Source organism: Patella vulgata, chromosome 6 (assembly GCF_932274485.2).
Source record: "Patella vulgata chromosome 6, xgPatVulg1.2, whole genome shotgun sequence".
Taxonomy (NCBI): Eukaryota; Metazoa; Mollusca; class Gastropoda; family Patellidae; genus Patella; species Patella vulgata.
In genome coordinates, this window is record NC_065884.2 from 54,373,817 (window position 1) to 54,662,174 (window position 288,358).

A 288,358-nucleotide genomic window follows, 5' to 3' on the forward strand; every position below is an offset into this window, starting at 1 on the left:
TCACCTTTCTGTACGGAAAACGACTTTATTGCTTGCCCTACTAGATTTTGTATAATGATAGGTTTCTACTGTCGTGCGATTCATTACGATAGGCAGTGCCGGACTGGGCCCACCTGTCCGTGACAGGTGGGCCTAAGCTCATTAAAAAAAGTGGGCCTAAGCCTATAAAGAAAAAAGAAAAGAGACAGAAAAAAGAAAAAAAAAGAAAAGAGACAGAAAAGAGACAGAAAAAAAGAAAAAAAGAAAGAAGGAGAGGACAGGACGCAGGACATGAGAAAGAAAAGATAGGAAAAAAATGACTGACAAACAACACAAAAAAAAGTGTACTACAAGGAAAGAACTTTATGAGTTTGACCTCATTATACCGAGAACCGTGTAATTCATCTTTTGTTTTTGACAGCGAAGAGAATTCTCAAATTCATTTAATGATAGTGCTCTTAGGTCATTCTGTTATCTAATTGTATCAGGAAATAAAAATTTTTCTTCTTCTGCTTTGGTCTGAAATGCTTTGAAAATGGGTGTCAATTTTCAAAATTTTAGTGTTAGTGTAAGTTTCGGTTAACAAAATGAGACAAGTATTATCAGATTATAAGCAGGGTTAGGTTCGTTGATCACAGCCAATAAAACACTGGCATATGTAACAGTCTTGGTTGGGCAATAAAACTTAATTTTACTGGGGGGGGGGGGGGAGAACGTACTTGTGTGGGCCTTGGTCAATGACCTGACACTGACGATAGGACTGTCCCAGTCCACGATCTGGTACGTGCAGATACCCTCGGATACGACCAACACGATTGCTACGACTGACCTCAATATATGAACAACCTGATAGGATTACAAAGATCAATCCACGATTAAAACTACGATTTCAATCGTGATAGTGGGAACCTAGCGTTACAGAAGTCATCTGGTTAAGACAAAATACTATCAGTTGTTGAGTTTAACTTATTTGTATCATTAAACTGAGATTAATCACGGTCATCTCTGTTCAAATAATTGTTTTGGGTAACGTACATTATAGAACTAATGTTTATATAAAATAGTTGATTCGTGTAAAGAGACAAATGATCATCTAATGGTAAGTAATTTGATTTTATCACACAGATTACAGATAAAGCTGTGAAATAAATGGATTAGATTTAAAGTAGTTAAATCTGGAATGTCTATAAATGTTTGTCTACAGATTGAAAAAAAAAGAAGTTGTTGTGTGAAATCTTTTGATCGTTTGTGCTAAAAAAAAGCTTTGATTTACAATGATCGACATTGGCTTTTCGGGAAAATGACCATGTAATATCGAAATGGGGTTTAACGTCCTACTTTTCTGCACCAACCAGGATAATGAAGACGGGCATTCGCTTAGCAGTGTGCTATGAGGGTTATCTTGCCCGGACAGCGGCACTACGGTCTACGCTTAATTCGAATTCCAGTTGTCAAAGTTTCTTTTACGTGCACGCCTATGTGTACATGGGACCTCGGTTTGTCGTCGCATCCGAACGACTAGACACGGTCCTAGTCATGTCCCCCGTCTTGCATCACTGACAAGGGGAAACCACACAGGACAATCTCGAGAAAATTATTCTGGGCAACACCTGGTCGAACCCGAAACTTCCTGGTTAACGAGACAGCGTCCTACTCACTGAGCCACCACAGTTTCCATGTGATATCACAATTCTTAGTTCATTTTCAGGAGGCAGACTATGTCATATTGAAAGCTTCACATATTTATCAGGTTCCATTGCATTTGAGTATCCACATCAATTAAACATACATTATGCAAGAGCTAAATCTGTTTCTTGCAGGTCTTTCTTTAGGCCTGAAATGTTATCTAAATTATTAATTAGACATTAATTAACCTATCCAGACCATAATCAACTCTAGATGGCATCGCTATCCTGCGATCTTTAGTGGATTGTGAGCCGATTTACTGCATAACTTCCCTTCACGATTTAACGATTAAATGGATAATCGAGACTATGGTCTTTATCTTACTGACTTTAGTAATGATGATCAAGGCTAGGCGGAAATTCAATCGCTTTGTTCTCGGTTTATAGTGGATCAATTTGAATGAAATTTTCAGCAAATTGTCTTTACTTTATCTTGTTTTTAACTATTATAGCTATTATAGCGAGGAACTGCCAACTCGTTATCGAATCTCCCATAATGTATCTTTATTTTATCGAAGTTCTGATTTTTAATTCCTCTAATGGGAATAACTCAACGGTTCTCAAGCATCTGTTTCACGTCAGTTTATGTTTTTGTTTAATAAGATTACAAATTTAACAATTCGGGTGTGTTACATAATAAAATAATTTTTTGGTAAAGAATAAACAAAAATAAAAATTCCATTTCTATTTTAATGTTTTTATTTTCTTAATGTTTGCCAAAACAAAATTGATAAAATAAAGATGTTGGCATTTTAAAGTTTACGATCAAAATTGATAAACTAATGATGGTGGCATTTTAAAATTTACAATCATTTATTAACCTGTACGCGGTCATAGCACGATCATAACAGTTTGGTTAGTTTGAGACTAAAAACGTTGTACAGCAGGGACAAACTAGATTATGTGCAGTGGGGCGTATGGACGCGTATGGACTCGAGGAACCATTCCTCCTATTACTCAAAAGGATTCCGCAGAATTGACTGATACCTGTCCGAAACATGTAATATTGCTTCATGATAGAGGATGGATTGTTCATACAACCGTCGTAACCTACCTAATACAGATGTACTACAGCAGCTACTACCGAAACTGCCCCTTTTAACCAATTCTACACTTTTTGTCCGTAAATACGCTTATTATAGAATGATTAGTAATACTGAGATATGCTAAATAACACCCGACAGAAAATTAACAAATTAAAAGCAACGCAATATAACAAAAAGAATCAGCTTTCTTTACCCAATGTAATGGTTTCTGAAGGTCACTTAGGCATGTTTCAAAGTTAAATATCTATTTTAAGTCTATACTTACGCACTTAATGCATCTAATTTGATGAAACATTAGGCTGAACAGAGCGAGTCCAATTTCATTTTGCATTTTGACCCAACCTCCCCGCACCACCCGCGGATTCAACAACAAATCACATAAAACGACCATTCACACTATTATGAGTATTGCAATGAAAATCGGTAGATGTTTTACGAGTTATATGCAGGGCCGTCAGAACCTTCTATGGGGGCTTTAGTCCCCCTAATATAGGACCCCTTTTTGTCTTGGCCTGTAGGGAGCCCCACCCCCACCCCACCATATGAATTTCGTTCAAAACGGGTGTGATACGGTAGGTAGCAGCAAAAATCTTACTTGTATGTGTACTGCAATGCATTTCAAATTTTTCCTTTAGTGTGGCGGTAGACTGTTTAAGTTGACTTTCCACTTGTCAGGCGTAACGCCTGTCGGTGTTTTCCCAGGTCTTTTCCCCAGAACTTCGGATGGAATATAAAAAACATGGTGCACCTGTGTACACATGTGCTTGCACCTAAAAAAAAACTTATTTCATAACTGGAATTTGGAACAGTTGCCTTCCAATCTGATTCAAATACAGATCTTTATTTCGTTTCGTTTTTTATACTTTCGATAGCCTCAACTTTATGAAGATTTGACCAGTTGTAGTGAGAGGTCGTGTCGGGGGTCATACGAGCGGCTTTTGACACTATGACGTCAGAATTTTGATTTGCTAATTAGCTTTGATTTTCTACTGGGACACCCCATAGTTCCGTGCATTATACGCCAAAACTAACCGATTCAATGGCTAATCCCTAACTAACATCAACCAGAACGCGGGTTATAGAATAACTCTTCCATATCCTGGTGTAGTAATGACAAGTAAAACGAAATTTTGAACAATAAAATACGAAACGAAATAGTATCTGTGTTTTAATCAGATTGAGTTGTCTCCCTAGCAAGACATCGGTTGCGCAAGACACGCGTAGCAATAACCATCTTAGTCTTAAAATGACCGGAGTATTGTGATGGCGAAATAATAAACTACATTATTTCCCTTTCATTAAATTGAAATGAAAGGTATGCCAATTACCGAACTAACCAAATAAATATAAATATACAACGATTGCCAAGTATTGTTTAAATAACAAACATAGCCCAGCTTCTCACACCTTTTACCTGTTAACAATAACTAATTAGTCATTCTTTGTATAATCAATTGACACGGGTACGTACAGCAATGTTGATGATGTATTGCACATAACAAGTGGTGTGGATTATTATTTTTACATGGGCGGGTGTAACAGGACAGAGGGTATCACTGGTACTCGACTAAAGGACACTCTAAACATATATCGCTAACTTGTTTGTATATGCACTGGCATTTGAGCAATGGAGGAATATTACAAAGTAGTCACCTAAGCGTCTCCATGGCTTTAGTACAACCTCGACTGTTCAATCGAGACTACGGTTCAGTGTGGGAGATGCTAGTTGGAAATGAAATGGGGTTTTACGGCCTACTGTTCTGCTCCGAAGACGGCCATACACCATACAGTCAGTGTGCTATGGTGGAAATGTTGCCCGGGCAGCGACACTATGTCCCGCTCTTATATCGAATTCCAACTGCCAGGGATCTTTTACGTGGACGCCAAAGTATACACTGGACCTCGGTTTTTCGTCTCATCCGGATGACTAGACATCTGTCCATGTCAGGCTCTTCGTCCTGCACCACTGACAAGGAAAATCCCGATGAACTTTCTCGGCCAATGCAGCGTCTTAACAACTTAGCCACCGTGGCTCCGATGCTAGTTAGAGGCCGGCTGGGAAGTTCACATTAGCCGCTTTATATAAATGAGTATTTTGGAAGACTGAACTTGGATCCAATTTACCTTTTACCCCTCTTAAAAGAGTTAGGGTTAGTATTCCCCAAAATACTCATTTATATAAATCGGCCATTATGGACTCCGGAAATTTCCGAACCTCAACAACGTTTGTCCAGGATGTATCAGAGTTACGGGGTCAATACCGATTACAAGTCGAAAGTACACTAACTATAAATATCGTTTGAATAGTTTTGATTCCCGCTCACCAAGACACACATCCCCAACCAACCCCACCATCCTCCCACCAACTCCGCCAAAATTCATAAACAGAGTCGACTGTTCACAAAACATTACCTAAGTAATAAGTAATCCAAGTATCTACTGATCTCATATTACTAAACAGATATTACAGGTATTGGCAAGTGTTGAATTCTTCAGGTAATAATAACATTATTTGCGTTTTTTGGTTTATATGAAGAGCAAGTTTTCTAATATTGTTTTCAGATAAATCATTGACATATTGTTATATTTAGAGAACAGAATAATCGAAAAATGATATATGTTTCTTAATTTGTCTTTAAGACCCACAATAATTAACCCGATTCTGTTTCAAGGTTATTTTCAAAGTACAAACAGAACTACCGTTCCCGTAAGTAGTAACTTGGCTCCTTCGTCAAAGGTGGCTATGATGGTCACTCCTAACTCCAATTTTCCTGTTTAAAATATTGGTGTGAGCTGAGATGATCCTCCTGGTTTTTAAAGGGTGGGTTACATTTGTCAGCCGTAGGACCCGGGGGTGAGGGATCTGCCAAGTACAGTATTGCCTAGTCGGAATAAAGAACTACGAGATCCATTGACATCCCCATTGAATTCGGTGAAGAATGTTGGAAACACAGATGTCCGTGCACAAAGCTGAATTTATACTGATTTATAACACCTGATAACACTTCTCATTTATTTAGGAAAATCCACATAGCTAGCGGACATTTTTGTTGCACTCTTGTGTTAATTAAAAGCAAATGTTTTGTGATTAAAACACGTTCACTAAAGAAGCTAATAGTCAATCGTAATAGCAAGACGTAATGTCAATAAGATAAGATAACATTCACTTGATCTGATATCTGCGTTTGTTGTTTGAGATGTCTGTATATTGTGGCCTGTCCGTAGGTTTGTCTTGTGTAATTGTTTATTTATGTTGCGGTCCCCTTGCATTTACAAACTTTAATAACATAAAACATATCTTGTATGTCTATTATGTTAATTATATGTCAACACGCCTAACGTAATACTGGTATATCAATTCATTTTTTAAGTATAAAATGTCGTATGCATGATAACCACGTGTATCATGCTAATAATTACATGTATAATGACAGAACCATAGACAATGGTAACTGTAGTCTAGATATCGACACGTTCATGTGATCTGTATGTAATACATTCAAAGCCCCGTTATGTCGAATCAATAGGTATTGACATACATACAAGTTCAAAAATATAGTTGCCGATTAGTGGAAATATAAGGAGTTTTATTTCAATTATAAATAGTATCCCACTTGCATAATTCGCCCTTCCGTGTTTAGAAATCACGCAAAATTATCTAAATTAATTATTTAAGGCGACTCGTCTTTATCGTTCTGGTGCTCAACAAAACTTAGCCTTATGAAACATAAATATGAAATATAAAAAGAAAAACGAATTTAAAAACATCTGATTTCTAATTGTGAAGTATATCCCTAGAAAAGTTTCTATATTTTCCCAAATGCAACTTTTCCTAAGGATGCAGAATTTCAAAGAGGATTTATTATCTGATATTTAAAATGGGTTCTTGAATGTTGTGATTCGGAAAAGTAGTCAGCTGTGAACTATTCGCTTTATTTGTCATTCCTAATACACTATTTGCATATGTTTATATTCATGAATCAACAGGAAATTTTTTTTAAGACCTACAATTGCGAGTAAAAAAAAACTTCTCTTGGGGGCCCGTTTCTTAACAACTTTAAAGGGGTATTTTGATATACCCCAGAAACTTTTTTAACGGCGTCTTTATTAACCAAACTGACCAAATTTTGATGATCACATAAAATGTATTGTTTCTACAACAGTGATTGGCGCGATTAAGATTCCCATGAACTTAACCAAATGCCTTCAGATAACTTCCATGGTGCAAGAAACTCGGTTAATGGGTACCAGACGTTTGTCACAATACTTGGACATTCAGCCACCGACCGCCCAAGAATCTTGGGTTTCACTGAAATCCCAGTTTTACTGATCAGCTACATTGTCAGTATCATAATTTGGCAAACATCGAACACAGAAAATATAAAAAAAACAGCTATGCTTGTCAGTTAAAAATGTTGATTTATTTTTCTATTCTCAACGCGCCACTAAAACCAACTTGAGGATGTAAAACTAATCAACATGTATTTATCTGGTTATAAAAAAGCCTGGAAAATAAGAAATGTGGATGACTTGCCAACAGTTTGGCGCAAAAACTTTGTTTATAACAATTTACCGTTTATGTATACATCGTGTACAAGTTTGACAATAGACCTACATAACAATTTTACTAATGCGTTCCAACATTTATTTAGTGTGAAGTAAAACCCCGCGCATTTTTTGTGTAGTAACCGCTTATAACTTAACCAGCGCAAAGTTGATTGTTTGTCACCAGCTGTCACCTACAGCTTGATTTTTTGGTTACCTACACAAAAACCCAGCACATTTTGAACAGTTTTGTCATCGCTTATGTCTTGTTTATGTAGACAAACAAGGGTTTACTCAGTCTAATTGATATTATATACATTTCGTTCCGTTTTATTCTTTCTGGCTATCCTCCATTTTGAGCCACCTGAATTAAGATGCAGTTTGCGCCAACCATGCCTATCATGTCTTTTATGATTTTCTTCCTTAAGTTTGTCGATTTTGAATTTTTTGTCGAACCAAATCGATTTTTCGTCAACGATAAAAATGTCGCTGACATATGGTCTGTTGTTGGATTAATATTACTGATTTTACGTTAAATAGATTTGTTCAATCAGATATTCGATAATTTCGTTATTCACCCTGTAGTTATATTAAGAGTATGTCGTAATATCCAATACCTTACTATATAATAATTAAATAATAAACAATAAACAATACGATTCATATTAAGACACGTAGTGTGGTTTTTATGAGATCCTCTTTGTGTTTCGTTTTCTGACATATTCGGAACATTGGATGCAAATCGGATCGGCGCTGGCTCGATAAAGTTCCTCTGGATTTCCCGGCGTGTTTTCCCTCTTGTCGGTGATGCACAACGGATGGCAAGGAACATCGTCAATTCGTTCGGGGATAGGACACGTACACGATGGTTTGCAAGCAAAATAACCCCTAAAAGTTCGAATTTGAAAAAAAAATAGTAGGCCATGGCGCTTCCGTCCTGACAAAATTTCGCTCGTAGCACACTGCATGGCGTAGGGCCTATGTCCGTCTTCGTTAGCCCAGATGGTGTTGAAAATTAGGACGTCGAGCCTATCTCATGTCATCAAACCCTAATCAATAATAATTCTATAATATACAGAATACAAAACAAGAGTTTATTCAATTCTAGACTTACATTCATGATCTACTTGCACTTAGTAACCAAGATATTATTTTGCGTTGAATGTAAGACTAATTAACTGGTACCATTAAGGTTTTTTCTTCTTCTTGGCTTTATGCTGGAAATTCCAGTATCTTCATAGAACATAACGGGGGGTATAAATCTATGCAATTTCAGAGTGTTTGGGATACTCAGTATGTTTGGGTAAATATTGATGTTATTTTTGAAGAATGTGGTGACGAATATCATCAGCATCTAGTAATTCAATTAAAATTAGATTCCAATTTCGTTTCGTCTAATTATTTCTGATTTTACACTAAATTATCAGTAAGAGTTTTGTTTTTATCAGATAATCACATTCTAATCCCAAACACTAGATACATATTCCCATAATTCACCACAAAACCCACGCTGTATACCAATACGGACCATTTGATTGGACAGTAAGTTAACGTGGTCAAAGAATATAGTATGCCGAAAAGAAACGTTATCTAAATTAGACTTTTATCAGATTGCAGCTTTCACTGAAGACGAGGTCAGAAAAAAAAATTTAAACTTATGTGGATGTTGCGTATTATACTGAGATGTAATAATTTAACTTTGCCTCATTTTACCACGGCACAGAAGTATCTAGTTGTTCGGATGGTTGTCAATAAAAAAAACAGATTGAGAGATAAACACATGCCATGGCATTGGATATTAGGAATTTCATTAGCTGCTATGACGAAGTTCTTAACCACGTTGCCCAGTAAACCACGTATTAATACAGTAGTAACTAATAATGGAAATGGGGTGTAACAATTGTTGAACATCGAATAATATTAAGATTGGACCGAACTGTAAACTGTATTGGGGCCGAAATGTATTACTAGTATTTACTTACTATTATCGACCCGGTAGTATATTGTATCTGTTCTAACACATTTATTGGTCTACTTTTGTTTTACTAGTGCCATTTCATGTCGAGACATTTCGTATTTAATTTTAAAAAACTGTTTTTTCTTGTATCAGTGTACTGAACTAAATATATATGTAGGTGCTGATAGGCCATCCATACAGTTCGTTATTCCAATTATTATTATTATTATTATTTGGTTGGTTTTTTTTTTTGAGAAAGAAGTCGTTTTGGGTTGAGGATCTCGTCTTTAGAGGTCTAATACTTTACTATTTTCCTTATTTGCGTTTTAACACCTGTGAACTATCCATACAAACAAGGTTACCCGATTTAGGGAAATAAACCGTTCTTCACCCACCTTTCATTGTAGCTATATGGATGATAGTTCGGATCATTAGAGAAACGGGAACAGATTTTCGAATTCGTATACATGACCCTTGTACAAAACTTAGCAATTCTAAAAAAAAAGCCCAAAAAAACACACACACCCGTTTTCGTTAAAACATAATAATATTTTGACATAATTCGACACGCTGGCTGTCAAGTCTAGAACGTTAACCACAAACCTCAAAAGGTGGCGTTTTAGCAGAAGTCAGGATTATAGAAACACAATCTCTAACATTATCTGACAAGTGTTTTCTTTGAGATCAAATTCTCGGTAAACGACCATAATGTTTGAGAATACTTTTTGCTAAAAGTACTTCTTACTTTGCTCAGCTGTTGTAGACAAGTCTGAGCTATTTGCGTTATGGAACTGTTTTGAAACATTTTACGTCGTTATCTAATGCTATGTTAAACGGTAATGATATTGTGTCAACAATCACGATCATTTAATGGAAAGTCCATGAACACACTACAAGGGGTGGATCCAGAGTCCCCCGCCCCCTTGCTCAGCTACATAAAATTATTTGTTAAACAACGCTTTTTTATGAGAAAAGTGTCATAATTGTGCTTTATCCTTTATCGTCAGATGGTGCGACGGAATGGGCACTCAAAGCGCGAGATAATGATATAGATATGTGTGATATCACAATTAATGCTTTGCATCAATAAAATTGATTCACAATGTGATCATGTTAATTCATAATAAAAATTGATGTCAAACATGATGTTGGATTTCTCTGTTTAAAAAGCTCAATGTGCATCGCCAAATGACGATAGAGACCATTTATTTCTCAAAACATTTCCAGCTGAGGGATGGGGGGGGAACGATACATTGTCTCAAGGAACCTGGCACCCCCCCACCCCCTGCAAATAGACGTACATGTAGTAACGTAAACAGGTCCTGGCAGAACAATGCCATTTACTCAATTTAAGCCTTAATTCGCGTATTATTCTTTGTGCTCATTTACACTGAAGATGAAATATTTCTTATCGACATATACTTCAAACACCTTTATTTATTTCTCTAATACTCTAAAAAATGTTTTATAATTTAATTTGCAGAAGGAAAAAAGTTAATATTGTGAGCTAATTAACTTGAAGGGATGTCACCCCTCTCAGTGATTGTAGAGGCCTAGCGAATATTCACTGCTGATCAGTTTGATGCCATTCTACTGGTGAAACATGATAGGTTATTCAAAACCGGAGATTTTGGTTAGGGAAGCAATCGGTAGTCCTCGATAAAGTCAGATATGTCCGGCATTTGATTATTTTACCCGGACATCACGCATGTGCACGCTTTTACTCAGATACTAGAAATAAATATGTCCCGTTACGACTTATTACTAGATAATGAAGCAGTCGGTTCTCGTCGATGAATTTGGATAATGTCCATGCATATTTGGATTTTTACTCGGACATCACTCAGATAGCAGGAAAAGAGAGAGGGGGAGAAATTGGTTTAACGTCCAGTCGACACAAACTAGATCATTTCGAGACTAACATATGGTTTAATTTAATATCAATATTTCGCTTGCGCGTAGGGGTATTTAGCAAAGGTGGGGAAAACGAGGTTGGACAGGGGACCTTACATATTCTCATGTACAAGCAGAGAATCGAGACAAGTCCACTTGACTCAATGATAGACCTTCTGATCCAACGCGCACGCGGTAACCTTTCGTTCCCCCTCCCCTTGGGCCTGTATTACCGAAGCATTGGCGCTAGAAATCCCTCTTTGAGTGGGATTAGGTCTATTCAAACAAAAAGGTGCAAGGAGTATGGGTAAAGGTATGCTTACTTTTTCGGAACCCCTGGTGACTCCAGCCATTAGACCATCTCGTGGCATGTTAGCGTAAGGACAACATTATCATTTTGATATACAGATAACAAATTTGACATTTTAGACATATTTTGGAAGAGAATACTAGGTCCAACCAATAAGCATGTATATCAAAGCCAATTATAATGTATTTATTACACAAGAATATTATCACAGGCAGTAATTCTGTCAAAACTACTTGATAAATTGTAATTTACTGACAAACAAGACAGGGTGTACTTTAAGAGCGCAGAGTGTAATGGTTTCAGAAGAAATAATAATTACATGTGCATTAAAAATAAAATACGCGAGTTAAAATACAACTCTGCAATGACTCACGAAAAACTGGGATAAAAAACATATATGTTTTAGAAATTATTATCATAATGTCTTCTTGTATGTGGAATTTTTACATTAAATTATTTAAAAGACATTCTCACTTTGGAGATTTACACCTATGCACAAGCCCGAGTCAGCTTATTTACTAATATATACTAAGCAGCAAAAGAAACGTCAGGTTGGTATGTTACTCTGAATAGACACATTGCATAAAACTTGCTAAATGTTTTTATTGTATATTTGTGACCACATCTCCATCTTTACCTGAGCAATAAAAGCTCCTTCCAATACACAGAATTGAACCCCGGAAATGTTCTCAAAAACGCAACCTGACTTCTGAGATGGTAATGTGTTCTCCATGATTTTCATGTAACTCATGCTGCGCGTGCTGTTCACCGGGACCAGCCCTATAAAATGCATCCGCATACCTGGTTGAATCATTCACACTACAGCGTCAGCAGTATGTCACGACTCGCGACAGCTCAAAGGAAGCAGGCGCTTGGAAGACTCGACGCTAGCCACACTGCCCAAACCGTTGCAAATCACTTCCCGGTCAATCTTCGGACCATCTACAGGCTTCGGCATCGCTTTCAGGCCACCAGCACCACGGATGAACGCCCCCGAACTGGTAGACCAAGGGTTACCACAAGGTGACAAGACCGCCATGTTGTGCGACAACACGTGCAGAATCCCTTCACACAGACATCTGAGACAGCACGTCAGACAGTGAGAACACACGGAAGACCCATCTGTACCGATACAGTGCGCCGACGTCTCACCAGAGAGAACATCCATTGCCGTAGACCTTACCGTGGACCGATCATCACCTCTCGCCATCGATGTGAACGTCTACAGTTTGCCCAACAACACCAGAACTGGCGACACAGGCAATGGAGAACAGTTCTATTCACAGATGAGAGTCGGTACTGCGTATCAACTGCAGGGGGTGCGGGTTGTTGTTTAGTATATTTTGTAATATATTTTATCTTCTGAAAATTTAAGTCAACTGAACTAACAGGAAACGCATAACAGAACACAATTCTTTATGAGAAACAATCACTGGTTTTATTATATAAGCACATTTCGACAGGTGTCCCCTCATTCTTATCAAGCACAACAATGAGAGGATATTTGTCGAAACGTCGTGCTTACATAACAAATATCCAGTGACTGTTTCTCACAAAAATTGTGTTCTGTTAATATGTTTATCAATCGCCAAATGCCATGTTAAGAAACCCAGAAACTAGCGATTTTCTGATAATGGGACTGGTTTGGATGTTAACAGATGACAACTAATCGATAATCATGGTGTCTAGGATGACATTCTTATGCTGATTGCAAATTACTTCCTTTCAAAAACTGTTCCATCCCCTAATTATTCGGGATCACGTTGGCTAAGTGGGTAGGACGCTGGCTCACTAGCCTGGAGGTCGGGGTGTTCGATCCCTGCATTGGCCGTGAAAGTTCATCCAGATTTTCCGGCGTGGTTCTCCCTGTCTAGTCGTACGGATTGGACGAAAAACCGAGACCCCGTGTACACATTGGCGTGCACATAAAAGATCCCTTGACAGTTGGATTTCGATATAAGAGTAGGCCGTAGTGTCGCTGTCAGGGCAAAATTTCCCTCATGGCACACTGTATGGCGTATGCCCGTCTTCATTAGCCTAGATCGGAGCAAAGCAGTGTAGGACGTTAAACCCCATTTCATTTCATTTCCTTAATTATTCTGACATCAAATGTGACATTAAAGATAGGATGACAATAAATGTGTTGAAATTAAATGTAATTGAATTAAGTAAACGAGAATGTATTTTATTTGGTCCAAATACACATCTGAAAAATACAAGTTCAAATGATATGGTTGGATGTATGAGATGCAATACACTGTGAAAAACTTAGGTGTTATTTTAAGGCCCAATTCAAGCATGGATAGTAACATTAGTGAAAATTGTCGAAAATTATATCTTCAGTCCAGGAACCTTGGTCATATTAAGACAATTGATTAGCCAGGAAGCAGCTGTTACACTTATATGTTCTTTGGTATTCTCACGGTTTGACTACTGTAACAACTTGTTAGTAGAATCATCTAGTGCCAATAAAATCAGCGTGTGTAAAATACTGTAGCTCGAATTGTTACCAGACCATCAAAATACTCTTATATTACTCCTGTTCTGAAATCACTTCATTGACTGAATAATCTCCAAAGTTCTGTCTTCGACGTATCAGTGTGTGAATGGCTTAGCTCAAAAATACCTATCTAAACTTATGCAAGCATAAACAACTCCCTCGCGTAACCTCCGGCCGAACAGACTTCCATCAGTTGTGTTGCCCATGGTGGAAAGTAAAATTATTTGGATACATATCATTCTTAATGAATGCGCCTAAACTGTGGAACAATCTTCCACAAATCGTTAAATAATCTCAAACGCTTTCTTGTTTTTCTTCTACACTCTAAAATGGTTCGATCGTTGTAATATTGAAACAGTGGGTTTGGAGGGGTTACTCATCATACATCAACAAAATGGTGAAAATCAGCCACTCACCATGTGCCGGTCCCTGCATTCTTAATACGTGTTAATTTTAACATTTTTATATTGTTAGTGTAGGGCGGGGTAATTTCTCATGCTAAATAAGTAACCCTGTAAGTCATTTAACATTTGCATATTGTAAGTGTAGGGTGGGGTAATTTCTCATGCCAAATAAGTAAACCTGAAAGTCATTAAAACCTGAAAAAAAATGCCCGTAGAAATATGTAATTACAGTTATGATGCATTATGACATTCACTAATTTTAAACCGCTAAAATAAACAGCTATATTAATTACCTTATCTGTGTTATTGATACTGGTTGGATATGAGATGGGTGTAACAATACTAACATCCTACTGTTCTGCACCAACTGGGCTAATAAAGACGGGCATACGTCATGCAGTGTGCTAAGCGGGTAATTTTGCCCAGACAGCTGCGATACGGCCTACTCTTATTTCGAATACCAACTGTCAAGAATTCTTTTACGTGCACGCAAATGTGTACACGGGATCTTGGTTATTCGTCCTATCCGATCGACTATACGTTGACCCTTGCCAGACCCTAAACCCAACACCGCTGATAAGGGGAATTACGCCGGAAAATCCCAACGAACTTTCAGCGGGATCGAAAACAGGCCCTCGGGTTAGCGAGCCATCGTTTTACTTACTGGGCCACCGCGGTTCTCAGCCTTGGTTGGAGGCTTCAAATGAGAAAATCGGGGGGGGGGGGCATGTTGCTTGTTTTTGTGGGGTTAGTTTTATCTGCATTTATATTAAAGGGGGTGGGGTTGAAGAGATTTTTCGAAGATGTTTTTTTTTCTTCAAAATTTATGTACAGTAAGAACATCCGGTCAATTTAGTTCGTCATCTGACTCTACTGGCCATGCATTGAAATTACACCTGAAAAGAAACTAACTTATCATTAAAATCAAACCCGGAATCGTATACAATTCGCAATATATTATAAGCACTAAAAGTACTGAAAAGTCTTGTAGCTTTGGGTTTGAACCTTCAATTATCTAATTGATCAAATATAACGTAATTAATTATAAAGATTGGTTAATTAGCCTAATGACGTCGAAAACCACCCTTATGGACAGTGGAAACTTACAACAGAAGTGTCACACGTATTGTGTTATTAACCTAGAATTAAATGTTTACCCAATTAAAAGTCTTTTTATGTCGAAATCCGTCACTTATTATTTGAGTGCATGAGATCTGAATGTGTAAATCCAATAATTAGTTAAAGATACGATAAAATGCTATTAATAATTTAAAGAGCAAAAAATCTACCAATAGTCTTACGTCCATTCTGGTGTACACCTAGTAAGGTCTAGATTTCGTCAAGGTCGCGGGATGTAAATAGGATTAGGGCACGTGGTTGTTGACGAGATTGTTGGTTAGGCTTAGAACTAGGTTTAGCGTTAGGGTAAAGGTTAGGATTTGCGCTAGCCCTGTATACATCTAGTGGCCTTTGGCCAAATCTGCAGTTGGATTTAGACATAACCGTGTCTACCGAGAAAGATTTCTAACCTCCAGTCTGGTTTCCTCTTGTCAGTTGTGGAGATTTTGAGACCGGAGAAGGAAAGGCCTCCAGGCGATCGGATATGGGACGAAACACCAAGGTCCCTTGTATACCAATGACAGTACGTTCAAGATCCCCTCATAGTAGATATTGAAAAAAGCGCCGCTGGCAGAGCAAATTGTCACTCATAGCCCGCACGTCTTCATTAGCTCGGTTTGTTCAAAAAGGGTGTTAAACCCAATGCACTTTCATATTAGTAACGATTTTCCTCTCCGGTTACTAAATACCGCTAAACAATTATCAAATCAATGACGTTTAATAGCACAGGAGATAATCCGCATTGACAATGCAATCTGTCAATGGTTGGGACAAGAAAACCGAGCCAGTATATTGATAGGCGATTAAAGGCTCAATACCATTCTTGTTGTAACTGAATAATATGTCACAATCTTTATTCTGGTCAACAAATTGCACTATTTTACAATATTCCAATTAATTGATGATACAAATTTCATCTTAACACACCTAATTTAAAAAATTGGAAAAATTCAACTAAATAATTTGAAAAGCCTGACGTAAAGCTTTTCAAATGTGTCTTGGATTTAAAAATATTTTTGAACCCTCTGGACAAGTAAAATAGGATTTAATGGATAATTTACACAACAGGTAGGACACTAACACATCTAGTACTTAGAATAAGGTTGTTTTGGGGATTATTTGGAGCTGTCAAGCCAGCAAGTGTGTTATTGTCCCTTTAAGGGCGGGTTTTGCTATAGTTTCGATGCTTTGGGGTTTTTTTTTTGTTTTTTTGTTTTTTGTATTGTTTTTTGTTTTGTTAGGTTGTTTTTTTTTTGGGGGGGGGGGGGTTGGGGGGTGGGGGTGGGATGGGTCTTTTTTTATCGAGAAATAATTAATAACTTTTTAAAAGATGTTGACCTTTTTAAAAGATATAAACAAAAACATCTGTCAACAAACGCCTACATGTTTTATCGTATTTCTCTCCAATATGTGTGTACTTTAATATCAAAGAACGATGCCCAGATTGATTGACTTAAGCCTATGAGTATAAGTGCCTTTCATATATACTTTGGTAAAAAGAAAGTTCACAAGAAACGTAATATTGATATTTGCTTGGCATGGATGACTAGTGGATCAATTATGTCAAAACATAATCTTCAAAGATATATTCTTTCGGGTCGCTAGGTTCTAATTTGCATACCATCGTTATGAGAATATATCCAAACTACCACAGTAAAATATATTTGTACATATTTAAGAAACATGCATGCATTGTAATAACTATGTGTGTTATTTAAATTAAAATAAATAAAATGCCATTATAGGCTACGCCTGGAGATAGGTTGGATAGATGGGTGGTTATAATCAATTATTATCATATACTTTTTTTGGTTAAAATATCGACACCATCCTACTATAATTGTCGTATTTTTATGTACATGTTTATATTGTATGCTGTCCTAAATGGATGTTTCGATGCAATAAAATCTTATCTTATCTTATCTTACTTACAGAAAAACTATCAGTTAAATCACATTCCCGAGAAAACATTCCACTCGTTACACGATTGTGCAGAAAAGTTGGACATTAAACCCCATGACATGAAACTTACTTGCAAGAAGGGAGGCTAATCCATTTTTCGACTGCAACGGAACATTAGAGTTATTCCCACTTGTGTTACTCACTCTTTTGTATTGAAAAATTACAAAACGTGTCACAGAAATCTAAAAATAGTAACAATATCATAAGTTATAAAAACATTAGGTGTATTGAAATGGCGATCACTTACGCGCAGGGGAGCGTTAGATGACGCACAATTGTTAAACCGAATAATTTTCAAAATATATTGCAGAAGCCTAAAAATTAGCACTGCACAGAAGAGTGAAACATTTCATTCGCAGGCCGAATGGACGAAGTTGGAATGTGATCAGTGAGTAATTAAAATAGTATAAATTACTATAAATTTATAATAAACTTCATTTATGACACAAACTAGATCATTTCGGGACTAACATATATATATATGGTTCAATTTTATTTCAGTAATTCCCTTGTGTGTAGGAGTCTTTAGCAGTGCCGTTGGAAGACCTGGAGAAAACCCACGAGGTTGGACAGGCGACCCTCCTCTGACTGTACTCCTTGACTCTTCTTTGCCTTTGAGTCCTTGTCACCTGCAAGTGCAAGCCGGGGAATCGAAACCGCGCCACTTGACTCAATGAATCGATAGACTTTCTGATTCTACGTGCACACACTACCCGACCACATCCCTGGCCTTCATTACTGAAGTAATAGTACAGATTCAATGATCGTTTTGGGCCTGTACTACTATATTAAAATAATGGTTACACTTTATAACTCAGTCATAGGGTGTTCTAGTCATACTCATAGGGTGTTTATAATTTCGAATATTACGTACTGTATCGAGTTAAAGACTTGGCTCCTTTAAGTAGATTTTGAAAATACCAGGTTTTTAGTTTTAGGGTAAGATTAATTTTTGTATGTACATGTAATGTATGGTTTGAAAGTCTGTTAGTCTTGAATATTCAGGCTTTTAAAATGCTTAATGAATCATTCTATAAAACTGCATGTTCCATAGATGTAATAATACTTATCTTTTAGTATGAAAAGCAATTATATCATGCAGCGTCTGGATCCAATCACTTGCTTCATTTGGTATTTTTTCTAATGATTTGCTTTTGTCTATGTTTTGGCTGACTAATTCAAGTTTTTATTGAGGTTTGTAGTCAAATTGTGTGTAAAAGTAACTAAGGTGATCGTTTGGCACTCTGCTGTTGGGGAAAACAAATAAGTAAGAATCCAATTTTAATGTGTATTTCAGATAATCTTGCACTTTGACAGAGAATCAACTCATAAATTCAGGATGACATCTTCATCGTCCATTGTTAATAAAACAGAAGCCATGGAGATGGTGCGCAAACACATGGAAAAACGGTCGCTTGATGTTAAGTTTGATTTAGAAGGAACTAAATATAAGCCAATCGAAAATATTGGTATTGGAGCCTATGGTGTAGTGTGCTCTGCCATCCATAAGAAATCAAAAGACAGGGTAGCCATTAAAAAGATTCCAAATGTGTTTGATGTGTTAGTGATTGCCAAAAGAACTCATCGAGAAATCAAAATATTAAAACATTTCAAACATGATAATATTATTTGTATTCGTGAAATATTGAAACCAAAGGAAGACTTCAAGGATTTTCGCGATATTTATGTTGTGTTTGATTTGATGGAGAGCGACCTACATAAAATAATTTATTCTGACCAGGAACTAAGTGAGGAACATTCGAGATATTTTTTATATCAGATATTACGAGGATTAAAATACATTCATTCTGCGAAAGTTGTTCATCGGGATCTGAAACCTGGAAATATTTTGGTGAATGAAGATTGTCATGTCAGGATTGGAGATTTTGGTAGGTAATTCCATTATGTAACCATGGGGAGGAAAATATATGCTTTTGTAGGAAAGAATTATTCATGTAACCATTGATTTCAGACCACATTTTCTCAACCTCTAGTATCACAGCTCAAAAGAATGTGTAGCACTTGTGCAATTACATATACATTTAACTTACACACGAAAGTTCAGTCTTTCAGATCACATCATGATTGCATATTAGAGGATGTTATTAATCCAACATTCAAACTGAAGTTGGAGATCTTGGTACAGTGTGCCAATATAGACATGGTAACACAAGTATAAAATTCACTGTTCCTAAATCGTCCAAATAAGAAATTTCAAAGCTGTGAAGCTCTTTCAATAAGATGAAGAAAATGTTACTTTCCATTTATTTCATGTAAAATGAACCTAAAGTGACGTACTTCTATGGTTTTTCAGGAATGTCCAGAGGAGTATTTGCATCACCAGAAGAACCATCACATTTTATGACACAATATGTTGCTACAAGATGGTACCGTGCTCCTGAAATTCTCTTGTCTTTGATAGAATATGGTACCGCTGTAGACATGTGGTCTGTTGGGTGTATTTTTGCTGAAATGTTGGGTAGAAAGCATCTTTTTCCAGGTAAAAATCCAAATCATTTTAATTTATATCAATTGGATACCGGTAATAATAGCTTATTTGGGTGGTGGCTGGATTCTACTACTATACAGTCCATGATGAAAATATATGGAACCCATTGAGTCATCTAATGGAAAACTTTTAGTGCATGTAAAATAGTCCTTGCTGCTGCCCAGGTGAAATTTGTTCTTACTGGCACAATTGGGCTTAGAAAATATTTGACCTTCACAATTTTTCAAGGCTAGACATCACTTGTTGGGGATGACACCTTGGGAGGCTGATAAGGAAAGTGTGCCCACCTGTTTATATATTGCCATCCAAGTTAAAGAATCTGTAACAGGTAGAAATCAAAGAAGAAAACTTAGAATCACTGCTGGCTGCCAAAATTATCCATTTTACACCAGAAGATTGTCTGAAAATGATCGAAGTATTGTGTTGATGCGATAATAAACCCCAATTGTTTTTATTATAAAAATTATTTATAATTGACGCTAACAAAGCCTTCTGGTTACCTAATTCTGGCCTCTATTAACTGTCTGATGTGCAAAATTTGATACAAATCATACAGCATCCCTGTGATGATAGGAAATAAAAATAGATGTCAGTCACTCAAAAATACAAGTATTAATGGATTGATAATTTATATATTACAGGAAAAGACTATATCTCACAGATTAAACTGATTATTGGTGTGCTTGGTTCTCCATCTACCGCTGTATTTAAACGCTGTCAAAATGAAGTCATCAGAAAAATGTTAAGAAGTAAGTAATGAATGCATTTCTCTTTCAGAATGCAGTATATGTATATATTTGAAAATTTACAAGTTGGATCTAAATGTATTAGTAATCTAAATTTGAAGGATTTTGTCAGTCCAAAATTGTTAGTTCCATTCAATAATTGCAAAGATACGATATGAAGAAGTGTTGGGCAAAATCTTTGGACCGGTTGTTTTTTAATCCAATCGTAACCAACCCGGGAGATTATCTACTGTTTATATTATTGTTTTGTTTTCTTAATCAAATGTTAGATAATGAAAATCTGGGTACGCGCAGTGTGACTAGTTGACAAATGGCCCAATCTGATTAAAATACAGATCTGTATTTCGTTTCGTTTTTTTATACTTTCGATGGCCTACACTACTGTAGTGAAGACAAGTAAAACAAAATTTTGAACTATAAAAAACGAAATGAAAAAGGTTCTGTCATTTAATCAGATTGCAAATAGCCTAAATTCCCAGGATCAGAATTCCACTACGTTTAGTCTCAAAATGAACAAAGTGCTGTGTCTAGAGGATGCTTAGAGCTCGTTTTATGAGACTTTTTTCTTTTCAATCAGGATGTTATTCTTTCTTTTATATCAAGAGTCGTTTACTAGAGTAAAATAATTTATTTATTTATTTCTTACAGCTATAGGTCATAAGGAGGCCATACCATGGACGACATTGTTTCCTAAAGCTAGTAAAAACGCTATGGATTTATTATCGAAGATGTTAGTATTGAATCCAACACAGAGAATTACTGTAGTTGATGCCATGAAGCATCCATATTTATCTAAATATCACGATCCAGATGATGAACCAGTTTGTGTTCCAGTGTTTAAATTTGATTTTGAAAAAGAGGTAATTTCAAGTTTTAAAAGTTTATCACTGTGAGCTGAATACATTGCTATTAATTTTGAAATGTCAGGTTTAGAAGCAGAATAAAAAATTTGCATGCATATATTACTTGAATAGAAGAGGGGTGAAAATAATGTATTATTTTATGGAAAAATGAAATGGGGTTTTAAGTCCTACTGTTCTTCACCGACTGGGGTACTGAAGGCATACAATATACAGTTTGCTATGAGGGAAATTTTACCCAGACAGTAGCGTTATAGACTTCTCTTAATATCAAATTCCAACTGTGTACACAAGACCATGTTTTTTCACACACGCCAAACAAATATATGTTGTCCCTTGCCAGGAATCGAACACGGGACTACTGTGGCTCCTATTTTATTGAAATAGAAACAGACTGAAATAAATGCATATATGCATGTATAATTACTGAATGATACAGACAGCTGGGCTTGTTAAAGATTCATTGTGTAAGAATAAGATAAAAGGCTGGCTGTTGTGTTATTGCTATAATACATGTAGTTCAAAAATAGATAATGAAAAATAAATATATTTCAGTCGAAATTTTTAGTGTTTGAATTCTTCACAAAATGTAGTGTAGATTGTTTTGTTATCATAAAAATGGTACTTGACAATCAAGATTAAGTCTCAATTATCTACATGTATTTTATCATCAAACTCAGATTTACCTATTAGATAATTCATCTTTAAATAGAAGTTTTCCAAAGACCATACACAAACTAAAGCAATTTTCTTAAAAAACATCAGTTCTAACTACAGTTATTTGAAGTTTACATAGGTTACCATTGATTTCACACCACCATCTTTGTGTGTCTTAAAACAAATAAGGTGCTAATAATTTTTCTATATCTTTCATGTAGGTCGTACCGGAACTCAGATGTACACAATTACGTACAAACAACAGTTTTGACATTAAAATACTACACTGCCAGCTATGTCAAGACTGGAAATTTTGACTACTGAGAAATATAAGATATTAGTCCCAAAATAACCAAGTTTATATCTCTTTCTTCCAGTATATGGATAAAGACAAACTTCGAGAGGTTATTTATGGTGAAATAATGGAGTTTCACAAACCTCGAACACCTACTTTAAGTTTTAATGCCTTCATACGACCAGCGCCCAAAGAAACTAATGAAGTCAATGTCATTAAAACCAATATGCTACCTAGTACCCAAATTCCTGAAAAAACAACGAATGCAGACCTAAAACCTGAAAAGTCTTCACCATTAGTTGACTCAAATACAGTTTTTCCTAAACCAGAGAAATCGCCACCCTCTGTAGAAGTGAATAATCTTAATGTTACCCATCCATCGGACGTTGAGATGCTCAGCGCAAAATATTCCACAGATAGTAAGACCATGGAGATCCAAAGCTCTGGAGTTCCACAAACTTCAATTTTAGATAAAGAGAATAAAACTGTAAATGACTCTAAAACGATCTCAGATGACACAAAAGCCTTGGTCAAAAAAGCCTTGTTAAGTTGTCAAATGCGTCAAAAACGAGGTAAGAATTTTAATATTTGGATAGGGAAACACACTTACAGATAATTTTGGCAAACAAAAAAAGAAATTGGATGGCTATACTAAAAACACCAGCATTTAAAAATATTTAGCTTGTTTCTAGAATATAGAAACAGATGTTTCATTATTTATACTATTAAACATACATTATGCAAGAGCTAAATCTGTCTATTACAGGTCTTTCTTTAGGCCTGAAATGTTACCTAAATTATTAATTAGACATTAATTAACTTATCCAGACCATAATCAACTCTAGATGGCATCGCTAGCCTGCGATCTTAAGTGGATTGTGAACCGATTTACTGCATAACTTTCCTTCTCGATTAAATGGATAATCAAGACTATGCTGCTTAACGTACTGACTTTAGTAATGATGACCGAGGCTAGGCAGAAATTTCATTCGCTTAGTTCTCGGTTCATAGTGGATCAATTTGAATGAAATTTTCAGCAAATTGCCTTTACGTTATCTAGTTTTTAATTATTATAGTGAGAACTGCCAACTCGTTATTGAATCTCCCGTAATGTATCTTTAAGTATTATACTGATTTTATTTTTGACTTTGATCATATTGCATTTCAAAATTGGTTACTTGTTCATTATAGAGTTATGAAATTGTCAAATATAATACAGGAAAATGTCTTCATTATGATTTTTGAAAAATTGGTAAGATTGCCCATGTGGAAATCTGGAGAAACCCTGTCAAAATTCATAATACTTAGGAAAAAGATTTCAATATGATTTTTTTTTTAATGCTTAGTTGAATAGTTAATTTGGACGTAAGGATTGCCCCTACCGAAATTCAGAATGTTTTGAATGTCAGTTTCTGAGTTAAACCCCTTAACCTTCCATCTTTGCTTCAGATTCTGTGAGTGACAAGGATGATAAACCAAAAGTTGTGACGGCTGCTATGAGACAGAAAGAAAGAGAAGATAGAAGAAAAATAAAGAAGAATAAAGCCTTAAAACTTAAAAAAATGAAAGGTCTGAAAGATCGTAAATGTAAGTAACACATATGTATATACCGGTAAACATTACATTTGGTGTATAAATCCATTTTGACCTTCAGGTCATTTAGAAATTGAAGAGCTAGGTTTCATTATTATCATATTCTGCTTTTCAGTCCTGTCAATTTTCTTAAGTGGCGAGTCAAATTCCTCTTTTTTTATGCCTACTTTTAATGTGCATGTATATTGTCATCATCTTTGTCTTGTGTAATTTGTCCAACTCCAGCTGCAATTTCTTGTGACCACTTTATAAGTCAGAGTTTATTGTAGATTGGGGGATAGTGTTGTCAGGTGATCTTAACGTGGGTGCTTTAGATTGTAATTTCTGTCTCTGTCATTGAATCAAGTAGCATGGTTTCAATCCCAAGCTTATACCCTCCCTCTCTCTCTCTCTCTCTCTCTCTCTCTCTCACTCACTCTCTCTTCCTCTGTCTCTGCTAAAATTTAAAATTTTTCAGAAATTTTATCTTACCTTTCTTTCTTTTTAGCTGATGAGGTAATATTATCTGATGCTGACAAGGAAATGTTAAAAAGATGGTCGTGTATGCACAAGAGATCTGATCAACCTATACAGATACAACCAAAACCTCCTGCAACAACCACAGTTCAATTCCCTGTTGTCAATCATAAACCAGAAAGGGAGATCACCCCACCAAATCAAGTAGAAACAGAAGTCAAACACAGTCCACCCCAAACATACGATCCTGGAGCAAAGCAAAATGACAGCACAAATAAAACATCTCAAAGTAATCAAATTCCAATAAATCCGAACTCGGTTATACAAATGGTGCCAGGAAGTGAACAGATATATGAACAATCATTTGCAAATAGAAGTCAAGTTACAACCAATGTTCAAGAAGCAAATTCACAATTCAGCAACAATTTTACCACTGGGTTTGATCAAAACAAGCTACCAGCAAACAGTAACACCCAATTTACTCCTGGAACGCAAATGGCTGCTCCCATGCAATTTAATCCAACATCATCAACCGGCCAATCAAATGTTATGCTACAAAACCCAAACTATTCTGTCAGTCAGCCTAATCCAAACCTTGGTTATGCTACCCAATCAAACACCACCGATCACAGCAGTTTCACTGATTCAAGTTTCAATACATCTGGACACTCAACTGTCAGTTACGAATCAGACCCCAGTTTTACTTCCCTTAATTCAGATAACATTGACTTGATGTCTTTATCAAAAGATCTTCAGTCTTCTATTAAAACCAGTTTACATCCATCACTAGACATCCCACAGTCTACACAAAACTTTACGCAACATTCAACGAACATGATGAATCAAGTTAAACAAGATTCAAATATCGGGTTTTCGTATAATACAAACCCCCATTCCATCATAACCCATCCTCATCACACATCCCAATCTCAACCCATGCCACAACAGAATGTTTCTAATAATTATAGTCAAAGTGATCAGTTTAATGTTTCTGGTTCAGCTGATCATTTTAGACAAAATTATTTTGATCCGCAGCAAATCACTAATGAGAATCCATTCTTTGGAAATGTTAATCAAGCCAATCATCCAGCCCAATCTGATCAAGCAACTCATCATAGTCATCCAATCCACTCAAACTATCCAAGCACTTCAACATCAGAACAGCAACCTAACTGGAACTCTGAGGGTCCATCAACCAGTCAAACTTTGCCTTACAGATCCAAAGTGCCAGATCTTAAAGTAGACTGCTCTTCTCCCAAGAAACAACTTTCTCCACCCGACCAAAGTCATGGTGGTCAGCCAGATTGGATAGCATTACTGAGTAAACAGATGTCAAAGTCTTTATTGGAGAATATTCTACCACCAGCACTGTCATTAACTCCTCGAGGTACTGGAGCAGGATATGGTGTGGGCATGGATCTGGATTCACTGTTAGTTGAAGCCCAGGAATCAGCACCGAATAGGTGAGTCATTTATTCAGTTACAAATTAAGTCAAGACCCTTTCATCTTTTCAGTGGCATTTAGTTGCTGAACTTGAAACACACAGAACTTGATAAAGACTAGAGAATTTAATCCATAGAATTATGTCCTGTATATTCCTGTCATTACATTCCCAATACATCACCATTCCCTCTTTTAGATGATTCTCAGAACTTGCAGTGTCCATGTTTCGTCTTGTTGATGTGTTTTAGTGGGTTTCTAGTTAGTTGATATGTGGTTCTATCATCCAGAACTTACTGTTGAGGGCCCTTTTTCAAATAACAGGAGCAATCACATGTAAATCTATTGAGACAATAGTGGGAGAGTCTGGAACCCAGAATCAGCATATAAAACGTTTTATATACTAGCATCAGTACATGATATATGCACAAACTTTGTCCAAAAGAAATTAAATAAGGTTTTATGTCCCTAGTTTCTGCGCCAACCAGGCTAATAAAGATGGGCGTACATCACACAGTATGCTGTAGGAGAAATTTTGCATGGACAGCAGCAGCATTTCCACCTACTCTTCTTCTAATTTCAACTTCCAAGAGTTCTTTTTCATCTCATCTGAAGGACTAATTTTGTCCAAAGAAAAGAATGAAACTATTTTAAAATTCAAATTTTACTTTGTACTATTGTCTAATGCACAAGAAGAATATAATAATTTTAAGTTGATACACGATTTATATATTTTTTTTTCAGTGATCTACAAAGTCCGCTGTCCTCATCGCTTCTAGCTGATTGGTTAGAGGTTAGTGGAGGAAATATAACTTTAGCTGATCTGGAAGATTTTGAACAAGAAATGGCCACTCAATCCCCAATGCCATATAATCAACTCTATCCACCTTAGACCATGGATGTCCAATTGAATATGAAGTGACAGTAACCAAATAGGATATTCAGGCGCTTATAATTAAACTAATTCAAAAACTCTTGTCTTTTTTAAACTGGTGAAGTGTGGCGTTTACAAGCCAAACTAGTTTTTACTATTTTGATCTCGTCTGTTAAAGTTATAAGCCTGTTAAAGTTTTAAGCCAACACCTTCAGAAGCCCAAGATAAGCCAGATTTTATGAAAAACCTTCTCAAAGATAGGCTGTTATTTTAAAACTGGATTATTTGCTCCACCTTTGCACTCAGGCCACAAATTTTAACTAGTTTTAAGATCACCTGTGTTTTTAGACCAGTATTAAGCGTTTCGAAATCTAAAGATAAACTACCCATCAAAAGTGATTTTTGATATAACAGACCTGAATAGTTTTTAATGACAAATGGAACATGCCACCATCTGTTCTGTTTGTGAAGCTGGAACCATCTTTTATGAATCTAGTCACTTAGTGATTGCATATTGATGTATGTTCATGGACCAGTAACAATATATACATGTACACATATTAGATAAGCTTAAATCAAGTGTATTCCATGTTATTGTAAATTTAAATCAGAATCAAAAAGTGATGGGTACGGTAAATGATGTCTTTCAGCTTCTGGATTTAGATGTTTGGTTGTGAAGATTCCAAATAGTATGAATTGTGAGCTGCTGTGGGCGTATGTTTTGTTGTCTGACAACCTATCTTTGTGTTTGACTCTAAATATTTATATAAAAATAATATTTGGTATATATTTTGTAAATCATCAATATGTTGTTAGGTGGGTTATTATATTGTTTAATTTATAATGTAAAAAGCCATTGTATGTTTATTGTACATACATATGTAATAAAATTATTTGTTATACATAGATAATAATTATTTTCATGTTAGTTATATATCCCCCTAAACAATATTATGAAATATTAAAGTTACTAGGTTGTAGTAACAAAACGAAAAAATAAGGAAATATTTACTATAAATCTGTCAGACGAGAAGATTGTCCCTTTCCAGTAGATTTATGGGTCGTATATAGTAATCACCATGTCCGACCGTCGGTCCCTCAACACTTTCTTGTAAACAGTATAGAGGCTACAGTTTTCATTTGATTATTCTTAAACTTTCAGCTCTATTATGACAAGACAAGGGCAACAATACCTTTTCGGAAAATCAGATTAATAGTTATGCCCCATTTTGCGAAACTGTCCTCTGTTCATGGCAGCACAATAGTACAGTTTTCATATTTTTTATACGCCGACATTTTCATGTGGACATGTTATGTCATCGCCTACGTCCGTCCGTTCATATTTGTTTGTGGACACCCGACAGATCACAGTTTTTCTCCAGTTTTGGAGAAACTTGAAATTATAGGTGTTTATCCCAAGAACGTGGTTCTCTTCGTTACTAGTACCTATCGGAACGTAACTTCGTGGATTATTGCCCATGATTGTACTACAAATCGCGTCTGAAGAGTTTCCAATTTGTATCCGATTTTAACGAAATTTAAGATGTATGTTTTCCCTGATTGTACGATAAATCGCGTTTTTAGTTTATTGACCCACTGGTGAACGTAATTTTTGTTTTATTTTGTTCAAATATATCACCGTTACACAATAGTTATGTTTGAAATTCGAATTTCGTGACGATCGGCCCGAAAGTTCCGGTCGCCCCCCTTTACGCAAATAGTGGAAACGTTGTAAAAGGTAGTCTATTCCAAGGTTGTGGACCCTTTAGATGAAACTTGAAATAGGTAAATTGTGTACGAAATTTGTGGACCTACCAGAGGCAATAATTCTTGTCCAATTTGGATCAAACTTTATATATTTAAGCCCCCCCCCCCCTTCAACACACACTCATACACACTTTGATATGTGTCCACCGTTCGTTTGTGAGGGAGGGTGCATGACGAAGAAACGTCACCGATAAAAAAAAATCCCAATCGAAAAATAGAGTATTTCTGTCACTTATTGAGGCACTATTTCATCTCAGAAGTACAGTAACACACCAGCTGCACCTTGTGACGCCACTGTTACCTCCCGTCAAAAAGCTGCTGTTAGGTGTATTTATTTTGTCTCAATAATTTTTAAGTCAAGGCGTGATTCTGCTAGTGGCATGCGGACATGACTTCTAATTCTAAACCGTTGCACCATTTACGGTTAGCTATCCCAGGGGCTGACTGGTAACGTGTATTATCACCAAATAATACATTCTTCAGTAGGTATCGCTTGTGTGATAAATTTCATAATCTCTCTAGGAGATATCGCTTACATGAATTTGATTAGTCAGTTGAAAAGGGGACTACTTTTTTTATTTGCAAAGAACAGTTCATTTTTTATTAAAAGTAACTTCTTTTTTTTTAATTAAAAATGAACTATTTTATTTAATTGCCCTTGATGGAAACACTGGGTCAATATAAAGGACTTTGCAATGGTTGGATAATTATTGCTGTCAAAAATTGATGTATCACTGCGACATAATGTAATCAGGTTCAGTAAAAGTGAAATCTATAGCGAAGACTTATATTTATTTATTTGTCCATGTAAGAAAAGGATTGGGTGATAAATAAAATCTCCTATAAATCTCCTATGAGTCCTTTTTGATATCAAAAAATATCAACACTCGTCGATAAAGTAAAAAAAAACCTCGGCAGAGCCTCTATTTACTCCTGTTACTTCACATAGCAAACCCTTTCTTGTTGTAGGCTCAGCTTTAAAGTTACAATTTCATATTTTTAAAATGTATTAAGATAAAGCCCTAAAATAGATGGTATCTATAAACAGTCCTACCTTGTTAATGAATAATCCTGTAATTCACTATTGCCAGTTGAGAAATTGGAAAAAATATCATTTTCAACTTCAAATTCAAACGTTTGAAGATAGTTAGTCCATGGTGGAGAATAGGAAAGCAAAGGAGGTAATTGTGTTATTATTTCCGGTGTGAAGATTTGTAAGTGTGAGAAAGATAACCCGTGATCGTATAATAGTGAGTTGACAACCTATTGAGCAAAATACATAGAAATAATTATGTTTTGACTTTCTTAGAAAATATGAAATTGTAACTTTAAATATATTTCTTATTATTGCGGCCTTTTATAGTTCAGTTAGTCTATTGAAATATATATACATGTATATGTATTAAAGTAGATAAAGTACAAGTACGTCTTTGTTTACGGTAGAAAAATGCATAAATAAATAAAAATAATACGTCCAGGTATATGTATATATCATTTATCTGATAGCCAACATTATTTCATTTGATAGCATATCACATCATTGTTAGCTGAAAGTCTTCAGTTGTCAACATTTATCTTTTCGTCATACTTCACCTCATTTTAATATTTTAAATAAAATGACAAATATGCGCAGGCGCCCCATTGTATGTATTAAATTACCCACATTCACCTGAATAATGTATTTATAGGTACAACCCAGCTATTTATATATTCCCTAACAAACCCCAGTTTTGTGATAGGCTATACCGATCCTTGCACCATTATTAAATACGGTAAGGGCACAGAACGACATAATACAAACGCCGGTGATAAGGCGGAAACATTAAGATGAGTTTTTTCAAGATGGGAAGAAAGAAAAAGGTTCGTAGTTTTAACTTATATTTATGGACTGTTTATTGTTGTTTGGGTTCAATTCTTACCTTACACGAAACGTGTGAGATTTGGCGTTCATTAAAGGGTGTGTTCTTGAATTAAATAGTTATATCAGTCTATATAAAACTTCAATTTCATAGTGTCAATAACGTCTTTTACAATTTTCTGAATACTGTCGAAATTCAACCAAAGAAGTAAGCCATTACCGTATCCATGTAGAGCAAATATGTATAGTTAGTTTGAACAATGTTTATTCAATAAACTGAAAAGCCTGTATACGTTGTGTCAAAGATATAAAGAAAGATAAATTTACAATAAAGATTGGTATACACATGACTATGACAATCTCTTATGTACATTCTGATGCTGTAATCCATACCATTTTAAAGATCATTTAATTAAAGTGGTGCAGTGTATTTTGTAGAATTACTCTGAGACAGAATAGGCCACACATATGAAAATATGATGCTATGTCGATAATACTTTGAGTAGTCGAACTGTTGTTTTCATTTATTAATTAATAGGACAACACAAACCAACATATAATGGAGAGTTTAACTAATATTAATAGACGACTAGAACGACAGGAACAAGCTGTAGAAGAAGAACGGAGAAGGCGCCCGTTAGAAGCTAGTTACGTGCCACCATTCAATCCTACCAGAGGAAGCTATAGTACGGGCGATATAACGAGTGTTGAAAACATACATATGCATCCAAATCTTCGGCGTTCAAGAGATGAAAGTGCATACTTTTCTAGTAAGGCATTAATTTAGATCAATTTGTTTGTGATGTAATTGTTTATTTAACCAGGCGCTGGTTACATACATTAGATAATCTTGTTGTTGTGGTTGGGATGAGTACGCTCTTTAGTATTGCTCATTAGACATTTGTACATCTATTGCTGTTTGACAGGACTTCATAATTCACGAATTGGAGACTATCGCTTGGGGAAGATGCTAATTGTAGTCCGGCTTTGAAGGTTCGGGAATGAGTTTAAATGAGTATTTTGGGGAATACTATCCCTAACCCTTTTTAGAAGACTGAACTTGGATCCAATTTACCTGTACCCCGCTTGAAAGGGTTAGGTTTAAGAATTTGGGGGAGAGGTTAAGTCTCCACATAAGCACTGACCTAGGATGATGAAAAATTAGTTCGTGATATTTCCTAGTTTTATTAAAAATACATACAATACATTAGATTTATATACAAAGGCGATTTCACTGTTTATTGGTGTTGGTGGCGCTGATGGTCTTCCTTGGGTGGTGCTTCTGGTATTCTGGTATTATTGTTTCTGAAGAAAAAAGAAAATAAATTTGAGGCTCTCCGGATTGGATTTTCTAAAAAATCGTGTTTGTTCCACATCACCGGGTTAGGGCTAGGGATTCTTATATCTAATTGATTTTATTTACTAACGGTTAGGGATAGGATTTGATATATGGTTTGTTTTGGGTCAGGGTGGAGACTGGTCTTATTTAATCTAATTTACTGTGCACTAGGATGTCGTTCAGATTTTTATTTTTAGAATATGCAATTATAAGTTTCTGTGTGAATATTTTCGGGTGATTTTCTTGGAGATCAGTATAGTGTTTTCTGATGATTTTGGAGGCACTTGCTGCTGTTGCGCTAAATGGAACTACAAAAGGAGCTATTGCGCTAGCCGTATGAATGTTCAAACCTAGGGGGGCTGTTGTTTTCAATTTGTCAATCCAGAATTTTTCTTGTGTTAGCCTAAACGTTTTAATTCCTTCTGAAGTTTCAAAGTCGCTCTTGGTCTTTTCTATTGACGTGACAATAAGATCAGAAATGTCATGATTCGGTTGGTGAGACAAGTTTGTCTTTTTTGGTGACTATGTCTGACCGGTGACCGTTAATTCTTTCCCTAAGTGCATTTTGAGTCTCCCCTACGTATTGCTTGTCACGTTTTCTGCATGAAATTAGATAAATTATGTTTGAACTACTGCATGAAAGTTGGTCTAATATTGGGAATTTTGTGCCAGATGTTTTGTTATGGAAATGGTCGGATATCTTGGATGGCCACAAATTTTGGTTTTAACTGCTGATTGTATATTATGTGTTTCTTTGGCGGCAAGCTCAGCGAGAGTGTTGTTTTTCATACGTCGTAGATAGCGTTTGGAGTATCCCCTTTCCCTTAGTTTGTTAAATACCATTGTACATGCTGACTCAAAGTCGGTCTTCTGAGTACATATCCTATGAAAACGGAGAATCTGAGATTTTATGATGCCAGAGAATGTATGTTTTGGGTGAAAGGAGCTTTTGAACAATAATTGATGTGTGTCGGTTTCTTTGAAAAATACTTTAGTTTCCAATTGGCCTGTGATTTTGGTGTTGCTACTTTTAAACACGGTAGTATCAAGGAAATCTATGCTGTTATGGCTTACATTTGCAGTTAATTTGACAGATGGATGATGATTGTTCAGAATGTTGAAAAACGTCCAAAATTCGTCTATTGTGTACGTCCAGACTATGAAAACGTCATCTAAAAACCGCCCATAGAAATCTGGTTTTAATGGACAGAGTGGCAGAACTTCCCTTTCCCACTCCGCCATGAAGAGATTTGCATAACTCGAGGGAAATCGTTTTCCCATCGCAGTTCCGGAAGACTGAAGGTATACTTGGTCGTTAAAAGCGAAGTCATTCCTCCTCAGACAAATGTCGAATAGTTTGAGGATTTCTTCGTCCGGCCTGGATGCTTGCTGGTTCCTAAGAAATGCTTCAATACCTGTGTTATTATCAATGTTCGTGTACATGCTTTGTACGTCGATGGATATTAAAATGGTGTGTTCGGGGACTCTTAAATGTTTGATTTTCTGAATGAAATCGTTAGTGTCTTTAAGGTAGGATGGGTGTTGGCATGCTAGGGGTAATAAGAAATGGTCTATATATTGTGATACGTTGTATGATTCGCTGCCACAGTCTGATATTATTGGGCGTCCCTTGGGTATTTTATTAGGTATAAACCATTCTGTTTCTGGATTTTTATGTATTTTTGGTAGTGTATAGAGATGTCTTTGTCGGCAGTCAGATTTAGCAGATAGATAATCATATTGTTTTGCTGTTATGTATTCCTTATCCTGCAATTCATATAAGATGTTGTTTATTAAAGTTGCGGTATCCTTAAAGATGGGATGGTCTAATTTAGTGTAATGTATAGGATTACTTAATTGTTTTTCTGCCTCTGAGATATAGTCTGCGCGATTCATTATGACACAACACGAGCCTTTGTCGCTTTTCTTAATTATTATGTTTTTGTCTTTTTTAAGGGTGTTTAATGCCGTTTTAGTTGCTCGGTTGAGATTTGGTTTTTGTGATTGTGGTTGAATGGATGATATTTCTATATTCATTTCGTCGAAAGTTTTTAGGATGGCTGGTGATAATGACTTTTTAGGTGGTTTCCATGTGGATTTTGCTGTGAATAATTTTTTACCTCTGCCGGGTTTGTTCCTAAAAAAATAAGTCAACGAAAGTGTTCTTTGGAAGCGATCGGTTGCCTGGGTGATGGGGTCTATGGATGTTATTGTGGGGGTTGGGATGAATTTAAGGCCTTAATCAAGAATGTTCATTTCTAGGGGGTTGAGAAGTCTGTCGCTCAAATTGACAACTGTCTGTCCTAAAGACGGCTTCTCATTCCTTTTCCCTAATCCTAGTTTAAATTCCTCATCCAGCAGTTGATGATGTCTCTGGCCGTGTCTGGGCTCCAGTGGATTGCGTCGTTACCTTTCAGTTCTATTTTGCCCTTGAAGGTTGGTAATGTGGTGGCGTTTGGTGAAGGTGCAGTGGAGATCAGTTGGTTGTAGCTGGTGATGTTTTGGTAGGCGATCGGATTTTCTTGTCGGAGTCGGGAAGACGTGGGGATCTGTGTGGCGAAGAGCTTGGTTGTTGGGAAAGCTGCTCTGGTCACCTTGAGTAGATCTAGCATCTGCTCGTGTATCCTTGGCCCACTTTCCTCCCTGTTGTTGAGCCCGACGTGTATCACTAATTCTTCTGGTGCAGGACCCATGTAGTTCTGGAGTATCTGTTTGATGTGGCTGATCTTGGCTCCAGAATAGCTATGGATCTCCCAGTCCCCGAGGAAGGATGCAATCCTAGCCAGGTTAGAGGATCCAATAACCAGGGTCTTTGCCATGACGGGTGGTAGGAACCATAAATCCTTCTCGTCTTTACCTTTGTAGCTGTGAGGTCTCTTTAGGGATAGGTTGAGTGATCGCCTACATCTGGTGGAAGATCTGGTGGCGATTCTAGGGTTAGGAATGATGGGCGATCTAGTGGACAGACAGTCGACAAGCGCGTTTAGTGGCGATATAGATCCCGAGGAAGTAGGTGAGCCAGACACAACCCGGGGCGAACTGGTTGATCTAGCTGCACGCTTCGAGGGAGTGTTAATGCAAGTGCCTTCTCCAGGGGATAATTTTCTCCTGTTGGGTGTGTATCGTTTTGGTGTGTCCCGGAGAAGGTTGTGTGTAATGTGCATGGGTGATGGGGGAGGGGGCGTGACCGTGGACAGTAGGCGGTGGAACCCTGTCTTCACACTATCCTGAAGTCGCTTGCCGTAGGACTTCTTGGCCCATGCTAGGGCGTGACTAGAGTACTCTTGTACAGCATCTTTGGTAAAGTGACGTGACTTCAAGTACTCCAGTTTCTCCGCTAGCATGGCTCGGTAGTGTGTCGACAGGGATGAGGCGACGTCCTTGGCCCATTTCAAGTTCAATGTCTCAATAGTAGTGGCTATGGTAGGCGTCTTCATGGCCGGCTTCACGAACTTATTCAGGTCTTGGATCTTCCAAGTGAAACTTCTGGTTGGTGTTCCATTCTCCTGACTCTCCATAATGGTCAAGTGGTGGAGGCATTGGAGGACCTGAAAGAAGGCTTTCACGACACCTGCATTTTCTTGGGGTTGTTGGCGCTCCTTTGGTAGACGTTGGTTTGGTTGGCGCTCCTTTGGTAGACGTTGGTTTGGTTGGCGCTCCTTTGGTAGGCCCTGGTTTGGTCGGTGCTGGAATCCCGGTGGTGGTTGGTGGAATCCAGGTGGTGGTTGGTGGAATCCAGGTGGCGGTTGGTGGAACCCAGGTGGTGGTTGGTTGAATCCTGGTGGTGGTTGGTAGAAGCCTGGTGGTGCTTGGTAGAAGCCTGGCGGTGGTTGGAATCTATTTCTTAACTGAGGCCAGTCCATTGGTAGATGCGTGGCGTGGGAAGAAGAGGACGTCTGGTGCGGGACCTATCCATGTTCCAAAGGTTGGGGAAGGTGTTTGTAATTATGCAAATGGGTGAGACGAGACAATAGAGGGGAACAAAAATTGATGTGTATAGGTTGTGTTCGGATCTGTTCTCTGTAATATGTCTGGTGTAATGTGTGAATGTAAGGCCTAAATGTAAGTTAAACTAATATATATGCAGTTATGTTCTATGCCAGATATTCTGCGATGCTAAGACAAAGAATGTAGAATTAAATGGCGGATTGATTAAGGTTTGTGCTCAAGCGTTCTTTACCAGATATTCGACGATGCTAAGACAAAGAAATGTGGAATTAAATGGCGGATTGATGTGTATAGGTTGTGCTCGGACCTGTTCTCTGTAATATGTGAATGTAAGACCTAAATGCAAGTTAAACTAATATTTATGTAGTTATGTTCTTTGCCAGATATTCGGATGCCACATTCAAAAATACCAAGTAATCTTTTAGATTTGCCTTTGTTAGTTTTTCTCGAAATTGTTTTTCAAATTGAAAGTGTTTTTAAGATTTCGCCTATCAGATTAGGTAACCTTAGACGGTTCTCTTGCCATTAATTGCAATTTTCAAGATAAATATTGATTGGTAGATAGGAAAATTAACTGGGCATTATTAATTAACGTGTACTCTGCATTCAGGTAGAGGAAGTCTACAAGAAGAATTTGAACAGCTAAAAGAAATGCACACTCAGTCTAATGAGCGACTTGATAGAACAGAAAAAATTTTGGAAGAGAACATGGTAATGATGAAACAAATATTGAGCGAATTAAAGAATCAAACGCCCGATTCGCCTGCTCCCGAAGTTCACGAGTATGAAGAAATCGATTTTTATGACACAATGAGAGAAGACGATCTGATTTCAGGTATCTCAAATATATGTATACACCCCTATTACCCTTCTTTAAAGAGAGTATTTCATATTTTCTAAGAAAGTCAAAACATAATTATTTCTATGTCTTTTGCTCAATAGGTTGTCAACTCACTATTATACGATCATAAGTATCATTATCACACTTATAAAATCATTCACACCGGAAATAATAACACAATTACCTCCTTTGCTTTTCTATTCCCCCCATGGGGTAGCTATCTTCAAACGTTTGAATTTGAAGTTGAAAATGATATTTTTGCCAATTTCTCAACTGGCAATAGTGAATTATAGAATTAAAAGGATTATTCTTTAACAGGGTAGGACTGTTTATAGATACCATCTATTCTAAGACTTTATTTTAATACATTTTAAAAATATAACTTAAAAATATGAAATTATCGCTTTAATAAAATTAATCACTCGATGCAATAAGCATTAAAATCTGATTAGATTGAATGAAGTTGAATTAACCGGAAAGTGCTTTTTTTACTATAGTTTTAATGTAAATTTTCGCTTGGTCTGTCGAAATTGTGGCAGAAATCGGTTACATCACAATTCTGGCTTTTCATCCCGTAAAACATATATAAACACACAGGATTAAATGAAATAAATGTTTTGTTGACCCAATCAGTCTGTCATATGTCTGGTTTTGTGTGTATGTCTTTTCGTGTCTGATAAAGCACAGCCATTATTCTGTCAGGGAAATAAAATAGCTAGTGGTTCACCCCTCCTCCCTCCCAAAATTTAAAAAAATTGGCTTGCAAACTTTGTCTTTTTTTAACTCATCATCATCATCAGTATTATTAGTAATAGTAGAACCATCATTATTTAACAACTGATTGGCGGTCACGTTACGACCCTAAAATGTTCCTATCGTATTCATATTTACAGAGTATCCTCACAGCAGAGTGTTATTTTCTTCAATAAATGACTTGAAAAGTAATTTGACCATGGGTGACATTACGCATAGGCTACTAAGCCAAGAAGTTATTCATGACGACGAAGAGCAGTCGATTCAAGCAGAAAAGACGCACATAAGAAAAATTCGAAGATTGGTGTCTAGTTTAGCGACAAAACGCCCTGAGAAAATAGAACGATTTTTGGAGGTTTTAAAGAGTGATCATTTCAGTATGTATCAAAGACTTCAAAAGAAACTCGAAAAAGAAAAAAAGCAACCCAACACAAAGATCTGCACAGGTTGCTTTATAGCTAAACATGTGGATATTCGCAACATTGCAGACACCATGCTTGGAAATCTTTCCCTTGATAATGGTATGTATAAATATTTCAGCAACGGCAGCATATCTGAAAAGGAAAAATGGCGGGAAATGGAATCGCTTACATCTTTTCAAGAAATAAACGTAAGAAATAGATTTGTCCAAGCATTACGCATAGAGTATCCCCAGGTAGCAGCAATGGTAGCATTCACAAGAGACACCGGGAGTTTAGCATGTCGATGTCCAAATAAACAGAGTCGCCCTTCTAGACGTCAAAGTAAGACAACAATTAAAAAGAAGCCCGGGATGCAGTTGGGTAACATGATAAAATCTCATTACTTTTTTGGCGACGACGACGATGATCAACATGATGACATGGGTCATGATGATGACGACGCAGTAACGTCAATTACATCGACAACGATTCACCAATTTAATCAAGAACACCAAGACGACAGTTCCTCACACGTCAATCAAGCTGATAATACGAGTGAGTATCATTTACACAATTGGGGGTCCACACTTGCTCAGTGGGTGGGCCAGTGGCTGAATAACCATGGACGCGGGGACGCGGGTTAGATCCCGGTAATGTTCGTCTGGATTTGTCAGCGTTGTTTCGATTGTGAGTGGTATCGGGCATGCACTGCTCGTCAGGGACAGCATTTAGCTCTCGGATGTGATGAAAAACCATGGTCCCGTATACGCTTTGGCGAGCACTTACAATACCCCATGGCATTTAAAATTCGACCAAAGGTAGTCGGAAACGCCGTTCTCCAGGGAAAATTCCCCTCTCGCTGGAGTAGACCAGTAGGACAATAAACCCCATTTTATTTGTACAATTTGTCCGAACTAATGTCACATTTAGCTTTTATTGGTTTCGCTGTCTTGCTGTCATCGTATGAGCTAGACAAAAACTATTTGTTCATAGTAAATTACACCCCCGGTTGAAATTGTCTAGAAGATTGACACCTTAAACATTTTATTTTTAATAAGACTTGCACTTTCTTAATCTGATCTGGTCTCCTTGGTTTTCTCACACAAATATAATGATATTTAGAATATTATCCCCAAAAAAGACGTCATGGAAGAAAACGCAACATAATGCAAGATTCGATAACAAGTACAACCCCGGAAGCTGTTAACCCGACTGCGAATGGAAACTGGTTGAACAAAATGATAGGTGAGCTGATATTCTTACAATGACAACAGATACGGAGCACGGAGACGAAGCATTTGATTCATCTTAAAGGCTGGCCAGACTGAAATCTAGGGCCAACCAAGAGCAGGGGCCAGCCAAAAACTTTACAGTACAGTACCGGTATTTTGGTACTACTATTTGCTTTATGTTAATTAATGTTGTGTGATAAGATGATGTGGTACTCCATTTGACAGAGGGTTTCAAGGGGCCCAAATAATTTCGAAGCCTACGGACCCGGCCATGGATGAATGTGGCTCTGATCGAATTTATTCTAATCAAGACAAAAAATCACGATCATTTTTATTAATTAGTTATTTAACGAACATTGAACGAATAATCTGTACACTTTGTAAGCATAACCCCGAACCCCGCATCATGTTTTCTTGCCGAAAGAAAAAGCTCAGAATAATAACCCCAAATTCCCATGGATATATTCAAAGCCGCCCTGGACATAGAAAACCCTACGAAAATCAACGGTTTTTACTGCTACAGGTTTATAAAATTGTTTTCGACCGATTGACAGAATGTAGGGTCACTTATTAGACATTATTTCTGTCACGATTTCACATATTATTTTTTCAAATTTCACTTGTATTTCAGCTGTGTTGCTGTTATTGATAGCATGTATGTTATTCTATAATACCATCAGTAAGTAATTTATATTTTATTTAGAAATAAGAAATGGACGGGATTCAATCACAACAAATCGAGTGATTCCCGATCGTCAGAACATATACTATTTTATTTTAGAGACTGGTATTCCGTAATTAAGCACACAGTATAAAAAAAATCTTCATCAAGCATGGGTGACTTGTGTGAAAAAAAAGATATCATTATTTTATTTGTCTAAGAGTGATGGATTTCTAATTTGACCAGAAACCGAAAATAAAAATATTAAAAAAAAGGTATGGCCTAACATTCAATCTTTTGCACATTATCCGAAAATGCAGATTAATCATTGGATTTGGAGATCTGCAGACATGCAAAAGAATCAGTGTACAATTACAATTCCCTGCATGATTTGATTACAAAGCTTTTGAAATCTTTCTAGAGTAAAATAATATTTCAGTGTGCACACTGAATGTTTTTTTAAAAAATCTTTTTCAGCGAATACAGATGTACCCAATATACTCCTAAAACTGAAAATGAATTTATTGCACTTTATGAATTTAGACAAAGGGTAAGAAACTGATTTCTTTTAAAGAATAAAAGTTCTTCATAATATACACGTTCACGTTTTTATTCAAATGTGCCTTTGCTGGTTATCCCGTTACGCTTCGTACATATTTTGGTCCATGTTGGTGAAATGGATTACTTTTTTTAATCCATGTCTAATCCTTATGTAACAACTAGAAGACTGTATTTTTTCAATTTCAGAAATAAAACTGTTGTATAATGGCGAAAGAAAAACCTGGTTTGTGTATCTGAGAATATATTTTATGAGACGGTACTATGTGCTTTGAGACCATATTGGTTTAACTATATATAATACCTTAGATATTGTGACAAGTAGTCAGTAATCAATTATAACTATGGATTACGGTGTTAGATCTATCAAATCTGGATTCCCAAATTGATTCTTTTCCGCCAAATTGACCAAAACTTGTCACAACGGAGATTTGTCTAATAATCGGCCAAGTTGTGAAATCAGAGTGCGGCTCATATGTATTTCCATTTGCAGAAGGTTGCAAGATCAGTATTTTGTTAATTTCGTAACCCTCTACCTACCCTTGCATATTAGACCATATCAGATATAAAGAGTATTCCCACCCACTAATATTAAACTATCACATAAGAAGATTATCCCCACCCCTTTCCTACCCCAGAAATGTATCCATATCTGTTGTACTTTAAGACGTTTTTTCCCATAAGTATATTTATATCCGTTCTACAGCTAAGCAATACAACAGTCTTATTAAAATTACACCAACATTTCGTTCTGTTATATTTTCCGGTAGGTTACTCGAGTATATTTCACGTGTGAAATAGGTTTATTTAACGTCCGGTTATGTCTATGTAATATCGCCGACGCTATGTCTAGAGATATTTCCTTACGTAGTGATGCAAAGAGGGTGATAAATCCACCAATCAAAACCTGTAATACAGAAACTCTTTTGGAAGGATTATATCGCCAGCGTTTCATAATGTCTTCAGATTTTTATTTTGTGACCAACTGTATATACCGAACGAAAATAACATATACTGGTATTTTTAATTAGATTTGTAAAAATTATATGGTATATGTGATATTTGTACGGGCCAGGGGGTAAGGGGACAGCTGCCCCCCTAACTTTCGGGCAATCTGACTTTTCGGGCAGACGAGTAAAGTGAAAACAAAAATTATTATTTCATCTAGTTGGCAAAATAATGTGCCCGAAATCTTATAAAACACTAATTTTACTTTTAATTGAATAACACGAATTTGTACTGAATTGACTATGGATTAAAACATTTTGTCTGGAGCAACTCAACTTTGTGCGACATTTTTCGGGCATCGATTATTATTTGTGAATGCAGCTGCAGCGTCTGATTAGATGAATGGGATACAGGTCGGCATAAAGCAGGGTTTCGGTTGCAAACCGATTGGAAACTTTGAAGTTGCTTAATTCACCGTCTAGAATAGCAGAAAAACGGTAAGCTCCGCTCCTTTGCTTATCACAGGCGACCGACGGTTCCGGCGACGAAAATTCCGCAGATAAGCTTCTTTTTATCGCTGGGGATGATGAAAACTGTGTTGTCAACAATGCCGAGATTGACCAGTCTCACAATCAGAAGGCCGGGGTACCTGCCCTGTCAATGTCACTCCACTTAATGATAAGGACGCTGTCGCCAAAACAGAATTATTGAATCTTGAACAGCAATTGGCACAGATTCGTCTTGAACGTAAGAAAATACACTTACGGCGTGAAATAGAACTAGAAAAGGAAGCGAATCGTTAACTTCAGGCCACTGACCCTGTCACACAAAATACGGTACAAGGCCGATCCCACGCTCAACTTTATGATATGCTGATCGGTGCTACATCTACTACTACTAGACCCAAAGAGCCTTTAACACATACAGCTACAGGTATGGTTGATGAGAAAATAATTCCTATTTATTCTGTTGACTCGGCATCGAAATCCCAGAATAAGCCCCGCTTAGTTCATAATTATTTATGGAATGACCCCCTTCTGCATGCTTATGATAGCGATGACGTCTTCTCTTTTACCGAATCCGGTATATTTAAAGGGACTATCCCGATTTGAACAGAGTCTCAAAAATAAAAGTCCGAGTGCGTTTGAGATTTAAGCGCCAAAATATAGAGGAATGGTGTGTTTACCTTGTCTCAAAAATTCAGCTCACAATATTTAGTCGTTTGGACGTGAACATCATAAATGCTTATCCGGACATGTAACCCTTTTAAGATTTTTGGTCATTTTTTCGTTGGGTGACCTGATAATCGATCCCCATTCCTTTAGAGGTCTACACAATGAATGACCCATGTGCTGTACTTGATAACGAAAGGTAAATTTCACCTACACATTATTTTTATAAGTAAAAATCTGGTTTATTCATAAGCCGCATAATACAGTTTGTGGCACCGTTCTCCATTTCCAGATGAAGACTGATAGGTTTAAGACTTGTTTAAAAAAGTATCACAAATATTGGGTTAGTTGCTCGGCAATTTGGTAGAGGATTTTAAGGGATTTTAACACAAACTTAAGCAGTTTTATTCTCCAAAATATTATCGGGATTGGCCTTTTAAATAACATGGATATTCGTCAACCTCTATTGACAGTCATTTAAATACTTATGAATTTCAAACCTGGTTTCTTATCTGTGACGTAGATCATGCACAAATAATGCTTATCTAATGAAGTGTAGAAATAACTGTTACGTTCTGGTGGTTACGTTCAAACTAATTTGTATGTAATTTGAAATTACTGGACCGTGCCCTAACTACATTAATATATTTTAATATTGACGCGCAACAAAAATACCGTAGCTATGTTAACTCCCCAAATAAAAAGTGGTAAGAGGTTTTCTAGAAATGGCAAACGTCCTTTTTTGCTGCATCGACTGGGCTAATGAAGATGAGCGTGAGGGAAATTTTGTCCGGAAGCTGCGCTAAGATGTAGCATTCAATGTCAAGTGTTGTTTTACGTGTACGCCCAACGTTTACACGGGATCACCCGAACGACTAGACGGTATCCGTTGCGTATCCTACACCCCTGCAAGGGGAGGGGCGGTCACGCCGAAAAATCCCCGAGTACACTCTCGACCTACACCAGGATCGGACCCGCACGTCCTAGTTAGTGAGCCAGTGTGTTACGCACTGAACCTCCGCGGCTCCCGGTTTACTAGAAAGAATAAGCACACCATGCTTGCTTCGTCACATATATCCATAGGGAGTGATGGGTTGGACCTCGATATCAGAAGCTGAAGTCAATTCGGAAGTAGGTAACCCCGACACTTAAACCAGCCCAGTTGCGCCCCACCCACCCCCTTTATGCACGACATTTGGTCATCATTTTGCTTCGTCAATTCGAGAAGAAAAATGTCTGGTTGACTAATTTGTTGTTTGGAAACTACATAAGTAATGCTATGTAAGACAGCTTTCAAGTTATTGTAGTCACGGCCTTGAACAGCAGGTAAACGCGGTTTTCTTGGTGAGACCCCCCCCCCTCCCGGGTCTTATGTAGCGCTTCGTAGGCCGCGACTCCATGGACTCTAAAGGCGAAGTTTTCGTTATTTTATTTACGCCCCTCTTGCCCTCTTGCATAATCTGTAATAAGGTCAGGACGGCATAAGAATTCGTTTGCAAAACACATATATTATAAGACCACATTCCCCACCCACTTTTGTGCTCGATGGCGACATGAGCATCCACAGTACTGTGGTTCGCACAAAACTATACCCTTTCTTTAATACCCTTTGCTTCCAGATGAAGCAATAATTATAGTGTTTTCGATTATTGTGAAAAAATTTTTTTTATAGAGATATAATAATATACTATTCAAAAAAAGTAGGGGATATTTGATTTTGGGGGCATAATACTAAAATATGCAAATGACTACGAAAAAAGTCACTATAGAACCTAACAGAAGAAACATTTCCAGTTACATGTGACGCCCAAACGCACCAATAGCTACCGCATGGAATGCAGGTGATGCTTGGGATCATCATGGGGGTCCAACCCAAGATTTGCACGACTCTGACTTTGAATGTTACAGTCATTGTGGCATTGAATTCCAGGGTGGAAACATCAGTTTAATTGTTTTAGTGACCAGAAAACAAATTTTGATATGCGTCGGCTTACCCAAAATGAAAGGTTACGTGCCCTTGGCATGCTACAGATCGGCACAACACAGGCGGTTGTGGCGCGGACGATGAATAATTTTCAGTCTGTCATAAGCAGGCTATGGTCCAGATACCGTGATACACAATCTGTACAGGACAGACCACGCTCAGGTCGATCAAGGGCGACAACTCAAGCCCAGGATCGATTTATCCGTACCTTGGCCTTGAGAAATCGTGTCATCACAGCAAATCAGATCAGCGCTCGTCTTCAAACAGACACTGGTGTGAGAGTGAGTGGCCAGACGATTCGGAATCGACTGCATAGGGGTCACCTTCGCGCCCGACGTCCTCGCGTGATCCCTTGTTTGAGAGATCATCACATTCAGGCAAGACGTCGTTGGTGTAGGGATCGTCAACACTGGGATAATCGACGCTGGAGCAATGTGATGTTTTCAGATGAGTCAAGGTTCACTGTTGATTTTTTGGACAGACGTAGGAGGGTGTGGCGTCGTCGAAACGAGCGCTTCCAAGACGTTAACGTCATCAGACATGATCGATTTGGGGGTGGTTCTGTTATGGTGTGGGGAGGCATCACTGTTGCTGGAAGAACGGCTTTACATGTTGTTGCAGGGCGTGTTACAGGTCAGTACTACCGGGACAACATCTTGGCAGTCCATGTTGTGCCGTTCGAACGACGTCATGGCCGCCGTTTCATCTACCAGGATGACAACGCAAGATGTCACAGGGCCAGGATCGTTACAGGTTACCTCCAACAACAGAACATCACCACATTACCTTGGCCAGCACTGAGTCCCGACCTCTCCCCCATCGAGCATGTCTGGGACATGCTTGGACAGAGGTTACGTCAACGTCAACAACGTCCTGCCAATGTCCAAGAACTTGCTGCTGCGTTGCAACAGGAATGGGACAATCTGGACCAAAATGACCTTAGACGTCTCATTAGGAGTATGCCACGTCGGATCAATGCTTGTTTGGCAAACAGAGGAGGATTTACCCGTTACTGACTTGGTTGTGATGCTGTGGTAACTTTGCTGTTTGACCCCGGGTATCATCTTACCCTTATAATGGTCAGTCTGTGCCTTACTTAGTCTAACGATCATTTGGAATAAATCGATGAATGTGAACTTCATTTCATTTTGTCATTTGTTTCTTCGTCAGTTTCATTAGGTGACTTTAATAACACTTAAAAATCAAATATCCCCTACTTTTTTTGAATAGTATAGTATTCTTTTGGTCTATTAATTAAATTACGGAAATTTATTTTCTTGCTAGTCATAATTGATCTTTATAAATTTGAAATATGATAATTGCATATTATACATTCTAAGGGGCGACCTATTGGAACACCGTCTGTTTATTCACTGACGTTTACACGTGTTTTATTACAGATATGATAATAGCATTCCTTTGCTCTGTTAAGTAAATTACTCACATTTATTTTTTTGCTAGTCATAATTTATCTTTTTAAATTTATAGGGTTTTCCCGAAATTTGAAATATGATACTGCATATTATACATTCCAAGGTGAGATATATCCTTGCAACACCGTGTGTTTACACACTGACGTTTACATATGTTTTATAAAATCCAACCAAACATGTAGGCTATGTTCGTGACAAGGAGTAGGGTAATATACTCAACCTCGACTGATAAAGAACCCGACCCGGAAGCGAATTATTGAAATAAAATTGTACCTTATGTTAGTCACGAAATGACATAGTTTGTGTTCAGTGGACGTTAACCCCATTTTCTCTATACGGCCTACTCTTATATCGAATTTCAATCACCAACGGTTCTTTCACGTGCACGCCAATGTTTACACGGGACATCAGTTTTTCTTACCACCGAAAAACTATACGTTGTTAGACCCTCAGCCCTACACCACTGACAAGGCGAAACCATGCCGGAAAATCCGGATGAACTTTCTCGGCCGACAAGGTACCCTCAGGTCTTACTCACTGAGTCACAGCCACTCCTCTTATTGCTACGATTACATGTATCACACACGATAGGAGTGTTTCTCCCGCACAATCTGCGTTTTCGCCTCTTCTTACTTTCCATTTGCCAAGGGTTCTTGTTCTTCTACGTGCACGTCAACGCGCACAAGGGTGAAAGCCGGAGTTTCGTCCGATCCGAACGACTAGACACAGGTAAGGAATATGCTCCCATCCGATACAGGAAAAAAACAACTAGGCCTTTATGTAATAATATTTAATAAGAATTTCAATAATGTTCCTTGTCAAAAAATAATTCATCGTTCACTTTTCACCAATAATGTGAGTTTTTGTAGATCACTGACTTTGACATCATGACACCACCACTGACTATGATGAAGCCATATTAAAATTCTTGTACAGTGAATAATTCAGGTACATTAAAGCACCATTGATTATATAGGTAGTTATACAAACGAGACAGACGTCCTTTAAGACGATAAACAGTATAAGCGCCAAGTACACAGATCCTATACCACCGGCTATTGAACAACACAATAATAATCTAGAACATACTGCTGGGTTCGGTAAAAAGGCTGAAACAAAATATTAACAGAATTAAATATCTTCTATATATAAACAGAATTAAATATCTTCTATATTCAAAATAGGTCTTCAACTGTTATATAAACTATTATTTAGACATTTATTCACATGACAAACTTATAATCAACTCGATAAAACATCAGATGGCTTACATTTAAAAGAATTAAAACACCAGCCAGATATAAAAATTTAACGATAAAATGAATAATCGAAACTTAGCCTGAATTGTCAAGTACCTTTGCTACGATAATAGACAAAAGCCGCTACATCTTCGAACTGTCTTCGCTGAGAATAAAGTGATTTGACGGAAATCTTCAACATTATATTTTATTAAACTATTAAAGCAAATGTTTATGCTAATAAGTCACGTGATATCCTACATTTGCATATAGGCGAAAGACCGAAGGAATTTATCGTTCAAGTTCGTTGCAACAACCTCTGTGGGGGATTTTAATTTTTTAAATTACACGTCTCTTTGTACTAATTTAAAAAAACAGATCTCCACACATTCAGCATGTGCCAGTATTTAATAATTATTTTTTAAAAATGGAATTCTTTTTAACCTAATCACCTAAAAAATAAACATTACACGCGTAGGAATACGCACTATGATCAATGCCGAGTGCCATTTTGGCCAATCAAAATAAAGAAAACTTCTATCCCCGATCCTTCAATCATGGCGTACATAGTCAACAAAGACACATTTTTCTGGCATTCTGACCAGAAAAATGAAGTGCCTTATTCATCAGAATGCAACACAGCCCCGCAAGTTACTGGTTTTTAACGGCAACACTTGGAGGCATTGTGTGGAATATTCAAAACAGTGGCAGACTTTGGATGGAGAAGAAAAAAACATTGCAATCACGTATCGAGATGTGTTCGAATCGAAGGTATGTTTGTATGTTATTATTAGTTATTTTATTATTATTATTTTCTTAGTCTTAGTATTTAAATTTTTTCTAGGCTGTGAGTGTTCACGTTGGTTGTTGTTAAGAAATATATAAAGTACTTGTTCACAATACATGGTTTCACGCAAACCAGTGGTGGGCAAACTTTCAAGTTTTAAAACAAAACTGAAGCCTAAACTGGTGAAGGGCAAAACATTTTATTATACGTCCACATTCATAATGTGAACGTATTATGCCGTCGCCCCTGTCTGTGTGTGTGTGTGTGTGTATGTATGTATGTGTGTGTGTGTGTGTGTGTGTGTGTGTCTGTGGTTCGCCTACAGGGCGCAATTCTTCATGGATTTTCTTCAAACTTGGTATACTTATTCCTTATACCCCAAGGAAGATCCCTATTGTTTTTGGTGCATGCCCGACCCCCCGGGGCAGAGCCACGCCCATTTCTAGTATTTGTTTGTTTGTCGTCTACAGGCCACATTTCTTAACTAATAATCTTGAAACTTTGCATACACATTCTTTGTACCCTAAGGAACATCCCTATCGTTTGGGGTGCATGCCCAACCCCCAGGGGCAGAGCCACGCCCATTTTCTTTTCGTGTGTCTTTGTGTCGCCTACAGGGCGCAATTCTTACTGGATTTTCTTCAAACTTGGTATACTTATTCCTTATACCCCAAGGAAGATCCCTATTGTTTTTGGTGCATGCCCGACCCCCAGGGGCAGAGCCACGCCCATTTCTAGTTATTCTTTAAGTGGCATTTAGCGATCAGGGAACAAATTAACAGAACACAGTTTTTATGGGATACAATCACTAGTTTATTCTAAAAGCACGACGTTTCCACAAGTATTCTCTTATCGTTATCAATCAAGCAAAAAAAAACAAAAAAAAAACGTCATGCTTTTAGAATAAAGACATCGATTGTTTTAAAATAAAAATTGTGTTCTGTTAATGTGAACGAAATGTTATACTGATAGCAGTCCTACAACCCAGTTTTATTTCACAGACCCTCAATGCAAACTGGACCATATCAAACAAAACAGGAATGTGGACGTATATTGCTGCGTTAGCGATGCTCTTGTGAAACATAACTAGAGGTGAAGGGCAAAACATTTTTTATGAAACATAACTAACAAATTACATTAGTCATTAATTACTATGTCAAGGGTTATGAAATATCATTTTCAATAAAGTAATATTAGAAATATAGAGTACAGCACATAATATTTAAAATTACATTCTTATTAGAATCATTTTAGTCAGGTTCCATGGAACTTTGTCAAATTTATATTCCGTCGGTGATTGGTCTAAAACAAAACCTGCCGTCTTGTGGGAGCATAGTTTGGAATAGCCTTTACAGAAAAATCAAAGGCAATTAGTCTAAGCCGTAAAAAGATCTGCAAAAATTATTGATCCTACAGGCGGAAATGCTATTTAAATAAGCAATTTTAGATTTTGATTTCATTTAGAGATTGCATTGCTCCAAAAAAAATTCACACATGTGACATACAATTATGTTTTTTCTATCATATTTCCTATTTTCTTTAGGAACAAAGGAAGAAGCTTCAAAGGTGAATCAAAAAGATGTTCCTGTAAAGTTGCTGCTCTTTCCTGTACAGATCTATGTGGATGTAAAGACTGTCAAAATTCCACACCTATACCCACAGAGATGGCTATGGATGATAATGATGATCATGATGATGAAGAAGAATGTTGAATGTAAAAACTATATATTGTTACACCTTTAACCTGGCATTACTAAAATTAAAGCAATATATGGGAGCATGGATTTTATCCTCAGTTGAATGCTACATTCTCACATAGTTTATAACTCTTACATCAGGTTTTTTTTTGTGTCTGTCCCTTATGATCGGCTGAAGTTTAGTGATTTTTTTCTCTCTTATTTCTGATATTTTGAAAATCAAGTTATTCCATCGGATTATAATTTTGTTTTATCTTATAGTAAAACTAATGTTTTAAATCTGTATCATTAGTCGAGTTTAAATTTTTAACAGTTTTACAATTCAAGTAATCTTTGTTAATATTGAACCTATCATTGAACTCGCTATAACATATATTAACCATAACAAATTCATTATGCATATTTTGTACACTTTAGTCCATGAATGATTTAGTATAATTATAAAATCAAAATCAACATGTTTTATTAAATTTTAAAATAACTTTGTATATTTGTTTTTACATACCTATTGTATGCTGATTCAAGCCTATAAATTCATATCTTATCAACAGAGCTTGTACATACTGTTTTTTTCCATATTCATTTTCATTAAAATCAGTACTTTTGTCAATTAAAGTCATTACAGTAATATTTAAAGGAGCTAAATCGCTAACACTTGAGACCTAGAAATTGACAAAAGTGGGTCGCAACGCATATAATACTGTAGTATGAATGTATATAAATTGATTTACATTCAATGGTTTCCGTTTTTACTCCAATTTCAAATCATCTATGTTCGGCGAAATAAGCCAGCAGTCTCAAGCGAGTGCAAATTTCTAGCGTCTGGTTATTCCAGTCTATATACGCCGTTTGATTTGGTGCAATGTGTCTAGCTTCGTCCCTCGAGTCTCTTGATACAACTGGGGCTGAAGCGCATTATGGTACACGATTCGTGTACAAATGGTAAAATGTTTATTTTGTCTTAAATATTGGATATCAAAAGCCCATCTTTTTCCGGTAAGATCACAACATGAATGTTGATTTGACAAATAAATCGTGTTTTCAATGTTGAAGATTTTGGATGATATTGAGTTAGAGACTTAGCTACTTTAATGTTTATATTTTGAACTACATGTATTAAAAATCTTAACTATTTCTTTATATATCAGACATGTGCAGCATACATATTTATTTTAGTCTATTATGGTACATTTTTTCTCAGTTGTTTTATGTTAATTATCAATGAATTAGTGTATGTGTAGTATGTACATGTGTGTGAGTGTATGTAATATATATATGTGTATATTTATGTATTTGATTTATTATTGTAATTTCATTATGTTTTGATTGTAATATTTATATCTGTTTGTATTTTTTTTTTTTTTTTTTTTTTTGGAGAGTGGGGTTGCCTGCTATATAATCCAATTATCTTTAATAAATAATGTTAAAAAAAATAATTTATTTTTAAAACTCCCATAGACCACTCCTATGAGCAAGACCAAGTAGTCTATATATATTTTTTAAAATAGGGGAATGGACAAACAAGGGACATTTTAGCCAGTTGTTAGAACACAACCTGTATTATACCTATGCATTAATTTCAAAAAGTCATAATTTAGCAAACACAAATAACTGTCCACAAAACATCAGTTAATTGTTATTACATTGTCAAACCTTATTAGGGGTGCTTTTGTGGGTATATTGATATTAAAAGGTATTTCCAACCTTATATGGAGGGTGGGGGATTAAGCAGTGTATGGGGGGGGGAGTGCTGGGCCTTGATTTATGCATAGTTATATTATATGGATGCTACAGTGTCGACTTTATTAGAGATGAGGAAGGGTGGGCTTACGGGATCTATTCTAACCAGTTAATATTAGGGTGAACTCGACAATGCAAAGTATGCATGTCTACACACGCAAAGACTACAGTAGGAAGAGAGCCTCTAATAAAATATAGCTTCACACACCTTGATTGATTTTGATATTTGGCAATTATCTATATTTATATTCGATTATATATAGGCCTATATCATTGCTATCAAACAACATTTCCAACCCTTCTCAAATTATCTTAATACTCGGAGCTGTGGTGGGACAAACACGATGCATGCAAAAATTAATTCCACAGTGTCGAGAAGGCCTACTTTCTTAAGAATAATAAATTGATTCATCACATTTACACAGGCTACAAACAGCTTAAAATTTGTTGAGAGGGGACAAGCCCGTCAGGTATTACCGACAGCGGCTTCACGGGGCTAAGATGGGTAAAGCTTGTCTGGCATCGGGGAAAACTGTCCGTCTGATGGGGTGGAGGGTCCGAAAACACGGCACATGTGACATAATCGCCAAGTGGTAAGCAGCTGTCAGTTGGACACTCTACCCAATGAGTCATCGCTGACCTAAATCTTTCAGTTTCACATTTATGCACTTATTACATTTTAGCCGACACCGGTAAATACCAGTATTAATAGAGCGCACTTTCTTTTCATTAGAAATATGATTTACAACGAGATTGGCTAAAAAAAATCGACCTAATTATATTATAGCAAAACAACGACATTGATCTATTAAATTATCCTTAAGGTCACGTGTATTTACTGTTATTCGCTATTTACTAGATTTTCATTGGCTGAAAGCTCGCCGTCTCACTACTTTTATTATTGCGAGGACAAAAAATGCTGTCGTTTAGATTATTTGTTTAAAACGTTTCTGGCACATAAATTGGAGTGTGGCAGTTTTGTTTACAATACATTAGGGTTATTTCTCGAGAAATAAATATTAAAACTTTCCACAGCGGTGAGTTGCTAGTTAGAACTTCCCAGTCCTCCGCCTAATAATATCAAAGATAGTGTCGTGCGTAAGATGCTATGTAGAAACCTACTTAAATCCACCAGTCTTCAACAGGAAATGGAGACGGGTGTTGCAAGATGTGTTATACGGTGTCTTGATAAAACCAGACATTTATTCTATAAAAAATGACGTGTCGGTGAAATTTACCTTTCTTTATCAAGTACAGCACGTGGATCATACACTGTATAGATCTCTAAAGGAACGGCAATAGATTATCAGGTCACCAAACGAAAAACTTGACCTGAAATCTTAAAAGGGTTATACGCAAGCGGTTTTGACGTTCACGTCCTCACGACTCAATATTTTGAGTTGACATTTTGAGACAAGGTAAATACACCATTGTTCAATATTTTGGCGCATACATTATATACGTTGACGGACTTTTATTTCGGGATGGTCCCTTTAAAACATTTCCTCATTTTGGCTCGCTAAGCAGACATTACATATTTTACATTTTCCGATTTAAAGATGCAGTATGTACGATTTAGATAAAGGGCTGGTCGATCTTGCTAAAATAGTACCAATATAGTTTTAGAAAAATAAATACATGTATGTTGAAAAATTCCATTCAAATTACTTTATTCTGGACGAAGTTGTTAGTTGTTTATCATCGTAGCAACGGTACTGGACAATCGGATCTAAGCCTCGATTATCCATTTTATCTTTATTTATTTATTTTATAAATCTCGCGGATATTCTAATCCATTTGAATTTCGACCACCCGGACCACTGGCCTAGGGAGTTCATAATAGGCTTGTCATGTGAATAAATGTCTAAAAATAGTCTATATAAAATTTGAAGCCAACATAAAAACCTTCAATAGGCAGATTTAGCTCTTACATGCTACATTCTTAAACGAAATGAAATGAAATGAAATGAAATGGGGTTTAACGTCCTACTGTTTTGCTCCGAACTGGGCTAATGAAGACGGGCATACGCCATACAGTGTGCTATGAGGGAATTTTTTGCCCGGACAGCGGCACTACGGCCTACTCTTATATCGAATTCCAACTGTCAAGGGATCTTTTACGTGCACGCCAATGTGTACACGGGACCTCGGTTTTTCGTCTCTTCCGAATGACTAGACAGCTGTCCTTGTCAGGCCCTCCGTCCTGCATCACTGACAAGGGGAAACCACGCCGGAAAAACATTCTTAAACACGTGGTAGTATAAAATGATACATTACATGGATATTATAAAAATAACCCTGTTAGATTAGATAATTAAAGCATCTACAAACCCAATAAAATCTGAACTGTATAAAACAATATTCCTAAATTACAGTTTCTTTGATTAAGAAGGTGATCTTCACCAAACAGTACACCCACTATACCAAAACCTTTACTGTACCTTGAAAATAGAAGTTTGTAATCACATAAATACATATACACAGACCTCGACCTATTTTATGATTTATTCATCCTCAGACCACCTCAACATGTTTAGCGACAAAATTCGTTACATACGTACAAGTTTTAAAAAATCAGGCATGCAATTACAAGGAAATATGAACAAACGACGGACATGGGCGGCGATATACGGACACGTATATATGATGGCGGACAGTTATGCGAAAAAAATAACATTCAAGACTTTATTTTGCGGACACGGATGTTGTTTGAAAATCGAGATGGTTGCCTTTCACTGTCTTCATTGTCACCATGACATACATATACTCAAGTAACATATAAGAAAAGGAACACGACAGCCCCCAAAATAGATATGGTGTGATTATCGGGCTTTCCAAAATATTGAAAGGGTATATTTGTTGTCACAATATAAATAAACACACATTTGATTGCGTCGTCGTTCCAGAATATGATGAAATGACTTCCAGGATATTTATTAAAAAGTAAATACAAGAAATTTCGTTTTCATTAGCCCAGGTAGAACAATTGGGCGTCAAACACCGTTTCATTTCATTTGATACGGAACATCTTGTTTTATATAGCATTAAGGGGTAAGTAACCATCAGATTGGTATTAACCTATATATTTGTTTTTATTATTATTATTGGATCGGAGTTACCTACCCACTCTAAAGGGATCAGCACAGGTATAATTCGAACCCGAACAGATGAACGAGAATTTGTAAACCATTCTCTGGTCAGAAACCAAACGATCCGATTAGAAAAGAGTGGCAAATAGGTATAATTCGAATCCGAACAGTTAAACATACATTATGCAAGAGCTTAATCTGCCTATTGTATATCTTTCTTTAGACCTGAAATGTTATCTGAATTATTAATTAGACATTAATTAACATATCCAAACCATAACCAACAATCCACTTGACATAAAATAGTTTTTTTGAGACAAACATATGTTACAATTTTATTTCAATAATTAGCAGGCGTGTAGGTGTCTTTGGCAGTGGGAGGAATCCATATGTCGATTGGGGACTAGGTATGGTTCAATTTAATTTCAATAATTCGTTTGCGAGTATGGGTCACGTTCAAGCGGGTAATCGAAGCCCCATGAAAGATCTTAAGATCTAAAGCACACTCATTTACCCACCCCACCCCTCACACATTTTATCTTTTTACAGATTGTCCATTATTCATTATATTCCAAATAAGATCATTCTAAATTTGCAGATGACGTTACAAGTAAATAAAGTCTTCCAAGCATACAATCTAATTTTAAACGCCCGATATAACCATATAAACTGACACCCACCCAACTCCAAGCATTAGTGTCGATTTAACCGAAAAGTTAATGGAACATTATGGAAGATTAGATAAAGAGTTGGGAGTTCTCACTATAATAGTTAAAAACTGGATAATGTAAAGGAAATATGCTGAAAATTTCAGTCAAATTGCTCCACTCTGACCCGAAATATTTGCGATTGAATTTTAGGCCTAGCCTCGGTCACCATTACTAAAGTCGGTACGATAAAGATATAGTCTCAATTATCCATTTTTTGATTTATTCATCAATGAGCGTTGAGCAGCAAATCCAGTAAATATCGCAGGCTAGCGATTATGGTCTGGATAAGTTAATTAATGTCTATTAATTATTTAGATAACATACCAGGCCTAAAGAAAGACCTGCAATAGGCCGATTTAGCTCTTGCATAATGTATGTTTAATTTCCACAATATTTAAATAACCAGATTATATCTCTTTAAAATACAGATGTGACGTCATCCTTTGATGTTGGAGTACCATTATTTCAAATAATCGTACGGGAAATGTGCCAAGCGTAACTTGGTAGAATATTGAACTCGAGTGACGTATTTCATTGCAAAGCACGTGCAAGTGTCTGTATTGTTTAATGGTCTCGAGCTTAAGACATTGCGTAATATATTGTAAAAACATTCGGGCCTCACGGCCCTCATGTTGTTACAATATATTATTTAATGTCTCGCTCTCGACAATTAAACAATACATATTTCATACAACCTAAATATAAATTCCCTATCTTGTTACTTCATATTGTATACTCCATATAGTATTGCAGCTATAACAAAGGTCTTTTATATTTCAATGAATACATGTCACGAAATATTTTTATAGCTGACGCAATAAGGATTTTCTCTGGAAATTGAATTTTACGGGGAATAGGGTATATCATATAATCTATCTATATATTTTTATTTGGGACTGTCGATTGTCTGTCTGTCTGTCTGTCTGTCTGTTCGGGGTTGGCGGCTACACTAGGTCTGCCCCGAGTCTGAAATTTGGGGTTTTGGGGTAGCTCGGACCGGGGAGTAAAATAGGCCAGGTGGCGTTAGTCTACCACTTCCGGTTTAGGAGTTATGACCCCCGAGCGAAGCCGGTCTGTTCGGGGTTGGCGGCTACACTAGGACTGCTCCGAGTCTGAAATTTGGGGTATAGGGGTAGCTCGGACCGGGGAGTAACATAGGCCAGGTGGCGTTAGTCTACCACTTCCGGTATCGGAGTTATGACCCCCGAGCGAAGTCTGTTCGGGGTTGGCGGCTACATCTGCCCCGAGTCTGAAATTTGGGGTATAGGGGTAGCTCGGACCGGGGAGTAACATAGGCCAGGTGGCGTTAGTCTACCACTTCCGGTTTCGGAATTATGACCCCCGAGCGAAGCCGGTCTGTTCGAGGTTGGCGGCTACAAAAGGTCTGCCCCGACTCTGAAGTTTGGGGTATAGGGGTAGCTCGGACCGGGGAGTAACATAGGCCAGGTGGCGTTAGTCTACCACTTCCGGTTTCGGAGTTATGACCCCCGAGCGAAGTCTGTATGTTCGGGGTTCGCGGCTACACTAGGTCTGCCCCGAGTCTGAAATTTGGGGTATAGGGGTAGCTCGGACCGGGGAGTAATATAGGCCAGGTGGTGTTAGTCTACCACTTCCGGTTTCGGAGTTATGACCCCCGAGCGAAGCCGGTCTGTTCGGGGTTGGCGGCTACACTAGGTCTGCCCCGAGTCTGAAATCTGGGGTACAGGGGTAGCTCGGACCGGCGAGTAACATAGGCCAGGTGGCGTTAGTCTACCACTTCCGGTTTCGGAGTTATGACCCCCGAGCGAGGCCGGTATGTTCGGGGTTCGCGGCTACACTAGGTCTGCCCCGAGTCTGAAATTTGGGGTATATGGGTAGCTCGGACCGGGGAGTAATATAGGCCAGGTGGTGTTAGTCTACCACTTCCGGTTTCGGAGTTATGACCCCCGAGCGAAGCCGGTCTGTTCGGGGTTGGCGGCTACACTAGGTCTGTCCCGAGTCTGAAATCTGGGGTATAGGGGTAGCTCGGACCGGGGAGGAACATAGGCCAGGTGGCGTTAGTCTACCACTTCCGGTTTCGGAGTTATGACCCCCGAGCGAGGCCGGTCTGTTCGAGGTTGGCGGCTACACAAGGTCTGCCCCGACTCTGAAGTTTGGGGTATAGGGGTAGCTCGGACCGGGGAGTAACATACGCCAGGTGGCGTTAGTCTACCACTTCCGGTTTCGGAGTTATGACCCCCGAGCGAAGTCTGTATGTACGGGGTTGGCGGCTACACTAGGTCTGCCCCGAGTCTGAAATTTGGGTTATAGGGGTAGCTCGGACCGGGGAGTAATATAGGTCAGGTGGCGTTAGTCTACCACTTCCGGTTTCGGAGTTATGACCCCCGAGCGAAGCCGGTCTGTTCGGGGTTGGCGGCTACCGGGGAGTAATATAGGCCAGGTGGCGTTAGTCTATCACTTCCGGTTTCGGAGTTATGACCCCCCGGCGAAGCCGGGTATCCTGCTAGTATATGATAATTAGTCCGAGGTATGGTACAGGTACACCCATACGAATAAAATATATCCTCAAGATGAAATGATCATGGGGTTTAACGTAAAATGGCCTCGACAATAATCATAGTCAGTTTATTTCATTTCCAGGAAATTACACTAGAGATTGTTAGCTATATGTGAACGTCCAAATACACGATAAGTGGTATCGGATGTTCTAGAACGTCAGTTCATTACCAGTTGGCCTTTATAACGCAAACAAAATGATGCTCATGCATGATGTTAAATTTGTTTTATTGAAGGTCTGTTCTATTGAAGGGCATTCTTAGAACTGAAAGCTAAATATGAACCCGTTCAACAGGAAATCAAAGAAAAAAAAGGTATGTTGTTTATGGTTTAAGACATAGTCGACACACTGGCAACTAAATCTACTGTTTATCAATTGGGTCCGCGATTGACACCCAGATATGCTACACTTATGCATTCAAAAATGGTAGTCTTCGTGATAGATAGATAATTTTGTTGACGGGGAATTCCTTCTATGACGGTGCGAAACTGTTGCTGGTGTAGGTCAGGGAAACCTTATCGTTTGCAATTATTTTTTTTTTCTCTTTCCGCTTGTAACTCTTTTATTACAGATGAAATGGTCGGATTGTTATGTGTCCTCTGGGTTGTATTACACACGGGACATGTACGCAAAGCCTTAATAAGATTGGCGCTGAAACCTTAGTGTGTTTATTAGACTACTCAAAACCCATCACCATTTCAGATTCATTTTATTTACCATCTTATACTACACTAACTTTTGCAGTCTTCGTTTAGATCACGTCGACTTTTTAACTAAATCTAATTGCCTGTATTGGTACTGATTGTTGTTGGTTTTAACCGTTTGGAATAAAACGGTGTGACATAGATGTTATTCTTCCTGGCAAAACAATTGCTGTGGCTTTAGTATAAATGTATCCTTTTTAGACGAAATAAATACAAAATTAACAAGAAGGTGTTTGTTTTTCAGAAGGAGCAACAGATGCTTCGTATTATTGGTAGTTTGGAGGATATCCAGGAGAGGGTAGAGAGGAGCGAAATGTTGTTGGCCGAAAAAACAGAGGAAAGGTACAACCTCCCGCCAATATGGAACTCTGAGAGAGAAAAAAGTTACAGCGCCAATGAAATCATGAATAACAGAGCTTGTTATTCAGCGTCATACTTTCCTCGATCAACACCAAGACTTACAAGGGTGGATAGTGGTTTTTCAAGTAAGCAAATGGATCTCTTATAAGTAACATACAGAATTCTTTTGTTGCTTCTATAAAGTATTTTCTTGATTGGAGTGTAAAAAATAAATATCAGAGGAATTAATCGTAATATAAAATGTAAAGGAACCCTATTATTTTTAAGGCATAGAAAGTCTAAAGTGTGAAATAGTAGAAATGAAGACAATGTACGAGCAAAGACTACAACAGAATGAAGATCTCATCCGACAATTGCTTGAAAATAGGAATCGCCCAAACATTGGAAGGGATGAACTACTTTACGAAGAAAGCGATGATTTAATCTCTGGCAAGTGCACTTGTCTTAATAATATATTAGATACACTATAACATCGACTTGTCTTTGATTATCCTTTACAATGTTTTACACCAGAGGTTCTTTTCTAGAAAAAGTTAGCATGTCGTTCCCCATCACTAATGATGGAAAGTGAATCGATAGTTTGTGCTTAGGCTTAAGAACCAGGAGGAACTTCGCAACCCAGTGAATAATATAATTCAGTCCCAAGCAACTGTCTTTAGTTTTCAAAGAAATACGAGCCTTCAGCAAGGCTGAACAAGGAAATCCATCGTCTCTATAATTTCTAGGTTTTTGTTGCTGTTGCTTACTAGCGAATACTAGATTTTCTCAGGCTATTGCTGCGTTTTAGAAAGTTTACAAACAATGTCGATTTTTAACTCAACAAAAATTGTAGGCGAACGCTCTAAAATTGGTACATAATCTGTGTAGAAACCAATTCGTATATTTAGAGCCGAAACATTCAGAAAAGGCAAATAGGCGCTATATTATAATTTCGGAGACGGAGTGAGAATTGAGGCTTATTTTTGAAATTTTGGTAAAAAAGAGAATATTATAACAAATCTACGCCATTTCTATAAAATATCTGTTGGTGGCCAGGTTTTAAATCTTTGAACACTACTATCGATTAGAATATTAGTATTGTTCAATACATTGAGCCAGTTTTAATTGTGCTGTTATTTTCTAGATTCAGCTTATGCCACAGCACTTGGATATTCTATGGTTGACTTCATAGACAATCTCCATCCAGGTCCCATCTTAGATAAGCTGGTGAGTAAAGAAATAGTAGGTAGAAGAGAAGACGAATCCATTCGCGGTGAAAAGACACGAGAAAGTAAGACACGACTATTAATCACAATTTTACGAAAGAAATCTCCCGAAAAAATTGAAGAGTTCTTGGAAGTTTTAAATTCTGACCCAGCCTATGCACATCTCTATAAACAGGTCAAGCAAAGACTGGTGACAGGACCTAGAAGTAGGGTATGCGAATTTTGTTACATCTCTCATCACGTAGACATCAGGCTCATAGCCGATCAGATGTGCGTAACACTGAGACCAGATGACTACCGTTCTTTAACTAATGAAAAGATGGCAATCACTACGAGATGGCAAAAGATGAATGAATTAACCCGAACTTCAGCAAAAATCAGTAAAGATTTTGTCCAAGCCCTGGAGTACAAATACCCCGATATAGCGGCTAAAGTAAAGCTTAACCCAATGAGATGTAGTCTGGATTGTCGCTGCCCAAATGAACACAGACGAATTTCCAGAAACAGCGTGAGCACGGATGATATTCCACTAATGTTATCCGATCCGTCCCTGATTTACGAAGATGACGAGGAGCTGTCTACAATTAGCCGTTATTTCAAAGACGAAGAGGCTTCAACGTCACGAGGTAATTAAAAAGACCTATTTTATGCAATATGGGTTTGAGATCTTAAGAATCGATCTGAATCTTTCGGTGTATGCTGGATTTTGAATGTTCAGAACATGCTCTTTTTAGGACCTTATCCAGTACGAGGACAATTTCAAATCATACCACTTGAGACTGGTTAATGACCAACGCAATATGGTTGCCTATTTCCGAAAGTTTACAAAATACTCTACGCAATTGAAATATTTCGATGGAATGTCGTTTAATTTCCATTTTTACGCTGAAAAGGACCCTATTCAAAATCTTTTATTTACAACTAGGCACACCGAGGAACAACGCAATTGCTGATATGCCGACAGGGGTATTGAGTAAAACCTATGAAATATGCAATGGGTCACCAAAAACCAAGTTAATTGAGGAAGACACTACATTGCAGAAAGACAAATGGTCGAGATCTTTCAAAATGGGTAAGAAAGTTGTATTGGTATAGTTTCTGTAATTGTCATGAAGCGACGAGGGGAGGGGGTAGATGTGAGCAATCACAACAACAAAGCTCAGCCATCTGTTGTAAATTATCCCAATAGCTTAACCCTTAAAGTTCGAGATCTACTACTTGAAAGTGCGACAATACATCCATAGCTCAGTGTATTATAGGATCAATATTATATGACTGTGAATCCTTGAATATCGTAAAATAATGAAAATACGTGATTCGGTAGATTTTTAGCTTACGGCAAAAACAAGGACGTCAGCATAATAATGTGGAAAATACACGGGTTGATACCCGGAAGCAACAAAAGTACAAATTCTGCAGCTGTAACCTAGTTCTAGTTCAGACATATACGAATTTGATAAAAATGATTCCCTTAATTATAATATAAAAATGTATGCCGTTGTACTCATATCCAAAGGAGTTTTTTTTAACGAAAACGTGAATAGACATAATTCACCCCAATACTATTTTTTTTGTTCTAGTGTTGGGCTTCATGATGTTATTGTTTATATATTCCATGATTTTGAGTACCACAGGTAAGTAAATAAAGGATTTATTATACGCATTATGTTATCTTCCGTATGAAAACGTATTACAGTTCCACAAGCCCATAGGTCATGTCTGCCATTTTATATGCTAATAAATTCATAGATAATATATTTCCTTACCGTTGTGTTAACAGGTTGAGAAAGTATATCAAATTCCCTGATGTTCACCTTATTACGCGACTCTCCCTATTTATATCGGGTACTTATTAATTCTAAAACAACCCAAGTGTTCACAGTATGTCATTCGAAAGGTGCTATTGAAGAACAGATTGAAACCAGTTAGAAATAATCTCGTTCTATCAGTGCTTTATATTATCAGAATGATTTATGGAAGCGGCTAATGACAACCTGAATATTCCCATGGATTACACACGGTATTTCCTATCGATATCGGAACTTTCTCACAAAACCCCCAGTTAATAAATGCTGTAGGATCGAAATTCCATACTATGGATTTCACAGTGAAGTACCATGAACTAGCTACACTAATTTAGATCTTATAAATTAATAAACTATTAGTATTTTTACACTTGATAACTTGCTGTAGTTTCAGTTGGTAAAGTCAGTAAAGTTATGGTAGATACGGTGTACAAAATATCCCTTCAAGTTGTCGAGTTCTCAATGGAACACCTCATTTGGATTTATGGGTAATATTATCGCATTATTTCTATTACGCGTACCTATTGTATTTTAAGACGATTTGGGGACTCTTCGGAGAACATTAAACCATTATTTCAAGTAAATAATGGATTCGCCTATCCGATTTTCCGAAGATATATGAAAGAGACAGAATTCGAGTTGCACCTGTTCGGTAAAAAAAAATCCAAATTACAAGTACTACATTCCGCAATACACATTTCTAAAAACTGATAGCATTTTTCTTTACTTGTATTTTATTTTTTATCCAAGTTTAATGTTCTAGTATTACCGCATTACTATTATTAGTTTATTATTCTTTAAGAAAAAACAAATAGTCATTTTATTTGGTATATTCTAAAAAGATACAGTTGGAGTGGATTAAGAGTGTTTTCGATAATTGGCAGACTTTATTTGCGTCTTTGAGTGAAGATGGCTCAATTAATATTAATCAGATTGGTGTGAACCTGCCGTAAAGTGTATATAGTAATCACTGGCTATAAGTACAGAAAAAATATTCTGACCATTTTATGCGCTCTTTAAACATGCATTATTACAGGTCTTTCTTTGGGCATTAATTAATGTTATCTAAATTATTAATGATGCATATTAATTAACTTGCCAAGACCATAATTAACTCTCGATGCCATCGGGTGCCTGCGATATTTAGTGGATTTGAACACGTATTTTGGTGGATGAAATAATCATAATTATTTGATAATCGAGACTTTGTTTATTATCGTAACAACCGTAGTAATGACGATCAAGGCTAGCATAAAACGGAAACGCTAATATCTAGGTTCAGAGTGAAGCGATTTGACTGAAAATATTTAGCATATTCTATTTTCATTATCTATTTTGTAACCATTATAGCGAAAACTGTTAGCTCTTCATCTAATCTTACCTAAGGCCACTTTTAAGTAAAATGGCACATCCTTACATACATAAAATTCTTCGTGATATTTCGCCTTTTCGATTTCCCGAAGATTAATGAAAGAGAGAGAATTCGATCTGAATCGGTTCGATAATTAAAGTCCAAATAACAAGTACTACAGTTAAGCAACTTGCAACTGTCTTAAAATAAATCTTCGTGATTATTCGCATTTTCGAAATCCTGAAGATTTATGAAAAAGGCGGCATTCGATTTGAACCTGTTCGATAATGCAAATCCAAATAACAAATTGGGCCTACTATACTTAAGCAAATTGTTTAAAATAAATCTTTGTGATATTTAGCCTTACATACATAAAATTCTTCGTGATATTTCGCCTTTTCGATTTCCCGAAGATTTATGAAAGAGAGAGAATTCGATTTGAATCGGTTCGATAATTAAAGTCCAAATAACAAGTACTACAGTTAAGCAACTTGCAACTGTCTTAAAATAAATCTTCGTGATTATTCGCATTTTCGAAATCCTGAAGATTTATGAAAGAGGCGGCATTCGATTTGAACCTGTTCGATAATGCAAATCCAAATAACAAATTGGGCCTACTATACTTAAGCAAATTGCTTAAAATAAATCTTTGTGATATTTAGCCTTACATACATAAAATTCTTCGTGATATTTCGCCTTTTCGATTTCCCGAAGATTTATGAAAGAGAGAGAATTCGATCTGAATCGGTTCGATAATTAAAGTCCAAATAACAAGTACTACAGTTAAGCAACTTGCAACTGTCTTAAAATAAATCTTCGTGATTATTCGCATTTTCGAAATCCTGAAGATTTATGAAAGAGGCGGCATTCGATTTGAACCTGTTCGATAATGCAAATCCAAATAACAAATTGGGCCTACTATACTTAAGCAAATTGCTTAAAATAAATCTTTGTGATATTTAGCCTTTCCGATTTCCCGAAGATTTATGAAAGAGACCGAATTTGAGTTTAATACATGTGTTCAATAATGAAAATCCAAATTACAAGTACTACTTAAAAGATACATTATGGGAGATTCGACAACGAGTTGGCAGTTCTCACTACAATAGTTAAAATCTAGATAATGTAATGGAAATTTGCTGAAAATTTCATCCAAATTGATTCACTATGATCCGAGAACTAAGCGATTGAAATTTCCGCCTAGCCTCGATCATCATTCCTAAAGTCAGTACGATAAACAGCATAGTCTCGATTATCCATTTAATCGTTAAAATCGTGAAGGAAAGTTATGCAGTAAATCGGCTCATAATCCACTAAAGATCACAGGCTAGCGATGCCATCTAGAGTTGATTATGGTCTGGATAGGTTAATTAATGTCTAATTAAAAATTTAGATAACATTTCAGGGGCGGTATTTATAAAAATTCTAAGAGTTTCCTAACTTTGTAGATTTTCCTAAGACCTATTTATAAAACATTTTACTTTAAGAATTACTCCTAACTATGACACATATTTAGGAGTCCTCCTGTAGCACTCCTAACTTGTTAAAAGTACTCTTATCTTGGTTAACATGGCCGTCCGTGTACGCCGCCTAAGAGAGTTTAAAACAAGAAGAGATTTCTTAGTGGAGTACAACAATGACGAGTTGATAAGGAGATATCGAATGGACATGGGTGGGATTCTTTTTGTGACAGATTTAGTTCGGCATCTACTTACGAGTCCTACTAAACGAAATTTCTCAATCGACGCTGAGATGAAGATCGCCATTACGCTTCGTTTCCTCGCTACTGCAACTGTGTAGTGGTGACGATTTCGGCGTCAGTCAACCTACAGTGAGTAGAGTGAATGCATGACATCAACACTGAGCTATAAATAACTTCAGGGAATCCCCGGATTTCCCATGGTTACATCGCTAAGAGTTTGGTTAGGACCCAAGTCTTACATTTAGTTAAAAGTAACTCTAAGACCCTTTATAAATATTTCTAAAGAGTAACTTTTAACTAAATGTTGTTTTAGGAAGTCTTAGAGTAAAAGTTATGAAAACTCTAAGAATTTTTATAAATACGGCCCCAGATCTTTAAAAAAAAACCTGCAATAGACAGATTTAGCTCTTGCATAATGTATGTTAAAGCAAATTTCAACTATTCCAAAAGATTTATGAAAGAGAAAGAATTCGAGTTGCACCTGTTCGATAATAACAATCCAAATTACAAGTACTAAATTCCGCAATACCCATTTTTAAAAACTGATAGCATTTTTCTTTACTTGTTTGTTTTTTGTTTAATATTTATTTGTGTTCTTCTTCTTTGCTGTTTATCTACCCGTGACAGTACAGCACAGCAGATATTTAGGGCTTATATTTTACATTTTATTTCCATTTAAGTTCAATATTATATTTTTACATTATCATAACATTACTACTATAATTTTATTATTCTTTTTTTTAAAAAATAAAAAAAGTATTTTATTTGGTATTTAACACAAACATGTACAATATAACATGTTAGCTATGTGACTTCCTCAAATGTGAAGTGGTATACATGTAAGTTGTACCCCACCTCGTGTACAGCACCTGTCACTACTTTGGAATTGGACTTTAAAAGCTGATACCTTGAGGACAAAGGTCATAAATATAATTTTTCTTTTACGAACATCCCCGCAACCCGTTCCCAAGATTCGGGAGACCGTCCCTTTTCCGGGCAATGTATTTCCGTTTTTCGGCCACAAACATCAGAGAATGAGACCATATATCATATAAATATAATTGTAAATGGAAATCACTCGAGGTCTACGTTTTGAATACTCGTTTTAGTTCATGATTGATTCATTCTGAAAATTCGGATGACAAACAAAATTTGGGGGAAAATAGCCTCAGCCGCCAGAACTGAGATTGGCCCTTACGCCTATGACAAAACCACTTGTTGCTTTCATGTCTAGTGATGGTTATGTTTAGATAATTGATATTCTGTGTATAGTTTATTATTTTTTTTGTTTTCTCTATTACTCAATGTCTACTAAGGTTTAAAAATATATTTATTATTTTCTTTTATGTTTCGCTTTCCTTTGATGTGTGCCATATAACTTTTTATGTTATTAATTTTTTGTTGTGTTTTTGTTAGAATTATTAGTATTGTATCATACTAGATAATGCATATCGCAACTCATATATTATCAACTGACCCCATGTTTAGACCACATGAAGTACGAGGTTTTAACTAAAATATAACCCTTTAAAAAACTTTTGTTATGTAAATGTATCAAATACATCAGTAAGAAACTATGTGCAAATTTTTTGTGTTGGATCAAAGATATTTCTCATATTAACATTAACAAGGATTGAAAGTTGAGTAAATTCTTAACTTAAGTCTGAGAATGCTTTGTGAAACCGGGGCCTGATATAAAATATATTATATTGAAATAAAAGTGGTTGTTTAAATGTTCCTCTTTGACCTTTCGCGTCTTTTCTTAGTCTGGAGGGATGTTAAGGGAGACAACTACTATAACTTTCCGATGATTATTAAACGTTTTAACCACAATTACTCCATGTGGCCTACATGTATTATTTATTCCTAAAACAAAAATGGCACAATAAATATATAAAGATTGGGTATTAAATTATGATATGATTGTTAATATATGAGTAGTAAATACATTTTATAATTAAACTATTATATCTTTATTTTGTTTGCCGTTAATTGTTCTGTTTTTCCTCAGCATTTACTTTCATCAATGCATAACGAGGTAAAATTATCTGACGTCTATCTGTGTTTACATAATATTTGGACATCATTGCCCCACTCGTTGGTCTCTTTGGCGGAGGGGGTCACGGTGGCTAAGTGGGTAAGACGCTGGCTCGCTAGCCTGGAGGTCGGGTGTTCGATCCCTGCATTGGCCGAGAAAGTTCACCTAGATTTTCCGGCGTGGTTCCCCCTTGTCAGTGATGCAGGACGGAGGGCCTGACAAGGACAGCTGTCTAGTCATTCGGATGAGACGAAAAACCGAGGTCCCGTGCACGTAAAAGATCCCTTGACAGTTGGAATTCGATATAAGAGTAGGCCGTAGTGCCGCTGTCCGGGCAAAATTTCCCTCATAACACACTGTATGACGTATGCCAATTGGAACAGCGTATTAAGATCTCAGGGTTTCTAGTCTGGTCGTAAGGATAAGTGGTCATCTCAGTGACCCAAACTATAATAAAATCTGTAAAATGTATTGCCAGGCAGCAGTAGAAATGAATGGTTCCCTCCGGGCAAATAATTTCACTTTAGTAGTTCTTTTAAATGTGCTACCGATACCTCGCCCTGAGCTTTGATAAAATTGATAAACCACAAGCAGAAACGGTCACGGTGTTTCACTAAGCAGCAAGAAATCAATTAGAAGTTGGAAATCAAACGCCCTTCTAAAATATAACAGATCAAGAAGATTATTTTTTTTTATCTACGCGTATATGCTGACCAAAGAAAGTGATAGTGATAGCGTAGCGTTGCGGGGGGTGGGGGGGGGGCACTCGACTCGAAGCGGACACATTACAGTAGGTTGAAACGGATAAGCCCTGGGGTGGATACTCTCTCAAATAAACCTAAATCAGAACGAAGAAAAAATAAAATGGCTGAATTGCAACAGATTAGATCAGGAGTTATCTCCTATGGATTGCCACATGCTATCACAATAACTTAGTTGAGCTCGACACACAAATTTAAATCGAACAAGTCCTTGATAGCTAAATTGATCATGAACTATCCCCGCAGAACGATCTGCCGGTTAATTACTAAACTCGGGTTGCAAAAAAGATGCTAGGAACGCTAATAAGGTTATATTATGCAAACCACAACACTGTCGTATTTAATCAACTTTTAATCATATACGAATTGTTGAATAGTATGCATATGATGTTAGAAATTCTAACAGTTTAAGCTCTACTAGAAATATTCTTGTACTAATATCCATTGTGTATTTTTCTATAACGTCACCAACGTTATTGGAGTTCAGCCAATTTAAGAGTTTTTAGCGTTCTACTTTTCTAAAGAACTAATGAAGACGGACAGGTTAGTGAGCTAGCACCTTAATCAGGGAGTCACCATGTTGATACACTGGGTAAAAAACATTTGACTCTCGGTGCTCTCAATCTACTCACTACTCTAGAAAAGGTCGAAATAATATTTTGTATTCTAGAGAGTATTATCATGTTGTGCTTACTTTGAAGTCAGGACTTTGGAGCAGCTCATTCTACTGTTAAAATCACACGCAGCTCTATACGTAGGATCAGCTTCTTTCTTCAGTTCAATTCTAAGAGCATACATAGACACGCAAATACCAAGCAGATTGATGAGCAGACGATCAACGATGTTGGAGAACAGAAGATAATCTAATGTCATGATGAATCTGGAATAAATAAACATCGTGGTTAAAAACATTGATAAAGCATCATTTCAGTTTATGGAGAGTGAGAAAAATGGAACATGCTTAAATTTCTCTGGGCCAGTAATTAGTCATCAGCACATAGCGTTTTCAGACAACGAATATATGCATCCAGCAACTTTTCGAAGGGTTGTGAGGTCGTCACAGAATCGGCACGTAAGTTACGAGAGAGGAGATATATGGACTTAAGCGTTTTCTCGAAATAAATGGCATATGGTAGAACTTTATTTCAAGAATTCGCTTGCAATTAAGCAATGGGGGGAAACAAGGGTACAGGTCTGCAGCTAGCCCAAAAATGTTGGGGGTGGGGGTGCCGATGTACCTACACTTGACAGTCCATGGCCAACGGTACCGTGAACGCGCCGTTCTGGGGTCTGGGGTGCTCTACCGCTCGTGTCGGATTTTGTTGGTGATTAGTAGGAGCGCAAATTTTGGTCGAGTTTCCCCACATAGTGCATTTGCCATTTAGAAGTTTTCGATGTACGGTCAATAATAACATTAACCATCACACTTTCGGTGCCAATCGTAGCCGCTTGATGGAGCAGGACTTTATGACAGATCAGTTACCGAGTTAACCATTGTTGCTGGATGCAGTAACAGGTATGTATAGACAAAGAAACAGAATAGAAACCAGCTGCCATTCCTGACCTTTGTCAATAACAATAATTATTGTTTCATTTTATTAATGATAAACGTATGTTTATAATTGTTACATTAAGCAAGGTTTCGCCCCGGGTTAGTGATTACTATGACATTGTTGTAGCGGACTGAATCCTGCAGTTAAACCAATAATTACTGCTAATGATATTATAGCAGATTTATGAAATAAATCATAAAAGTCCGGACTTGCATTAAAATCAGTATTAATCCATGTCAAAATAAAACTTTGATTACACATCAAAGGAATAATGTACTAAAGCTAATATTAATTCTATTTATTGATTGATTGATTCATTCATTCATTTATCGTTCAAATATATATATATCTCAATACTCAAATATATCTCATTTTTTTATGTAGAACAACTGTTGTTTATTATGAAATTTTAATAAACATTCTGGGTATAAAACCAAGTCTTGACGAAGATGGTGGTTTGTACGAAAAAGATAGCACAGTTATTATTAATATCATATTTGTGTAAAAGAAATACAGAAATGACTGGGATAATGAAGATAGGCATCAGGGAAATTTCACCCGGACAGCAGCGCTACGGCCTTTTCTTAGCTTAGATCGAATTCTTACTGTCAATCTGTACACGAAACCCTGGTTTTTCGTCCCACCCGAATGACTATACGTTGTACAATTGTCCCTTGCCAGTCCCTCCGCCCTGCACCACTAACATGGGGCAACCATGAACTTTCTCGGCCAACACGGGGATCGAACACGAAACCTCCAGCTTATCGATCCAACAGATGGGCTGTGTGAAACGAATATAAACATTAAATGGCCACAACTTACGTTATAATTGATCGAAAACCATAATACAATAGTTTTCAACAATCAATTGCCATGCAAGATACGCCCACATTCTTCAATAGGTGGGCGGATGATATGACATATCTGTGATTATTGTGTAATTTAAACGTTAATCAAAATTGAATAAAATTGCGATCGCTAAATTAATGGTCCACAAGCTATTTACGCGAGTTTAGACAAGCAGGAGCAATATTCCAGAAAATTACGGTCCGATATGTCATTGTGCCAAAATCGAAATCACCCGAAATCTTTGTAGAAAATCGGATAAACATTGTGACAATAACCCAGTTGCGGTCCGAGATCTTTGGGATATAATCATATATTTTAAGTTTAATCGAATAGACACGTGCACGTAGAGTGCCCGCAAACAAATGTGAACGGACGTCCTGACATACAAGGGCGATGGCATAATACTTCCATATGGGTTTATAATAAATCTACTTTGGTCATAAACCATATTTTACTTTTATTTTGACATTTCTGGGCTTTAAATTGTGGTTACAGTTACCATGATGCAAGTGTTCTATTATTTAACCCCGGATATTGACCTGTTTCCTATACATTATTTTAATATAACTTATGTAAAGAGATAATCATGCATATAACCAGACGCTTATGGTGCAAGTGTTCCATTTTTAACCCAGTTTACATATATCTAATAATTATGTTGTGGTGAAGTTTGGTGGGTTTTTTCTTCTAAATTTAATCAAATTCGTTCTCTATTCGGAAATGGTTTTTATTTCGAGTTATTTTAACACCAGAAACGTTTTCAGTTCATCGATATATTCAATTGCGGAAGTCATCTTAGAAGTTCCGCTATTCAGTATTATACCATTTAACGTTTGTTATTTGGTCACTTTCGCACTAATAACACATAAAAAAACGTATAGGACGTAGGCCAGTCTAACGTCGTTGGTTTTCGCAACGTTTTCTCCTACCGCTATCTATAAAAGACTCATAGGGAGAGATGAAGGAGAGAGAAATAGGGTTAAACGTCCAATCGACACAACCTAAGTCATTTCGGGACTAACATAATATGGTTTAATTGTATTTCAATAATTCTTTAGCAGTGTGATGAAACCTGGGAACTCGGAGATAACCCACGAGGTTGGACATGCGTATACTCAATGTCGGTTGAGGTCGAATTTCGTGAAAATCGGACCAAAACTGTCGAACGAAATGGCCGCCCCTCGTTCGCAGATAGTGTAAACATATGGTATATCAAGGTTGTGGACCCCTAGAGGTCACAATTTTGATCCGATTTTGATGAAACTTGAAATCTATGTTTATAACGCAAAAATCTGGCTCCCTTTTTATATTCGCGCATATTGTATTGTAACTTCCTAAATTATGGCCCCTGATTGCACGAAAAATCTCGTTTTTTGGCTTGTGATCTCACTGCGGTCAAAGCTTGTTTTTTTTTAAATCGGACCGAAACTGCAGACAAAATGCCGCTCCTTTTACATAAATAGTGTAAAAGTATGTTGGTATACCAAGGTTGTGGACCCCCTAGAAGTCACAATTTTTATCTGATTTTGTGAAATGTATGTTTACAATCCAAAGATCTTGGTTCCTATAAATATTCGCACATATCAGACTGTAACTTCCTGGATTATGGCCCCTGATTGTACGAAAAATCGTGGGGTTTTTTAGCTTGTGGCTCCTCTCGATGTCACAATTTTATCCTGATTTTAAAAACCGTTTAAATATATCACCATTCCACCATAATGAAGGTTTAATTCGAATTACAGGAAAATCGAAACGAATCTGCTCGACAAAATGGCCGCCCTTTGTACGCAAATTGTGTAAAAGTATGTAACTTGAAGGTTGTGGACCCTTAAGATGTCACAATTTTTATCAGGTTTTGATGAAATTTAAAATATATCTTTATATCCCATAGATCTCATTCCCTTTCAATATCTGGCTTCCTTTTGATATTCGCGCATATTGTAACTTCCTGAATTATGGCCCCTGATCGTACGAAAAATCGCTTGTTCTCTATCCATCTCTTGCAAAATGTGGGCGTATCTTGCCTGGCAAAATAAAATAAAGTTGAATGCGATGTTTTTATATACCAACTTTACTACAGTTGCGACTCCATTTTTATGCATTTGCACAGTCCAATGAAATAGTCTATTGAATTAAAACATAGACCTGTTAAAACTATAAAACTTAAGTCTGCCTCTGCGTCATTGCACACATTACCATGTTTGTGCCACAAAATTTAACGAGACATTAGACCCAATTTCATTACTGATTTCGCATAGAATGAATGAAATGGGGTTTATCGTCCTACATTTCTATTTCAACTGGCTCATGAAGACGGACATACGACATCCAATGTGTTATAATAGAAATTGTACCCGGCCAGTAAATTCCCACTAGTAAGGTGTACACGGGGTTTCGGTTTTTTTCGTTCCATCGGAACGACTAGACGCTGATCCTTGTGAGGACCTTCTTCCCTCACCACTGACAGGGGGAAACCACGGCGGAAAACCCGATGAACTTTCTTGGTCATCATTGGAGTCGAAACCAGGCCCTCTGCAGATTAGCGAGCCTTACTGAGCCATCGTGTCTCCCAATTTCGCATAGAAGTGAAAACAAAAGAAAATGTAATCCCGGTTCATTAATAGTTCACGAGAATAATAATTCTTAATTCTTGCCATTTCTGTTTACTTCTAAGCTTCCCAATAAAAACGTTGTGGGCCGCTTGGAAATCTAATGAAAATTGGCTTTATAAAATAAAAAAAATGAATTTAAAAAATAAAAAAGGGTGTCTCAAATTTAATTACCGCTCACACATAGACCTAAGAGAAAAATACAACTGGAAACGAGAAATAAAGGTATAGTTCACTGGCGCGTATGTTGGCGCTGAGAATATTTATTCTCCCCTACATTCATGGAAATAACCCCGTTTTGGCTCACGTCACTGTATCTTATACATGTATGTACCTAAATAAGCAGAAATATTGTCTGGAAGCATCTCTGACTCATCAAACTTGACGTTTTCTCCGCCTCTGACCCCCCCCCCCCCCACACACACACACACACACACCACACACACACGGACAAGCCGCTCGTTTATAAACAAATAAAAAAAAATGTACTGCTTCTGTGCCAACCGGTATAATGATGGTGGGCACACAAACATCATGTAGGCCTACTGTCAAAGGTTATTTTACGCACACGCTAACAAAACACAAGAAATTAAGTCGGGTTCTTACCATCCGAATGACTTGGAGTTTTTTTCCCTCGGGTTAGCAAGCCAGCTCCATACGCTATAGTATAAGCCACTGTCGCTCTTTTAAAAGTGCCCGACTTAAAAATAATATCAATAATTTAGTAAATGTATCATTTAGTAGATAGTTCTAATTAGGCCCGATTATTTCTAAATTCTCCAGTGAGACCACATTGTTACAATGTTTAATCATCTTTCAATAAACATAACGATTATTTACGCCAATTACAATATAAATTGTCACTTACCAGTAGCGAACTGTGTTCAATATGTTCCTGATAGTGTCTACTGTAGAATAACGGTTTAAACAGCAGTGTCTGTTCTAGCTTTTTCCAGCAGACGAAATAAAATATTCTGTCCAATCAAATTTATCGACTAAACGCACACGGCGTGGGAATGTCATAACAATTAAATGGCATAGTCCAATCGAGGTAAAAGACAATTCCCCCCGAAAAATCGGGTCGCCACTAAATCTTGTGTGTGAAATAGGTTTATTTAACGTCCGCTTCCACCGAAGTGATACCGCAGACAAGGTCGCCGCTTCCATCATTTAACTAATAAATTTGGGAACGCGGACCTCTCTGTGAGCATGTTTTTCACCACTCCAAAGTTGACCTGCTAACCGAGGCTTTCCTTCCGGTGTCAACATGGCGAACAAGAAAAAGAAATCTTTACCCAATCCGGATTCTAAATTTCTACGTATTAGCATTTTAACATTATGTGCCTTAGGTATGGGTTTATCTGTTTATGCTCTTCACGTAGAAATCAGCAAAGAGAGAGACAGTTCTTATACTGCATTGTGCGACTACAATGAATTAATCAGCTGCTCAAAAGTGTTTTCATCGAGGTACGTATAATCATGGACCGTGTAATTATATAGACTTACTTTTAGACTATCATATGATGAGAGTCTATTTAGACAATTAAGCAGCATCCATATCTTCAATCATTCCAGACCGTATCTTCTTCAAATTTATACTGGAAGTGATGTGTATCACTGAATCATTTTTGATTTAAATTGTCACGTTAATTTGGTTTCTCTTCTGGCAAAACTAACTGCTCTATCCTATATCAGCACCAAATTCTGGCTTATCTCATTAGCTGCTATTGCAACAAATACAGCATGACCTTCATAAATGGATGTTTAGAGAATAGATGAATGCCTTAAATTAGGACTAACACATGTCATGGGTGTTAACTATTGCTTGTACACAAATGCTCTTCAACATAACTTATACCGCTAGCACCTTAGCTACAATAAAATTGTCTCGGTAAACTGTGATTTGATTCATGGCGCACTATATGTCCAGCAGGACCCTGCGCTGTATATCCTCAGATACAGATTGATACATGTTCAAACGCACAATTGTCAACACATATTAGGCTACAGTTTATTTTGAAATAAGTAATGTGTCTACCCTGAATGACCTGGGAACTTGTCATATTGAGCATGAAAATTTGCTGTGGTGAGTTCAAATTTTAACAGAGCAGTAGACTCCACAGCTACAGTTTATGTGGGTGCTGGTCACATTTAAAACTCTAGCCTTTTATTATTTCAGGTATGGTCGAGGGTTTGGTTTGGTTGATCGTGTTTTGGGGAATGATAGTGTCATCAATCAACCTAACAGTGTATTTGGAATGGCTTATTTCACTTTCCAAACAGCCTTAGGTAAGTAGCCTACTACATGTATATGGATGTAATTATAGTTACTGGTAACAATGTGCATTTGGGACAGTGTATTCATCAAAGCATATTCCATGGTAGTAGGATTGCACAAAATAAGCTTTCTGATGGGAATGCTCGTCACTCGATTGCCAGTTTGGAATGTGCCAATTTGACGGAATTGCAATAGATTGACGCAAAATTCTCAATTTAGTCCTGTCAGATGGATTTTGTGTGAGTAAAGTCATAATGTAATTAAACACAACAAATATGATTCAATTGACATGGTTGGTTGATATATTTTCTTATGCACCACAGTCCCAAATCCCGTTTTTTACTCGATTGTCACTATTTTGGGGAATGAGAGAATTCAATTCCGAAAGTTTCAATTAAGTATCCCCAAAGAATCTCTGAATTGCGTAACTAGATAATAGGATGGTTTTATCCTCGGCAACAACTGGACACTCCAGCAAGTTTGTTAGTCTGAATAGGACTGACCTGTGCCTCAGAATTTCAGTTTGTGTTCCAACTTTGTTTTTTTTTTCTGGAACATATCTCTCAAACTACTGAAGATATCTTTACAACACTGTGTACACACATAAACCTACATGTATTCAACTTACCCTTTTTTAGGCCAAATAAAAAAAAATAGTCTTGTTCCCAGATACTTCCGAACCAGATTTTTTCTTTCTTTTTTTTAAGGCCTTACTTTAACTTTGTGGAACACAAAATTAGATATCTAAACAATGGCAATATCTCTAGAATTTTACATGTAGAATTGAAGACACATACCTGTTTCATAAAACAAGTCAACACAAGTCTTGATTAATTATCATGTTTTTTTTTTTCTTTACCTAAATTGATTGTTGGTTTTTGTTTTAATTTCAGCTTTTAACCCCAGTTATGTGGGTTGTGTGGTTCAGCTGTTTGCATCTGTAATAGCCAATATTGGATCAGTTTATCTGGCCTTCATATTGTATTATGTATTAGAAGATTTCTGTATTGTTTGTGTCTCAACTTATGTGGTTAATATTCTAGTCTTTTCCTGCGCTATTATAAAATATAAACGTGCTCTAGCAGTAGAACTTCATCAGAAGAAAAGATAACGCTACAAACCACAAAATTATTGAGTATTAAATAGCTATACATGGAATAGCAACACTTATCATATTCGATGTAATAATTGCCTTGGTTCTTCAAAAAGAGGGTGCTATATTTAGGTAAAATCAATCAGTAACAGTATAGAGGTACATAGCTAGTTTATTTTACAAATTACTGTTATCTTACACTGATGTTAGGTGAGCTAAAAATGTTCACAGAATTATTTATAAGCATAGGCACTTATTACTTCATTTCTTCGAAGACTGGTATCTGGGTGCTTATCATTTCTTAGAGTAGTGGTAACAATACATTATTAGTTCATTTACACATATAGGTAAGATAACTAATTCCGAAATACAACTAACAAGCCTGGAAATAAGGCACCAATCACTGATAATGTCATGCACAAAACCTCTGGTGCCTGTCATATTGTCTGACACCGTTAATTCCACTTTTACTAATGTTGTAATAGTTAAATAAGCAGATGATAATACTTGTAACAATATTAACCAGGCTGTTATTATGTCGAATAAATCATAGTATAGTAGAAATTATTAATAATCTATACTAAACATTGTGAATTTTTTTTATCATTTTACATTTTTTTAAGAATTTACTGTACCTTAATGCACACTGAATATTTTATATTAAATTGTCTAAGGGCCTTTCTATGTCAACAAGCAAGCCTGGATATAAGTACAAATTATCACTAAACGTATATATACATGTATTTATACAAGCCTGGACATAAGGCACCTGATCACAGACATTGTCAGATGCAAATTATCACACTGCAACCTATTATAATAAAAACTTTATGTGATAATTTGTGTCTGATAATGTCTGTGACGTTTTTATTATACTATATAGGTTGAGTGATAGTTTGTGTTTGACTCTGTCTGTGACAAGTGGATTATGTCCAGGCTTGATAGCAAGACAGAACATGTATAGGTAGAAAGATATACGACATCGTCTTTTGACATCATCCTATAACCATTGAAAACACAATTCAATCTAGTATTATAGTAGTTGTGCCTTTTGCTGATTAGAAATGTCTTGGATTTAGTCAATTTTGTGTTTCCATGGAAATAAATTGAACTAGGTTTATTGTTTACAGAGGTGCAAGATTTTGACGACAGGATCAACTTGGTATTTATTTTTTTTTTTTTTTTAAATTTTATTCCTACTGGTAGAGAGGTCTGCCCAAGATACATTAAACCAAAAGAGTTGATTATGGTCCTGGCAAGTTAATAAATGGCTATTAATTTAAGGCTTAAAGAAAACCCTGCAATATGCAGATTTAGCTCTTGCATAATGCATCTTCAATGTGCTTATAAGTGGTGCAAAATATCACAGAACTAGTTACCAATTTAAAAATCAAGGCAGCTTGTCAGTTTGTAATGACTTTGATGTGCATTCCAACGAACATTTGGGTCACACTGTTGTACATGTAGAATACAGAAAGGAGAAATATGAGATTCCTGTATCTCTCTAATAAATTTCAAGAATTTTGCCTTATATTGTATATAATACCTTTTCTAGATTTCTGTGAAAACATTTAAAGTGCAATTTATATATTAGAACTAAAGTTCCAGAAATCTGTAAATTAGTAAATATCATTGGGACATATTGATCATTTTTATTGTGAAATGCAGGAATAATTTTTATTTCAAATGGATGATTTTACGGATTTGTTATTAAAAGGGACTATAAGCAAAGAAAGTTCGAATACACTGTAAACAACATATGACCCAAAAGAATTGTCAGTGAAATATTAATATTTTATTATAATCATAGTAGTTAAATTTTATTGTTAGTTGTTTGTGATGTGCTATAATTTGTTAAATTTAATCTTTGAATATTTATGCACCAGGCACCTGAGGTATGATTAACATTAGTTGTTTTAATAACAGTGTCTGATATTAGTAGGTGAGAGGCTAGTCCATCAGACAGTTACTAAAGTAACTAGATTAACAAGACTAACATCATCCTCGATATCCACAGTGGTATTGTTCTATTTGAGTATAGTGAGGATGGATTGATATAAACAGGGGTTAAATTTGCTCGAAATGTGTGAATATTCAAAGATAGATAAATAATTATATCTGTGTAGGGGAATAAACCATTTGTTGTGTATACATGTTTGTTGTGTGTATCGAATATTTGTGGACAAATAAATTTGTTAAGTTGACTCAACTCTTTATGTTCATTTCATTCAACTTTCAATTGTTACGGGGGGTTGGATGGCCGAATGGTTAGCACGTGCACGCTGTATCATAAGGTGTCATTGAGTCAACTGGCGTGGTTTTGATTCCCCGGTTGTACGTGACAAGGAGTAGGGTCGCCTGTCCAGCCTCGTGGGTTTCCTCCCATTGCTAAAGACCCCTACGTGCAAGCGAATTATTGAAATAAAATTGAACCATGTTAGTCCCGAAATGACATAGTTTGTGTCAGGTGGACGCTAAACCCAATTTCTCTCTCTCTTTCAATTGCTACAGATCAAAAGGGAGAGAAATCAAAAAGAGAGAGAGAAAGAAATGGGGTTTAACGTCCATGCGACACAAACTAGGTCGTTTCGGGACTAACATGGTTCATTTTTATTTCAACAATTCGCTTGCGCGTAGGGGTCTTTAGCAGTGGGAGGAAACCGGAGGACCTAGAGAAAACCCACGAGGTTGGACAGGCGACCCTACTCCTTGTCACGTACAACCGGGGAATCAAAACCACGCCAGTTGACTCAATGACATACTTTATGATACAGCACACACATGCTAACCACCCACCCCCACCCCCGAGAGAAATCAAAACAAGTATTAAAAGCAGCAGTAAATGATAACATACATAGGGAACTTTCAGGCTCGAATAATACACCCACCAGCAGTATTAAAGTTGTGAAAGCTAGCCTTGAAAAAAGGTTTAAAATTTGGAACAATCCCATCAGGTTTTATATAAGCTAATGACTGGTTTATCATTAATTACTTTGTGTGTACAAGTGACTCGCCATTGTGTAAATATGGAATCTTAAAATTTTGGTATGAATATTGTAGCCTCTATGGTACTTACAAGACATGTAGGCTTGAATGACAGACAAACATTTGTTTGGATTTAATATTGTCTTCACATGTGCCATAGATATAGTATTGTTGTCCAACAATGGAATTTGGAGAATAATCAAACCACACCTGTCCCCCACCCAATAATTGCTCCTATTTTCTGTTTGTTGTCGGTTGATATTATCTATATACATGTAAATAAAATCAAAGATGTCTGTGTGTGTGTGTTTGCCCATCACGCTTCTTTGCTGCGATCCACCCCCACATTATGTGCTATCAAATTAAACAGCATGACCCTGTGAATGTTTTTGCCCATTGAATTTGGGGCCTATAACACTTCATTGCCACCCCACATATGTGGTATCAAATTAACCAGCATGACCCCGCGCATGTTTCAGGCCATCGAATTTGGGTCCTGGAAGAATTTTGGGCCTAGGCAAACTGGGCCCCTGGCGAAGTCAGGTATCTTGCTAGTGATATATATAACCAGTCCAACTCATCTTATGTTACACTAGATCTACAGTATATAATTGATGAGTCTGTTTTAAATGTGATTGAATCCAAGCCGGGTGATTATATATTGATTTGTTCTTAATTAAATAATCAATATGAGTACATATTAACGTGATTAAGCCTTGATAAATTTGATACTTCTCTAAAATAATGCAACTTATGCACAGTTAGTATAATCAAAATAATGCTGAAATTGTGGGGTTTTTTAACTTTATGTTCCCCAAACATCTCCTTAATATCAATTTACATAACAATGACAACCAAGCCTACACACAACTTTCACAAATTCTGAATAGTCACCATACATTTTTATGTCAGTATTTCAAAGTGATTAAGATTGTTATTCAGGGCTAATGAAAATTAAATTAACCTATGATAGTTATAGGTTTTTCTTCTTTTTTTTTTGGCCTGGCAAATTTTTCTTATGTCTGATTTTTACACAAAAAAGAAAATTTATTTAAAAAAAAACACAAGAAAAAGATATTTGAATTAATTTCTCCTTTATTTACACATTGTATATTTAATGTTTCAGTGTTATAGTGTCATATTTGACAAATTTCTTCGAAGTCATTGCTATGAATACAAATTAATACACACGACTGGTTACATGTATCGATGTATCAAAATTGTTCTCTAGAAGACAGTTAATGATATTTGTATCGCAACACTTCTTCTGGTTTCCAAGATCAGGAGTGGCCAATACAAAGGTTTTTTTTACACATCCCTAAATATACACTGGAGCATCACCATAATATGCTTGTTAGAGTCGACTAGATACAATCCACATTAAAGCAAGTCCCCTATTCAGTATTAGAAGGGTTTCACTGTAATGTTGCTATTGGGGTTCACTGCTATAACAACTGGATATCTGCATTTACTACATTCATTCATAACTCACACAAACCGAATGTGGTAAACATTTCCTGAACCTACGTACACTTGTTATGTTTTTCAGCTTGCTAGTCTTTTTGATTTCTTCTTAAGCATTTTCGGTGGTCCCATGAATTTAAATGTTGTCCTGAAAATTAACAAAAAGAATCATTTACTGTATCAGTCATTTATTTTTTTATTTTTAAAATGGTAGTGATGGAGATAACTGTCCTAAAATAAATGACAAAAAAAGAGAAAGTTTATTGTCAAGACAAAACTTTGGCCATATTGTAAACAAACACAATATAATTTATTTTCTATAGTTCAATGTGTAATGCAACTAAATTCATATTTCTAATATAACATTATAAATATAAATATTACAGAAATAATGGATCAATATAACTTTAATAAGAAGTATTACTTACTGACATGTTGAGCAAATTGGACTAAAGGAACAATATACTGAAAATAAAAGAAATTCTATATTAAACGCTTATGTGCATTACCCCTCTGCACCTACTATTTCACTAAATTTCTAAATATGACTAGTTTCAGTTGTTTATCTTCATTAGCCCAGTCAGAGCAGAATAGTAGGACGTTAAACCCCCATTTCATTTCAGATTCAGATGGACTGTGTGTCTAAGAAATGGCTCTTAATTACCAGTAGTTTAATCCCGATAAATCAGACTAAAACAAAATAGTAATTTTTTTATATTAAGATTTATGTACATGTAATTCAGATCCTAATTGGGAATTCAAATGAAAAAATGAAATGACATCAGGTTTAATGTCCAACTGAGTTTATGGAGACTGGCATGTATACATCATTCATTGAACTATGAGGGGAATTTTGTACAGACAACAACGTTTCTGCCTACTTTTGAGGATTCTTTCATGTACAAAACAATAAATGGACCTCAGGATTTTGTCCTATTCTCCTGATTGGTGAATAGAATTCCAATAATTTGGTGAATAGGATTCCAATAATTTGGTGAATAGGATTCCAATAATTTGGTGAATATAATAATTAGGTGAATAAGATTCCAATAATGTGGTGAATATGATTCCAATAATTTACTTTTTCTGTGTTTTGATATTGTTTGATGTTATTAAACTATGGACAAACTATTGACGAAAGTTTTAGCCATTCCCAATCAGAGAATAGGATTATTTCATCTTCCACTTACTTGATAAACAAACAGAACAAACATAACCAATATCAATTAAATTTCTATGACAGAAACATGCTGCTCTATAGTCAACTTGTGCTTTAGGTGGTAAGGTGAGTTTACATCTCATTACTGGATCAGGTAAAAATACCCACTTGAAAAATACAAAAAAAACATTACAAATAATACATTTAATAAGTAAGTTATTTTAAGCATTCCCCCCTCCCAAATATAAGTAGGTTACCCACCCTACCGTAATATTGCCCTTTGTCTGAAATTGTATTTCTAATTAATGGCAAAAATAAAATAGGCCTATTTATGGTATTTATATGCCAGTGCAGATGATATATATAATAGTTCCGTCATCAACAAAATTGGTTAATTATTGGTATGTTGATGAGTATTCAAGATCCTAAGATTGGTTTTTAAAAAAAAAAAAACTCTGTGTACAATCTATGATCCTTTGGCTATTTGTGGCTAGCCCTCAGAAATTTGGGTATATATTATGTTAGCAGCCAACTCTTGTTTTATTCTTTATTGTCACTTAAAAGCATTACAAGTATCTTAGGTAAATCTTGTCCCATATGTATTATTAATTCCATCCTATTAAAAGCACTATTTTGGGTATATATTGTGTTAGCAACCAACTCTTGTTTTATTCTTTATTGTCACTTGAAAGCACTAGTGTTATTTGCAGTATTTTGTTCATCTCCGTACAATGACATTATTTCCGACGATCTCCCCAGATGAGCAAAAAAGTACTTTAAAATGTTAAATGTTATTCAGCCAGTGTTAAAATCAGTTTGTGTTGGCATAAAATTTACCTTCTTATCGTTTACAGTAAAACAAAGGAGTATTGCTTTTCCGTTGTGCTAATATTTTCGGACATGTATACACAAATTGATCTAAGACTTCAGAATAAGAAGCTACACCTACACATTGTGTTGTCTTAATATCTATTAGGGCTGTTTGATCAATACCTATTTGATTATGGTGCCATATTGACATTTGACAAGACTGTACATGTCATGACATCATGGTTCAAATTTCCTGTCTCTAATAGCATCAACATTTGTCATGTCAGATGAGACTATAATTACATGTCAGAGAAACCTTGTCGGTGTTGAAGATGGAGGAAATAATACGCTAACATGTGACAGTTTAATGTATCAAGTCTCCCGTCTGCTAACTACAAGAGTTTAAAATAAAACTGATCTGTTATCATTATTGATTTTTTGTCTTTTTCTTCCTTTCAAAATAAAACAATCAGAATTGTTAATGTACGCAATTGAATAAATTTGAGATTAAAGCATTATCTACAATAGAACTGACAATATTTCTTTATCAATGAAGAGGGCTGTGGTGGTATTATATAGTTGTTTGGAAGGGACGAAAAACCATTGACTTGTTTATACATTGGCGTGCACGTAAAAAAGAACCCTTGACAGTTGGAATTTGGTACAAGAGTAGATCGTAGCACTGCTGTCGAGGCAAAATTTCCCTCGTAGTATACTGCACAGTGTATGCCCGTCTTCAGTGCAGAAAAATAGGACTTAAATTTCATTTCATTTCTTTATCAATGAAGAGAGTCATTTCTATGTGTAGGCGTATTATGCCGTCAACCTGTCGGTCCACCAAATTTGCTGAGAAGCATTGGGGTCATAAGTGGATGTTCTCATTTATAAGTCTATGTACCGGTACAAAATATTAATTAAGATGCATTATGTAAGAGGTAAAACTGACTGTTGCAGGTTTTTATTTTGGCTTCAAATGTTTTTTAAACTATTATTAAGACATTAATTCACATGGCAAGCCTATAATCAACTCTGTAGATCATCTGTAGATTTAAATGAATTGAAACACTGTCGCCATTTAATGATTTAATTTAAAAATGGTTAATTGCTACAATAATAAACAATCTATACCACATTGTAAACACTCCAAATAGTGCCAAATTCACACAGAATAAAGTAATTTGAATGAAAATTTTCAATATATTAATTTTGTATTATCTATTTTTGAAGTATTATAGCAAGGATGGCCAGCTCTTCATCTAAATCTTACACAATGCATCTTTAATATCAAAATTTCCTATCAAGATCTTATAGACAAGTAATGGCCTAACCAAAACTTAATTCTAAGCAGGGGTTACTGAGTCTTTTGAATTATTTACCAGCTCAATACATTTAATATTTTAGAAAGATCATGAACTTCAAAATGGATTCCTGTTTTTTAGATCTGCAGCATGTTGCTTTAATCAGCTAAATCACGCTAACATCATCTCTTGAATATATCATCTTTGATTTGCTACCATCATTACAAGAGTTTAGAACTAAAGCTGTACTAACATCTTCTATTGATTCTATCGTTCTTCAAGTGAGTTGTGATAATATATATAAATCAATAAAATGGTTTAAAACTTCCTCATACTTGTAAAGAAACACAAAGCTATGCTCAATCTAACTACCTTTAGTTAAATATCATATAAAGCTATCTTACTTGATCAATAAACCTTCTTTCTTAAAGGGCCAATCAGGATAATATTTTGGAGAATGAAACTGCTTAATTTTGTGTTAAAACTCCTTTATATCCCGTACCTAAGGGCCGATCAACTACATGTAATTCAATATTTCTGATATGTTTTCAAACAACTTACACCCGTCAGTCTTCATCTGAAAATGAAGACCGGTGTCCCAAGCTGTATTATGCAGTGTCTGGATAAAACCAGACTTTTATTTTATAAAAACAATGTGTAGGTGAAATTTACCTTTCGTTATCCAGTACGGCACATGGGTCATTCACTGTATAGACCTCTAAATGAACGGCGATAGAGTATCAGGTCACCCAACGAAAAAAATGACCAGAAATCTTAAAAGGGTTACGTGTCCAGATAAGCATTTTTGACGTTCACGTCCAAACAACTCAATATTTTGAGCTGAAATTTTGAGGCAGGGTAAATACACCATTCCTCTATATTTTGGCACTTAAATTTCATACGAACTCTGACTTTTATTTTTGAGACTCTTTTCAAATCGGGATAGTCCCTTTAAGATGCACATTGTGTGGGTCATGTTAGAATAGACACATGTTGGGCCTAAATTTACCATAACGTATTTGGTTAATAAGCTTGGTATTAAAATTTCTATTGGGTAAAATCTTTTAATGGGCCACTTTTTAATCTCACTGAATCAATGCCAGGAGATTATGTATTATTGATATTCTAGATTTGTTTTCTTAATTAAGAGCTAAATCTGCCAAATGCAGATCTTTGGTTTGGCTTCAAATGTTATATATTAATCATTAATAAGACATTTATTCAGATGCCATGCCCGTAATCAACATTGTTCTTCAAATGGCAATAACTCTGCTCACAATGAAGTGAGAGAGAGAGAAATGGGGTTTTACGTCCACTCGACACAAACTAGGTCATTTCGGGACTAACATATGGTTTTTAATTTTATTTCAATAATTCGCTTGCGCGTAGGGGTCTTTAGCAGTGGGAGGAAACCAGAGGACCCGGAGAAAACCCACGAGGTTGGACAGGCGACCCTACTCCTTGTCACATACAACCGGGGATTGGAAACCACGCCAGTCGACTCAATGACAGACTTTATGATACAGCGCGCGCACGCTAACCATTCAGCCATCCAACCCCCCTCACAATGAAGTAATCTGACTAAAATTTTCAACAATCCCTTTTTCAATATCTATTTATGAACTATTATACCAAGAATTGTCAGCTCTTTATCGAAATCTTACATACATGCATCTTTAAACAATCAATATGAATACACTTTTAGCATCAATTAAGCTGTGAAAAATATGATATTGGTTGAATACAAATAACGATCAGCTTTCATGACACTTGAAATTAATTTTGCACACATTATAATATCATGTCTCAACCAACACATAGCTTTAATTTCCAAAATAACAAGCAATAAGTCTGTGCAAATAGCAAAGGTAGGTTGCCAGGCAACCAAACATATGCTCATTAAAATAATCAAGTTGAATAACACTTGAGAATTATTGTTGAAACAAGCTAAGGCAAGTTGAACAAACCATAAATTATAACAGTGTAGCCTACTCTGTTCCATTGTATTAATGTAAGTTTCTGAATCAACCATATTAAACAACCTATTTAAATTCCACCAAAGATCCAGTGATAATGTTGTTATCAGAGAGTTAGTAAAGAATGTAAATCTGGGTGTTAAACCTAGCAACACCATAAAAGCTGGACAAGCTATCAAAATTTCATGAAGATCTGATGACAAACTGTGTTAACAAACTTTGGTAATCAACGGGCATAACTATTTGAGTTATTGTAAGTCATCAACTACATGTATATGTTGTCAAGCAATAAAACTTACAACAACAGCAACTAAATTGTCTGAGCAGTCGATAAATGTTGTCACATTTTTATTCTTTACTAGGTACGATTTATTATATTACAAGACACTAAAAACTGATCAAGGGCAACAACATATAAAGTAATTATGAGAAATAACTAGATGGTAGTTTTAGCTTTTAGGTTATCAAAATTCAATGAAAACAATTGGGTGTTTGTTTTATTTCAAGAACATAAACACTGCACATCCATTTCCAATTAATCAAATAATAATCTTAGTATTCAGCGAGTAAACAAAGATTTTCCAAAGGGATCAAGGGCTATAACTCTGAAGGTAATTTTATGGATATGGTTGAAAACATATAGGATTCTTCACCTCATCATCTAATGAACATAAATGCTATGTATAAATAGCATTTTAGAGTGCTCACAAGCAACGGTGGAAGAGAGACAGGCGATCAACATTAATGACATTACCATTACTTTTTAAAAGTAATCATTACAATGTAATTAATTACCATTACCCATTAAACATACATTATACAAGAGCTAAATCTGATTATTGCAAGTCTTTATTTAGGCTTCAGATGTCATAGAAATTATAAATTAGATCTTTATTTACACAACAAGCACAAAATCAACTCTGTAGACCCACGGATGGCTTGGATTCGCTTGGATTTAAACAGGATTTCATTGATTGATTAAATTTTTAAATGGTGTCGTAGGCAGAGATTAACCGTTACGTTGACGTCATACTCCCGGAAATAATTTTAGATCGAGGCTAAATGATAGATTGCATGAAGCGAGGCCGCATGTCAGTCAATTTGATTGAAAGTTCGATATATACGGCCTTGATATTATGTTTAGTTGTGGTTAAAATGAGAGTTTGGATGTCGGTATTATACACTCTTTTGTCACTTGCGTTTACAGAAAAATTATAGAAATTGATAAACATCGCAGCTAACATCACCCCAGTTGAATTGCAGCTCCATTGGATCACTGTTCGGGAGTTACGTAGGCCTACCAGTTACAGTACAAGAGTACACGCAGGCTAACAAGAAGTCGGCTATAATTATGCCTCATTGATTTGGTCCATTCCTTTCAAACTTTCGCTTCTTATCTATATATTAAAAGTCTTATTTTTAATTTGTAGTAAAAATAAATGTGATACGCCTTTTATTGCAACCCCGTCTCAAACCACAGCCATTGAAAACGTTACTTGATAATCGAGATTATGTAGGTGGAGTTAACGCCTGTCAATCAAACGATCGTCTTTTCTCGGAGACGGTGAAGAGAGAGTTGACTAGTATTTCTAGTCAAAAAACAAAATCAAACTCAAAATAATCCTTGATTCACTATAGTAGATATTTGTGTATGAATTGTTATTTCTATAAATTATAACATTGAATGTGGGTGTATAAAAATCGAATTTGGTTGAGTTTGTATTACTGACAGAAGGCATGCCTCTGGTGCAAGTCATTGGTAAGAGAAAAGGTTTTCCTTTCAAAAATAAATGTAAGGTGGAGGGCAGACATAATGCATTTACATAGATGTCAATTTTATGTCAGTCCATAATAGATTCAACTACACGAGTATACATTAAGAATTTGTCCAGAGATTTACATGCAATGATGACAGAAAAGGTTATCTTAGTGACTATTGTTAGGAAATCCAGTGGATTGCCTCTTCATTGTGCCTGTGTCCACAGCTACTTGAAATGTCATGACCAAGGAAAGAAAAAGGGTCATAAATCTGGTATAAATATCCAGTTGATAGGTCAGTCTGTGGTGTAATTTACTTTATGCAGGGATATTTAATAGTGTGTGTGTGTTGGGGGGGGGGGATGGGGTACTATCATTATAAATCCCCCAAGAAGAGGCTGGAAACGAAATGAGGTTCAACAGTATTGAAAACCCAACGTTTTAGCCATTTTTTCTACACTAATATTTCTTATAAGTTAATTAACTTGCCCTGTTTCCAGTTTCTACTTTGACTTAAAGGTAGGCTAGAAACAAAACCTTTAAGTTACAACATACGCCATACATTGTACTATGAGGGAAATTTTGCCCGGACAGCGGCACTGCAGCCTACTCTTATATTGAATTCCATCTGTCGAGGGATCTTTTACATGCACGACAATGCGTACATGAGACCTCAGTTTTTTCGTCCCATCCGAACGATAAGACAGCTGTCCTTGTCATGCTCCCGGATTGGGATGGTCTAGTGGTCTAGAGTGTCATGCTTCGAGCTCTAGCTGCCCGGTCACCTCTGGCTTGTGGTTGTGGTTTCAATCCCTAGTGTGATCGTATGTGGCTTGGAGATAGGGGTGCCTTCCCAACCTCACGGGTTTAATCCGGAAACCCTAGTTTACTTCCACAGGAAAGACCCCCTCGGGTGCACTAAGCATAATAAAATAAAACAACTTGTCTGCGATATCACCATCGCTGAAAGCAGATGTTAAACACTAATAGAAGTGTGACACTTGTGGAAACATGATAAATAAGAGTAAAGGTTTACCAGAAGATACTGTAATAGACCAGACATCTGTGGTACTTTCAGATACATTCCTCCCGTTATATCACATGCCTGAATATATATATAAATAGTTATACATATATGTAAATTTAAATCAATTGTTATACAGATATATGGATAAACATATAGTAATCATGTTTGACAAATTTAAAGCTCCAACATGTCAGAATAACAGTTTAGATATCAAATTTAAGACCATAAACAATCAAAAGTTATGGCAATTTAAAGTTTACATTGGTTTCTATAGAATACTAATTTTGTTACCTTTTTCGTAAAAGACCGCCCATTCTTAAAGAAGCTTTTTTTTTAATATTTTAAAGTAGCTCAAATATAGTCTTTACAATGAAATCTACATATATATTTATGACTGTAGATTATCTGTTTGGTTGTCTGTCTGGGCTGAAATTTGGGCTTTAAAGTCAGATCAAACTATGTGGTGAAATAAGCCTGGTGGTGTTGCACTGCCACTTCGGATTACACTACTTTCAGTTTCTCAAAACTCCTATAAGGGAGCATCGAAGGGCTCTGCTACCCACACAATACCGAGTAAACAGCTAGTAGTACATATTTTGATTTTTGAGATGGGTTTGTTATGCCTTTAACCTATATAAACTTTAGATTAGTCGATAAAAAACATACATAGTATAAATAGAAACAAATTTACATACCTGTTGTAGAAGCCCAGAATCATTATCCAAGATGCAGGCATCAATAACTACATTCTAAATATAGAAAATATAAATAACATAAGATTGCATAGTCTAATATATCTTCAAATTATAATATATCATATAAATGTTATTGCCTTTTCAAAGATCTAAAATGAGATGGACCAAATCGCAACACAATAAACCTATAGCTTTATGCAGAATAAAAAGAAATATATACTCTTCAAAAAAAAGTAGGGGATATTCAGAAACAATACAAAACTGCGGAAATGCACTGCTGTTTTACAGGCAACCAGTGTATGTTAATAACAGGTCAATTGCCTACACATGAACATAAACAGTTCATATCGGTGGCTTATCTGACGGCCCCATTTCACTCGCAAAGAGATACACTGTCAAAAGTGAAAATGGACGTTTTTGAATTTTGTCTTAATGAGTAATTACTCCACCAATCCTCAGACATTCAGCAATTCGTCGTAGCATGCTCCTAATCAACCGTACAATCACGATTTGGGGCAATCTGACCCACTCCTCTTGCAGTGCCATGGCCAATTCTTGCAGTGTTGTCGGTTGACGTTGACATCGACGAACATGTCTCCCGATCAAATTAAACGTAACACACTAAAGCAAAGATAGGCTAAACAGTAAATCTTATGCAAGAACCGATAGGAAAGCAAACATGGATAGGATAAACCAGCAAGCGGCAGTTTTCATCAACCCTTCCTTGAAGTGTCAAATTTGACAATAAACCCCTCCCACGTGTATGGCGCTATTGCGTGTCGCATATGCAACTCAGTGGGTCTGTTGGGGCGATAAGTTCTTCATCTGTGAACATACTCTCAAAGCATGTCAAATGTCCATGACTATTTATCATATCGCAACAGGCATAGGTATTTGCATTTCAATATCCCCTACTTTTTTTGAAGAGTATATTATGGATCATCAATTAACTTCAAATATTCTAATTCTAAAAAATCTTCATTCACAAAGAACCATGATGCGACAAAATCAAAATCGATAAAGTAAGACTACATGTATATCTATAACAAAAGCTATGAATCTGACCCAACACAACTTACCTGTTTTTGTGCTGTAAATACTGCATTCATAAAATTCATATATTGAGCTGCATTATCTTCAGATCCTTTTATTACCTAGAATTAAACAACAAAAAAATACACCAGATTATCAAATGTGTCTTTTTTTCATAAAATGGGGCCACAGTTATTGAGAGGTAGAGCACTGGCCCCTTGACAAAAAAAAACCAGGTCTGAATCAAGGCTTGGATAAAGAAAAACTTTAAGAATTTTTCAAGCTTTCTAGAGGCGGTACATACAGGACTGACATAGGAAGCTTGCCCAGCCATTCAGAATGTATGAAAAACAGAGGTCCACTCATGTACACTGTGTTGTGCATAGACTAACTTCTACCCTTCTCATTGCACATGTAACTATTATGTTAATGTCAAAATGACAAAAATATTGCGTTGACAAGACTTTAAATTTCAACCCTATTCTATTCCCACAATAAATATCAAGTTTTACTTTGGAATCCAAAGTTTGGATACAACCATTTATTCTATTTATCAAGACATTTAAATAGAAAGCAGGTGTACAAAATGATACAAGATGGGACTACAGTCTATTCTATCTTTAAATTTGAAATTTAATTTAAGTTTAATTGGTGTCATTTTATTTGTGAAAACTACATAGATATTTGGTATGCCACTGGATAAGAGAGTCAGTGACACTGTAGAAATCTTATCAATGATAGTTTAAATTTGTCACAAAAAATCTGAAGTAAAAACGAATTTAACCATGAATAAGTACTTTAACCTAGTTACTACTACCTCTTGCTCTTTAAAGGTCATTTGATATAAAAAGATAGAACTGGAAAACCAGACACTAATGGGAGACAACTCTGCTTAATTCAAACCAAAAATGGAGCACAAAGATACATATCTTGGTTAAAGATATATTAGTTAAGAGTTTAATAAAGAGTTGGCCATTCTTGCTATAACAATTCAAAAATAGATGATGAAAATATTGAATATTTCAGTCAAATTACTTTATTCTGAACGACGTTATCACTGTTGAAATCAACACTTTATGTCAACGCTAGCCTGCTATACTTATTGGATTATGATCTGATTTTCTGCTCAAGTTTCATTCGTGATTTAATCATGAAATGGATAATCGAGACTATGTTTTTTTATCATACCAACTTTAGCAATGATGATCGAGGCTAGGCTGAAATTTCAATCGCTTAATTCTCGATTCATAGTGGATCAATTTGACTGAAATTTTCAACAAATTCCCTTTACATTATCTACTATAGCGAGAACTGCCAGCTCTTTATCTAATCTCCCATAATGGATCTTTAATTAATGTCTTATTAATAATTTAGATAAAATTTCAGGCCTAAAGAAAGACCTGCAATAGGCAGATTTAGCTTTTGCATAATGTATGTTTAATATATTATTACCAGAATTCTAGATGATACATCTTCTCCTACTGACGCCTCTTTCTCCATTCTATGAATGTCTAACTAAAGGTCAAGGTTAAAATAATACATTGTATATATAATAGATCTATAGTACTATTGCCAAAAGTTTATTTCCAAGTAAATAGAGGATATTTGTCGTTTTAGAGCGAATAATATATTTTATTTCATCGAGAAGCAAGAAAACGTTTTCTAGCTTAGAGATGAAATAAAATGTTATTCACGACAAAACGACAAATGTTCTATTTATTTTATGATTTTACAATCATTTTAGGTAAAAACAACTAGCCAGTGGAATAACACTTTTATTTCACTGATGAAACGTGGTATTCCACTACTGATCATAAAATAAACCTCACTATTTTACTTTTAGAGTTGGACTATATTTAGGCCTAATCAACATACAAGATTTAATGTCTTACTTATGCTAGTTTCCCTTTAAACCACGCAAAAACACACCAGACACATAATCAAATTTTTGGAAATCTCATTTGCCGCATTTCATTCATTCTATCATGGAGCTTGACAATTTGGCAAAGAATTTTATGATCAACATGATATTTTTAAAAAGGATACAACACAGTGCCATGGACATTGCTCCAGCTATTAAGGAATCTGAATACAATTCACCTTCAAGTTTATCTGAAAATAAAAAAGTACAGGGTTTAAATACCTGCCATATAAAATAGATCATATAGCTGATTCAGGGATCTATTTACTTTAATTGATAATTTTCTGATTTATTACTATCATTTTGAATTTTTAGTTTTTGTTATGCGATGTTAATTAAAACTAATGTAATCTGATCTATTTGTCTCCATGGAAATCTGAAAACTCACCAAGAACAGCCCAAAAATTGATCACTACAATTACATTAAATATAAGGACTAAAAATATTTGATTGGTAAAATTAGCACCCAACGATAGAATTAGTTGTGTCCTTGTTTTTGATCCACTGTATGATTTTGTGTTTAAAATGAAATTGGGTTTAACATCCTATTATTCTGCTCAGACTAGGCTAATGAAGACGGGCATACGCCTTACAATGAGTGTGCTAATAGAGAAATTTTTTTGTGCAGACCCTATATCCTGCACTACTGACATGCCGGAAATTCCAGATAAACTTTAGTAGCTAACACCTCCAGGTTGGCAAGCCAACGTTTTATTCATTGAGACACCACAGTCCAACCAGTAATGTAACCAGAGATATTAATCGGCTGACTATAGTTGGCTGCAGCACTCTAACGGCTAATTGATACAAAAATGAACCCTCTACATACAGTATTGTAAATCAATCTATTTTTGACTCAAGTACAAAGAGTTAATTAATACGTGTTGATAAAAGTTAAATACTAACCATTAAATATTAAGTTTTGAATTTCAGATTTAATAGTTTCATTAAACTGGGCAAATAATTCATATTTTCCATCATTTTGACCAATTTGTGGAACTTTTACTGAATTTTCTTCTGTTTCATTCTCTGTATCTACAACGGGATCAATGGTGACTGGTTCTTTCGGTAATGGATACAAGAAACAACTGAAAGTAGTATAATCACCAAATAATATAACAATTTCCGTGTGTTACATATTCTTATCTTCTGGGTTTCTTTTTAATTGTAAACCAAACGAAAACATTTTTGAGGGCATTGTTGGTCCAATAATATTTGATCAATTTTAGCCTCATAACTATAAGTTTTAGTGGCAGGTATGTACAAATCTGGAACAACTAATTTCACTTGCCAAATAAAGTGGGGTTTAACGTTCTACTTTTCTACACGAACAGGGCTAATTAAGACAGATAAGACTACTAATGGAATGCCAACTTGGAATAGTACTTTAACATGCACAATAACGTGTCCATGAATGAGGTCTCAGTGTTTGTCCCATCCAAACACCTAGACACTTTTCCTTGCCAGACCCCCTTTACTGCATCAATGACAAGAGGGAATTACACTGGCAAATCCTGGTTAGTCATGATCCAGCACCTTATGCACCGAGCCACCGCAGAATACAGAAGAAGGCAAGGTTTAAATTGAATAAATCAAATTCCTAGTCTTCCAATACAATAATAAATCCATTAGGCCAAGTTTGTAAGCTTACCTTTTATTTGTATGAGCAGCTATAACTGCCAGTTTATTAGAATGACTGAACATTAAGTGAGAATTAGCAAACACCATGACCGAGTTGAGACATGTGGATAAACAGGACTGTAGGAAAAAAAGAAAAGAATTCAAGTGAGTGAAATGTATTTCCTACTTATTCTTATCAAACCAATTATAGGAGATCTATTATAAATTTGAGGTGTGAGAGAGCGACAGAGAAATGGGGTTTAACGTCCAGGGCACACAAACTAGGCTATTTCGGGACTAACATATGGTTTAATTTTATTTCAATAATTCGCTTGCACGTAGGGGTCTTTAGCAGTGGGAGGAAACCGGAGGACCCAGAGAAAACCCACGAGGTTGGACAGGCGACCCTACTCCTTGTCACGTACAACCGGCGGTTCAAAACCACACCAGTTGACTCAATGACAGGTCTTATGATACAGCGCATGTGTGCTAACCATTCGGCCATCCAACTCCCCAAATATGAGGTGAGTCCAGGAGACCCGTGTGCAAGGAGAATAATCACTCATAATGGTCTGAAAGCATCAAGATTACATACTGTTACCAAAAATGGATCAGCTAACTATACTTACATTGGCTCCAGATTTTGAGTTTGTCTGACCCCACCATATTGGATTTGTATCCAAGATAATAACTAGCAGACTACTGTTATTTTTGTCTGAAAAATGCAAACAAAATCGATTGAGATAAATTAAAAAATATAGTCTATGTAGATTTCATGGATGTTTTTAATTGTCACAGATTGAGTTGAGAGGTATTACATCTATTTTAAAAATGGACTAAAAAACCTTTCTGGTACCTTCTTTAATATAAGAATGGACTTTAGGTTAACTGATCAGTGACATGTGTGCATTTTCAAATTAAACTTTTTAAAGAAGTTAATACCATAAAGCACATTTTAGTGAGTTCCTGCATGTAGTTAGTGCTAAACCATTTTGGTCATCTGTAGATAAGATATAACTATGGATCTGGATAGTGAATTTGTTATTGGGATTATGCCAGTTAATAGTGCTGGACCGCCATGGCCTTCAAATTCACTGATGCATAACCTTTTCTGGCAAGTTAATGAATAGTAATTGTGTTCCATAATATGTTTTTGTGTTTATTATGTATGTCAATTGCTAAATGCCGCTCAAAGAAGAAGTTAATGAAAGCAGACGTAAACTACTATTATAGTGTAGTGTTCTAGTGTAGTGTCGTGTATAACAATGCTGTGAAATCTGAAAACATATTTTGTATAGCTTAACATAAATTAGCCAGGGCTGCAGCAAATTTCAGTTAGAATTGGTCTCCCTCTGAATAATCTTGTAACATAATGAATTATTTGTTTCAAACCATCCAATATATCAGACATATATATTTCTTGCCAGATTCAAGTTTGTTTACTTCTAAGTTCAACTTGATTGATGAACAATTAAAAGTTCATATAGCACAAAATGTTCCCAAGTAATTTTACTACCTGACATCTTGAAATAGTGGTTTCGGTTTTATGGAAAGTTATTCGTTATTTATTCATTTTAACAAATTCTAATTAAAACAGAGCTTAATGTTTTGTTTCCATCAACGAAGAAACTTATAAACACGCATCCTATCTTCTTTCATAGGTTTATCGTCTCGATCAACCGGTATACTTATAAAAAATGTGACGAACAATTTGATTGGATGGCTATTTTAAGAAACCTAATTAGAAGCGATGACACATTAAGACACGGGTGAGGGCTTGGGAAGATAACTCTAACAATTTTTTTCCTGATGCAACCTAAGAAAAACATATTGCTCGTATTTCGTATGGAAAAATAAATATCTTATTAATATCAGACAGTAAATTATTCAAAAATGGCTAAAGATAATATGGAAAAAGACAGTAAGTTAAATTGATAAAAATGACATGCTAAAAGTTTTTGAATTGAAAAGAGTGAAATTGAGAAATGTGTCATGCTGAAGTGAAAGAAAAGAATCCCATTTGTCAAAATTCGAAATGGGATTATTATAAACGTAAAAGGAAGATGAATTATTATTCCCATTAATTTCGATATAACATCATCATTTCTGAAATAAAATGGTTTTATGATTTAGGCCTACAGTTCAGGGCCATGAAAAGCCTAAAACTAAAAGGTCAATATGATGAAGATAATGAAGATGAACATGTAGTACTTAGAATTAAGTTAGAAATGGTTCCACTACTAGTACTAATGTCTTCCATCTTATGCCAGCATTTCCTTTGAGCAAGTTTTTTAGTCAAATGCCTACATAAATGTTACTGGCCTTTTCTCCCTTAATTTCCACATAAACTGACCCCAAACTCTACTGCACATATCGTATAAAAAAAACTAGGAATGGTTCCACTACTGATGTCTTCCGCCATACACCAGCCACAGTAGTGGCTCGTCCTACGGAGTTCCTTTGCGCAAGTTTTTTAGTCAAATGACTACAAAAAGGTTACTGGCCTATAGCTCCCTTAATTTACACATAAACTGACCCAAAACTGTACTGCACATAGCTTAACATAATAAACCAATTCCTATTGAAATAAAGGTGAAGCCTTACCGCCTAATTATATGATATGAAACCCAAAGGCTACACAAAATTTCTCGACTAACGAACTTATTTCAAGTGGCCGGTGTCATGGTAGCTTTCACATTATAAGAGACATCGCTTTGAAAATGTAAAATGCATTACCACAAAGAAAAACTGTTCGGTAACTATTTTAGTGGTCCAGTCTTCACTATTTGTGATAGAATTACTTATTTCAATACAAACTGTAATGATATGTGTTGCCAATTGTGCATTTGATCATATTTGTTCTTGTGTAAGGCCTCTTAGACTGTATCAATTGTAGCGCTAAACACAGTTTTGTAACTAATGTAGTGCTATGACTACCAGTAGTCATTAGGCCTATTATGAGGATGAGCAAGATTTTACCCGAACGGCTGTGTTTCCACCTACTCTCAACTGTCAAGGGTTTATTCTTTTACATTCACACTACACAGTACACAGGACTTCAGTTTTCCATCCCATTCGAATGACTACTATGCTGTTTCTTGCCAATCCCTCAGTGCTGCATCACTGACAAGGGTAAACCCTGAGGAATTTTAATGCAAAACCAAATCTGCAGCTATGATATAATTAAAAATATGCTTGGGGAAATAATAATATATCTATTAAACAAATGGCACTGACTTACCATAATAAAATGAAGTGAGAAAGGAAATTCGTCACCTGGCTGTCGAAGATTAATCTATTTGCTTACCCTAACCAAGAAAAGCTGAACCTAACCCTAAGAATTTACAAATTTTTTTTACCCAACTCTCTATCTTTGAGTCCGCTGTTTCAAATTAAAAATATAATTAGGAAAATAGGTCATCCAATCAATTTGCTGAATAGATATTGACATAATGTAAAGACATCAAGGTTGGAAAAAGATTGATTAATTGTACAATGTATTTGCAACAAAGAAATATGGGTAATAATGGTCTAAACATTTAGTTTTCATGTGTGCCCACAATTGCTGACTTCAATACATAATTGCCATTACGCGACATTATCAGAGGCTGGATTAAAAAAAGTAGGGGATATTGAAATGCAAATACCTATGCAGGTTGCGATATGATAAATAGTCATGGACATTGGACATGCTTTGAGAGTACATGTATGTTCACAAATGAAGAACTTATCACCCCAACAGAACCACTGAGCTGCACATGCGACACACAATAACGCCATACACGAGGGAGGGGTTCCGTGTCAAATTTGACACTTCAAGGGTTGATAAAAACTGCCGTGTGCTGGATTATCCTATCCATGTTTGCTTTCCTATCGGTTCTTGCATACGATTTACGGTTTAGCGAATCTTTGCTTTAGTGTGTTACATTTAATTTGATCGGGAGACGTGTTTGTCGACGTCAACGTCAACCGACAACACTGCAAGAATTGGCCGTGGCACTGCAAGAGGAGTGGGTCAGATGACCCCAAATCGTGATTGGATGGTTGATTAGGAGCATGCCACGACGAATTGCTGAATGTCTGAGGATTGGTGGAGCAATTACTCATTATTAAGACAAAAATCAAAAACGTCCATTTTCACTTTTGACAGTGTATCTCTTTGCGAGTGAAATGGTACCGTCAGATAAGTCGCCCATATCAACTGTTTATGTTCATGTGTAGGCAATTGGACTGTTATTAACATACACTGGTTAAAAACAGCAGTGCATTTCCGCAGTTTTGTATTGTTTCTGAATATCCCCTACTTTTTTTTTTGAAGAGTATATATTCGAGCCAAGTATTGTTAAACTTACTATACCTTTATTTTATTTTTTTTATCTATTTTAGAAATTCTGACATACTTTAGTCAAGTTATTAAAGAAGACCCTGATATATCAGCTGCTGTGGCTGCCATAAAAACATTGTTAATGTTTATAGAACTCAATAAATGTAAGTTAATGTTTATAGAACTTAATAAATGTAAGTTGATATTTATAGAATAATAAATGTAAGTTCATGTTTATAGTACTTTATAAGTTAATGTTTATAAAACTTTATAAATGTAAGTTAATGTTTATAGAACTCAATAACTCTTACATTATGTCCATATTTAATCCAGAAGTACATTTTCATTATTTGCTTGTCCCAAATTTTCTGTGAATAGATATGGTTCCAATATTCTAAGGCATTGTTCATTGGGTCCCGGGGTGCATTCCATGTTAATCCCACTTCAGACATCCTTTAAGGCCTTATGCTGTTACCACTCGGAGCGTCAGAGCCCTGATGGGGGATCAGAAGATAAATCCTCCCAATTTAAGATTTTTGGACACTCTGATAGCTTTTGATATCATCAAGTGTAATAGTTACTATGCATTTCCTGAGATCTAATTTCTGCAAGTTTCTTATAATTTGATTCATAATTTTTCCAAGCAGACAGGAGAGCGAAATTGTATACATGGAAGGCTGAGCCGACCCCTATCTAAATTCAGATGTTTGCACATCATGTGTAATCAAATTTATCAAATGTTATGAATGCGATACAGGATGGAGTTCACGTCGGAATTGTTTAAACTTATTCATTGGAGGAGCATAAGAAAGACCCTGGAATGTTAAAATTTTCAGATTATAAATTCTGAACATGTTTCAGAGAGTTATATTGCCATTCAGTTTTTTTTTACTTTTAAAGCTTGGGACAGTGTTTATGATGAAATTCTGTAAAAATTGATTTCTGTAAAACTTGTGAATGTGCGGTTGTTGAAAGTACATGTAGACATGGATGACAAGATGGCTTGTATTGAAGGACTGCCAAGGAGTATCTTATTTTTAGTTATAAACAGTCCAGCAACAATTATGTTGATTGCATAAGCCTTACTTTTACATACTTTAGGCCTATGTTATTTGATCCAAAATATGTTCACACAGTAAATGTGATCCACCCATTGAATTATAACTTGATCCACAATTCAGCAACAATGATGTTTATTGCATAAGCCTTATTTTTTTCATGCTATAAGATATTCAACCCAAAATCAAAATGTTAATATGCATACATACTGTAAATTATAACAGAAAAAATAAGACGATTCATAGTTTCATTCATGCTGCACCAAGAATAATAGCATCCCTTTAACATTATTGTAACTGTGATTCTGATGCAAGCATAAACTTTTTTAAAAAATGTGGCATAATGTACTTTTTGAAGATACTTACTAAATTTGTGACTGTGCACTTTATTAAATAATGTTTTCTGTGAGCTTTTTTGGTTAAATTTCGAAAGTAAGATTTAAATTGTACCAGAAGTCAACACATGATATAACATTTGAACAAAATTATACAGAAGTAGATCCACAAGTTATTCTTTCAGATGCCTTCCCTTAGGTCAATGACGATCTTACATTTTTCAGACAATGCCTGATTTTCTGAAGTCTTACTCAAAGTTAAAATGAACTCAAATTGATTGTTTAACATTTAATTAACAAAGCATAATATCAGCAGTTTATAGACTCCCAGCTTAGATTCTGTTAGATTAAAAGAGGCCCATCAAAAGATTTATTGATGATCTAGAAGACATTGGCTTGTTTTGAACATATCCTGTGTATATCGTCTAAAGATGCCAAATGTTGACAAATATTTTCAATTTATCACATGTTTGTATACAGGATGAACTGAACCAGCTGTGGTATTGATATTTCTTCTAGAGATTAACAATATTGTGGTTTGTAAGGGATTCAGAGAGAGTGAGAGAAATGGGGTTTAACATCAACTCAACACAAACTAGGTCATTTTGGGACTAACACATGGTTCAATTTTATTGCAATAATTCGCTTGCACGTAGGGGTCTTCAGCAGTAGGAGGAAACTGGAAGACCCGGAGAAAACCCATAAGATTGGACAGGCAACTCTACTCTTTGTCATGTACAACCAGGGAATTGATAATCATGCCAGTTGACCTTATGATACCTTATGATACATGCTAACCATTTGGCTATTCAACTCCCCGTTGTACGGGATTCAAAACTGCTCAAATGATGTTTAGGGATTGTAAATAAGCAGTTGATTTGATGCTTCATTCCTGGAAAGCCTGACGTGCTCTAATTGATGAGAAATTTTAACATTTGTAATCGCAATTTCTTTGTCCTATAAATTTGACAAGGCATGAAATAGCAATTATTTATTTATGCATATTTATTTGTGTTATTTCAGTGGAGACATTATCAGAGATGCGATATAGATTAAAAGATGCTATATCAACATTAACAGAAACAGACAGTAGTTATACATCTATAGCCAGTGGTTGTGATCTATTCTTACGTTTTATAACATTAACTAATTTACAACATTCTGTAAGTAGATAAAAGCTGTATATTTTGATATCCCCACTTTGAATGTAAAGGTTGTAGTCACCTGCATGATTTTTTTCAATTGCAGGGATTATTCATTGGATGAAAAGAACCATCTTGAAATTCAAAGTTTTTGATTGCAAATCACAGAGTTATCTCCTTCTTATGTTCAGACTTATGAAATCTTGTGAATGCATACTCTTTCTGGAACACCTGCTACCACTTCTCATTTGAGGTGTTCACATAGCTAAAAGATTGTTTGGCCTTTGCATTGATCGTATAAAAGCATAGTTACACTTCATTTTATTTTTTAGGATTTTCAAGAAATCCAGAAGATTCTTGTAAAAAGAGGAAAGATATTTTTGGAAAGAATCTCAAATTCTCGACAGAAGATCGCTAAAATTGCCAATCCTTTTATAACAGATGGAACTGTAAGTATGAGTATTGTAAAACATTTTATACCTTGCGAAGCCCTGCGACATAGTGACAGTGACAATTCCTCCAGTGCCTATATGACTATGGAGAACTGGCAGAGTACCAACTGCCAAGTTACATCACAGGTATTCATACCCATAATGTATTGGTCATCAAGGGTAATAACAACATGAAGATTACACCAGGGCCTATTTTAACGTGCCTCGGGATGAAAAATCCGTGTTTGAAAATCTGAAATCCGTGCTCTGAAAAAAGGTGTGTATATCTTTGTGAATCTGAGTGTGTACTTGTAAAATGTGCGATCATGCAATGAGCAAGTGCGCCATCAACAGTCATTGTGATCATCGATCACGTCATTTGACTTGGTATCCAGTCTCATTATTTTTCTTCACTTTGGAAAGTTATCTCCATAACATTGGCCAGAATTATAGCCGCATAACCGCATTCGTGCGATGTAGAAAGACTTGTCAGTTCCTATAATCTGGTCAAAGATGACGACAGATGCAGTCTAAACAGCGAAACTGTAGATGCATATTTGAATGTACGTGTAAACATGCCAGTTCTTGCAAATTTTGATGTTCGACCGGCTGTGCGAGCGTGGATGAATGCGAAGGACCGCCGCGAAAGACCCACAGGTAAAGCTACTAACCAAGCATGGTTCACTGGTTGTTTCAAGGACGCAAGCTAGGTTACCGCCCATTTCCATTATGCGATATAACAGTGTGTTTTTATCCCTATCAGAAGAGATGTTACAGACCCTTCATTTCTCGAAAATCGGATCGAAAATACGGGCCCAAGGCTGATTCTTTGAATCGACTTTGGACTTTTCTTTGAACATCCGATGTCCTGACAAGCGGTCGGATATACATAAATCTGTCAGTCAATTCTTTGGTATTAAAAGTGTAAGTAGTGTGATAATAATTCTGGAAGTTATTAGTTTACTTCTGGTGAGTTTTATCCGATTGTTTTGTTTATAGTTCATGATCTGTTTGGTCACAATTTCTGAAAGCTAAGGAGCTACATTGAACTGATCACTTTCTACTTGGAAATGGTGTTTCCGGCGTTCTCTGGCGGTCGAATTTTGAAAATTTTCTCGGAGCCAGGGGGAGCGAACCCACCCACCCCCAAAATAAGCATTGACACGGAGACCGTGCTTCATCAAATAATCCTTAAAATAGGCCCTGGATTACACTCAGATGAAATAAAGGATATCTGTACTTTAAAGATACATTATGGGAGATTAGTTAAAGAGCTGGCAGTTCTCACTATAATAGTTAAAAACTAGATAATGTAAAGGCAATTTGCTGAAAATTTCAGTCAAATTGATCCACTCTGAGCCGTGATTTTAGCGATTGAATTTTTGGCCTAGCCTCGATCATCATAACTAAATTCGGTACAATAAAAAAACATACCGGTAGTCTCGATTATCCATTTCATGATTAAATCATGAATCGAAATTGAAAAGCAAATCGGAACCTAATCCAATAAACATCGCAGGCTAGCGATGACATCGAGAGTTGATTATGGTCTGGATATGTTAACTAATGTCTAATTAATAATTTAGATAACATTTCAGGCCTAAAGAAAGACCTGTAATAGGCAGATTTAGCGCTTGCATAATGCATGTTTAACAGAACCTGTTTTGTATTTAAAATCATTGCTAAGGTATACATAGAATTGATCTAATTTACCCAAGGGATTAACCATTACACCAGTTATGGGAACAATCCCAAGCCGAATTTCATGGGTTTTCTCTGGTACTCAAACTTCCTCCTAATTTTAAAAAAAAAACTTACTGAAGACCTAGTTAGTTTTAAACAATATATGTTAGAAACCACACATGGAAGTAATTAGCTGGATTTACTGTCATTCTTTCAGACTATTTTGACTCACTCAAAATCACGAGTTGTTCTTCAAGTTTTAAAAGAAGCTAGTCTAACACGAAAGAGATTTAAAGTTTTTGTTACAGAGTCACTACCAGATAAATCAGGGTATGTATTTATTACAGGTTGCGTAAATGTGTTTGAAAATGTGTTGTCTGTGAGTGACTGAAGCCAATTCATATTGTGGATACCTATGTGCATTTGGCCAGTAGTTTGCAATTATGTTAGACTAGAAAATATGTACATCTTTTACACTGAAAGTTCTTGGGATCGAATAGAGGTAGATTGCATACGTGTCAAATATTCATCGTTGAATTTCATCAGTTAATTGTGTAGATAATTTTGCTAAATTTAAGCTATTGATGTGCACTAACTGATTTAGATTTTTATACACATACATTGACATTTGATTGTATATTACCTTTGCCTCCACTGCCCACAATGTATGGTGAACATTCTTCAGATTACATTTGCCATAGGATATTTTTCACATATTAGTGAGACAAAGAAGCCTGTCAAACTTTAATAATTTCTGTTATTCTAGAGTTATGGCCCCTTGCTTACTTGTGAATACTCTAGCTACAAAAGTTATCTTCCAATCTGGTTGACATTTATATGCATTGATCAGATTTGCAAATCAAAGAATCCTGTTGGATTTCAATTTATTACTACCAGAGTATTTGCCGTTGACACAATTTTATCATCTAAATTTAAATTTATATTCTTTGTTTCAATTTCTGATAAGTTCTTGAGTTATTGCCCTTTGTTAGGATGCAGATTCTTGTCAATTCTTATTGCAACCTATTATAATTTTGTTTTACAGTATTGAAACGTGTAATGAACTAACAGCTCTAGGTATTCCAAATACTTTAATATTAGACGCATCAGTTGGGTATGTTATTATTTTCTGTCCTATAATATGATTCTAATTGTATTGGCCAAGAACCAGAATAGCTACAGACTCTAATTGAATTATAAACGGTACATTAAGCATACTGTTATAACTTCTTTAATCAAATAATTGATAAATTTAGCATTAATTTGTGACAAGTGTTGTACAGGAGGTAGTGTAAGCTTGCCCTTGCTAGAGCATCTGATACCTTATTGAGATGTTGAACAGTTTTTGTCATTATTCATCTTAAATTATCTCTTATATTAAATAATATGATATATATTTGCTGTGATATAGGTATAGTATGTTAAATAATATGATATATACATGTACAGGCGCGGATCCAGAGGGAGGGCGCACCCGACGCACGCACCAGGCCCCTTATTTTTTGTGGTGGCGAACAATTTTTGCCCCCCCCCCCTTTCTGAAAATCCTGGATCCGCCCCTGATGTATTTGCTGTGATATAGTTATATACGTTATGTTAAATATTATGAAATATATTTGCTGTAATATAGGTATGTTATGGAGAGTGTAGATTTAATACTAGTTGGAGCAGAAGGTGTGGTTGAAAGTGGTGGTATTATTAATAAGGTACTTAGTTCTATTATTTTTAATAACCAGTATAACGTCAGTGTATTTTGGTTTTTTTCAACCCATATTGAAAGTTTAGCATATTGATAAATGGCAGATTATAGTAACTAATTTGGTACGAGGACAAATGAATCTAATTAATTTGATATTTCGGTTGATATATTTGGTGATATAAACAGTAAAAACCAATATCTATTCAAATATCAAATTAGTCGGCAACATGTGTATTTGTATTAGTCGTTTTTTTGTTAAATACATCAATGATAATTTTGTGTCCTTTCATTTTTAGATTGGAACTTTTACTTCAGCTATATCAGCTAAAGCTATGAATAAACCATTCTATGTTGTAGCAGAAAGTTTTAAATTTGTTCGTCTCTACCCTTTAAATCAAAAAGATTTGCCATCAGAATATAAAGTAAGTATATAGAATGGGGAATTCTATTCAAATAAAGAGTTATGCATTTGATTAAGGGCGTTTAGTAGTCTAAGATATGCACTAACTTTTCGACACCAATCTTGTTAAGACTTCGCACACTTGTTCCATGTGTAAAATAACCCAGAGGACACATAACTCTCAGACCGTTTGTTGTGTAATAATTGAGGTACAACGTTTTCTAAATTACATGTTAAATAATCAATTGTAGAGTGAATTTCCCATGAAAAATTAAATGTCAGATTTTTTAAATTGTTCTTTTATTCTTTATATTTTACTAGAAGAATGCCCGGCTTCGCTCGGGTTTCATAACCCCGAAACCAGAAGTGGTAGACTAACGCCACCTGGCCTATGTTACTCCCCGGTCCGAGCTACTCCTATACCCCAAATTTCAGACACGGGGCAGACCTAGTGTAGCCGCCAACCCCGAACAGACCGACAGACAAACAGACAGACAAACAACAGTCACAAATATTAGTATAGATTTATTTATTTTTGTTTTTGTTTATTTCAGTATCCATCAGCGGTATTAAAATCAGGATGTGATTTGGAACAAGTTCATCCATTGGTTGATTATACCCCACCATCTTATATATCATTATTATTTACTGATTTAGGTGTTTTAACTCCATCAGCTGTTAGTGATGAACTGATTCAGTTATATCAATAGACTATTTATAAACCAAAACTCACTCACAGATCGAGAGTTGGGGAAGAAAAGATGATATTTATTAAAGGAGTACTTGATTAGGGTTGGGAAAAACATAGTCTTTGATTTGATTCATACACATCTTTAGTGGTTTTCAAGGAGTAAACATGCTCTGGTTAAAACATACCATACTAGGTTAGAGCTTGTACTTTTGATATTATTCAAAACAGATTAGGTTGAGAATGATAAGGCAGTAAAAGAATGGGCATTTGTTACCTTAAAACTCATTTAATCATGAATTGTTCAACAAATGATTATTAAAGACAAGAACCAAATAGTTGTTCTTATTTTTATTAAAGGAGTTATATCTTTTTGACTTATTTGTATTATTATTATTAAAGGGGTTATACCTCTTTGATTTCGGCCAAAATAAAGTATTCAATTGGATGGATCTGATATTTAATTTCAATTAGTGATGCATCAAGCGCTATATGATTGAATTTTTCTTTTGAAAGATTAAGTGGAAGTCGACTTGTTTACCAGTTTTAGTCTAATTCTTGGATTACTGTGTCAACAGTTGATCACAAAATCAGTTATATCTGGCTTTATCAATAGACATCAAATTATGAATGAAGACAGATGGTTATCTCCTTACAACTAATCAACACATAAAATCCAATGAAATCAACAAAAGATCTGGTCATTGTAAATGCATAAAAATGACCAGTAATGCCTATTTTGAGATGTGAATATTAACTTTATTTATATAAGTTGCACTTAGGAAAAACATTCTAAACCTCGTCTACCATGGACCTTATATAATACATGAGGTAACTCTGTAACCACTCTTCAGTAGTAAATTCAGAAACTGAACGATCTTCTAACTTCTGACTGATGGATTAGTGGTTGTTTAACTCAGCTTCCACAGAACTGACAAGAACTAGGAGAAGTAGAAACTTGCTCCTATTATCAGAATATTAATTTCTTTTCTATCCATTTGTGGTCTTGGTTTAGTTGGAATTTCTCCCCTTTATAATGTGATTAGCTAACCAAGTTGTCCGAGTAGGTGGTAGATTTTATCAGAGAAAGCATTCATCATGCTAACCTATATATACATCCCTATTCTATCTTGGTTGATGTATTTTAGACAATTCATTATTGCAAACCTTTTTTGCATATCTTTTTTAGTGGAATTGTGTTTATGTGCGGATGTGTTGTGTAACACTTTCTTACAGATAACAGAAGATCAGCATAATTGATATAAGACCTTTATTGAGAATATGAAATAGACATAAATCGGGAGGAGCTCTATTCCAAGTCTGACTTACTGTCAGTAAACGCCTGCTTATATAGCATTTAACAATTAGGGGAGATGGACAGGAGTGATAATCATAATATGGTATTGTTTATTATCAAATTATCGTGTTTGTAATTACACTGCATATTTCTTTGGAAGTCATTGTCAGGTCAAGGCACTGACCACTAATACATTTTCTTTGAAGTTCTGTCTAGTGTTATACACGGATCACTTGTAGCTTGTAAAGAACATATTGAATAAACTAGATGTTTAATAAGATCGTGCCTTAACAGAAGTTATAGAGAGTTTAAACGTCATCTTCAGGTATACATCACTTTGTCACATTCCTTTCCCACCCACAGTTTATTTATTAAAAATAAATAACGAACACAATTTAAACGTCAACTTTAGGTATAGATCACTTTGTCACAGTTGTGACTTCAAGCAATCAGGGTCTTATATACACTTTGTATTGTGGTTACATATTAAGACGAAGGTATCATCATTATCATATATTATTAATTAAACTGCCTTCACACAATGCGATTTTATGACAGTCTTAAAGAATGTTAATATAAGTCGTGGATTAACATGGTCTTCTTTTCTACCTTCTATAATTTCTCACCAAAGGATCAATCTAGAATTTGTTTAATTTGACATTAGTTTCACAGCATTTCGGTGTTTCAGTGCTTCGCAAAAAACTAACCAGATATAGATTCCCCAGTAGCTCGAAAATCCTCACCACTCGTCTTTATAATCAAATATGTGGAAATATGTCAAGCACTATTGTGTATCAGGTTTAAAGAAGTGTTTTTGGTATTGATAACAAATATTGTGTGTTATCATCATTAAAAAAAACTCATGTAAGGTCGCATGATAATAGACTGGTCTGACCATTAACCGTAACCTAGGTCACGATCATTGTGCCCCTTACTCCCGAAACCTTTGTTAAAATCTGGATCTACAGGATTAATTAAGTACATCTGAGTATTTAAAAAATCACAACGTAGAGTCATTTCTCAAAACATAATATCTTGAACTTGGATCGAAAGCAGGACCGTTCTGGAAATTCTCCCCAATCATGGCAACATTGGTTTGTTCAACTTGCATTTCTGCACAAATTCTTGATCGCCGCTCCCAATTGCTTCAACAAGTCAGTATAGTAGGCTCCTGTTATTGTAGTTTTAGGTGGTTTATAGTCTTTAAGTATCACGCCCCTTGAATTCCAGAAAATGGTCGCCATGATCTTGCCAGCAGAAGGCCGAGTTCTGAACTTCTTTGGTGTAGGAGAGTGCTTATGCTTCCATTGCATGGGATTCTTGCTTGGTGTCAGAATCCCAGTGATGAATCCACGTTTCATCCCCAGTAACCAGATTGGCATGAAAGTTATCGGGATCAGAATTGTGGATGTCCAAGAGCTCACGACTGGATTCAACTCTCTGGTGTCGATCTTGTGCATTTAAGTTTCGTGGCACCCATCTTGCAGACACCTTTGACATGTGCAATTGCTCATGAATTATGGTGCAAACACTTCCATGAGAAATGCCACACCCTGAAGATATCTCGTCCACCTTTATTCTACGATCGGACATGATTAAGCCCTGGACCCGTGCAACCATATCATCTCTGATGGCTTCAACAGGCCTTCCTGGCCGTTGGTCATCGTCCAAGAAGCTGCGACCCCGCTAAACTCAGCTGACCATTTTGCAACAGTAGAATATTGAGGGGCTTCCTTCCCATACACATTGGTCATACATGTGAGAAACTTGAAAACCGGACGATGCTCAGTTTTAGAACTATTCATGATTACATGAGGGTACCTGTGTTCAACAGGCTGTAAATCTCAAGTAAATGATCGGGAAGGACTGTTTATGTCTGTAAACTGTCGTCAGATGGCCTATCTCAATAATGACATCAACGATGATATCTTCAGTCTTTGAAGTTATATCGTCCATTTTTAAAATAAAACAAAAAAAACACCTCTTCCTCTTTATAGGTTTCTTTGGGAGGTATCTTTAAACCACTTATGTTTTTGAAAACCACCTCTGCTCCTTTTTGAGTCTCTAAAAGGATATATAGATTAAAACACTCAAGTTTATCATTATAAAATGACATATTTCTGGGTCTCTTGACACTTGTTATCGTTCGTTCATGACCGCAATTTGACGACAACGTCTAACAGTGTCCCACAGATGCCCTATTGTTGAGATATTAGGTTATTCTAGATGTATGTGGTCGAGCATTATCATTGGTTGCTGAAACGTCTGCAGATCTCAATTGGCCCAACCTAAGAACACGTGGCACATAAACCCGATCCTGCAGTTGTTGCCGGATAATGTGTTGGTCACCCGTTACCGCCCAGACATTGGCTAATCTGTAGTGGACCTTATCTGCTGGAAACGATATGACAGTCTAAGGATGGTATCTGTGGTGGCATCCAACTCTTCGGCGACTCTGGAATCCACTCACAGGCGCATTATCGGTGCTCAGGTGTAGTAGCCGGGCATATTGTTGCGTCTTCCATAGAACTGCAGGAGTTGTTCTGACCATGGCTTTTTCAAAAACCCATTTCACACCACATATATGACCCATACAGTCTTTCAAAACATCTCATTCTGTCAAATGTACTTTTTATGTTTAATAGAACTGATCTGTCGGTAAAACATCATTCTAGCATGCCATATCGTCGTGAATTGATGTTGTGACATTCTGAATTGCAAGACTAAAGTGTATCTAAAGAGTTACCACAATCCATTTATAAAAACGGCGCGTTGTCATTATAAATATAACATTCAATTTATATGTAACTATCTTTTTACAATAATAACTGTGAGCCAAAGGTGAGTGGTGTGGGGGGTGTGTGTGTGTGTATGGATTATATAAATCTATTATTGACGTTGGCTTAATTAGCCTTGGCTATGGTACATACAATGGCAGCTTGTTTATAAGAACTTCAAGAACCCGCTAACAGTAGTTTTAGACTACCCACCCTAGCCTTTGAATTAACGATCTCGTAAATACCGTTAGTTTCCACAATTAAATTAAATACCTTTGGCTGCACGTATCTGTGGATGTAAGATAAGATAATTTAATTTATGTATAGACAACGTGGGAATATTTTATAGGTGAATGTTAAAGATCCCTTGGCAATTAGAATTCGATGCAAGAGTAGGCCATGGTGCCGCTGTCCGGGCAAAATAAGATATAAGAGTAAGCCGGGGCCGTAGCGCCGCTGTCCGGGAAAAATTTCCCTCATAGCACATTGTGTGGCGTACGCCCGTCTTCATTATCCCAGACGGAGCAGAACAGTAGGACATTAAACCTCATTTCATTGTATCCTAAGCCGAACTGTTTTATAAAGGTGATAACTGGAATTGAAGGAACCGCAAGATGCAGCAGACCAAAGAGATCCGTTCAGTTATATAATCTATTAATAGAGAACAGTCTAATTGAAATAGGACTTTAGGCCTACTTTCATTTTTATACAATTTACATTTGCGCTGCAGTATCTTTAGTTTTAGTTTTACAATATAAGTGCCCTTTCGTGTTCTATAACCAATGAACAGAATCTTCGGCTTAGTCAAGAATTATTTTAACCAGTAACAATAGCTAAAATTAGATTTCAAAGAGAACAAACAATTGACGAGGAATTAATTAGATCTTATAGTGTAAGCCAACCAAAATCAAAACTGGAATAAAATTAAGATCAATTTATAATTCGATTGTATACATACAAATTAAATACATATCAAAATGTTTTATAGAAAGGCAACTCCAGCCAAGCGTTCAGAGTAAAGTTTTAAAAAAAAATATAATTCGATTGTATACATACGAATTGAATACATATCAAAATGTCTTATATAAAGGCAACTACAGACAAGCGTTTAGTAAAGTTTTAAAAAAAATATAATTCGATTGTATACGAAAAAAGTTTGCTATGTAATGTATTCAATTCGTATGTTACGAACTGAATACATTATATAGCAAACTGTTTTATAGTAAGGCAACTCCAGCCAACCGTTCTGTAAAGATTTTTTTTTTTTTTTTTAAAAAAACAAACAAAACAAGCAAAGTTAAATCATAATTCGGAGGGGAGGCGGACGACGATAAGGTTTTATTGTATAATTATAATTATTTCCATTACATCCATCAAGGATGGCATAGAAAGTGTATAGTTTTACTTTACGATTCATACAATTGTAGGATAACTACGGGGTGATCATTTATGCATAGATGTTCTATTTCATACAATAAGCCAGTAATTAAACGATTGTCGGTTTAATGAAAATCATTATAGGGCTAAAACAAGAATTATTTAAACTGGCCTAGAAAGCAAAGGAAGTCTATCTACATTTATGATTTAAACATATTTTATTACTTAAAGTGAACGGATTGGACAAAAAAGCTACTAAAACTTACAAAGTAGTCATCTCCAATACAATTCAATTGTTGTAGGTGATAAGTGAAATAATATTATTAACTAACACCGTAAGTATAAATGTAATATTATAATTATTCAATAGAGGTGTTCGTAATAATTTATTAAAGTTGGTTAACAGGTAAATCTGACGTATTTTCTTAAAGACACTTACAGTAGCGGATCTAGAAACTGCGAATATTGTGTGTGTGTGTGTGTGTGGGGGGGGGGGGTCGGTTCCAAATCAAGGGGCGCCATCCCCAATCCCATCCACAATGAATATCAAAATAGATCGTTATATCCCCTGAAAGCAGTTATATACATGTACTGCTTTGGGGGGGGGGGGGTGCTGAGATACTTTTGAAACCTCGAGTCAATTTCCTGGCAAATGAGGTCATTGATGGGATCAAATTCTTGTGAATTAGAGGAACAGAAATGGGACAGAATCTCGAGATCAGCCCAGCCTGTCAATTCTGCCTGTTTTGTAAGAGTTGGATAAGATACTGATGATATATTATAAGACCACAGAGGAGTGGAAGAATGGTGATATAGTGGAATCGAATCAAGCGCCGTAGGTGAGAAATATATTTCAGATAGCGTATAATATGTAATGGAGCTTTTAATTTTTGGGGGACTGGGCCTGAAAATTTTAGTCAATTTCCTGCCACTTGAGTTCATTGAGTGGTTAACTAACTATAACCGCCAACATTATCGTGATGAGGTAGTATAGGTCTGGGAAAAGTGGCAGGGGGAGGGGGGCGTTAAATGTCGCCGGAAAGCCCCCCCCCCCCCCACTCACTACACAACTCCAAAATAATTTAAATCAATTTTAGCGTGTCCTCACCACAAGTCAAATACATATCTTCGCTTTCAAAAACCATGATGTAAGTTTTTCGGAAAATGCAAATTAGCTATATTATGTTGATACATAATAATTTAAAACCCACGTAATTTCATAATATACAAAACCACCCCATATAAAGTAAAATGTTACTCATCACTATAGCTAGTATTATATTAGATGGGTTAAACCGCGTGCCGAACTCTAAATGTGTTTGTTGTAACGTAGATCAGAAGTAAAGTACTTGTGTATGAATTGACATATATGTACCTGGAATTAAAGCCTTGCGAGTGTTAACTGACCCACTGTCCTCGGTGTGATAAGCATAAGAGTTCTTATCGTTTGATTAGGAGTTTGTAACCTAACAATCTCGGATTTTTTTTTAATCTTTGGATTTACATATTGACATTTTAAGATCACTGTTTATAATGAATGCAGCGGAATTGTTTATCGTTACCTGTTTCACATTGGCTAGTTTATTAACGGTTAGCACAGGTAGGTAATTATATAAAATACATTTACATACTTTTATTTACATTAAAATAATATAATATACTTTTATGTATTTTTATTTACATTAATTTACTTTTTAACAGCTTTTATAAATGAAATGGGGATTAACGTCTTGCTTTACTCCATCAAATTGGCAAATAAAGACCGGGATACACCCTGCCGTGTCCGAGGGGAATTTTGTCCAAGTACTATTTTGCCCCAATAGCGACGCTACGGCCTACTCTTAACATGTTGGCAATGGAATAGACAGGGCAAGGATTTTCCGTACCACCCAAAAGACTAGACGCTTTCCTCGACAAGCCCTCCGTCCTGCACCAGCCTCAAAATCCCGAGGAACTTTCCAGGTCGATACCGGGATAGAGTCCGGGACTTTCAAACTAGTAAGCTGTTCACCGAGCCATCATGGCACCCAATATTGAAGCTAATATTTTCATCAGTACATAGAGGGTTTGGATGGCCGAATGGTTAGCACGTGCGCGCTGTAATTGAGTCAACTGGCGTGGTTTCGAATCCCCGGTTGTACGTTACAAGGAGTAGGTTGCCTGTCCAACCCCGTGGGTTTTCTCCGGGTCCCCCGGTTTCCTCTCCCGGCTAAAGACCCCTATACGCAAGCGAATTTTTGAAATAAAATTAAACATATTTTGGTCCCGAAATGACCTAGTCTGTGTCGAGTGGACGTTAAAGCCTATTTCTCTCTCTCTCATCATTACACGGATCACAGCATGGAGGGGATGAATGAAAGGAAGCAGAGAGCGAGAGAGAAATGGAGTTTAACGTCCACTAGACACAAACTGGGGCATTTCGGGACTAACACATGGTTCAATTTTATTTCAATAGTTCGCTATTGAAGGGGTCTTTAGCAGAAGGGGTCTTTAGCAGGAGGAAACCGGAGGACCCGGAGAAAACCCACGAGGTTGAGCAGGCGACCCCACTCCTTGTCACTACAACAGAGGAAGCAGAAGCTCTTTGGCAACCCTTCAAATTCTCTCCTTTGAAGATCGTGTCATCCTTTTTAAGGCCTCTGAGGCCCATGGAATATGGTGAAAATATCCATTGATAACACTAGTCTATAATCCTACAAATGCTGCAATTTTATGCTATAATAAAAATGATCCATTTTCGTTTTTCACATCCAATACTTTAAAAAACAATATGGATATGCACTGATGCCTTTTATCGCGTCAGTCATTGTGCGATTAGTTTAAACATTCATGTATACCATTTGGAGATCTCAAGAATGGAAAGAATTGTTTTTCTAAATTATTTCTAAAACTTGTATGGATAGGGAATTTAATCCAAAATAGTAGATGCATCTGTAACGGTGTGATTCGGTTCCCGGATAAACTCAGTTATATCTGTGCGGACGGAGTATATTTTGAGTATTTAGTTCCCCAATTTTGCCATAAGTCATCGATTCGGTTCTTATTTAGTTAGATTTTTCTTTTTTACTTGTTTTATTCTATCATTTTACTTGTAAATGTTTCACGGACAAGGTCGTTGTTTTGTAATAAAGTAATTTTCCAAGCATCTAGTCAAATCGAGTATGTATTATGATGATAAATAGAAATTTAAGATCATATAAACCTTTTAAAGTTATCACGACATATTTGATTCGTTTCAAATATTCCGTTTTTACCCACGATGTCTCTAAGGATCTTTGTAAATATAAATTGTACGGTATAGATTTCGCCCTGAATAATAAACACCCTCGGCGTATACAAACATTTGTTAATCCAAGGCAAACAGTCCGCTCAGTAGAAATAAACTTATATAAATTATAAAAAGCATAATCAGTCATCGGACGCGACAACCGGGTGATATAGACATTTGACTGTAGATTATAGAATGCCCTGAATTCGTCGAACCCAGGGTGGACCTCATTTGTTTGATAACCTCTATTCATGCATATTTATTAAAGCTCACAACTGATTTATCCCGTTTCTTCATGTTTCTTACTTTCATAAAATTATCTTTCGTACTATAATAAGTTATACATCTTTAATTTCGTGATGTATTTAAATATTTTGTTATATATATTGTATAAGTTGTCATTATCATTTTATTTGCACCATTTTCTGTTAACGTTGCTTATTTTGTGTCTAAAATTCAGTAAGGTACTAAGATAAAGCGCGTCATCAGGAAACATTCATTCGTTTGCATTATTTGCATTATTTGCATATCTGCATAACCGCCTTACCGCCCCCACCCCCCTCCCAACGCCGATGTCAATTTTCATAAAAAAAAATCTATGACATAGATATGGTGTTTGAGAAGTTATCTGATGCTCGTATTATGCCATGCAGGCAGGGTAAAAGTTCTTGATATGCGTTTATCTTTAGCTGAAATGACATACACCGCATGTGTTGATTCATCTGCTAAGTGTTGATGTTTTTAAAGATAAATATAGATATAATCTCCTAAAGATGCATCGAGTACAATATACATGTATACCCAAATTCAAATGATTAGCGTGTACCAAAATAAATATAGCAAGCGCGGATCCATATAGTGACCGAACTATCTTATTCTATATTAATCTTGGCATTCGGTTTATTCTGAGACTTCAGCAGATATGTTTTCCTTTCATTATTTCCACTTTTAATACTTACTGATTAAAATCGTCACTTTACTGTTTACGAATGGTAACAGATACCTTGACCACACACCCGGGATCCGCTCTGTGAGTATGATATGCAGATTCTGTAATCTCTGGGATGTTTTTTTACAAATTTATTTCATTAATTTCATAACATCATGGACACTAACGCAGCGCCTTGTTGTATCGATAGTAGTTGCTGTAGCTGTTGTTTATCGTCTGCTTCCACAGTAGTGTTGTCGCAGATAACTTGGTTGGTCACTAGACTTCTTTTTAAATTTGATCAGCAGATTGGTATCAAATGTAAACTTTTATAGGCCATATTGTGGGTCACGGTGGCTACGTGCGTAAGACGCTGACTCGCTATCCTGGAGGTCGGGTGTTCGATCCCTGCATTGGCCGAGAAAGTTCATCCAGATTTTCCGGCGTGGTTCCCCCTTGTCAGTGATGCAGGACAGAGGGCGTGACAAGGACAGCTGTCTAGTCGTTTGGATGTGACGGAAAACCGAGGTTCTGTGTACACATTGGCGTGCACGTAAAAGACCCCTTGACAGTTGGAATTCGATATACTAGTAGGTCGTAGTGCCGTTGTCTGGGCAAAATTTCCCTCATAGCATATTGTATGGCGTATGCCCGTCTTCATTAGCCCTTTTTGGAGCAGAACAGTGGGACGTTAAACCCCATTTCATTTCATTTATAGGCCATATTGCTTAATCTATACAAATTGTATCAAAATTTTTCGTATTAACTTCATTATGAACTTAATTTGTAAGCCGAGACCTGTTTAACCCAAGGTAATAAAGAAATGTACTTTTATTATGGGTCAGTCTATTACTTTTTAAATTCCTAATTAGGAGTGTTGGATATTAAACACTGTTTAAATTTGCTAAGTAGATCAGTATATATATAGTATAAACCATATTGCTTATATTTATTTTACACAAATTGTATTAAATAATTTCGTATTAACTGAATTATGAACTTTTAATATTTAAGCCCAGACCTATTCAAACCACCCTTGTAAAAGAGAGTGTGTGAAGGGCGAAGTCTCACAAGTGTGTGTATACAATTTCACAGTCGAGTCCTATAGAGTTCTTTCGAAGGTATGTAACTCGTTCACATGAGAGGGTCAACATCACCGGTTCAATTCGTTTTTCTTATTATAATGTGGGTATTTCTGTTACGATTAACCCAAATAAAAATTTGATCTGAAATTAACGATAAACTGATATAGAATAGAGAGATTGTATAATATATAGTATAATGACAAAATATCTTTTATACATGCCAATGAGAGCGTACCTGACTTACATAAAGGACCACGGACAATAGGTGAAAAGACACCATGTTCTCTGTGATTTTTTAATCTATTATAATATAAAGGAGGAGTGTAATATTCAAACCCATGCTTTAGGACATTGGGACCTAATACTGTTTCCCCACACTTCTAAATATCAATGTGCACAGCGAATCATGGAAATAAACATTTAATACACCATAATAGACACATTATGCAAGCGCTAAATCTGCCTATTACTACAGGTCTTTCTTTAGGCCTGAAATGTTATCTAAATTATTAATTAGACATTAGTTAACATATCCAGACCATAATCAACTCCCGATGTCATCGCTAGCCTGCGATGTTTATTGGATTAGGTTCCGATTTGCTGTTCCATTTCGATTTATGATTTAATCATGAAATGGATAATCGAGACTATGGTTTTTATCGTGCCGAATTTAGTAATGATGATAGAGGCTAGGCCAAAAATTCAATCGCTAAAATCTCGGCTCAGATTGGATCAATTTGACTGAAATTTTCAGCAAATTCCCTTTACATTATCTTGTTTTTAACTATTATAGTGAAAACTGACAGTTCTTTATCTAATCTCCCATAATGTATCTTTAAGTTTCAATTTTCGTTTAATTTATTCATTCAATTCATTCAATATTTGATAAGCAACTTATAATTAATGAAGGATTTACTTCAAGACGTCATTTTGTACATTTATTGGACATTGCCTTGTTTAATTTCCATCTTATTCATCTTATTAGTTGTGAGCTTTTATATGAAATTATAGTTTGAAATTTAGCAATCAATTTACCAATACAATATCCATTTGACATGACTCGTCTGTGGTCCGTAAAAACATATTAACGGAAAGTGAACGGACGTGCGCAGTGGGTGAAGTCCACTGTTGTTATTTATTTGACGGTTAGATATATTTCATAAGTTTGGTCAAAGGTCACGCGATGTAAACAGAGCTAGCGCTAATCCCAACCCTAACCCTGGACCTAGCCCAACGCTTACCTACACAACCTCGCCAACAATCACGTGCCCTAACCATATTTACATCTCGGCGACCTTGACGAAATTTAGCCTTATTTATTTGACGTATTGTTTTACGAATTGGTGTTAACACCGCTCACTTATAACGAGTTTTTCCTCTGTAAAAATACTTTATCAGGGGACCGCCATTTATTTTGGTTCTCATGATAAAGTCCACGTACAGTATTACACTAATTTGTTACTATATTTTATTGGTATACATGTAAATCTTATTGTAAATAAACAAGTTAACCTGCAATAAATCACAAAGCAGGTGTTATGAAAAATGATAAATATTATGTTCACTACCCATAAGATATAAATAAATTTTCTTAAAAACATCGTATCCCAGAAAAAGAAGACTATTTACATGTTGTTGTGTACATGTATTTCGGTCCAGATTTGCACGTAACTTTTTCACATTGTTGTACTATATTTGAGAAACATTTTAGTATGTTGATTAGAAAGTAAATATAAATACAAAATTTTATAAATAACGATTTTTTGATTAGTAGTATTATAGTACAAGTGACTTACTTCAATTAACCACATTCTAGTAACAAAAATACCACTATCCAGCAAAAAATAAGTTAGTTTTTTTCTCTGGCAAGAACACCAAGTAACTCGTATATTTCTTCTGAGTTCATGATGACTTTCAACCTATTTATGTGCGATAAAATTATCAAACGTGACAGGAAGCCATTGACTCATATAAAACATAAATTATAAAAATTGATAGATTTCGATGAAAAACATCACATAATATTCATTTATGGTCTAACTTATTTGTGGTGATTTTAAAAAGTCTAAGTTATGCTGTAAACCTGTTATTGCATACTCCGGGTTCACCGACGCTTAATGTTAAAGCGATAACACGTCGACTGGTTGAATATTGTTTCATTGGCATTTAGTAATTGAACTGGAATACACCGGTCACAATTAGTGCTTATCAATGAGCAACATTGTGACTAGACAAGGATCATTGGTTGATAAAGACTATAGAAGCCTAGTTGAAACGTCGCTCAGTAATAATCAGTAATTGTATTTCATAGAATTGTCACCTGTGTGGTTTAATATTATGATTGTCTTTCTTTTAATAGGCTTGTCATGATTGTCCCTTTGTCTTTCTTTTAATAGGCTTGCCATGATTGTCCCTTTAACGTAAGTGATTGCGCTAGAGAAGAATGTGTGGCCGGTGATGGCAACCCACGAGTTGTCTCCACCTTTAACAGACAAATACCTGGTCCGAAAATAGAGGTAAAGTAACAATATGATATTTTGAAGACAAATGAAATGGGTTTTAACGTCCCACTTTTCTGCACCGACTGGGCTAATGAAGACGAGCAAATGCCATTCACTGTGCTGTGGAAAATTTTGCCCGGTTAGCGGCGTTACGACCTACACTTATTTCAGATTACAACTGTCAACGGTTATTTTACGTGCACGCCAGTGAGTACACGGGATCTCGGTTTTTCTTCCCATCCGAACGACTAGACACTGTACTTGCCATTAACAAGGAAAACCCGTGCCGGAAAACCCGAGAATCTGTCTCGGCCGACACCGGTGGCGAACCCGAGACCTTCTGGTTAGTGAATCAGCGCCTAACTCACTGAGCCACCGCGGATCCCTCTTAAAAACACACATCTATTAATCGGATTGATTGAAATGAAGACGGGCTTACCCCATACAGTGTGAATAAGTGACAATTTGCCTGGTGTCGTGAGCGATGTTTCAGCCAACTCTTCGTCAAATTCGAACTTGCAAGGGTTCTTTAACGTGCACGTCAACGTACCGGTTTTCTTCCCATTCCTTCTTAGGCAAACACTCCGACTGAACACGGAGGTGTGGGGGGGGGGGGTGAATGGATGGCCGAATGAATAGCACGTGCGCGCTGTATCATTAGGTCTGCCATTGAGTCAACTGGCGTTGTTTCGATTCACCGGTTGACGTGACAAGGAGTAGGGTCGCCTGTCCAACCTCGTGGGCTTTAACCAATGCATAGCAGAATATTGCAGAAAAACTAATTGAGTGACAAACGAGGCTATCAAAATGGATGCAATGTAAACAATACTGTTTGGAGACGAACAATACTTTCGCCGTTTTTAATAGCTTAAATCACTGTCCAATGTTTAAGGGAAGACCCCAGATTAAACGAAGTGCTGTCATGTTGCTGTACTTGGGATAGATTTGATTGAACCGGAAGAATAGGCACACTCCCTCAAAAGCTCAAGTATCAGAGGCAATCCAGCAATGCCTAGAGAGGGATTTCTCGGACCATTGCTTCCGGAATATGGTGATACCCTGACATTTTTGCCTAATGCTTGCCCCATGGGGGTTTTACGGGTAATCCAGTAATTTTCTAGTAAGATTGGGTGTCTATACTTTCCATATATACCAACGTTGACATACCTTTATTGGAAATAACCACCCGATGAATACTTTCGGGACAGTGTATCTTTCACATTATAATTATAACGTTTCATTAATTATTTCATAAATTAATACAGTATTTTTGTTTCACTTACTAGTATTTATTACATTCAAATGAGACCCCAAACAAGTCACAATTAAACAGGCATTATGCAAGAGCTAAATCTGTTTATTGCAGGTCTTTGTTTGGGCCTGAAATGTTAGACATTAATTAATTTATCAAGACCGTAATCAAATCTCGATGCCATCGAATGGGTGCGATATAAGTAGATTTAAATACGTTTTGTGGTCGATGCGGTCACCGTAAAAATGGATAATCGAGACTTTGTTTTTTATCGTAACAACGGTATTTGACTGAAATTTTAAGCATATTCTCTTTTCATTATCTATTTTTAAACTATTATAGCGAGAACTGAAAGTTTTTTTTATTTAATCTCACCTTATGTCGCTGTAACTTAAAGATATCTCGGATTTCTTCTTTAATACAATTAGGTATGTGATGGTGACAGAGTTATAGTATGGGTTAAAAATCTAATGATAGATCCAGCAGCTACCAGTGTACATTGGCATGGACAGCATCAGAGAAATTCGGGCTATATGGATGGTGTGGGATTTATTACACAATGTGCTATAGAATATAACCAAATGTTCAAGTATGTTTATTGGCTAGATTATATTTCGTATTCGTTTTGACATCTAAAACTGGCTACATCTTTCATTTGCCATACCGTTATGCCACAATGAATTTAAGCCCTCAAAATACGGCTATATTCGTAGTCTTGATTATCTCATAAAGAAATTTCAAATACTGTTGTATTGTGCGGGAGAGATTAGATGTGGCGGTTTGACTTGGTGTCCGATTTGACTCGGTTCCTTGTGCATGGGAATTGAAAGAAATAATATCTATTTGGTGCCTTGCTGTTTTTTTATCAATCGAGAATTCATTTACAGCAGCCCAACTCTGTAGGCCTATTATTAATGTAGTTCTTTGCTATGTAATCCACATGTTGAGATTGGTCGAATCCGGGTCAACCCACCAACCAAACAAAACCTACTGGGAGATATCTAATAGCCATTTGGCTATTTGAAGGTTAAAGGTACTATATTGTGCCATCGCCATAGGCCCAGAACCAGACCCACAGACACCTAACGGAACGAACATAACATCTATTTGTTTTATCAGTTCACATAGATACGAATTCTGTATTGAGATATCCCTTCCTGCTTATTCCACCACACCACGATTGAGATATCGTTCTTTTTTTATTTCAGATATGATTTTGTGGTTGGTCCGGCTGGAACGCATTGGTATCATTCCCATGTGGGCCTTCAGTTAGCCGATGGTCTGATTGGGGCGTTTATTGTTCGGCATCCAAAGTCCATGGATCATAATGCTGCTTTGTACGATCAAGATCTTTCTGATCATATCGTAATATTCCAAGAATGGCTTCCGGTTCCGTCCATTGTTCGTTTTATGGATCAGATGCACGATAAGTTTGATCCAGCAGTTAAACTATCAGCACTCATAAACGGCAAAGCGAGGAACTTTGAAATTAAGAATGAAAATAATACGGCCCAAACCCCTGTTGCTGTATTTGAGGTTACACAAGGACAAAGATACCGATTTCGATTGATTGGTGGAAGTAGTGCATGTGCATTCCAGGTGTCTGTGGATGACCACACCCTTCTGGTGATAACTAATGATGGAATTCCTATTAAACCTCTTGTAGTTGATGCTTTAATTATTAGCCCTGGTAAGTAACCACCAACTGTCAATCAATCGAAATTCCTCAAGTATAAGGAAGAACTCTCTCAGTTTTAACCACGCCCTTTACCTGTTGTAATTTACCTATTTTCTACTAAAATAAATAGTGGTACGAAAATATTTTACATCACGTGTCACTCTCCAACTTTGCCAATAATCCTGAGTATGCCATATCGGTTAGTATTATCTGAATATTGTTTTGGAACAAATGCAGCAATTACACAAACTGTACATAATCCAATAGGGGAAAACGAAAACACGTGGTAGTACTGCCTAAATATATTTAATCAAAGAATGTTTCAATTATTTGAACTGCTTTATGGGAGGGAACATTATTTCTAATATGGAATTACAGTCTAATTAAACATATATATTTATTCCATTTCTTCTGCTGTTTAGAGTACACAACTAATAACACGTCTTAATATTATTATATAATATGATATGATGGTGAAATATAAAGTACGGAATATAAAGCTAAAGAAAACGAAACACAATTTACAAATCGTCTGATTCTAATTTGATTAACAAAATGTCGGATGATTTTATGTATTTCTACAGGTGAGAGATACGATGTTGTTTTGCATGCTAATTACTCTATTGGTAATTATTGGATGCGAGCTGTTGGCTTGTGGGATTGTTACGACAAAGCAAATCCGTATGCCATAGTTCGTTACACGTCAGCACCGATAGCAGATCCTGTAGGTGACCCAACCAAAGACAGAGATGGAATTGTAAGTGGACTTTCTCACAATTTTAAAATCAGCTTAAGCTTAAAGTAAATGAATACCGAAATACTGATGATGGAGCGTTTGTAGATGGCCTGTTGAATATACCCCTTTTATTCTTGCTGACCCACATTCATTATGTGAACTCAACCACAGACGCAACATTCCTCGACATATTCGGCGTATTTGACGGAAAGGTTTAACACAAAACGTAGAAGGCGCCCCCGCCCCACCCCACTTACTCTTAATCAAAGCCCATAAGGTATATTTTTCTTAGAAGTTGAATAAATCCCCATATCCTTTATTGCTTTTTAACTCCCATAATAGGGGTTTGATATTTGATATCAGATGAGATGAGCTGATTTGTCTGTTATCTGTATGTTAATTGAACGCTATGGCCTATTTTTATTATTAGCTTTTAAATCCAATGCCCCATCCTGAAATGAAGAGAACAGCATATGGATACAACCACAGTCAAGTGATCATGCCAGATAGGTTACGGTATTCCGGCATTATTGATACCAATTATACTGACGAAGTTGTTGATAGTCAGTATTTCACTGGTAAGTAGTGTAATCATACAAAGTTGTGCATAGTCAGTATTTCACTGGTAAGGAGTGTAATCATAATCATACAAAGTTGTAAATAGCCAGTATTTTACTGGTAAGGTGTGTAATCATACAAAGTTGTAGATACTAGTAGTCAGTATTTCACTGGTAAGGAGTATAATCATACACAGTTGTAGGTAGTCAGTATTTCACTGGTAAGGAGTGCAATCATAGAAAGTTGTAGGTAGTCAGTATTTCACTGGTAAGTAGTGCAATCATAGAAAGTTGTAGGTTGTCAGTATTTCACTGGTAAGGAGTGCAATCATAGAAAGTAATGTAATCGTACAAAGTTGATGATAGTTATTATTTTACTGGTACAAAATATACTTGCATAGTAAGAATCCCTTGCACACTACAAGCTTATTAACAACGGATCTCTTGTGAGAATATCGGTTTAAATTCCACCCAGTATCTTCAAAGATTATGTTGAACTGAAATCAATTTGTTGTGGGTGAACAGAAGGGATGGGCCTGTTTCAAATCCCATTGAATCAAAGCCGAGGAATTATTTGATTTTGGTCTCAAAATTAAATGTTAATTCATCAATCTGAGTACACATTAACGTGAATTACGCCGTGAGTAATTTGGTATTTTAGCAGAAAATGCAAAGTTTTCTGTATTTTGTTTTTCAGCTACATATTTTTCAAATAATGATAACAGTGTTTTCAACAACAAAGTACTATATCCTGTGAAGTCATTATCACCTGAAAAACTACATTTAACACCAGTCATGGATAACGTATCCTTACCATTAAATATTTTATGTTTAGTGTTTTCGTTTTTGTTTATTAATTCTGTTCAGTAACTGGAACTGTTTACGGCCATAAACGGTAGTGGACGAGAACAGATATCATATAATTTTGGGGGGTGTAATTGTAAAGGCCAAGTCCCAGATTGTCAACCAAAAGGTACGGAGAGACGGGGTTTAACGTCCATTCGACACAAACTAGGTCATTTTGGGACTAACATACGTTTCAGTTTTATTTCAATAATTCTCTTGCGTGTATGGGTCTTTAGCAGAGGGAGGAAACTGGAGGACCGGGAGAAAACCCACTAGGTTGGGACAGCGACCCTACTCCGTGTCACATACAAGCGAGGAATCGAAACCAGGCCACTTGACTTCTCCTGTCAAAAGGCAAAACCTAGTAACTCACCCTTTTCTCATTTTGAGAAAACAAAGGACAACGTAATGAATGAATATTAAACCCCAGCGCATCCATTGATTTGACTATTGAGTTACTAGGTTTTGCTGTGGTATACTAGGCAAATAATGGAAGTTGCTAGGTTGTGTCATGGGTGTATCTGCTTACAAAATCAAAAGATTGGAATATCTAGTACAGCAACAGGAAGCACATACCCTAGTAACTACAAATTTGGTCCTAACTCAATTTTGATAAAAAAAAAGTGAGTTACTAGATTTTGCCTTTTGACGGGAGACTTAATGAAAGACCGTGTGATTTGACGTGCACGCTTTGAACCATTCGGCCACCCAACCCACCAGGTTAGAAATGTATCGAAATACAAATATATTATATTTATTTGTGTTGTCAAATCACTTCAACCAGAAAACTTTTTTTTTTTTTTATTAATCGGCCATGAGTGCCTAAATAGTATCCCTTCAACCAAAGATACCATCACGAACCATACTATTTCCCATTCAGTTGATAACTAAGTATATTTCACATATCGGTCCAAAAATTATTTAAATTGACCCAGCGTAAGGGAAGTATGGCCATCTAAAATTTCCTTTACTGTCTGTTGATTTCATCGGAGCAGCTGTGACTCAGTGAGTAAGACGTTGGCTCGCTAACCTGGAGGTCCCGTGTTCGATCTCTGCTGCGTTGGCCGAGAAAGTTCATCGGGATTTTTCCTGCGTGGTCCCCCTTGTCAGTGGTGCAGGACAGAGGGTCTGGCAAGGAACAGCGTGTAGTCGTTCGAATGGGACGAAAACCGAGGTCCCGTGTACACATTGCCGTGCAGGTAAAAGATTCCTTGGCAGTTCGAATTCGATACAAGAATAGACCGTAACGCCGCTGTCCGGGCAGAATCTCTCTCCTAGCACATTGTATGATGTATGCTCTCGTCTTCATTAGCCCAGTCGGAGCAGAAAAGTAGAAAGTTAACCCCATCTCATTTCAAAACGTCACCGGTCTTAGAACGTCAGCTACCTATTGAAGAATAACTTGTTTCTATCCACGAACATCGAGGTCAAGATGGCATCTAACCTAAGTTTTTCTATGTAATCGTCTTTATCATTATTTACAGAATACATTTCAGCCTTTATTTATGTTAGATTTAAATGAGAAAAATGAAAATTAGCCTTCTCTCGCTTTCGAACTTTATCCTCAACTATACTAAGATAACCTTTCATATTCCGCCTGTGCCACCATTATCTCAACCAGAAGATGTAGATGAAAGTTTGTTTTGTAATAGATCAAGTTTAGTAGATTCTGATAGATGTTTAGAAGACCTGTGTACATGTACTCATCGCATACAGTTTAAATTGGGAGAGGTGAGAATCATTATCCGTGATGCGAAACCATTTCTTTTGATAAGCATACCTGGTATAATAATGTTTTGATACGACCAAAGGTTTAATTTTAATAGGTTGCTTAGCTAATTAAAAGGACGATACCTTTTGATTTTAAAAGATTTCCCAAACTATAACTCCTGATCATACTGATTTACGAAACTCATAGTAATTAATAAATCTTTTCGAAGGTGTAACCAATTGCTCAGTCGAATATAAAACATATCGGCGATATCAGTTCACACACATACACACAGATTATAATACGGTCTGTCATTGACCCCACCCCCGCTTGTTAAAGGCACGTTCACACAAGCAAATATTGAAATCAAAGTCAATATTGGACCCACGAGAGCATAGTTTGTGTCACTCTTTGTCACAAAAAATATTCGATGGAAAACCAATACTTGCACTTGTAAGTATATATCTGGTATTATTTTATTTTTCAGGTTGTTGAAATAGTTATAATTAACCAAGGGTCCATGTTTACCACAGCCGACCATCCTATGCATTTACATGGTTATAGTTTTAGGATATTAGGAATAGAAAAGGTATAGTCTAATTAAAATTCGCTGACATCGCAATTAGCCATACCAGGAGACGTTTATTCTTGGGCATAAATGATTTTAGCCAATAGCTTTACACAGAACTGTCAAAGAAGTAGCCAAGTTCAAATCGTATGGGTAAAAAAAACAAAAACAAAAAAAAATGAAACGCTAGATAGCGTAAACCGTAATAAAAATTAAAACCTCGGTGAAATAATGATGGAATTTTTATTAGATTGGGAAATGACAGTATAATGACTGTTATATTGTATATTCAGGTTTTTCTCGTAAACACCGTGTGTTTGGCAACATTTAGTGCCTCGAACACCTATTAACTCGACACGAAATCAAAATTTTCTTATTAGCAAAAGCTTTAATTTTAGTTTGACCACGCCATAACACTTGCAGAGGTACAACAAATGGAGAAAGAGGGGAAATTAAAGAGAAATTTCATCAACCCACCTTTAAGAGATACCTTTATATTACCTGGAGCAAGTTATGCGGTTTTAAGGTTCGTGGCCAACAATCCAGGTACGTTAGCGGTCGAAAGCGAATCACTTGGACCTTAGTCTTGATTATTGTCTCTGCTTCGTCCATCTATAACGAACAATGTGCGGACAATATAGCGCCAAATTTGTATACAGTGCCAAAGGGCATACGGAGATTCTCGTAGTTTTACGATTGGTGGAGAGTGAAAATGGCGATTAACCATTACCATATATTAGAAAAATGCATACAAGGTAGTGTTAACTTGTTAATTTGAGGAGCACTTCCCATGAGTCATTGCGTCATCTATAGACACGATTAACCAGACAACCAGTTATATACACAATGGCTGCTATGCTGTCCAGACTATTATTCATTATAGTCGAAGCGGAGACATATACCCCAAAATCATTGAGATTATTAAGGCACCAGTAAAATACTTGACCAGTTTGGAGAGAAACATTAATAGTAAGTGCAGGAGGACCGCACTACACGCAAAACAAAAATCAACAAGATAAACCTGCGGACAAGATAGAAAATAGACATTGCAGTATTTGCACCAAATAAACAAATATCAAATCAAGTGAAAAGATCCGGGGGCCAGCCGTAAGCGTACACTGCGCTGTACAGTCCTGGGCCTGTAGTGACACAGATTTCACTCAAATTTGAAAACCATAAGGAATACAAAAAAGACATAACACGGTGATTTGGTTCCCTTATACAAATATGTAATGAGATGGAAAGGCAGTCCTCCTTATATACCATATACTATTGTTTCCGTTTCATAGGTCTCTGGTTCTTCCACTGTCACATTGATGGTCATGTAGTACAAGGTAAAGCAATGCTAATTCAAATTGGTGATGTCAAGGAGTTCCCTCCACGGCCAGCTGATCTTCCAAGATGTGGTGGCTATGGTTTTACCCAGAAACCGATGCCAGTAGATCCGGTGAAATGCACTTCATCATCGACATCATTTACACCATTTAGTCTTTTCATTTACATTTCATTGTGGTCATTTATATATATTTCAATTCCAAGTCTTTGATTTTGATTTTTGGGAGTCATAAATCACCATAGCAACAAATATGTAGTTAACTGCAACATGTTTCATTTATTTCAAAACTAACACTTACTTATGCCGGTAACAACTGAACCGGCACTGCCTGTCATTTTCAAAATACCATTCTCAAACACTACTCTCATCCCCAGGCTTAACAGTACATGTGCAGTTAACGTAATTAACCCCAGTGTCCAACCAGAGAGGCCTGGAGATGAGAATGTGGTTTAAAAAGGCAACCCGGGCACTCTTAATTGAGCTGATTCAATCATGACCCAGTGTTTAGTTATGATTGGCTATCGATCATAGCATGCGGTCCAATGAACGTCGATGATTCAAATGCCGCGTGGTTTATTCTTATATATATATATATATAAAAAAGTATAATCGGAGATAAACCCCAGTCATTGTAACCAAAACTGGTTTGAAAGGTACAAATAGCCCGAAAAATATAAGACCAATAGAAAGGATCAATCCAAGAATCTCTACTCCATGGGTAGGTGAGAGACTGGTAAGATTGACTAGGATATAAATCTCCCAAAAATAAGATATTAAAGATTACCCCACCTGAACCATGACACGTGTTTTAAGATTTCGACCAATTTTTGTTTAAATGCTTCAAATGCCAGGGTCACATTGATTGAACTAAACAATAAAACAGAACAAATTTATGTAGCCAATGTTTCGTGTTTACCATGTGTTTAAATTTATATTTATGTTCAAAATAACCGCAAACTAACTTAATTATCGAAAATCCTAGCGCTGACCTACTTAAAGCAAGATTATTTGAACATTCTAACTTTCAATTGAATCAAGGCATGTTCATATTATTTTCCCCAAGAAACCTGTCATTTATTCATTAAAATACCTAACAGGCTAACTAAATTTTCGAATAGTTAGTTATACCCATTTTATTTTCGCTGTTTGTTAAATTTTGATTTATTAAAATTTTAATTCATGAGGTGAGAGGTGATCATTGTTTAGGATTTACTTGAATACAAATTTATCTTAAAGAGACAATATCACTTTCACGAAGAAAGTAAATGTGTTTCTGTATATTTAAACTAACATGGAACATATAAGGCACTGACTTTCTTAGAATAATATATTGTGTCAACGACGTGTAATTGTTTTATGAAAAGGGACACTCATTTTGGTACTGAAGAAATTAAATTTTTGTTTTATGTTCAATTAAATATTGTTAAGATTCGATTCATATTGAATTAAAAGTCATTATCGCTTTAGCAGTCTTTGCCAGTCGACAATGCAATATTTTTGATAAATTTGATTATCAAGAAAAGTCAAACATTTCAATTTAGTGAACGCTCGCATAAAACATTTCAAATACGCCCTTGTTCAAAATTAATTACATTTATTTTCTGAGTAAAAGTGATAAAATCTCTTTAAATTTTTGCTGACATAGGACGAGACTGCAACTTTTTATTTTTGCAACCTACATTAATTACCGAGTTTTCCTTTTAATTGTAAATCGTATCATTACTAATGACTGTGCTGTAGTTTATATTTGTTAACAATTTTGTTTATGTTTATTATTTAACCTAATATAGCCGTTATGTAAACAACCAGTGTTTTATTTTTGATGTGTGTGTTTCTGGGTGTGATGGTGTGCGTGTGTGTGTGTGTGATGGTGTTGGGCAGTGGGATAACATGAGTGCTTTAGATCATAAGGCCACCCAATGAGTCAACAAGTCTTGCGATTGCGATCATTGCACACATAACCACACAGCCGCTCACTGCAGATAAACTGATCCTATCCGCCATATTTGTTTCTTCTGTTCTCTGGATTCGCCACTCGGCAAATCTCAGCAGATTCTAGTACCTTTCATCTAGCCTCGGTTGTATGACGAAGTCCGCCATTGGAACTACTTTCAAGTTTCCGGATTACCAACCGCGTTGCCCATGACGACACCTTTGAACAATGTTTTATCATACAAATATTTCAAATTCTGAAGCTGTTTTTCTTTCAAGTTTATCCGATTTTCTTCAAAACAAGGACAACTTTGCACTAAAAATTCTACACACGCCTCGAACGACGCAATTTTGATAACTCTTTTTAAAAGCGACAATTTTTTCTAATAAGTAAACCGGTGTCGCATCGCAATTGTATAGGCGTGGGTACATATCACTTAGATGCAGAGTGACAAAATCTGCCGAGGTTTGCCGAGTGCTGGATTCGCATGTCTATTTTAACATGCCTACAGGCACGCATGTGCCCCAAAATGAAAAATCCGTGCTTCAAGAATCTAAAATCCGTGCTTTGAAAAAAATGGTATTTATCCTTATGAATCGGAAAATATTGCATGAGGAAATTTAGCGAGCGCGCCATTAGCAATGATTGTGATCATCAGCCACTATACGTTTCAATTTCGTGTTTTGTATGTACATGTCTAAAAATAAAGCTGTCGATGATGCAAGGTTCGTCTGCCTTTGGACGTTTCTTCGGATTGCCAATCATACCGATACAAATGTATTTTTTAAACAGTTTCACATTAATTTAGGCCCCAAGTTTCGCCCGTTTTAGATATTAAGGATCAAAAGTATGGAAGGATAACGTTGCCAATATTATTTCAATGTTCACATGTAGTGCAAAATGCATATGTCAGCAGTTCAAAATACGTATTTTAGTTTTACAATTTGCAATTTCCATTGCTCCACAATACCATTGTTACAGTGTTAAAATACAGAAAAAACTTTTCAATAGTACAAAATACGGTATAAAAGTTATTTTGCACATTACACTTCTCCGTTCTGCATTTTGCATAATAGACAAATGCATAATAGAACTTAGCATATTAGGACATATACCTTATATGGGATCTACGACGAAGCTCATTTGCATACGAAAAAAAGTTACCGAACTTTTCTAAAAACCTGGTGAATGCGATGTAGGCTACAGGTTCATATTCGATGTGAGGCATTGGGAAAATGAGAGGGTGAGCCCTATCGATTTCCGAGTTCCCTGTCCCTTACAAAATCTCGGCGTATCGTGTATGACAACCGCTTGTTTGGTTCTAAAAGTGAAAGCGTGGTGATCATTCAGGAAGTTTTTATTCCACTTTTGGTGAGCCTTTGTTTTGGTCTGGAAATCGTAAGTCACGTTTTGGAATTTTTGTCGGAACCCAAGCGGGGAAATACCCATTAAAAAACCTCATCTCCAGAAAGCGTGCATCGTCAATAAAACCTTAAAATTGGCCCCGTGTCTGGAAGAGTCTTTTGGAAGAGCATCTACTGCTTTTGGAAGTGGCATATCGAGTTGGCTTTTGAACTCCACAAGGAGTAATGTCACCTGCCTAATTAAATGGGGTTTCTCCAGTTTCCACTCCTGTATCCATACGAGGTATAGAATAAAGATGCAGTATAGATTAATATCTAAATGTCCCGATTTGTGTGGAAATTCAAAACAAACACACATACTTTACGTTCTTTTTGTTTACACGTACACCAAGTAGAGATGCCGTTTGAGTTAATGACATAATTAAAATAGTCCCATTTTTAATTCTCTGTTCCAATTTTGGAGGGATAATGCTTGCGGGATGATACCGAAAAACAGATCCTGGATGTAAATTAACGAAATGTGTTGACAAAATGTAAAACCCAATTTCTTTCCTTCTTTTCGTAAAATCTTAGCATCCAATATTCGGTATATGGGAAAAGATATGAGCTAGCCGATAAATGGACGTGTTTACTCTAGCATAAGGAATTGTTCCTGAGTTTAGTTTTAAACAGATTATCGCAGGTTGCTAATCCTGCATCGTGGCTCAACAAGCTGCGACACGGATGTCCTTCAGGCCGCTTTGAAATAAAAATAGTAATAAAGGTATTAGCTGAAATTTATTATTTACAAAATAATTTGTATTTATTAATTTATATCCCACGACAATGTTTATCCGACAATATACTTATATTGTTCTTGCAGCGATTTGGAAATGATCGACGGACGTTTATGAATTGAATTTTCTTATTTTCAAAAGCGAATTAACAAGTCAATCCCCGCCAATCGAAACGGCTTAAACATGCTCTGCGTGTTTCATTACGTCAGATTCTGATCACACTACATTCCTAAGCCCTATACAGGGCTTTGCTACATTCTAGCGAATGACAGAACTGAATTCCGTGTCGATTGCATATCTGTCAATTCAAAACGTTCCGAATTCACAACCGACCATTCGACAGAGAGGCAGAAACATACTGGAATGTTAGCTAGCTCTTGACTTATGGCAAATATTAATCACAGTTTGAAAAAAAAAAAAAAATATTACAATTTGATAATAATTACAATTTGATAACAATTACAATTTGATAACAATTACAATTTGATAATAATTACAATTTGATTTGATAATAATTACAATTTGATAACAACTACAATTTGATAATAATTACAGTTTGTTATAATAATTACAATTTGATAACAATTACAATTTGATAACAATTACAATTTAATAACAATTACAATTTCATAATTATTACAATTTCATAATTATTACAATTTCATAATATTTCAATATTTAAACTAAAGTTTACTTTTTGGAAGATATTTGTATTGGATGCCGTCTCGGGCTGTAACGGTCATAACGGCGCCATTGCTATTTTCATCCGTCACCAGTTCCATGAACCCTTCAGCAACACTTGATACCCTGAAAGTAAATATATACATGTAGTTATTACAAATGACCAGGGGTCTAGTTCCCGTTTCATAAAGCACTCGAATGATTGTGCGTAACTTTCCGTACACTTTGTGAAAAGGGTTCCTGGAAGTCATAGCTGTTTTATTTCTCATCAAATTACAAATAATTTAAACTGTTTGGGAGCCACAATAGCCCAGTGAGTAAGGCACTGGCTCGCTATCAAAAGATCTCAATTAGGATTTCGGCGTACTTTCCCTTTGGCAGTGGTGTAAGACAGAGCGTCTGATAAGGAACCGCGATAAGTCGTTTGGTGGTACGAAAAACCGCAGTTCCGTGTACATATTGGCGTGCAAAGAAAAAGAACCATTGACTGACAGAATTTGAAATAACAACAGGCAGGGCAAAATCTACCTTATAGCACACTGTATGACATACATGTATGTCAGTCTTCATTAGTTTAGTTGGTGTAGAAAAGTTGTACGATAAGCGCCGTTTCATTTAAACTGTTAGTCCATCTTATGGCAGAAATATATACTTGATGTTGTATGTCAAATACAAAACATGCTGATACTGTTTCGTATTGCATAATTAACCTATAGGCAAACCCGAAAAACAACAAACAAAAAATGCGTGAACCTTTTGTTTAACATTCTAATAGACAACCATGATACGTTTGTCAAAGGCTGAATGCCAGGGTGTGTGGTGGTGCGCGTGTGTAGGTGTAGGTGTGGGTGTGTGTGTAAAGTGTGTATTGGTGGGGGGGGGCCATAATCCTTCAAACTTTTATAATGTGTGTCTCCCCTTCCACCCGCCCTTGATCGATTACGACACCAACTTAACATCAACTGAACGCATTCAAAATATTTGGTTAAAAACACCTCTATTACTCAACACTCAACACTAATTTAAACCAATGCCTGAAATAACCCGCGTATTTGGTTGTGTCGGAATGGTCTGGATCGGATGCAATGTAAAATACGGAATATGAAATGTCAGAAAACGAAAATCAAACTGAAAACATCTGATTTTAATTACTGTCTGATTCATCGTAAATTTTAAACGGATTTCTTCGATTATGAACAAACTACTTAACTTTGGTTATTATAAACTTACCTGTGTGTTTGTAATGAACTCCCGTTCGATAAAATCCATTGCACAACTAATTATCACAACGATGAGAACAATTTCTCTCTTGAAAAATTTGAAAATTTACTTGTAATTTCGACTGAGTCGATGTCAACAATGTCTTCGTGACGTATTGGTCGAATCCAATATACCTGTTGCGGGGGTTGGTTAACATTGAAAGATAGTTTGACAGCGCGATCATTTTGATCGTATATGGGTTTGGGCGACGAAAAATATCAATTGAAGGCAATTACATAGGAGATTTATATGGAAACCATTGATCGCCAGTCTATCAAATTTTCTTCACAATTAAAATATCACTGATTGCACGGATACTCGTAAAAATAAAGTCATGAATAAACTATAAATATCCTATCTTCTTCATGTTATAAATAACTTAACAAGGATCATGAAGCTTACCTCCGTATTCTCTGAGTGTATTTTTAATTTTATACGCATTCTTTCGATCGAATAATAACCGCTTCAGTAACATCTTTAAGCGTGTTGCGGCAGCCCTCAGCGTGTCTATTGCTGTATTGGGTGCCCGGGTGGGTATATAATGCTACTAAGCCCGTATGACCCCGTAAGAAGCGGAACATTTATTCTCGATTCGACAGTTTTGACCGAAGTGTGATAAAGCCCGTAAAACGAATGTATAGTTGTATTTGTGCGGCATGCGTGTTCAAAAGTAAATAATCCCATCCGAGTCGCTAATCAAATAATTAGAACAAAATATTTCAAAAAGTAAAGCTATAAAATTTGCAGAGATTTTACTAGAATGTAAAAGACGGTAACTAAATACAGGAATGCGGGTAGTTATGTGTGCGAACGCTCAAACTCAATGCCAATTGTCGTAGGTATCCAGACCACTCGGACCAAAGACTACTCGGACTAAGACCAGTCGGACCAAAACAAGACCAGTCGGACCAATTAAATTATATTATAAGGCTAGACAATATGCTATTTATTTATTATTAAATCACAATACAAAGAATCAAATAATTCTTATACGGAATTCTTATATTTAGAGTTGTTTGGTTCAATTTTGTGTACGTAAATAAATCAACGATTAGTTTTAAAATTAATTAATAATGGTGCCAAAAAAAATATCAATCTAATTTTTCTTTACTCTTGCAATGAGACTCGGTATGTCCAGACTTTTGACAGTTTCTACATATACGGGTATACTGTTCTTGTCTGATAGCCTAATTTTACTTTTTCCACATTCGCGGTATCCCCAGCGGTTTCATTCCGTTCTACCCCACTAACCCCTGGGTTACTATATATGGGGGGGGGGGGGGAGACACGTTTTCAAGTTATCCGCCCTTGATGCGTTAATATAAACAGCACATAATAATACGAAGACCGGACGTTTATATGCCCCTTTTTAAACGTGACTACAAGTGTGGTTCTCGATATTTTGCGATTTGGAATACAATTATCAATTTATTCAAACAACACGTTATTATTAGTTCGAGTAGTCATATTAAAACACACACAATTATCAATTTATTCAAATAACACTTTATTATTGGTTCGAGTAGTCATATTAAAATAAACACAATTATCAATTTATTAAAATAACACTTTATTATTGGTTCGAGTAATTATATTAAAACAAACGCAATTATCAATTTATTAAAACAACATTTTATTATTGGTCCGAGTCGTCTTTCTGTTGGGTCCGAATAGTCTTTTTGTATGGTCCGTGTAGTCTATTTGTTTGGGCTGAGTGGTCTATCACTTGGTCCGACTGGTCTTGAACCGAGTGATCTTTGGTCCGAGTGGTCATGGATTCTTGTCGTAATTGTACTTGAATTTCCTATGCTGTCACCCCTAATACGAAATGATATCTTCCGCAGAGTGACGTAACCATCTTCCACATTGGTATTTTTCTCTGGGAAAAGTTTGTGATATTTCAATTTTTCAAGAGAGAACTTGTTTTCATCGTTGTGATAATTAGTTGTGCAATGGATTTTATCGAACGGGAGTTCATTACAAACACACAGGTAAGTTTATAATAACCAACGTTAAGTAGTTTGTTCATAATCGAAGAAATCCGTTTAAAATTTACGATGAATCAGACAGTAGACTGAATTTGCCGTGTCATAAAAGAAGGATGATGACATTGTGCTCACTCAGATTGGTTTCCTGTGTGAATGGATTAGAGTTATACTTACTTATTAATTCCGACACTTTGAATAATTTTCTTAGATAATTCGATCGTCGATACCGTAGCATTCTCAGAGAATTTGATAATATCTGTATCAGTAAAGGCTGGACACAGGCAACAAAATCTTAAGCCATTCCTAATATGAATTAGATTGTCCTATTAAAAATAAAATGAAAATGTTTGTACAGTTCATGTTTATCACTGGATACGGTTTATTTTCTTTATACTTTTTAAATGATGGCAGTCTAATCTTATGTATTTTAAACGTTAAACAAGATGGGGGGGGGGCAGAATGGTTGGTTTAACATGTGCGTGTTAGATTATAAGGTCTTGCATTGATTGAGTCAAGTGGCGCGTCAAGTGGCGTGGAGTAAGATCGCCTGTCCCGCCTCGTGGGTTTTCTTCTTGTTCTCCAACATCCCCCCTCCCCCAGAACTGATAAAAGACCCCTACGCTCAAAGCGAATGAATGAAATAAAATTGAGCAATGTGTTAGTCCAAAATGATCTGGTGGGCGTTAAACCCTTTCTCCCTCTCTCTCTCTTCTCTCTCTCTCTCTCTGTCTTAAAACTTCAGGGAGCCTCGGTGGGTTAGACGTTAACTTATTAACCTGGAGGTCCCGTGCTCGATCCCTGTGTTGGCCGAGAAAGTTCATCAGGATTTGCCGACGTGGTTCCTCCTTGTTGTTATTTGCGCAGGACAGACGGCCTGGCGAGGAACAACGTATAGTCGTTCGGATGGGACGAAAAACCGAGGTCCCGTGTACACATTGGCGTGTACGTAAAAGATCCCTTGGCAGTTGGAATATTTCAACAAGAAAAAAAAACTATTGTGCAACGACAAACTGCCTGTCACCGCCTGTGTTTCGATCTTGCGCCTAAAGAACTGTACACGTTAGACTCGAAGTCACTTAATTCATATTGCATGAACTCTCTCAGACCCGCTTTCCAATCGTCGGGGATGTGGTATGCTAGAAAGTGTGTCTAGTCGTTACTGGTTGGTACCGAAAACAAGTTTTCGTAAGTTTTCGTAATAACAACCGACTTACCGCTAGACTTCTGGTATATCCAACAACACCAAATTTAGAAGCACAGTAAGCTGGTGTAATAAATACTGGCTGTAGACCTAAATATAAACAAGTTCAGTCTAATGTATTGTTAGTTCTTTAATTAATTAGTAACAATTTGATTATTTAATCGAGATAAAAAAAAGATAGCCACTGAAAACCTGGAAATACGCCCACATTGCAGCTACAAGGAAAACATGGATGGTGCAAAAGCTACAAGACAGGTCTGCATTTTTAGGGACTATCTTGAACATATGCCGCTAGCAAACTCTCAATAATGCCGCCTTAATCAATACGCCAGATTTGTTTTAAAATTAAAATAGTCATGGCATTAATGAGGAGATAATTAAACTTTATCTCACCTGCTGTTGATGATACATTGATGATAACACCTCCATTTCCGCCATGTTCTTTACTCATTGTTTCTATACCCAGTTGTGTCCCTTGCATCACGCTTAACTGCAGAAAAGATAAACTCATAATATTGTTAAAACTGCACAAGAATTTCACAAGGTTAATTTCTTCTGCTTCGTTTACCTATCGCTCCACGTCATGACAGGTGTCCTCACAGGGCTGAATGCAACTCTGACAACTTCTTACAGTTGATATTACAGTCTATAGATTGCGGGGCGAATGAGTGTTGGTCTAAAGTAAGGAACAACGAGAGCATCGCTATCGTTGCAATATACGTCCACATTCCTACTTCGATTCATATGGCACTTTTTGAAATAAAGAAGGCTAGGCGTTGGGTTTGTTTTGCCAAATTTACAAATGTGGGTGTGACACGTGTGACACCGCCCTTGGGAGTCGGGACATGCCCCAAAATACATGTAAATAGTTGCTATTCTTACGGTTTAAGGAATAAATATGCCAAGTTCCAATATGATCCATTCAGATTCAGAATTCCAGCCTGTAGTCAAAAAACGCAAACATTGGGCGTGGCTCCGCCCCTGAGGGTTGGACATGAACCAATATAAGCAGGTACAACCCTATGATGGATCATACTGAATTTGATCCAAATTGCAACCTGTAGATTATTTACTGACAAAACAAAAAGTGGGTGTGGCACTACCCAAGGGAGGCGGACCATGTACCAAAATCAAGTTAAAGTATACTAAGTTCCCATTTTTCATGCAGAAATGTGGTCTTCAGACGCTAAACACACAAAAATGGGCGTGGCTCTGCCCCTGGGGTCGGGACATGCACCAAAATCAATAGTTGCCGCACTTAGGCTATAAGGAATACATATGCCAAGTTTGAAGATGAGCCATTCAGAACTGTGGCCAGTATAAGATAAAGACAAAAATTGGGCGTGGCTGTGTCCCTAGGAGTTGGAACATGCACCAAAATCAATAATTGCCATCCTTAGGCTATAAAGAATACTTATATCAAGTTCCAAGACTATTCATTAAAAATTATGGCCTGTAGGCAAGACACAGAGGAAAAATGGGTGGGGCTCAGGGGTCGGGCTTTCACCAAAACCAATAGAGATCATCCTTAAGGTATAATGAATATATAAGTATACAAAGTTTCAAGTCGATCCATTAAATATTGCGCCCTGTAGGCGACCCGCAGACACACACAGAGAAAGGGGCGACGGGATAATACGTCCACATTTTGAATGTGGAGGTATAAAAATTAGCGATTGTTTGATTTAAGAGCTAGCAATAATTAATTAAAGCCACTTTAGCGCTGCATACATAATGTAATGCCATTTTCTTACCATCACAGATTACCGTTCTTTCCCTAGCATCTCCTCTCTGCGCCAGGAACACGACGCTAAACAGTTCATATGTGTCCACTCGACACAAACTAGGTCATTCAGGGATTAATACATGGTTCAATTTTAATTCAATAATTCGCTTGCGCGTAGGGGTCTACGGTCTAGCATTGGGAGAAAACCGGACAGGCGACCCTACTCCTTGTCACGTACAAGCGGATAACCGAAACCTCGCCTCTTGACTAAATGACATATCTTATGATTTCACACACACCCGTTAACCCACTAGACCACCCAACACGGTGTATCTTTATTTTAATAATCCGCTGGCGCAAAGTGATCATTTGATAGTAGAGGAAATCCAGAAAACCCAGCGAAAATCAACGCGGTTAAGCAGGCGACCATATTCCTTGTTCGAACAGTCCTGGAAACGAAACCACACCACTTGACACGGTGGCACAACTTGGTTAAACAATCAGCTCTAATACATGTTAACAAAGGCTACATAAGACCCAACGCGGCCCCGTTTAATGCGTCGACGAGGGCATGATGCTGATACTCTGGACATGCAATTGAAACGAAATGGAGTTTAATGTCCTACTGTTCTGCACCGACTACTTACGTCATGCTGCCTTTCTCGTATTTTTTCGGAAGCTAATAATATTAGTAGTGACAATCAACTCAAAATATGTGAACTGCCGATTTTGTTAATTCCGGTGCATGATTTCTTATCGACAATTAAGACCAGATCAGCGGTGTATAAATGGGTATAAGAAAAGACGTACCAAATTAATTTCAATCAACTTTCTCCAGTTCTTTTCGTCAACGATACCTGCATTATTTACTAAAATATCCAATCGGCCATATCTACTTTTTATCGCTTGAAACACATCTTAAAATATATAAATTTCATTAGATCGGAATTGAAATAGGGCCCATGTAAAATATTTTAAAAGTTTCATAATATATATGATAAATAAACTAATTAAATAATAATATCATAACGAAGTAATACATTTCTATTTAAAAATCAATCAAATTTATATGATTACTTGAAAGTAACAAAAGAAATATAGCAAAATAAAATACATTACTTGCAAATTCCTTTTCAGACGTAACGTCACATTTTATGAAAAATGCGGTATCATTCCCGAATTTTTTCCTTAGTGCGTCAGTAGTTATCTGCCCTTCTTGGACTTTGATATCGGCTAAACAAACCTGAAAAACGAAGTCTGTATTATTAGCCTACATTGTATCTTTAATAAATTTAAAGTAACTTGTTTAATATGACTTGAATTCTGAAATTGTAAATGTTTAATGGGTTAATAATACTTCACCATGCATACCTTAGCTCCTTTAGAGAGAAGTGTCTCCGAGAAAGCTTTGCCAAGACCTTGTGCTGCCCCAGTGATCAAGGCTACTTTACCACTTAGGTTCATGATGACTTTTAATGCGTGTATTAGCTGCAAATTTAAACCCCAATAAGTGTCTTAAGTTTCAAATGGCACTTCTTCTTCTTTAAGTACTTTTCAATATTAATAAATGACACAGTAAGCTGCAACATGTAAATACTAATACGAACTACAAAACCTTAATTAAAGTTGTGATCCATGGGCATGATTGAAGATAATAATACCGAGCCTTAAATGCGTCTGGATAATCCGATGTATTGTCGTTGAAAACCCGAGAAAGACAAACTGGAAGTAGAGATATTTTAAAACATGCAACTTTCCGCCTTACATTTCAACCTTAACTCTCGTATCCCTCAGCCTCAAAATCGTGAATATTCACCGAAACCCGACAGAAAATGTATATTCAAACTCTTTTCTACGATTCTACACCATAAAGTTAACAAAAATTGTCATGCGAAGTGGGGAAGAAAGGTAGAGAAAGACTAAAATAACTTTTGCCCCTGTTTTGTGTGGGAATAATTGATGAGCTGTGCCCAATACAGAGGTTGCACGTCAGGTATCACCTAAAGTCTTTTTTTTTTATTTGCTTCACATGTATTTTGGCAACACGCCGGTGAAAGAAAATCAAAATCAAAGAATAGCTGCAAAAATGACGACACTTTCAGTAGGCCTATACACGCCGCTTTTTGTACTGCGGCGCAAAGGCAATATTTGAGTTCTTTGAAAAAATTAGAGAGGTTGCAAGCAATCTACATAGAAAATACTCCTAAGTTGGACTTATTTTTTCAAAAACTTAATTTTTCACTACCATGTCATGAAAAATGTATAAAATTTACACGTAGTATCTTTCAAAATACTAATAATTTCCCAATGTTTAGATAGCCAGACTGGCAAGGAATATAATTTTATAAACTTTGGACAATATACAAACAGAAGAATCGCAAATCAGTTGCATTGCCTGTAATATTAGAGACGTATACTGAAACATGTATCCCTACCACCTAAACATATCATACTTGGTTGCAGAACTAACATTACCAAAGAAATCTGTCTAACAGCTACGTTTTACCATCCGTAACTAACATATTATGTACATATAAACTAAAATACGTACAATAAAAATGAATTATGATAAAAAAAAAGAAAAAAAAGGCCTGGGTGAATGAAAAAAAGCCATTTTTTGTCTATGATCACCTCTTTCTAACAAAAGGGTTACGGAATTCACAATTTTCACAAAATTTCTAACATCGCAAACCTAAGAGGTATCATACAATTCTTATTGCAATCCTTGTGCTGAAGTAATCTGTCTTGAACTTTGCATCAATTTCCTGAAGCAAAAAATGAAATAAAAGGATGCCTTACACATCTACACCAGTTTTATACCAGGGTGTGGTCTCACTGGCCAGAAATGCCTCAGAATTCTAAGCTTAACTCTAAACAAAGAGTGTTAGAAACTCTTGAAATGTGCAAAATACCTATTTAATGGTGGAAATAAAATTCTTAGCGGTAATTCAACCACAAATTCCAATAACTACAATCTAAATGTTAACACAGGTGTAATTAAATCTCTCAAAATACATTAATTTTAAAAAAAAGGTGGGGTGGGGTGTTTATAATTATCTTAATGAAATGGCGGATATTTTTTGTTAACTTTCCTGATTTTCAGGCACAATTTTGTGAAATTACAATACCTTTCACTTTATCTGTCCTTTCTTTGGGTGAAGGCAAGGGCGTGGATTTGTCATAACTTTTGGGGGGACGGACAAACCCTGGAACCTGGAACATTTCATTACCAAACGAAATAAATAATTACGAACCGTTTACTGTAAAATGAAATGAAATGAAATTGGGTTTATCGCCCTACTGTTCTGCTCCTAACCTGGGCTAAATAATGAAGACGGGCCTACGCCCATACAGTGTGCTATGAGGGAAATCGAATTCCAACTGCCAAGGGATCTTTTACGTGCACGCCAATGTGTTCACGGGACCTCGGTTTTTCGTCCCATCCGAACGACTAGACAGCTGTCCTTGTCAGGCCCTCCGTCCTGCATCACTGACAAGGGGAAACCACGCCGGAAAATCTGGATGAACTTTCTTGAACACCCCACTTCCAGGCTAGCGAGCCAGCGTCTTACCCACTTAGCCACGTAATCCCCACACAGTTTACTGTACCAGTGTTATTTCGATGAAGGCTGTAACTAGGACTAGGAGTAATAATACTAATATGGTGACAATATGGAAAAATTGACTACCTATATCAAAGCTGCATAAATAATAATTGTTCATGAAGTTAATTGAATCGTCCAAAGACGTTCGTTCTATGATCAGGACTGTTCTCTTTCAGGGGCGTCGTGCAAAAAAAAAAATTCGAGGGGGGGGGGGCAATTTTCTGCAAGTGTGTTCATGGTAAATTAAATTTACTGGGCGTTGGGCGGCACCGCTGCCCACATCGAATGTCGCAGGCATGAGCATACAAGGGGGGTCCGGGGAAAATTTTTAAAATTAGAAGCCGGGAAACGCCATTTCGATGGATTAGCGACAATAAAGTTATGATTGAAAAATGGTCGGTTTTTTTAGTGATAATTGTAATTTATCACTCAAAAATAAATATTTTATTCATCTCAACTTCGATTTAATTATTGAATGGACATTTCAAACATCTTCATGCAAAACCCCATTTCAATAAATAATACTTTAGTGTGAGGACTAAAAAAGAAGGACATGTCTTCTGTCTTAATAATATCAATAAAAATAATTTTTATTTCCCTGAGAATTTGTGTGTGTGTGTGTGGGGGGGGGGGGGGGGGCTGGCCCCAAAGGGCACGACGCCATTGTTCTCTTTGAATATCTTGGCGACATGAAGGGGGTCATTATGCACGGATTGCACCGCACACGCCATCAAGTGGTTCAGTTGGTTTTGCGTCAAGGAGTTGCGCAGCCTAGTTTTCATACGGCGTACTGGGTTAGGTATCGCTCGGCTGAGCAGGAACTAGCAGGGTTCAGCAGTGTGAGATGAGAAGAGCTTCGACAGAAGGGAACATCTGCCTCACTTCAGGTGACATAATGAGGAACGCTTCGTGCACAAGTGAAATAGGCCGAAAACTGGCGCTAGAAGAATGGCAATTCTTGTTCCAAGTCCCGATTCAGTTCCAGATACGTAGAAACAAGCTCACCATCATGTGGATATAAACCTGAAAATCTGTCCTGGCGATCAAAATCATGGGGGGACAGAGACCTATTCGTCCCTCCCCTTCCGATTCTAAGCCCCCCCCCCTAAATCCACGCCAATGGCTGAATGGGATACATCAATTGGGTTGAAACAAACTTTTGCCACCAAGAAGTACAATCATTGAATGAATCATAGACATAAGATCTGCAACCGTGGTGTTATTATTGTCTTCGTACTAAGCCATCTTGTGACACTATCCATTGAAATCACCAGAAACGGACATAACTGACTATAGGACAATCATCAAGTACCTGCAACGTAACGGACTAAATGCCCGGTCCCACTGCACTTACGGATGCAAAGAGGATGTAAAACGGGGAAAAAACGTGCCCTCCGTTTGAAAACGCCATGCATCCGTTGTGTACTCAATGCATACGTGTTTCATCCGCTCTATCCATCGAGCATCCGTTCACATTGATTTCATCCGCGCAAAAAGTTTTGAGCTGCACAAAACTTTTATAACGTATTAACCTTCTGCCGTGTACGATGAAAATGCGCGACATATACGAGCACCAAACGTTCCATGTCCGTTATCATCCGTTAAACGTCCACTGTATCCTCTCTGCATCCTCTGGGCATCCTCGCAACTCACATCCGCTCCAGCTGAAAACGGACAGAGGGAGGAAAGATAAGGTACATGGAACGTCTATACATCGTTAGTAGCACGGAAATAGAAAGGATGTAAGCGTATGCATCTCGTATATAAAGTTTTCAAAACAGACAAAGCGTTTGTATCTGGGATGTATCTGGTATATTGAAGGATGTCTCGAGTTTGCCTAACGCCTTCGGAGCTGTCATCCACTTCCATCCGCTAGGCTTCCGATGGACATCCATTTAACACCCCCGCTTCATACTTCCCACGTTCGTTCTTTTCCGTTCTGTCTTCGCAAATTTTCGTCAATTTTGTCCATTTCTGGAGCGGATGAAAACGGATGGAGCCGCCCCCGAAAGTTTGCTCGTCCACTGTGCCCCTTTTGCATACGTTTTGTGTCCATCGGCCACTGGGACCGGGCCTTAACGCTAACTCAGATAATTGCCGATATTGTATCCACTCTAGGGGATAACGGGCCTTACTTTTCAATAGCAACCAATCAAGAAAACATTATCCATGTGCATGACACGCTGATGGCTGATCGACAATTGACAACTCGACATATTGCCAGTGGTGTGGGCAACTCTCATACGAGGGTTGAGCACAGTGTCGCCAACGAATCAGGAATGGCAACAGTTTCTACAAGATGGGTAACAAAGCTCTTAACTGTGGATCATAAAAGTGTCAGATTGCCAAGTCAGCTATCTCGGATTGTGACTTCCAAAAATGAAAAAGGAACTAGTCGTTCGCCATTTGCATAGTAATCATAACGCCTTGTCAGTACTGTTGTGACCGGCATCCGAGTGATACAGCCAAGGCTCGATGCAGAGTGACGGAATCTGCCGAGGTTTGCCGAGTGCTGGATTCGCGTGTCTATTTTAACATTGCCGTTAGCACTGATTGTGATCATCAGCCACTACGTTTGATTTCGTTTCAATTTCGTGTTTTGTGTGTAAATATCTAAAAATAAAGCTGTTGATGATGCAAGTAGTCAGCTGCAGGTTACCGGAAAGGTTGGTCCGCCATGCCTTTGGACATTTCTTTGGGCTGCCAATGATACCGATACATATCTGTCAATTATGTAATTTTTTAATTCAGGCCTCAAGTTTTGCCCATTTTAGATGTTGAGGGTCAAAAGATCTTGGTTGAATTCGATTTTGGTGCAACTGCCTGGGTTATGGCCATACATACACAAAGCGTAACGAAGTTAAATAATACACCATTGATATTCGGCGTGAATGAGATATAGGCTACAGGTTCATATTCGATGTGAGGCATTGGGAAAATGAGAGGGTGAGCCCTATCGATTTTCCCTGTTCCCTGTCTCTTACAAAATCTCGGCGTACCGTGTATGGCAACCGTGATAATTCAGGAAGGTTTTGTTCCACTTCTGGTGAGCCTTTGTTTTGGTCTTGACTAATTGGTCACGATTTCAGAAGGTTTATTCTGACATAGAAGAGCTGTGAAGATGATGGAAGAAGCTAAATTGAGCCTATCAAGTTCTGTGTGGGAAATCGTAAGTCACGTTTGGGAAATTTTTGTCGGATCCCAAGTGGGGAAATACCTATTAAAAAAACCTCCATCTCCGGAAAGCGTGCATCGTCAATAAAACATTAAAATTGGCCACGAGTCTGGAAGAGTCTGGCGGAAGAGCCTCTACTGCTTCTGGAAGTGGCATATCGAGTTGGCCTTTAAACTCCATAAGTAGTAAGGTCGCCTTTCCAATTAAGTGGGGTTTCTCCGGTTTCCCCTCCTGTATCCAGGCGAGGTATAGAATAAAGATGCTGTATAAATTAGTATCGAAATGTCCCAATTTGTGTGGAAATTCAACACACACTTACATACGTTACGCTCTTTTTGTTTACACGTACACCAAATAGAGATACCGGTTGAGTGAATGACATTAGAGAATTTTTCCCATCCGTATAACGTAGTTCTCTTACAGCATAATGACAGTTATCTACCAAGATCAACATCAGTATTACTATTAGTCAAGTACCTAGCCTACAAATTCCTGAAGGGAGTGAAGTCGTTTGACAGTCGCTGAGTTATTTAAAAAAAAAATAGTGGCGAATCTTATTAAAAATCTTCGACCTCGACTCGACAACAATTTTGGTTTCACTAATGTATCATTTCAGAAAGTATATACCCCTTTTACAGATTTGCAAGGTCCCACCTCCCTAAATTTAGCACGTAGATCAACCAGCGAACAGACAGACAGGAAAAATATGAAATTCCTCGAAAAGCTCATCAAAAGTAATGATTAAATTCCAGTCTTTGCCATGGTTAAAATCACGTCAAATATATACCATCGTGTTCTAGGATACACATATATTCATAAAAACGCTACGGCACAACATACGGTAAAAAGACGACGATGTTATACCACAGGAGTCTGGGGCCTGTTTCACGAAATTTTAACTAAGATAAAATCCAAATTTTAGTAATTTGATTGGATAATATTAGATTGATTTTAGTGCTTAGCCAATCAAAACTGAAGTATCTACTAAAATTGGATTTTATCTTTAGTTAAAATTTCGAGAAACAGGGCCAAGACCTTCTATCCGTATATATATGCATACACCATGTCCAACTAGACAATATATACTATTCAAAAAAAGTAGGGGATATTTGATTTTTAAGTGTTATTAAAGTCACCTAATGAAACTGACGAAGAAACAAATGACAAAATGAAATGAAGTTCACATTCATCGATTTATTCCAAATGATCGTTAGACTAAGTAAGGCACAGACTGACCATTATAAGGGTAAAATGATACCCGGGGTCAAACAGCAAAGTTACCACAGCATCACAACCAAGTCAGTAACGGGTAAATCCTCCTCTGTTTGCCAAACAAGCATTGATCCGACGTGGCATACTCCTAATGAGACGTCTAAGGTCATTTTGGTCCAGATTGTCCCATTCCTGTTGCAACGCAGCAGCAAGTTCTTGGACATTGGCAGGACGTTGTTGACGTTGTTGACGTTGACGTAACCTCTGTCCAAGGATGTCCCAGACATGCTCGATGGGGGAGAGGTCGGGACTCAGTGCTGGTCAAGGTAATGTGGTGATGTTCTGTTGTTGGAGGTAACCTGTAACGATCCTGGCCCTGTGACATCTTGCGTTGTCATCCTGGAAGATGAAACGGCGGCCATGACGTCGTGCGAACGGCACAACATGGACTGCCAAGATGTTGTCCCGGTAGTACTGGCCTGTAACACGCCCTGCAACAACATGTAAAGCCGTTCTTCCAGCAACAGTGATGCCTCCCCACACCATAACAGAACCACCCCCAAATCGATCATGTCTGATGACGTTAACGTCTTGGAAGCGCTCGTTTCGACGACGCCACACCCTCCTACGTCTGTCCAAAAAATCAACAGTGAACCTTGACTCATCTGAAAACATCACATTGCTCCAGCGTCGATTATCTCAGTGTTGACGATCCCTACACCAACGACGTCTTGCCTGAATGTGATGATCTCTCAAACAAGGGATCACGCGAGGACGTCGGGCGCGAAGGTGACCCCTATGCAGTCGATTCCGAATCGTCTGGCCACTCACTCTCACACCAGTGTCTGTTTGAAGACGAGCGCTGATCTGATTTGCTGTGATGACACGATTTCTCAAGGACAAGGTACGGATAAATCGATCCTGGGCTTGAGTTGTCGCCCTTGGTCGACCTGAGCGTGGTCTGTCCTGTACAGATTGTGTATCACGGTATCTGGACCATAGCCTGCTTATGACAGACTGAGAAACATTCATCGTCCGCGCCACAACCGCCTGTGTTGTGCCGATCTGTAGCATGTCAAGGGCACGTAACCTTTCATTTTGGGTAAGCCGACGCATATCAAAATTTGTTTTCTGGTCAATAAAACAATTAAACTGATGTTTCCACCCTGGAATTCAATGCCACAATGACTGTAACATTCAAAGTCAGAGTCGTGCAAATCTTGGGTTGGACCCCCATGATGATCCCAAGCATCACCTGCATTCCATGCGGTAGCTATTGGTGCGTTTGGGCGTCACATGTAACTGGAAATGTTTCTTCTGTTAGGTTCTATAGAGACTTTTTTCGTAGTCATTTGCATATTTTAGTATTATGCCCCCAAAATCAAATATCCCCTACTTTTTTTGAATAGTATATAATAAAAAGGAACAGGAATGCATTGCCTGTTGAAGACTCGATTTTACCTGCTCTCGCTTCGGCTCGTTTTTTTCAACAATACTCCCACAAAACGATATCATAGCCACTTGTTTCCAATATTTACATTATTTTCGTCCGTTTCCATTTTGTCACTGCCGCCATACACTGACGTCACACAAAAACCTAACCAACCTCTGAAGTCTTGTGTACTTCCGCCTCAAAATGATGAATATTCACCAAAACCTGGCAGAAAATGTATATGCAAACCCTCTTCTTCGATTCTCCACCCAAAAGTCAACAAAAATCGCCATGCAAAAGGTGGAAAATGGAAAGGGAGAGAAAAACTAAAAATATCTTTGGCGGATTGGTTTTGTTTGACGTCAGCGCATGGCGGCAGTGACAAAATGGAAACGGACGAAAATAATGTAAATATTGGAAACAAGTGGCTATGATATCGTTTTGTAGGAGTATTTATGCAAATCAAAACGACTAGATTGAAGAAAAAACATATCTGAGTGAATCGACAGAGGTTTGATTGCCTGACATTACGAATTGTTGGTTGGACATGGTGTATGCATATATATACGGATAGAAGGTCAGATTCCTGTGGTTATACGGACCTTTTCCGTATGAAAGCTGTTCGGTACGTGCTGTCGTATTCGTGTGCCGTATCACGCATGAGAAATACACACGCATTGATGACGTCACACGCAAAATCGTTACGGATACGCGAATTTACGTTTGCCAAAAGTCTCTATTATCTAATTCTGCCCTGAACCGATTATAACAGGTTGTCCCATTTTTAATTCTCTATTCCAATTTTGGGGGGATAATGCTTGCGGGATGATACGGTAAAACAGATATCCTGGATGTAAAACCCAATTTCTTTCTTCCTTTCCGTAAATCTTCGCATCACAATATTCGGTATATGGGAAAAGATATGAGCAAGACGATAAATGGACGTGTCTACTCTAGCGTAAGCAATTGTTCCTGAGTTTAGTTTTGAACAGATTATCGCAAGTTTCTAATTATGCATCGTGGCTTATGCCTATTCGTAGTAATGCTATGCAACAAGCTGCGACAAGGATGTCCTTCAAGCCGCTTTGAAATAAAAATAGTAATACAGGTATTAGCTGAATATTTATTATTTACAAAATAATTTGTATTTATTAATTTATATCCATCGACACTGTTTATCCGACGACACTGTTTATCCGACAATACACTTTTATTGTTCTTCCAGAGATTTAGAAATGATCGACAGACGTTTTCGAATTGAATTTTCTCATTTTGAGACGCGAATAAACAAGAAAATTCTGGCGACAACGCATGCGCCAAGTCAATCTCCGCCAATCGAAACGGCTTAAACATGCTCTGCGTGTTTCATTACGTCACATTCTGATCACACTACATTCTAGTGAATGACAGAACTGAATTCCGTGTCGATTGATTACATTTCTGTCAATTCAAAACGTTCCGAATTCGCTACCGACCATTTGACAGAGAGGTAGGAACATACTGGAATGTTAGCTAGCTCTTGGCGTATGGCAAATTTTAATCACAGTTTGAAAATAAAAAAATATATTACAATTTGATAATAGTTACAGTTTGTTATAATAATTACAGTTTGTTATAATAATTACAATTTGATAATAATTACAATCTGATAACAATTACAATTTGATAACAATTACAATTTCATAACAATTACAATTTCATAACAATTACAATTTTATAATAAATTACAATTTCAATAGTTAATCTAAAGTTTACTTTTTGGAAGATATTTGTATTGAATGCCGTCTCGGGCTGTAACTGTCATAACGGCACCATTGCTATTTTCATCCGTCACCAGTTCCATGAACCCTTCAGCAACACTCGATACCCTGAAAGTAAATAAATATATAGTTATTAGAAATGACCAGGGGTCTAGTTCCCATTTCATAAAGCACACGAATGATTGTGCGTAACTTTCCTTACACGTTGTGAAAAGGGTTCCTAGAAGCCATAGCTGTTTTATTTCTCATCAACTTACAACAAATAATTTCAACTGTTTTGGGAGCCACTATAGCTTAGTGAGTAAGGCACTGGCTCATCAAGTCTTATTTTCAACCCGGGAAATGTAGCCTATATTTCCGAACATGCCGATGTACAATGCCCAGAAATGGTCTCAGATAGCATTTTGAGGCATTCTAATTTTAAAAAATCTTCCGGGGGAGGCACCAAGACCCCCGCTAAATGCGCGCCTGTAGCGCACGTGGCGTATGCCTTCGCCCGCCGTACTCTGTCAGCGTCTCCCAAAACTTGAGTCCTATTTTCAGGCTGAGGATATTACCCCTTGGTTCAAAAATGCCCGGCCTTTGATGTAACCCAGATCTGAGAATGATCTCTTCATGACCTCAGCAGCTTATGCTCAGAGCCGGCCACTTGAGAAATTATTCATCACATTTTCATCCGTGACCGGCAATTTAGTAGCCTACAATGTACCTATATCCCTATATTGCGAGGACTTCTTTGATTAATCAGTCTATATCATCTGTGGTTTACTGTTTATATTTTTAAAGTTTAATAATAAATATTTTTAACTTTTGTAATATAACCAGTCCGCCAGCACTCTAAGCCCTCATAACTACCTTTTACCGTATTCGTATTAGAAATGTCCAAAATATTTATATTTTAACTGAAATTCAAAAGAAAATGAACTTAGGCCAGGCACGTCGGGTCACTCATGGAGGCCGCCATCTTGGAAATCGAATCGCCAATCTGGCAGGAAATATTATAATATGTTGGCATTTGATGACGGCCTGTCGGTTGAAATTATTCATTATGATGAAATAAAGAATATTCCTCATCCCCTGTTTGTGTACATGTAGTTATTGGTTATTCTCGCTCAAAAACGACAATTTATTCTCGGTATATTCATCTCTGCAGAATGCTCAGAAATGGTCTCAGAGCCCGCCACCTCCGCCCCCCCCCCCTAAAATTTAATAAGATCTGCGGCCATGCTTACCGCTAGACTTCTGGTATATCCAACAACACCAAATTTAGAAGCACAGTAAGCTGGGGTAATAAACATTGGCTGTAGACCTAAATATAAACAAGTTGAGTCTAACGTCAATTAATGTATTGTTAGTTCTTTAATTAATTAGTAACAATTTTATTATTTAATCGAAATGTAAGACAGCTACTCAAACCCTGGAAATACGCCCACATTGCAGCTATAGTTTCAACTGAATCCATAAAGGAAAACATGGATGTTACAAAAGCTACAAGACTGGTCTGCAGTTTTAATCAATACGCCAGATCTGTTGTCAGCGGCATAATTATTTTTAAAATTAAAATAGTCATGGCATTGATGAGGAAATAATTAAACTTTATCTCACCAGCTGCTGATGATACATTGATGATAACACCCCCATTTCCACCATGGTCTTTACTCATTGTTTCTATACCCAGTTGTGTCCCTTGCATCACGCTTAACTGCAGAAAAGATAAACTCATATATTGTTAAAACTGCACAAGAATTTCACAAGGTTAATTTCTTCTGCCTCGTTTACCTATCGCTCCACGTCATGACAGGTGTCCTCACAAGGCTGCATGCAACTCTGACAACTTCTTACAGTTGATATTACAGTCTATAGATTGCGGGGCGAAATTCGCCCGGCGAATGCGTGTTGGTCTAACATAAGGAACAACGAGAGCATCGCTATCGCTGCAATATACGTCCACTCCTGCATCGATTCATGTGGTTCCCAGATAATTCATTCCGAAATGTAGCCTTCAGACGCTAAACACAAAAAATAGGCGTGGCTCTGTCCCTGGGATCGGGATATACACCAAAATCAATAGTTGCCGCCCTTAGGCTATAAGGAATACATATTCCAAGTTTGAAGATGATCCATTCAGAACTGCAGCCAATATACGATAAACACAAAAATTGGGCGTGGCTCTATCCCTAGGAGTTGGGACATGCACCAAAATCAATATTTGCCATCCTTGGGCTATAAAGAATACTTATATCAATTTCCAAGACAATCCATTAAAAATTGTGGCCTGTAGGCAACACACAAACACACAAAGCAAAATGGGTGTAGCTCAGTCCATAGGGGTCGGGCTTTCACCAAAAACAATAGGGATCATAATTATGGTATAATGAATAAGTATACAAAGTTTCAAGACGATCCATGGTCACGGTGGTGGGTAAGACGCTGACTCGCAGGCCTGGAAGTCGACCCTACTCCTTGACACGTACACTACAAGCGTTGAACCGAAACCTCGCCTCTTGACTAAATGACATATCTTATGATTTCACACACACCCGTTAACCCACTAGACCTCCCAACGCGGCGTATCTTTAATTTAATAATCCGCTTGCACACAGGGATCATTTGATAATGGAGGAAAAACAGAAAACACAGCGAAAATCAACGCGGTTAAGCAGGCGACCTTATTCCTTGTCCGAACAGTCCTGGAAACGAAACCACACCATTTGACACGGTGGCACACCTTGGTTAAACAATCAGCTCTAATAAATTTTCACAAAGGCTACATAAGACCCAACGCGGCCCCGTTTAATGCGTCGACGAGGGCATGATGCTGATACTCTGGACGTGCAATTGAAACGAAATGGAGTTTAACGTCCTACTGTTCTGCACCGACTACTTACGTCATGCTGCCTTTCTCGTATATTTTCGGAAGCTAATAATATTAGTAGTGACAATCAACTCAAAATATGTGAACTGCCGATTTTGTTAATTCCGGTGCATGATTTCTTATCGACAATTAAGACCAGATCAGCGGTGTATAAATGGGTGTGAAAAAAAGACGTACCAAATTAATTTCAATCAACTTTCTCCAGTTCTTTTCGTCAACGATACCTGCATTATTTACTAAAATATCCAATCGGCCATATCTACTCTTTATCGCTTGAAACACATCTTAAAATATATAAATTTCATTAGATCGGAATTGAAATAGGGCCCATGTAAAATACTTTAAAAGTTTCATAATATATATGATAAATAAACTAATTAAATAATAATATCATAACGAAGTAATACATTTCTATTTAAAAATCAATCAAATTTATATGATTACTTGAAAGTAACAAAAGAAATATAAAATACATTACTTGCAAATTCCTTTTCAGACGTAACGTCACATTTTATGAAAAATGCGCTGTCTTTCCCGAATTTTTTCCTTAGTGCGTCAGTAGTTATCTGCCCTTCTTGGACTTTGATATCGGCTAAACAAACCTGAAAAACGAAGTCTGTATTATTAACCTACATTATATCTTTAATATATTTATAATAAATTGTTTAATATGACTTGAATTCTGAAATTGTAAATGTTTAATGGGTTAATAATACTTCACCATGCATACCTTAGCTCCTTTAGAGAGAAGTGTCTCAGAGAAAGCTTTGCCAAGACCCTGTGCTGCCCCAGTGATCAAGGCTACTTTACCACTTAGGTTCATGATGACTTTTTTTAATGCGTGTATTAGCTGCAAATTAAAGCCCCAATAAGTGTCTTAAGTTTCAAATGACACTTCTTCTTCTTTAAGTATACTTTTCAATATTAATATATGACTCAGTAAGCTGCAACATGTAATCACTAATACGAACTACAAAACCTTAATTAAAGTTGTGATCAATGGGCAAGAGTGCAGATAATAATACCGAGCCTTAAATGCGTCTGGATAATCCGATGTATTGTCGTCGAAAACCAGAGAAAGACAAACTGGAAGTAGAGATAGATAAAAAAAAAATGCAACTTTCCACCCTACATTTCAACCTTAACTCTCCTATCCTTCAGCCTCAAAATCGTGAATATTCACCGAAACCCGACAGAAAATGTATATTCAAACTCTTTTCTTCGCTTCTACACCATAGGAAAGGAAAAAGGTAGAGAAAGACTAAAATAACTTTTACCCCTGTTTCGTGTAATTATAATTGATGAGCTGTGCCCAATACAGAGGTTGCACGTTAGGTATCACCTAAAGTCTTTTTTTTATTTGCTTTATATGTATTTTGGCAACACGCTGGTGAAAGAAAATCAAAATCAAAGAATAGCTGCAAAAATAACGGCACTTTTAGTATACAGGATGCTTTATGTACAGCGGCGCAAAGGCAATATTTGAGTTCTTTGAAAAAATTAAACAAGTTGCAAGCAATCTACATAGAAAATACTCTTTATTTGGACTTTTTTTTTCAAAAACTTAATTTTTCACTACCATGGCATGAAAAATGCACGAGCGATCCCATGAGAGCACTTTTCTCATAAACGCTGTTTTGATCCGCGTGACAACATGCTGTTAAAACAGGTCAGTTTATATAGTACAAATAAACGAGGCCGTGGTCCACTCTATATATTGGCATAAATGTGTACACCTCGAAGAGAATTATGTAGAAAATAAATGGAAACCATCGACTGTCTTTCACAGACAGACTTTAAAGCTTTCAGCGAGCCCTCATGAAGGACTCGATTTAACCATCTCGAGTTGGCAACGTAAGTCTTCATGTTGACTACCTGGTTTTAAATATTGTGTGGGCGAAAAATAAATCTGGTTTCGGGCACTCTCAATTGCAGGTTCTCTGCATCATAACATGTGTTGTGAATTTACATTTTTGTATTATCAGACTCGGCTTCCTTTTTATCGAAATACCTAGTAAATATCCAAATGTTTCTTCCACCTTTCTCTGAACGTGGACTATCTTTATCTAAATCTAACACCCAGGACGGAAAAAAAGTATTTATCTTGTTCGTGTATGTTTACAGTGTAAACTTTAAGTCTCTCTGGTCTAAGCATATTCTAAGATCGCGACCATTTCCCCTTTTCAATGTTTAAAAACGATTTGAACCATTCTGTAGGTTTTGTAGAAACATTTTAATATTTTTTTAATGGACACTAATTTGTGGGACCTGATCAAAGACCCAAGAGGTGGAACACTAAATATTTCAATTGTAAAAAATCTTTGGGTCATTTTAAGACTCACATCTTAAGTTCGGAGATCACATAAATATCATAATAATCTAAGATTATGTCCATTTCCCCTTTTCAATGATTAGAAACGATTTCTCCCATTCTGTAGGTTTTGTCTTCATGTTTGTCATACATTTTAATTCTTGTTTCAATTGATCTTGCAGATGAACACTAACTTGTGGGCCCTGCTCACAGACTCAAGAAGTGTGACACCCAATCTTTCAAGACTTCCATCTATGTTTCGAATACCATGTGAACAGACCCCTTGATCATTTGTGCTGTCCAGGCGTGACTATTATAACGTTTAAAATCTGCACAGAGTTTAAAATCATGCTATTTATACTGTGAATAAAATTAAATCAACGTTGCTTCCGTTTCGAGTAACAAATAGACTATTTTAAATATCTAGTATCATTTTATCACCCTAAATGTTCAAAACGTTCAAAATGGCAAATTAAAATCTATGTTGGATGTGCCTTCCCACAACTTGAAGACATTCAGAATTGGTCTATGAATATCATCCATTGTGTGGAATACACTTTCAGAATATATCAAACAAAGTGATTCTCTGCCAGATTTTATATCTAATTAGTGAAATGTGGTTATTTAGTCACTATTATAAACAACTCAAAATCAGAACATTTACTTGGGCGTAAAAATTCTCTTCTCTGGTAGATTGAATATCGTCATTATTATTATTTTAATGTATTTTGGCTTGTACAGACGGCAATTTAGTGTTCCAAACTGATTCATTTTGGGTGTGGCAAAACATCTAATACACTTGTGAAATCTTTATGAATTTATAATATACCAGGAAGTTAATAGCGAAAACGATGATAATTCGATTACGTCCATTTTTATACGCTCATGTAAGCATAAGTTATATTTATAGCACGGCCGTAGGCCGAGGTGTTAAACCTGTTAACGAATGAAACGTGCTATAAATGACTTGTAACACTGACACCTACTCAACATGCTCGTTGTTATTGGTCTGAAAACTCACCCCACTTCTCTATATGATTTCTACTAAAACTAGAGGAAACCAGCGAGAGTGTGCAATAACATCGAAAATGTCTAGTTATTGCACGGTTAAGCCCCAGTCAGTCTACTAGAGGGAAAACAATCAGTTTATTCAACGAAGAGAACAAAGAAAGATTTCCCGTCCACGTTACAATAGAATCTATGATACTGCATATCTCGTTGCATGCTGTATAATTGCTTTGTACAAATTAAGTTAAATTGTTCATGTATAAGTTTCTTTCGGCCAAACAAATGTGTTTTAGAGTCTATCCCTGAGCAAATATCGCTGTAGACATCCCTGAAGGCTTATTATCATATTAATTGATCAAAAAAGCAAAACTTCTCGTGTATAACTGATCGACAAAGAGAAATGAATAATTTAAACGTTGCTAATGGATGTCAAACGAACACGCCACTGTCAAATTTTAAAGTCTAGACGGCTTGATAAAAGGTAAAGTTTGTTGTTTTAAAAATCCTTTAATAATACTGTTATTTCCTTGATCATAGCGTAACTTATCATTATGTGTATATTGCAACGAGAAATGAAAAATAAACGTGTTTTGAAATTGCTGGTGGGTGTCCGACAAACGGCCAAACTTTTAAACAACTAAATGGCTTGATAGAAGGTAATGTTTGTGTGAGAAAAAATTCCCTTTCATTTCAAGTCGCAGTTCCTTGATCTCAGAGTAAAGCCTAGCTCACAGTGCGTGCTACTACGGGCAGTCTTCGGGGACTAATACAGGAATATCAAACGCAAGGCGACAGAGGCGTTTGTGGGTATGCCCATGGATTGAACAGCCAGTATCACAACCTATTCGGAAAGCTAGAGAGGGAGTCACGAGGAGACACTGTGGCGTAGATGTGGATGCCCCCTGGCAGCCCGCATTACGAAGGGCCCACGAAGCAACCGTCCACGTTAATCTGGGCTAAAGCTGGCTATAACCATCCGATTCCTGGCTACAGTGAATATTTACAAGTCACGGGTGTATCGTGCTTTATACGAGGAATACAGAGATGGACTACTTAGCATTTCTGAGACTGACGACATATGGCTCGAGGTGGCAGCTATGTAATCCATACTTTAGATCTATTACCATTGTGTTGCAACCATTGACGGAAAACACGTCCATATTAAGAAGCCCGAGAAGAGTGGTCAGAGTACTACAATTACAAAGGATTATTTTCGATAATACTCTTGGGCCTTGTGGATGCTCGATGCAAGTTCTTGTGGGTGGCCTTTGGTGCCTTTGGGTCGGCGTCGGATTGTGGGGTCTTCAAGTGATTAAGCCTTTGTTCTACACTGGACAAGGATGAACTTGGTCTTCCTCCTCCAGAACCATTGCCCAGGGGTGATAGGGACATACCCTCCTTCTAGGTGAGAGATGACGCCTTCCATTACGAACTTAGATGATGCAGCGCAACAGCCTTCGTGGGGTGACAAGACCCCAACGTATTTTCAAATACCGCACATATCGTGTTTTCAGTATTGGCATTCTGTCACACCGTTGGAGATGCCTTCTGACAACAATGCAGTTGAAAACACACAGGAGCACCAGGGTGTCTAAGAATGCACGACCCCACACAACTGTCTCCGTATTCGCGTGTCACGTCTCCAGAAGACTTATGCTTCTGGGCGCTCCTCTGCCCTTTCTGGAGGATCAGTCGATTTACTCTTTGAGCCCGTCCTCTTCCTTGATCTCATGTTTTAATCTAAATGAAAATATTAATTTTCTTTGGTCGATATGCCGGAGACAAAACATTAAAGTCAGGAGTAATTGGCACGTGCTAACCACGGGCATAACAAACGTGGTCCGTACTTCTGCTGCACGAAATTGGTTAATTTTAAGTCACACGTACTCCACAAGAACTACTGACGCACTGAGCACGTACGTCTGGGTTACGCTATCCACGGATTTAGGAAGACATTTCTCCACTCTTTGAATAAGTCAGACGTGTGGTTTATACATGACAAGTACTATGTCCGTACTTTTTACAAAACTTTCTTGCTGCCGGTCCGCGAGCTGCCAAACCCCACGACCCCGTACGTAACTAACGTACGAAAATTAATTGGTGGCTAGCCTTTTTTTCGCACTTACGTGTATACAGTAATCCCAGCCAGAATTTGGCTATTTTCTAAATTTGCGTTAAAGTTTAAAATATTTGTTTTAGAACTGAAACACATTAACTATTAGTCAATCCCAACGCTAAAAACATCAACAGAATTGATTGTGTTTATTTGAAATAGACCCGACCGGCGCACAAAATAGTGCAATATGGCGGCCTCTATGAACAACCCTCGCAGACGCTGTCATTGAAGACAACGTTAATTCTATGAGTTGTAGATGTTATTTTTGTGAAAAATCATTGGAAGAAGAGAGAACATGTTGGGACTCTACGAATTATATAGTCTTTATGGGTGCAACGGACACAATGCTGAAGATAAACCTATTGTTTACAATGTTGACCTCATGACCCATTGACGCCAATGTCATGACCTGTGATGTGTAGATCACGAGATATGGATATCATGGCTACTGACTGTGTCTGAGATACTTCTCCGCAGGTAGCGTGTCTCAGATGTTCAGAATGCCCACGACCCGTGCGTGTTAAAACACGTACGGCGGGTTGTGAGCTAGGGTTAACCAAGGTGTAGATGAAACCCCGGAATTTGTTCATATACCTTACATCCCAAGCAGGTACATATTTTTTTCGATTATATATTATGCCACAATTTGTATACTGGAGGTAAATGATAACATTTAAATTACTGACAGACTATCAATGTCAACTAGGAATTATTGAGATGTTTATATCTATTGCCCATGTTATTGCAGATCTGCTTCACCGGCACATTTATGATTTTATGTTTGTGACAGTTGCATGACAGGTATTATTAGTAAGCAATTTTTTTCACAGCAACACAGCAATTCCATTCGGCATGGGGCTTTGGCTGATTAGTAAGTATAGCTCTGGCCCTCTAATCGCTGTTGGCCGAGTAAATAAAATGGGGTTTAATGGCCTACTCCGACTGGCCTCCTCTTGTATCGAATTCCGACTTCCAAGGGATCTTTTACGTACACGCCAATGTGTACACGGGACCTTGGTTGTTCGTCCCATCCGAACGACTAGACAGCTATCCTTGCCAGGCACTCTGTTCTTTACCACTGACAAGGGAAACACGTCGGAAAATTCCGATAAACTTTCTCGGCCAACACCTGGAGCAAACCCGCGACCTCTAGGCTAGCCAGCCAGCATCTCACCCACTTGGCCACCGTGCGGGGTAAGTTCCTCGGAGTTTGCGACCATGGTTCCCCTATGCCATTGGCGCAGTTCGGAGAGCGTGACAAGTTTACAAGCGTCGAGTAGGTTAAATGGGACGTACAATCTAGGCTCACCCGTTGCCGTGCATGTAAGAGAACCCTTGACAAAAGGCAACGCACCAATCCTCCTGTGTCGTAGCACAGTACATTAAATATGACCAGGGCCCTGTTTCACGAAATTTTAACTAAAGATAAAATCCAAATTTTAGTAGATACTTCAAATTTGATTGGCTAAGCACTAAAATCAATCTAGTATTATCCAATGAAATTACTAAAATTTGGATTTTATCTTAGTTAAAATTTTGTGAAAAAGGCCCCTGGTTTATAGTATTTATTTCCGTTCGGATTTGTTACGGGTTCTGCTAATTTCAATCTTTAATTGTTTTTAAAAGGAGTTGGCTTCTCCATTACGGATATTTCAATACTTTTTGTTCAGTAAACTGAATGGGCATTGAAGCAGTTATATATACTACATTAATGCAATAGCTAGCGAGACGCTCTCATAATAAACTCGTGTCCAATCCCATGTACCGAAACACAAAAATAATGGAATAAATGAATATTGTGCAACACATATCGTGAAATATACGACTGGTTAAAATATATCAGAACAAAATATTTATATGCGTCAATAAGAAAAAAAGTATCATGGGGGCTTTTAAGATGAACCCTGTTTCTTTTAACAAGCTAAGCATTTGCAATATAAACCTGTAACGACCGGAAGCAATAGACCTACTGATGTGAATGAAATGAAATGGGTTTTGACGTCCTACGCCTACTAATTTGACATTGTTTTCTTGAGATGCTTGAATCTTCCAAATAATATTTCAGTTGGCTGCGGACGTTCAAACATTTTAATTACCACAAAATCTTTACAACACATATCTGAATATTACTATACGATATTTATTAATCTATACAATCCAGATAAACGACACAAGTAAATACATTTCATATAATATTCTAACAATTAAGCCCCTATCTGTATATCTGCAGGGTTTGGCTGAATCTTTTGAATTAATATCCATATCACAATTTAAGTTAGGTATGCGTACGTCAAGATAAATATTCACAACAAAAAGCATTTACAACATATATCCGAATATTATTATATGATATATTTATCTGATGTCTGGGAACACAATATGGGAATTTGATTCACCTATAGCTCGACCGGGGAACGCGGTTGGCATATTTCTCGCAGGCGCTGGTGTGCTTTTGTCCACACGATGTTGTTGGGGGCTTCCATCTTGATTTAAATGGCCGAGGAACTCTATGACCTGCGACACTTTTTGCCGGAGTGGACACACTCAACGAACGGGTCGGGAGAAGTAAATATTCGGGCGATAAATATAAAACATTTTATTGCCGAATGGTGTCTACCGAAGCTCGTGGGAAGTTCGCAGGTCCAGACATACTAGGCGAAACTTGCTGGTTCTCCGTAAAAATTGGCCTTGTGTGTCCTATGTATAAGCAATCAACAGAAACAACACACACAAAAAAATAGTTATATTTCGATATGCCAATGAACAAATCACTATATTTTTTTTAACAACCCTTTGAAAGATTACAACCAATTGTTCACTAACGATTATTATTATTATTAAGAACATTTATATAGCGCACAATTCACATAGTGCTCAAATGCGCTTTACAAAATAAGTAGTAAAAACAATATAACACACACAAAGTACAATACAATAATTTAGAAATAAAATAAACTTACATAAAATTTAATAAACTTATACATAAAACTGCAAATAATATAATATAAGAAAACTATAGATAACAAAATAAAAGTATTTAAATATCACGATCTGGATTAAAATATGCATTCTTCAAAAAATATTATAGTTATAAATTAAAATCTTCTTTAAATAAATGAGTTTTAATATTTTTCTTAAAAATTGTAATTGTTGAAGAATTTCTGATGTTAAAAGGTAACGAATTCCAAACTTTTGGTGCATGAACACTGAATGCTCTATCACCTATTGTTTTTAATCTTGATCGCCGTTGACATAACAGTAAACAATCAGATGAGGACCTCAAAGTTCTAGAGGGTGTGTAAATTTGAATTAAATCGCTTAAGTACGAAGGCGCAGAACCATTGAGGCATTTAAAAACTAAAAGAAGCAATTTATATGCGATTCTAAAACGATGGACTAGATGACGACGAAAGCAGGTGATGATTATCATAATTATATAAAAAAATGTAACATGTAATATTTATGCATTACTAATTAAAATACATTATATGGACTAAACACTAAACAATAAAATTGTACTATTTCTGACAAGGAATAACCACCAAACCTAGCATAATAAAAAAAGTAGAAGCGCGAGTATTCCTCAACAGGCGAAGGCAGAAACAACAAATGTACGAATTTAGCAAATTCGAGTACATGTAATAACAAATGGACTGTCCTAAGGGATTAACTCCTTTACTGTTACTGAAACACTGTTCATTTTCTGAAATGTGTTTCCCTTTCTTCCCAAAATGGTATTGCCAACATAAGGCCATTATTCAATTGTCACAATTGGACACGTATGCTGCTCTGGAATGCATTTTCTACACTTGCACATTACGAGCTTTTGAGTTTACGCCTAACCTAATCCACAAAGCTTTATGGTGTTGCTCTGGTAATGGAGTCTATGCTCTGGAATGTCTTTTCTATACTGGCACACTCTGTATTTTGGTGTTCACTCCTACTTACAGAGGCGCTTAATGATGTTTCTCTGGTAATCGAGTCATCATTAGAACGTGTAATATTACGCAGAGACGATCTTGTAGTACCGTGTGTGGGATTTCTACATTTGTTTAACACGGTTTTATTCAAGACAAATGACCAAAATAAGAAAATTCCTTGAGACGAGTTCAGAATAATAGATATATAAGTCATAACAGGACTGTTCACAACATTTGACAAGATGGCGAATAACCAAAAGCATCCTGTTACTACGGACAGCTTAAGATAAACGAAGATGTTATTTCTATCCCCGGTTTGTTTACCACTTTGTTTTACACGATGGATAATGCAAATCGTCCACAAGAAGAATATAATATTCGTTAAAATAACAAGACTTAAAGGTAGAACAAAACAATACAGAACCAATCGAGGAGAAGATAAATAACATATATTCCCACCATAACCAATAACAGCGCCATCGGATAATACGTAATTGGTAACAATATTAGCTACAATAATAAGGATGGGTGTTCCATTGGCGTAAGTAAGATATATTAACGTTTGTCTGATGCCATTTGAATTCTCCATCCTGGTTAAAGTGTGTAATACAAAAACTTTAAACATGTGATATGAACACACGTTCATCCAAAATAACATACTTAACCATAAGTAATGAAGAGTAATGCCCATAACTTGGCATAAAATAGAACTAGTTGCTGGAGTGCCGCTAACCATCAGCATTACCTGAGCTACAAATAAGGTTATTGTTAGAGCCATATTATTTTTTCCCGGCTGTGTTCTCATATCTCTAAATTTTAGATAGGTTATGAAAGTTAGCATTAAAGCTATTAATGATAATGTTATGCAAATTATACTAACGTAAGACGTAATACCATCGGCTTCGATCGGAGGCGTTTGATAACCATATAGAATGTCAAAAGTCTTTTCCAAGACGAGCTGAAAACAAACTCGAAGTTGGTCATTGTAGATGGAAAATTCTCTTCTGATTAAAGTTAGATTTAGATGATCTATGCGAGCAGTCATGTTACGTAATACATATTCATTAGCATCAAATTCAATGTAAGAACACCTTAACTGGTGTGTTATGGACTCATAGTCTTCTTTGTACCAAACGGCGCTATTGTTTACTGCACAGCACAGACTAGTTGATAAATTCGGGACGAAGTTTCCGAATTCGAACTCGGAAAGTTTTAATATTGAAAGATTAGCTTTAAACTTGAAAGGGAATCCATACCAGTTATTTTCATATATATAATCATGCCACAAAATATAGGTTTCATAATCCTTCAACGAGATATTGCTATTGACTGTAAACCAAATATTTATATATACGAACGCATTACCCTGTACCTCAATCGGATTCGAATATGACATATGATATAATGAGGTCATAATGTCAAAAGACGCCTTGGTCATGGTGTGCAGAAGAAATTGCTTTAGGAATGGGATTCTGTCATCTGTCCACAAATCTAGTTTCATTAGCAAATGGTAGGAATTACCGAAGGCGGTTTTATTATCATATTCACAGAAGTCATCATCTAACCTCTTGTTGGTGGAACATCTAATCTGTCGGCATTTATTCTGAAATTATAAATAGACCGAAGTGTATGTTTTTAAAAATCTTCTACTTCAACGAGGGGAGTTGGATGGCTGAATGGTTAGCGTGCATGGTTAGCGTGCGCGCTGTATCATAAAGTCTGTCATTGAGTCGACTGGCGTGGTTTCGATTCCCCGGTTGTAGGGTCGCCTGTCCAACCTCGTGTGTTTTCTCCGGGTCCTCCGGTTTGTTCCCACTGCTAAAGACCCCTACGCGCAAGCGAATTAATGAAATAAAAATAAACCATGTGTTAGTCCCGAAATGACCTAGTTTGTGTCGAGTTGACGTTAAACCCAATTTCTCTCTCTCTCTCGTTACCTCAACGTTAATTGAGTCATAGATCATAACCTCAAAACTTATTTTTAAGTACAAAATATGAACAGGCTGACACTGCGAATACATTTCTTCAAATATTTCATTCATATTATAAATGTTGTCAAACGAAATTTAATTTTCAAAAAATGGTTTGTCACTCTGTGTAATAGGGCGAACTACATTTCTATCAAATATATCAATGTTTAAACGAACAAAATTCCAGAAAACAGAATTTTCAAAATTTTCAACAAGTCAACAGTGGGCCATGATTCGTAAAATGAAATTAACGGAATTCTTAGAAACGCGAACTTGGATCTCTAAATCTACTATGTAATGCAATCACATCTCAAAAATCAACATAATCATTCCGGAAAACATAATGTTTATTATCGCGCGTTGCATCGTAAGGTTTGTCATTGAGTCAATTGGCATGGTTTCGATATTCCACCCCTGTACGTGACAAGGAGTAGGGTCGCCTGTCTAACCTCGGTGAGTTTTCTCCGGGTCCTACGGTTTCCTCCCACTGCTAAAGACCCCTAGGCGCAAGCGAATTATTGAAATAAATTGAACCATATGTTAGTTCCGAAATGACATAATTTGTGTCGAGTGAACGTTAAACCCCATTTATCCGTCTCTCTTACTATATACAACAATGCAACAACTTAATCCGAAACAGCTATACAACGATTTACCAAATATCTAAAACAAAATCCGGAGAAAACAAAATGGCGGACGGACGGTGAGAAACCCCAATAAAAGTACATTTTGATTGGCTAACGCACAATAAATTCCTGCCCCGGTTATTTTAATTGTTTTATCAAGAGTATATTTAAATCAATGAAACAAAACTAAACAATGTTTGAATGATCGTTATTGTGCTGGCTAATGTTAGGACCAATTCTTATCAACGTTTAGCCGTAAACTCATACACATTATGATAAAAGCCGAAATGTTTTTATGGCGATTTTGGTAATTGATTTCGTTTTAACTTGTTTAACTATCTAATAATACATAGATTTCATAATCTAGGTTTAAAATCAATACTTACCCCACGAACATCCATCCAACCTTTTGTACCATCACATTTTTCAGTGTGTAATATGAAGCGTGTTAGAATACCATATGTTGGAACCACGCGAGAAGCGAAGACAATAATCGGTTTATCATTACATAAATAACAAAATATATTGCGATATAACTTATTATCCTCGCCATAAACAGGATAAAAATATTTAGCACACGCTTCATCAAAATCACTCATATAGGATAGACATTGCGAAATAATTGGCTGGCCTCTTCTAGCATCGCAATATCTCAGTTCAGCAAAGTCGGGTGGTATAAGATACGTTTCACACTTCTGAACTGGGTTACTTGTATCGCATTCTGATTGTAGGTTCCAATGTACACAACCAACTTCCTTATTTAAAAAAGCACACTCCATGTTGATGTACGTGTTACCTGTAATATTACAAGTGACTGGAAGTGGGAGTCTACTACAGTTATTTATTGTACCGTTATCTTCCATAAACTGCGTTTTCATATAATATCCATCCATGAAAGAATTCATATTTTTTAATTTGAACGTCAACGTTTCTAGTTTCGGTGAAATGCTATTTCCAGTACTATCCATGAAAGAATCCATATTTTGTAAGCTTGACGTAAGCGTTTCTAGTTCCGGTGAAATACAACTGAATTGGTGAGATTTTGGTTCTTGTAAATGCAGTCCGAGATTTATCATTACATCAATACAACAATCGCCATATTGAATACAATCTAAATCACACATGCACTTAACACACAGTGGTTCCGACATTCTAGCTTTATTCTTTTTACTAGGTGTACACTCAGGACAACGTTTTAGTTCTAACAAGTCGTCACTAAAGTATCTATACTGTAGCTGGGCTGCATTTATAGCGATGTGACCAAGAAAACAAAGATGAAGAAACATCTGCAGTAAACAAAGACATGAAGAAGGATGAATATAATTTGGGTAATTACCTTCATAGATAATTAAAATATTTACTGATCGTAATGTTTATTTGTTGGAATTAAATCCCTTTCTCGAGCATATTGGACTGTAAGGGTTGCTTTATACGCAATGACACATGTGGCCCTGTTATTTGTCAGATTTTAGAGAATTCAGATTCCATACCCGATAGACTGTTCGAAAATTTTAATAATTCAGAAAAAGTTTCCTCTTCAACCTACTAGACATCATTTTCATTTTCCTCGGCATGCGGACAGGTTAAGCAGATTTCGACATAACTTCTAAAAGATTCTGAAGAATGGGGGATACATATTTGGAAACTTAATTAATTAACCTGTTTTAAGGCCAAAACTCTCGCAATCTCGGAACATAAAATTAAAATACAAAATTTCCAAGGTTTGCAATATTGGAGTTAGGCCCTGTTTCACAAAATTTTAACTAAAGATAAAATCCAAATTTTAGTAAATACTTCAATTTTGATTGGCTAAGCACTAAAATCAATCTAATATTATCCAATCAAATTACTAAAATTTGGATTTTATCTTAGTTAAAATTTCGTGAAACAGGCCCATGGTCGTTCATAGTCCTCTACCCTAGTCGCTGATGCCGAGGAGCATTCAAATGTGGTCAGCACACTTCACAATCAGAAATGCATAAATACAAATAAGTACTACTTACCGTTAGGATCGTTGAAGGGTTCATCTTGAACAGACTGTCTTGCAGGCGAGGTCAGCTCTGCGTTTGCGACAAGTGGGACCAGCTTTTAAATATGGTATGCCCAAAGGTTTATTTCAGACAGCAGGAATTAATAATTGATATCTTATTGATTCTAGCGTGCAATACATTACAAAACATTAAATGCCTTTCTTTACCCCCCCCCCTCCCCGACTTCATAGAGTATAAAAGAACGTAATGCCATTAAAACGGCTAGTAAATGACAGCTAATCATTTACATTAAAACAATGAAGGGGTTAAAGATAATATCACATGAAGATAACAAGGATAATATCCCATTAGGATAATTAACGATCAGTATATTTACATTGCTTTCATAAAATAACACAAATAATTTAACCTCAGACCAATTGATTTTAATCGATTTTCAGAGTAGATTTGAATGAATGCGCGTAGAAAGTAAAATAAAAACTTGATTTAAATATTTCTATTAGCAATACACCAAATAAGATTTTTGAGATGATAATATGTAAGAGTAGATAACTAGATATCTCTAATGGCAAAACAGTGAATGGAAGCAGACCACCGCTAATTTCCCATTGACTTCAATTTCGGTCCCTTTGGCCGGCTCCAACTTTTCCCCAGTTTTTCGTTCGGCTGTGCGCTTTTCACTAAAGAGCTTCAAATAGCCATGTCTGTTTTTACTCTAAAGTTTGTATGTGATTGAAAATTGCGGTTGATATCTTAACTCTGTTATCCTTCCGCCTCTATGCCATGAATAATTATCACGACCACTCCGAAAGTGTTCATTCAACTTATCTTCTTCGATTCAGACCGAAAAGATGAGAAAAGTGACAGGTAGAAAATTACTGTATATAGGCGAACTACAATTAGCATGTTGGTCGGCCTCCGGATGTTTGAATATGTTCTGTATTCCACTGAGATACTGTGTTTTATTTTCAACAAAATTTAATGACCTTGTGGAGCGAATATAGTTAGTGATAAAGGACACGGCTTAAACATCCCGAGTTAGTTATTAAGTCGTTTTTCTTAAACGGAGCTTTGATGTTGACTACCAGGGTCGGGTTTAGAAATATCCCGAGTTAGGTATATAAGTCGTTTTTCTTACACGGGGCTTTAATGTTGACTACCAGGGTCGGGTTTAGAAATATCGTGAAGTCCCTTATGTGGCCGGAAAATCTAGTTTCTGATTCTTTCAATTGCAGTTATTCTGCATTAAATTTAGGTATTGCGCACCCTTCTATTTTATGTATTGCTTACATGAACCAAAGTTTCAAATCGTTGGGAAACCACCTGCGCATAAAGTGTCTCAGATTACGATGCTAATAAAACGATTGGGTAGACACTGTTTATTGGAATAAATACTTCTGAATGGTCTAAATGTCCAGTTTAACATCTAAATTAATTAATGACTTGGGTCAGTTTAGAAAATCAATGGATAATTTATCAAACCTATATTACCCCGGCATCTTTGTATTGTGCAAGCGCTTATCGGGAATCTGGGAAGGCAAACTTACTTTGGAGAATGACCAATATTTACGAAACTTTTAATGAATGTCGACATTTTTCATGTGGTATCCCTTAATTTCACCATGTATACCAAGACTTTTGTGGGTGTATTCGAAACAGTATTCCGGTGCAGCGAACGGATGGAAAACGGGTTCTTGTCTGTCTCGAACAGCCGGTAATGCGTTCGCCCACACTGCCTCGTTAGCTGGTGTGATGCGAGAACAACCATGGTCAACGCATGGACAACTGCCGAGAAAATAGCATCGTGAGTGCATTTATTGATTTAAAAGTTTAATACCGTTCGAAAAGTGCAAGTAGCATTTGGCCAGTATAACATCAAGTAAAAGGCGATGTAATCGCGACCGAAAGAATTGAAAAGGAGTAAAACGAAGTCATTTATCAAAATTGTGCTTCACAGCGAAGTCATTTACGCGTAATAGAGTGCTTATAAAATATAATCCTTGAGTGGCATTTAGCGATTGAACACATTAAAAACACAACACAGTTTATATGGAAATACAATCACTGGTTTATAAGTATATAACGATAAGATAATACTTGTCGAAACGTCGTGCTATACTTATAAACCAGTGATTGTATTTCCATATAAACTGTGTTGTGTTTTTTTTTTGAGTGCTTATAAAGTTACACTAATATTTAAGTTATATGAATTTAATTCAACTTGTTCAAGTTTGTCTGCTAATTTTTAGTGTCCTGGAAGGACGTCAATATAGATGCGTAATAAAGGTTTCAACAATCGGAAGTGACGAACTCAAAAGAAAACACGAGTTATCCCTCTGTATAACTGACTGAATTGACGTGTGATAACATATACATGGGCGTATTTCTGCTCACTAATAATTCCTTCGAAGACCAAAAGTTGTTGTGTGAGTGTGAGAGGTCATCTGACAATTCATAAAAATAATTTACTGTCACTAGATAAGTATAGAATGAAATAGATCAAATTCAGCATATCAATCATTTCAATAACAGGGATGTACCTATTTATATTGTTCCATATCCAACCCCCACGGGCAGAGGCACGTCCAATTTTTGTATTTATTGTCTACAGGCTGCAATTCCGAATGCAACATCTTGGAACTTTGCATATTTATTCCTTATACCGTAAAGACAACAACCGCCTGGGCCAGTGTCTCGCCCACTTTTTTGTTAATATTTTGTCTGTAAATTTTGCAAAACAAACCAACGCCTAGCCTTTTTTGCCTCTTATCATATTGCAGCTATTTCATATTTCATTCTCTTCATTTTAAAAAGTACCATATCAATCAAAGCAGGAATGTGGACGTATATTGCAGCGTTAGTGATGCTCTTGTTGAAAAGCTTATAACACCAGGAACTCAAATACATAGAGTTCAAAGCAAAATGTTTGCAATAACTCGGATTTAGGGCCAGATGAAAATTGTGATAATTGCCAAGTAAATACGATATTTATACTAACAATTGTGAAGTTGACATAAAATTAAATATTGGCGAAAACACTCAATGCCTTCATCCTCGGTAAAGAATATGGTATTGGTTAAATCTTGATTTAAATCAAAATGCAGAAAACATAATCCATTAAGACTAAGACTAGTAATTATTTCCCCTTACGAATGTAGTGCGAGTTATAAATAGACAATTTTTCCCATAATTTTTTTCTCCCCTCTTCCTGCATTTTTTGGTTGACTTTTTGGTCAAGAATTGGAGAAAAGGGATCAAATTAGCAATTTCATAGCAGTTTTGGGTAATACTGATGATATTACAGCGGAGGGATAGGGGGTGTAAAGTGTCTTTCTGCAGAGCAATCATTGTGTCGGAAGTGAGATTTTCACCCCAGTCAACTTCAAATCCACGTAGCAAAAAATCTAAATGGTCAACTACCTACAAAATTATGATAAGGAGATTGCCAAATGTTGTCCCCATTGTGCCTATAAAGATTGGAACCAACGGAATGTTGAGCAAAAAGCTACAGCCTGTGATGTTACAGCCATTTAACACTGAAGTCAATGGGCAAATAATTGCTAGTCTGAGACCATTAACGGTAATAGATACATGTAGTTATCTCCCTTTCTGTAAAATGTCTGCAATTGATAACAGTATTTCAGGGTCCCAGAGGCCTGCAAGGGTTGGTGAAGTAATGGAGACAAGTATAGTTTTGTAAATCGCATTGAAACCACAAGATTTTTGTAAATCGCATTGAAACCACGTGATTTTTTTTCCACTAAAATATAAACCCACACAGACATACCCTTTTAAATTGTTTGTGATATCACCTCGATGGAAGCAGACGTTAAATACAGCTATTTCACACATACCTTTTTAATTAGACCCTACGTTATTTTTACTACAGGTGCACGTATAAGGACTCCCGACCGGAGGTATACGATGAACAGTGGGCGGAATCGTAATGATTCCCTCTTGACGAATGCCCCGCTATATTAGTAGCGTGTGTTAACCCTAAAAGAGAGGTAACTCGTTTTTCTTAATTCGCTGTTACAAATATGGCGTATTTTTTTCGCGACAAGTAGGTCTTACGTAAAGGTCTCGTATTTGTTTCCTGCAATTGATACCGGTTACATTCAACTGAAAACAGTTAAGAAGTCAAGGTTGTGAGGCATGAGAATTTTGTAACAAATAACAAGGTAAGAGGTTTATTTTACTTTCGATTAGGCCTAGAAAGTTAGAAATTTTGTAACTCCTTTCGTGCTAAAATATAGATGAAATATTCCTTTATAAGATTCACTTTCATTTATTTCCATAAGAGGACGTAAAAGTAAAATACTGTAATGGCGAAAAGCGTGTCAAACATTCCCCATCCGTTTTACACCAGGAGGTACTGTTTTTTCTTCCTTTCGTAAATAACAAATTGTAGCACCATGGGTCTTTAGTCAGACGTGGAGAGCGGGCCATGCATATTTTCTTACTACTAGTGCTCCTACGGTTAGGACTTTTTGTTATTCGAATAGCCGTAGCTATTAACCGGTTAGTAACCGTTAACCGTATGGTATCAATTTTAAACATAAAACAGAGCTTGTCAGGAGGTGCGAGTCATTACTCGTGCGCACGCTATACTCGCCTAGTAAAAGGCATTACAGGAATTTTTTCAGACATGTACAATTCTTTGAAGAAATTTAAACTATCTAAGGCCGTAGTTATTTATTTACCTGGTTAACTTGGTTCATTTGAAATATTTTTTAATTCAATATAACGATAATATACAAAACAGTACTCTGGTTCCCTTCGTACGTGACAGATGGCGATAATATTACGATTACACAATGTTACTAAGAATAGAATAAAGTAAATTGGAAGGCGTCTATTGATTGGACAATAAAGAAATAATTCCTCGCTTGCAAGTAGAATTTTTATGATTGGTTAATTTAACTAAAAACCAAAGTAGAATCTTGCGAGAAATTACGAGATATGAAACGTGTTGAATGTCGTAACGAATCTAGTATAATGTCATTTTCTAGCCTTTATGATTATATTTTGAATGGTGGTTACGTTTTGAAGTAAATAATAAACAAGGTAGAATATAGTTAGAAATGCCGAGAAGTATTTAGATTGGATTAACAATAGCAAAAGTCAGAACAAGGTCCGTTGACTTTGCCGTATGACTACGACGAGTGCTATTAATAGTATTATTTTTTAGCAGTCAACATCGTATGACGACTGTTGTTACATTCTAAGATTTTCAAACATCAAATACAAAATGACAACGGGCAAGTTTTGTTATAAAGAGGAATATAATCAGACACAACTCTATGTAATGGGGGACATCTCCGAATAGCCGTACCGTTTACTATGATTTCTTTTATAGGGCTCATGGATATCATGCACAGAAAAGCCTGTTCATAGCCTTGAACCTGTGCAATTTCTGATATGATTGGTTACTTTAGCCAAATGAGGTAATTAGTAAATTTCCCAGCACGTATAATCTCGTGGTATTTTATTGACACATATAACCAGCTATGTTTTGACTCTATAACTCTTTTTATGTGTCAACTGTCACTTTATTCACTAAGTTGATTTTAGTACAATTCTACATATACATGTATGTGAATTTAATTACTTGCCACCAAAGATATTAATTAATGAAATATACTGCCCCCATTAATTTCAAGAGCAAAAATTCTAGCAATATTATTACAAAATTCAGTCTCAATGAATTAAAATTGTCAATATATTAATTATTTTCTCGCATTTTTGCACGGTCGTCCAACTGTACTTTGATATCATCTACCGAAATCTAACAGGTTTTTGTTTGTTTACGACTCGTGTAATTTTAGATTAAGTTGCATCTTTTATTTGATATTTCATAACTAGTCAAATAAGCCATATTTCCCAATCCTTTAAATTTTTTCTAAATAAAAGTTAAAAACTATATATTTGTGCTTGATTTTAACAAATGTGCATATCTAGCACATGTGTGTACAATTTGAGTCTGCCCCAAAGTCAGTCAGTCAAATAGTCAAATTATCATCTTTCCCTGCTTACATGTGGGTATATAAAACCAGCAATAAAATAAAAAGTTCTGGACCGATTGTAAAAAATTAAACAGATAAATGATTAAACAGATAAAGTTCCGTGTCTCTAGCGCCATGCTAACTGCTAATTTCAAATATGTAATTGTTTATAAATATTGTCCGAAAAAAATTGTTACTTTCGCTTCTCTGTTACCGATATATTTATACCTTTTGATCAGTTAACTGAATGGTTAATGAAAAGTGTAACTCTATCGTGCAACTATCTATCTGATCCCGTGTATCAAAACACAAAAACAATAGAGTAATATTTGAAACAATTATCGTCTTCATTAAATATTGGATATCAAGACCCCATAATATGTTAGGGGGTTTGGGATGGCCTAGTGGCCTAGAGTGTCACGCTTCGACCTCTTTAACTGGCAGTTCACCTCTGGCTTGCGGTTGTGCTTTCGATCCCTGGGGTCAGCGTATGTGGTTTGGAGATAGGGATGCATTTCCACAGGAAAGAACCCTACGCGTGCGCTAAAATAATAAAAAATGAAATAAGACATCTTGTCTGCGATATCACCTTCGGTTGAAGCGGGCGTTAAAAACTTAGTACAACAACCCCATATGTTCACGGCAAGATAAGAACATAAATATTGATTGGAATGAACCAATAATTCTTGCTTCTAATAATATTGAGTTAGAGCTGTAAGAATAATAAATAACGTCCTACTGTTCTGCTTGGACTGGGCCATACCGTGTGCGATGAGTGAAATTGTCCTATTCTTATATCGGATTCCAACTGCAAGGGATCTATTAAAGTTACAATTTCATATTTTCTAAGAAAGTCAAAATATAATTATTTCTATGTCTTTTGCTCAATAGGTTGTCAACTCACCGATCATAGGTGTCATTCTCACACTTAAAACTCATTTACACCGGAAATAATAACACAATTACCTCCCGATTACCTCCCTTGTTTTCTATTCTCCACCATGGAATAGCTATCTTCAAACTTTTGAATTTGAAGTTGAAAATGATATTTTTGCCAATTTCTCAACTGGCAATAGTGAATTATAGGATTAATAGGATTATCCTTTAACAAGGTAGGACTGTTTATAGATACAATCTATTTTAGGGCTTTATTTTAATACATTTTAAAAATATAACTTAAAAATATGAAATTGTAACTTTAAGTGCACAACAAAGTGTATACGGGACCGCGGTTTTTCGTCCCACCTGAACGACTATACGCTTTTCCTTGCCAGGCTATCTAAGTATGATCAAACAAGACAGTTTGTGGACGTTAACAAAATTTATTCACAAAAAGCACTTACAACATAAATATTATGGATATTACTAAATGATATGTTTTGCAAAAAGGCAAGCAAGATAAGCGACAATATTCTAATAATTAAAACTGTAGTTTTTATCAGAATCTTTTGTAGTCATATCCATTTAACAATTTAAACATTCTGTAATGTTACGTCGTTAAGTATTAAAACGTAGTCAGTCGGCGTACGTTAAGCATATTAATCGCCATAAAAACAACATTATCAAAGCAACCCCGAGAAATGACACAAACAAAGCGATTCAAGCAAACCAGCACATTAAAACATTACAAACAAAAGCGCACCCCCCTCCCCACCCCACCAAAAAACCCCAAGCAAACAAAAAAAATATTTATATGTGTGTGTGTGTGTGTGTGTGTGTGTGAGGGGGGGGGGGGCCAGTGCCATATTGGACTGTGTGGAACATACTAGAGTCGATTTAAATCATTATTATTATGATTATTGTGATTATGTTGAAAACCGCATTGAAGCCGCTTGCCATTTGCGATTGAACACAAAAACTCAAGGGGATGCAAATACTCCAAACCGTGACTCACGCAAAGCTCGCCATTGTGTCCCGTGGCCAGGTTCCCAGTACCCACGGAAAGTCCATTCTTACAGAACATTTTCAGTCTAATGGGGAAACCTAGTTAATAACAGTAAATAGGGAAACGCTATCATTATTTGCTTGTGAAAAAGGTGTTCACAGGCTGATCTAGCAGACGTGGTAGGGGTAAGAGAAATCCAATGGAATTTCAACAAACCCTTGATTATGTCATATAATCTTATATGGGCTGTATAGTTGCCCATGCTAACACTTTAAAATTGTCGAGACATCTAGATATAATCATCATATAAGTCAACCTAAACCGAGTCCAAATGCTCGCTTATAAATCAAAGCGAAAAGTTAGCCGATGTTTGCATACCCACTGCGGGAATTGATGTCAGTGTAGGGAAGATAAGAGATCGCTGTGGGCACGGTGTGTGGGATAGTAAATTCGCAAAACCGATATATCCTATAATTTGATAATGCAATTTCACGAATTGAAAATAGCGTGTTTAGTTTACAGAAAACATTTTTTTTTCTTTAATACATAAACAAATATTAAACAAAAATACCTAAAATATGTACATGCCAAAAATAAGAAGTGTTAAAACATCACAAGGAACCACCCAGCTGGGTATGCCATTGTATACCGCTGTGTAGATGTACATCGACAGTAAGAAAAATGTGAATACCACCACGAGTAACATCGAACTCATAAAATACAATGACAACAAATCCTGTCTAGCAAATTTAATACGCCGAAGTCCATAGGAAATTCATGGCTAAAAAGTTCGAATATGGGTAGCGATCTTCTAATGGCCCTAATCGTCGAATGGAACAGGTAAATTTCGATATGGTTCTTCTTTATGTGCCAATGAACAAATCACTATATTTTAGTTTTAAAATTCCGTTTAAAGATTACAACCAATTGTACACTACAGATGGACCAGAGGACGACAAAAGTAGGTGATAATATGAATAATTGAAAAAAGGTGTAAATTTAAATCATTATTATTTAAAAGATGTGATACTATAATGCAGGGTACCGTTCCAAGATTCTACAACTTTCTTAGACTCACTTACTTACAGTGCAACAATAATAATATCGATCAAACCAAGCATAAATAAAAAGTAGAAACACAAATATTCCTAAACAGGAGACCAAATAAAAAGCAATAAAAACTAATGAACGAATTTAGCAAAAATGGAGTAATAAGAAATGAACTGTGCTAGTCCTTTAGAAAGGAATAACCTCTGTCTTGGCTGTTGGGATTGTTTTGAACGCTTATGAAATCTGAAACATTATTCATTTTTTGAAATATTTTTTTTTCGTCCAGAACTGTGATGTTGCCAAAGCCATTAGTCAATTGCCACAATTTCGATATTGGGCAAGTATGCCCTGGTATGTGTTTTGGTTTTACGCCTAACCTACGAATCTTAATGATGTTGCACTTTTAATGAGTCTATGCTCTGGAATGCATCACGAGCTTAATGCAGTTTCTCTGGTAATTGAGTCATCATTAGAACGCTGAGACGAGCTTGTTGTACCGTGTGTAGAATTTCTACATTTGTTTAACACGGTTTTATTCAAGACAAATGACCAAAATAAGAAAATTCCTTGAGACGAGTTCAGAATAATAGATATATAAGTCATAACAGGACTGTCGACATTTGATAAGATGGCGAATAACCAAAAGCATCCTGTTACTACGGACAGCTTAAGGTAAACGAAGATGTTATTTCTATCCCCGGTTTGTTTACCACTTTGTTTTACACGATGGATAATACAAATCGTCCACAAGAAGAATATAATATTCGTTAAAATAACAAGACTTAAAGGTAGAACAAAACAATACAGGACCAATCGAGGAGTAGATAAATAACATATATTCCCACCATAACCAATAATAGCGCCATCGGATAATACGTAATTGGTAACAATATTAGCTACAATAATAAGGATGGGTGTTCCATTGGCGTAAGTAAGATATATTAACGTTTGTCTGATGCCATTTGAATTCTCCATCCTGGTTAAAGTGTGTAATACAAAAACTTTAAACATGTGATATGAACACACGTTCATCCAAAATAACATACTTAACCATAAGTAATGAAGAGTAATGCCCATAACTTGGCATAAAATTGTATTAGTTGCTGGAGTGCCGCTAACCATCAGCATCACCTGAGCTACAAATAAGGTTATTGTTAGAGCCATATTATTTTTTCCCGGCTGTGTTCTCATATCTCTGAATTTTAGATAGGTTATGAAAGTTAGCATTAAAGCTATTAATGATAATGTTATGCAAATTATACTAACGTAAGACTTGATACCATCGACTTCGTTGCTATCAACAAAACCAGTGTTATTAAGGACCAACTCAAAACAAACCCTGAGTTGGTCTCCGTAGATGGAAAATTCTCCCCTGATTAAAGTTAGATTTAGATGGTCTATGCGAGCAGTCATATTACGTAATACATATTCATTAGCATCAAATTCAATGTAAGAACACCTTAACTGGTGTGTTATGGACTCATAGTCTTCTTTGTACCAAACGGCGCTATTGTTTACTGCACAGCACAGACTAGTTGATAAATTCGGGACGAAGTTTCCGAATTCGTACTCGGAAAGTTTTAATATTGAATGATTAGCTTTAGACTTGAAAGGAAATCCATACCAGTTATTTCCAACTGATGTGATATAATGATACCCCAAAATATAGGTTTCATAATCCTCCAACGACATGTTGCTATTGACTGTAAACCAAATATTTATATACACGAACGTATTACTCTGTACCTCAATCGGATTCGAATATGACATATGATACATCGAAGTCATGATGTCAAAAGACGCCTTGGTCATGGTGTGCAGAAGAAATTGCTTTAGGAATGGGATTCTGTCATTTGTCCACAAATCTAGTTTCATTAGCAAATGGTAGGAATTACCGAAGGCGGTTTTATTATCATATTCACAGAAGTCATCATCTAATCTCTTGTTGGTGGAACATCTAATTTGTCGACATTTATTCTGAAATTACAAATAGACAGAAGTGTAAGTATGGTTTTTTTCAACATATGTTACTTCAACGTTAATTGAGTCTTATATCATAACCTAATTCAAACTATGCACACGAGGGAAAATCTGCCCAGACAGCAATTGAATTCTCCAATTATCAAGGGTTATTTTACGGGACATGTTTGTTTCGTACCACCCGAAATACTAGACGTTGATCCTTGCCAGACGCCAAGGAATATTCCAGGGAACTTTCTCAGCTTCATGTTTAGTGATCCATCGATTTAACGCTGAGCCAGTATGGCTTCCATAAGCTGCAGACAGATCAAATATTACAGTTCCGAACGGAGATTATATTTGAAACTATTTTTTGTCTAATAGCTTCAGTTAGCAGGTTTAGCCGTTCTCTGTATATGAAATATATTATGGTGCACCCTACAAAACGTTACATTACTTCATTACTTGGATTCAGTCGGATATTTTTATTATTATTAAAAGCCCATCAAGAGTTTCTGAATGTTGACAAATTTTCAATTTATCATTTATCTTTGTGGATACTGAACGGATTTAAACAATTGTTGGACTAATTGTTATTTTAGAGAGACTACAAACTAACAACTAGATACATTTTTACAGATATTATTTTCTAATAGTTATAACGTTAAGCAAATGCCCATACGCCAGTGTTGGGATTCTCGATAATTAAAGGGGTCTGTATCTTGATTACAATATTATTTTAAAAAAACGCATATGTAGTCATGAAATGAAATGGGGTTTATCGTCCTACTGTTCTGCCTCCACTGGGCTAATTAAGACGGCCATACAGTGTGCTATGAGGGATATTGTGCCCGGGCAGAGGCACTATGGTCTACTCTAATATCGAATTGCAACTGCCAAGGGATATTTTACGTGCACGCCAATGTGTATACGGGACCTCGGTTTTCGTCGCATCCAAACTGCTGTGCTTTGTCAATCCCTTTGTTCTGCACCACTGACAAGAGGAAACAACGTTTGAAAATCCCGATCGAACACGCGACCTCCTGGCTAGCGAGCCAGTGTCTAACCCACTTAGCCAACGTAGGTCCCATTTGTAATCATGTTATTACAAAAATAAATGCTATTAAAGACGTGATAGTCCGATTCGGTTTGTTACATAATTCGCTTCTGTTTGCTTTTCGGAGAGACATCGCGGAATAAGCTTTTTTTGAAGGGTTTGATAACAAAAAAACCAAAGTTGACATTTTTTCTGAGTAGGTCTTCACAGTATGGGAGGCCATTATTTCAGGGTAGCCATTTTGCGATAATTTCCCAACTCATTTTTTTATTTTCACCTTTTTTTATAATGTTATCGACATACCAACTATGATTTAGCAATGTAGTATTTTTGGCAGGGGTCGTGACTATATTTCTGATTTTTTTTCCATCACTTCATGGTGATATTTGCAAGATGGCGTCCAATTTTTGGCGGGAAAATCAGACGATGTGCTGATTTTGATTAAGTAGTAGTGTTTGGTGTCAATATATATGTTTTCAGTGGTACAGATTCCATTCTACTGGTTACATTTGTGTAAAATGATCACGTGTTGACCTATATTTTGCAAATTCCAGAATGGCGGCCATTTTTGGCTGGAAGATGGGACGAGGTGCCGATATTGATTTTAAGTAGCCGTCTTTAGTGTCAAACTATATACGTTTCAGGAACACAGATTCCATTTCTGCCAGTTAGAACTGGCATGTTCACCTGTTTTGCATATTTGGCGGGAAAATGGGACGATGTGCGCATATTGATTTAGTAGTCGTGTTTTGTGTCACTATATGTTTTCGGGGCACAGATTCCATATCTGCCGTTTATATATCTATGTAAAATGATCACATGTTGATATATTTAGGATATTTCTAATATGGCTGCCTTTTGTGACATGGCGTTTTGTAAACACATTACTGAAAAGGTTTCTGAATCCAATTCTGCTATGTAGAAGCCTGTAGCAGGTTCCTGGAAACCAGTGCCGTGTTTATCCCATAGGTATATTATCCATCTGAATTGACTACTGGGCTAATATCGATTTTCCACGAAAATAGCACATTTACTTGGCCGGTCGCGTTTTAGTAGTTGGACTGATTTTAAAACTTGGTGGCGCCATCGAGACTTTCAGACTTCAGATAAACAATTAAGGATGGTTGAAAATGTGAGACTTACAACTTTTAAAAAAGTAGAAGAGAAATGTATGATATTAAATATAAAGCCGTATATAAAGAAATAAAATTGCAAATGAAATAGTAATACTTGCTATAAAAAAACCTTTGTAGCATAGATTATATAATCAGCTGACCCAAAACTGCGTGTGGAAGGAGGAATGCTGTGTGGAAAGAGGAATGCTGTTGCGTTGGAAAAACAAACTATATCACCACTTAAACGACGACGTGACCTGTTATTTATGACATCACTGCCATCACCAGCTTGGAATCAGTTGATAACATAATCTATGCCACGATGGCTTCTTAGGAAGTATTTCAGCCACGTCTCCTCCACCTTAAACTACGTTTCCGCCAGACTGGAACGAAGCTCATAGCCACATGTTTGCTCCAGTCTAGCACCCAAAGAGAAAACATCAATGAAACTAAAAAATGTTCTTGATTGCTTGACGTTTGACTGTTCTCTGCTTTGAAAGTGAATGGGGAAGGAGTGAGTTTGGTGCAGTCTCTATAGACGTGGCGAGTTAACGGCCTACGATTGGTATGCACGTCACGGGAGTGTGGTGAGAACGTATCTCGGTCTGACGATGGGAGGATGGTGCACGTAGCCAGAGCTTGGCCATGAGCGTAGTAAGCGCTGCTGTGGTCGTGGCAGGAGCATGAAAAGCGTGTCAATTTCTGTGCCCCGAAAACATAATAATATATTTACACAAAACACGACTACTACATATATACTAAGCAGCAAAAGAAACGTCAGGTTGGTAGACGCATTGCATAGAACTTGCCAAATGTTTTTATTATATATTTGTGACCACATCTCCAACTTTACCCGAGCAATAAGGCTCCTTCCCAAACACAGAATTGAACCCAGGAAAAGTTCTCAAGAACGCAACCTGACTTCTGAGATGGTAATGTGTTCTCTTAGATTTTCATGTAACTCATCTGCACGTGCTGTTCACCGGAACCAGCCCTATAAAATGCACCCCCATACCTGGTTGAATCATTCACACTCCAACGTCACCAGCATGCCGCGACTCACGACAGCTCAAACGTACCAGGCGCTTGGAAGACTCGATGCTGGCCACACTGGCCAAGCCGTTGCCAATGTCCGCACTATCTACAGGCTTCAGGCGCACCAACACCACGGATGGTCGCCCCCGAACTGCTAGGGCAAGGGTTACCTCAAGGCGCCAAGACCGCCATGTTGTGCGACAGCACGTGCAGTATCCCTTCACACAGGCATCCTCGCCTTTCGCCATCGACGTGAACGTCTACAGTTTGCCCAGCAACACCAGAACTGGTGACACAGGCATGGAGAACTGTTCTGTTCACAGATGAGATTTGATATTACGTATCAACTGCAGATGGCAGGACCAGAATATGGCGTCGACGTGGCCAGCGTTATTCTGACCAATGTGTCATGGAATGAGACTCATGGGGAGGTCTAAGCATAGTGGGTTGGGGTGGAATCATTTTGAACCAGAGAGTGAGTCCTGTGGTGTTCCAAAATTTTGGTCCAGAGAGAGGAGACGGTATCACAGCAGTGTACTACATCGATCAAGCTTTCAGACCCGACGTCATACCACAATTCAAACGTCATCGAAACAACGTTTTTCAGCATGACAACTCCCGTGCCCACACCGTCAGAGTTATTCGGGACTTTCTAAAGCAGAACGGTGTTATGCACTGGCCAGCCCTTGAACATCTTCGGAGGGGGTAGGGGAGACTTAATAACGTCGTACTGAGACCAAACACAGCACAGCCGATGAATTGCGCCAGGATTTTCTGAAAGTGTGGTTTCAGGTGCCAATGGCTTTCATCAATCGTCTGGTCCACTCCATGTGCAGACGCTGCGCTGCTGTTATTGACACTCGCGGTGAGCACACCAGATTCTGATGTATAGACTGTGTACAGACTCTAAACCTTCTCGTAATCTCTTGGAATTGCGAAGAATTACTAGTAATCACTAATATGTCAACATACTGTTCACAAAAACTTGCTTTGATCCATTTAATGGTATTGACGTTTTTATTTATTTTTTTTTCTGTATACATATATATATATATATATATTAAAGTAAATAAAGTACAAGTACTTTTTTGTTTACGATATATATGACATCGTCCCATATTCCCACCAAAATATCTTTATGAAGTGATGGGAAAAAATCTGAATATAGTCAGCACCTCTGTCAATACTAATACAGTGCCAAATCCCAGGTGATATGTAGATAACATTATAAATTAGTTGAAAACAAAATATAAGTTGGAATATTAAATCAAAATGTCTACCTTTCAAAGAATGGTATCTCATACTATGAAGACCTACATTATTTTTTTTGGCATCAAACATAAAAAACTACACAATAAAGCTTGTTCCACGATTTCTACCCGAAAAAAAACGATCGATTTACATTAAGGGTCGGACAAAGACAGATGCATTAACATACCTGAACCATTAAATGAAGGGTATATTAGAATGAATAAAACGAAACTAACCGTGATCTTAACTCATACAAATCATATACTTACCACACGAAAATCCATCCAAGCGTTTTTATTATCACATTTTGCAAAGGGTGGTATGGAACGGGTTAGAATTTCAATTGTTGGCACATTGGGAGGAGAAACTGCACTAAACAGTTTATCATTACATAAATAACAAAATATATTGCGATATAACTTATTATCCTCGCCATAAACAGGATAAAAATATTTAGCACACGCTTCATCAAAATCCCTCATATAGGATAGACATTGCGAAATAATTGGCTGGCCTCTTCTAGCATCGCAATATCTCAGTTCAGCAAAGTCGGGTGGAATAAGATAAGTTTCACACTTCTGAATTGGATTACTTGTATCACATTCTTGTTGTAGGTTCCAATGTACACAACCAACTTCCTTATTTAAAAAAGCACACTCCATGTTGATGTACGTGTTACCTGTAATATTACAAGTGACTGGTAGTGGGAGTCTACTACAGTTATTTATTGTACCGTTATCTTCCATAAACTGCGTTTTCATGTAATATCCATCCATGAAAGAATTCATATTTTTTAATTTGAACGTCAACGTTTCTAGTGAAATGGTATTTCCCGTACTATTCATGAAAGAATCCATATTTTGTAAGATTGACATAAGCGCTTCTAGTTGCGGTTAAATGCAGCTGAATTGGTGAGATCTTGGTTCTTGTAAATGCAATCCGAGATTTATCATTACATCAATACAACAATCGCCATAGTGAATACAATCTAAATCACACATGCACTTAACACACAGTGGTGTTTCCATTGTAGGTTTAATCTCTTTTCTAGGTGTACACTCAGGACAACGTTTTAGTTGTAACAAATCGTCACTAAAGTATCTATACTGTATCTGGGCTGCATTTATAGCGATGTAACCAAGAAAACAAAGATGAATAAACATCTGCAGTAAACAAAAACATGAATAAGGATAAATACATTATGTGATGATTGAAACATACAATATGCAAAAGCTAAATCTGCCTATTGCAGGTATTTCTTAAGGCCTGAATTGTCATCTAAATGATTAATTAGACATTATTTAACTTATTCAGACCACAATCAACTCCCGATGTCATCGCTAGCCCGCGATATTTAGCGGATTGAAATAGATTTTTTGAAAAATAATATAATTAAACGTAAAAATGGATAATCGAGACTTTGCTGTTTTTTTTTTGTTTTTTTTTATTATCGTACTGACATTAGTAATGATGATCGGGGCTAGCCTAAAATTTAAAAGCTAATATCTGGATTCAGAATGAAGCAGTTTGACTGAAATTCTGAGCATGTTATATTTACGTTATTCATTTTGATCAACAAATCTCCCATAATGCCCCTTTAAACAGCAAAACTTGGCAATAAAAAATATGGATAATTTAAATACATCTACTTAAAATCTTAAAGATTATGTTTTGGACTTCTCGAGCATGTAATGGCCTACAAGAATTGGCTTATATAACGTCAAACGCGGCCCTGTTATTTGTCAGGTTTTCGAGATTTTAAAGCAAGCCAGATTCCATTCCCAATTTGTATTTTATACGCTGATTTTACAAAAAGATTTCTCAACAACCTGCTTACACTAAATCTACATTATCCTCGACGTGCGTTAAGCATGCAGGTAGGCGGGGTAGCTTTCGATATAACTTCAAAATATGCAGGAGAATCGCCGATACATATTTGGAAAGTTAAATAATTAAGATTTGTTAGCAAGAAAGACCCCGCACCCTCCGAACAAAACATTAAAATACAAAATATCCAAGATATGGATAACCGGAACTGATACTTCAGGGTCTTCAATCCTGTTCGTTGGTGCAGGAAAGAGTCTGTCATTCACGTCTGTCTGCAAAACGTGAGAACTGTCTACACATGTAAAGTAAGACTTACTGTAAGCGTCGTTGAGCGGTTCATCTTGACTAGACTGTAATACAGGCCAGGACAGATCTGCTTTTACAAGTGGAGCCAGCAATAAAATGCGGCATGCAGAAAGGTTTTAAATAAGCATTTCAAAGGGAAATTAATAATTGATATCTTAATTGATTAAATAAATCAATTGATTGAATAAATTACACCGTTTGCTTATTTGATAAAATGATCATATCATACGGTGCCACTGGGGGGGGGGGGGGAGCATAGTTTATGTATTTCAAATGAAATAAAATTGGAAAGGATCCAATACAATCATTTGCTCCCTCCCTCCCTCTCCACCCCAGAGCAAACAAGTGGCGGGGGGTGGGCACAATGCTAGAAATGAATGCTTTACTAGTATAATCTGTAAGATGATCCGTCATGTATTACGTCAACAATGTCACATATCCCGACAATTATAGAAATTGCCCTCCACACCAGCAAAGTAAACCACCTATACATTTATTTAGAGATGTACAGAGCTAGAAATTAATGTTTTGCTACTCAATATAAGCTATTCATCGTTTATATCAATATTACCGATGCTTTATGTAAAAGCTAAATATGTCTAATGTAGGTCTTTATATTGGCTTCAAATGTTAAGTAAGCTATTATTTAGACATATATTAAAACAGAATCAACTCTCTAGATCAACTCCAGCTAGACTTAAACGATAATAAACAATCTAAGCAACAGTTTCCAACACTCATTACTTCGGTCAGAATGATGCAATTTGATTGTTCATTATCTATATTTGAACTATTATAACTATAAGGACCAGCTCCCTATCTAAATCGTACACAATGCAGCTTTAACACATTTCAACCCAATTTTAGACAAAGAACAACTTACCGCTAGGGTCGATGAAAAGTTGGGCTTGAAAATACTGGATGCTTTAGGGCTACTCTACTATTACGATAAGCGGGACCCGTCATAATCGGATGCTTTTATATTTTATGTTTCAACAAACAGCTTTCCAATTAGTATTATAGGTAGAAATTAATATTTGATCGAGGAATACAATAAACATGATCTGGGAAAACCAGTTAATTGCGCAAACATTTGCTTGATTAAAAATACATTATTACATTATCCAAGAGCTAAAACTGTCCATTGATGGTCTTTGTGCCTGAAATGTTATCTAAATTATTAATGGTTCATGGTTGTGTTTATTCAGATAAATCCTAAACAAGTGGTTCGAATGCAAGTAGTTCAGTAAACGATTGGTCAAAATTGTTTTTCCACTAGGATTCCTACTTAGACATTGTATTTGACATACGGGTCTTTAAGAGGGTTGTGATTTTATTAACTTTACTTATATATTAACGTTTGTCTGAACACACGTTCATCCAAAAAATAACATACTTTACAATAAGTAATGAAGAGTAATGCCCATAGCTTGACATAAAGTGGTATTATATGATGGGCTGCTACTTAATATCAGCATTACTTAGGCTAAAAATAAACTTATTGTTAGAGCCATATTGTTTCCCGGTTGTATTCTCATATCTATAAATTTTAGATAGGTAATGAAAGTTAGCAATTAAGCTATTACGGATAATGTCGACAATACTATATACCGGAAAACACCGGAAAACAACCGGAAAACAACCGGAAAACACCATTTTATACTGAATACCGGAAAACACCGGAAAAACACTAAATACCGGAAAACACCCTAAATACCGGAAAACACCCTAAATAAGTAACCCGGAGTCTGGTCCTCTGTGTGCGGTTTTGGACCAAGTGAGCGCCGATGAAGGAAGGTCAAGGTCAAATAGTCCCCCCACCCCCCCCAACCCCCCCCCCCCCCAAAAAAAAAAAAATCCGATTTTTTTTTTCTCTAAAATCTTTTTGACGAAAAAAAATTTCTGTCAGAAAAAAAAAAAAATTCGAATTTTTCCGTAAAATTGGTTTTACAAAAAAACTACGGAAGCGTATTGGGGTCATGCAAAATTTTGTAGAAGGTCTCGCGATCCTGTGATACTTTCTCGAAATCCCGTGATCACCTGGTAATTTTCTCGAGATCTCAATTTAATGTTCTCGAAATCCCCTGATAATTTTCCTGAGATATTGACATCCTGTGTAAATTTTCTCGAGAATTCGAGTTAATGTTCTCGAGATATTGACATCCTGTGTAAATTTTCTCGAGATCCCGAGTTAATATGAAACCTTAAATGGACCTAGATAGTGTCTCCACGTTGTGAAACAACCATTGGCCCAATACTTCGCACCAAATTTGATATAAAAAAAAATACTCTAACATTTGTTACAAAGGAAAACTGCTAACTAGTGAAAGATTAAACGGAAAATCGATAGGGTACCCATGATTTACACTAAATTTGAAATATGATTAAAATCGATAGGGTTCATCGTCTTATGGCCAAAATACATCACACCAAATATGAAATTCAAAACCCTACCACGTTAGCTTTGTCATTTTTTGCAGGGTTTTCAGACCATATTTTGTTTTAGAAGAAAGCTAGACACAGCGTTTATTGTCTTGTGGCACAAATGCTTCGGAGCAGATTTTAAATCAAAAATCTTGAAAAACTCTGGGCTCTAACCCGTTCACAAGGTTTACCGGAAAATAGGAATAACGCCATAACGAAAAGCCAGGGAGCGCTGCAAATCAATATGGTTCATTGTTCGGCCGAAAATAAATAGGGTTCCTCTGCTTATGACACTAATGATTCAAAAGAAATTTGAACGATAGCCACGCAAAGTGTGGAGATACGCCCACGCAGCATCTATGCCTCAACAGCAGATTATTCGAAAGGAAAACTTGGTTGTTTAATAAATTGAATAAGGATCTAGCATTCATCAAGAAATCTAATCTCTATCGTGTTCACGTGCTTGTTATATCTCTGAGACAGAAAACCTTATATTGCTGAAAAATAAGGTTTTCAAAGAATGGAGAGTATAACTCCTGAACGGAAGATGGCTAACCATTGAATATCAATAAAGTTCATGACCCCAAAGCTTTCAGGGAGCGGGTGGGGAAGGGGGTATATTAAAGAACAGAAGGTCACAGGATGCTGAATATCGATAGGGTTCGTCCTCTCATCGTCACATATTTGAAAGAAATACGGACAAAGAGGGTAACTCTCGAACAGAGTTTGCGTAGTACTGAAAATCGAAAGGTCCTAGTGCTTCCCACCACATTTGAAAAACAAAATCAGTTCAAAATTGTAGCCTCTATTGCGTTAACATGTTTTTCAAATAAGGGGGATAACTCCAGAACGATAAGGTGCGCCAGAAGCGACAGGGATACACTAAATTTGAAACAAATCCGTAAAAAAACCTGTAGGCTCTACCGTGCTATTAAGATTTTCGGGGATGTGTGTGTGTAGTGGGGGGGGGGGGGGCTAAACGCCGAAACGACAGGCTCTGGGGCGCTTAAAAAATACGTTAAAACTACGCGCACACATAAAAATACCCGAGATCTCGCGAACATTTACACAGGATGGCAAGATCCCGTGAACATTAACTCGAATTCTCGAGATCGTTAACACAGGATGGGAGATTCTCGAGAATATTATAGGGGATTTCGAGAACATTAAACTTAGAAGATAAACTGTGCCCGAGATTTGTTTAGAGAGCGCGAAGCGCCGCTCCGGGAGGGATCATCGTCAGGGTGGGGCGGGGGTGGAATTGTCCAGTCACGTGACGAACATAGATCTTCCGTTCCTCAACCCATATTATTTCCACAGTCATTGTCATTAATCACAAATTACGGGATGATATACGAAAATGCAGGTTTACTTTGAAATAGTGCAAATGATACTTTTCCATCTACAATCTTCAGATCAAAGGATGCAAGTTCTTACACAGTGCAGCATAATTTGTGCAACAGAGGACAGACATCTCGAATTTTGTTTTTCCGGTGTTTTCCGGTAGTCAGTAAAAAATGGTGTTTTCCGGGTGTTTTCCGGTTATTTTCCGGTATATAGTATGGCCCACTGTATAACTGTTACTTACGAATATTATCAACAAATACATGGCCTTTATAGGTAACCCACTATTGCCACTGCTGTCAGAAGTATTTATGACCAGCCATCACCCATCAAACCCCTTTCCCGGTACTGCAAGGTTGATGATGCATTTGTGGCCCTCAATCAAAACCACAAACCAGAAACGCTACACCAACATCTGAACAGTCGACAAACTAGGATAAAATTCACAATGGAAACCGAAACGGGTCACAGTCTCCCATTTCGTTATGAGACAACACAGGCCTGGAACGCCAAAGAATGGCCACTTTGGCATCAGAATAACAAGCCCGTTTCACGGCAAAACCTTATACCAGATTAGAAGGTTGATGAGACAATAGACTTTAGCTTCGCAAGCGGCAGAATCATTCAGAATATATCAAAAGCTAATGGTAAAACACAACAAACAAACCCCCCACAGTCCCAATGATGTAAATGATATAACTTACTAGTACAACGAAAGGTATTTAGGTGAAACAAATCTTCCAATTGATGCACGAGCACAAGTTACTAGCACTCCGCCAATTATTAACAACGGACATCATACAACTCTATGGGACCAAACAAGAAGCCTTGGGGTAAATCATCACCAGAAGAAAACCCGGAGACTTCTTGGGGACATCAATATAAATGGCATCAAGCAAGCTAGTTAAACCGTGATGTGGGACTCTTTATACCAAGGGCTTATGATGGATTCTTATACTTTTGTTTTATTTCAGTCCAGTCTTACAATCTAATAATACATTTTACAGTTCTTGAATTTCAGTACTTATACAGTTTTACAGTCTAATAATGTAGTTTACATTCCTTCATTTTCAGTTTATTGAATTATATTTTAACGACTTATTGAATTAATATATTTACGGTTTCCCATGCATTAGCGGTCACTCTTTTTTTGCGGCAGTAAAATCAGCATTTAAAGTGACCACTACACAAATAAGAATAAATAATACATACACACACAGTGCCAATCTTATTGTTCCATAAACAGAATACTTTTGGCTTTAATTTTATATTATGTAAAGTTCTACCAATAGTTAGGAATCACGGTGGTTAAGTGGGTAAGGCACTGGCTCACTAGTACAAATGGAACTACCTACTTTGATCTGAGTAGCCGGGGCTAATTGAAGACAGACTGTAATATTATACCTCCTAACCTAAATATAAGGTGGGGCTGGAGGCTAAACCTGGCAAATATAAGTTTCCATTCGAATTCTATGGAAAAAGTTCTGTAAGATCCACTGGTCAGAAATTTGTGATCATTTGATGAGCCCCTCCCCGCACTCATTTAGAAGGCATGCGTTTTTATCTTTAAGATTCTTGACAAACTTGGTAACATCTGAGCGGGTGTGCACCCCGGTTGAAACGTTTCCCGTTGTAATCTAGCGAGTTTCTGACCGATTTTGATAATATAAAAATAAAGTTTAAGATTCTGAACAAAATAGGTAACATCTTACTAGAGGTTACGATATGTATGAACGCTTGTGTAAGGCAGTGTGTAAAATGTGCACGGTATTTCAAAATCAAATTAATTCATGCAGTGGTCATATGTCAACATTTTTTGTTGAAAATATAACCTTAAATTTTTAAGGAGCCAAGTCTCTAACTCAATATCACCCACAGTCAAATTTATTCATGCAATGTTCATACTTAAACATTTTTTGTTGAAAATATAACCTTATATTTTAAAGGAGCCAAGCCTCAATATCATCCACAGTCAGCTACATTGGAAATACCACTTATTGGTCAGTTTAAATCAACATTGATGTTGTTATCTTACAATGAAAAGTTGGGAATCTGTTATCCTATTTTGAAGACAAAATAGAAATTTTAAGGAACAACCAGACGCCAAAGATTGTTATTCAATTCAGACTATTCGCGTCGAACATAAATCAGTTTATATACATTCACATTACATTATTATATGCGTTACGACCCATTTGTGTCCATTTCTAGGTGCCAAAGAATGGCAATTTAGCTCCAATAAAATGCGGCATGCAGAAAGGTTTTAAATAAGCATTTCAAAGGGAAATTAATAATTGATATCTTAATTGATTAAATAAATTAATTGATTGAATAAATTACGCCGTTTGCTTATTTGATAAAATGATCATAACATACGGTGCCACTGGGGGGGGGGGAGCATAGTTTATGTATTTCAAATGAAATAAAATTGGAAAGGATCCAATACAATCATTTGCTCCCTCCCTCCCTCTCCACCCCAGAGCAAACAAGTGGCGGGGGGTGGGCACAATGCTAGAAATGAATGCTTTACTAGTATAATCTGTAAGATGATCCGTCATGTATTACGTCAACAATGTCACATATCCCGACAATTATAGAAATTGCCCTCCACACCAGCAAAGTAAACCACCTATACATTTATTTAGAGATGTACAGAGCTAGAAATTAATGTTTTGCTACTCAATATAAGCTATTCATCGTTTATATCAATATTACCGATGCTTTATGTAAAAGCTAAATATGTCTAATGTAGGTCTTTATATTGGCTTCAAATGTTAAGTAAGCTATTATTTAGACATATATTAAAACAGAATCAACTCTCTAGATCAACTCCAGCTAGACTTAAACGATAATAAACAATCTAAGCAACAGTTTCCAACACTCATTACTTCGGTCAGAATGATGCAATTTGATTGTTCATTATCTATATTTGAACTATTATAACTATAAGGACCAGCTCCCTATCTAAATCGTACACAATGCAGCTTTAACACATTTCAACCCAATTTTAGACAAAGAACAACTTACCGCTAGGGTCGATGAAAAGTTGGGCTTGAAAATACTGGATGCTTTAGGGCTACTCTACTATTACGATAAGCGGGACCCGTCTTAATCGGGTGCTTTTATATTTTATGTTTCAACAAACAGCTTTCCAATTAGTATTATAGGTAGAAATTAATATTTGATCGAGGAATACAATAAACATGATCTGGGAAAACCAGTTAATTGCGCAAACATTTGCTTGATTAAAAATACATTATTACATTATCCAAGAGCTAAAACTGTCCATTGATGGTCTTTGTGCCTAAAATGTTATCTAAATTATTAATGGTTCATGGTTGTGTTTATTCAGATAAATCCTAAACAAGTGGTTCGAATGCAAGTAGTTCAGTAAACGATTGGTCAAAATTGTTTTTCCACTAGGATTCCTACTTAGACATTGTATTTGACATACGGGTCTTTAAGAGGGTTATGATTTTATTAACTTTACTTATATATTAACGTTTGTCTGAACACACGTTCATCCAAAATAACATACTTTACAATAAGTAATGAAGAGTAATGCCTATAGCTTGACATAAAGTGGTATTATATGATGGGCTGCTACTTAATATCAGCATTACTTAGGCTAAAAATAAACTTATTGTTAGAGCCATATTGTTTCCCGGTTGTATTCTCATATCTATAAATTTTAGATAGGTAATGAAAGTTAGCAATTAAGCTATTACGGATAATGTCGGCAATACTATATACCGGAAAACGCCGGAAAACAACCGGAAAACACCATTTTATACTGAATACCGGAAAAGACCGGAAAAACACTAAATACCGGAAAACACCCTAAATAAGTAACCCGGAGTCTGGTCCTCTGTGTGCGGTTTTGGACCAAGTGAGCGCCGATGAAGGAAGGTCAAGGTCAAATAGTCCCCCCCCCCCCCAAAAAAAAAAAAATTCCGATTTTTTTTTCTCTAAAATTTTTTTGACGAAAAAAATTTTCTGTCAGAAAAAAAAAAAATTCGAATTTTTCCGTAAAATTGGTTTTACAAAAAAACTACGGAAGCGTATTGGGGTCATGCAAAATTTTGTAGAAGGTCTCGCGATCCTGTGATACTTTCTCGAAATCCCGTGATCACCTGGTAATTTTCTCGAGATCTCAATTTAATGTTCTCGAAATCCCCTGATAATTTTCCTGAGATATTGACATCCTGTGTAAATTTTCTCGAGAATTCGAGTTAAAAAATATTGCTGAAAAATAAGGTTTTCAAAGAATGGAGAGTATAACTCCTGAATGGAAGATGGCTAACCATTGAATATCAATAAAGTTCATGACCCCAAAGCTTTCAGGGAGCGGTTGGGGAAGGGGGTATATTAAAGAACAGAAGGTCACAGGATGCTGAATATCGATAGGGTTCGTCCTCTCATCGTCACATATTTGAAAGAAATACGGACAAAGAGGGTAACTCTCGAACAGAAGTTTGCGTAGTACTGAAAATCGAAAGATCCTAGTGCTTCCCACCACATTTGAAAAACAAAATCAGTTCAAAATTGTAGCCTCTATTGCGTTAACACGTTTTTCAGATAAGGGGGATAACTCCAGAACGATAAGGTGCGCCAGAAGCGACAGTTCAAAATTGTAGCCTCTATTGCGTTAACAAGTTTTTCAGATAAGGGGGATAACTCCAGAACGATAAGGTGCGCCAGACAGCTGTCCTTGTCAGGCCCTCCGTCCTGCATCACTGACAAGGGGGAATCACGCCGGAAAATCTGGATGAACTTTCTCGGCCAATGCAGGGATCGAACACCCGACCTCCAGGCTAGCGAGCCAGCGTCTTACCCACTTAGCCACGTGATCCCCTGTCGGACAGAGGTCCTGGCAAGAAACAGCATCTAGTTGTTCATACTGTTTATATAGCACCGCTGTCTGTGCATTCTCCAAAATTGTCTGACAGATTATTCCCCGGTTTCAGCAGATGGAGCAGAAAAACAGGGCATTATAACCAATCATTCAATTTGTCACTTAATTTTAACCAATCAGAAGGCAGCATCAGGCCTGAAAACTGTCGAGCCCGAGCCTAACAAAGATGGCCGCGCCCATGCTTGAATGTTGTTGTCATATCACTGACTGCACAGATGAGCCAATTTTACCTGTTTCTGATGTATCCTGGGGAAGGATATGTGAGTGTATGACTTTGTGGGCTTCTCTAGACGGAAAGGAAAAAGAAATAGCTTGTGTATTCAATTCTACTTCCTGTGACACTAGTGGTTTTCACAGAGTTTGCTAATATGTAACAGGCATTGCCTGAGTAGAGCGAAGCTGATTATTGTCAAAATATAAAACCTTCATAATTAATTTTCTCAAGTGATACAAAAAATGTTAAATAATTTTGTTTTTCAAAAGTGATTTTTATTTAGATCTAAATTTTATACATTAATTTTGTTTTTAAAAAAAGAACAAAGAGGTGTGAGAATTATTTTCATTGACGTAAAAAATATATGACGTCATTGATTAGACGCGTCATAGAAATAGTTCTATGAGGCGCGTAATCTCGCTTGGGCGAGATTTGGTGTGTAGAATTATTTTTGTTAGTTACGTAATCTCGCTTGGGCGAGATTTGGTAAGTTGACATGCGCATTGCCTGTTTTGCCCAGTGTATGCGGTTCCTGTCTGAATTTTTTTTTAATCAACAGTCTGTGGGTGACTTTTTCAATTACGCTCCTGTGTTACCGGAAAAGAGCTTTGCTCGAAGCGCGGTGCTTTAGAGCTTTGCTCTATATCAACGTTTCACAAATAAGAAACGAATTGAACAGGGTGTTAAACGAAAAGATAAGGCGTGTTTAAGGTCTGCTGATAGCGACACCAATATCTCTGAAATTCCATCTTCCCCTAAAAAGTTAAAATGCATCCTGAGATCCTCATTAGGCAGGGATAAAGTTGTTGAGAGGAGTTCAAAACATGTATTACTAGAAGAATGCATTATATGCCAAAAGAGGAAGGTAATATTATTGACAAAAGAACATTGAAGAGAAATGTGGAGGCATTAGTCACATGTGAAACTTATGCTGAAAAACTTTTGCAGGCTGCTGAATTGAAAGGCGACAGCCGTATTTTGTTGCAGATTGGTGACCTGGACCCAGTTTGTATTGAGGTCAGATATCACTCCTCGTGTTATAAACAATACACAACTGTCTGATTCATCATAAATTTTAAACGGATTTCGTCGATTATGAACAATTAAACTACTTAACTTTGGTTATTATAAACTTACCTGTGTGTTTGTAATCAACTCCCGTTAAATAAAATCCATTGCACAACTAATTATCACAACGATGAAAACAAGTAGGCCTGCTCTCTTGAAAAATTGAAATATCAAAAACTTTTGGCAAAGAAAATCGCCAATATGGAAGCTGGTTACGTCACTCTCTGGGAGATATCATTTCGTATTTAGGGGTGACAGCATAGGAAATTCAAGTAATACATGTTTTGAACGCCTCTCAACAACTTTATCCCTGCCTAATGAGGATCTCAGGATGCATTTTAACTTTTTAGGGGAAGATGGAATTTCAGAGATATTGGTGTCGCTATCAGCAGACCTTAAACACCCCTTATCTTTTCGTTTAACACCCTGTTCATAGGGCTATGAATGCAAAATTTATTTATTAATGGATTTATTTACAAATAAGCCTATTTGATAAAGCTACATTTAAATAGCATAAAACTGTTTACAGATTGGAGATATCTTTATTAGAAGCCAAGATATGGACATTTATGTTCGGTGAATTGGGGTACTTTTTGTCTAAAATTTTATATAGACTCTTATAGAGAAAGTCTCAAGCAATTTAAAATAGACTGAAAGGTCACACGGGTCAATGGCACAAAATTCAGGAATTAACAATGGATCAGAAGCACATAATAATGCATAATACCTGGACAAAATATCCGATCTTGCTGAAAATTGGCACAACGCACGCCCAATCGATACTCTAAAGTATGACGAAAAAAAAAACATAGGTCGACCACGATGTCGGCCATTTTGAATAAATTAAGAACAAAAAATGCGTAATATTGTTGAAATCGTAACTATTTATATTCAAATTCCTGTTACATTTACAGAATAATTAACAATTAATACAACATCTAACCAAATAAGAATCATGGTGATGCAAATATGCAAATTAGGTGATGTCAGCCATATTTGAATCCAAGATGGCCACCATTATATAATCTAGTATGGAGTTTATAAGTGTCTATATATGTAAAAAAAATAAGTGGTTTATTCATTAAAAAATCTTGAATCAAACCTTACTAAAAAAAATTATTAGTCGATATTGGCCATTTTGAAATTCAAGATGGCTGCCACAATTCCAAGATGGCTGCCACCAGCGTCCACAAACTATTTTATCGCAAACCAAAAAAACAAAAAACTGAACAAATGTCATCATCCAACATATCAAACTGAAGCAAATCTAAACAGCAATTCAAAAATAACACTTTTTCACTTCTTAAACCATTACAGTAATAACAGACAAGACAAATATAACTTAGAATTTTAAAAAAAATCAAAAAGTATCATGTTTAAATGTATTTTCTGTGATAGAAAAGTCATGCAATGATGTATTAGCATTTAGGAATCAAAGGGAGGTAATAGGGCAGAGTTCACTCCCCTTAGACCACAAATATCATTAATCTGAGAAAAAATCTGTAAGATTCTGAATATTTTATACAAAACTGATCATCTTTGGTGGATGCTTAGTGAACATGCTAAGTAACATTATAATCATTTAAATTCCATTTTTTGTCTGTCAAATTAAAATATTTACAATATCCGTCATTCTATTTACTGCATTTTAGTAATGATAGTGACCCTTGTGACATTAAGGATAAAATCAACAGATTTTACAAATCCACTAGCAAACTAATTTTACATATAATTATAAAGTGCAATATTTATATAAAATTGTGCTGTATAAATAGTACTGAATCAAAGCATCACACTAATGATTATTTTACTGATTTGTTCACTTAAGTAATTGCAATATATCCTTTTAGTTTTACTGTTTATTTTGGTGGGGTTTTTACGGCCACAAAATGTTGTTTTACGTTGTAGGTTTTTGTAGCCCTATTCTCAACCCTCCTTCTTTCACAGCTCGTGCTTGCATGGGACCGGCCTCGGCAGATTTAAACAGGACAACAGTTGCAAAGACAACACACACAAGAAACCTATTACAATAAAACACGATATAAGGAACAATTATGAAGATAAACACACACGACGATTGCTATGATAGTATTTTTTCATTCCTTTGTCATTAAAATGGATTTTGTCCATCAAAAGGATCATCAGACAGGATGCAGAATATTTCTGAAAAAAAAAAAAAAAAAGACATGAAACAATCATACAAAAGACGGTTAATTGCTTTTCTCTGAGATTCACAAACACTTAAGAGGTAAGACTGGGAGATTTTGAGAAATTTTCCCGCTCAACAATACTCCCCACATAGGCCTACATGTATGCAGATACATAATAGGCCTACTAAAATATTACTAAGTGTAAGTCTGCTGCTAACGTCTTTACGCGTACTATAAATAGGTAGCCTACTACGTAGGTAGATGATTTAGTTTTCTGTCGTAGGCCTACTGATTTTATATTTTATGAAAATTTTAATGTAAAATCTAATTAAAATTAAAATTTTCATTCAATCAATGATGCTATTTTAAGTAGGCCAACCTGTAAGTAAATTTACCAGCATCAACAATTAAACGAGAAAACTGACAGTGACAAGATCAAGACTTCTATAGTCTATAGCTAAAAAAAAAAAAAAAAAAATATTTTAACATGTCTTTTAATTGTAGGCCTATTGATCAAAATCAAAAGACAGTAGATCATTTAGTCTTCTGTCGTACTGATTTTTTATTTTATATTTTGATTCAAATTTGAATGAAAATTTTAATGTCGTCTAGATCTAATTAAAATTAATTTAAATTAGACTTTAAAACATTAAAATTTTCATTCAATCAATGCTGCTATTTTAAGAAGACCTACCTATAAGTAAACTTACCAGCATCAACAAGAATTAAACAAGAAAACTGACAGTGACAAGATCAAGACTTCTATAGCTAAAAAAAAAAAAAAAAAAAATTGAAACATTGCATTCATCAAAATCAAACTAGCTACTAAGATAGGCATACATTACAAAACAATGACAACTGCTGATTGAAGCAGAAGACTGTACCATCCAGACGTTTTTATTTCTGTTTTACTGTAGACAGACATACACGTCATAAACTGGTTGAATAGGACTACATCAACTTCTAACGGCTCCTGCATTTCGAATGAGACATGCTGGTTTACCGTTTGTCACCAACAGCCATTGCAAAAATGCAATAGGAACCGTTTTATAAAGTGGAGAAATGAATTTCCAACATCGTTTTGCGATTAAGTTAGATTAAGACGAATTCTACATTTGAAAACTTACATAATGCTCCACAATCTTCTTCTGTGGATACGTCCTTGAAAATCTCGCGAAGATACGTAGCGCGGCCACGCCCCCTGGATTTTGTCTCGAGAATTGAGGACTACCCCTCACTCACATATTAGCTTCGTAGCTATTTATTTATTAATATTTTAGAATAATTTTTTTTGCAGTTTGTAGAAAACATATTCGTCTTCACAAATCCGCGTGCGCGTGTAAAAATTTTCTTTTCTAAATATTATTAAAAAGCAATTTTTTCCTTCAATTTGGCATATCTTGGCTTCTAATTCGGTTAGAAATCGGGCGCAAACGGTATAAATAATTTTAGGATTTCCTCTTTTTGATTGGACAGGAAATTTGGTTCTGCGATGCATCCCCATTAGCTACGAAACGACTAAAAATAGCATACAAAAATCGAAAATCGTAAAAATCTGTGTGCCACAAAATTTTACGGCGAGAAAATCCCTCGATAAGCCGTATACGCTTTTCAACGGACGATTTCTCGGCAGGTAATTAGCGTACCAAAATATAAATAACACCATTGAAAGGCTAATTCAATTCTGATTCATACCATATAAATCATTATAATTTTAAGTAGAGACATCTGCTTACAAATTAGTGTTTTGTAATACGTGTCCGGATTTTTGACGCCATCGAGGAAAATTAGCCACGATGACGTCACAGCATTCATAGCCCTACTGTTCAATTCGTTTCTTATTTGTGAAACGTTGATAGAAAACTCTGTGAAAACCACTAGTGTCACAGGAAGTAGAATTAAATACACAAGCTATTTCTTTTTCCTTTCCGTCTAGAGAAGCCCACAAAGTCATACACTCACATATCCTTCCCCAGGATACATCAGAAACAGGTAAAATTGGCTCATCTGTGCAGTCAGTGATATGACAACAACATTCAAGCATGGGCGCGGCCATCTTTGTTAGGCTCGGGCTCGACAGTTTTCAGGCCTGATGCTGCCTTCTGATTGGTTAAAATTAAGTCACTTTAAAATAGCATTTTCTAAGTAGCAAACATACTTTTTTGGGAAAACAATGTTGATTTAATCATAAATAACATTATTTGATTTAATTATGATGAGATTTCCTCCTCACCAAAAACTTGCAGCTAAAAATCATATTTATCTGGTTCGGCCCACGGCCTATAGCCCAGTTTAGGAGCAGAACAGTAGGACGTTAAACCCCATTTCATTTCATTTCTTTTATGTGCACTCCATTACTTTGTCTCTTGCCAGGCCTTCCGTCCTGCACCGCTAACAATGGGGAACCACACCAGAAAATCATAATAAACTTGGGATTTCTAAGTTAGCGAGCCAATGTCTTACTCACAGAGCCACTATAGGCCTAGTTAGTAAAACAAACTTCTTATCCACCGAGCCACTGTGGCTCCCCTATATTAGCAAGTGACAAATTGAATGATTGGTTATAATGCCCTGTTTTTCTGCTCCATCTGCTGAAACCGGGGAATAATCTGTCAGACAATTTTGGAGAATGCACAGACAGCGGTGCTATATAAACAGTATGAACAACTAGATGCTGTTTCTTGCCAGGACCTATAGCCGACAGGGGATCACGTGGCTAAGTGGGTAAGACGCTGGCTCGCTAGCCTGGAGGTCGGGTGTTCGATCCCTGCATTGGCCGAGAAAGTTCATCCAGATTTTCCGGCGTGATTCCCCCTTGTCAGTGATGCAGGACGGAGGGCCTGACAAGGACAGCTGTCTAGTCCTTCGGATGAGACGAAAAATCGAGGTCCCGTGTATACATTGGAATGCATGTAAAAGATCCCTTGGCAGTTGGAATTCGATATAAGAGTAGGCGATAGTGCCGCTGCCCGGGCAAAATTTCCCTCATAGCACACTGTATGGCGTATGCCTGTCTTCATTAGCCCAGTATAGGAGTAGGACGTTAAACCCCATTTCATTTCATTTCATTTCCTCTGTCCGACACCACTGTCAATGGTAAATTATTCCGGAAATACTGATTAATTTTGTTGATATGCCGGGATCCAACCTGGGATAATTGAAGAATTTATTCTTAACAAAAAAGAATTACTCATGCTCTTATTATCAAAAAACCTTCAAAAAAGACACCCATTACATACGCCATACAGTGTGCAATGAGGCACTAAGGCCTTATCTTATTTCAAAATCCAACTTTTACATACACGCCATGTGCATGTGTGATGTCGTTTTGTTTGTTGTTGTGCCATCCGCTCGACTATACAACTGTTTCCTCCTGGTCCCCATGGTTTTCTCCCACTGCAAAAGACTCCTACAGCCAAATAATTGAAATAAAATTGATCCATGTGTTAGTCCTGCTATAGCGTAGTTTGTGTAGAGTGGACATTAAACTTCATTTCTCTCTCTTCTTGCCAGGCCCTATGTCCTGCACCACTTGAAAGGGGGAACCAAGGCGTAAAATCTAGAAAAGCTTTCCTGTGCAATGACAGGATCGAACATGGGACGACTCGGCTAGTGTGCCAACGTCTCACTCACTGAGGGGGGGTGGATGGCCGAATGGTTAGCACGTGCGCGCTGTATCATAAAGTCTGTCATTGAGTCAACTGGCGTGGTTTCGATTCCCCGGTTGTATGTGACAAGGAGTAGGTTCGCCTGTCCAACCTCGTGGGTTTTCTCCAGGTCCTCCGATTTCCTCCCACTGCTAAAGACTCCTACGCGCAAGCGAATTATTGAAATAAAATTGAACCATATGTTAGTACCGAAATGACCTAGTTTGTGTCGAGTGGACGAGTGGACGTTAAAACCCATTCTCTCTCTCTCACTGAGCCACAGTGTCTCCCAATATCAAGCAAGAATTTTTTTTGATCTGACAAGCTGGATTTTATTCAATATACTTGTAAGAACCAGAATTGTTTCAGTTAGAGACAATTTTTTTAGATGTCGTTTAAAATTATATTACATTTATTAAAGTGAAAAGAAATTGTACGACATGTACTTTTAAAGTGGTTTGATATATACAGTTTCAAAACAAATTTAGTTTTGTAAAGTAAAAAGTTACTGTAGACCCTATTGAAAATTTCTCTTTCAGTATTTGACCAAATTTGTTATGGATGCTGACAAAATTGGGTTTTGATACCATAATTAACCTTCCAATACACCTATGTAAACTTTTGATAATACCGGGGGTGGGTTTTGGATGACTGAATGGTTAGCGTGAGCGCGTTGTATCGTAAGGTCTGTTATTGAGTCAACTGGCATGGTTTTGATTCCCCAGTTACGTGACAAGGAGTAGTCGCCTGTCCAACCTTGTGGGTTTTCTCCGGGTCCTCCGGTTTCCTCCCACTGCTAAAGACCCCTACGTGCATGTGCAAATTATTGAAATAAAATTGAACCATATGTTAGTCTCAAAAAGACATTAAGTAGGTCTATAGTCTATATTAAAATTGCGAGAATCTGTCATTTAAAAAAAAAAAACAGTCCTAGGCCTACGTAGGCCCTAGTAGGCCCTACACGGACACCTATCATATTTTCAATGACATCAAAATTTCAGAAACTATAATTCATGAAAAGTTAAAATATTGAACAACAATGTTTTGATACAATAATTAACATTTGCTTTGGAAGAAATGTAAAAAGATTACAAAAAATGTTGACATTTAGACATTGCTAAAATTTGCTTATTATTATTATTATTTCTGTTTATTAATATTATACTATTATTATTATTACAGCATATTTATAGTGCTCAGGGGAACTTACAGAGTGACAATACAAAAAAACAATGTTATTGTTAACCAGTTGTATTATAAAATAGGCTACTATTAATACAACAGGGAAAAATCCTGTTTAAATATGTGTTTTTAAGTTGTTTTTAAAATAAATATATAGAGATGTAGGCCTACAACATCTTAAACTAAATTTTTAATTGTAGGTCTAGCTGTAATTAAATTAGCCTATCTAGTATTATCAAAATGGCGATCAAGTATTTAAAAATATTGTTGACCTATTTATTTTTGTTGGCGTTACTACTGTGACCCAGATGTGAGATAATTAATACATTAGGCCTTAGGCCTACAAATCTCAAGCGAAATATAGCCTAGTTCATGAAAGTTGTTAAGATATTGGAAAACAATGTTTTGATACATAATTCAACATTTTTTTAGGAAATAGATTTATAACCAAACACAAACATAAGAATTTATGTTAATGATACCGGTAGTAAAAAATGATTTTAAAATTTCTTTTTTTTTTACTTGTATTTTCTAAAGATCGCTAGGATTGGTCAACAATGACGTAAGTGAAATTTAATCCAATCGTAGCCTTCGTCTCATGTTATCCGCCATCTTTTTATTTTCGCTAACTTGATCGATTGGCCCTGATAAAAAAACAATTTAAGGTAAGTTATTGTAGGGGGGTTGGGATGGCCTAGTGGTCTAGAGTGTCACGCTTCGACCTCTAGTTGGCCGGTCACCTCTGGCTTGCGGCTGTGGTTTCGATCCCAGGTGTGAGCGTATGTGGCTTGGAGATAGGGGCGCCTTCTCAACCTCGTGGGTTTACTCCGGGTACTCCGGTTTCCTCCCACAGCAAAGGTGCGTGCGCTAAGATCATTAAAATGAACTTGTCTGCGATATCACCTTCGGTGGAAGCGGACGTTAAACGCTAAGAACAACAACAAGTTTTAATTGTTGTAAAGACCAGGTTTTTGTTATTGCTAGCCAATTTAATGATCAGTTACAATTTGTCACTAACAAAATGTCTAAGTTGCTGAAAATCGCGTAAAAACAAGTTTAGTGTGATTATGACTCACGAGTCACACACAATTTGGATTTAGTGTCATGCATGGCATGGCGTCGACGAAATGCCTATTTCATTGATTGATGAAGTACACCGAATTATTTATAATTTGAAGATTTGTCCCAGAAAATTCTTCAGTTTAATTTGAACTAGATCTATGCAGAGAATTGATTTATTCATTTCATTTTCATGGCATATCATTGCCATTGTCGAATTGAGGCGCCATGGGTGTGTCAACGACTAATAAACCAGTGTACATGTATTTCGATATTTGTGGACGACATAACTAGACTTTTTGTGTGGACGAGTTAACTGGCATTCATTTTGAATGATTAAAGTTGTTTTCGGTAAATTTAAACTGCGGTACACTGTACCGGTACTTGAAAAAAAGGTGAATTTATTTCGTCTTTATTTTTTTTTCAGAGGTTGTAAATTAATAATCCACCAGTGCCGGTATGTGAAAAATATGTCTAGACAAGATGGTAAATTGAAGTAAACTTATTCTGTCACCCCTACATGGGCCGATGATCTGAAATCCGTTAGTTCAATGGTTCTTGAGGTTGATACATGGTTGGGCGGCCTGAGAATTTGAAAGTCAGTTATAGAGATTACCCCTCAGTACTGCTGTCCAATAATCATACGTTCCCTAATTCCTTGTAGTTTAAAGGCAGCTAATGGCCCGTAAATTTAAATCTTTCAACCTTTTATTCCGATGGTCGCAATATTGAATAATTTCTCGAGTAGAAATCACATGGAATCCACCCTCACCACTGTTACAGTTCAGGTTTCGATCCCAGTGTTGCCAAGTAAGTTCCTCAGAAATTCCTGGCATGATTTCTCCATGTCAGATTCAGATAGGAAGAAAACCAGGGTCTCTTGGACATGGAGGACACGTAAAAGAACCCTTGGCAGTTGGAATTTGTTATAAAAGGCTGCAACTCTGCGGTCCAAACAAAACTTCCCTCAAAGCAACAGAAACCCTCATATGGTCATAGGCCACTGCATAGCGTATGTTCATCTTCATTCAACCTCATTTCCCTTTTTTTTCATAAAAATTCTAATTTTAAAGTAAAGAATTCAAAGACGTGTATGACACTCATTACCTTACACATGTGTAGGTAATATTTAAATTGATTTTTAAGAAAACTTTCTTCACAGGTCAAATTTAGCCTAGAAGACTGTAAATGATTAGGCTTAGTAAGACGCAGGCACCCTAACCAAGAGGTCTTTGGTTTGCCAAGAAAGTTCTCGAGCGGTTTTCCCTTGTCAGCGTGGTGGGACTGGGAGGGCCTGGCAAGGACAGTATCCAGTTGTTCAGAATTAGATGGTACAAAAAACACAAGGTCCAGTGTAAACATTGGTGTAAAAGAACCCTTGACAGAATTCAATATAGTAGGCTTTAGCGGAGTGGTTCTGGCCCAAATTTTCCTTATAGGTCACTGTATGGCATATATCTGTATTCATTAGTCTGGTGGGTGCATAAAAGTAGACATTAAATTATTATGCTTGGGATTGTTGCTGGAAAATAAAACATGACACATTCCTAACTCAACATTAACTTCTTAGGGCAAGTAGTTCAATGATTTCACTTGCCTGAAAATGAAACTGATTGCCCAAATGTACAAATTGCATCAATTTTGCTTTGTGGGATAATTAAGTCATATAGGTCGGATTGTTTATGTAGTCTGATAAAAAATCTCCAGTTAACTTTTAATGTCGCTCCCCGATCCTTTTTATACGCCTACATTTTCATGTGGACGTATATTGTCATCGCCCCTGTCCGTCCGTCCACAATTGCTTGTGAACACTTTACAGGTCAGAATTCTTATCCGATTTCAACGAAACTTGAAATATAGGTTTATCTCCCCAAGATCTCGGTTCCTTTCGATATTAATATTAGCATGTATCGGACTGTAACTTCATGGATTATGGCCCATGATTGTACGAAAAATCGCGTTTTTAGGTTGTGAACACTGTTGAGGTCACAATTTTTATCCAATTTGGTTTAAACTTTAAATGTATGTTTATAACCCACAGATCTCAGTTCCTTTCGATATTCGCGCATATCGGACCATAACTTCCTGAATTATGGCCCCTGATTGTACGAAAAATCAAGTCACAATTTTTATCCGATTTAAAAAAACGTGTGAATATATCACTGTCACACCCTAAGGATGGTTGAGTTCGAATTTCGTAAAAATCGGACTGAAACCGACATAAAATGGCCAGCCCTCATTCGCAAATAGTGTCAAAATATTGCGTATCAGGGTTGTGGACCCTCTGGAGGTCACAATTTTCATCTGATTTTGATAAAATTTGAAATGCATTTTTATAACCCACAGATTTCAGTTCCTTTCGATATTCGCGCATATCGAACCATAACGTCCTGAATTATGGCCCTTGATTGTACGAAAAATCACGTTGATAGCTTGTGGTCCCTCTAGAGGTCACAATTATTATCCGATTTAAAAAAACGTTTGAATATATCACCATTATACTCTAAGGATGGTTCCTTTCAATATTCATGCATATCGGATCGTAACTTCCTGAATTATGGCCCTTGATTGTACGAAAAATCACTTCCTTTTTTGAGCTTGTTCTCTGTCCATCTCTTGCAAAATGTGGGCGTATCATGTATGGCAACCCCTTGTTAAAGTAAGTATGGGGATTGTTCGTAAATTACTGCAATTAAATTGTATCTTTTTCTCACTATACATGTAACTCATACCCGCATCTTTGAGAAGAATCATCCCATCTGATCTAAAAAGATAATTTTATGTTTTCAGATGGCGAGCTTGTGACCCGGATGGATGAATGATGGAAAGACAAATAATAAGTGCTGTTGTATACAGTATTTGGTATAAATCAGTCATTGAAGATTTTAATGCCGCCCTGTACCAGCACTAACAATGTTGACTACAGTCAATGGAAGGTAATCCTTTGTATGCATCCACATTTTAATACAGTCGTATATTTCCGTCATCCACTCCTGTGGTCTGTTATCCATATTTGTCTTAGCAAAATATAGGCCTTAGTTAATCCCCTTTCCTTCATGGATTATAGCACCTGATTGTATTGAAAAAATCACATTTTGAGCTTGTGAAACCTTCAGGAATCACAATTATTATCTGATTTTAAAAAAAAACGTTCAACTATATCACCGTTACATCTTAATAACAGTTGAGCTCAAATTTCGTGAAATTTGGTTTAAACTTTAAATGTATGTTTATAACCCACAGATCTCAGTTCCTTTCGATATTCGCGCATATCGGACCATAACTTCCTGAATTATGGCCCCTGATTGTACGAAAAATCAAGTTTTTAGCTTGTGGATCCCATAGAGGTCACAATTTTTATCCGATTTAAAAAAACGTGTTAATATATCACTTTTACACCCTAAGGATGGTTGAGTTCGAATTTCGTAAAAATCGGACCAAAACTGACAGACAAAATGGCCGCCCCTCGTTCGCAAATAGTGTCAAAATATTGCGTATCAGGGTTGTGGACCCTCTGGAGGTTACATTTTCATTTGATTTTGATGAAACTTGAAATGCATGTTTATAACCCACAAATCTCGGTTCCTTTCGATATTTGCGCATATCGAACCATAACTTCCCGAATTATGGTCCCTGATTGTACGAACAATCACGTTTTTAGCTTGTGAACCCCATAGAGGTCACAATTTTTATCCGATTTAAAAAAACGTGTGAATATATCACTGTCACACCCTAAGGATGGTTGAGTTCGAATTTCGTAAAAATCGGACTGAAACCGACATAAAATGGCCAGCCCTCATTCGCAAATAGTGTCAAAATATTGCGTATCAGGGTTGTGGACCCTCTGCAGGTCACAATTTTCATCTGATTTTGATAAAATTTGAAATGCATGTTTATAACCCACAGATTTCAGTTCCTGTCGATATTCGCGCATATCGAACCATAACGTCCTGAATTATGGCCCTTGATTGTACGAAAAATCACGTTGATAGCTTGTGGTCCCTCTAGAGGTCACAATTATTATCCGATTTAAAAAAACGTTTGAATATATCACCGTTATACTCTAAGGATGGTTCCTTTCAATATTCATGCATATCGGATCGTAACTTCCTGAATTATGGCCCTTGATTGTACGAAAAATCACTTCCTTTTTTGAGCTTGTTCTCTGTCCATCTCTTGCAAAATGTGGGCGTATCATGTATGGCAACCCCTTGTTAAAGTAAGTATGGGGATTGTTCGTAAATTACTGCCATTAAATTGTATCTTTTTCTCACTATACATGTAACTCATACCCGCATCTTTGAGAAGAATCATCCCATCTGATCTAAAAAGATAATCCCCTTTCCTTCATGGATTATAGCACCTGATTGTATTGAAAAAATCACATTTTGAGCTTGTGAAACCTTCAGGAATCACAATTATTATCTGATTTAAAAAAAAACAGTTCAACTATATCACCGTTACATCTTAATAACAGTTGAGCTCAAATTTCGTGAAAAATAGACTGAAATTGCCTAACAAAATAGCCAAGGTTTTGGACCCATCTAGAGGTCGCAATTTAGAACTTAAAATGTATGTATATAACCCAAAGATCCCAGATCCTTTCAATATTCGATCATATTGGGTCGTAACTCCCTGGATCTCATTTCCTTTCAATATTCATGCATATTAGACCATAACTTATAGATTATGGCCCCTGATCGTATGAAAAATTGCATTTTTAGCTTGTGGACCCTTTAGAGTTACAATTTTTATGATAAAACTTGAAATGTATGTTTATATCCCAAAGATCTCGGTTCATTAGAATATTCGGGCATATGGACCAAAACTTATGGATTATGGCGACTGATTGTACAAATCACATTCTAGAGATCACAATTGTTATCCAATTTTGATGAAACTTAAATCGCTTTTTTGGCTTGTTCTCTGTCCACCGCTTACAAAATGTGGGTGTATCTTGCATGGCATCTGCTTGTTTTCACTGTGTCTCTTAGTGTTTCCATGGGAATCTGGGGGGTTGGATGGCCGACTGGTTAGCTCATGTCTGTCATTGAGTTAACTGGCATGGTTTCGATTCCTTAGTTGTATGTGATGAGGAGTAGGGTCAACTGTCCAATCTCTACTTTCCATATCCAAACTTACCATATCTTCTTCGAAATAATCTCCCTATAATTACTTTTTTCGGAATGCATCTTTAACTGAACATTTTTTTTGTTTTGATTTCAGGTTAATTAAACCAGAATAACAGCACCTATGAATGTGGTCGAATAAGGTGTGGAGGTGATTAATAGCAACATTGAATGTGGGTTGAATATGGTGTGTTCAAGATGCAAGAAAACACATGAAATGTGTAAACTGTAATGGATTATAGCCTGGCGCTATCCAAATTACAAAACACCTGCCCCTGTCCGTCCAGATGTACCTCCGGTGAAATTTGTTTGTGGACAACTCTACTCGTCACAATTATCCGATTTTAATGAAATTTAAATGTATATTTATATTCAAATCATCTGGGATCGGATTCATTTTGGACTCTAACCTCATGAATTATGGACCCTTATATTGTGATAAAATTGGGTTTTTAGCATGTGGGCCATCCAGAGGATTTTGGCATATATTGAACCGTATCTTCCTAGAATATTACACCTGATTGTACGATCCATTGTTTTTAACTTCTGGATCCTCTAGAATTCTCAGTTTTTTACGCCAACATTTCCCATGCCCGAATTAACCCCTCTTTGCTGAAGATTTGGCTTTCGAGTTCAGAGTTATGCCCCACAGCCAAAAACATTGAATTTGATAGGAGTTACAGTTTTTAACCGATCTTTTCAGATTCAGAAGCCTAATTTGCATATTTGGCATGGCTTCTTCCTCACTTCAACATCATTTCTGCCTTCTTTATTTCATTGAAAATTTGAAGTGTTGTTACGGAAGTGTGGTAGAAATGAACACTTCAGATATCAAATTTTTCACTTCGAGCACGTCTCGGTTTAGTGTCACCTACACTTCATATGGGTGGCGTCATCACTTCATTTGCGTGAGGGTGGGCTTGTACCCAATCGAAATTAGTGCTAAAATATGCGGGGTATTACGTGAAGGGCTTGATAAGATGTACGTAGTTAAGGCGAGATCAAACCTTCTATTGAAGATGCATTTAACCATGCTTGAATCATTAGAACACGAGACGCGACAGCGTCGAGTTATTTTAATGGAAAATTCAACATGGTCAAATGGACAATAAAACCCCTCTAAATACGAAACAGGAACGTGTTTATCAATATTGTAGCTCAAATATTTAGGGAGTTTCCCCGGAACTATTTAAGAAACATTTTTACATTAAGTTTAAAAAGTCGTTATTTGGCCACGTGCTTGGGTACATTTTTCAAACTATTCGCAATAGAATTGGGCCGTCCTCGCTTTCCCACAAATTTAAAATGAATTATGAAAGAAAATGTTATTCGTACATAGCCATTTTTTTGGAGATTTTTTAAAAGGACAAGAAATTCGTCTTAATACGATGTTTTGAACCGAAGTGTCAATCTTGATTGAAATAGTTCTGACCTGTTAACCGAGACTAAAGAGGAGTAACTCTTGGCAACAAAAATTAACTTCCCTTGCTTCTGGAGTTCCATAATAACATTGGTTATTTTTCGGACTCTATTATTTTGTTCAGACAATTGCCTTTCATGATTACATCCTCAAAAATACCATGTAAAACTGTGTGCTGTCTAGGATTCTAGCGGTGTCTATGTATACCGTTCTGACGTGTTGTCAACAAATGCCTATTTTGGCATAGAATTCCTGTTTATTAGATAGATTTCAGCTACTATTTTCGACACCCTCATTATATTTTCAAGCGATTTCTTCTTATTAATGACTTACTATTAAGCAGAACATGCTAGTCAGAATTTGATCAAAGCGCGATTTAAAAGTTCCACCTGAATAAGTCCCTAACATTGATGAATGAGCCTGCCAAAAAAGAAAACAAAATTGCCCATACTGTCATTGCCTGGGATACCCGAAAACGGTGTTTATTTAATTCAGGACTGATTTTCTATTGTTTTATATGTTTCAGGAATAATATATGTTTCCATAAAATATGACGTTTGAAAATGGTGTGATAGTCATGTGTGCAGAATTTCTTGAAGTTATGTGTCAATAAAGATTTGAGTTGAGGAAGATCATTGAGCACAAAAATGAAAAAAAACAAAACAGAACACCGTTTTATTTATACGCAGTAATTCGCCTTGATAATTTAGAGGGGGGGGGGGTATTTTTCATTCAAACAACCAGTATCGAGGACATTTCTGATTTGTGCTACAATGAATGCTGAACTAGAATGAACTCTGTTCTATATACTGAGATTGATTTAAATGATGCAGTACTAAAGCAGAATGAACTGCATCACATTTGGTTTTGATTTCCTCTCTGTTTGTTGGTTAAGTATTCAGAAAACCGATTTCATTCTTTCCCAAACTTACTATCCATGATTAAATACTAATCTACAAACAAAAACATAGCATTGTAAATTTACTGACGAGCAATCAATAAATCGTGCAATTAGCCAAAGGACAAATTTTATACCACAGTAGACAATGCAATTTGTATCCCATTCAGTACACAAAATACTGAGTGTTTGTTAGTAATACATTTATTGATTGTATTCATTATTTTATGCCATTATTGTAAATAATAAATACGACCATTTAATCAAACTTACAATGCGTCAATTATGATCACCACTTTGTTAAGTGATATTATGTATAAATGGTTGTTTTATTTTTATAATAAAAAATCTATGTTGATCAAATATAGTTCATATAGTATGTGAATCATGCGGAAGGTTTGCTGAATAGGTTTATTTTCCCGTATTATGTATAACCTGGATGGTTCTTAAAGGTTTGGTTTTGTAAATTACACAATGTCTTGAAGAAGTTCAATGGCATTTACAAGATAAATATGTGGAAGGATGGAAAATATCTTGCATTTGCTATCGACATATAAAAAGAACTATCGCTGTTGTCTAAACCATGCTTTTATAAATTAAACAGTTTGTCTAAAATAAGTAGCTTTTAAAACTGATTCCTGCAATTTATTTAGATCCTTTATAATTTTAAAAATTAATCAAATAAAAGCAAATTAAAATGGGTACGATACTTCGATGAATTATATGAGTTTGCAATATCTGTACCTAACTCATATAGTTTCGTGTAATTTATTGCAACCCCCATTGGATTCTGAATCAGTACATCAAAAAGAAGTATTAAGCAAATGTCAAAGGATCCTCGGTTATGAATCTTCATACTCGGTACTGTAGAAGAGCGTGCCAGGAACGGTTTATTAAACTGATTTAAATAAATGCCAACTCTAACTGTACACCTTGCTATTGTGATGAACAATGCTACCAATCCAGAACCAATATGTCAATCGTTCGTTAAGTCAAGTTGTATTCTAACCAAAAACAGCTTTAAATGGGCACGCTTTCCCAAACTGGTAGTTTGAATAATTGTTTGAATTCACCCTTGCAGTGGACAAACATCAATCCAGTAACAGATCTACGCACTAATATAACCTACCAAAATAAATATTGCGCCATTTGTAATTATGTGGACGTTATGGAGAATTGGAAAGCATGGATAAGATGTCGAAGCAAGGAAGAATTTCGCAATTACAGCAACCCCAAAGAAACATATTCTAATGTTTTAAGAAATTCTAACTGTTTTGTAGCCTTCGAACCATCTGCAACATGCACTAAAGATAGGTCCTGCATTCCAGAGTAGAAAATGAAGGACAATATTGGATTCAGTCATTATCACATGTGATAGAACTGGATAAACGCGTTCCAAACATAATTCTAACACAGAGATCATTGCTACCATAGATGCGTTATGAAGCTTTCAAGAAAGGGAAAACACGAGTGAGTTGTCCTTCTTTAAACTAACTGAAGTGACGAGTGATAACAGAAATAATTATCGTAATAGTAAGTGTAGGGCCAGGCCGCACCACGAACGAACAGTTACACGACAAACCTACGTACAGGCAGAATATACACAGACAACAAACAATAAATAAGGGAAGGAACTGGAGAAAAATGTGGTCCTGGGCCCTGTTTCTCGAAATCTTAACTAAAGATAAAATCCAAATTTTAGAAGATACTTCAATTTTGATTGGTTAAGCACTAAAATCAATCTAATATTATCCAATCAAATTACTAAAATTTGGATTTTATCTTAGTTAAAATTTCGTGAAACAGGCCCCAGGTTCTTAAACGTTGTATCAGACTGATGTGATTCATTATTGGCGTTGTGCTAAAAGAAATCTCAATGAAGGAAAGCCCTTTTATAAATAACAAATTTCGTGAAATGTAGAAAATAAATATAAGTATTTGTTAGAAGTTCTGTGCACACTCGTCAATTAAGGTTAATAATTGTTTTGTCTGTTATACAAAATAACTTTTGACCCCCGGTTGCTGCAGAGGCTTTATTAAATTTCATTTCTTTCATGCTTAGTAACTGATTAATAAAGAATTTATTTTTTCATGTCATGTTTTCAGTTTTAGTTGATATGACGGCCATGTCACAAACAAACTTCCAATAAGCATCGAAATAATAAAGGCAATCAACGCTGAACGGTTGAAATATGCCAAGCACCTTCACGCTATGTCCAACAGAGGATTTTGTGGGGTATGTCATTGAAGTTGAAGTTGAAACCAAATGTGCATCGATTTATGTAATGATGTACGCTTATTTCATTTTAATCATTCTGTATTAGCAAAGAATTTATGAAATATAAAACCCAGGCAACTTTGTGAAGTCGTAACAACATACGCAGGGTACATTGGCCCTGTATTTAGAATTATTGTGGTTACAGTTACAGATATGGTTATTGGTATGATAATATTCACATTTTGAATATCACTTTAGGTTGGATTCCACCCCCTCCCCCTCCCCCTCATGGTCAGGTTCATTTCCGCCGATCCTGCCTAGAATTCGATCATATACAAACTCTGTTTTTTTAGTTCAATCGAACGACCAAAACACATCACTATCTGCTCCATTTGCGGCATTTGAATAGATTGAAATAGTCGATATCAATGACATGTCCTATAGTTGGCAAACATAAACACAATTGTTGTTAATAACCAAATTCCATTAATTCATTTGCAGTAAAATATAATCTTGCTAAAAGCCATAGCTATATATAATAAATATATATCCAACATTTTGGCACAACCTTAAAGCTGCACGACTTTGCTTCACGATAAACGATGTAAAGATAAAAGGTGTGCCGACACAAACTAATTTCAACATTGATTTAATAACATTATAAAGTACTTTTCGCCTGTCCTGATACCATTCATAAATAATATCATTGTATAGAGATGGGCACCATACTATAATTTATACATATTTATATAGTAAAACTGTGACAGCTGACATTATGTAAGGACAGCAGCAAATTTGTTAATTACTTTGCCACATCCCTTCGTGGCCGTCCATTCTGGCGACATAGCACGGCTTTAAATTACGGCATAGTCTATCAAGCAAGCTACTTTTATGCACCAATTAAGTCGAGACTATAAAATGGCCGCAATAGGGTTCCGTAGCATGGACCAGTCGAGATTAGTCATTATACCCCCTTACTATCTCCATACTAGATCCGCGTATTCCTTCAGATATCCAATAGCTTTTTAGACCAAGCTCCACATTATTAATATGTTAATTATTTGTCAACGCAACCTTTTATGAAAACAGCAAGGTACGAATTTCCTAGAAATGATTCATTTCCGGAGAAATATACTATACTTTGAATGGATTTGATTGTGCATACTATTCCCGAGGAATTATTAATATTATTGATAATTCCTCGGGAATAGTATGCAGTAGTTACCTATACACTGATAGTATTTTTGCCAGGACAGTGTAATTATGAACTCAACTAATTGCCGTCCATACAATAATTTGTCTACCACATACACTTACAGTTTTGTCGTCTTGTGTCCATTTGTACGGGCTGGGGTAGGGTGGGGTGGGGTAGGGTTCTAACACGTTTCGATTCCAAGCTCGGAGGAGTGGGGCGGGGGAGGGGGTCTATATGCACAAACGAATTATTAAAGTAAATAATAAATGAACCATAATAATTTATGTTTGTTTCGAAATGACCTAATGTATGACATGGACAAATGGATATAAATGGAAAACGGTATTTTTTACGGGGAATTCACAATTCAAGGAACTAGATCACTTGAATACCTTCGCTACGCCCATGTATGCTTTGTTCACAAGGCTTTTAATAAAACAGCCATAATATACTCGACCGTACTTAGTTCGTACAGGAAAGCGTTACATACAATAAGTGGCAGCGAAATGGACAGGTTATTTAAGTAAGTATGTTTTTAGTTACCCACATTTACAATCAAAGTTTACTCAGTTTTAATAATTGATTATGTGCAATTTATTTTACGTGAAGTTACCAGATAATGGGGTTTAAGAATTAAGAATTGCATGTAATTCTACCAGGGTAGCTAGTCACATTCCCACCTTTTAGCCTGTCCACCACTTATGTTGCTGGCAAATGTGGGTTCATTGCCGAACTAGAGCATGGCCTTTAGGGTCTGGGCAGCTCAGAGGACTCAATGAGATTAAGTTGTATCATTGATCAATTCCGAATCAAAGTATAAAAATTCATTATTTAAAAGGGTTCCAGTTAATATACTATACATATATTTGTAGTAAATACACCATGGCAAAAAGAAACTCTGTACTGTACCACGGCCCGGCTGGTGGATCAATATTTCATGGTTAGATCTATTTCTTAAGGCCAGCTCAAAATTTCGTCAAGGTCGCTGGGACGTAAATAAGGTTACGGCGCGTGATTGTTGGCGAGATTGTAGGTTAGGTTTAAGAATTTGGGGGAAAGGATAAGTCTCCACATAAGCACTGATGAAAATTTGGTTCGTGATACTTCCTATAGTTTTATTAAAAATACAAGCAATACATTTTATGTACAAAGTTGATTTCGCTGCTTTTTAGTGTTGGTGGCGCTGATAGACTTATGAAATAGATCAAACCATATTTCATAGTCGTAATACAAAACTGCCCCTCTGTATTTGGGGTACTCACAATATCCTGTCTATATCAATCTTTGATTTGGTTTGGTGTTACATATTTGTCATTTACTTTACTATGATAAGACCTTCTGAATGATATGTAAGCCTACCATTCTAGCTTTAAAAATGTCAAATGTTTATATGATTTTTTTTTCTTTGTGATTAAAAACATAATAAATTATCTATCCAAACTGTGACATGTACAAATCATGTTACGTGTTAATTTTCCCCGAAAATATTTGATTGCTTTTTTAACGTATCGGTTAACTATATCTCCTGTGCAGACTATTGTTCCCCCATGGACAATAAAATATGGGTATTTATTTTATGATCAGTAGTGGAATACCGCGTTTTTATCAGTGAAATAAAAGTGTTATTCCACTGGCTAGCAGTAGTCCATGTTGGTTTTACCTAAAATGATTGTAAAATCATAAAATAAATAGAACATTTGTCGTTTTGTCGTGAATAACATATTTTATTTCATCTCTAAGCAAGAAAACGTTTATATTTTCACTCATGCTACGCATTCGTGAAAATATAAGTTTTTTTGCTTCTCGATGAAATAAAATATGTTATTCACTCTAAAACGACAAATATCCTCTATATCTATATTTAGCTATGGTTATAACGTAGTTCTATTATATATGACAGTGTTTAGATTCAACAACATTCAGGTTCTTTATGTTGGGTATTCCTACAGATTTAATTTCGTGGAGAATAACAATTTAATGTTATTATAGCTGTTGTGGCCACGGTGACACTGAAAGAAATCGGCCGATTCTTTTTTTATATAAACAAAACGATCCATGTTATTTCCCCAGAAATTCAATTTCCCGGAGAAATAAATAACATTAGGTGTTGTGATCGGTGTTTATTTCTTTTATTAACTAAGCTCGCTGTTTCTCTAGAAATGCTTTATATTTGTAATTCCTACAGATTTGATTTCCCGGAGATAAAATTGTTATTAGTAGTGGTCATTATGACTTTAAAAGAAATCAGCATTACTAAATAACATTAGGTGTTGTGATCGGTGTTTTTTTCTTTTATTAACTAAGCTCGCTGTTTCTCTAGAAATGCTTTATATTTGTAATTCCTACAGATTTGATTTCCCGGAGATAAAATTGTTATTAGTAGTGGTCATTATGACTTTAAAAGAAATCAGCATATCACTTTTGTTTCTTTTTATATGCTCAACACATAATATTATTTACAGTTTGGTCATTTTATTTTTTCGGATGTATCCGTCTTAATTAGTCTTATATTAAATATGCCCTTTTGGATGTCAAAGCTGTCAGTATTAATGCCATGTAATTATTATACTTCTCCTCTAACGTTTACATATATATTTGACTAAGTTAACTACTTATTATATAATATGATATTCATCAGTGCCAAGGACTGATTTATTTAGAAACTCCCTGACTCTAAATCTGGAGTATAATTTCTGTATGCTATAAACGGTGTTTTGGAAATGTAAATATAATGGTCCACAAATACATACATTTGTAATATCTCTAATAATCGTCATTTTACTTCTGTGGTTAAAATTGTCAAGGATTTTTTCATTTATGGTTTCATAATATTTTGGAGAAACATTTACTTTTGGGAAGTATGAGGATTCTAAAATTTTGAATTATAATAATTCATGATTAATATATTCACAGATGTATCGACAAGAATAAAGAGAAATATGTTAAGTTATTAGCAGAGAGCGTTGCCATTCAGAGTATCTCAGCAGAACCAGAAAAACGTGGAGAGGTTCGACGTATGGTGGAATGGACGGCCCAGGTAAACCTTGTGTCTAAAGCGACCCATACAATTAATTGATATCATGTAATTGGCGAAATTGACCTTAACCATACACGTTCAATGTTTTAACGTCAATTTTCATTCTGATCGAAAATTTCGAGATGAAAACCGCTCTGGCACTAGCACACACGGTCTATTTAATTGACGAGCCGTCAATAAATATCAAAAGAACTTTGATCCGTCCATTAATTGATTCAATTACACTGTAAATTATTTCAATTACTTCGCCGTCAATGTCCTCCATACACGTTCAATTTCTTCAATTGACATCAATTAATTGACGAAAAAATTGAACGTGTAAGGGCCGCTTAATACAATATTTATTTATTTGTAAAATTTTAGAATTAGGTCTCATTCCTGAATCCGTCCACTATTTACATAACACGTGACAAGTGTTATGAGTAGAGTTTGGTTATTTCTCAAAATTTCTTCCTCATCATAACAATCATTCTCTGAAATACAACCACTACAGAAAAGTTGTAGAATTTAGCACGCCCCCCCCCCCCCAAAGAAAAAAACAAACAAACAATAAAACAAACAATAAAAACAACCAACAAACAACATCAAATAAAACAGTCGTGTAAAACCCAGCTGAAATAAGCACTACAAAAACCAAAAGGTAACTTTTATTGTGGAAACACGGATTTGAAAGAACTCTTATTGTTGCAACGCGATTTGATTGTGGCAACGCGATTTTATTGTGGAAACACGATTTAAAAGAACTGTTATTGTAGAAACACGATTTGAAAGAACTTTTATTATTTTGAATGTGGTGTGTATATAAATAAATACAACCCTGTTTTTATAATCTAAAAAAGGTAGGATTTCTGGAGATTTTATGACCGGAGAATAAAACATTATGGTTCAAATCTTCATATTCCTGAAGCAATGACCCGAGAAATCCCTCTACTGTATTGAGACTGCAAACATGAGTTTTTGACGGGGCATGTCCATTCTCATCGTCCAATCAAATCTCTCCTGAGTAAAACATAGAGAATTTTCATGAGTTAACCGGGATGTTTGTTAGTGCTGATTTCAAGAAAAATTTTAACCTTGGGTCCATCCGGAACAAACATCGATACTCGCGTAGCTAAATTTGGCTGGCGGTTAAAATCGCTATCGGAACGAAAATTCTTTGACTCAAATCTCCGATATAAATTCTATAAACGTGTACCAATTATTACTACCTACCTTTAAATATTCGATAATATTTATTTATTTTTGTGAAGAAAATCCATGAATTATTTATTTTGTCGAAAAAGCACATGTATTTCCATCCAGTTTGTTGAAACACAATACGTGGCGATTACCAAATGTTAACATTGTAGCTATTTTGGATAGCCTCGTTTATCACACAATTAGTTTCTCAACAATATTCTGTTATGTACTAGTAATATATTTCGCGCGTTCTGGCGTAATCTAGCCGAATTTGTCACCAGACAATTAGAGCTCTGGTTAATCCGATTGATTTTGTTACCTCGTTATGTTGAAATGACTGTTAATCAGTCATAATTTTGGATAGAAATTTGCGCTGAGTATGGCCGTGTTTGTTGAGTGGGATTAGGTCTAATCAAACGAAATACTGCAAGGAGTATGCAAATCTTAGGTCTATATGTTTCTTGGCAATATAATTTCATGGGCTGTAACTATCCGTGCCGAAGTTACTTAGATATAAATAAATAGGTGTTTAATCCTTATGATATATTATTATATACGTCAAAATTGATTACCGTTTAGGATTATTGATTAAAATAAACAGAGATGTGTAATCCCGGTGATGGGTTATTGTACGCCAGTATTGATTTTCTTTTAAAATGATAGTTAGATTAAACTAATATTTTGGTTGCCTAACGATTTAAGAATAAGAGTTTTCAAACATTTTATTTGGTAAATGCGGAAGTTTGTAAACTTCAGTACGTTTCTAGATAGTCACGTTTTATAACGCTATGCAAACGCTGGACCTGGTTGGCTATTATTTTAATTAATAATAACTACTTTGATCTTAATATAACAACCACATAATAGTTTATTTAAACCATACTATTTTTTAAATTGTTCAGAGATTAAAAGTTATTGGTGCTAGTTATGAATTAAAAGAGTTAGGGGATCAGACATTACCAGATGGAACTAAGCTACCTCTACCACCAGTTATATTTGCTCAACTTGGTAGTGATCCTAAAAAGAAAACACTGCTGGTATATGGTCATCTTGACGTCATGCCAGCTGCGAAGGTAATTGTTTGTTTTTGTTTCCTTAATTTGATAAAGTTTATTATATTTTTTCCGAGTTTAAAGACTCTATAAGTCAATTGTCATATCTTAAGAGAAACAAACGTGTGCTATTTGGAGGTAAAGACTTTTATAAGTAAGCACGTTTGAGCAATAACAATCTCCATTACAGAATCAGCTGGCTTGTATGGAAAATACAACAGAATTGTTATTACAATATTCTGAGACAAATAAAAAAAATCCCTTGATATCAATGGAAACCAGTGTAAACTCTGTATTTAACCTTTTTGTCTAGTAAGGTAGTTGATTTATTTATTTTTGAGTTGATCTGGAATTCCGGTTGTGATTTTTACTGCATTGGTTTTTTTTAGAGAACCAATGGTAAATTTCGGATTTGGCTCTAATAATTAAGCCGGATAAGCCAGTCAGAAATTGATTTATATCAATTCAGGTTGTGATTTTCACTGCATTGGTTTTATTAGAGAGCCAATGGTAAATTTCGGTTTTGGCTCTAATAATTAAGCAGTATAAGCCAGCCAGAAATTGATTTATAAACTAAAAATGCATCATCCATGGATTTATTGCAATTGTGCTGGTATTATATAGATAGGTCCTTATTGTACGAAAGCTAATTAAAGATGGGTCTTCGAACTTACATCTGTGTTATCTAAAACGGGCTAACCTAACAGATTATAAACCTTGTTGTCTCCCTGTGCTTTTTTCGATTCATTATTATCGAATTGTATTTGACATGATATTAACAGGAAGAGGGATGGGATACCGATCCGTTTGTTTTAACTGAAGTCAATGATAAATTATATGGCAGAGGCTCCACTGATGATAAGGTAACACCACGTGGTTTTATTTTACCTATTTTAGTTTTAAGATTTTTCTAGAGATTAGGATTATTTTATTCATTTTATTAATCAAATTGTGTACCCCTCTTTTAATCTGTTAATTTTAATTTTACTAGATCATGTTCACAGATCTCTCCCATCTCTGACGTTCTTATGTTTGTCAAGGATTAATGAGTCATTCTAACCATTTTAAACGTTTATCTGGATGTTGAGTATGTATCTTTACTCTTATATATTTAATCTCGTGTTGTTCTAATTTCTAATAAAATCTATGTGATATACAGGGCCCAGTCTTAGCTTGGATTAACTGTATTGAAGCTATGCAAGAGACTGGTATGGATGTACCCATTAATATTAAGGTAAATTTCATAGTATTATAAACATTTTGTTTATTTAACTGTATACTAAGTTTTCAGTATTCAACACCTGCCCAATGCAATATAAATATTAAAAGATCAAGCGGCAAATGTGGTTTAATTTCCAATTAACAGGAAATAAATAAATAATTCGTGGATTACCCTTTCCAATAAGTCAAAAAAAGTGAACAGCAGAAAATTGAAGATGGCAGATAACATTATAGCATAACCAGTGATTCACATTACCAACATTTCAGTTTATACTCGAAGGTATGGAGGAATGCGGATCAGAAGGATTAGAGGAACTCGTCATGTCACATACAAACGGATTCTTAAAGGTAAACTATAAATCATTATTTTATTTATATATCTTTAGTCTTGCTACATATAATATTAACTTTAGTTCATCAGTCGGTAAGCCAAAAAAAAAAAACGAAACTAAATAAGTAAACGAACTAGCTTCCGTTTAACTGCCAAAATAAAAATTGAATCAAATAGAGCTTACACCGGTATGTTTTCGCAACTGTGGTCACAATTCGTTTTTACTGTATTTATGTTCTAGTCCAGTAAACGAACCACCCAAGATAACTTATTATGTTTTATTTTGCTGTATAAAACTGAGTATGTTTTGTTTTATTATAGAGAACAACTGGTTATGTTTTATTGTATTGTAGGGGTATGATTATGTTTATTTTATTATAGGGGAATGCTTATTTTATTATAGAAAATTGATTGTGTGTTATTATGGTATAGGAGTATGCTTATACCTTATTTTATTATAGGAAGTGATTATGTTTATTATGGTATAGGGGTATGCTTATGTTTTATTTTATTATAGGAGACTAATTATGTTTATTGTATTTTAGAGATCTGATTATGTTTTATGTTTTTACAAGGAACTGATTATGTTTTATTTTATTATGGGGGACTGATTATGTTTCATTAGTATGTTTTATTTTATTATAGGGAACTGATTATGTTTCTTTTTTTTATAGGGAATTGATTATGTCTGTATATCTGATAATTATTGGCTAGGAAAAACAAAACCATGTATTACTTATGGTCTAAGGTAGCAGCATTTAAACTACTTCATCAATTTATTTTAAATCCAAATTATTTCACAATATAGTGTGTATAAAGCAAATCATACAGACTTCTTCTAGACCCACGGTATGTTTATACTTAGAAAGTCTAAGGTATAAATTAGATACATGAGCTAGGAAAAACATATTCCTAAGTCAGTGATAAGTGGCACCCATTCCTACATCATATAGCAATAATGGGACCACCGGTTTCATTTTTATACCACGATTACTGTCAACTTATCAAATAGTAAGTGCCTGGGCCGCAATACACACAAAACCAAACCAACAACAAATATCATAATCGAGTGAATGGATCCGTCACTATATCGCATCAAGTGTAAATTTTAAAAGCAAACGGGTCAAGGTAGCACTTCATTTTGTATTTGTATTCCTAGTGTCAGTATTAACTGTTATCCTTAGACAAATCAGTAGCAAACAATTTGGTAATTGGTGATGTCATAAGTAGTATGCAAGGTACTTCACTTACTTCTTTAAAACAAGCGTTAATGCCATACTTATCTATTTTGTAGAGGTATCTGTTATTTCATGTTAGAAGTGACATGTGCTTCTAAAGATCTACATTCTGGTGGATTTGGGGGAACAGTGTAAGTAAAAGTTCTTTAATATATATTATAAGGGACTTAATAATCATGACCAAATGTCTGAGGGTAAAAAGACTTCAACATAACAGAGTTTATTGCGTGAATCTGTACTGAAATCTGAAAGCTTTATAAAGACAAATATTAACCCGTTAAATTATTGTGTTTTTGTAGACATGAAGCAATGACAGATTTAATCAAATTGATGGGTTCTTTAGTTGATGTAAACGGAAGAATACTGGTTCCAGGTGTTTATGATACTGTGAAAGCACTTACTCCAGAAGAAAAGCAGTTATACGAACCTATTGATTTCGACCCAGTAAGTAGAAATTCAAAACATATTTTAGGAATACAACTGTTTAATTCTATATAAAAGTCATTTAGCAACTTTAACTCTTGTCCTGTGGTCCTGTCCGAGGCAATGTGTTGTGTTTTTGCGGGAGTAATGTATTTTTAGTTTCCACGCTTCACATATATAAATATCTGGATAATCACATCTATGATTTGCAAAGTTAAGCACCTTCCACGAGATCAAACATCAATTGCTATTTTGTAGTTAAGGTCATGTCCACATGATGCTCGGGCTTGTACCACAAAAATGATGGATGAAATCAAAAGAAACCAATGTAAAATGACTCTTACATAATTCAGAAATAATCAGTTTGATTGTGTATGGTGTTCAACCCAATATTAAATTTTGAGACTTAGATGTTTATAATTTTTTCAGAATGATTTTAAGAAAGATATCGGGGTCGAGAAATTGATCCATCCTACAAAAACAGGAACTCTAATGCATTTGTGGAGATATCCATCTCTCTCCCTTCACGGTAAACAACTATATATCTATAATATATATAATCTTTCGAGCGGTCACCCGAGGGTAATGGTTCAGTTCACCAGCTGTTTTCTAACGGTTCAAATCACCAACTGTTTGCTTACGGTTCAGATGACCATCGGTTCGCTAACGCTCCAGTTCGCCTATAAGCCTCAGTTCATTATATATAGTATACTCTTTAACTGTTTGCTAACGTCACAAACTTTTTGATAATGATCTTATATTCATCTCAGTACCTCAATATTTAAAATAAATAATTCTACTAGTCCATGAGTATTACCTTCTTTACATATTTTCAAGGAATTGAGGGAGCTTACCACGGCAGTGGTCTTAAAACCGTCATACCTAAAAAAGTTACTGGTAGATTTTCAATCCGTTTGGTATCAGATCAAGAACCGACAGAAATAGACAGGCTGGTCCGAGAACATGTCAACAGAATACAGACAGATTCAGGCAGCCCTAATCCTATCAAGTAAGTGTTATGTTACTTAAAGCTAAATCTGAACAATTGGTAACTCTGGCTTGGCTATCGTTCAAGGTTTCATTTTTAAGGAGCGCGATAATCGAGTTTACTTTTTCTCTATAACTATATTTGGAGTATGGGTTTCCGTTGCTATTGGGCTCGAGTCACTAATAACATCATCATACTTTACAATCTTTTTAGAGTATTAACACCATTTAGAGTAAGCACCGACTGCATCGTCAATCGTCAGTTCATGATGCACATGGTGTTTGAATCTGGTTGGTCCATTTCATATTCCATACAAACTGCATGTGTTAGTTTCAAAATGTTTAATATGAGCTTAAATACCTTGAATAAAACTTTCTTTAAGGATCAAAGAATCTATACAAGCGTTTAATATAGGTGTTGAATATGCATATTCATTTAAGCTACTTTAAATATACTTTAATAATAATCATTGTTTTTCTCTCAATAGAATCGCTTACAGTACACAAACGCTATTTTGGTTGCCAAACAATTTAAGAATTAAGAATTTTCAGGCTTGTAAGATGAACATAATATAATACAAAGATTGGGCGTAGTTGATTTTTTTTTATAAATTATTGCCAGTTTAACAATGATTAAAATTGTCATTGCCAATTATCGTGTTAAAATATGGATCGTGGTAATTATTTTCAGATTAACTTACAAAAGCGCTCGACCATGGGTTAGTGATTTCCAGAATCCTAATTACGTAGCTGGACGTAGAGCAATGAGAACAGGTACAATATAGCTTATAACGTCCGTTTAATTTTGTATATTACTTTCTTAAGTAGGTTGTAAATGTAACTCAAGATTAACCACTAAAATTAGTCAGGTGGAGATATGACATCTCTAAGAAAAGTTCCCAAACAATTGACGAGCATGCATTGGCTTTCCTAGATAAATTCCGTCACTCTATGCCTAAGCATCGTGTTGGCCGGGGGTGGGGGGATATCTGTAATTAACTACATTAGGGGCTGGATAATCGTGGAGTGAGGAGGCCTACTTGTCAGAAGATCACTGAGCATTCTGAACTAGTTCGATGGCGTATTGTGTATTTTATTTACTAATATTGAATTTGTTTGAAATATACGCCATTGAACGAAAACAGGGCTTGTATACATATAACGAGTACAGCTTTACCTATCTATAGTTCGGATAAACATGGCAATTTACATATATACAGATAGCAATTAGTTATTAGTTAGGATTGTATAGAGTGCCAATCATGGTGACTATTGTACGAGAAACGGCCAATAGATATTACCCTTCAATTAATTTAAAATGTATTTACCACAGTCATGTATGCTAGCCAATATGTAATAAATTATGTTGTAGTGTTTGGTGTTGAACCAGATCTGACCCGAGAAGGGGGCAGTATTCCAATAGCCTTAACGTTTCAGGAGGCTACCGGAAAGAATGTTATGTTACTTCCCGTTGGTGCCTGTGATGATGGCGCTCACTCACAGAATGAAAAAATTGATAGAATAAATTACATTAATGGGGTAAGGAAAAAAATGAATATTTTTTTATATTATTATTAAAAACGTAAATGGCGCATAGAGATATTAATTATCCACGATATACAGTCTAATGTTGCCGAAGTTCGGCATTATCTTATTATAGTATTATTAAACACATATGGCGCATCATTCATAAAGCGAAACGAATGCGCGATTGGACACCCCCCGCGCCCGCGCTGAGCTTCCAGACTAGTACAAAGCTCATCAGTTATAAAACGAAACGAAGTAGGTATTCGTAATACACAGTTCATAATACCTTAATTCGATATAACAAAACCGGTATTTTTTTCTCTTCTTGCTGATATTATTTAGATTTTTTTTTTCAGATCAAATTGATGGGTGCATATATGAATGAACTTTCTAAATTATAATCTGTAGATTGAAGATCACACATTTTAGTTGTTGCCACTTGGCTACCGAACTGTTAAAAATCGTTGAACTATGTATTAGTTGGGTTTTTTTTATTGTGCATATGAATTTATTGTACTATTAACATGCTTTGTATGTATTACTTTATAATAGTTTAACAATTTATTAATACAAGTATATGTCGGCCATATCAATTAATTTACATAAAGAGGTTTCACACAATCATAAACACGTGTTCATTTTGGATCCTTTGTTTTGTTTTTGTTTAGTATAAATTAAAAGAATATATGAGGAAAACATTTAGAAATAATTCATAACTAGCTATAAATTTTATTTTAATATACCGTCAGCCTTAGATGATTTCGTGTCACAGGGATATTGTGACTTGCTATCTAGTGGCAACATATTGGTATGCAGGATACATGGATTCGGATTGCGGAGAAAGTGTGTTTCCATACCTCCCTCCGTGTCAATTAGTGACAATTTACAAAGCCACTTTGATAAATTTATTTGGTCAATACAGCGTGGAAGATCAAACCCTGTCCCTCAGTCGCTTGTCTCGGTTGTAGTATTGCTCCCAATCCAAATGCATGAATGGTTCAAATTATTCTCTGTTGTCTCGGTCCACTATTTCAAATACATGGTGAAGATGTTTTCCCACCGCTCAAACAATCCCTACGCCCGTTGCTTTGTCGCTATTATGTCTAGGCATTGGTCCAGACATTTGGTGTAGTCAAAATGGAGAGAATAATATTATAGGCTGAGATGTTCGCAGGTATGTAGCGGATAGCAGTGCCAGTAGATTTACACAGTGACATGGTGACAGTGGTTATACTACCCTTGTATATTGACATCTGACATATTTTCATTAAAGCCGGTATTCGGACCGCGTGAACGTAATAAACAATCAATTGCGATAGATGAAAAAGTCTAATTCATTTATGTAGACAAAATATAAAACAAATAGCAAAGTATCAACAAGACATAAACATTGATATATTTATGTATACAAAATATACAACAACTACCACGGTATCAATAACACATTGTATATAAATATATTTATATAAACAAAATATAAAACAAGTACCACGGTATCAATAAAACATTATATATAAAGATATTTACAATAGAGCTTACTAACGGCAAAAGGCATAGATCTGTCCATGTCTCGTGGTAGCGTTTTCTATTTTATGTATAAAGTTCAGCAAGTTATCATATGGCCCATATTGAACACATATTTGAGAAATTTCTCAGATATAACTACCAGAAAACGGGTATTTGATTTAACAAGTTTTCAAAATTGATCCAAAGACTGCAATAAAACGAGTCACAAAAACAATTAAAAAGATTGTTTATGGTTAGATCAACTACAGTCAGGGTACACTTTCAAACAGGTTGACAGTAATTGTTTGATGTCTATAAACCTGTTCTGACACACTTATCTCCCTTTATATAGCAGATAAGTACAGTAGATTCTTATCCCTAGTCCAAACATAATCCTATATGGGCGATTAAAACAAAATTAGCCAATAGTAAATGGATATTCCAAATGAGGAATGCAAATCTGATGTGAAAAGCAGAAAGAATGTCCTACCCCAGGTACACTACATACCATTTCCATACTGTCAATGTATATAAAAGATCAATATTAATGAAAAAAATTAGGCATCAACTTAACAACACACACAACGTCACTCATTAGGCTACCCTTAAAGGACGTAAAGCTCGAATTCAATATTACCCAGAGTCTTTAGTATTACAAACATGAATCATTAGTCCATTCCAATGAATAGTGAGTATGTTATCTTACCGTGAATATATGGGCTCCTGATATCAAATATTTAAGACACAGTGATCGTATATATAAGACACAAGGGACACAATGAGCAATTTTTAAATTAGTAGACGTTGCTTTTTTTACCCATTTTCGTCCATCCAAAGTTACCCCCCCCCCCCAGATATTTCGCTCGTTTAATGGAAACAATTCAACTTCAATGAAATGATCTCCCACACTCTTTTATTCAGGATAAAAGTCATAAATATTACTACGCCCTGGATTCCAACCAGAACAGTGAAAATATATTCAAATACAGAATAGCCGGTAGCTTCATACATATATGCAAATGCCCACGTAGCACCAGTTATTACAGACAATTTTAAACACGCAAGAATCCTTATCTTGTGTCTGTTGTTAATTGTTGATTTCATCTGATTTCTTTTAATTTTAATGAAAGTAAAGATGAATAATATAATATTAGTAAGAACAAGTATCCCTAAAGGTAACGCGAAGGCTATCATTCTAGCCCCGATAGTGTTTATATAGCATACGTAACCATAATAATAATTACTTCCGTAACCAAGCCCTGCTCCCCTAACAACATTTGTTACCACGGTGATTCCAACAATTAACAATGGGGATAGAATTGAGTACAAAAGGCACCGTTTGAAAATAAACATTTTGTTAAATCGACGGCACTGAAGCGGGTAACATAATTTAAAAAACAAGACTACGGTGCAACCGTTCATCCAAAATACTGTTGATAACCAAAAGTAATGTATTAAGATCCCAATAATCGTACAGAGCAATGTATAACCAAAGCTTGGCGGAAGTTCTAATCCAAATTCGTACAAAGCTTGAGCAATGAAAAGATTCACAATAAGTCCCATTACACTAATCCCTATTTCATCCCTTATATCCTTCAGTGTGCAATAAAATATAAAGGTTATCAGGAGAGATAGCAATGAAATACATGTACATACTACGGAGGTAAGTCCCAAGGCAGTAGACATATCTGTATTAATATTATTAATAATTTGGTCAGACATTTTTAAACACGAGTCGTTAGATGTATCGTGAATATAGTCTTCGATGCAAACGTTAATGTAACCCTCGTCCATCTCTTCAAATTCCCCATCTACTAAAATGATATCATTGTGTAAAAGCCTTAAAGTCTTATTGTCTAGTTTGAACTCACCAGAATTCAGAGTAACTTTTGTGCACGTCATTAATTTATTCAGTTGAATAAATTTAATATTTGGTATCAGAGAAGCGACGTCGGGTCTCGGTAGGATTCTTTCTTTGTATGGTTCAGTCCCAATAGGGGAACACAACGGGATAAATTGTAGTTCCATTTGGGTATTAATGGGCTTACATGTTCGTCCAACACGAGTTGTTATATTGTACCCAAATGTTTCCATCTCTGCACCCGCTTCATATACTTTTTGTAACAGTTCCCTCTGCTTTTCACCAATGTCTACGTCATATGTAAAGAATATCTTAACTACAACTTCCGTTTTTAGATGTACAAGCCCGTCATGGCATAGTTGAATATCTATGGGCGTAAAATATTTTTCTGTGACTATATCCGTCAAGGTGCCCCATTTGAGGAATAGCCACGGACCGTGTTCAAAGTAATTACTTTTATCCACAGTTCCCTCCACATAAACACAAACATCATATCCATAAAAGTTAGATTTGGTAACCAATGGGTGGCAGTGCCCATCTACCAAAGTTTCTTCAGCAGAACATGTTTTCTTCACACATTTACACTGAAACATACAAAAAAGAAAATAGAAACGGATGTAATTCCAACACATGATCTAAATACTTGCCGTAAATGTCTCTAAAAGGACAATCATGCGATCCGTTTGCTTCGGGTCCAATCAAAATGTAATTTCAGTGGCGCGGGAACTACATTTTGAATGGGTTGGCAGACTTTAAATTCCAGGGTAGGAGGCGGAGATGGGTGAGTTTCTACCACCGTCCGTGGGGTGTTTTTAGAGATCGGCAGGAATATGCCTACTACATACCCACTCCTGACGGCTGAAATATACGTGGATGTACATGTCATATGAGTTCACTGCTGGAGACTACTCACATAGCTCTATTTTGAAGAAATCAAAATTGCCTATGAACAAAATGAGGGTTAGCAAAATAGGCTTGTCGACGAATCCCATACCAGCCGCAACTGAAAGTTTTTGTCACGCGTATTGCCGAGACAGGCCAACACTAATTACAGTAGCCTACATTAATATCATACATGTACATACATACATACATGCAGTCTTGTTGTTTATGTCTAAAACTCCAAACACTTCAATCAAATCCCAATAAATACACACGATATCACTGTAATAATTTGTGGTAGGGACTATGGCATTAAAATATTAATCACTTAGCTATGTGAACGTCTTTTGGCCTCTTTTCGCAACTGAAACTTACCGTTATTGGACTCATGAGCTGGTTTCGTTCACATTCATGATTTGAAATTTTGTCGTTATGTTGGTTCCTCGGAATTACGCCCCTAGAACCTTCATCTCGAAAATCCAATAAGAGACTTAAACCGAACTGTGCAAATTCCATATCAGAATTATCATCAATAAGAGTCGACCAAGCTATGTATTCCTCATTACATATTTGACAAAACATATTTTTATATTGTCCTCTTACAACACTCGTATAAAGCTGACAAGCTCGCACAACATTTGGGTCATATAATTGCCTCGGCCATTTCCCAGTCTCGTTACACGTTGTATGAATTATTTTCTTCTCTGGAACGCAAGACCTATCTTTAATGTATATTGTAGGTGGTTCGAAGGATATAAAACAATTCGGATTTCTCAACACACTAGAATATATTTCTTCGGAGTTGCTATAATTGCCAAAGTCTTTCTGGCTTCGACATTTTGTCCTTGCTTTCCAATTCTCCATAACGTCCACATAATTACAAATGGCACAATATTTATTTTTGTAAGTTACATTAGTGCTTGGGTCTGTTACTGGATTAATGTTTGTCCAATGCAAGTATGAATTATTCAAACAATCAGAAATCGTGTTAAGACCCTGGTAGGTCGGAGCGCATGCGTCGACAAGTTTTGAAAATCGTGTCCAGTTAAGGCTATGCTTAGTTAGAATACAGCTTGACTTAACGATAGACAAATTGGTTCTGGAAATTGGTGCCCAAAGAATTTTATCCGGGCAGCAATCATCATATTGGTAACATTGTTCATCACAAAAACATGGTGCACAGTTAGAATTAACATTTACTTCAATAAGTTTAATAAACCGTCCCTGGCACGCTCTTCTACAATACTGAGTATGGAGATCCATAACCGTCGAATTAAAATCAGGATATTTCCCTTTGACATTGCTAAATACTCCTCTTTGATATGGCGGTTGCAACAAATTACACGAGAATTGATGAATTAGATACAGATATTGCAAACCCACATAATTCACCAATTGCACCGTACCCATTTTGATTTTTTTTTAAATTTAGTGTCTAAATGGATTGCAGGAAACAATTTCAAGTTTCGGTATCTACTTTTTGTACACACATTCGTTTATTAAGTTATAAAATCTGTGTAGCAAACTATATCAGTTTAGTGTCTCTCTAAATCAGTGGTAAACGTCTATTTTTTTTCTTGCTAAAATTTGTCACATAAAGTGTCATTTGAAATGGGTGATCATCCACAACACTAAACTGTTAAGAACCACCAATGTATTACATAATACTAGAAAACCTTTCTACATGATTCCACACAACTAAACTGTTCAGAACCACCAATGTATTACATAATGCAAGAAACAAAACCAGTTGGAATACCTTCCACATGATTCACATGAAATGAAATAAAGTAGTTTCGTTTTATCAAGATGGGTTGTTAACTATGGAAATAAAGCAACCCATTTAATAGAATGGAGACTAGTATCATAATTATTTGATGGTAAAGGTTTGATTAAATCGCCGTAATGTTTGAATGTCTGTCGTGTTTACTTTGTAGACGAATTTATAATAATGACATAAAATCATTATATGCCTTTAACCTATACAATCGCTAGTTTTATATTAACTAAAACAGATTTCCACCAAGCAGTATTTTGTTTAATGTACTAAATAGGATGTAAATTGTTTTGACCGTAGTGTGTAACATTTGTCATTTGGCTAATGGCATGCTCTATTGGTCGTACTTCTGTAAATAATTATAATTGAAACATTAAAGGACAAAAGCTGGAAGGACTGAAAATAATTATTGTCTACCCTTTTGAAATAAAAACACTCTTTTTCTGGCTACTATTGCTTTAAAACTGCTACACAATTTACAACTGGCTATAAAATTTATTAATAAAAATCCAAACAATAATACACATGTACTACTACTACTGACTATTATCCTAAGTTGTATCGAGACAATAAATAAACTGTTAATAAACAGGCAAACCTTTTATCAATCCAATGCTACCACCAGGTTAATACTATCCAAAAACTTGTTTTTAATTACTTCGAAATAGGTTTCTAACCGTTCCAGTTTCATAAAGAGGTTAATTCATTTCTCACTGATTTCAATGGTTGTGGGAAGTCATCCCAGTCATTATTTCGAATACACCGCGCGTTCAATATCACAAAGTGATAATCCATAGTGAGCTGTACTTACTGCTACAAATCTATTATAGTCCCCAGCAATATGGAGTTTGAGCAGTTTAGCCACACACGATCTTCTCGATAAATAATTTGGTATATTCTGCCCATATTCCGGCTGATGAATGAAGTCTTTTCGTATACATGAATTCTAATGGTTTCGGATTAGTTACAACTTCTAATTTAATTCCAACGTTATACACGTGGAATCCCTCACTAGTAACCTCTGGGTAGTAGTCTCGGGAGCACACATTTAAGATGGCTTTGGGTGAATTGTTGTGGATTTTTACGGTGGTTCTGCATAAGGCAAACTAGGATGGGTCGGTTTCAGAATAACTGGTTTGATTTATGTTTCTATTCTTTAAAGGATTTGGTTTGCTTTTGGTATTGACTTCATCATAATTACTAAGTTCATCACGAGGTGCAGTGTCAAGGTTTCATTCGTTCTCGAGAGTTACAATCAGGGCGACGTGGCAATTTTTGTTAAGGGGGATTTACAGTGTGTACCATCCACATGGCATGGGTACTTCTCGACTTCGAAGATGCTTGGGGGTGGCCATTTATGTTGCTTTGGGATATGTTGATGGTTTTCAGATACCTGTCATGTGTTAATGTAAGTTAGCCTTAGCGTGGAGCAATTATGGAGGGTCTGGCAGAGGTATCCGGCTACTGAAAATGTCTGGCTGTGGCCATTCTTGACACTTAAAATATAAGCTGAACATGTTGCATTCGTGCGGTCAGTAAATGTGCTAATCTTTTTCTACACAAACTAATTAGCACTAAGCATTAGTTTGTGAAAAATAACCCCCTTTGATCTTGTTGTTGTCCGGTATGGTTTCATGAAATGTTGTTGTAGTTTTTTTCTGTATATATTGATCTCATAATTCTTGTATTACTGTATTAGCTTGATAACGTTGAGAGATTACTCTTCGAAACGTTGCCAAAATAAATTAAGTAGTTGTTTTTCCATAAGTATGTGTTTTTGTGTATAGCATCTTATAGTGCTAATAATTTTTATAAAAAGGACATATTAGATACCAGTATATACTGAAAATTTAATCGTGACACCCAATCAACTATAGTGCTATGCATCTTGTAGTGCTAAAATTTTATATAATAAGCAAGTATTAGATACCAGCAAGTAATGAATATTTAATCGTGGCATCCAATCAAAATGTTGTAGTCAGTTTCCCCTAGCATCTAAGAGTGCTAATATTTCATAAAAGAAACATGTATTAGTTGCCGGCAAATACCGAATCTAAATGTTGATGATATTGTATTCAGTTTCCCCTGAATGTTGATTATATTGTAATCAGTTCCACTATCATTCTATAGTGCGAATATTTTCCATAAAGAGCACATATTAGATACCAGTACATGTAATGCTGAATATCTAATCATGACAACCAATCCAGATGTTGATGATATTGTAGCCAGTTTCCCCTAGCATCTTATAGTGCTAATATTTTATATAATAAGCACGTATTAGATACCAGTAAATACTGAATATTTCATTGTGACGCCCAGTCTAAATGTTGATGATATTGTAGTCAGTTTTCCTTAAAGTCTTACCGTCAAAATGTTGTTGATAGTGTTTTCGGTTTCCTCTAGCATCTTATAGTGCTAATATTTTTTATAGAAAGCACATATTAGATACCAGTATATACTGAAAATTTAATCGTGACACCCAATCTAAATGTGGATGATTTTTGTATTCAATTTTAACTAACATCTTATAGTGCTAATAATTTATATAATAAGCACATATTAGATATCAGTAAATACTGAATATTTAATCGAGACAACCAATCCAAATGTTGCTGATATTATAGTCATGTGTCTTCTATCATCTTATGATGCTAATATGTTATATAATAAGCAAGCATTAGATACCAGCAAATACTGAATATTTAATCGTGGCACCTAATCTAAATGTTTGATGGCATTGTAGTTTACCTTACTATCTAATGGTGCTTATATTGTTATATTATATACATAAAAAACACATATTAGATACCAGTAAATGTATATACTGAAAATTTAATCGTGACACCTAATCTAGTTTCAAACAAATACTAAATATTTAATCGTGACATTCAATCTAAATGTTGATGATATTGTGTTCAGTTTCCCCTAGTATCTAATAGTGCTAATCGATTATATAATAAGCCGTATTAGATACCAGTAAATACTGAATATGTGATTGCGACACCCAATCCAAATGTTGATGATACTGTAGTCAGTTTTTCCTAACATCTTATAGTGCTAATAGTGTATATAACAAGCACATATTAGATACCAGCAAATACTGAATATTTAATCGTGGCACCAAATCTAATTGTTTGGTGATGTAGTTTCCCTCGTCATCTTATAGTGCTAATAATTTGTTTAAAAAGCACATATTGGATACCAATATATTATGCTAAAAATTTATTCGTGAAGCCCAATCTAGTCACCAGCCAATATTAAATATCTAAATGTTCATGATGCTGTATTCAGTTTCCCCTAGCATCTTATAGTGCTAATATTTTATATAATAAGCACGTATTAGATACCAGTAAATACTGAATATTTCATTGTGACGCCCAGTCTAAATGTTTATGATATTGTAGTCAGTTTTCCTTAAAAGCTTTTAGTAAAAATGATGTTGATAGTGATTTCGGTTTCCTCTAGCATCTTATAGTGCTAATAATTTTTATAGAAAGCGCATATTAGATACCAGTATATACTGAAAATTTAATCGTGACACCCAATCTAAATATGGATGATTTTTGTATTCAGTTTTATCTAACATCTTATAGTGCTAATATTTTATATAATAAGCACATATTAGATATCAGTAAATACTGAATATTTAATCGAGACAACCAATCCAAATGTTGCTGATATTATAGTCATATGTCTTCTATCATCTTATGATGCTAATATGTTATACAATAAGCAATCATTAGATACCAGCAAATACTGAATATTTAATCGTGGCACCTAATCTAAATGTTTGATGGCATTGTAGTTGACCTTACTATCTAATGGTGCTTATATTGTTATGTTATATACATAAAAAACACATATTAGATACCAGTAAATGTATATACTGAAAATTTAATCGTGGCACCTAATCTAGTTACAAGCAAATACTAAATATTTAATCGTGACATTCAATCTAAATGTTGATGATATTGTTTTCAGTTTCCCCTAGTATCTAATAGTGCTAATCGTTTATATAATAATCCCGTATTAGACATCAGTAAATACTGAATATTTGATTGCGACCCCCAATCCAAATGTTGATGATGTTGTGTTCAGTTTCCCCAAGTATCTAATAGTGCTAATCTTTTATATAATAAGCCCGTATTAGATACCAGTAAATACTGAATATTTGATTGCGACCCACAATTCAAATGTTGATGATATTGTAGTCAGTTTTTCCTAGCATCTTATAGTGCTAATAGTGTATATAACAAGCACGTATTAGATACCAGCAAATACTGAATATTTAATCGTGGCACCAAATCTAATTGTTTGGTGATATTGTAGTTTCCCACATCATCTTATAGTGCTAATAATTTGTTTAAAAAGCATATATCAAATACCAATATATTATACTAAAAATTTATTCGTGACGCCCAATCTAATCACCAGCCAATATTAAATATCTAAATGTTGATGATATTGTAGTCAGTTTCCCCTAGCATCTTATAGTGCTAATATTTTATATAATAAGCACGTATTAGATACCAGTAAATACTGAATATTTGATTGTGACGCCCAGTCTAAATGTTGATGATATTGTAGTCAGTTTTCCTTAAAGTCTTTTAGTCAAAATGTTGTTGATAGTGTTTTCGGTTTCCTCTAGCATCTTATAGTGCTAATAGTTTTTTGTATAGAAAGCACATATTAGATACCAGCATATACTGAAAATTTAATCGTGACACCTAATCTAAATGTGGATGATTTTTGTATTCAGTTTCAACTAACATCTTATAGTGCTAATATTTTATATAATAAACACATATTAGATACCAGTAAATACTGAATATTTAATGTGTCTTCTATCATCTTATGGTGCTAATATTTTGTATAATAAGCAAGCATTAGATACCAACAAATACTGAATATTTAATCGTGGCACCTAATCTAAATGTTTGATGATATTGTAGTTTCCCTGGCTATGTAAGGGTGCTTATATTATATATAAAAAGCACATAATTAGATACCAATACATGTATAAAATTTAATCGTGACACCTTATCTAGTTACCAACAAATACTAAATATTTAATCGTGACATTCAATCTAAATGTTGATGATATTATGATAGTTCCCCCTAGTATCTAATAGTGCTAATCGTTTATATAATAATCCTGTATTAGATACCAGTAAATACTGAATATTTGATTGCGACGTCCAATCCAAATGTTGATGATATTGTAGTCAGTTTTTCCTAGCATCTTATAGTGCTAATAGTGTATATAACAAGCACATATTAGATACCAGCAAATACTGAATATCTAATTTGTTTAAAAAGCACATATCAGATACCAATATATTAAACTAAAAATTTATTCGAGACGCCCATTTTAGTTTTCAGCCAATATTAAATATCTAATTGTGGCATTCAATCTAAATGTTCATGATTTTGTACGCAGTATCAAATAACAACTTATAGTGTTAATATTTTATATAATAAGCACGTATTAGTTGCCAGCAAATACTAATTATTTACTAATATTTTATTTAATAAACACATCTATCTTAGATTCCAGTAAATACTGAATATTTAATCGTGGCATTCAGTCCAAATGTTGTTGATGTTGTATTCAGTTACCTCTAGCGTCTTATAGTGCTAATATTTTATATAATAAGCACGTATTAGTTACCAACAAATACTAATTATTTAATCGTTACACCCAATCAAAATGTTGTTGACGGTGTTTTCCGTTTCCTCTAGCATCTTATAGTGCTAATAGTGTATATAACAAGCACATATTAGATACCAGCAAATACTGAATATTTAATCGTGGCACCAAATCTAATTGTTTGGTGATGTAGTTTCCCTCGTCATCTTATAGTGCTAATAATTTGTTTAAAAAGCACATATTGGATACCAATATATTATGCTAAAAATTTATTCGTGAAGCCCAATCTAGTCACCAGCCAATATTAAATATCTAAATGTTCATGATGCTGTAGTCAGTTTCCCCTAGCATCTTATAGTGCTAATATTTTATATAATAAGCACGTATTAGATACCAGTAAATACTGAATATTTCATTGTGACGCCCAGTCTAAATGTTTATGATATTGTAGTCAGTTTTCCTTAAAAGCTTTTAGTAAAAATGATGTTGATAGTGATTTCGGTTTCCTCTAGCATCTTATAGTGCTAATAATTTTTATAGAAAGCGCATATTAGATACCAGTATATACTGAAAATTTAATCGTGACACCCAATCTAAATATGGATGATTTTTGTATTCAGTTTTATCTAACATCTTATAGTGCTAATATTTTATATAATAAGCACATATTAGATATCAGTAAATACTGAATATTTAATCGAGACAACCAATCCAAATGTTGCTGATATTATAGTCATATGTCTTCTATCATCTTATGATGCTAATATGTTATACAATAAGCAATCATTAGATACCAGCAAATACTGAATATTTAATCGTGGCACCTAATCTAAATGTTTGATGGCATTGTAGTTGACCTTACTATCTAATGGTGCTTATATTGTTATGTTATATACATAAAAAACACATATTAGATACCAGTAAATGTATATACTGAAAATTTAATCGTGGCACCTAATCTAGTTACAAGCAAATACTAAATATTTAATCGTGACATTCAATCTAAATGTTGATGATATTGTTTTCAGTTTCCCCTAGTATCTAATAGTGCTAATCGTTTATATAATAATCCCGTATTAGACATCAGTAAATACTGAATATTTGATTGCGACCCCCAATCCAAATGTTGATGATGTTGTGTTCAGTTTCCCCAAGTATCTAATAGTGCTAATCTTTTATATAATAAGCCCGTATTAGATACCAGTAAATACTGAATATTTGATTGCGACCCACAATTCAAATGTTGATGATATTGTAGTCAGTTTTTCCTAGCATCTTATAGTGCTAATAGTGTATATAACAAGCACGTATTAGATACCAGCAAATACTGAATATTTAATCGTGGCACCAAATCTAATTGTTTGGTGATATTGTAGTTTCCCACATCATCTTATAGTGCTAATAATTTGTTTAAAAAGCATATATCAAATACCAATATATTATACTAAAAATTTATTCGTGACGCCCAATCTAATCACCAGCCAATATTAAATATCTAAATGTTGATGATATTGTAGTCAGTTTCCCCTAGCATCTTATAGTGCTAATATTTTATATAATAAGCACGTATTAGATACCAGTAAATACTGAATATTTGATTGTGACGCCCAGTCTAAATGTTGATGATATTGTAGTCAGTTTTCCTTAAAGTCTTTTAGTCAAAATGTTGTTGATAGTGTTTTCGGTTTCCTCTAGCATCTTATAGTGCTAATAGTTTTTTGTATAGAAAGCACATATTAGATACCAGCATATACTGAAAATTTAATCGTGACACCTAATCTAAATGTGGATGATTTTTGTATTCAGTTTCAACTAACATCTTATAGTGCTAATATTTTATATAATAAACACATATTAGATACCAGTAAATACTGAATATTTAATGTGTCTTCTATCATCTTATGGTGCTAATATTTTGTATAATAAGCAAGCATTAGATACCAACAAATACTGAATATTTAATCGTGGCACCTAATCTAAATGTTTGATGATATTGTAGTTTCCCTGGCTATGTAAGGGTGCTTATATTATATATAAAAAGCACATAATTAGATACCAATACATGTATAAAATTTAATCGTGACACCTTATCTAGTTACCAACAAATACTAAATATTTAATCGTGACATTCAATCTAAATGTTGATGATATTATGATAGTTCCCCCTAGTATCTAATAGTGCTAATCGTTTATATAATAATCCTGTATTAGATACCAGTAAATACTGAATATTTGATTGCGACGTCCAATCCAAATGTTGATGATATTGTAGTCAGTTTTTCCTAGCATCTTATAGTGCTAATAGTGTATATAACAAGCACATATTAGATACCAGCAAATACTGAATATCTAATTTGTTTAAAAAGCACATATCAGATACCAATATATTAAACTAAAAATTTATTCGAGACGCCCATTTTAGTTTTCAGCCAATATTAAATATCTAATTGTGGCATTCAATCTAAATGTTCATGATTTTGTACGCAGTATCAAATAACAACTTATAGTGTTAATATTTTATATAATAAGCACGTATTAGTTGCCAGCAAATACTAATTATTTACTAATATTTTATTTAATAAACACATCTATCTTAGATTCCAGTAAATACTGAATATTTAATCGTGGCATTCAGTCCAAATGTTGTTGATGTTGTATTCAGTTACCTCTAGCGTCTTATAGTGCTAATATTTTATATAATAAGCACGTATTAGTTACCAACAAATACTAATTATTTAATCGTTACACCCAATCAAAATGTTGTTGACGGTGTTTTCCGTTTCCTCTAGCATCTTATAGTGCTAATAGTGTATATAACAAGCACATATTAGATACCAGCAAATACTGAATATTTAATCGTGGCACCAAATCTAATTGTTTGGTGATGTAGTTTCCCTCGTCATCTTATAGTGCTAATAATTTGTTTAAAAAGCACATATTGGATACCAATATATTATGCTAAAAATTTATTCGTGAAGCCCAATCTAGTCACCAGCCAATATTAAATATCTAAATGTTCATGATGCTGTAGTCAGTTTCCCCTAGCATCTTATAGTGCTAATATTTTATATAATAAGCACGTATTAGATACCAGTAAATACTGAATATTTCATTGTGACGCCCAGTCTAAATGTTTATGATATTGTAGTCAGTTTTCCTTAAAAGCTTTTAGTAAAAATGATGTTGATAGTGATTTCGGTTTCCTCTAGCATCTTATAGTGCTAATAATTTTTATAGAAAGCGCATATTAGATACCAGTATATACTGAAAATTTAATCGTGACACCCAATCTAAATATGGATGATTTTTGTATTCAGTTTTATCTAACATCTTATAGTGCTAATATTTTATATAATAAGCACATATTAGATATCAGTAAATACTGAATATTTAATCGAGACAACCAATCCAAATGTTGCTGATATTATAGTCATATGTCTTCTATCATCTTATGATGCTAATATGTTATACAATAAGCAATCATTAGATACCAGCAAATACTGAATATTTAATCGTGGCACCTAATCTAAATGTTTGATGGCATTGTAGTTGACCTTACTATCTAATGGTGCTTATATTGTTATGTTATATACATAAAAAACACATATTAGATACCAGTAAATGTATATACTGAAAATTTAATCGTGGCACCTAATCTAGTTACAAGCAAATACTAAATATTTAATCGTGACATTCAATCTAAATGTTGATGATATTGTTTTCAGTTTCCCCTAGTATCTAATAGTGCTAATCGTTTATATAATAATCCCGTATTAGACATCAGTAAATACTGAATATTTGATTGCGACCCCCAATCCAAATGTTGATGATGTTGTGTTCAGTTTCCCCAAGTATCTAATAGTGCTAATCTTTTATATAATAAGCCCGTATTAGATACCAGTAAATACTGAATATTTGATTGCGACCCACAATTCAAATGTTGATGATATTGTAGTCAGTTTTTCCTAGCATCTTATAGTGCTAATAGTGTATATAACAAGCACGTATTAGATACCAGCAAATACTGAATATTTAATCGTGGCACCAAATCTAATTGTTTGGTGATATTGTAGTTTCCCACATCATCTTATAGTGCTAATAATTTGTTTAAAAAGCATATATCAAATACCAATATATTATACTAAAAATTTATTCGTGACGCCCAATCTAATCACCAGCCAATATTAAATATCTAAATGTTGATGATATTGTAGTCAGTTTCCCCTAGCATCTTATAGTGCTAATATTTTATATAATAAGCACGTATTAGATACCAGTAAATACTGAATATTTGATTGTGACGCCCAGTCTAAATGTTGATGATATTGTAGTCAGTTTTCCTTAAAGTCTTTTAGTCAAAATGTTGTTGATAGTGTTTTCGGTTTCCTCTAGCATCTTATAGTGCTAATAGTTTTTTGTATAGAAAGCACATATTAGATACCAGCATATACTGAAAATTTAATCGTGACACCTAATCTAAATGTGGATGATTTTTGTATTCAGTTTCAACTAACATCTTATAGTGCTAATATTTTATATAATAAACACATATTAGATACCAGTAAATACTGAATATTTAATGTGTCTTCTATCATCTTATGGTGCTAATATTTTGTATAATAAGCAAGCATTAGATACCAACAAATACTGAATATTTAATCGTGGCACCTAATCTAAATGTTTGATGATATTGTAGTTTCCCTGGCTATGTAAGGGTGCTTATATTATATATAAAAAGCACATAATTAGATACCAATACATGTATAAAATTTAATCGTGACACCTTATCTAGTTACCAACAAATACTAAATATTTAATCGTGACATTCAATCTAAATGTTGATGATATTATGATAGTTCCCCCTAGTATCTAATAGTGCTAATCGTTTATATAATAATCCTGTATTAGATACCAGTAAATACTGAATATTTGATTGCGACGTCCAATCCAAATGTTGATGATATTGTAGTCAGTTTTTCCTAGCATCTTATAGTGCTAATAGTGTATATAACAAGCACATATTAGATACCAGCAAATACTGAATATCTAATTTGTTTAAAAAGCACATATCAGATACCAATATATTAAACTAAAAATTTATTCGAGACGCCCATTTTAGTTTTCAGCCAATATTAAATATCTAATTGTGGCATTCAATCTAAATGTTCATGATTTTGTACGCAGTATCAAATAACAACTTATAGTGTTAATATTTTATATAATAAGCACGTATTAGTTGCCAGCAAATACTAATTATTTACTAATATTTTATTTAATAAACACATCTATCTTAGATTCCAGTAAATACTGAATATTTAATCGTGGCATTCAGTCCAAATGTTGTTGATGTTGTATTCAGTTACCTCTAGCGTCTTATAGTGCTAATATTTTATATAATAAGCACGTATTAGTTACCAACAAATACTAATTATTTAATCGTTACACCCAATCAAAATGTTGTTGACGGTGTTTTCCGTTTCCTCTAGCATCTTATAGTGCTAATAATTTTTTTTATAAAAAGTACATATTAGATACAAGTATATACTGAAAATTTAATCGTGATACTCAATCTAAATGTTGATGATTTTTGTATTCAGTTTCAACTAGCATCTTATAGCGCTAATATTTTATATAAGCACGTATTAGATATAACTAAATACTGAATATCTAATTGTGAGAACATATTTAGATACCGATGACAATGTATTTATTTGAATATTATACATACACTATAAACATTAATGCATTGTATTCCGTTTTTCTAGCATGATAGTGCTAATATATATGACGGAAAATATGATTATGACTTTAGCAATATTTTTTAAATTTCAAACACGTACCCCTATCTTTTTGTTTATCACATTGTACATTATTTCTTTTAAGCATTTATGGATGGCTATCATCAGCAACTCACCATGGAATGATAGTTTTCAATATTTCTTCTCGTTTTATATTGTCAGTTGACATGTTTTAACCTTGAATTATGTGTCATCTTAAGAGTTATTGTTAATTGATTTGTTTTTACAATGTTTATAGAAGTGAAGTATGTCATTAATGAGTGTATTTTAAGTCAATCAAGTTTGGCGAAAATGGGCTTTCCGTCACTGATTGCTTGCCTACTAGTAAATGTCTAAGTTTTCATCATCATAGCTTATGTAATATCACAGATTAGCTTGTTATTTCAATTAAACACAAGAGTTTTATGGACAGCAATGAGGGTATTTTTATCCGAGCTACGTTTGAACAATTATTCTCTTGTTTTATTTTCATTCAAAATTCGACTTACCATTTCAAGACGCCATGTTTGATGATTTCAAAAATTCATTTCTTTCCTAATCTTAATGAACATTTCTCTGGGTTTTATCGTACTGATCTCAAACAAAATCTTTTGATCTTATTGGTCGATTACATCTATATTTCACCATTGATATTACGCTAGGTTGGGTTTATTTTTCGGGTTTTTTTTGTTTTTTTCTTTGTTAAATAAAATAACTACAGTTCGGGTTTGGCTTAGCGACTGATTAATACCGGGATTAAAGAACAAGATTGTCACCAACAATCAGTTGGACCCATGATTGTAGATAGGTGTCAATCGTGCATTTTGAAGAGATCGATTAGTTAACTGGTGTCAAAACAAAGAGTTAACGTCACGGGGTTTATAAAAAAGTATATCATAAAAAGTGGTCAACTGTTTTAAATGACTTGAAATCTTTTACAATATGGAACTTACGAATAGATTTTAAGGAAATAATTGCGTAAAAAGGTTTTAATTTGTAAATTACGAGAACTTCGCTTTCCCACAAATCAAGCGGATTCTTTTTCCTACGGGTTTTTTTTTCTATCCGGATTGGCAATACTAAACACCAATAATTGCGTAAACAGGTTTTAATTTGTAAATTACGAGAACTTCGCTTTCCCACAAAGCAAGCGGATTCTTTTTCCTACGGGTTTTTTTTCTATCCGGATTGGCGATACTAAACACCAATCAGCTGGACCTCCTGTCAATACTTTATTATGACGAAGTGAGAAGATGAACCACCATCTCTTTTCACGACAGCGATTGTTGATGATATTGTGTTTAGTTTCCCCTGGTATCTTATAGTGCTAATATTGTATATAATAAGCACGAATTAGATACCAGTAAATACTGAATATTTAATTGTGACGCCCAATCTAAATGTTGATGTATTTTGTAGTCAGTTTCAACTAACATCTTACAGTACTAATGTTTTATATAATAAACACATATTAGATACCAGTAAATACTAAATATTTAATCGTAACATCTTATAGTACTAATGTTTTATATAATAAACACATATTAGATACCAGTAAATACTGAATATTTAATCGTGACGACAAATCAAAATGTTGCTGATAATATAGTCATGTGTCTTCTAGCATCTTATGGTGCTAATATTTTATATAATAAACAAGTATAATAAATACCAGCAAATACTGAATATTTAATTGTTGCACCTAATTTAAATATTTGATGATATTGTAGTTTCCCTTGCTATGTAATGGTGTTTATATTATATATAAAAAGCACATATTAGATACCAATACATGTATAAAATTTAATCGTGACACCTAAGCATCATATAGTGCTAATAGTGTATATAACAAGCACGTATTAGATACCAGAAAATACTGAATATTTAAGCGTGGCACCAAATCTAATTGTTTGGTGATATTGTAGTGTCCCCCATCATCTTATAGTGCTAATATTTTGTTTAAAAAGCACATTTCACATATCAATATATTATACTCAAAATTTATTCCTGACGCCCACTCTAGTCACCAGCCAATATTAAATATCTAAATGTTGATGATGTTGTAGTCAGTTTCCCCTAGCATCTTATAGTGCTAATACTTAAGAAAAAATGGCCACGTATTAGATACCAGTAAATACTGAATATTTCATTGTGACGCCCAGTCTAAATGTTGATGATATTGTAGTCAGTTTTCCTTAAAGTCTTACCGTCAAAATGTTGTTGATAGTGTTTTTGGTTTCCTCTAGCATCTTATAGTGCTAAATTTTTTTTATAGAAAGCACATATTAGATACCAGTATATACTGAAAATTTAATCGTGACACCCAATCTAAATGTGGATGTTTTTTGTATTCAATTTCAACTAACATCTTATAGTGCTAATATTTTATATAATAAGCACATATTAGATATCAGTAAATACTGAATATTTAATCGAGACAACCAATCCAAATGTTGCTGATATTATAGTCATGTGTCTTCTATCATCTTATGATGCTAATATGTTATATAATAAGCAAGCATTAGATACCAGCAAATACTGAATATTTAATCGTGGCACCTAATCTAAATGTTTGATGGCATTGTAGTTTACCTTACTATCTAATGGTGCTTATATTGTTATATTATATACATAAAAAACACATATTAGATACCAGTAAATGTATATACTGAAAATTTAATCGTGACACCTAATCTAGTTTCAAACAAATACTAAATATTTAATCGTGACATTCAATCTAAATGTTGATGATATTGTGTTCAGTTTCCCCTAGTATCTAATAGTGCTAATCGATTATATAATAAGCCCGTATTAGATACCAGTAAATACTGAATATTTGATTGCGACACCCAATCCAAATGTTGATGATATTGTAGTCAGTTTTTCCTAACATCTTATAGTGCTAATAGTGTATATAACAAGCACATATTAGATACCAGCAAATACTGAATATTTAATCGTGGCACCAAATCTAATTGTTTGGTGATGTAGTTTCCCTCATCATCTTATAGTGCTAATAATTTGTTTAAAAAGCACATATTGGATACCAATATATTATGCTAAAAATTTATTCGTGAAGCCCAATCTAGTCACCAGCCAATATTAAATATCTAAATGTTCATGATGTTGTAGTCAGTTTCCCCTAGCATCTTATAGTGCTAATATTTTATATAATAAGCACGTATTAGATACCAGTAAATACTGAATATTTCATTGTGACGCCCAGTCTAAATGTTTATGATATTGTAGTCAGTTTTCCTTAAAAGCTTTTAGTAAAAATGTTGTTGATAGTGAGTTCAGTTTCCCCTAGTATCTAATAGTGCTAATATTTTATATAATAAGCACGTATTAGATACCAGTAAATACTGAATATTTCATTGTGACGCCCAGTCTAAATGTTGATGATATTGTAGTCAGTTTTCCGTAAAGTCTTACAGTCGAAATGTTGTTGATAGTGTTTTCGGTTTCCTCTAGCATCTTATAGTGCTAATATTTTTTTTTATAGAAAGCACGTATTAGATACCAGTATATACTGAAAATTTAATCGTGACACCCAATCTAAATGTGGATGATTTTTGTATTCAGTTTCAACTAACATTTTATAGTGCTAATATTTTATATAATAAGCGCATATTAGATACCAGTAAATACTGAATATTTAATCGAGACAACCAATCCAAATGTTGCTGATATTATAGTCATGTGTCTTCTATCATCTTATGATGCTAATATGTTATATAATAAGCAAGCAGTAGATACCAACAAATACTGAATATTTAATCGTGGCACCTAATCTAAATGTTTGATAATATTGTAGTTTCCCTTGCTATGTAATGGTGCTTATATTATATATAAAAAGCACATATTAGATACCAATACATGTATAAAATTTAATCGTGACACCTAATCTAGTTACCAGCAAATACTAAATATTTAATCGTGACATACAATCTAAATGATAATGATATTGTGTTCAGTTTCCCCTAGCATCTTATAGTGCTAATCTTTTATATAATAAGCCCGTATTAGATACCAGTAAATACTGAGTATTTGATTGCGACCCACAATTCAAATGTTGATGATATTGTAGTCAGTTTTTCCTAGCATCTTATAGTGCTAATAGTGTATATAACAAGCACGTATTAGATACCAGCAAATACTGAATATTTAATCGTGGCACCAAATCTAATTGTTTGGTGATATTGTAGTTTCCCACATCATCTTATAGTGCTAATAATTTGTTTAAAAAGCATATATCAAATACCAATATATTATACTAAAAATTTATTCGTGACGCCCAATCTAATCACCAGCCAATATTAAATATCTAAATGTTGATGATATTGTGGTCAGTTTCCCCTAGCATCTTATAGTGCTAATATTTTATATAATAAGCACGTATTAGATACAAGTAAATACTGAATATTTGATTGTGACGCCCAGTCTAAATGTTGATGATATTGTAGTCAGTTTTCCTTAAAGTCTTTTAGTCAAAATGTTGTTGATAGTGTTTTCGGTTTCCTCTAGCATCTTATAGTGCTAATAGTTTTTTGTATAGAAAGCACATATTAGATACCAGCATATACTGAAAATTTAATCGTGACACCTAATCTAAATGTGGATGATTTTTGTATTCAGTTTCAACTAACATCTTATAGTGTTAATATTTTATATAATAAGCACATATTAGATACCAGTAAATACTGAATATTTAATGTGTCTTCTATCATCTTATGGTGCTAATATTTTGTATAATAAGCAAGCATTAGATACCAACAAATACTGAATATTTAATCGTGGCACCTAATCTAAATGTTTGATGATATTGTAGTTTCCCTGGCTATGTAATGGTGCTTATATTATATATAAAAAGCACATAATTAGATACCAATACATGTATAAAATTTAATCGTGACACCTTATCTAGTTACCAACAAATACTAAATATTTAATCGTGACATTCAATCTAAATGTTGATGATATTATGATAGTTCCCCCTAGTATCTAATAGTGCTAATCGTTTATATAATAATCCTGTATTAGATACCAGTAAATACTGAATATTTGATTGCGACGTCCAATCCAAATGTTGATGATATTGTAGTCAGTTTTTCCTAGCATCTTATAGTGCTAATAGTGTATATAACAAGCACATATTAGATACCAGCAAATACTGAATATCTAATTTGTTTAAAAAGCACATATCAGATACCAATATATTAAACTAAAAATTTATTCGAGACGCCCATTTTAGTTTTCAACCAATATTAAATATCTATTTGTGGCATTCAATCTAAATGTTCATGATTTTGTACGCAGTTTCAAATAACAACTTATAGTGTTAATATTTTATATAATAAGCACGTATTAGTTGCCAGCAAATACTAATTATTTACTAATATTTTATTTAATAAACACATCTATCTTAGATTCCAGTAAATACTGAATATTTAATCGTGGCATTCAGTCCAAATGTTGTTGATGTTGTATTCAGTTACCTCTAGCGTCTTATAGTGCTAATATTTTATATAATAAGCACGTATTAGTTACCAACAAATACTAATTATTTAATCGTTACACCCAATCAAAATGTTGTTGACGGTGTTTTCCGTTTCCTCTAGCATCTTATAGTGCTAATAATTTTTTTATAAAAAGTACATATTAGATACAAGTATATACTGAAAATTTAATCGTGATACTCAATCTAAATGTTGATGATTTTTGCATTCAGTTTCAACTAGCATCTTATAGTGCTAATATTTTATATAAGCACGTATTAGATATAACTAAATACTGAATATCTAATTGTGAGACCATATTTAGATACCGATGACAATGTATTTATTTGAATATTATACATACACTATAAACATTAATGCATTGTATTCCGTTTTTCTAGCATGATAGTGCTAATATATACTATTCAAAAAAAGTAGGGGATATTTGATTTTGGGGGCATATTACTAAAATATGCAAATGACTACGAAAAAAGTCACTATAGAACCTAACAGAAGAAACATTTCCAGTTACATGTGACGCCCAAACGCACCAATAGCTACCGCATGGAATGCAGGTGATGCTTGGGATCATCATGGGGGTCCAACCCAAGATTTGCACGACTCTGACTTTGAATGTTACAGTCATTGTGGCATTGAATTCCAGGGTGGAAACATCAGTTTAATTGTTTTAGTGACCAGAAAACAAATTTTGATATGCGTCGGCTTACCCAAAATGAAAGGTTACGTGCCCTTGGCATGCTACAGATCGCCACAACACAGGCGGTTGTGGCGCGGACGATGAATGTTTCTCAGTCTGTCATAAGCAGGCTATGGTCCAGATACCGTGATACACAATCTGTACAGGACAGACCACGCTCAGGTCGACCAAGGGCGACAACTCAAGCCCAGGATCGATTTATCCGTACCTTGGCCTTGAGAAATCGTGTCATCACAGCAAATCAGATCAGCGCTCGTCTTCAAACAGACACTGGTGTGAGAGTGAGTGGCCAGACGATTCGGAATCGACTGCATAGGGGTCACCTTCGCGCCCGACGTCCTCGCGTTATCCCTTGTTTGAGAGATCATCACATTCAGGCAAGACGTCGTTGGTTTAGGGATCGTCAACACTGGGATAATCGACGCTGGAGCAATGTGATGTTTTCAGATGAGTCAAGGTTCACTGTTGACTTTTTGGACAGACGTAGGAGGGTGTGGCGTCGTCGAAACGAGCGCTTCCAAGACGTTAACGTCATCAGACATGATCGATTTGGGGGTGGTTCTGTTATGGTGTGGGGAGGCATCACTGTTGCTGGAAGAACGGCTTTACATGTTGTTGCAGGGCGTGTTACAGGCCAGTACTACCGGGACAACATCTTGGCAGTCCATGTTGTGCCGTTCGCACGACGTCATGGCCGCCGTTTCATCTTCCAGGATGACAACGCAAGATGTCACAGGGCCAGGATCGTTACAGGTTACCTCCAACAACAGAACATCACCACATTACCTTGGCCAGCACTGAGTCCCGACCTCTCCCCCATCGAGCATGTCTGGGACATGCTTGGACAGAGGTTACGTCAACGTCAACAACGTCCTGCCAATGTCCAAGAACTTGCTGCTGCGTTGCAACAGGAATGGGACAATCTGGACCAAAATGACCTTAGACGTCTCATTAGGAGTATGCCACGTCGGATCAATGCTTGTTTGGCAAACAGAGGAGGATTTACCCGTTACTGACTTGGTTGTGATGCTGTGGTAACTTTGCTGTTTGACCCCGGGTATCATTTTACCCTTATAATGGTCAGTCTGTGCCTTACTTAGTCTAACGATCATTTGGAATAAATCGATGAATGTGAACTTCATTTCATTTTGTCATTTGTTTCTTCGTCAGTTTCATTAGGTGACTTTAATAACACTTAAAAATCAAATATCCCCTACTTTTTTTGAATAGTAGACGGAAAATATGATTATGACTTTAGCAATATTTTTTAAATTTCAAACACGTACCCCTATCTTTTTGTTTATCACATTGTACATTATTTCTTTTAAGCATTTATGGATGGCTATCATCAGCAACTCACCATGGAATGATAGTTTTCAATATTTCTTCTCGTTTTATATTGTCAGTTGACATGTTTTAACCTTGAATTATGTGTCATCTTAAGAGTTATTGTTAATTGATTTGTTTTTACAATGTTTATAGTAGTGAAGTATGTCATTAATGAGTGTATTTTAAGTCAATCAAGTTTGGCGAAAATGGGCTTTCCGTCACTGATTGCTTGCCTACTAGTAAATGTCTAAGTTTTCATCATCATAGCTTACGTAATATCACAGATCAGCTTGTTATTTCAATTAAACACAAGAGTTTTATGGACAGCAATGAGGGTATTTTTATCCGAGCTACGTTTGAACAATTATTCTCTTGTTTTATTTTCATTCAAAATTCGACTTACCATTTCAAGACGCCATGTTTGATGATTTCAAAAATTCATTTCTTTCCTAATCTTAATGAACATTTCTCTGGGTTTTATCGTACTGATCTCAAACAAAATCTTTTGATCTTATTGGTCGATTACATCTATATTTCACCATGGATATTACGCTAGGTTGGGTTTATTTTTCGGGTTTTTTTTGTTTTTTTCTTTGTTAAATAAAATAACTACAGTTCGGGTTTGGCTTAGCGACTGATTAATACCGGGATTAAAGAACAAGATTGTCACCAACAATCAGTTGGACCCATGATTGTAGATAGGTGTCAATCGTGCATTTTGAAGAGATCGATTAGTTAACTGGTGTCAAAACAAAAAGTTAACGTCACGGGGTTTATAAAAAAGTATATCATAAGAGTGGTCAACTGTTTTAAATGACTTGAAATCTTTTACAATATGGAACTTACGAATAGATTTTAAGGAAATAATTGCGTAAAAAGGTTTTAATTTGTAAATTACGAGAACTTCGCTTTCCCACAAAGCAAGCGGATTCTTTTTCCTACGGGTTGTTTTTTCTATCCGGCAAAGCAATACTAAACACCAATAATTGCGTAAACAGGTTTTAATTTGTAAATTACGAGAACTTCGCTTTCCCACAAAGCAAGCGGATTCTTTTTCCTGCGGGTTTTTTTTCTATCCGGATTGGCGATACTAAACACCAATCAGCTGGACCTCCTGTCAATACTTTATTATGACGAAGTGAGAAGATGACCCACCATCTCTTTTCACGACAGCGATTGTTGATGATATTGTGTTTAGTTTCCCCTGGTATCTTATAGTGCTAATATTGTATATAATAAGCACGAATTAGATACCAGTAAATACTGAATATTTAATTGTGACGCCCAATCTAAATGTTGATGTATTTTGTAGTCAGTTTCAACTAACATCTTATAGTACTAATGTTTTATATAATAAACACATATTAGATACCAGTAAATACTAAATATTTAATCGTAACATCTTATAGTACTAATGTTTTATATAATAAACACATATTAGATACCAGTAAATACTGAATATTTAATCGTGACGACAAATCAAAATGTTGCTGATAATATAGTCATGTGTCTTCTAGCATCTTATGGTGCTAATATTTTATATAATAAACAAGTATAATAAATACCAGCAAATACTGAATATTTAATTGTTGCACCTAATTTAAATATTTGATGATATTGTAGTTTCCCTTGCTATGTAATGGTGTTTATATTATATATAAAAAGCACATATTAGATACCAATACATGTATAAAATTTAATCGTGACACCTAATCTAGTTACCAGCAAATACAAATATTTAATCGTGACATACAATCTAAATGATGATGATAATTGTTTTTTTCAGTTTCCCCTAGCATCTTATAGTGCTAATCTTTTATATAATAAGCCCGTATTACATACCAGTAAATACTGAATATTTGATTGCGACGCCCAATCCAAATGTTGATGATATTGTAGTCAGTTTTTCTTAGCATCATATAGTGCTAATAGTGTATATAACAAGCACGTATTAGATACCAGCAAATACTGAATATTTAAGCGTGGCACCAAATCTAATTATTTGGTGATATTGTAGTGTCCCCCATCATCTTATAGTGCTAATATTTTGTTTAAAAAGCACATATCACATACCAATATATTATACTCAAAATTTATTCCTGACGCCCACTCTAGTCACCAGCCAATATTAAATATCTAAATGTTGATGATGTTGTAGTCAGTTTCCCCTAGCATCTTATAGTGCTAATACTTTAGAAAAAATGGCCACGTATTAGATTCCAGTAAATACTGAATATTTAATTGTGACGCCTAGTCTAAATGTTGGTGATATTGTAGTCAGTTTTCCCTAAAGTCTTACAGTCAAAATGTTGTTGATAGTGTTTTCGGTTTCCTCTAGCATCTTATAGTGCTAATAATGTTTATAGAAAGCACATATTAGATACCAATATATAATAAAAATTTAATCGTGACACCCAATCTAAATGTGGATGATTTTTGTATTCAGTTTCAACTAATATCTTATAGTGCTAATATTTTATATAATAAGCACATATTAGATATCAGTAAATACTGAATATTTAATCTAGACAACCAATCCAAATGTTGCTCATATTATAGTCATGTGTCTTCTATCATCTTATGATGCTAATATTTTATATAATAAGCAAACATTAGATACCAACAAATACTGAATATTTAATTGTTGCACCTAATCTTAATGTTTGATGACATTGTAGTTTCCCTTACTATCTAATGGTACTTATGTCATATACATAAAAAGAACACATATTATTAGACACCAATACATGCAGATACTGAAATTTTAATCGTGACACCTAATCTAGTTACTATCAAATACTAGATATTTAATGGTATTGTAGTCAGTTTCCTCTGGCGTCTTATTGTGCTAATATTTTATATAAAAAACACGTATTAGTTACCAGCAAATACTAATTATTTAATCTCTACGCCCAATCAAAATGTTGTTGACATTTTTTTCCGTTTCCTCTAGCATCTTATAGTGCTAATAATTTTTATAAAAAGCACATATTAGATACAAGTATATACTGAAAATTTAATCGTGATACTCAATCTAAATGTTGATGATTTTTGTATTCAGTTTCAACTAGCATCTCATAGTGCTAATATTTTATATAAGCACGTATTAGATACCACTAAATACTGAATATCTAATTGTGACATCCTATTTAGATACCGATGACAATGTATGTATTTGAATATTATAGATATACTCTAGATATTAATGCATTGTATTCTCTTTTTTCTAGCATCTGATAGTGCTAATATATATGACGGAAAATATATCTCCTAGCATCTTATAGTGCTAATATTTTATATAATAAGCACATACTGGATATTTAATCGTGACACTCAAACTGAATGTTGAAGATATTGTGTCTTCAGCTTCCCCTAGCATCTTAAAGTGCTAATATGTTATATAAAAAGTAAATATTAGATACCAGTAAATACAAAACATTTAATTGTGACGCCCAATCTAAATGTTGATGATATTGTAGCCAGTTCCCTCTAACATCTTATAGTGCTAATATTGTATATAATAAGCACGTATTAGATACCAGTAAATACTGAATATTTCATTGTGGCACCCAATCTAAATGTCGATGATATTGTAGCCTGTTTCCTCTAGCATCTTATATTGCTATTTTTTTTATATAATAAGCATGTATTAAATAAACCATAGCACATGCTTATGGAAAAATAGCCACATAGGTAGCTAGCGTCTTTCCCACTTAGCTACCGTGTGATTGATCTAGATACTGATGACAAGGCATTCAGTTTCCCCTAGCATCTTAATTAGCACACGCCAGATACTAGGAAATGCTGAACATTTAACTCTGACAATTACTATAGATACTGATGACAAAGTAGTAAGTTTCGTCTACGATCTTATAGTATCAATATTTTATATAATAAGTAATTATTAGATACCAGCAAATACCGAATATTTAAATATTGATGATAGTATCCTCAGTTTCCCCTAGCATCGAATAGAGCTAATATTTTATATAATAAGCACGTATTATAGATACCAGCAAATATCGAATAGTTAAATACTGATGATAGTGTCCTCAGTTTCGCTTAGCATCGAATAGTGTTAACATTTTATTAGATACCAATAAATACTGAATATTCAATTGTGAAAAGCAATCTAAACGTTGATGATATTGTATTCAGTTCTTCTAGCATCTAATAGTGCTAATATTTCAAATAATAAGCACATATTAGATACCAGTAAATACTGATAATTCTATTGCTACTTTACTTCTAAATACTGGTGATCTTTTTTATACTCAGTCTCCCCTAGCATCTTATAGTGCTAATATTTTATATAATAAGAAGGTACTGGATAACAGCAAATACTAAATATTTAAATATTGATGATGTTGTAATCAGTTTCCACTATCATTCTATAGTGCTAATATTTAAGCACGTATTAGATACCTGTAGATACTTAATATCCAATCGTGACAGGCAATCTAAACGTTGATGATATTGTAATCAGTTTCCCCTATCATCTAACAGTGCTATTATTTCAAATAATAAGCAAATATTAGATACCAGTAAATATAGACCGGAGGCTCAGCGCGGGGGTGGGGGGAGGGGGTGTCCATCAAATGGGCACAAAACCAGACCCAACTTTTCTAGAGTAAAATTTTGCGTAGAATACGATGCCGAGTGGTAATCGGTCGAGATAGTCGGGGTCAAAGGTCAAATAAGTTTTTGCACTAGGAAGATTTAATAAAAAGCAATAAAATGTCAACGTAAAATATAAAAACTAAAGCGAAACCTGTTCTAATATTTTATGTAATGAGCATGTATTAGATCTTGTATTAAGTTTCCACTGGCATCTAATAGTGCTAATATTTCAAATACTAAGCACATATTATAGATACAAATAAATACTGAATATTGTATTTTTACCCTACTTCTCAATACTGGTGGGTTTTTTGGGGTTTTTTTTTTTGGGGGGGGGGGGGTTATTTTGTTTCCACCAACATCTTAAAGTACTATTAATAAGCACATAACTATCACATGCTGAATATTTAATTGTAAGACTTACACTAGACACTGATGTACATACTGGTGACATTGTATTCGGTTTCATCTAGCATCTTTTAGTGGTAATGATTTCTATAATAAGCACATATTAGACACCAGTATATACTGAATATTTGATTGCGACGCCCAATCTAAATTTTGATGATATTGTAGTTAGTTTCTCCTAGCATTTTATAGTGCAAGCACGTATTAGATACCAGCAAATACTAAATATTGAATCGTGGCACCCAATCTAATTGCTGAATATTTAATTGTGACACGTATTCTAGATATTGATGACAATGTAATCAGTTTTCCATTTTATCTTCTAGTGCTAATATTGTATATAATAAGCACCGATTGTTACCAAAAAATATTGAAAATTTAATGGTGACACTGAATCTGAATGTTGATTATATTTTATTCAGTCAGGTTCTACCATTTTACAGTGCTAATATTGTATATAATAAACACGTATTAGATACCAGTAAATACTGAATATTTAATTGTGACATCCAGTCTAAGTGTTGCTGATATTGTATTCAGTTTCTGTTATCACCTTATAGTGCTAATAAACATATATTAGATACCAGCAATAACTGGATATTCTATCGTAACACCTAATCTAATTGTTGACGATATTGTATTCAGTTTCCTCTAGCATCGTATAGTGCCATTATAATACATAATCAGATACAAGAAAATGTTGAATTCTTTAGATACACTCAAGATATTAATGGCATTGTATTCAGTTTTCTTCTAGCATCTGATAGTGTAATATATTTTCATCATGAGTTTATCATTTTGAACGGTCAAATACTTACCCCGATTTTTTAGATTATCACATTGCACGTATTTCTTTTTAAGCTTTTATGGAAGTTTATCACCAGTAACTCACCATGGAATGATATTTTCAATATTTCTTCTCGTTATATATGTTGTTGTTGTTTATTACAGATTTAACGTCCAATACAATGAATATGATATTATGGACAGGTTGATTTGATTTAGTTAAGTTATTTACACTTGAAAATTATTAAAAACACAAAATAAAAAGGTCCTCGGATACCAAAAGTTCCTTGAAGCACACTTATAAATTCGCTGTCGTGAGAGGAGAGGGCGAGTCATCTTCTCCCTTTGTCATAATAAAGTTAAAACAGGCGGTCCAACTGACTGATGTTTGGCGTCATAAGAGCGGATAGAAAAAAAACCCGTGGGGTAAAAAAAGTCCGCTGACTTTATGTGGAGAAGCGAAGTGCTCGCAGTAAAAACCACATAGCTGGGCCCGTAGAGTATTTACATATTAAAAGTGTTCGTCCGATAAGTTCCATCTTGTTAAAAATTAACTAAGAGTTCAAGACTTCAAAGTTTAAAAGTTGTAGGCATTTCATTAGAGTTTTCCTTGCGTACGGCTCTCCACAGATAAAAAGTTACCTGAAAAGAAAAAGAAAAGCCAGCAGCAACACACACAAAAACAAAAACAAAAAAAACCCAAAAATAAACAATAAGGCAAATTGAACCATTTATAGAAATAAAATAAATTTTTAAACACAGGTTAAATTAAATTGATTGATGTGCACTGTCATTGTTAATAATGGTTGTGTAGGTCCCTATTCCTTTCTTTTGTCATTATTTTTCCCTTGTATATTATTATATTAAATCGTGCAGCAGGCTGAACCGCCATACTGTCCTACAACAATAATTCCTTTCTTTGTAACTAGATATGTAGTTCCCTATCTTAACGTTCATTTGTTCTGATATTATTTATAAAAGCATCCAGGTGGCTTAGAGGCCCCCTGGTCTACACAACCAGTTATCTTTCTTTGACTAGTGCTCTTTTAACGCAACTAACTTAACAGTTAATTCCCGATTCTGCTATGAATTTTGAGATAGCTTCATAAATTTTATATGATATATTCCGAGGGTGTGGGTACATTTTGGAGGGTATATTGAAGTCTGACATTTTCCATTAAACTTCGTACAGGGAGTCTTTTCTTATCCAATTTATTGCACGCAATGATGACATGATTAACTGTCAAATTGTGGCCACATTCGCACTTTACTGGGTTAAATGTATGGTCGATGATCAAATCCTTAGTTCTTAATCTTGTGTTTAACCCACAAATTTTGCGTGATGGGTGATTAATCTCCGTCTTTACAACCAGATCGTTGTTTAAATTGAATCTAAAAGTATTTGCTCTGGCCATCTCAATTTTCCATTCTGATTTAATTTTGGTTTTGACGATGCTATTGAATTCCTGAACGCTATATTTTAAGTATTCAGTCTCGCAGAAGCTGAGTCCTTTGCGAGCCAGATTATCTGCTGACTCATTGCCTGCTATGCCAACATGGGATGGTATCCATGTAAATTCTACGGTTTTATTTTTGTTTCGGAGGGAATAAACACTTGCTCGAATATTCTGAACAATTTCTGGTCTAGGTGTTTTTTTTGTCATGCATTATTGACTTTATGCTGCTAATGGAATCTGACACAATGGCTGCTCTTTGAACGGTGGATGACACGAGCCACTCAAGAGCTGTGGCTATTGCCTTTATTTCTGTTGTATAGATAGAGCATCCATCTGGTAGCCTTTTCGACATATTAATATTAAATTCGGGAATCACCACACCTAATGCAGTTTTGGTAGTGGTTGGATCGTGAGACCCGTCCGTGTATATTTTCACATGCGATGACCATTATTCGTTCAAGAATGCCCTCGATAGCATTAGAGCGTGTTGTGTATTTTCTTTGTTCTTGACAAAGTTACCTAGGCTTATGTCATATTTTGGATTTAAAAAGGTCCATGTGGCTTGATACGAAAATACCCTGTCAGTAATCTGATAGTAATCTAATCTTGGGTCTTTTAATAGACCAATTGCTCTGTGACCGAACTGCTGATTCTCGGATTTAACATTTTTTTAAAATTTTTCCTTGATGTTTTTGTACACTTAAATGTTGGACAGCTGTCCCCAAGATACTGTAACTTGGCCCAGTATCTCAAAGTCAGGTCCTTTCACCTTAATTCGAATGGCATTTCACCAACTTCCTGCAAAAGACTTTCCCTTTTTGTGCCAAATGAAGTTTTCGTTGCTATTTTTATTGCATGATATTGTAAACTGTCTAGTTTTGCAAGAGCTGTTTTATTTGCACTTGCAAAAGCGACACAACCATAGTCACATATTGATTTTATCATGGACCTATATATCAATAGCAGGGTCGTTTTATTTGTTCCCCATGATATGCCCGTCAGGCATCTCATTACGTTCAGAACATTATGTCCTCGTTTAACAATATTTTCAATATGTGGTTTAAAAGTCATTTTGCGATCAAAGGTCACCCCAAGAAGCTTTGTCTGATCTTTAAATTCAATTCGGCTATTGTTCAATTCCAGTTTCATAGATGACACTTCCCTACAGAAGAGCATGCTTACTGTTTTACTTTCAGACATACGAAATCCCCAGTCATTAGACCATTTCTACAATTTGTCTAAGGCTTCTTGCATTCTAGTTCTAACCGTACCGTAGTTATTCGCTGCATGCCAGATTGAACTGTCGTCTGCATAAACCGCTACGTCAATAAGTGTCTTAATGTAGTTATTAGACTGAAGGTCATTGATCATGATATTGAAAAGTGTGGGGCTTATAGCAGAACCTTGGGGTGTGCCATTTTCGAATACGTATTTGTTGCTTATTGAGAGACCTACATTAACTTGTATTTGCCTATCGCTTAAAAAATCCTTGATCCAGTGGAACATTCGTCCTGTTACCCCTAGTCCATGTACTTTTTTAAATAGGCCATCCACCCAAATGCATGGTCAGATCGACGAATACTGCACATAGATAGTTGTTCTTTTTAGATAGTGAAGTCATGATGTCAGTTGACATGTTTTAACTTTGAATTCTGTATCATCTTAAGAGTTATTGTTAATTGATTTGTTTTTACAATGTTTATAGTAGTCAAGTATGTCATTAATGAGTTTATTGTAATTCAATCACGGATAGTTTTTTATACGCCCACATTTTCATGTGGACGTATATTGTCGTCGCCCCTGTCCGTCCGTCCGGACGTCCGTCCACAACTGTTTGTGAACAGTCTACAGGTCACAATTTTCATCCGATTTCAATGAAACTTAAAATATAGGTTTAACCCCCTAAGATCTCGGTTCCTTTCGATATTGGCATGTATCGGACTGTAACTTCATGGATTATGGCCCCTGATTGTATGAAAAATCACGTTTTTAACTGGTGAACACTGTAGAGGTCACAATTTTTATCCGATTTATTTTAAACTTGAAATGTATGATTATAACCCAAAGATCTCGGTTCCTTTCGATATTCGCGCATATCTGAACATAACTTCCTGAATTATGGCCCCTGATTTTACGAAAAATCGCGTTTTTAGCTTGTGGACCCTATAGAGGTCATATTTTTTATCCGATTTAAAAAAACGTATTATTATATCACCGTTGTGAACCCTATAGAGGTCACAATTTTAATCCTATTTTGATGAAACTTGAAATGTAAGTTTATAACCCAAAGATCTCGGTTCCTTTCGATATTCGCGCATATCGGAACGTAACTTCCTGAATTATGGCCCCTGATTGTACGAAAAATCGCAATTTTAGCTTTTTTTTTCTTTTTTTTTTCTAATTGTCTGTATGTTTGTGTTTTCCTGAGTATGATGTCTTGTCCGTGTATTTGTCTTTGTGTAAATTTTGTGTGGTGCAGTCCCCCTGCACTTACTAATAGAGGTCATAATTTTTATCCGATTTAAAAAAACGTATTATTATATCACCGTTAGACCGTTTGGCCGCCCTTCGTTCTCAAATAGCGTAAAAATATGGTATATCCAGGTTGTGGAACCTATGGAGGTCACAATTTCTATCCGATTATGTTGAAACTTGAAATGTAAGTTTATAACCCAAAGATCTCGGTTCCTTTCGATATTCGCGCATATCGGACCGTAACTTCCTGAATTATGGCCTCTGATTGTACGAAAAATCACTTTCTTTTTAACTTGTTCTCTATCCATCTTTCGAAAATGTGGGCGTATCCTGCCTGGCAGCCGCTGGTTTTATCACTCACTGATGTACATTGCTTGCTAGTAAATGTCCCAATATTCATTATCATGGCTTACGTAATATTATAAATAATTAGCTCCAAGCTTGTTATTTGAATTTACTTTTAAGAAGTCATGTTTGAAAATTTAAAACAGTTAAAAAAGTTTCTTAATTTTAATAAACATTTCTCTGGGGTTTTTTCGTATTTGTCATTAATAATTTTTTTTCTCCAACAAGAACCTTTTTATCATTGTATTCCTCCACATCTATATTTCATGATAACTGTTGCTTTAGGTTGTTTCAACAATTTTTAGTTTTTGTTAAATCAAATTACGAAAGCATGTTTTGTGACCACAGTTGAATCTTGGCTTAAAGCTGAACTCCGATTACAAAACTACAGAATTAATATTAAATTAAAAAAAGTTAACGCCCAAAACAACCGCCATACTTGTTTTCAATTTATAGAACAAGCACGGCGACACGTACAGAGGCACTTCCAGTATTTGCCGTGTCAAGCGAAGTGTCAACATCCGGCTAGCAATATTTCAGGTACCAATTACCTCCTGATTGACGTTTTTTCACTATCAGCTCACAGAAAATATTATTGCTACATAATTATTATGTGTGATCAAATACATGTTATTTTACTAATTAGACGACATAAGTCAACCACGATATACTTTTGTTCTAAAAATAACAGAAAAACTGCCTTACCCCAAACAATGACAAATCTGCCAGAACCAACCAATGTATTTCTTATTTCATGAAATGTCTTGCAGAACAGAGTAGAGACACCACATACTTTTCTGCGTCATTAATTCTAGTATTATCGTTCCAAAATATATCCAAAGCAGCAATAAAACTGTAGTCCTCTCCATCAAATAAGTATGTTTTCACTTGGTGTTATAATGGCGATCAAGGGACATAACTTATATTTTTCTGGACATTACAATAAAGGGACATTAATAATCCTTTATCGGGGGGGGGGGGGTCGATCAATTAGGATCCTTTTTTGCATAATCAAGGCAACTACAAAACTGTTGTTGCTTTCATTATGCAAAAAAAAATCAAAACTGATGGAATCCTCCGAATGTGGTTATCTACCCTTACAAAAACGAACGCGAAATGACTGGTTTGTAAACTGTTTTTGATTGGTTCGTAGACTTTAGCTACAATCAACACCGCGGCAGATAATTTGAAATCTGTGTGTGTCTGTGTATATGTTTGTGAGTCGCCTACAGGACACAATGCTTACGTGATCATCTTGAGACTTTACATACTTATTCCTTATACCCGCAGGATGATCCCTATTGTTTTTGGTGCAAGCCCGACCTCCAGGGGCAGAACCACGCCCATTTATTGTATTTGTTTGTTTGTCGTCTACAGGCCGCAATTCTAAACGTATCATCTTGAAACTTTGCATAATTATACCCTGTACCATCAGGAACAACCCTATCGTTTTTGGTGCATGCCAAACCCCCAGGAGCAGAGTCGGGCCCATTTTCTTTTTGTGTGTCTGTGTGTCGCCTACAGGCCACAATTCTTACGTAATCATCTTAAAACTTAACATACTTATTCCTTATACCCTAAGGATGGTCCCTAATGTTTTTGGTTCCGGCGTATTCAGTTTCCCTAGCATCTTATAGTGCTAATATTTTATTTAATTAGCACACGTCAGATACTAGGAAATACTGAACATTTAACAGTGACACTTACTCTAGATACCGATGACAATGTAGTCAGTTTCGTCTACGATCTTATAGTATCAACATTTTATATAATAAGTAATTATTAGATACCAGCAAATACTGAATATTTAAATATTGATGCTAGTATCCTCAGTTTCCCCTAGCATCGAATAGAGCTAATATTTTATATAATAAGCACGTATTATAGATACCAGCAAATATCGAATAGTTAAATACTGATGATAGTGGCCTCAGTTTCGCTTAGCATCGAATAGTGTTAACATTTTATATAATAAGCAAAAACCGAATTAAAAAATATTAATAATATTGTAGTCAGTTTCCACTAGCATCGAATAGTGCTAATATTTTATATAAATAACAACGTATTATGGATACCAGCAAATACTGAATATATAAATGTTGATTATATTGTAATCAGTATCCACTATCATTCTATAGTGATAATATTTTATATAATAAGAACGTATTAGATACCAGTAAATACTGAATATTCAAACGCGACAAGCAATCTATAAGTTAATGATATTGTATTCAGTTTACCCTAGCATCCAATAGTAGTAATATTTCAAATAATAAGCACACATTATATGTCAGTAAATACTGAAACTTTTATTCCGACTTTACTTTTTGTTATACTCAGTCTCCCGTAGCATCTTATAGTGATAATATTTTATATAATAACCACGTATTAGATACCAGCAACTACTAAATATTTAAATATTGATGTTATTGTAGTCAGTTTCCGCTAGCATCCTATAATGCTAATAATTTATATAATAAGCACGTATTAGATACCAGTAAATACTGAATATTCAATTATGACAAGCAATCTAAAGGCTGAAGATATTGTACCCAGTTTTCCCAAACATCTAATAGTGCTAATATTCCAAATATGAAGCACATATTAGATAAATACTGAAAAATTTTATTGCGACTTTACTTCTACATACTGGTGTTGTTTACTTCTAAATAGTGGTGATAATTTTTTATACTCAGTTTTCCCTAGCATCTTATAGTGCTAATATCTTATATAATAAGCACATATTACATACGAGCAAATGTTGAATATTCAAATGCTGATGATATTGTACTCAGTTTCTGCTGGCATCTGATAGTGCTAATATTTTATATTATAAGCCCAGACTAGATACCAGTAAATACTGAATATTTAATCGTCACAAGCAATCTAAACGTTGATGATATTGTATTCATTTTCCCCTAGCATCTAGTAGTGATAATATTCCAAATAAGAAGCACATATTAGATACCAGTATACATGTATACTGAAACTTTTATTTCGACTTTACCTCTAAATACTGGTGTTTTTTATACTCAGTTTCCCCTAGCATCTTATAGTGCTAATAGTTTATATAATAAGCACATATTAGATACCAGCAAATACTGAATTTTATAGTGCTTCTATTTTATATAATAAGCCATGATTAGATACCGGTATCTGGATATTCTTTCGTGACAAGCAATCTAAACGTTGATGATATTGTATTCAATTTTCCGTAGCATTAAACAGTGCTAATATATCAAATAATAAGCACATATTTGATACCAGTAAATACTGAAAAATTTTATTGCGACTTAACTTCTAAATACTGGTGATATTCTTTTACTCAGTTTCCCCCAGCATCTTATAGTGCTAATATTTTATAGATACCAGCAAATACTGAATATTGAAATGCTCATGATATTGTAGTCAGTTTCCGCTAGCATCTGATAGTGCTAATATTATATATTACAAGCCAAGATTAGATACCAATTATATATATAAATACTGAATATTCAATCGTGACAAGCAATCTAAACGTTGATGATACTGTATTCAGTTTCCCTTAGCATCTTATAGTGCTAATATTACAAATAATAAGCACATATTAGATACCAGTATATACTGAAAATTTTATTGGGACTTTACTTCTAAAGACTGGTGTTTTTTATACTCAGTTTCCCCTAGCATCTTATAGTGCTAATATTTTATATAATAGGCACGTATACTGAAATTTTAAATGTTGATGATATTGTACTCAGTTTCCACTACAATTCTATAGTGCTATTATTTTGTATAATTAGACCAGATTAGATACGAGTAAATACTGAAGATTCAATAGTGACAAGCAATCTAAACGTTGATGATAATGTATTCAGTTTCCCCTAGCATCTAATAGTGCTAATATTTCAAATAATAAGCACATATTAGATACCAGTATATACTGAACATTTTACTGGTGATAATTGTTTATACTCAGTTTCCCCTAGCATCTTCTAAAGCTAATATTTTATATAATAATCACATATTAGATACCAGCAAATGCTGAATATTCAAATGCTGATGATATGGTAGTCCGTTTGCGCTGGCATCTGATAGTGCTAATATTTTATATTATAAGCCCATATTAGACACCAGTAAATACTGAATATTCAATTGTGACAATCAATCTAAACGTTGATGTTACTGTATTCAGTTTCCGCTAGCATCTAATAGTGCTAATATTTCAAATAGTAAGCACATATTAAATACCAGTAAATACTGAATATTCAATCTTGGCAAGCAATCTAAAAGTTGATGATGATGTATTCAGTTTCCCCTAGCATCTAATAGTGCTAATATTACAAATAATGAGAACATATTAGATACCATTATATACTGATAATTTTATTGCTACTTTAATTCTCCATACTGGTGGGGTTTTTTATACTCAGTTTCCCCTAGCTTTTTATAGTGCTGATATTTTATATAATAAGCACATATTAGATACCAGCAACTGCTGAATATTTACATGTTGATGATATTGTAGTCAGTGTCCGCTAGCAAATACTAAATATTTTTAATTATTGATGATATTGTAATCAGTTTCCACTATCATTCTATATTACTAATATTTTATATTATAAGCACATATTCCAAATAATAAGCACACATTGGATATCAATAAATACTGAAAATTTTACTGCGACTTCACTTCTAAATACTACTGATATTTATTTATACTCAGTTTCCCCTAGCATCTTATAGTGCTCATATTTTATATAATAAGCACGTATTAGATACCAGCAAATACTGAATATTCAAATGCTGATAATATTGTAGTCAGTTTCCGCTAGCATCTGATAGTGCTAATATTTTATATTACAAGCCCAGATAAGATGCCAGTTATATAAATACTGAATATTCAATCCTGACAAGCAATCTAAACGTTGATGATACTGTATTCAGTTTCCCCTAGCATCTAATAGTGCTAATATTTCAAGTAATAAGCACAGAATAGATACCAGTATATACTAAAAATTTTATTGCGACTGTACTTCTAAATACAGGTGTTTTTTTACTCAGTTTCCCCTAGCATCTTATAGTGCTAATATTTTATATAAGAAGCACTTATTAGATACCAGCAAATACTGAATTTTTAAATGTTGATGATATTGTAGTCAGTTCCCACTACAATTTTATAGTGCTACTATTTTATATAATAAGCCAAGATTAGATACCATTAAATACTGAATATTCAATCGGGACAAGCAATCTAAACTTTGATGATATTGTATTCAGTTTCCCCTAGCATCAAATAGTGCTATTTTTCCAAATAATAAGCACATATTAGATACCAGTAAATACTGAATATTCAATCGTAACAAGCAATCTAAAAGTTGATGATAATGTATTCGGTTTCCCCTTGCATCTAATAGTGCTAATATTTCAAATAATAAGCACATATTAGATACCAGTATATACTGAAAATTTTATTGCTACTTACTTTTACATACTGGTGGGGTTTTTTATACTCAGTTTCCCATAACATCTTATAGTGCTAATATTTTATATAATAAGGACATATTAGATACCAGCAAATGCTCAATATTTAAGTGTTGATGATATTGTAGTCCGTGTCCGCTAGCTAATGCTAAATATTTAAATATTGATGATATAGTAATCAGTTTCCACTATCATTCTATATTACTAATATTTTATATTATAAGCACGTATTAGATATAAGTAAATACTGATTATTTAGTCGTGAAAAGCAAACTAAACGTTGAAGATATTGTATTCAGTTTCCCCCATTAAATAGTGCTCATATTCCCAATAATAAGCACACATTGGATACCAATAAATACTGAAAATTTTACTGCGACTTCACTTTTAAATACTGGTGATATTTATTTATACTCAGTTTCCCCTAGCATCTTATAGTGCTCATATTTTATATAATAAGCACGTATTAGATACCAGCAAATACTGAATATTCAAATGGTGATGATATTGTAGTCAGTTTCCGCTAGCATCTGATAGTGCTAATATTTTATATTACAAGCCCAGATAAGATGCCAGTTATATAAATACTGAATATTTAATCCTGACAAGCAATCTAAACGTTGATGATACTGAATTCAGTTTCCCCTAGCATCTAATAGTGCTAATATTTCAAATAATAAGCACATAATAGATACCAGTATATACTAAAAAAATTTATTGCGACTTTAATTCTAAATACTGGTGTTTTTTTATACTCAGTTTCCCCTAGCATCTTATAGTGCTAATATTTTATATAATAAGCACTTATTAAATACCAGGAAAAATACTGAATTTTTAGAAAATGTTGATGATATTGTAGTCAGTTCCCACTACAGTTTTATAGTGCTACTATTTTATATAATAAGCCCAGATTAGATACCATTAAATACTGAATATTCAATCGTGACAAGCAATCTAAACGTTGATGATACTTTATTCAGTTTCCCCTAGCATCTAATAGTGCTATTTTTCAAATAATAAGCCCATATTAGATACCAGTAAATACTGAATATTCAATCGTGACAAGCAATCTAAAAGATGATGATAATGTATTCAGTTTCCCCTAGCATCTAATAGTGCTAATATTTCAAATAATAAGCACATATTAGACACCAGTATATACTGAAAATTTTATTGCGACTTTACTTCTAAATACTGGTGCTTTTTTTATACTCAGTTTCCCCTGGCATCTTATAGTGCTAATATTTTATACAATAAGCACATATTAGATACCAGCAAATGCTCAATATTTAAGTGTTGATGATATTGTAGTCCGTGTCCGCTAGCTAATGCTAAATATTTAAATATTGATGATATAGTAATCAGTTTCCACTATGATTCTATATTGCTAATATTTTATATTATAAGCACATATTAGATATAAGTAAATACTGATTATTTAGTCGTGACAAGCAAACTAAACGTTGATGATATTGTATTCAGTTTCCCCCATTAAATAGTGCTCATATTCCAAATAATAAGCACACATTGGATACCAATAAATACTGAAAATTTTACTGCGACTTCACTTTTAAATACTGGTGATATTTATTTATACTCAGTGTCCCCTAGCATCTTATAGTGCTCATATTTTATATAATAAGCACGTATTAGATACCAGCAAATACTGAATATTCAAATTGTGATGATATTTTAGTCAGTTTCCGCTAGCATCTGATAATGCTAATATTTTATATTACAAGCCCAGATAACATGCCAGTTATATAAATACTGAATATTTAATCCTGACAAGCAATCTAAACGTTGATGATACTGATTTCAGTTTCCCCTAGCATCTAATAGTGCTAATATTTCAAATAATAAGCACTTATTAGATACCAGTATATACTGAACATTTTATTGCGACTTTACTTCTAAATACTGGTGTTTTTTTATACTCAGTTTCCCCTAGCATCTTATAGTGCTAATATTTTATATAATAAGCACTTATTAGATACCAGCAAATACTGAATTTTTAAATGTTGATGATATTGTAGTCAGTTCCCACTACAATTTTAGTGCTACTATTTTATATAATAAGCCCAGATTAGATACCATTAAATACTGAATATTCAATCGGGACAAGCAATCGAAACGTTGATTATATTGTATTCAGTTTCCCCTAGCATTTAATAGTGCTATTTTTCCAAATAATAAGCACATATTAGATACCAGTAAATACTGAATATTCAATCGTGACAAGCAATCTAAAAGTTGATGATAATGTATTCCGTTTCCCCTAGCATCTAATAGTGCTAATATTTCAAATAATAAGCACATATTAGATACCAGTATATACTGAAAATGTTATTGCTACTTACTTCTACATACTAGTGGGGTTTTTTATACTCAGTTTCCCCTATCATCTTATAGTGCTAATATTTGATATAATAAGCACATATTAGAAAGTTTCCACTATCATTCTATATTGCTAATATTTTATATTATAAGCACGTATTAGATATAAGTAAATACTGATTATTTAGTCGTGACAAGCAAACTAAACGTTGATGATATTGTATTCAGTTTCCCCCATTAAATAGTGCTAATATTCCAAATAATAAGCAGATATTGGATACCAATAAATACTGAAAATTTTACTGCGAATTCACTTCTAAATACTGGTGATATTTATTTATACTCAGTTTCCCCTAGCATCTTATAGTGCTCATATTTTATATAATAAGCACGTATTAGATACCAGCAAATACTGAATATTCAAATGCTGATAATATTGTAGTCAGTTTCCGCTAGCATCTGATAGTGCTAATATTTTATATTACAAGCCCAGATAAGATGCCAGTTATAAAAAAACTGAATATTCAATCCTGACAAGCAATCTAAACGTTGATGATCCTGTATTCAGTTTCCCCTAGCATCTAATAGTGCTAATATTTCAAGTAATAAGCACATAATAGATACCAGTATATACTAAAAAAATTTATTGCGACTGTACTTCTAAATACAGGTGTTTTTTTACTCAGTTTCCCCTAGCATCTTATAGTGCTAATATTTTATATACTGAACATTTTATTGCGACTTTACTTCTAAATACTGGTGTTTTTTTATACTCAGTTTCCCCTAGCATCTTATAGTGCTAATATTTTATATAATAAGCACTTTTTAGATACCAGCAAAAATACTGAATTTTTAAAAAATGTTGATGATATTGTAGTCAGTTCCCACTACAGTTTTATAGTGCTACTATTTTATATAATAAGCCCAGATTAGATACCATTAAATACTGAATATTCAATCGTGACAAGCAATCTAAACGTTGATGATATTTTATTTAGTTTCCCCTAGCATCTAATAGTGCTATTTTTCAAATAATAAGCACATATTAGATACCAGTAAATACTGAATATTCAATCGTGACAAGCAATCTAATGATAATGTATTCAGTTTCCCCTAGCATCTAATAGTGCTAATATTTCAAATAATAAGCACATATTAGATACCAGTATATACTGAAAATTTTATTGCGACTTTACTTCTAAATACTGGTGTTTTTTATACTCAGTTTCCGCTAGCATCTTATAGTGCTAATATCTTATATAATAAGCACGTATTAGATACCAGCAAATACTGAATTTTTAAATGTTGATGATATTGTAGTCAGTTCCCACTACAATTTTATAGTACTACTATTTTATATAATAAGCCCAGATTAGATACCATTAAATACTGAATATTCAATCGTGGCAAGCAATCTAAACGTTGATGATATTCTATTCAGTTTCCCCTAGTTTATAATAGTGCTATTTTTTCAAATAATAAGCACATACAAGATACCAGTAAATACAGAATATTCAATCGTGACATGCAATCTATAAGTTGATGATAATGTATTCAGTTTCCCCTAGCATCTAATAGTGCTAATATTTCAAATAATAAGCTCATATTAGATACCAGTATATACTGAAAATTTTATTGCTACTTACGTCTACATACTGGTGGGGGGGTATACTCAGTTTCCCCTAGCATCTTATAGTGCTAATATTTTACATATAATAAGCACATATTAGATACCAGCAAATGCTGAATATTTAAGTGATGATGATATTGTAGTCAGTGTCCGCTAGCAAATACTAATTATTTAAATATTAATGATATTGTAATCAGTTTCCACTATCATTCTATATTGCTTATATTTTATATTATAAGCACGTATTAGATATTAGTAAATACTGAATATTGACAAGCAATCTAAACGTTGATGACATTGTATTCAGTTTCTCCTAGCATTAAAGAGTGCTAATATTTCAAATAATAAGCACATATTTGATACCAGTAAATACTGAAAATTTTATTGCGACTTTACTTCTAAATACTGGTGATATTTGTTTATTCTCAATTTCCCCTAGCATCTTATAGTGCTAATATTTTATGTAAAAAGCGCGTATTAGATACCAGAAAATGCAGAATATGTTATTGTTGATGATAATGTAGTCAGTTTTTCCTCGCACCTTAAAGTGCTAATATTTTATATCATAAAAACGTACCAGTAAATTCAAAATATTTTATTGTGACACTATTTCTAAATACTGATGATAATGTATTCAGATTCCCCTAGCAAATATTAGATACCAGTAAATACTGAATATTTAATCGTGGCACTCAATATAAATGTTAAAGATATTGTATTCAGCTTCGCCTGACATCTTATAGTGCTAATATTTTATACAATAAGCACATATTAGATACCAGTAAATACTGAATATCCAATTGTGACACCCAATCTAAATGTTGGTGATATTGTAGTCACTTCCCCCTTAACATCTTATAGTGCTAATAGTTTTTGTAATAAGCACATATCAGATATTAGCAAATGCTGAATATTTAATTGTGACACTTATCTAGTAAATACTGGGTACAGACCAGGTACTAGGAAGTGCAGAATATTTAATTGTGACACTTACTCTAGATACTGATGACAATGTAATCAGTTTCGCCTAGCATCTTGTAGTGCTAATATTTAATAATAAGTACCGAATATTACGAAATATTACTGAATATTTAATCGTGACACTGAATCTTAGTGTTAATTATATTGTATTCGGTTTCTCCTAGCATTTTACAGTGCTAATATTATATATAATAAACACGTATTAGATATTTTATTGTGACACTATTTCTAAATACTGATGATAATGTATTCAGATTCCCCTAGCATCTTATAGGAGCAAATATTAGATACCAGTAAATACTGAATATTTAATCGTGGCACTCAATATAAATGTTAAAGATATTGTATTCAGCTTCGCCTGACATCTTATAGTGCTAATATTTTATACAATAAGCACATATTAGATACCAGTAAATACTGAATATCCAATTGTGACACCCAATCTAAATGTTGGTGATATTGTAGTCACTTCCCCCTTAACATCTTATAGTGCTAATAGTTTTTGTAATAAGCACATATCAGATATTAGCAAATGCTGAATATTTAATTGTGACACTTATCTAGTAAATACTGGGTACAGACCAGGTACTAGGAAGTGCAGAATATTTAATTGTGACACTTACTCTAGATACTGATGACAATGTAATCAGTTTCGCCTAGCATCTTGTAGTGCTAATATTTAATAATAAGTACCGAATATTACGAAATATTACTGAATATTTAATCGTGACACTGAATCTTAGTGTTAATTATATTGTATTCAGTTTCTCCTAGCATTTTACAGTGCTAATATTATATATAATAAACACGTATTAGATACCAGTAAATACTGAATATTTAATTGTGACATCCAGTCTAACTGTTGATGATATTGTATTCAGTTAACTCTAGCATCGTATAGTGCCAATATAATAAGTACATATCAGATAGAAGAAAATGTTGAATATTCTAGATGGCATTGTATTCAGTTTTCTTCTAGCACTTCATAGTGCTAATATATATACGGAAAATCTGATTATGACTTTAACATCATTCTGAACGGTCAAATACTTATCCCGATTTTTTAGATTGTCACATTGCACGTATTTCTGTTAAGCTTTCATGGATGGTTATCACCAGCAATTCTCCATGGAATGATAGTGTTCGTTCGTTCGTTCGTTTCTGGGGTTTTACGTCCACTTCCACCTAAGGTGATATCGTAGACAATGATAGTGTTCATTATTTCTTCTCTTATATATGGTCAGTTGACATGTTTTTACTTTGAATTCTGTGTCATCTTAAGAGTTATTGTTAATTGATTTGTTTTTACAATGTTTACGGTAGTGAGGTATGTCATTAATGAGTGTATTGTAATTCAATCACCGTTGGCAAAGAGTTATTGTTAATTGATTTGTTTTTACAATGTTTATAGTAGTCAAGTATGTCATTAATGAGTGTAATGTAATTCAATCACATAGAGTTTTATCACTCGCTGATGTACATTGCTTGCTAGTAAATGTCCCTATATTTATTATCATGGCTTGGGTAATTTTATAGATAATTAACTCACAATTTTAAGAAGTCATGTTTGATAATTTAAAACATTTAAAAACGTTTCCTTATTTCTTCTTAATTTTAATCAACATTTCTCTGGGGTTTTTTTTATCGTACTTGTCATTTCTTTCTCCAACAAGAACCTTTTAATCATTTTATTCCTTCACATCTATTTTACATCATAACTATGTGCTATAGGTTGTTTCAACAATTTTGAGTTTTTTGTTAAATCAAATTACGAATGCACGTTCTGTGACCACAGTTGTATCTTGGCTTAACAGCTGATTAATACCTGGATTAAACAAGGAGATAATCAGCACCAAGAGTGTCAATCATACATTTTCAAGTATTCAATTTGGTTCACTGGCGTCAAAACAGATTATTACACAGGCGTTAATGACACGCGGCTTAGGGCATATCATATGATTTTATATAATAAAATATACTATTTATTGGAACAAGTTGGCTGTGACTTAGACACCATGCAGTTTATATTAATCTTTCAAGTCATGTAATTAGTTTGGCAATAATATACAATTAAATGTTGATAAAGCAGAGGGAAACCATTAACAACAAGAAGAACATTGATTTAGATCCTGTAACCATTAGAAATACAAATATGCCACCAACAGATTGCATTAAAAACTTTGTTGTATATTTTGACTGAGACCTAAATATGAAATTATAGGTGTTCGACATCTTCAAACTTTCGTCTGTACAATATTGGAAATTTTCGACAATTCGCAGTCCTTCATACCACGTGACTAATGCTTACGTTTTACCACGTCTTGCTTACTATAACTCGTTATTACATTTTCTGCCAAAATACCCACTCACAAATTACAAGGCTGCCAGAATTGTGACCAGGACTAAACTATCTGAAAATATTACACCCGTTTTAAAAGATTTACATTGCCTGCCTATTAAACACAGGATCAATTTTACGATAAATTAAATGTATAAACGATCCCTCTGCACATGATTTATTTATTGACTGACTTATTAACACAATATGTTCCCGCTAGAACTTGGTGGTCATCAAACATCGTACTCAGTTAGTCTGTACTTTTCCTGAATCCAAAAGTAAAGAAAGAGCGTTCGCCTGCACTGGCCAAAAAAGACTGGTCGTGTTCCCCGTTTACACTTGACTGCGATAATCGTGCCTTTCTCGGCGCGTACCAGGCCGCGATCAATTTCACGAAATTGACCCGTTTACATTACTCTAAAATAACCGACCTCAGAACAGTTCCAGACACGAAAAATGTTGAACTCTTCGCAGAAAAGTTAATTTCAGTCCCTATGCAAATTACCCGGATGAAAACAATTATGGCGGTTGATTTAGTTTGAGCAGCCATTTTGGCAGAACTCATGACAGAACTGTCGAAGTTCACGAGAAAAAGGTTCATTTGGTGCATGCGCAGTAATTCGTACTGAAACCGTGCTAATACCGGATAGCGTTCACACTACGAAAATTTAACCGTGCCGTGTCTGGCATCGTGTCGAGACCACCGCGCTTCAGTGGGTCAAATTGGCACTGTACTCAGTACGGCACGCTTATGTTTGGCACGCTTATGTTTGGCACGCTTACACTACAAAAATATAACGTGCCGGGCCTGGTACCATGCCTGACACGCTTAAAATTTGTAATGTAAACGGGGTTTAAGATGCCAACAACTGTCCAAAGTAGCCGTGATATATATACTTACGAGAAACGCTAATATACAATATGTTCAAATTAATCATCATAATTAAATGTATGTGATATTGTGCGCATGAAACGCTTCAAGATTGTGTATGTCTAATAAATATGTTTTCCTTGTGCTATTGTCTATGTTACATCCTTTGTAAAGCGCCATTGTTAGTTTGTTTTCATTTTTCAGTGAAGTCTGTATTACTATAGACCCGGGACTGTGCAGCGCAGTGGACGTTACGGCTAGCCCCCGGATCCATTCACTTGATCGGATGTGAACGTTTGTTTGAGATTTCTGCATATAATGTTTGGTCCGTAAATTTGTTTTGTGTAATTGTTTGTATGTGGTGCGGCCCCCTGCACTAACTAATAGAGCTGCCAAACCGACTGAATGTTCAGCGCTGTGGTAAATGATTATTATTATTACTAATCACTGTTTCATTTTACATTTTCAGCAATATTAATTCTATTATCATAATTCAAAAACAAAAAAGGGGAAAATCTCCGATTATTTAGGATACAAGGAATAACCATAGTAAATATGTACATTTTTGCTATCAATTCTCTCTTTTATATATATGTGTAATATGCCATGTCTGTTGATAAAAAAAAACCCTATTGAAAAGCTTGCAGGGAGGAGTGGGGGTGTCAAATTTAATGCTATTAATATTTCAAAGATAGAACAGTGGTGCCAAAGGGGCAAGCATTCATTCGTTAACTTCAGTGATTTGCATTTTTCTCAAGGCCTTATCTGTACTAATATGTACTCTTATGGTTTTTATGAAAACATAATCGAAATACCCAACGTTTGGTCACAGATATCAAAATTCATATTCATATGTTTTGTTCCATTCATATGCGTCTTCCATTCATTTTGCATGGAAGGTATTTGTTTGCCTTAGCGATTCTTAAACCAAAAACAAACTGTTTCTTCAGTGTCATTTAATTACCAAACTTTTTGAAAATATTAATTTACAAATATTATATAAATGATGTAAGTTGGTCATCTTAATATATTATGCTTTTTATAAAATTATTTTCTATTGCTAAATGAACATGGATGAATAAAAATAAAATAAAACCAAGTACGAACAATCCAAACCATTAGACAAAATTCGAAGTCCTAAAAAACGGTATAGGCAAAATAGTGTAATAAGGCAAAATAGTGTAATCAGCATATGGACTTCACGTGTACAAAATACACGACAAACAGTGGTAACAGGTGTCCGGAAGAGTAAGCTTACCCTGCCTGGTGCCACACCCGCCATAGCTGCATCCAAACTATTAGTCGAAATCTCGGTAAAATAGCGTGATTGGCCAATAGACTATCGGTATGCAAAATGCACGTTATGAACAGTGTTAACGATGTAGTAGACAGATATAATCAGGGAGATTGTATACGCGTCAATTAAATATATCTAGAATAATAGCCGAGAGAGACATGTTATATTTACCAATCAAGTCAATATGACGCCCATAAAACTTTTTAAAGGTTTTAATAAGTTTAGTTCGCAAGTATCCCTGTAGTTGAAGCTTAGATGACAAATTCCTCGATCTACTTAAAAAATCAGAATAAAATGAACAAGCTCTCGCGTAACGAATTAGTTGAGACACAAACACTCCATAAGCTGGTGATATTGGAATGTTACTACTAATAAATGGAAAGTTAACAATCGGAAAGTCAAAGTCATCACGTTTATCGTACAATTTAACACTAAGTTTATGGCAATTGTCAAAATCGAGACGCAGATCCAAGTAGGAAGCGTAATTGTCACTGTCAGTAGTGTTTTTAATTTCGAGCTCATCAGGATATATGAATTCTACATAATCACTAAATTTTGGATTATTCAGTGATAGAACATCATCGATATATCGATATATCGATAAGTGAAATTAAAATGTCTGACTAATCGTTTATTTGATTTTACGAGTGCCTGTATGTAATCGGCTTCGTAGGAATAGAGAAATGAATCAGCAAGCAAAGGTGCACAGTTGGTGCCCATGGGAATACCGACCACTTGCTGATAAATTTCCCCTCCAAATTCAACAAAGATATTATCAATTAAAAAATCCAACATCTGAATTATCGATATATCGATAAGTGAAATTAAAATGTCTGACTAATCGTTTATTTGATTTTACGAGTGCCTGTATGTAATCGGCTTCGTAGGAATAGAGAAATGAATCAGCAAGCAAAGGTGCACAGTTGGTGCCCATGGGAATACCGACCACTTGCTGATAAATTTCCCCTCCAAATTCAACAAAGATATTATCAATTAAAAAATCCAACATCTGAATTATCTTGTTGGCGGTGAATTTATTTTTGGAATCACTATGGTTCTTAACAAAATATGTGGAGTTGTAATTAACAACTAAATATTGATATCTAACATTTCCCGATTTAGATGAAAAGACACTGTGAATAATGTCTTTTAACCGGGCTTTTAATTTACTATGGGGAATTTTGTGTACAAAGTAGAAAAGTCAAACGTTTGTATAGATGAGATTGAAGCAAGTGATCTAGATTGTAAACCATCAAGTAATTCTTTGGAATTTTTTAATATCCACATTTGATTAAAACTACTACGAGAGTATATTTTGTCACAGTATTTTTGAATACCCTCTTTCACTGCCGTTAGTATAGATGTCAATACTTTTGAATGTGGTTTTGTGGAACAACGGGATGAACCTGCTATAAAACGTTGCTTGTAGGGATTTTTATGTAGTTTAGGTATCCAATATAACAAGGGCAGATCTGTATAGGTATCTCCACATGGAGTACCGAATGAAGTGAGTACAGATCTGTGATTGGATATAATTTCATCCTTACTAAGCGTGGAGCGTTTATACGTAGCACTGTCGATTGATTTCCCGAAATTAAGTTCTTTGAACAGACAGTCATAATAATATTGTTTACATATAAACACTAAGTTTGTGGAACAACGGGATGAACCTGCTATAAAACGTTGCTTGTAGGGATTTTTATGTAGTTTAGGTATCCAATATAACAAGGGCAGATCTGTATAGGTATCTCCACATGGAGTACCAAATGAAGTGAGTACAGATCTGTGATTGGATACAATTTCATCCTTACTAAGCGTGGAGCGTTTATACGTAGCACTGTCGATTGATTTCCCGAAATTAAGTTCTTTGAACAGACAGTCATAATAATATCGTTTACATATAAACACTAAGTTATTGGACGCTTTGTCAGCCGGTACAATGACATACTTGTCATGTAAGGCGTTGAGATTTTCAACAATGCTAACATCATTGAAAATAGATTTAGGCCTAGTATCAACTAACAAACGTTGCATATAAATTGTTCGTTTAAGTAAACGACTGATAGACTTAGTCCAATCTGAGAGAGTATCAGAGATAACATCTTCCCATGATCTGGCGTAGTCCTCTACGGCATCCATAATAAGTTTGAAATTTTGATCCCATGAAAATGGTTGCGGTTCCCGGTATTTGGGTCCTTTAGACAAAATATCACGTAACTTATTATTCTGGACTATGTTTAAATCACCAGTGACTACATGTCCAGCGGGTTGGTAAATGAAGGACGACGTAGAGCAAGAACAGGGTAGCGGGTTATCATATAATTCTTTTGCACTGATGTTAGATAATGCGTTTCTGTAATTAAATATTTTGGATGCAATGGGTTTAGTATACGTATAAGAAATCCCAGGAACAGTAACAGTTTTGAAGTAAGGAGGGATGTGTGCTGTGACTTGCTTATGGTGTAATATTTGGCTTAACCCGATAGCACCAATGCCTTTGTTAGCAAATTTCAGTTTTAGAAATGAATATAATAATCTGAATATTCATATTACAAAACTACAACATTGCATAAAATCCTTTAGTGTAGTGCTTTCAGTATGCCCTGTTTAACAATATACATTATTAGTATATTAAAATGATTTGTATCGCATTTTGAACAAATTATTTGCTATCACATAAAACATCTAAGTTTCCTAACAATAAAGAAAATATCTAACAGCCATGAAATTATTTATAACTTTTTTCTCATAATTCATTCTTTTAATCCACCATAAGGTTAACAAAAACAAATAAAAAAGATCACAGATGAAAATATCAACCTATAACTATAAAACATTTCTCAAAACTAAAACCTGTTAATAATAACAACCTAAATATGTACAACAAAAATAGTTTATATTATATACTCTTCAAAAAAAGTAGGTGATATTCAGAAACAATACAAAACTGCGGAAAATGCACTGCTGTATGTTAATAACAGGCCAATTGGCTACACATGAACATAAACAGTTCATATGGGTGGCTTATCTGACGGCCCCATTTCACTCGCAAAGAGATACACTGTCAAAAGTGAAAATGGACGTTTTTGATTTTTGTCTTAATAATGAGTAATTGCTCCCCAAATCCCCAGACATTCAGCATACTCCTAATCAACCGTCCAATCACGATTTGGGGCAATCTGACCCAATCCTCCTGTAGTGCCACGGCCAATTCTTGCAGTATTGTCGGTTGACGTTGACGTCGACGAACACGTCTCCCGATTATGTCCCAGACATGCTCTATAGGGAAAGGTCAGGACATATGGACAATATTATGGTGACGCTGGAGGTAGTCATTCACGACACGAGCGCGGTGGGCACGTGCAGTATCATCTTGCAAGATGAAACGTCGACCTGCACGTTGAGCAAAGGGCAGAACTATCGGTGCCAGGATGTGGTCACAGTAGTACACACCATTGACCCTTCCTTGAACAATATGCAAGTCCGTTCTGCCAGTCATGGTGATTCCCCACCCCCCACACCATAACAGAACTTATAACAATCGTTGTGAAAATAAATCGGAGAGACAGTTCTTACTTATTTTTGAAACAGGTTTCAAAGTGTGTTGGTTCTGTTATGCAAGATCATTTTCGACGTTCCAAAGTAAAAAGACCACCTAAAGATAAATTTTAAATGTTCCTATTATCAATTAGAACAGGTTTCGCTTTAGTATTTATATTTTACGCTGACATTTATTACTTTAAATCTTCTTAGTGCTAAGACAGAAAATGTGACCTTATGACCTCTGGGGTCACAAAGAACAAAGGTGAATTTAGCGAGTTTACATTTTTATTGAAAGTGTGATTACTTTCGATCATTTTCAGCTGATTTTCATGATACAAGAATGACTGCGCATCCACTTTCTGTGCAAATGAACCCATATCGCCCTTGACCCCGAATATCTCGCAAACGCCCCAACGGCGGACTGATTACTACTCGCCATCGTATTCTACGCAACATTTTACTCTAGAAAAGTTGGGTCTGGTTTTGTGCCCATTTGATGGACCCCCCCCCACACACACACACACACACACACACGCACTGAGCCTCCAGACTACTATCAATATTAATAAATGGTTGTGTGGGTCACTGTTATGTTTTTTTTTACCTTATATCATATTATATTAAATCATATGATATGTCCTTTTATAAGCCCCTTGTCATTAACGCTTGTGTAATAATTTGTTTTGACGCCAGTGAATCAAGTTCAATACTTGAAAATGCATGATTGACACCTATCTACATTTTACACTCTTGGTGCAATTATAGCTGATTATCTCCTTGTTTAATCCAGGTATTAATCAGCCGTTAAGCCAAAATTCAACTGTGGTTACAAAACGTGCATTCTTAATTTGATTTAACAAAAAACTCAAAATTGTTGAAACAACCTAAAACAAAAGTTATAATGTAAATTTTAAATAGATGTAAAGGAATTAAATGATAAAAAGATTCTTGTTGAAGAAAGAAAAATATTAATGACAAGTACGATAAATGTTGAGAAATGTTGATTAAAATTAGGAAGAAATGATGAAATGTTTTTAGATGTTTTAAATTATCAAACATGACTTTTTAAAGTGGTAGTTCAAATCTAAACAATAAACTTCGAGCTAATTATATATAATATTAGTTAATATTGGGACATTTACTAGCAAGCAATGTACATCATCAGTGAGTGATAAACAAAACTATCCGTGATTGAATTACAATACACTCATTAATGACATACTTCACTACAATAAACATTGTAAAAACAAATCAATTAACAATAACTCTTAAGATGACACAGAATTCAAGGTTAAAACATGTCAACTGACCATATATAACGAGAAGAAAAAATGAAAACTGTCATTCCATGGCGAATTACTGGTGATAACTATCCATGAAAGCTTTAAAGAAATACGTGCAATGTGACAATCATCTAAAAAATCGGGGTACGTATTTGACTGTTCAAAATGATGTTAAATTCATGATCAAAATTCCGTTATATATATTAGCACTATCAGGTGCTAGTAGAAAACTGAATACAATGCCATTAATATCTAGAGTGTATCTAGAATATTCAACATTTTCTTGTATCTGATATGTACTTATTATATTGGCACTACACAATACTAGAGGAAAGTGAATACAATATCATCAACAGTTAGATTTGGTGTTACGATATAATATTCAATTATTGCAGGTATCTAATATCTATTTAATGTCTCACAATTAAATATTCAGCATTTTCTAGTATCTGATCTGTACCCAGTATTTACTGTATAAGTGTCACAATTAAATATTCAGCATTTGCTAGTATCTCATATGTGCTTATTATATAAAATATTAGTACTATAAGATGTAAGGGGGAACTGACTAAAATATCACCATCATTTAGATTGCTTGTCAGGATTGAATATTCCGTATTTACTGGTATCTTATACGTACTTATTATATACAATATTAGCACTATAAGATGCCAGGGGAAACCGAGTATAAAAAAGATCGCCAGTATTTAGAAATAAAGTCGCAGTAAAATTTTCAGTATGTACTAGTATCTAATGTGTGCTTATTATTTCAATATTAGCACTATTACATGCTAGGGGAAACTGAATACAATATTATCAATGTTTAGATTGCTTGTCACGATTGAATATTCAGTATTTACTGGTATCTTATTCGTGCTTATTATATCAAATATTAGCACTATAAGATGCTAACGGAAACTGATTACAATATCATCAACATTTAAAACTTCAGTTTTTGCTAGTATCTAATACGTGCTTATTATATAAAATATTAGCACTACAAGATGCTAGGAGAAACTGAGTATAAAAAACCACCGATATTTAGAAGTAAAGACGCGATAAAATTTTCAGTATATACTGGTATCTGATATGTGCTTATTATTTGAAATATTAGCACTATTAGATGCTAGGGGAAAATGAATGCAATAGCATCAACGTTTAGATTGGTTGTCACGATTGAATATTCAGTATTTACTGGTATATAATCTGGGATTAATATATAAAATATTAGCACTATAGAATTATAGAGGAAACTGACTACAATATCATCAACATTTAAATATTTAGTATTTGCTGGTATCTAATATGTGCTTAATATTTAAAATATTAGCACTATAAGATGCTAGGGAAAACTGAATATAAAAAACCCACCAGTATTTAAAAATAAAGTCGCAATAAAATTTTCAGTATATACTGGTATCTAATATGTGCTTATTATTTGAAATATTAGCACTATTAGATGCTAGGGGAAATTGAATTCAGTATCATCAACGTTTAGATTGCTTGTCACGATTGAAAATTCATTATTTACTGGTATCTAATATGGGATTATTATATAAAATATTAGCACTACAGAATTATAGAGGAAACTGACTACAATATCATCAACATTTAAATATTTAGTATTTACTGGTATTAAATATGTGCTTATTATATAAAATATTAGCACTATAAGATGCTAGGGAAAACTGAGTATAAAAATACACCAGTTTTTAAAAGTAAAGTCGCAATAAAATTTTCAGTATATACTGGTATCTGATATGTGCTTATTATTTGAAAAATTAGCACTGTTAGATGCTAGGGGAAACTGAATACAATATCAGCAACGTTTAGATTGCTTCTCACGATTGAATATTAAGTATTTACAGGTATCTAATATGGGCTTATAATATAAAATATTAGCACTATAAGATGTCAGGGGAAGCTGAATACAAGATCTTTAACATTTATATTGGTACCACAATTAAATATTTAGTATTTACTGATAACTAATACGTGCTTATTATATAAAATATTAGCACTATAAGATGCTAGGGGAATTTGAATACAGTATCATCAGTATTTATAAATAGTATCACAATTGAATATTGTGAATTTACTGGTATGTTTTTATAAAATATTAGCACTATAAGGTGCGAGGAAAAACTGACTACATTGTAATCAACATTAAAATATTCAGTATTTGCTGGTATCTATTACGTGCTTATTATCGTCGCAGTAAACCTTTCAGTATGGACTGGTATCTAATATGTGCTGATTATTACAAATATTAGCACTATTACATGCTAGGGGAAACTGAATACAATATCATCAATGTTTAGAATGCTTGTCACGATTGAATATTCAGTATTTACTGGTATCTTATACGTGCTTATTATATCAAATATTAGCACTATAAGATGCTAAGGGAAACTAAGTATAAAAAAAATGACAAGTATTTAGAAGTAAAGTCCCAGTAAAATATTCAGTATTTACTGGTATCTAATGTGTGCTTATTATTTCAAATATTAGCACTATTACATGCTAGGGGAAACTGAATACAATATCATCAATGTTTAGATTGCTTGTCACATTGAATATTCAGTATTTACTGGTATCTTATACGTGCTTATTATATCAAATATTAGCACTATAAGCTGTCATAGCGGAAACTGACTACAATATCATCAACACTTAAAACTTCAGTATTTGCTGGTATCTAATACGTGCTTATTATATAAAATATTAGCACTATAAGATGCTAGGAGAAACTGAGTATAAAAACCCCACCAATATTTAGAAGTAAAGACGCAATAAAATTTTCAATATATACTGGTATCTGATATGTGCTTATTATTGGAAATATTAGCACTACTAGATGCGAGGGGAAAATGAAAGCAATATCATCAACGTTTAGATTGATTGTCACGATTGAATATTCAGTATTTACTGGTATATAATCTGGGATTATTATATAAAATGTTAGCACTATAGAAATTATAGAGGAAACTGACTGCAGTATTATCAACATTTAAATATTTAGTATTTGCTGGTATCTAATCTGTGCTTATTATATAAAATATTAGCACTATAAGATGCTAGGGAAAACTGAGTATAAAAAAACACCAGTATTTAAAAAAAGTAAAGCCGCAATAAAATTTTCAGTATATACTGGTATCTAATATGTGCTTATAATTTGAAATATTAGCACTATTAGATTCTAGGGGAAACTGAATACAGTATCATCAACGTTTAGATTGCTTGGCACGATTGAATATTAAGTGTTTACAGGTATCTAATATTGGCTTATTATATACATGTAAAATATTAGCACTATAAGATGTCAGGCGAATCTGAATACAAGATCTTTAACATTTATATTGGTGTCACAATTAAATATTCAGTATTTATTACTGGTATCTAATATTTGCTTATTATATAAAATATTAGCACTAAAAGATACTAGGGGAATTTGAATACAATATCATCAGTATATATAAATAGTGTCAGAATTGAATAGTTCGAATTTACTGGTAAGTTTTATGATATAAACTATTAGCACCACATTATCAGCAACATTAAAATATTCAGTATTTGCTGGTATCTAATACGGGCTTATTATATAAAATATTAGCACTATAAGATGCTAGGGGAAATTGAGTATAAAAAAATCACCAGTATTTAGAAATAACGTCGCAATAAAATTTCCAGTATTTACTGGTATTTAATATTGTTGTAAATGAGGGTTTTTATAAAGGTCACGTAATTAGTGTGAAGTAACTGATGTTAAACAAGTCACTTATTATACAGCTACCAAACATACAACACGTCGCTTCTACAGCTCGTCCGATTGAATATTGGTTTATCGACTGAAGAAAGTGCTGATTTAGCAATTTAAAGTAGGTCGAGTCAATCGGGTGTGTTGTAAATTGCACGCTTGAAAACTGAGTCATAGCTTTCAGAGATTTCTGAAGGTCCTACAAGTGCCTATTCATTGCAATTTGATATATTCGGAAAAAGAAGAAAAGAGAGAGAAGAGTAAATATACGACATTTCAACAACAATATTAAAGATTACAGCATCAACTCATTGTTACAGATAATTATTATTCTTTGTTTCACGTAAACGAAGAAAAGTGGTCACGTGAGTTGTTTTCATTGACGAATGCGTTAGTTACACTTTATAGGCGGTCATAGCTGCCAAAAACTACAACTACTAATTAATCTAAGTCTGTGTATTTATTCCCAATATTTTTTACGAAGTTTGCTGATATACCTCCAGCGAAAACTTATTTAATTCTTATCTAAATTATAAATTAATATTTTTGCTGACTTCTTCAAGTCGGTTCTTCAAGTTCTATCAGTTACAGTCCCTGTTGCACTTATTATTGGTATAGGTGCATAAAAAGTTACTTGGTGTATTGAAGACAAAATTATCTTCTGAATATAGACTTATATTAGTCAAGTTAAAATAAAGATAACCTGTTGTATTCTCTCAATTTTCTTTGTCAGTTTTCATTGAAGAAGGTAGAATGGCTCCTATAGACATGCAGACTGCTGATTTTGGGGTGTCTGGATAAGATCGGGAAAGTTGAGGCGGCGAATATCATAGAGGAAAGGGAAGTTTTAGGCATCATAACAATGTCAGATGCAACTGAGGTCAACGGGTTGCAACCTGATATTTGGCGCAGGTGGGTTGATGAGGGCCGTGTTACCTTTGACACTGTCTTTAATGGCCGATCAGTAGATAAACCACCGGCTTTGACTTTAGCCCAATTTGAAGCTAGTCAGGTGAAACTTTATGATCAGTTTACTAGGAGGTATGATGTACAGTTCGCGCTACATTGTGAAGCAATGGAAAATCTTGTTGGCAAGGTTACTTCGGTGTTTGAGCGCTTTGGATTACAATTGCCCATTTCAGCATCAGTGCCAGCAACTTCCATTCCTGTTCCATCTGACCCAGTTAAACCACCCCATTCCAGTGACACTGCGGACCCTGTGATCAACAACATATTGGGTGCCATTCCAGAAAGCAGTAAGTATGGAAAATCGCTATACGATCACATTATGAGTAATGTTCAGTCTTCGGTCCCAGCTGATGGCTATCATACTAAAATTCCTGATTCGGATAAAAGTCCAATGACTTCTACTTGTCAACAGGAAAGGCTTCCCTTTGTCCTCGCTTCCGATCCCTTGATGTCAGATGTTAATTCCAAGCAAGCACCAGGTTCTAAGCCAGGTTTTGATGACAGGTATTGTACCAATTCTCGATCAGTGCAACATGTTCGCGCTAATGCGTTCAAAGATAGGATGAAGAAATCCCGTCGCGAAATGTCCACGTCTTTTTTTCGTCATCTGAGGTGGAAACTAAGACCATTGCAGATGATGACGTGTCTTCCCATGATGAGGATAATTATAATCGGAAGAGGGATCACAGTCCAGGTTCACCAGAGGTGGTAAAGTTTTCGGGGGATGATTCATTCAGTTGGTTGCTGTTTCATACCCGATTTGAACGTTTGGCACACCGACAACATTGGAGCGAGAGACATAAATTTTTTCCTCATGGTGGATTGCTTGCACGGTAGTGCACTGGAATATGTCACCAAGATCGGTATTCGTCCTCGCTACTCATCACTGGTCAATGAGTTGCACAGTCACCTTAACAAAACAGAAGCTCCTGTTGTCTCTAGGAGGGAATTACAATCGGTCAGACAAAAGGAGCCAGGTCGTGCTGAGAGGTATTATGCTACTTCAAGACCAGTGTGACCTGATCGAACTAATGCTTTCGATGCACCAGCTGGAAACAGATATAATAATGGGCTTGGCATTGCGATGAGATGAACTCGCCCACCACATTTCTTGTAGTTGGAAGGAAAAGTCGCTGAATGAAATATCAGCCTCTAACTATTCATTCAAGGGTAGGTTTAACGGTTGTTCTCATAGCGAACTATCTACATCTTCGGTAAAGTACACGAAGGAGTCTTTGTCCAGTTTAAATGTGACAAATGGGGTGCAACCCGTTTCGTTGCACCAGTGTCAAGTTTCATTTCAGGCCGAGTCACCACCAGACAATGAAGTTCGTGGCGTTACTGAAAGACCAGCTCATGCTCGGACTCTGTTTCCACAATTGCGGAAGGGTGTAGCTTGGATTAAGGATGCAATGTGTGACACTCGTATGTTGCGTTAAAATACACGGTCCACCCGACACAAGCTGCTTGAATCTCGACGTCCTTTTTATAGATTAAGCTGTCCAATGCCATTTCGGGGATATCAGAATTCAAGTGGTCGTAATTCTTCGGATCGCAGCTGGCCTCCATCCCCCAATCCGTATGCTTATACATCTCATGATTCACGTAAAACGTTTGACCACCCTTATGGTCCGTCCTTCAGGTCACAGTCCAGGTCTTTTCACAATTCGCCTTCCTGCAAACTTCCCTGGACTTCTCAGCATTCTCCATGCGATGCTGCTGCTCAACGTCGATTTTCATCATCTAGAAATCGTGATCACCATACACAATCACTATCAGCTTCTGGAGTTAAATCTGTCCCGATGCAACAGACAGAGATAATATCAACCTTTAAAGTTTGCGGTGTTGCTGACAGACCAGCAATGTTTGCTACCAAACAGAGTATGCTGCGTTATGACACGCGGTTCATTCAACAGAATACACTTACACCCCAACATCCCTTTTACAGATTCAGCTCTTCAGTGCCCAATCGGAGGTATCAGAATTCAGATGATCGCAATTCTTCTGATTGTAGCCAGTCTCCATTTCTTAACCCTTATATCCATTCATCTCAAGATGAGCGCAACACGTTTGACCGCTCTTGTATAAAACCATGGTTGGTACTTGGGACCCATGGTTATAACTAATCTCAATCTGCTTATTAAATGGACATGTTAAACTGGACTATAAAAATGAATTAACCAATAGACAGTAAATTAATATCTAATATGTTCAAGCAAATCCATAAAAAAACACATTTCAAGGAACTATTTCACACTCACGGTGATTACTTAGTGAAATTGCTAATAAATATGCTTCATAAATCGACGAATATTCATTGCTGAATATTTAAGGGAAATAACCCTTCCAATTTCTTGGTTCATTCTTTTGCTTGCATTATGTCAAATATTAAAATCCCAGCTAGTTAGAAAACACCAAAATTATTAGAGCAATGATGGTAGCATGGATGGTAATTCTTCGAGCTGCTTTCACAGATATACATATCTCCACCGTATGACTGATGTCATTGTTGTGAAAATACATTTTAAAACTTAATTGCCCTAGGATCACTTTATGCTACCTATATCATACTTCTTTGGGAACCGTCTTCGGAGAGTAATATCTAAATCTAAAAGTGATGGTCTATGTACCTGTTTTCATGGCTTTACGTCCAGCTACATAATTAGGATCATTGAAATCACTGACCCAAGGTCGACCATCATGGGCATTATGTATAAATTCAATTAAGATCCATATTTTTATTATAACCTGAGTGGCAATGTAAAATTATTGTTATTAATTCATAAAATCAAACAAAATTTAAACTCAGTTTCCCCTAGCTAATATTTTATATAATAAGCACGTATTAGATACCAGGAAATACTGAATATTTAAATGTTGATGATATTGTAGTCAAATACTAAATATTTAAATATTGATGATATTGTAATCAGTTTCCACTATCATTCTGTAATGCTAGTATTTTATATAATAAGCACATATTAGATAGCAGTAAATACTGAATATTCAATCGTGACAAGCAATCTAAACGTTGATGATATTGCATTCAGTTTTCCCTAGCATTAAATAGTGCTAATATTTCAAGTAATAAGCACACATTAGATACCAGTAAATACTGGTGATTTTTCTTATACTCAGTTTCCCCTAGCATCTTATAGTGCTAATATATTTTATATAATAAGCACGTATTAGATACCAGCAAATACTGAATATGTAAATGCTGATGATGTTGTAATTAGTTACCGCTAGCATCTGATAATGCTAATATTTTATATAATAAGCGCGTATTAGATACCAGTAAATATCGAATATGTAAATGCTGATGATATTGTAATAAGTTACCGCTAGCATCTGATAGTGCTAATATTTTATATAATAAGCACTATTAGATACCAGTAAATATTGAATATTCAATCTTAACGTTGATGACATTGTATTGAGTTTCCCCAAGCATCTAATAGTGCCAATATTTCAAATAATAAGCACATATTAGATACCAGTATATTAGTGCTAATATTTGATATAATAAGCACGTATAAGATACCAGTAAATACTGAATATTCAATCGTGACAAGGAATCTAAACATTGATGATATTGTATTCAGTTTTCCCTAGCATGTAATAGAGCTAATATTTGAAATAATCAGCACTAATTAGTGCTAATATTTTATATAATAAGCACGTATAAGATACCAGTAAATACTGAATATTCAATCGTGACACGCAATCTAAACAGTGATGATATTGTATTCAGTTTCCGCTAGCATGTAATAGTGCTAATATTAGAAATAATAAGCACACATTAGATACTAGTATATACTGAACATTTTACTGCGACTTTACCTCTAAATACTGTTGATTGTTTAATACTCAGTCACCCCTAGCATCTTATAGTGCTAATAATTTATATAATAAGCACGTAATAGATACCAGCAAATACTGAATATATTAATGTTGATTATAATGTAGTCAGTTTGTCCTCGCACCTTATAGTGCTAATATTTTATATCATAAACCCCGTTTACATTACAAATTTTAAGCGTGCCAGGAAAGGTACCCGGCACGGCACGGTTATTTTTTGTGGTGTAAACGGGTCAAACATAAGCGTGCCGTACTAAGTACCGTTGCAAATCTGGCCCAATGAAATGAGGTGGTCTCGGCACGGTTTAAAGTCTATCCGGTTTGAGCACGGTATCAGTACGGATAACTACGCATGCGCGAAACAAACCTTGACCTTTTTCCCCCACAAACTATGACAGTTCTGTCATCAGTTCTGTCAAAATGACTACTAAAACTAAATCCACCATTATAGCTGTTTTCATCTGGGTAATTTGTACAGGGGCTGAAATTAACTTTTTTGCGAAGAGTTCCACATTTGGCGTGCTTGGCATGGTTCTGAGACCGGTTATTTTAGAGTAATGTAAACGGGTCAATTTCTTGAAAATATCGCGGCCTGGTACCGTGCCCAGAACGGCACGCTTATCACCTCCAAGTGGAAACGGGGCTACAAAAACATACCAGTAAATTCAAAATATTCAATTGCGATACTATTTATAAATACTGATGATACTGTTTTCAAATTCCCCTTGCATCTTATAGTGCTAATATTTTATATAATAAGCACGTATAAGATATCAGTAAATACTAAATATTTAATTGTGGTACCAATATAAATGTTAAAGATCTTGTATTCAGCTTCCCCTGACATTTTATAGTGCTAATATTTTATATTATAAGCCCGTATTAGATACATGTACCTGTAAATACTTAATATTCAATCGTGAGACGCAATCTAAACGTTGCTGATATTGTATTCAGTTTCCCCTAGCATCTAATAGTGCTAATATTTCACATAATAAGCACATATTAGATACCAGTATATATTAAAAAATTTTATTGCGACTTTACTTTGAAAAACTGGTGTATCTTTATACTCAGTTTTCCCTAGCATCTTATAGTGCTAATATTTTATATAATACATGTAAGCACATATTTAATACCAGCAAATACTAAATATTTAAATGTTGATGATATTGTAGTCATATTCATTCGTGACATGCAATCTAAACGCTGATGATATTGCATTCAGTTTTTTCCTAGCATCTTATAGTGCTAATATTTTATATAATAAGCACGTATTAGATACAAGCAAATACTGAATATCGGTGGGGTTTTTTGTACTCCGTTTCTCATAGCATCTTATAGTGCTAATATTTTATATAATAAGCACGTATTAAATACCAGCAAATACTGAAGTTTTAAATGT

General features: G+C 35.5%; 12 protein-coding genes and 3 long non-coding RNA genes across 21 annotated transcripts; 9 read left to right on the forward strand and 6 right to left on the reverse strand.

Moving 5' to 3' along the window:
* Positions 1-17,605: 17,605 nt before the first annotated feature.
* On the forward strand, positions 17,606-27,742 carry LOC126823887 (mitogen-activated protein kinase 7). Its single transcript, XM_050552942.2, has 9 exons — positions 17,606-17,788; positions 18,698-19,289; positions 19,715-19,900; positions 20,551-20,658; positions 21,304-21,515; positions 22,550-23,039; positions 23,917-24,054; positions 24,548-25,979; positions 26,702-27,742. The coding sequence occupies exons 2-9, from the start codon at positions 18,740-18,742 to the stop codon at positions 26,847-26,849; spliced, it is 3,264 nt and encodes a 1,087-aa protein (XP_050408899.1). The 5' UTR covers positions 17,606-17,788; positions 18,698-18,739; the 3' UTR covers positions 26,850-27,742.
* A 2,568-nt stretch (positions 27,743-30,310) lies between these two features.
* Positions 30,311-41,467, forward strand: LOC126824144 (uncharacterized). Its single transcript, XM_050553315.2, has 8 exons — positions 30,311-30,458; positions 30,995-31,226; positions 36,354-36,578; positions 37,478-38,293; positions 38,861-38,983; positions 39,602-39,649; positions 40,109-40,181; positions 40,379-41,467. Exons 1-8 carry the CDS (start codon positions 30,426-30,428, stop codon positions 40,395-40,397), a joined length of 1,569 nt encoding a protein of 522 aa, XP_050409272.1. The 5' UTR covers positions 30,311-30,425; the 3' UTR covers positions 40,398-41,467.
* A 5,034-nt stretch (positions 41,468-46,501) lies between these two features.
* Positions 46,502-73,690, reverse strand: LOC126823479 (vitamin K epoxide reductase complex subunit 1-like protein 1). The gene is made up of 4 exons (XM_050552346.2): positions 73,329-73,690; positions 68,144-68,329; positions 53,520-53,629; positions 46,502-46,835 (listed from the first exon to the last, which is right to left on the reverse strand). Exons 2-4 carry the CDS (start codon positions 68,320-68,322, stop codon positions 46,630-46,632), a joined length of 495 nt encoding a protein of 164 aa, XP_050408303.1. The 5' UTR covers positions 68,323-68,329; positions 73,329-73,690; the 3' UTR covers positions 46,502-46,629.
* Positions 54,073-66,626, forward strand: LOC126823477 (uncharacterized). The gene is made up of 8 exons (XM_050552344.2): positions 54,073-54,239; positions 57,759-57,836; positions 58,472-58,712; positions 58,855-59,016; positions 59,711-60,418; positions 60,718-60,864; positions 61,373-61,426; positions 61,986-66,626. The coding sequence occupies exons 2-8, from the start codon at positions 57,801-57,803 to the stop codon at positions 62,087-62,089; spliced, it is 1,452 nt and encodes a 483-aa protein (XP_050408301.1). The 5' UTR covers positions 54,073-54,239; positions 57,759-57,800; the 3' UTR covers positions 62,090-66,626.
* Positions 73,690-78,035, forward strand: LOC126823478 (vitamin K epoxide reductase complex subunit 1). The gene is made up of 3 exons (XM_050552345.2): positions 73,690-73,927; positions 74,640-74,749; positions 75,632-78,035. Exons 1-3 carry the CDS (start codon positions 73,728-73,730, stop codon positions 75,847-75,849), a joined length of 528 nt encoding a protein of 175 aa, XP_050408302.1. The 5' UTR covers positions 73,690-73,727; the 3' UTR covers positions 75,850-78,035.
* A 1,858-nt stretch (positions 78,036-79,893) lies between these two features.
* On the reverse strand, positions 79,894-95,238 carry LOC126824327 (general transcription factor IIH subunit 3). The gene is made up of 12 exons (XM_050553528.2): positions 95,093-95,238; positions 94,206-94,291; positions 93,608-93,714; positions 92,863-93,044; positions 92,082-92,147; positions 91,488-91,546; positions 90,083-90,157; positions 89,004-89,057; positions 88,318-88,386; positions 81,471-81,606; positions 80,709-80,745; positions 79,894-80,428 (listed from the first exon to the last, which is right to left on the reverse strand). The coding sequence occupies exons 1-12, from the start codon at positions 95,097-95,099 to the stop codon at positions 80,362-80,364; spliced, it is 945 nt and encodes a 314-aa protein (XP_050409485.1). The 5' UTR covers positions 95,100-95,238; the 3' UTR covers positions 79,894-80,361.
* A 108-nt stretch (positions 95,239-95,346) lies between these two features.
* LOC126824251 (translation initiation factor eIF-2B subunit alpha) lies at positions 95,347-105,710 on the forward strand. Its single transcript, XM_050553448.2, has 9 exons — positions 95,347-95,497; positions 97,963-98,064; positions 100,317-100,456; positions 100,768-100,884; positions 102,767-102,879; positions 103,595-103,663; positions 104,180-104,255; positions 104,545-104,670; positions 105,203-105,710. The coding sequence occupies exons 1-9, from the start codon at positions 95,470-95,472 to the stop codon at positions 105,356-105,358; spliced, it is 927 nt and encodes a 308-aa protein (XP_050409405.1). The 5' UTR covers positions 95,347-95,469; the 3' UTR covers positions 105,359-105,710.
* A 6,369-nt stretch (positions 105,711-112,079) lies between these two features.
* LOC126824160 (uncharacterized) lies at positions 112,080-129,052 on the forward strand. The gene is made up of 12 exons (XM_050553340.2): positions 112,080-112,387; positions 115,998-116,104; positions 118,465-118,584; positions 120,250-120,410; positions 121,030-121,511; positions 122,084-122,256; positions 122,666-122,813; positions 123,490-123,596; positions 125,217-125,369; positions 125,837-125,938; positions 126,316-126,463; positions 127,207-129,052. Exons 1-12 carry the CDS (start codon positions 112,321-112,323, stop codon positions 127,461-127,463), a joined length of 2,025 nt encoding a protein of 674 aa, XP_050409297.1. The 5' UTR covers positions 112,080-112,320; the 3' UTR covers positions 127,464-129,052.
* A 2,279-nt stretch (positions 129,053-131,331) lies between these two features.
* LOC126823953 (15-hydroxyprostaglandin dehydrogenase [NAD(+)]) lies at positions 131,332-139,841 on the reverse strand. Of its 2 annotated transcripts, XM_050553019.1 has the most exons (7): positions 139,554-139,841; positions 139,302-139,425; positions 138,993-139,099; positions 136,850-136,946; positions 136,470-136,546; positions 135,430-135,578; positions 131,332-132,133 (listed from the first exon to the last, which is right to left on the reverse strand). In XM_050553019.1, the coding sequence occupies exons 1-7, from the start codon at positions 139,644-139,646 to the stop codon at positions 132,010-132,012; spliced, it is 771 nt and encodes a 256-aa protein (XP_050408976.1). In that variant the 5' UTR covers positions 139,647-139,841; the 3' UTR covers positions 131,332-132,009. The 2 variants fall into 2 exon arrangements, with proteins under 2 accessions (XP_050408976.1, XP_050408977.1); XM_050553020.2 differs by lacking the exon at positions 135,430-135,578 and having other exon boundaries at positions 131,993-132,133.
* Positions 139,842-148,715: 8,874 nt separating this feature from the next.
* Positions 148,716-153,251, reverse strand: LOC126823954 (15-hydroxyprostaglandin dehydrogenase [NAD(+)]-like). The gene is made up of 6 exons (XM_050553021.2): positions 152,972-153,251; positions 152,720-152,843; positions 152,419-152,525; positions 150,972-151,068; positions 150,599-150,675; positions 148,716-149,474 (listed from the first exon to the last, which is right to left on the reverse strand). The coding sequence occupies exons 1-6, from the start codon at positions 153,062-153,064 to the stop codon at positions 149,457-149,459; spliced, it is 516 nt and encodes a 171-aa protein (XP_050408978.1). The 5' UTR covers positions 153,065-153,251; the 3' UTR covers positions 148,716-149,456.
* On the forward strand, positions 152,815-156,161 carry LOC126823955 (uncharacterized). 2 transcript variants are annotated; one of them, XR_008788594.1, is made up of 2 exons: positions 152,815-152,855; positions 154,735-156,161. It is a non-coding gene; the product is annotated as an uncharacterized LOC126823955 (long non-coding RNA). The 2 variants fall into 2 exon arrangements; XR_007681392.1 differs by lacking the exon at positions 152,815-152,855 and adding an exon at positions 153,963-154,095.
* A 17,391-nt stretch (positions 156,162-173,552) lies between these two features.
* Positions 173,553-182,698, reverse strand: LOC126823498 (uncharacterized). The gene is made up of 2 exons (XM_050552382.2): positions 181,810-182,698; positions 173,553-177,100 (listed from the first exon to the last, which is right to left on the reverse strand). The coding sequence occupies exons 1-2, from the start codon at positions 182,413-182,415 to the stop codon at positions 175,553-175,555; spliced, it is 2,154 nt and encodes a 717-aa protein (XP_050408339.1). The 5' UTR covers positions 182,416-182,698; the 3' UTR covers positions 173,553-175,552.
* A 9,820-nt stretch (positions 182,699-192,518) lies between these two features.
* Positions 192,519-211,145, forward strand: LOC126823499 (uncharacterized). 4 transcript variants are annotated; one of them, XR_007681188.2, is made up of 4 exons: positions 192,519-192,616; positions 202,104-202,162; positions 204,467-204,612; positions 206,903-211,145. It is a non-coding gene; the product is annotated as an uncharacterized LOC126823499 (long non-coding RNA). The 4 variants fall into 4 exon arrangements; XR_007681187.2 differs by lacking the exon at positions 192,519-192,616 and adding an exon at positions 200,676-201,282; XR_008788481.1 differs by lacking the exon at positions 192,519-192,616 and having other exon boundaries at positions 200,683-202,162.
* Positions 194,503-197,616, reverse strand: LOC130013117 (uncharacterized). 2 transcript variants are annotated; one of them, XR_008788483.1, is made up of 3 exons: positions 196,916-197,616; positions 196,499-196,556; positions 194,503-195,801 (listed from the first exon to the last, which is right to left on the reverse strand). It is a non-coding gene; the product is annotated as an uncharacterized LOC130013117 (long non-coding RNA). The 2 variants fall into 2 exon arrangements; XR_008788482.1 differs by having other exon boundaries at positions 196,483-196,556.
* Positions 211,146-212,900: 1,755 nt separating the features above from the next.
* Positions 212,901-224,176, forward strand: LOC126823500 (cytosolic non-specific dipeptidase). Its single transcript, XM_050552383.2, has 14 exons — positions 212,901-213,059; positions 215,450-215,573; positions 217,655-217,825; positions 218,587-218,667; positions 218,964-219,038; positions 219,293-219,373; positions 220,031-220,104; positions 220,651-220,725; positions 220,894-221,038; positions 221,447-221,546; positions 221,855-222,026; positions 222,696-222,778; positions 223,377-223,543; positions 223,888-224,176. The coding sequence occupies exons 1-14, from the start codon at positions 213,043-213,045 to the stop codon at positions 223,930-223,932; spliced, it is 1,410 nt and encodes a 469-aa protein (XP_050408340.1). The 5' UTR covers positions 212,901-213,042; the 3' UTR covers positions 223,933-224,176.
* The last annotated feature ends 64,182 nt before the right edge of the window (positions 224,177-288,358 follow it).

What these genes read in the sequence shown, in the direction of transcription:
- LOC126823887 (XM_050552942.2), top strand. Translation starts at nt 18,740, where the DNA reads ATGACATCTTCATCGTCCATTGTTAATAAAACAGAAGCCATGGAGATG. An exon ending in AATTTGATTTTGAAAAAGAG is followed by an intron (nt 21,516 to 22,549) that starts GTAATTTCAAGT and finishes TCTTTCTTCCAG; the next exon opens with TATATGGATAAAGACAAACT. An exon ending in AGGTCTGAAAGATCGTAAAT is followed by an intron (nt 24,055 to 24,547) that starts GTAAGTAACACA and finishes CTTTCTTTTTAG; the next exon opens with CTGATGAGGTAATATTATCT.
- LOC126824144 (XM_050553315.2), top strand. Translation starts at nt 30,426, where the DNA reads ATGAGTTTTTTCAAGATGGGAAGAAAGAAAAAG. An exon ending in AGAAGACGATCTGATTTCAG is followed by an intron (nt 36,579 to 37,477) that starts GTATCTCAAATA and finishes TCATATTTACAG; the next exon opens with AGTATCCTCACAGCAGAGTG. An exon ending in GTTATTCTATAATACCATCA is followed by an intron (nt 39,650 to 40,108) that starts GTAAGTAATTTA and finishes AATCTTTTTCAG; the next exon opens with CGAATACAGATGTACCCAAT.
- LOC126823479 (XM_050552346.2), bottom strand. Translation starts at nt 68,322, where the DNA reads ATGACATTAGATTATCTTCTGTTCTCCAACATCGTTGATCGTCTGCTC. An exon ending in TCCAAAGTCCTGACTTCAAA is followed by an intron (nt 53,630 to 68,143) that starts GTAAGCACAACA and finishes TCTATTTTCAAG; the next exon opens with GTACAGTAAAGGTTTTGGTA. An exon ending in TACAGTTCAGATTTTATTGG is followed by an intron (nt 46,836 to 53,519) that starts GTTTGTAGATGC and finishes ATTTTGTTTCAG; the next exon opens with CCTTTTTACCGAACCCAGCA.
- LOC126823498 (XM_050552382.2), bottom strand. Translation starts at nt 182,415, where the DNA reads ATGTCAATCTTACAAAATATGGATTCTTTCATGAATAGTACGGGAAAT. An exon ending in CTTGGATGGATTTTCGTGTG is followed by an intron (nt 177,101 to 181,809) that starts GTAAGTATATGA and finishes TTGTAATTTCAG; the next exon opens with AATAAATGTCGACAAATTAG.
- LOC126824251 (XM_050553448.2), top strand. Translation starts at nt 95,470, where the DNA reads ATGGCTAAAGATAATATGGAAAAAGACA. An exon ending in ATATTAGACGCATCAGTTGG is followed by an intron (nt 103,664 to 104,179) that starts GTATGTTATTAT and finishes GCTGTAATATAG; the next exon opens with GTATGTTATGGAGAGTGTAG. An exon ending in GTGGTGGTATTATTAATAAG is followed by an intron (nt 104,256 to 104,544) that starts GTACTTAGTTCT and finishes TTTCATTTTTAG; the next exon opens with ATTGGAACTTTTACTTCAGC.
- LOC126824327 (XM_050553528.2), bottom strand. An exon ending in GCTGCTCATACAAATAAAAG is followed by an intron (nt 93,045 to 93,607) that starts GTAAGCTTACAA and finishes TACTACTTTCAG; the next exon opens with TTGTTTCTTGTATCCATTAC. An exon ending in ATGTATCATCTAGAATTCTG is followed by an intron (nt 90,158 to 91,487) that starts GTAATAATATAT and finishes GTTTAATTCTAG; the next exon opens with GTAATAAAAGGATCTGAAGA.
- LOC126823478 (XM_050552345.2), top strand. Translation starts at nt 73,728, where the DNA reads ATGGCGAACAAGAAAAAGAAATCTTTACCCAATCCGGATTCTAAATTT. An exon ending in TCAAAAGTGTTTTCATCGAG is followed by an intron (nt 73,928 to 74,639) that starts GTACGTATAATC and finishes TTATTATTTCAG; the next exon opens with GTATGGTCGAGGGTTTGGTT. An exon ending in CACTTTCCAAACAGCCTTAG is followed by an intron (nt 74,750 to 75,631) that starts GTAAGTAGCCTA and finishes TTTTAATTTCAG; the next exon opens with CTTTTAACCCCAGTTATGTG.
- LOC126823953 (XM_050553019.1), bottom strand. Translation starts at nt 139,646, where the DNA reads ATGAACCTAAGTGGTAAAGTAGCCTTGATCACTGGGGCAGCACAAGGT. An exon ending in GATATACCAGAAGTCTAGCG is followed by an intron (nt 135,579 to 136,469) that starts GTAAGTCGGTTG and finishes TATTTTTAATAG; the next exon opens with GACAATCTAATTCATATTAG. An exon ending in CAAAGTGTCGGAATTAATAA is followed by an intron (nt 132,134 to 135,429) that starts GTAAGTATAACT and finishes ATTTACTTTCAG; the next exon opens with GGTATCAAGTGTTGCTGAAG.
- LOC126824160 (XM_050553340.2), top strand. Translation starts at nt 112,321, where the DNA reads ATGAATGCAGCGGAATTGTTTATCGTTACCTGTTTCACATTGGCTAGT. An exon ending in TACCTGGTCCGAAAATAGAG is followed by an intron (nt 118,585 to 120,249) that starts GTAAAGTAACAA and finishes TAATACAATTAG; the next exon opens with GTATGTGATGGTGACAGAGT. An exon ending in TACAGTTTAAATTGGGAGAG is followed by an intron (nt 125,370 to 125,836) that starts GTGAGAATCATT and finishes TTTATTTTTCAG; the next exon opens with GTTGTTGAAATAGTTATAAT.
- LOC126823477 (XM_050552344.2), top strand. Translation starts at nt 57,801, where the DNA reads ATGAACCCGTTCAACAGGAAATCAAAGAAAAAAAAG. An exon ending in GGAAATCAAAGAAAAAAAAG is followed by an intron (nt 57,837 to 58,471) that starts GTATGTTGTTTA and finishes TTTGTTTTTCAG; the next exon opens with AAGGAGCAACAGATGCTTCG. An exon ending in AGAGGCTTCAACGTCACGAG is followed by an intron (nt 60,419 to 60,717) that starts GTAATTAAAAAG and finishes ATTTACAACTAG; the next exon opens with GCACACCGAGGAACAACGCA.
- LOC126823500 (XM_050552383.2), top strand. An exon ending in GAGGCTCCACTGATGATAAG is followed by an intron (nt 218,668 to 218,963) that starts GTAACACCACGT and finishes TGTGATATACAG; the next exon opens with GGCCCAGTCTTAGCTTGGAT. An exon ending in ACGTAGAGCAATGAGAACAG is followed by an intron (nt 222,779 to 223,376) that starts GTACAATATAGC and finishes ATTATGTTGTAG; the next exon opens with TGTTTGGTGTTGAACCAGAT.
- LOC126823954 (XM_050553021.2), bottom strand. Translation starts at nt 153,064, where the DNA reads ATGAACCTAAGTGGTAAAGTAGCCTTGATCACTGGGGCAGCACAGGGT. An exon ending in TTCTCTCTAAAGGAGCTAAG is followed by an intron (nt 152,844 to 152,971) that starts GTATGCATGGTG and finishes TTCGTTTTTCAG; the next exon opens with GTTTGTTTAGCCGATATCAA. An exon ending in AGTTGATTGAAATTAATTTG is followed by an intron (nt 151,069 to 152,418) that starts GTACGTCTTTTT and finishes TCTTTTCTGCAG; the next exon opens with TTAAGCGTGATGCAAGGGAC.